This window comes from Lithobates pipiens, unplaced genomic scaffold (genome assembly GCF_037356315.1).
Source record: "Lithobates pipiens isolate NorthernLeopardFrog02 unplaced genomic scaffold, aLitPip1_a1.2 Scaffold_23, whole genome shotgun sequence".
Taxonomy (NCBI): Eukaryota; Metazoa; Chordata; class Amphibia; order Anura; family Ranidae; genus Lithobates; species Lithobates pipiens.
The window spans coordinates 23,571,973-23,803,457 of NW_027507785.1; the positions used below are offsets into that span (position 1 = coordinate 23,571,973).

General features: G+C 44.8%; 2 protein-coding genes across 2 annotated transcripts; both read left to right on the forward strand.

Annotated features, from left to right (window-relative positions):
• Nucleotides 1-507: 507 nt before the first annotated feature.
• Nucleotides 508-67,493, forward strand: LOC143927335 (short transient receptor potential channel 2-like). The gene is made up of 10 exons (XM_077451341.1): nucleotides 508-581; nucleotides 22,425-22,489; nucleotides 23,967-24,102; nucleotides 24,538-24,693; nucleotides 40,295-40,458; nucleotides 40,672-40,742; nucleotides 44,156-44,370; nucleotides 45,172-45,268; nucleotides 48,575-48,678; nucleotides 67,000-67,493. Exons 2-10 carry the CDS (start codon nucleotides 22,442-22,444, stop codon nucleotides 67,212-67,214), a joined length of 1,206 nt encoding a protein of 401 aa, XP_077307467.1. The 5' UTR covers nucleotides 508-581; nucleotides 22,425-22,441; the 3' UTR covers nucleotides 67,215-67,493.
• Nucleotides 67,494-97,681: 30,188 nt separating this feature from the next.
• Nucleotides 97,682-223,466, forward strand: LOC143927334 (short transient receptor potential channel 2-like). Its single transcript, XM_077451339.1, has 13 exons — nucleotides 97,682-97,856; nucleotides 116,887-117,579; nucleotides 130,528-130,731; nucleotides 135,095-135,259; nucleotides 142,930-143,104; nucleotides 155,093-155,293; nucleotides 172,297-172,459; nucleotides 198,728-198,820; nucleotides 206,778-206,970; nucleotides 216,186-216,313; nucleotides 217,446-217,515; nucleotides 217,647-217,776; nucleotides 221,586-223,466. The coding sequence occupies exons 1-13, from the start codon at nucleotides 97,842-97,844 to the stop codon at nucleotides 221,939-221,941; spliced, it is 2,586 nt and encodes an 861-aa protein (XP_077307465.1). The 5' UTR covers nucleotides 97,682-97,841; the 3' UTR covers nucleotides 221,942-223,466.
• Nucleotides 223,467-231,485: the final 8,019 nt, after the last annotated feature.

Genomic DNA, 231,485 nt, shown 5'->3' on the forward strand with positions numbered 1-231,485 from the left:
GGTGGGGGAGGGGTGACCATCTGTCATTGCAGTGACTCTCCCCTCCTCCGGTGGCGGTATCTCTCGCTATGATCAGGCCTCCTCCCGGTCCCCCCGCTCTCTCACCTCCTCAGCCGCCTCCCCGGGTCCCCCGACTTCCACCTCCAGCACAGCGGCGGCCATCTTGCGCCACGACAGCGAGTTCCGGGAGAATTCGGCCAATGACACGGCGGCCAAAGCCTCCCGAGGCCCTCCAATCAAAGAGCAGTACGGTGACCAACTGACCCGCACACGTAACCCGGAAGTGTTACTATGGATTTGTGGCGGCCATGTTGGTTGCTGTCTCCGGTAGAATGTTTCCCATACTCGGTCCCCACACCCTCATATCGCTCTCCGTCACTCCTAGGACCGTTCAAGTCTTTATAACACAGAGACAGCACAGAACGGCTCTCAATGCCCAGCCGGTTTTGTAAAACCGGGACTAAAGTTATGGTCTATGAGAATATGGCTGCCATCATGTCCATGGAATCTAGCGTCCAGTAGAGGAAAATGATGTGTGGTGACGTTAGGGGGCGGGACTGGGAGGAGCGCGGGAAGTTCAGGTATGGATTGTGCGGTGTAGAGGGGTCACTGTGTGTGATCTATGGGGGGGACACAGGAAGGTTTACCACTCAGGGTATTCTGCCGCCCCAAGGAGGAGTGGACATAAATAGATAAACCATTCCTCAGACCCCCGTCTCCCCCTATACTAGACTGATCCCCCCGGGTCCCCATATACTCGACCACCCCCCCATGTCCCCCTATACTAGACTGATCCATCCCCCCGGGTCCCCATATACTGGACTGACCCCCCCCAAGTCCCCGTATACTAGACTGACTGATCCCCCCCACCCCCCGGGTCCCCATATACTGGACCGACCCCCCCCCAGGTCCCCATATACTAGACTGATCCCCCCACCCCTCCGGGTCCCCATATACTGGACCGACCCCCCCCCCAGGTCCCTGTATACTAGACTGATCCCCCCCACCCCTCCGGGTCCCCATATACTGGACCACCCCCTCAGGTCCCCCTATACTAGACTGATACCACCCCCCCAGGCCCCCCTATACTAGACTGATCCCCCCCACCCCTCCGGGTCCCCATATACTGGACCACCCCCCATGTCCCCCTATACTAGACTGATACCCCCCCCGGGTCCCCATATACTGGACCACCCCCCATTTCCCCCTATACTAGACTGATCCCCCACACCCCTGGGTCCCCATATACTGGACCGACCCCCCCCCCCCAGGTCCCCCTATACTAGACTGATCCCCCCGGGTCCCCATATACTGGACCGACCCCCCCCCCCCCAAGTCCCTGTATACTAGACTGACTGATCCCCCCACCCCCCCCGGGTCCCCATATACTAGACCCCCCCCAGGTCCCCATATACTAGACTGATCCCCCCACCCCTCCAGGTCCCCATATACTGGACCGACCCCCCCCCCAAGTCCCCGTATACTAGACTGATCCACCCCCCGGGTCCCCATATATCGGACTGACCCCCCCAGGTCCCCGTATACTAGACTGATTCCCCCCCACCCCCGGGTCCCCACATACTGGACCGACCCCCCCCAGGTCCCCGCATACTAGACTGAACCCCCCCCACCCCCCGGGTACCCATATACTGGACCGACCCCCCCAGGTCCCCATATACTAGACTGATCCCCCCAGGTCCCCATATACTGGACCGACCCCCCCCCCCAGATCCCAGTATACTAAACTGACCCCCCCCCCCCCCGGGTCCCCATATACTGGACTGACCCCCCCAGATCCCCGTATACTAGACTGATCCCCACCCCCCCCAGGTCCCCGTATACTAGACTGATTCCCCCCCACCCCCCGGGTCCCCATATACTGGACCGATCCCCCCAGGTCCCCGTATACTAGACTGATCCCCCCACCCCTCAGGTCCCCATATACTGGACCGACCCCCCCAGGTCCGCGTATACTAGACTGATTCCCCCCCGGGTCCCTATATACTGGACCAACCCCCCCAGGTCCCCGTATACTAGACTGATCACCCCCCCGGGTCCCCATATACTGGACTGACCCCCCCAGGTCCCCGTATACTAGACTGATCCCCCCCCCACCCCCCGGGTCCCCATATCCTGGACCGACCCCCCCAGGTCCCCGTATACTAGACTGATCCACCCCCCGGGTCCCCATATAATGGACCGACCCCCCCCCGGGTCCCCATATACTGGACCGACCCCCCCAGGTCCCCATATACTGGACCGACCCCCCCCCCAGGTCCCCATATACTGGACCGACCCCCCCCCAGGTCCCCGTATACTAGACTGATTCCCCCCGGATCCCCGTATACCGGACAGTGTCCCCGTATACTAGACTGACCCCCTCGAGTCCCCGTATACTAGACTGACCCCCCCCCAGGTCCCTGTATACTAGACTGATCGCCCGAGTCTCCATATACTGGACCAACCCCCCCCCCAGGTCTCCGTATACTAGACTGATCCACCCCCCCGGGTCCCCATATACTGGACCGACCCCCCCCCCAGGTCCCCGTATACTAGACTGATTCCCCCCACCCCCTGGATACCCATATACTGGACCCCCTCCCCCCGGGTCCCCATATACCGGACAGTGTCCCCGTATACTAGACTGACCCCCCCAGGTCCCCGTATACTAGACTGATACCCCCGAGTCCCATATACTGGACCCCCCCCCCGGTCCCCATATACTGGACCTCCCCGGGTCCCCATATACCGGACCCCCCCCGGGTCCCCATATACCGGACAGTGTCCCCGTATACTAGACTGACCCCCCCCCCGAGTCCCCGTATACTGGACTGACCCCCCCGGATCTCCGTATACCAGACAGTGTCCCCGTATACTAGACTGACCCCCTTGAGTCCCCGTATACTGGACCGACACCCCCCCCCGGGTCCCTGTATACTAGACTGATTCCCCCCCACCAAGTCCCTGTATACCAGATTGATGTCCCCCCGTATATCAGACAATCCCCCCCCGGTCCCCTTATACTGGACTGATACCCCCCGTGGCCCTGTACACTGGAATGATCCAACTTATTCCCATACGCTGGGACCCCTCATGGCCCTGTACTCTAGACTGAGCCTCCGTGACCCTATATACTAAAATGATAACCAATGGAATCTGGATGCCCCATCTGCTCCTACTGCCCACCTCCAGTGACTTGGATCACTTCCAGCAGTTGGGTGTATGCGTATGGGAGGCATTTCCTCAGTGGCCCTAGGTTCTGGTGTATAAGGCAGCCCAGATCTTGCAGAGGTTTGATTGAATGCTGGACCTTCAGATACTAGCACAGGAACCAACTTCTCATTTGATTTGTCTATCGGTGAGGGCCAGGTTCTGGTGGACAATGTAGCTCCAAGTTCAGTTTATTGCCATACCTTCAGAAATCAGTGCTGGAACCGACTCATTTGGAATATCTAGGTCTCGTCCGAGAGTTTTTCTTCATACTCTCCATTCCCAGACTTCTTCTTCCGTTCAGAAGTCTGGGGTGTATGGTAGCCTCCTTTAAAGCAACCCCATTTGCCCCCCAGTTTCACTCCAGATCCCTACAATGCAACACTCTGCGTGGTTGGATGGGTCAGTCCAGTCTTTGGACAGAATGATTTGTCAGGTACTGAGGACCAGGCTGTTTGGAGTAATTAAAGTCTAGTCCCAGTCTCATATTCTTTAACCATAAGATTTTACCTCCTTCATGATCGGGGCCTTTTTTGCTACTCAGCACTGCATTACTTTACTGGCAATTGCGTGGTCATGCAACAAATGCGACCTTTATATCATTTTATTCCCAGAAATAAAGCTTTCTTGTGGTGGTATTTGATCAGCACTGTTTTTTTATTTTATTATATTATATTGCATTATATTATATAACAAAAATGGCCATACATTTTGGGAAAAAAAAAACAATATTGCTTACCTTCTGCTGTAAAACATATCCAATATCTTTTATTCTTTTATTTTTTTCAATCACATGTCTTCATAAATTTAGGCCAATATGTAATCTGCTACATGTTTTTAGTAAAAAACAAAAATCCCAACAAGCATATATTAATTGGTTTGTGCGGAAACGATACATATATACTAGAAACGGCACTGACCGGAGATCTATAGTGTGACTGCAATAGTGCGGTGGACAACCTAGCACTAACTGCCACTGACATCTCCAGTGACACTAATACAGTGATCAGTGGTAATAATATACACTGACGCTGTACTGATGAGACAGGTTGGGAAGGGGTTAACATTTAGGGGTGATCAAAGGGTTAACTGTGTGCCTAACAAGTATAAGTATGTGGTGCTTTTACTAAGGGATGTGCCAGATTTTAGTTCTTGCTTTGCAGGAAACAAAATGCGGCACATCGCCGCTGTCAGTAGAGCTCTGTGTTGTTTCACCTGTCACTCGCGCTGGCGATCAGTCGCTCCCGGACATAAATCATTGGCCCGGGAACCAGTGAACCCCATGTGCTGGCACGGCACATGCATACGCCCCCTACCTGGAAATGCAGAATCACGTATACAGTATATATACAGGCTTCTGCAAAGCTGGCCTGCACTGTAGCAGTAAAACTACAGTGCGTGGTCGGCAAGTGGTTAATCCTGAGTTACCTAACACACGGGGGGCGTGGCTTGCCTTGAAGAGAGATGGTCGCTTAAACTACTAGCTCCGTCGGATTGTGGCCTTAGCTTAGCTCTAAAGGAGAATTCGCATAACATTCAGCGGTATGGAGCATGCGGACTGCCTCCCGCAACTCTTCAACATCCAGATCGAGATCCCCAAGGCATAACAGAGGACAGAACAACTACAATATACCAGAGTTATTCCGGTCACACAGATCCAATATGGCGACGTCTGCCTCAGCCTCCCCATAAGCGCGGGACGAGATAGTACTGGCACCCTCTGCCCCGCAACTCACTGAAACAATGGTAAGCACGAGAATTCCTCTACAACTGACTTTACAAGACCTCCATGCAGTGGCTACAGATATTAAGGACACCTTTACAGCTGCCATCACGGACCTCAGGCAAGAACTACAGGCAATGGCGGGCAGAGTTCTAGATGTGGAGAAAAAAGCAGCCCAGCAACTATCGGCAATAAAGAAGATCACCACATCAGTGGGAACACATACATTACAATTGAGGGACATACGGAGACAAGTTGAAGACCTTGATAATCGTGGATGGAGACACAATTTATGGGTGAGAGGATTGTCTGAAAGTGTGGATAACACACAGTTACAATCTACAGTGTCTGCCTTATTTAATCAGCTTTTGGAAAAAGAACACTACGGAGTCCATTGAGATGGAACATATACATAGAGCACTTAGCCCTTGTACACACGGTCGGACATTCTGACAACCAAATCCGTTGGATTTTGTCCGAAACTGTTGCATACACAGGTTCGGACAAAGTTGTTGGAAAATCCGATTGTACATAACGTGATGACGTTATTTCGTTACGACGGGATTACGTTCAGGCTAGTAGCCAATAGCTTTGGTCTAGGAATTTGATCTGAGCATGCGTGGCACTTTGTCCGTCGGAGTAGGCTACACATGATCAGAGTATGTCCGATCGGAGCATTTTGTCGGAAAATTTTATGGACAAGTTGGAAAACTTGGTCCATCGGATACTCTGACGGAAACAGTCCGATGGAGACCACACACAGTCGGATTATCCGACAAAACGGTCCAATAGGACACATTCCGTCGGAATCTCCGACCGTGTGTACAAGGGCTTAGACCCCACGGAAGAGAATCAGATCCCCCCAGGGATGTTATCTGCTCTATTAATGACTACAAACTAAAGGAGGAAATTTTAAAACAGGCAAGAGCCAGACATCTCCCTGACTATGAGGGAAACAGGATTTCCCAAGGCGTCTTTCAGGACAGCACCTGAGAGATAGCGACTCCACCCTCCTCGTTAGGAAACACCTTCTTCCTCCAGACTTTAAAGGGAGGCGCCTCCCTACCACACATCAGTTTTTGTGTTTCCTCCGGCCCGGAGGGAACACCTTTTGGGAGGGAGTCTGTTTCTCTTAGGTGTTCCTGAGGGACTAGGCTTCTTTCCCTCTTTTTCCTCCTTTAGAGACCCTCTGTCCTCCCGACCTACCCACGCCTTGTCAGCGGTAGCAAGCGGGCTCCTCTTCCCCTCTTGTGCTCGGAGAGAGCCGAAGATTCGGTGGCCCGCACGTTCGTAGGCGCGGCGGCGCGCGTGTGCCGCCGCCATATTTTTTTTCGGCGGTCGCGCCGGAAGTGACAGAGCGGGTCATCGGGTCAGCTGAAACGTCGTTTCCGGCGTGGACGCAGGGGGGAGGAGGGAGGACAGGTGCTGGTGCCTATTTCCGCTTCCGGTCCGGTGCAGCTGCACGGCGTGACTCCGGAGGCGGCGTTTAGCCACAAGTGGATCTCTGCACAGCTGTTATGGAAGATTCAGCGTCTGCAGCGGTGGGGACAGGCACCAGAAAAGCCCAGGTAAGAGGCAGCAGTTAAAGTCTGCCTTTCTTTTTTTTCCTGGCGTTTGGTCTCGCTCTCTCTCTCCCTTTTTCCCCCCTGGTGGCAAGGGGCCTGTCTGGGCACTAGAAGCTGACTGGTTTCTTCTCAGTGCACCTGTGTGGTGATCCCTATCAAAGCTGAGACTGGGTCTCACTAAGGGTTCCCTGGTTTTTTTCCCTCTTTTGTCTTTTTCTTCATAGGCTAAGAGCTCTGACCCAAAGAAAAGGTGTCCTTCTTGCAGGGCCAAGCTGGGAGAAAATTGGAAGAAAACCTTATGCAGTCCCTGCATTACTTCTTTAGTTAAGGAGGAATCTGCCTCTGTATGTGAGGATCTGGTGGCCTCTGTAAAGAAGGAGCTGTACGCCACGATCCAGAATTTTCGTGACTCACTAGCAAATCCGGCTGCTAGTCAGCCTTCCACTTCAGAGTCTTCCCAGGGATCTCTCTCAATCCCGGTGTTAGAATCTCTGCCTGAAGACCCTTCAGATAGGGAAAAGCAGTCCACTACTCTTTCCGTTAAAGATTCGGAAGAGGAGTTGGAGGATTCTGAGGTAGCCCCCTCTAAATTCAAACTGTCCCTTGAAGAGGTCGATGGGCTCCTTAAAGCCATTCATGCTACGCTTGGTTTAAGTGAGGAGAAAAAGGAATTATCACTCCATGACCGCATGTATGCTGGGTTGGATGAGCCTAGGGGCCGAACATTCCCAGTTCATCCGGTCATCTCTGAGACCATTAGGAAAGAATGGCAGGATCCAGAGAAAAAGCCTCTTTTCTCAAAAGGCGTTTTCCTTTCGAGGAGGACCCTGCAGCAGTATGGAACAAGGTGCCCAGACTGGATGCCGCCTTTTCCCAGGTTTCAAGGTCCACAGATCTGTCCTTTGAGGACAGGGGAGATTCGGTTTTTAGGGTTTCTGATAAATTCGACGGAGCAAAAAATCTTCCTTCTTTTAGACAAAAAGGACAGGATTTCCGGTGCAGTGTCTTTATTACAGACCAGCCAAAATCTGACAGTAAGACAGGTTATGTCAGCTTTGGGGGTTTCTGACTTCAGCAATGCCAGCAGTCCAGTGGGCAAGAATGCATTTCAGGTGTCTGCGGGCTTTCCTTCTAAGATCTTGGGATCACACAGTGGCATCCCTAGAGGCAGAGGTGAGAGTGTCAACCCAGGTAAAAAGGTCCCTATGGTGGTGGAAAAGACAGGATGTCTTATCGGAAGGGTTAGTCTGGGCTTTTTCCAGTCGGAAAAAGACTAACAACCGATGCCAGTTCCTGGGGGTGGGGAGCCCATCTAGGAACACGGTTCACTCAGGGGTCCTGGGCCAAAGAGGAGACAATAAGGTCCTCAAACTGGAGGGAGCTCAAGGCGATTGCCTTAGCTCTGGAGTTGTTTGTTCAGGAGCTTCAGTCCCATCACGTCCAGGTCCTAACAGACAATGCCACGGCAGTGGCTTATTTAAACAGACAGGGGGGTACAAGAAGCAGGTCGCTTCAGGTACTGGCCATGGAGATTCTTCGGTGGGCGGAAAAACATTTGTTATCCCTAGCAGTCCACCTAAAAGGGGATCTAAACAGGGTAGCGGACTTCCTAAGCAGAAACGCTATTCGGGAAGCAGAATGGTCTCTAAACCCGGAGGTATTCACAATGATTGCCGGAAAATGGGGTTTACCAGAAGTAGACCTGTTCACCTCAAGGGTGAACGCCCAGGTCCCCCAGTTCTTTTCCCTGGACAGTCGCGATGGCTCGCTGGGCACAGATGCGCTAGCTTATCCATGGGAATTTCGTCTTTGCTATGCTTTCCCCCCATTTCAGTTAATCCCGTTAATTTTAAGAAAAATTCAGAGGGAGAAGGTACCAGTTATTCTAATCACGCCCTTTTGGCCAAAAAGGGCTTGGTTTTCGACGGTTCTAGGCCTGGCAATCAAGCCTTGTTGGCGTCTGCCCCTCAGACACGATCTGTTGTTGCAGGGCCCAGTGAACCATCCAGGAGTGGCCAGCCTGGCTCTCACGGCCTGGTTTCTGAAAGGCAGCTCCTTAGGAGCAAGGGGTTTTCCAACCGTTTGATCTCGACCCTTTTAGCAAGTAGGAAAAGGGTTACGAGGGCCATTTATTCTAAGGTCTGGAAGCGTTATAAAACTTGGTGTTTTGTCAGCCGCCCAGGTGCCAGGGAGCCTTGTCTCCATCTTGGAGTTTTTACAAGATGGTGCAGACGAGGGACTGGCAGTTAGTACCCTGAAGGTGCAGGTAGCAGCCCTGACAGTGTTCTTAGAAAAATCTGTGGCCTCAGATCCGCTGGTGATCAGGTTCTTTAGAGCTCTTAAAAGATCTAGGCCAGCTCCTGTTAAGGTTTTTCCTAGATGGGATTTGTCGGTAGTCCTACAGTCTCTAACAAAAGGGCCTTTTGAGCCTCTTGTGGAGGCTTCCCTTAGGTTTCTCACATTAAAAACCGTGTTTCTGATTGCCATTGTCTCTGCACGCAGGATCAGTGAGCTAAATGCTCTGTAAATTAAAGAACCATATCTTTCCATTTTTTCTGATAGAGTTATTCTTAGAACAGATGCAAAATTCTTACCGAAGGTAGCTTCAGTTCAGAACCGTATACAGGACATAGTACTGCCAACGTTTTGTGTTAACCCCAAAGGAAATAAGGAGACTTCTTTCCATACTTTGGACGTCAGAAGGACTCTGCTGAGTTATTTAGAAAGGACGGAGTCCTTCAGGCGTTCAGATTCACTGTTTGTACTCTTCTCAGGAAGAAAAAAGGGTTTTCAGGCTTCTAAAGTTACTTTAGCTAGATGGCTGAAATTAGCTATCTCGGAGGCATATTCCCAGGCAGGGTTATCTCCTCCAGCAGGAATTTGTGCACACTCAACCAGAGCTCTGGCGTCTACGTGGGCAGAGAGAGCTGGTGCCACCCCTGAGCAGATCTGCAGGGCGGCGACGTGGTCGAGTTTTCACACATTTGTGAAACATTATAGACTGGATCTCACTTCTGCCAGCGATCAGGCGTTTGGCAGAAAGGTCCTGCAAGCTGTTGTCCCGCCCTAAGGGGTAAGTCTCTGTTATCCTCTCAGGTGCTGTCCTGAAAGACGCCTTGGGAAAGACCAAGTTAGACTTACCGGTAACTTGTTTTCCAGAAGTCTTTCAGGACAGCAAGCATCCCGCCCTATGGTATTATATTATGCTACGCTGTGACTAACGTATGTGTTTATGTGTTCCAGCCGGGGCCGGAGGTTCTCTTCTACAACTGATGTGTGGTAGGGAGGCGCCTCCCTTTAAAGTCTGGAGGAAGAAGGTGTTTCCTAACGAGGAGGGTGGAGTCGCTATCTCTCAGGTGCTGTCCTGAAAGACTTCTGGAAAACAAGTTACCGGTAAGTCTAACTTGGTCTTTCTATCTATCAGGATCTCTCTGCAATAACTCTAATGCCGCGTACACACGACCTGACTTTTTGACAGCAAAGGTGCGATGGCACGAGTCCGTTGGACAATTCGATCTTGTGTGGGCTCTATCGGACCTTTGCTTGCCAAAAATCTGGCGGACTTTAGAAATAGAACATGTTTTACATTTTTCCTCTGGAACTCTGCCGGACCGAGAAATCCGCTCGTGTGTATGCTAGTCCGATGGACAAAAACCGACGCTAGGGCAGCTATTGGCTACTGGCTATGAACTTCCTTATTCTAGTCCGGTCGTACGTCATCACGTTCGAATCCGTCGGACTTTGGTGTGATTGTGTGTGGCTAAGTCCGTTCATTCGTAAAGTCCGTCGGAACTCCGCCGAAAGACCGTCGGACCTAGTCCCTCAAAGTCGGGTCGTGTGTACGCGGCATTAGACACAGGAAGGATCTGCGCCCACTATTGGAGGTACGGCAAGCGAGGGGCTTACCTTACTGCTGGAAATTTCCTTTCGCCCTGTCAGCTACCAATCACAGGCGTATGGCGATACTTAGAACCCCCGGAAGAACTGGAATCCTTCTGTCAGTCCATCGACATTCCTTATACTGCTGTGCCGAATTGGTACGCTGAATTTAACATTTCGGGCTCACCTGCTAAGTTGCACTATGATGATTTGATGGAGACACAGATGTCTCACTTCAGAAGACGCTGATCTCCCTCAGCTTCACGATTTTGACCTAACGCGGCACCTCACTCACAGCCTTACAACCCCACAGCTGCTCCTTTGCCAAGGAGAGACCGCAGAGACCGTTAGAGGAGCATGTATCCTCTGCTGAGAAGACAAGTCAGCTACGTTTATACTGATTATTAGGATGTTTTTACAATTCTTTCTTTCCCAATACTCCTTTACTTGACACAGAGGGCATTACCTTGGCGAAGGTAAGACAAGAAAGCGCTTTTATCGATCATAGACAATGTGACCTCTATTCTTAAAACCAAACTGTCATATTCATATAGACGGAAAAAGCTGATCCATTCATATTCTACATGCTCGGAACTGTCAATCTTTGCATAAGGAACCCAAAACAATTTGGAGACTTCACTGGATTATATAATCTATGTACACTGCAGGATCGCTATCAGTAATGTGTTAACACACCTTCAAATTTATAACCACCGCCTTAGAACACCTTTCCTACCTGATTTTTATCAATCCCACCTCCCTATATAGTTTGTTATCCTGACTTCCATATTGAGGTAATACAGCTCATACCCATACATCTCCCGATAAGATCTAGATGTACAAAATGTTGATCCTGACGAATGAGCTTAACATAGAGCAGTGATCTAAGTATTGGCTATTACTGGTTCATTTTGCCAATGATAGATAAGAAGTTTGTGTAAAGTATTATTTTCATGGTTACAGAAGTGTAGTACGCATTCTATTCATGCAGTCAGATGATAGCGAGTAATGCACGTAATTTTACTGTGAGTTCACAGAACTGACTTAGAGACTCATTGTTTAATGTATGCAGATAGGAGCCAAGCTCAGAAGAAAAGGACAGGAAGGAAAAAAAAGCGAAAAAGAAATTCCCAGGGCTCTGATGGGATCTCTAAATGGCACATACTAAATGTCTACACGGCAGAAACAGTAACCCTAGTTTATTGTCTTCACTGTATCTGATTCCAATAGATGCCCCGACAGCAGGGTTACAAACATCATTTTTGAGATATGCTGTAGTCAGGGAAATGTTTGGCATGAGCACAAGCTCTAGCTTACTGCTCTTTTACTGCTGGCACACACCACCTTACTCACACATAGTAGTTTTCATATATGTTTTAGTTATCTTGAAAGTTACTACTAATCGGTTCACAGCTGACTTGCCTTATTGGATAGAAATAACTTATATCTATTCTTTTAGTTTGTTCATGGAATTTGTCTTAACTGTGTTCAGTTAATAATTTAAGTTCAATTTAGGGTGAACGGACATACAAGCATGACTATCGAGGCATAGACACAGAGTACTCCCACATCATCCTTGGCAGACGCTCTTGATTTCTCACAAAGTCCTTTAATTATAGACCGTAGGTCAACATCTTTCTTCCCTCATAGAAAGTAGACCCCTTGTCTCCGACTCATTTTTTCTTCTCCCTACATCCAATTTCTCATTAACGCTTTTAGGCCCACAGTCTGACAAGGTCTATGAGAACACCTCACAAACCACCTCTTTTTGATCAAACCACCTCCTGCAAAGTGGTTACACACATAACTTTAACTCCAATTACCTTTGACCATTACCAAACCACTGATCCCTTCCGGCTTAAAATCCTTCCTACTTGGATAGGTGAGCAGGATCTCATCTATCTGCAGATCCCCCAAACCAATCTGAAACTACTCCGTACAATTGCTTACGCTGATACGGTCCCCACCTGAGTCCTCCCAATAGAGTTTTAAAGACCAGATTCTTTTAGGACAAATTAATGCTTCAACACACTCCTGAGTACATGTCATTTTACAATCTCTTATCAGCTTACATTTACTTACTGTAACGACCGGTTGAACCTTGTGCTCAAACTTACAATGGCCTCCAAGCCCCCAGCACCTAACACAACGCAACTCAAACTTATCTCCCTCAATGTTAAAGGTTTAAATATACCCGAAAAAAGATCACAATTACAGGAAACTCACTTTCGTACAGATTCTACCCCGAAACTACATAACCTGAATTACCCCACAGCCTATCACGCAACGCATGCTGACTCTAAAACAAAAGGAGTCTCCATATTGTTAGCGAAACATAACCCCATACAAGTCACCAACACACTGATCAACGACCGGGGCAGATTCTTTTCCTTGAAAGGTATTTGCAAAGGCAGGAAAATGACGCTAGCAAATGTTTACGCTCCAAATAGTGGCCAAGTTTCCTTCTTCTGAGAGACCATAAAATGACTAACTGATTTCCAAGAAGGCACCTTGATTTTGGGGGGTGACTTTAATCTCCCCCTAAACCCCCTGTTAGATACATCCAATGGCAAGTCATTCTTGCCGTACTCAGCCCTAAATGCACTTAAACATGAACTTCAATCACTATTGCTTTCACGACTCGTGACGCACATTAAACCCTGACTGTAAGGATTACACTTTTTTCTCCAGCCCACGCGATAAATATTCCAGAATTGACTACATCTTTGTGACCCAATCTGACCTTCCCTTTCTCCAAAAAGCATCCATCGACCCCATGTATCTATCTAATCATCATCCAATCTCAATAAGTATGGCATTTCCTGAACACCAACCACACTCTCGATCATGGAAGTTAGACCCCTCCTTACTCACAGACACACAAATTGCAGCAGAAGTAGAAACAGGCATAAAACAATATTTCACAGACAATAAGCCTACCGAGACCTCACATCCAATCAACTGGGAAGCACATAAATGTTTTATAAAGGGGTGTACTCATTGCTGCGGCGGCTAAAAGATGCAAAATAAAACTGAAACAGCCCAGGGCCTGACGGTCTCACAGTAGGATACTACAAATCATTTGCACTCATTCTAACTCCCATCTTCACATCAACATTTGACACATACGCCACACCGACCACTCAACCTCTAGATGTATTAATGGCGCACATAACGGTTATTCCCAAATCCGGAAAAGATTCATTATTAGTAACCAATTATAGGCCCATTTCATTATTAAATGTTGACCTTAAGTGGTACTCAAAAATATTAGCTAATAGACTCCTTCCCTTACTCCCCGACCTAATTCACTTAGATCAGGTGCGATTTATCCCAGGTAGAGAGGCGCGGGATAACACCCTCAAAGCAATAAACATCCATCACTGGCTCACAACCTCACAAAAACGTGGATTCTTCTTATCATTAGATGCGGAGAAGGCATTTGATAGAGTGGCCTGGGACTATCTGTTGGCAACCCTTCGGTCCATTGGTCTTCCCGATCGTATGCTTAACTATATCCTTACGCTCTACTCTGTCCCCACTGCAAGAGTAAGGGTTAACGGCCACTTATCAAATGCCTTCCCCATCAAAAATGGCACCCGTCAAGGCTGTCCCTTATCCCCTCTGATCTTCATTCTAACATTGGAACCCCTGTTGCGAAGCATTAGAGAAAACCCAGACATACAAGGAATTGAAATAAATGATCGCACTTACAAAACGGTCACGTTCGCTGATGATATACTCATATTTCTTTCAGAACCACTGATAACCCTACCAAACCTGTTTAAAACTCTTGACCACTTTAAAACTTTGTGAAATCTTCAAATAAACTTTGCAAAGTAAACCGCCTTAAACATCACTATACCCGAAGAACAATATTCACAATGTCAACACAATTTCCAGTTTTAAATGGAATAATCGCTCTCTCACATACTTAGGAGTTAAATTAACCAAGTCATTATCAGCTCTATACTCGGCAAATTACCAGCCAATACTACAAACTATAACTAATGACTTAAAAAAATGATTGGTTGGACTTTTTTCTTGGTTTGGAAGAATGGCCATAATTAAAATGAACATCCTACTGAGGTTATTATACCTATTTCAAACAGTCCCAATCAAATTGCCACCAACTTTCTTTACAGCTTATCGTACACTTTGTACAAAATGTATTTGGGGTACAATACAACCCAGAATAAACTACATAAGACTCACCTCTCCCAAACTAAGGGGGGACTAGGTTTACCAGACATTAAAAAATACCAGATAGATAGTCACCTGACTAGAATTATCGACTGGAATGTACATTCTTCCACCAAGGATTGGGTCCAACTTGAACACTCCTTTGCTTCGATCCCTCTGGCTCAAATTCCATGGGTACCTACTAACCATATCTCAACAGCATATTATTCCCATGCCTGGATCCTCCCTACATTAGACACATATAGAGGTCGACCGATATATTGGCCGGCCGATATATCGGCCGATATTTGCCGTTTTTTAAATAATCGGCATTGGCCGATTGTGCTGATAAAAAGCCGATTTAGAACTACAGCGGGACTTTGAAATGACTTCTGTAATAGAAGTCAGTGTAAGTTGCCATAGAAACGTCTTCCTCCTCTCTGGGCAGGCTGCCAAGAAAAGAACAGAAAGATACAATGTTTACACTTGAATGAATGAAGTCATCTCAGTGTGTAGAAGTTCTCAGTTTAACCATTTAAAGACTAAATCTTTTCTGACACTTGTTGCTTACAAGTAAAAATCCTGTATTTTCTGCCAGAAAATCACTTAGACCCCCCCAAAAATTATATATATATATATTTTTTTAGCAGAGATCCTAGGGAATAAAATAGCGGTTGTTGCAATATTTTATGTCACACGGCATTTGCACAGAGGTCTTTCAAATGCATTTTTTTGGGAAAAAAATACACTATTTAAAAAATAAAAATAAAATAAAAACAGTAAAGTTAGCCCATTTTTTTTTTTTTTCGTCCAAAAGTTTTGACTACCTGTTTTTACTTAATATATAGTTTTTTTTTTTTTTTTTAATCTAAATCATACATACAAGTAAACTGATTGGAGGTTTGTTTTGTTTAATAAATGTTTAAATGTAAGAAATTTTCTGTATCACTTATGAAGGCTGCTTTCACACTGGAGCGGGCAGGCGTTGATGGTAAAACGCAAGTTTTAGCGGCTCTTTACCATAATTTTAGCAGTGCTATTTGGCTGCTAGTGGGGCACATATAACCCAGCTAGCGGCCAAGGAAGAGGTTAAATGCGCCCATGAAGCACTGCTGCCAAATCGCATTGCATGCGTTTCGGCAGTGGTGCCCATTCATATCAATGGGCAGGAGTGGTGGAGGAGCGGTATACACCACTCCAAACGTGCTGCTTGCAGGACTTTTTTTTTAAGATCCTGCCAGAGCATCGCCTCAGTGTGAAAGCACTCTGTCTTTCACACAGACTGCAGGGGAGCCATTTTGCAAGCACTTTACAGGCGCTATTTTTAGCCCAAAAGCGCCTGAAAAACGCCCCAGTGGGAAAGGTGTGTTAGATCAAGGGGGATTAAAAAAAAATAATAATAATAAAAAAGGAAATAAAATAAAATCGGTCTAACATATCGGCCCAAAAAAAAAATCTGCATCATATATCGGCTATCGGCCGCCATGATTTCTAAATATCGGCATCGGCCAGAGAAAAACCCATATTGGTCGACCTCTAGACACATACAAACATGCCTGTAATAAATACAAAATGTCTTTGATTAATGGCCCTATGACTCTGCTCCGACTAAACCCAACATTTCCACCAGGAATGAGCGCATCTTTTCTAAAAGACACATGGCCACACACAAATGTTCAAGCCTTGCACTTCTTCAAGGCTTGCAAACAACTCACGTTTTCTGAAATCACAGCCATGCTTCAACCAAAAGTGCCCCCTCGCTGGACACACATACAAATTAAACATTTCCTAGATATTGAAGCCAAACTCTCGGAATGGTCATGCCCTCTTACCCCATTTGAAGACTTGTGTTGTAAAACAGAATCTCAAAGACCCCTTATAGCCTTCACCTATATGTTATTGTTTCCATCGCAATCTTCCCAAGATATTTGGAGTAATGTTCAATGGAGCAAAGATCTTTCTATAAACATCTCGGACAAAGAATGGGAAACCATATACACGATTGCCCACAAGGGCTCAGTACCGTATTTTCCGGCGTATAAGACGACTTTTTAACCCATTAAAATCTTCTCAAAAGTCGGGGGTCGTCTTATACGCCGGGGGTCATCTTATAGGAAACTTCTGCGATCGCCGTGGAGGGAGCTCCAAAATACCGCAGCCGCCGTGACATCCGCCCTGTATGCAAGCTACAAGTTGCAGGCGTCTGGGATGCCGAAAAAAAAAAAGACATACAGCGGCAAAACACGCCTCTTTCACCCGTCTGGCCCGCCCTACTATCCTATTACCATACCTCTTCTCTGACGAGCTTTCGCTCCTGAGGACTGGAGCGAAGAGGAGCAGGCGCGCATGTGCTAGTTCTGAGAGGCAGATGTACGGTAATAGGATACAAGGGCGGGCCAGACAAGTGAAAGGGGCGTGTTTTGCATTAGTCTTGGAGACAGGGAGGGCTGGGCAGGCAGGGAGAGCTTACCGGACTATGATTTGTTTAAAGCAACCAGCAAATCGCTGGTAAGGTGGCTGTTATACCACATACAGTACCAGTAAAATATCTACCGGTATACCAGTACAGCAGTATCTACAGTACAGTACCAGAGGGGTAGTCTTATACGGAGAGTATATCCCAAACACTACATTTTAACTGGAAATGTTGGGGGTCGTCTTATACGCCGGCAAATACGGTAAATATATACGCACAAGAAAATGCATTCAAAAATATCTCAAGGTGGTACAACACACCACTCAAACTACACCGAATTTACCCATCTATCTCCCAACAATGCTGGAGGTGTGGATCTGAACCCAGAAACCTATTGCACATATGGTGGTCGTGCGTCAAAATCCAACCATTCTGGACAAAGTACACAGACCAATACAAAAAATCACAACATACAAACTGGAATATTCCCCAGCACAATTTTTGTTACATCACTCAGCATGTCCCATACGCACATACTTACGATCAATAACCATGCATATGATCACAGCGACGAACATGTGCATTCCACATAATTGGCATTCTCCGCTCCCACCAACTGTTAAGGATTGGTTCAGCCGCATCCAAAAAACAGAGGAAATGGAAGAATAAATCCATCAACCAAAAGATACACATTTCAAATTTACGCAGATATGGTCATGCTGGTTAAACTTCACCACAACCCCAGAATATCACAATTTATGTTAGGAAGCTTTAATAGCACTCCGGTATCTTTAACCCACCAGGGCATAAGCCCAAATAACCTACTCTTCGACTGGATCTTTAGTACGACCTTACAAGGTACTTACCTATTTTTCCGGACCTTTCCCCCGATTATATCACTTCACTCTTTCTATTACTAATTATAGAATGATAAAAAATTTATTTTCTATTGTGTAAAAGTTATACTCTTGAAAATGCTAGGACGGCTGCGTCCGCAATAGTTCTGTTTATTACTATGAATGTTTGCAATGTCAATAATCTGAATGTTCTGTTAATATTACAGCCTACTCACACTACATAAAATAACAAGGTTTGCTTCAACTATAGGGACATAGACCTTGGGCTCTTGCCTAGTCACAGTCAGATCCCTTTCGGGGTGACCGGGTACTGAATAAACTATCATATATCTCACTAGCACACAAAATAATAAATGCACACTCCATAGCTCTCCTGTATGGAGACACATTACAAACTCCATATCTAAACCCGACACAACATCTTCGCTTGAACATATTAGGACATTCAAACGGATTTCAACACCAAATCTTAGGTATACCTTTCACAACTAATATGCAAGTTTTTGTAGACCTATGCATTTACAATGGCGAATACTTTCTGTATTTTATGCAATTACATGTTTCGACTAATGTCCATTTGATTGGTTCCAACGCATAAGGTTATTGTAAACATGTTTAATACCAATAAAAACTTCTTTAAAAAAAAAAAAAAAAAGTTCCAGACACAGTCCAAGTCAGTTTTGTCTTCAAACTCTCCCCTTCCAGACTCCTATTCTTCATTCCTTGAGTTTCCTTGGAATTCTAATCATTGGTCGGTTCCTACTATCCTACAGTGCCTCCAGCAATCTGATCATAAGCCTGCTTCCAGTGATTGAGTTTGAGAGTACCCGAGGCCTTGCTTCTGTGGGTACGGGTTCTGTTGGACAATGTAACCCGGACCATGCAGAGGTCTGGCTGGATCCTAAACCTTACAAAATTATCACTGGAACCAATAGTTTGGAGTATCTGGGTCTAGTCCTAGAGTTTTTATTCAGCAAGTCTTTGGAGCAGGTTCTGGAGGACAATGTAGACCTGACCGTCTAGACCTTTGCAAGAGGTTCAGCTGGACCTTAAAACCTCAGTGTTTAATTCTTCAAACTCTACACTCCCAGACTCATATTTATGTAGTTCAGTTAACCAATTCATAGCTTGCAATATCGGAGACTAGTCCTAGATACAGCGTAAGCTAGAGTTTTCCTTCCCCAGGTAAAACATCAAGCTCTCCCCTCCCAGACTTGTATTCTACAGCCTAGAAGTTTCCCAACTCTTTGGTTCTGGTAGTATGGGTCTGGTAGTATCCTTCAAGGTAGTTCCATATGCCCAGTTTCACTACAGACTCCTACAACACTACTCATTGTTGTGGGACAGGTCAGTCCAGTATATGGACTGAGCAATTTGTCTGGAACTGAGGACCAGGTTGTCTCTTGCTTGGTGGGTCAAGAACTTCCTCACTTTCTCATTTTTGGAACGCCATAATGGATGCTATGTTGTTGGTACTGGAAAAGAATTTGGGCACCCTGTCGGTGCAAGGTGACTTGGACATTGGAGAAATCTTGTTTTTCCAGTCAACATTCATATTTTCGTGCAACTCTGTATCTCCCAGCTGGAAAGTTATCCGATAAAGATTAATTTGGATGGCACTGGCAAGAGAGAGAGCGAGCATATCCTCACCACAGGCTTTCTCAACTGGACTCTGGGGATTGGTCCTTACTAGGGGTGCAACGGATCAAAAAAGTCACGGATCGGATCGTTCCTCGGATCAGAGTCACAGATCGGACCATTTTTCGGATCAGTAAATAATAATTGCATTTGCAAAAACCTGTGAAAATTCCACCACCATATAGTCCCCACTGTAATATCCACATCATCTCCCCCACTGTAATGGACATTTCCCCCACTGTAATATTGGCTGAGTATGGCTGGGTATCGCCGAGTATGGCAGGGTATGTCTGGGTATTGCAGAGTTTTGGCAGGGTATGGAGGGATGGATGTGACTGCAATTGTCACAGAGCAGAGCTGTGGGCACTACAGATCCAGCCCACAGCGCTGCTGCCATCCAATCTCTCCCTTCCACTGTACAGATCTGTACACAGAGGGGAGAGAGGAACCGGCATCATGACATGATGCCGGTTTGTTTACAAGTGATCGCTCCATCATTTGACGGAGCAATCACATTGTAAACTGCTGCTGGGTGTACCAAGGTTGCCGCCGTTCCGGAGCTAGGCCGAAGCCGCGGCCTTTCCTAAGGCCGAGGCAGCGGAGCGCTCCACAGATCGCGAGGGAGTGCAGATCCGAACAGGGTAACCCGTTTGGATCACAGATCGGTGACGATCCGTTGCACCCCTAGTCCTTACAACCTGAGGTGTTTCAGAACCTGTCACAGATGGCAAGTGGTGGATGTGGGCCGAAAAACAAAACAAAACCAGAGAAAATTGCCATCTCAACTTACCAACCAGTCTGCTTACCAACCAAATGATTCTGTCCAACCGTATGCGTTAAAAACGTATTTTTTTTTTTCTTTTTTTTTTTTTTTTTTTTTTAGCACACATTTTCAAATGCATGTGTAAGCTGCAAGGCCTCTTCACTACACCCTCTATCACTTGCAGTCCTAACCTTCTAAATTTATGGGGGTCTCCACAATGGAAGCACATGCATTCTAATAGATAAGGGGCAGGTGGGCCTGGGGGTAGCCCAGTCCTTAAAGGCACATTGGACACCCAGCACAATGACAGCAAAGGTGCCCAGTGTGTCTCCTGGTCAAATTTCAACCAGTAGCAAAGCTGGCCCCTGCCCTCAGCCCCCCCACCTATAACTGGTCTTCACAGCAAGGAGCAAATGGAAGGGAAAACGCATGAAAGACAAAACCAGAGAAAATTCCCAGCTCAACTCACCAACCAAATAAGTGTGGCACTCCTGGCCTGCAGATTTAACAGCTTACTAAATAGAGGACTTCTGTACCTAGAGACGGACCTAACGGAAGCAAATGATCCTCTGGTTCTACTATAGCAGCCTTTCTCAACCTTTTCAACACGGAGGAACCCTTTAGAGAAAAAAAAAAAACTTTCTGGTCTCGGGGAACACCTGCTTAAAATGACAATATCTACAACTCATGATACATTAGTGTGGTGGGTAGTGGGAATAATGCTTGTTACATTTGTGGTAGTTTTAAAGTTAGTTAGTTAAAGTTAAGATCCCCTTAAAGTTAGCTAAAAAGATCAATGGTGTCAGTGGGAACTTATCTGAACGGAAGAAACTGCTCATTGCTCAAGGAACCCCTAGCAACCTCCTGGAGGAACCCTGGCTGAGAAACCCTTCTCTAAAGAATCAGTACACCTTGATTTAAAGCGGGGTTCCACCCTAAAGTGGAACTTCCGCTCATCGGAACCCTCCCCCCCCCCTCCAGTGTGACAATTGGCACCTTTCAGGGAGGAGGGGGGTGCAGATACCTGTCAAAGACAGGTATTTACACCCACTTCCGGGCATAGACTCTCACGGGAGTCTATGCCTCTTCCTGTCCCTGCGCACTGTCTGCTGGGACACACACAGGTCCCAGAGACAGCGCGGACAATTCCTATTGCGCTGCGCGACTCGCGCATGCGCAGTAGGGAACCGAGAAGTGAAGACGCAATGCTTCACTTCCTGATTCCCTCACCTAGAATGGTGGAGGCAGCAGCCGAGAGCCGAGCGATCGATTGGCCTAGGCTGCCGTCATCGCTGGAACCCGGGACAGGTGAGTGTCTATTTATTAAAAGTCAGCAGCTGCAGTATTTGTAGCTGCTGGCTTTTAATATTTTTTTTTCACAGTGAAATCCCTCTTTAAGCCTTTAATCCCTTGAAACCTCTTTGTTGTCTGCTTGACAGGATCAAGATGAAGGGCCTTCTGGCCATCTTCATGGCTCCAGATTATCCCAACAGGATATAATATACCTACTGTGTATGATTCCTTGCATAGTCTGGATAGGCTTTGCCAGATTGTCAGGATCTTTTGTCTCAAGGGCTGATTTACCATATTGCTGCACGGTCGCTGGTTTTAACAGAATGACTGTTGAAGTCCAGGCCGTGAGAGACAATGGTATCTCTAAATCAATGATTCCTATGATGCTAGGATAGATACTTCCTCCAAAGGGAAAAATAAATAAAAAATTGTAAAAATGTTGTATGGGTACAATGTTGCATCACCGCGCAATTATTCAAAATGTGCCAGCTCTGAAAGCTGAAATTTGGCCTGGGCAGGAAGGAGGTGAAAGTGTCCGGTATTAAAGTAGTTAAAAGAAAAAAAAACTGTCTCCTAACTTTTTTAGCTGGCTCCTATATTCAAAGCAAATGTGTCAAGCCCTGCTCTAGGCCAAACCGGGATAACCCAGCATGCCTCAGTTTTGTAGTAGAGCAGTACCAGGATCATTATCACAGAGGGTTGGCACCTGTGTCCCTCATTTGGCTCTAAGAAAATATTTTTTACGTAGTACAGATATCTTTGAAAAGGAAAAAACTGCCAAAAGGTATTTTATGTGTTTTTTGCCTGCAACTTATTACATTGGCGTCAGGGTCTTTAAAGTTGTGAGGGTGACTATATCTGCAGGTACAGTCTAAAACTCAAATCTTTTGGATTACAGACTCTTCACTCCAGAACATGATGGCCCCAATCAGAATCCAGCATGTTGTGTCCTTCAGCTCCCAGGTAATCACTCCATATCTTCCATACAAAATGCGCCTATGAGGCAATGGTGCAGTAGAAAGAATAGTCCCATATATTTTAAACCAGGGGTAGGCAACCTCAGTATTCTAGCTATAGTAAAACTACAAATCCCATCATGCCTCTGGGAGTTTTGCCTTTGCCTGTCAGGATCTTGCAATGCCTCCTGGGATTTGTAGTTTAAACAGCTGGAGTGCTGAGGTTGCTGATCTCTTTTATCTCCCAGGCTTAGGATGACAGAATTGTGCCTGTTCCCACTTATAGCCACCGAGTGTCTTTCTACCAATTAAATGTGTCTGCTTCTCTAGAGGAATTGATGGTCAGAGACTGCAGACACACTACAGGAGATGGTTAGAAGCTGTTGGCATACTACAGGAGATGGTCAGGGACTGTTGGCATACTACAGGAGATACGAGACTGCAGACACACTACAGGAGATGGTCAAGGACTGTTGGCATACTACAGGAGATAAGAGGCTGCAGGCATACTACAGGAGATGGTCAGAGACTGCAGGCATACTACAGGAGATGGTCAGAGACATCAGGCATACTACAGGAGATGATCAGAGACTGTTGACACACTACAGGAGATGGTCAGAGACTGCAGGGATAACACAGGAGATGGTCAGAGACTGCATACACACTACAAGAGGTTATCAGGGACTTTTGACATACTACAGGTGATGGCCAGAGACTGCAGACACACTACAGGAGGTGGTCAGGGACTATTGGCATACTACTGGAGATGGTCAGAGACTGTTGGCATACTACAGTAGATGGTCAGAGACTGTTGGCATACTACTGGAGATGGTCAGAGACTGTTGGCATACTACTGGAGATGGTCAGAGACTGTTGGCATACTCCTGGAGATGGTCAGAGACTGTTGGCATACTACAGGAAATGGTCAGAGACTGTTGGCATACTACTGGAGATGGTCAGAGACTGTTGGCATGCTAATGGAGATGATCGGAGACTGCAGGCATACTACTGGAGATGGTCAGAGACTGTTAGCATACTACAGGAAATTGGCAGAGATAGTATGGTAGATGATCAGAGACTACAGACCTACTACAAGTTTTGATTGTAGACTGGAGAAGAAAGTAGAAGGCAGAGGACATATGACTACTAGGGATCCTGCAATTACAAATTATTATTCCCACTCTGACCACAGGGCCACACAGCAAATACCAAGAGACTGCATGTTTGGCCCATTGGGCCTTAAACCTCTAATCCCCCAACCCAATTTCACTCATGTTAAGACTTTGTAGTGTACGCTGTTTTATACTGTAGTAGTCTTTGGCCTTAAAATTCCCCAATGTATACCTGTTGTTCAAGATACTTGTTAATGCTTCTTACTTTTCAATAAAATTAAATTCTCTGAAAAAAAAAAACAACTCTAATCCCCCCTAATAACATGTTGTCTGTTCTTTCTGATGTCTGGCATTTCGTTGTCTCCATTTCAGGATCCCAGACACCCTGTGGACAATCTTCTGAGTAACAATATCCAGCCGTGGCTGAACTGCCCTCGGGACCGCAGCCGCCAACTGAAGGTTGAGCTGCAGTTAGAGCGAGCCAGTCATATTGCCTATATTGATGTGGGTAAGTCACTCCATAGCAGATCATTTCTCATTTGTTTGTGGGGTGTGCAAGGCAACCACGTTTAAAATGTATTCCTGCCGAAAGGGGATATTTTGGTGTTTGGTAGATGTTGGAAAGTTAAAAGCCCTGACAGTCCACCATCCTTGCATTGCACATCTGCTGTGCCCATTATGTGGGGTCCCACCATCCCTGCACTCAATTTCTGATTCTGTACACTTGCTGTGCCTACTCTGAGGGACTTCCACCATCCCCGCCTGGGTCTGCACAACTGTTGTAGCCATTATGGGGGGCTCCCACCATCCCTGGGCTGAGTTCCCTGAGCTTATTTATCTTGTATTACGGAGAATAGTATGTTCTTCTATTCAGCATGTTCATACATGACAGTGTGTCCTCTATATGTTTCATAGCTCTGTGTATTCCACGTTTCTGTTGCAGGAAACAGCGGATCAGCCTTCTTGCAGATTGATGTTGGCCGCTCCAGTGGGCCTGTAGGTAAACCTTTTGTCCCTCTGCTACCTACAACCACCCTAATGTCCCCAGCAGACTCTAAACTGGAGAAGAACGCCAGAGGGGTCCGGATGTTTAAAGAAGGTAAAATGGAGCCACAAGAAATATCAATCTGACTCTGTTCATCCCTTACGGGAAAGATCCATTGGTGGTTGAGTCCCACTTTAGCAATGGGTTTCCATTGCCATTGTGTAATGGTTAAACACCTGACCATCACATCTACTATATGGCCCCCTCCTTGGTTTAGGAGTGTCCAGTGAAAGGTACTGTTGATGCCACACCATACAAAAACATTGTATACAATTGTGCTCTTTGTGGTAAGTTTGGTGAAGACCATTTTTTGTTCCAGCATGTCTATCCCTGTGTACAAAGCCAGCTCCATAAACACATCCAAACAGACATACAAGATAATGGCACTGCAACCCAATCATGCAATTCTGGCCACCAAGAGCTCTCTGTTTCCACTCACTGTGCCTGACTTGCGGTCTCCACCCCACAACGCAAGAGTACTTCCATGCAGATAATGGGGTGAGGATGAACAAAAGTTATCTTTATTTCATCCAAGGAGTACACATGTTCCAAACAGAGCCAACACTAATGTGTTTCAGCCTATCAAGGCCTTACCCATAGGCTACTTTTACACTGAGGCGCTTTACAGGCGCCTGTAAAGTGCCTCTCCTGTGTCTCCAGTGTAAAAGCCCAAGGAGCAGTAAGCTTGCAGGATGGTCAAAAAAGTCCTGCAAGCTGCATCTTTGCAGCGCTATAGGAGCTGTGTATTCACCGCCCCTAAAGTGCCCCCTCCCATTGAAAACAATGGGGCTGTGCCTCAAACCGCTGCAGCGCTTTGCCGGCGGTTTTAACCCTTTTTCTGTCGCTAGCGGGGATTAAAACAGCCCCGCTAGTGGCCGAATAGCGCTGGTACCTCCAACGCCCCCACACAGCTCCAGTCTGAAAGTAGCCTTAGTTAGTCTGACATAACCAATTAGACAGATATATAACAAGCCAAGCCCACCCCTGCCGCTGAGGTCACAATCATTTAACCATCAAGGTAAAAAGGCAAGTTATCATTTAATGCATCTAGATGGCGCAACATGCCCCTTTTCCATTCAGCTCACGTTACAACATCATGCTTTTTAAGTGATCTTTTGATATGGAGGACAACCTTTTACAACCTACTATGCAATGTGCCATGTTGTTCATAAATTTTATATATATATATATATATATATATATATATATATAAACACATATGGTTTGCAACATGTTACTGATATGCTTACATTCCTATGCATGTATCTTTGTCATGGTACTCAATGCTCAAAATAGTAAATATATGTTTTTAACATTGACTAATGTGATTAGCCATGTCACATATACTTCACTCAAAGTCCCAACCCTCTTTTTTAAGTATAGCTTTGGCATGAAGGGGAGTAATCAGTACCTGACCTCACAAATTCCCACAGACTCACCCTGAAATCTTATGGAAACTCTACCCAGAAGAGTGAAGGCTGTTATAGACACAATGGGATGGCCAACAAGCTTGTGCAGGTGTGATAGTGGCTACCTGTCCAACCTTTGCACGGGGCACCTCATCCCTCTTCTATCCTTGGAGGAGCCTACACTACCAGCGTCTTCATGCCTTGAGATCCTCTGGGTGTCGCACACTCTGCCAGAGAGTAGGACAGCCATAGCAGTCTTTGGCGCACTGTTTGCTGTACTGAGGTATCTTACACTAGGGCTCTCATTTCAGCTCTCTTGTGGTTTCCTGGACCTGGAGCCAGGTGGTGTCACATTTAGGTGAGTGTGGGACCTGAAGGTGGGCATTGCTGCATTGCAGTTCCAGACACTGGAATGTAAAAATGAGGGGGGTGGGTCTTCACTGGTGCTTCCAGTTCTGACCAACAGTGGCAGTGTTCATCCCAACAGGTACTTGCATTTGAGATGCACTTAAAGAGGAGCTGCACCTTTAAAAAAAAATATTAAAAGTCTGCAGCTACAAATACTGCAGCTGCTGACTTTTAATAAATGGACACTTACTTGTCCCAGGGTCCAGCGATGTCGGCAGCAGAGTGATTGCTCGTCTCTCGGCTGCCCCCGCTGCCATCCTCTGTCAGGGAATCGGGAAGTGAAGCATTGCGGCTTCACTGCCCGGTTCCCTACTGCGCATGCGCGAGTCGCGCTGCGCGTCTCCACTGGTCCCCACTGTGTCCTGGGAACTGTGTGTTTCCCAGAACACAACGGGGGGCGGGGCATCTGCGGCTAGCTTGTCCCGGAAGTGGGTGCAGATACCTGGATTATACAGGTATCTGCACCCCCCTGAAAGGTGCCAATTGTGGCACTGGAGGGGGGAGGGTTCCAATGAGCGGACCTTCCACTTTAGGGTGGAGGTCCGCTTTAACTTTTAAAGTCTGAACTCCCATCTGGCTTACTTGTTCTAGGTCAGTCACCGGGTAGGGAAACAGAGATAAGTATGCAAGCTCTGGAGAATGCACCTATGCTAAAGTCTAAGTATGATTTTTCTTAGTTACATTTGCCTAGTTTACACATATATAGGTAAGTCTGCATGTCTCATACCAGATCGATCCTGCAGATCACTGTAGTAGTTGCCGCTACTACAGTGATAGCCGCAGTGTCCTGGAGCCAGTGCACAGTAACTACAGAGGGTTGCTAATTCATTATTTTTTTTTTTTTTAAAAGGCAAAGTGCTCTCTGTTTGGATGAGATGGAGATTGTGACACTGTCGCCCTGTTTTTCTACTTCGTCCAATCAGAAATTGCCTTGCTTTATCAGTTTGCAATCCTTTCCTTGCACGGTTCCCTTTTATTTATTTCCATCTAATGGGTGCAAACAGTGCACATAATAAGAAACTACAAATCCCACCACTCTTTTCAGCTGCCTTCTCTGCTGAGCCTATTACATCCTACTCTATGCTCTTGTTCAGCGTGTATTTCTGTAGTCTATATTAGAAGTGTACTGAAAAAAGGTGACTTTGTTCATACTTACAGTGGGCCCATAGAGAGCGATTGTAGCCACCCTAAGGAAGGAAGTGCAAGCTGTGTAGAATCAAACTGGATGGAGCACAGAAATTTGACAGTTATCTTTCTCAAGTCATCTTGAGAGATGACTGGTCCCACCTGACAGGAAACACAATCAACAAAGAGGTTAAAACCTCGCCCCTCCCTGTGCTCCTCAGTTCTTGATTGTGTTTCCCCACAGAGGTACAGGGGGTGGCGTGGCCTTGGGCGCTTCATTTAGGGGGGTGTCACTGCGCCAGTATGTGTCACTCACTGCTGCTCCTCCTAATTTCAATGCCTGTGTCCCCAGGGCTCCAGCCGCCATGTTAAGTCTGGTTTTATGTTGTATGTATGTCTATTGTTTAGTGTCGGTTTTTATAGGGAATAACGTAGTAGGAACAACATTAGTGCGGTACTTATGAAGTGTATAGGTAGAGCAGACTAAGAGCACTTTTAATAAGTCATAGAGCAGAGATAATTTTTTATGTATACATTTTATTAACTAAATAAACTTTTTTGGATATACTTAATCTCCAAATCTTTTATTTGTCCAATAACACTAAAGTAGCCATCTTTACCACCTTGGGCTACCCCTTCTCTTAGGAGTATACTAAGTGTCTGGTGCCCTGTTATTGGGCATATGGGGGTCATGTGTGATGTAGGGCTGGCCTGTCCGTGATCGCTCCTGAAGTCCCACCTCCGCACATGACCCCTGGCCCACCCTATCACAGTGCACTGTGCCGGACACTGGAGAGAAGCAAAACAAGTGTAGTGCTGGTATCCTTGTCTACTAATGTGTATTAGCCGTGTGGGTCAATGGGAGAACAAGCCGGAGAGACTCTCCAGGAAGAATTCTCCCTGAAGAACGCACCTCTTACTCCTGCCTGGATGGAGAGAGCCCAACTCCTGAGATGGAAGTCAGCTTTCTCTACAAGTGAGTTTGATGTGGGGCTGGTGAAGAGTGCGACCTACCGAATTTGACTGGAAAAAGACAAGCCCTTTCGGGAGAGGGTCAGACGAATCCCACTAGGGGATCTTGAAGACTTGAGGGACCAGCTGTGTGAACTCAAAAGGATGGGTATTATTAGAGAGTCCTGGACTCCTTACGCCTATCCAATAGTGGTGGTAAGGAAGAATGGGTCCCTACGGCTGTGCATTGATTATAGGACCCTGAACCGGAGGACCATTCCTGACCAGTACACCACACCTCGGATAGAGGGTGCCTTGCAGAGCCTGTCTGGAGCGAAATAGTTCAGTGTGTTGGACCTAAAAAGCGGGTACTATCAGATTCCCATGTATCCTGAAGATAGGGGGAAAAAAACGCTTTTATCACTCCTGTGGGTTTCTTTGAGTTCAATCGGATGCTGCAAGGTCTGTCTGTAGCCCCAGCAACCTTCCAGAGATTGATGGAGAAGACAGTGGGCGACATGAACCTGATTGAAGTGCTGGTATGCCTGGATAATATCATAGTGTTTGGAAGAACGTTAGAAGAGCACGAAGAATGCCTGAAGAAAGTCCTGAAGAGGCTTCATGATGAAGGCCTGAAGCTCTCCATGGAAAAATGCCAATTCTACCAACCCTCACTGAACTAACTAGGACACATTGTGTCTGAAGAGGGAGTAGCAACAGATCCTGAGAAATTGGAAGATGTCACTTCTTGGCCCAGGCCTACAAATGTGACCGAAATCAGATCATTCCTAGGTTTCTGCTCTTACTACAGGAGGTTCATGGAAGGGTTTGCCAAAATAGCTCATCCACTCACTGAGCTTCTGAAGAACCAGGAAGAAGCTGGCGCTGACTCAGATCAGTCTGGGAAGCCAAAGGAAGGGCTCAGGAAGAAGAAAGAGTCCATCCAGGACCAGTGGACTCCACAATGTGAGGAAGCCTTCAGACAATTGAAGTGGAGCCTTACCACTGCTCCGGTTCTGGCCTATGCAGACCCGGCTAAGCCTTACGAGCTACCTGTGGACACCAGCCGAGACAGGCTAGGGGGAGTGCTCTATCAGGAATATGATGGACGTCTGCGGCCCATTGCCTATGTGAGCAGAAGTCTTTGTCCTGCTGAAAGAAACTATCATACTCACAAGCTTGAATTTCTGGCTCTGAAGTGGGCAGTGGTAGACAAGTTGAAGGATTATCTTTACGGGGCACAGTTCGTAGTTAAGACGGATAACAACCCCCTCACATATTTGCTCACCACCGCAAAGCTGGACGCCACTGGCCACAGGTGGTTGGCTGCACTCTCTGTTTACCTTCAGCCTGAAGTACAGACCAGGGGTTGGTAACCAAGATGCGGACGCCTTGTCAAGAAGGCTCCATGACTCCCAAAGCCCCTCAGAAGACTGGACTCAAGTTACCCCTGAAGGAGTAAGAGCCCTCTGTGAAGGGACAGGCCAGTAAGGAAGAGGTGGGGCCCGAGCTGAAGAAGTGTGAGTATCTTCAGTGGGGGGGCCCAGGTGTTTTTGTAACGTCTCCCAGATTATGCAAGAGGGTCTTCCCAAGCTATCTAAAAAGAACCTCAGGAAAGACCAGGAGGAAGACTCACTCTGTGGGCTGGTACTGAAGACGTGGAGAACAAACAGCATGATCTGCTGCAGAAGAGCCCCCGGAAAGACGCCCATCTACTACTGAAAGAGGGGGATCGATAGCAGTTACAAGTGGTGGTCTACCCAAGGGGCCCCTCTGAAGATCCCGAAGAGAAGTGGCAACTGCTCCTGCTGGAAAAACACAGAGAGAGGGTGCTGATTGCTCTGCATGACCACCATGGTCATTTGGGAGCTGAGAGGACTCTTCAACTCATAAGGGACAGGTTCTACTGGCCTCACATGAGGACCAACGTGGAGAGCTATTGTCATTCCTGCCTCAGGTGCATACAATGTTAGACTTTGCCCCAGAGGGCTGCCCCAATGGGCCACTTAGAGATCCAAGGGCCAGTGGATCTGGTCTGCATAGACTTTCTATGTTTGGAACCCGATGTGAGTGGGCAAGGGGACATCTTAGTAGCTACAGATCACTTTACCCGCTATGCCCAGGCGTTCCCTACTAGAGAACAGCAAGCAACCACAGTAGCAAAGACTCTGGTGGAAAAGTTCTTCGTCCATTATGGTCTACCTCGACAGATACATTCGGACCAAGGAAGAGACTTTGAGAGCACACTGATAAAGACTGTTGGATCTACTAGGCATACAGAAGTCCAGGACTACTCCCTACCACCCACAAGGGGACCCTCAACCGGAAAGGTTCCACAGAACCCTCCTGAACATGTTGGGGACTTTGACTGCAGAGCAGAAGCAGAGCAGAAGCCCCATTGGAGTATACACATCACTGCATTGGTTCATGCCTACAACAGTACCAAGAGTGACGCCACTGGATATTCACCTTGTAGGCTAATGTTCGGGCGTGAAGCCAGGTTACCAGTAGACCTAGCCTTTGGGACCTCCCTGGACCACACATCAGAGACCTCTCATCGAGGGTATGTGGAAAGACTGCGGAGGAACTTAAAGATAACTTATGAGCAGGCTCAAGCTACCTCAAACACCAGAGAGAATAGGAATAAGAGGAACTTTGATATAAAAGTAAGAGATCTCCAACCAGGTGACCGTGTCCTACTAAGGAATCTGGGCCTCCCAGGCAAACATAAGTTGGCTGATCGCTAGAGACCGCAGCCATGTATTGTGGGCAGGAAGCTCCCAGGACTCTCAGTGTACGAAATCAAGCCAGAAGGAAACATTGGGCCAGTGAAAACCTGGCATCAAAATCATCTCTTACCCCTCACAAAAGCAGTCAGGGTAAATCCAGAAGAGGATCTCCCCCCCCACGTCCATTGCTGTGTGCAGACCAGCAACTAAGTCTCAGCCTTCCCCCTCTGCAGATGAGGATGAGGAAATGGAGATGAGTTGGCTGTGGCTACCTGAGACATCAGAGACTGAAGTTGATGTTTCCCCAAAGACAGGAGAAGATAATAATGGGACTTTTAGGGCAGAGGCCCCAGAATTTGTGCCAATGACACAACAAGCGGAAGACCAAAATACTCCCCATTACCAGCATCTAAAATGAGGATACTTGTTCAAGAATGGTGGATACACCAAAAAGGCAAAGACATTCTCCCACCAAAGAGACTGATTTATGATACATTGAATGAATGCTCTGAAGCAACTCAACATGCCAGCAAAAGAAACTCTGAAATGTCTGTTCCCTCTACTTCTGATTCAGTGAGGGACCCCAACTCACCCCTTGACACATCTGAACCAGGCACTATAGTGTCAGCTGTGAGTGCACAGGACAGCTCCCCATCACAGGTGAACTGGTGGGAAGCTCCTCTGTCTGTATTGTGTAACCATATAGAGACAAGAATACAGGATAGAGTCAAGATTTTGAACATCTTTGGGGACCAAAAAGACAAAGTAGGGGGAGTGTGTAGCGCTGGTATCCTTGTCTACTAATGTGTATTAGCATTTATAATGGAAGTCTATGGATGTTTCTATGGTTTAGTGTTTGGTGCCATCTAGCGGCCAAACACTGATAGTGGACTTTAAATGATTTTTGCTTTATCAAAGCATTGAACTTGGTACAGAAAGTGACTGTTATTTACACTGGAGAGTTGACCTTTTTACCCAGGAATGCTGGGTGACCTACCCACGGACACCCTTCTTTTCACTGCATGCACGGTAAGACATAAAAGGACCTGAGCAGCCATCTTAGGTCTCTTGGGGGAATGCATGGCCTGCCAGTGAGGACTGGTCATGAGGCCTCCCGGAGGAAGCGGCCTATTGACCTTTCAGAGCACAACTCTGCTCGATTGTTTGAGTGACCTGAAGTGCCAGAGACACAGTGATCAGATTGGGAATATCCAGAGACACTCGTTTGAGCATCGGAAGACCAGGTCCACCTATCGGAACGGAACGGAGTGACGGAGCCAGCTAACATAGAAGTAAGCTGCAAACACCGAACCACAGTTACCATACCGAGCTTCCGATCCAGTTGGTGAGCGGGTTGCGGCCCATAGTTTATTAACTTTTGCATTTAGTCAGACTTATATACAGGCCTCGCTGGTATCCATAGTCCCACTGAGGAGGAGTATAGCAACTGACACTAGGCAGGCATAAGGCCTACTGACTATCGCATCTCAAGTATTGTATTATAATTACGGAAGCAACACTAGGATCATCCTTAACTCAACTTGAATTACTTTAACCCTTGGATTACAAATTATAAGGAATTATCATTGCTAGCGAAGACAAGAAGACTAAGGACTGAGTACTTTAATTGAGATCTCACGCATAGCTATAAAAGTAGGGGGCGCTCCTATATATATATATATATATATATATATATATATATATATATATAAATTATGATATTGTTTATAATTGTTTTAGCAAAATTCATTGTCCTGTCATTCTATGTTGGAATGACAGTACAATTGCTGTAATCACCTGTTTACCAATATATACAGTAAAATATACTTTGGTTAAGTACCCCGTTGTGTGGAGTATTGTTTTCTCCCAGCAGGTGGAGCCAGTGGATCCTGAGAGGACAATACAAGTATATTGTGTTATATTGTACTGTATTGTATTGCACCACAGCTGTGTCAAGGGGACTGAGCCAAGTAGTGGGGTTTATTAGCAGAGTGCAGGCCCAAATCAAACCAGCAGCTCCTTCGGGGGTCAGTGCTACACAAGTGTATCCACAAGCTAGCGGGTAAAGAAACCTCTCAGGTTATGAAAGACTTTCTTTCCGCTCAGTCAGAGATGCTGACAACCATTAGGCCCCTTTCACACGTGCGGACAGTATGTCCGTATTTCATCCATCCATTTTTGGATGAAATACGGACATACATGCATCCCTATGGGATAGCGGGTGTCAGCGGATGAACATCATCCGTCTCCGCTATGGTCCGACTGCAGACGAAGTAAAATCCTATTTTTCTATCAGTCTGCAGAGCGGATCAGATGAACATGGACAGGCGGTCCGTGTTCATCCGATCCCCCATAGAGGAGAGCGGAGATCTGACAGAGCACACTGTGCAGGGACCACCCTTTCATCCGCCGACTCAGTGGGGATAAACGGAGCGACCCCCCCCCCCCCCTGAGCAAGCGGATGTTCAAGGGCGGATCATCACTGATCCGTCCTTTGTGAAAGGGGCCTTAAAGCTTTCCAAGCAAACCTGAAGGCTATGGACCCTGAACGCCACACTAGCAGAGATGGTCTTCCTCCCAGGAGGACTCCTCATCTAACAGAGCAGAGGGTAGCAGACATAGGCATCCAGAACCCCTGAGACCTCTTCCCTCTGAGGAGGAGGAGGCTGAATCCCTGATCAGAGTGTTTTTGTTGAGGGCATTGTGGACAGTCAGGAGGAGGACCGCAGACCAGGCAGACATATCTTTGCCGCCAATGATATGGAGGGCCTTCTTAGGGCAGTGTGTACGTCAGAAGAGATTCAGGAACCCACAGCATAAGTGTCCGCACAATATAGGATGTAGAAAGGCTTGGTTAAGCCCCCATCCAAAGTCCTCCCGATCCACCAGGCCCTTAAGGATATCATTCTGAGGGAGTGGAAGGTGCCTGAAAGAAAACATTTGGAGTTTAAAGCGTGGAAACGTTGGTGCCCCTTTAAGGAGGAAGGGAGATTATTTAAAACACCTAGATTAGATGCTTCCCTGGCTCAGGTGTCCAAGCAATCCGACCTCTCATTCGAGTATGTGGGCAACATCAGGGACCAGATGAATCGACGAGCCAAGACCCTCTTGAGCAGGGCCTGGGAAGCCAATGCAGCGGCTATGAGTCCTGCCTTGGCTTCGGCTTGTGTGGCGAGGAATGCAGACATGTGGGTCACCAAACTAATAGATCATGTGTCTCAAATCTCTAAGTCCAAACAAGTCTTGGACTCTTTAGAGGTAATTGGTAGGGCAGTAGCCTACCTGGCAGATTCAGCAGTCGAGACAGTGCGTACAACCGCTAAAACTGGTGCCCTTTTGGATTCTGCAAGGAGAGCCTTGTGGGTCAGGACCTGGGATGGGGACAACACTTCTAAAAAATCGGCTGTGTGGTCTTCCATTTGAGGGTTCCCTGCTATTTGGCACTGGGTTGGATCAGGCCTTATCTAGGTCTACAGAGAAAGGCAAGAAATTTCCCATAAAACCTAAGGACAGGGCATTTATTTTTTTGAGGCCCCCAGGCTAAAAAAACAGTTTAGAGATAAGAAGGAAGGTTCCGTTACCAGGCATTAAGGGGTCGGCAAAGGCAAGCAGAAGGGAGGTCTTCTCTTCCCCAGCCAGAAGTCTGCCGATAAGGATACCAAGTCACGTAAGGGTAGGGGGAAGACTTTCCCACTTTCTCTCTCAGTGGGAAAGGATTACTCAGTCTCCACATCTTTCAGATGGTAAGAGAGGGCTACAGATTGGAGTTTCTCTCCTTACCTCCCCCAAGTTTACTTTTAACCCACTTACCCAGGGACCCTCAAAAAACAGTGGGTCTCTTACACAGTGGCAGACAGCTGGCAGAACAGGGGGCCATAGTGCCAGTCCCAGCGGAACAGTGCAGGCAGTGATTTTATGCCCCCATCTTTGTAGTCCCAAAGCCCTTGGGAAAGTACTGCCTCATAATACATGTAAGGTTAAACAGGTTCCTGTGGTACAAAAGGTTCCGCATGGAAAGCATCTATACTCTCAGAAAGCACCCTCTGAAGGATGTGTTTATGGTAACGATAGACTTGAAGGATGCTTATTAGTGGGAATGCTTCAGCAGCCCCATTATTGCTATTTGTTTTTTATTTATTAATCATCTTTTTACTCCGTACGTTTTCTGGCTCTGCCTAACTTCTGCATACTTTCAGCTATTAAAGCCATTCAGCTTTTAAAATGTTCAGCTGATGATGGGACTTCTTCAACTATTTCTCTACTATTTATACTTTTTAAAATATTAAGCTTTTTAACCCCTTCCCGCCGAGCATACGCAGATCGGCTTCCGGGAGGTATACCGGGATGATGCCCGCACCTGCAGGCATCATCCCGGTGCCGTTTTGTTCAGCGGGCGATTGGCTTTCCAGCCATAACAACCGATGCGGCTAAAAGCCGCTCGGCTGTTATGCCGGAGGAGCGGGAGGGGACGTCCCCCCCTCCCGCCGCCTCTCGCCGCTGTTACCGGTGCTCCCGCTCGATCGGGAGCACCGATCAGTGGTCCGACGCCTCCGGCTGCTGCGGAGGAACTGGAACGAAGCCGTAATCGGCTTCGTTCCAGTCTCCTCATCGTAAACACGGAAGCGACATCATGACGTCACTTCCCGTTTACTCGGCTGCCAATGGCGCCGGATTTTAAAAAATATCCGGTATTCAGAATCGCCGTTTTCGGCGATCTGAATACATTGAAGTGTAAAGGAGGGGTGGGGGGTCTTTTAGACCCCCGATCCCTCCATAAAGAGTACCTGTCACCACCTATTACTGTCACAAGGGATGTTTACATTCCTTGTGACAGCAATAAAAGTGATCACATTTTTTTTTTTTTTTTAAACAATTTAGTCGTTTTAAAATAAATAAAATAAATAAAAAAATAAAAAAAAAAATTTCAAAGCGCCCGCCGTCCCCGCGAGCTCGCGAAGCAAAGAAAACGCATACGGAAGTCGCGCCCGCGTATGTAAACGGTGTTCAAATCGCACATGTGAGGTATCGCCGCGATTGTCAGAGCGAGAGCAATAATTCTAGCAGTAGACCTCCTCTGTAACGCTAACCTGGTAACCGTAAAAATTTTTTAAAGCGTCGCCTATTGAGATTTTTAGGTACCGTACTTTGTCGTCAATCTACAAGTGCGCGCAATTATAAAGTGTGACATGTTTGGTATCTATTTACTCGGCGTAACATTATCTTTCACATTACGCAAAAAAATTGGGCTAATTTTACTGTTTTGTTTTTTTTTTATTCATGAAAGTGTCCCTTTTCCCAAAAAGTTGCGTTTAAAACACCACTGCGCAAATACCGTGTGACATAAAATATTGCAACAATCGCCGTTTTATTCTCTAGAGCCTCTGCTAAAAAAAAAAAATATAATGTTTGGGGGTTCCAAGTAATTTTCTAGCAAAAAATATGGATTTTAACTTGTAAACACCAAATTCCAAAAATAGGCTTAGTCATGAAAGGGTTAACACTTTTTTTTAACATTGAAGTCAATGAGAGCATGCTTAAAATCCGTAAAATCTTCTTCAGTTGCCAAAAGTTTCAGCTCCTTCATACTTTCACTTACAGACGCCAAACAAACTTTAAAATGTTCACAAAATATTCAGCTATCTGGCTATATCTTTTCCGTTTGATATCTTTTAAAGTTGTTATGAAAAAGCTGTTTAAGTTTAGTGATCATTTCAGAAAATGTCATTAAATTTAGGGCATCCAGGCTTTTGTTGTCTGTTTTGTATCCATGGTTACCAAAGCTTCTTATACACATTGATGGGTGGTGGGGGAGAGCACAGACGCACCATGTGCTGATTTATAATAGAGGAAAATGATGGGCAGTTTTGATGGGGGCAATATGATGGGACAGTTTTGATTCTATTCGGCATTCCCACGCATTTTCTCCAGCAAATGCATTTTCTAGTCTTTTTATTATTATCCCTTATGTTTTTTGGCTCTGCGTAACTTCTGCATACTTTCAGCTATTAAAGCCATTCAACATTTAAAATGTTCAGCTCTTTCAGCTGATGATGGGACTTGTTCAACTTTTTTTCTACTATTTATACTTTTTAAAATATTAAGCTTTTTAACACTTTTTTTTAACATTGAAGTCAATGAGAGCATGCTTAAAACCTTTAAAATCTTCTTCAGCTACCAAAAGTTTCAGCTCCTTCATACTTTCACCTACAGATGCCAAATAAACTTTAAAATGTTGACAAAATATTTGGCTATCTGACTATAGCTTTTCAGTTTGATATCTTTTACAGTTTTTGTGAAAAATCTGTTTAAGTTTAGTGACCTTTTCAGAAAATGTCATTAATTTAAGGCATCCAGGCTTTTGTTGTCTGTTTTGTTTCCATGGTTACCACAGCTTCTTATACACAGTGATGGGCAGTGGGGGGAGGTGGCTGGAGCATCTCAGATTACAGAGCTTGGGGGAGAGCACAGACACACCATGTACTGATTTATAATAGAGGAATACGATGGGGCAGTTTTAATGGAGCAATTCTGATGGGACAGTTTTGATGGTGAGATGGGGGCAGTTTTAATGGGGGCTGTTTTGATGGGGCAATATTATGGGGCAGTTTTGATGAGGGCAATATGATGATGCAGTTTTGATGGGACAGTTTTGATGGGGGCATTTTTGATAGTGGCAATATGATGGGGCCGTTTTGATGGGGGCAATATAATGGGGCAGTTTTGATGATGGCAATATGATGGGGTGATTTTGGTGCTATTCAGCATTCCCACGCATTTTCTCCAGGAAATGCATTTTCTAGTCTTCACATTCCTATTTTTACAGAGCACCAGGCCTTTTTAAGGTTTGTGATCCCCTCGGAAGCAGGGAGTGCAGCACTGACCGTTTGCTGCCCTACCCTTTGGACTGGCAGACAGTTGGAGAGTGTTTACAAAGATCCTAGCAGAGGTGGTTGCATTCCTTCATCTCCACAACATACTGGTCTACGATTAGAGTGAAGATTTCCTTCTCTCTGAGCTGGCCAAGGTAGTGAGTTCCTTGGCATACCCGGGGTGGATTTTCAGCCAGGAAAAATCCTCGCTGGTTCCTGCCCAGACCAAGATCTATCTAAAACTCCTGGTGTACTTAACAGCAAAGAAGCTTGTTTTGCCCCAGGAGAAGGTAGGGGGCCTCATTGCTGCAGTAGCATCCCTTCTAAGTTTAAAAGAGGTCTCTTACAGAAAGCTCATGACAGTTCTCAGACTGATGATGTCCTGTATCCCCGTGGCCCCATGGGCTCAGCTCCATTCCAGGATGCTCCAGCAATTCCTCCTATCCTCCTGGGACGGGAAAAGAGGAATGCTGGACAACAGTTCAGAAAGGGAAAGAGGTCTCTGCAGTGGTGGCTAAATCCTCAGAGGAGGGCCACCTTTGGGCCCAGCTCCAACCCCTCAGGGTAACAACAGATGCAAGCGTTTGGGGTTGGGGGGCCCACTTAGAGCAACTTCGAGCTCAGAGCGCTGGAACCAGAGCCAGAAGAGCACTTCCTCCAACTTTTGGGATCTCTTGGCGGTCAGAGAGGCCTTAAAGGCCTTTGAGAAGAGAATCAAGGGCAGGGAAGTCCAGATCCTTTCCAACAACGCAATTGCAGTGGCCTTCCTGAATCGTCAGGGAGGTACCAGATCTCACGCTCTTCTGACCCTGGTTCTGGAACTCCTGGAGTGGGCAGAGCAGAGAATCCCTCTCAGCAGTGCACTTAAAGGGGGCATACAATGTCAAAGCAGGCTACCTCAGTCGGCAACCGATTCACCAGGGGGAGTGGAAATTGAACCCTGAAGTATTCTACCTCGTCAGCCGACACTACGGCAACCCAGCGAATGATCTTTGAGGAAACAGAAGAGTGAAGAGATTCTTCTCACTCTCGAAAGAGAGGAGTTCAGAGGTGGTAGACGCACTAGCCCAAGTCTGGGACTTCCACTTGGGATATGCCTTTCCCCCCTTAGTTATGTTCCTGAGGATACTGCAGAAGCTGAGTCTCTCAGAGGGCAGACTGATTTTGATCGTCCTTGGTGCCCCAAGAGGACCTGGTTCCTTTCCCTGGAAAATTGGTCCGTAGCTCCCCCTCCGCGCCTTCTGGAGCAGCGGGACCTTTTCCTTTAGGGCCCAGTCTGCCACCCAGATCCTGGGTTCTTCAGGCTGACAGCTTGGCTCTTGAAAGGGAGAGCCTGCGAAAAAGGGGGTGTTCTGAGGGAGTAATTGACACCCTTCTTTTGAGCAGGGGGCCAGTTACCTGGCGTAATTTATGCCAAAGTCTGGGGAGTCTTCTTGCGCTGGTGCCAGGTTAAGGGGACTTCCCAACAACAAATTGGCAACATCCATATATTTATTGTCTTCCATAGAAAGTGCCCTGAGTCCACTGGGTGCTGGCCCTCTTTCAGGCCTAATTACACCCAGCCTCACTCAACCTGAAAGTCAGCGCACAGGCAGTCATGGCTTCACCCCCTGCTGTCCTCTGGACTAGGGAAGGTATGGTCATCAGCTGGTCTGCCAGTGCCAATGGCTTACATACATCACTATTGTGCTTTCTAATACACCCACAGAACACCCATAAGTACAAGATAGGGTGGTGACAATTGAAGGTCTCTTTTAAAGCCCATCTCCAGGCTATTATTTTATCTGTAAACCTTCACTGGGTCGGGGGATGCAGCCCTTTGATGGAAGCCACGCCCCTAAGAGGATGGACGCTAAGCAAAAAAAACCATGGTGGGGTCACAATTCTTATTGTGGGCTGTACGCCGTGAGCGGTGAAAGTGGCCAATCAGAGTCTCCACTGCAAAGCCGGTATGACAATTGGGAGACAGGGACAGCTTGTTGGTACCCCACATCAGGAAGTACCTGAACAAGGATCTTCATGGCAGGATCATCAGGGATTACTTTCATTAAATTTGCAGGTTTAAAAACATTGAAAACTTTGAATTGGCATTAACAAATTTAAAGCCTCTATGAGATTTTAGTGATTGGGTTTACATTTACTGCAACGATCTTCTCGTTTGTAGGTGACTTCTTGGAAGAGACTGCTGGTGAGAAATGGGATCGACTACGAATCACCTGCAGTCAGCCCTTCAACAAGCAGGCACAGTTCGGCCTGTCTTTTATACGCCTTCGATCTGCACTGGAAGAAGAGGATCGGAACTGCGCTCTGGAAACCAATACTCATCAGGTATTATTCATCTTGTAGCCTGGCTGTGGGGAGGATTGATGGGACAAAGAGCAAGACCACCTGCTATACTCTATAGCTCTGACATATTCCACAGTGCTGTACAGAAACCACTAAGCCAGTCACATCAGTCTCTGTACCAGAGGAGCTTACACTCTAATGCCGTTCTCCCCCACATATGGTTACACAGTGTTATAATCCTGGTTTCTTTTTCAGGAATATAAGTCATCTCTCCTCTCCAGCATGCTTCCAGGAAAACCTCAGAAAGAAGAGGATAGCAACAAGCGGTAGGTTGTAATAGGCTACTAGATTATTTTTTATTAATTTCTGTTCCATTTTCTGTAAAATTCACAGTTACAATTTGGAAAATAATTATTTGATCTCCTGCAGATTTTGTAAGTTTGCCCACTTACAAAGAAATTAAGGGTCTATCATTTTTTTTATCATACAGGCATACCCCACTTTTAAGTACACAATGGGGTTTATTTACTAAAGCTGGAAAGTGCAAAATCAGGCTCACTTCTGCATAGAAACCAATGAGTTTCCAGGTTTTATTACCAAAGCTTAATTGAACAAGCTGGGGTTAGAAGCTCATTGGTTTTTATGCAGAAGTGAGCCTGATTTTGCACTTTCCAGCTTTAGTAAATAAATCCCATTGTGTACTTGAGTGGGGTATACCTGTAAGTGTTTTTTAACCACTTCAGTCCCGGAAGGATTTTCCTCCTTCCTGACCAAGCTTTTTTAGCAATTCGCACTCTCGCTTTAACTGACAGTTTCACGGTCATGCGACTCTGTACCCAAACAAAATTGATGCCCCCCCAAGTAGAGCATTGTTATGGTGGTATTTGATCAGCTCTGCATTTTTTATATTTTGTGCTATAAACAATTCTTCTACATTCTGTATTCTTCTACATATTTTTGGTTTAAAAAAAACAAAAAACACAATAAGCGTATATTGATTGGTTTGCACTAAAGTTATAGCGTCTACAAAATAGGGGATAGATTTACACCATTTTTATTATCATTTTATTTATTTTTTTTACTACTACTAATGGCGGCGATCTGCAATTTTTTGCGGGACTGCCACATTGCAGCGGACAGATCGGACACTGTTGACAATTTTTTGGGACCATTGACGATCAGAGCTAAAAATAGCCACTGATTGACTGTGTAAATGTCACTGTCAGGGAAGGGGTTAACACTAGGGGATGATCAAGGGGAAAGTGTTTATTGTGTCCTAGGGAGGTGTTTCTAACTGTGGGGGGAGGGGACTGACAGGAAAGAGAGATCTCTGTTCCTGATTACTTGGAACAGCAGATCTCTCTCTACTTCCCTGACAGAACGGGGATCTCTCTGTTTACATTTAGATTGACAGATCCCTGTCTCTGTGATGAGCCATATCGGTGTTATAAATTAAGTTGCAGTCCGGTGAGTAAAATAAGTATTTGATCCCCAAGCAAAACATGACTTAGTACATGGTGGAGAAACCCTTGTTGGCAAGCACAGAGGTAAGACGTTTCTTGTAGTTGGTGACCAGGTTTGCACACATCTCAGGAGGGATTTTGGTCCACTCTTCTTTATAGATCTCTAAATCATTAAGGTTTCTAGGATTCGCTTGGCAACTCAACATTTTAGTTTCCTCCATAAATTTTCTATAGAATTAAGGTCTAGAGACCAGGGCTTCTTCTTGAGCCACTCCTTTGTTACCTTGGCAGTATGTTTTAGGTCATTGTCATGCTGGAAGACTCATCCACAACTCATCTTCATTGTTCTGGCTTAGGGAAGAAGGTTTTCATCTACGATTTTACAATACATGGCCCCATCCATTGGCCCCTCAATGCAGCAAAGTTGGATATATACTGTATATCCCATAGTTTGTAGACTCTATAACTTTCCTATGGACTAAATAATAAACACTGCTTTTGGTTATTTTCACCAAAGAAATGTAGCAAAATATATTTTGGCCTAAATTCACAAAGAAAGATTATTTATTTGCAAAATTTTGTAACAGAAATGAAGAAAAGTGCTTTTTTAAAAAAAAAAAATTTTCAGTCTTTTTTCATTTGTTTTGCAAAAGATTAAAAAAAAAAAAAACACTGATGATTAAAGCGGGGTTCCACCAATAATTTTTTTTTTTTAAATCAGCAGCTACAAATATTGCAGCTGCTGACTTTTAAAATATGGACACTTACCTGTCCAGGGCACCCGCAATGTCCTCACCCGAAGCCAATATGTCCCTGGGCTCTTGGGTGGAGGCGCCGCCATCTTTGGTAAGGGAATCAAGTCACGCTGCGCATCCTTACTAGTTGGTCCCTGCTGCCTTCTGGGACATGTGTGTCTCCCAGAAGACAGCGGTGGGGACGGAGGAGGAGCCGGACATGGCCTAGATCACCACGGAGCCTTCAGTGATCTATGCCCGGAAGCGGGAGCAAATACCTGGATTATACAGGTATCTGCTCCCTCCCCCCTGAAAGGTGCCAAATGTGACACTGGAGGGGGGGAGGAATCTGATCAGCGGAAGTTACATTTTTTTGGGTGGAACTCTGCTTTAAATTACTTTCAATGGAAAACTTTATTTGTGTGAAAAATTTTTTTATAAAAACTTCATATGGGTACAGTGTTTCATGACCGTGTAATTATCATTCAAAGTGTGACAGCTCTGAAAGCTGAAAATTGGCCTGGGCAGGAAAGGGGGTGACAGTGCCCGGTCTTGAAGAAGTTAAAGCGGGAGTCCGCCAGTTTTTTTTTTTTTTTTAAAGCCAGCAGCTACAAATACTGCAGCTGCTGACTTTTAAAATAATGACACTTACCCGCCCAGCGCGCCCGCGATGTCGGCACCCGAAGCCGATCTCTCGATCGTCTCTCTGGTGCTGCCGCCGCCATCTTGGGTATTGGAAATCAGGAAGTGGAGCCTTTCGGCTTCATTTTCCGGTTCCCTACTGCGCATGCGCGAGTCGCGCTGCACAATAAGGATGGTCCCCGCTGTCTCTGGGATCCGTGTGTTTCCCAGCAGGCAGCGGGGGACCTTCGGAAATGGGCGTACCTTCTGCAGAATCTACGGCGAAAGTGGGTGCAGATACCTGTACTGTACAGGTACCTGTACCCCCCTCCCCCCTGAAAGGTGGCAATTGTGGCGCCGGAGGGGGGGAGGGTTCCAATGAGTGGAAGGTCCACTTTAAGGTGGACCCCCGCTTTAAGCATGTGTGCAAAAACGGCTCTGGCAGCGTTGAGGTCGGACTGACTGGAACATGGAAAGGATTGGCGACCATCTGACTATTGCCCCTGTGGTCACATGATCTGATACCGGTCCTGCCATCCTTTAGCCTGGACTGAGACTGTTTGACCTTTGTGCTGCTTTTGCACTGTAAATGCACTATCAGCACATAAACATCAGGCGCTCAGCAATAAGTATTTGTGGTGTGTGAGCCTTAAAGCCCACCCATTTGCCACCACACATGTTGGGTGGTCATAAAGTGGGTAAAGTACTTTTTCAGAGTGTGTTGTCGTTTATCTAAAATGTTGAAGCAGTCAATGAGTTGTAGCCATTGCATATACAAATAATGCTTAGCAGAGGTCCTGCACGGTTAGATTCATCTTCCAGTGATGTCATCAGTTCCTAGACTTCTGATAGGATGGGATCTTATGTTTACACCTCTGAAGGGGTTTGTCTGAATTTAACCATTTTCCCCTCTGTCTGTAGGGATCCTACAGAGGAAAGGATAAAGGAGAGGCTGCAGCAAGTCATGTCCCCACCTTCTCCCCGCACCCCATGCCTTAGCCGCACAGTCCGCATGGTGCTATCTGCAACTCAGTCACATAAACGCAACCATCCCGTCACATCGCCATCGAGCCCTCCCACCCCCCTACAGCCTGGAGAGGGCGACAGCCAGCATGGAGAGAGCCCGGTGTCCTCTGGTGAGTGTGGAAGTCCCGGCCAGTCTGCTCATGTGGTTTAATTTACAGGAGGGGTCCCCTGCTGGCTTTTTTATATTTCAGGGCGGTTGCATGAGTAACATCCGTGTGTTGTTGTTTCTGGCTCAGTTCCCACTCACTATGGAGTATTTACACCTTCCTCTGTATGTGCTCCATGGTGTAAAAACAATCAACAGGTATGCATAGCGGATAACTCAAACACAGGGATGGTGGGAACCTTTGATAAAGAGCACAGGAGGGGGTACAGACCCAGGAACTCAGCACAGGGATGGTGGGAACCCCAGGTGTACAGACCCAGGAACTGGGCACAGGGATGGTGGGGACCCCTCATAATGGGCACAGCGGGTGTACAGACCGAGGAACTCAGCACAGGGATGGTGGGGACCCCTCATAATTGGCACTGCAGGTGTACAGACCCGGGAACTCAGCACAGGGATGGTGGGGACCACTTTTTAATGAGCACAACAAGTATGCAGAGTGCATAACTCAAACACAGAGATGGTGGAAACCCCTAATAGTAGGCACATAGCGGGTGCATAGAGCCAGGAACACAGCTCATGATGTGGGAGCCTTATAATGGGCAGAGAAGCTGTTAAGACCCAGTAAATCAGAGCGGGGATGGTGGGAAACCCTTATATTAATAATAGCAGGTGTGCTGGGCTGGGATATCAGCGAAGGGATGGTGGGAATCCATCATAATGACCATTAATAGCATTCAGTGAAATATCATGTTTTGTGTGTACTAACCATTTAAATACCCCCATCTTCTATGTGTGCTTGCAGGTTCTTGTCCTGAGACGTCTGTGACACCCAACAAACTAAAGTATTGTGGAAATTCACCCAACAGAGGCAGGCAGAGAACAGTACGGACTCACGGGAGGTAATGCACTACTGTTTGTCAGGGCCTGGGAGAGCATTGTGGCTACTGGATTGGAGTTGTGCAATTCCAGTGCCTGCCCGCGGGTGTTTCCTGGCAGAGTTTTGCCACCTGATGCTGTCTATGGGTAGACTAAGTACCCATTCCTTGCTGCAGGCTGCATTGCTTGGTTCCTGTATTTATAGTGTATCTGTTTTGGCTCAGCTCCTGTATACTACATGCTGTTATGCATTCCTGCCAGACCCTGTTCTGCTGGATCTTCCTGATTACCTGTTCCTCCTGTCCTGCTGGTTCTAAATAGTAAGAAGTTAGTTTCACTTATGGCATGTGTGTCTTTACCAGGATGCTTGTAGGTGTATATATGCTTAATGTTACGTGTGTCCTTGGCTTTGCAATTATTTTGCTTAAAGCGGTTGTATAGTCATTTTAGTAAGTTTAACCTACAGGTAAGCCTATAATGAGGCTTACCTGTAGGTAAAAAAAATATCTCCTAAACCTGTACGGTTTAGGAGATATTCCCCTCGCAGTGTGCCGCTGACAGCAGTGGCGCATGCGCACAGGGGATTCTCGGCTGAAAGTCGGGCAGACGCAGGACCCTGCCGATATCAAGGCTCCGGCCACTCACAGCGCCGGAGCCGCGATACCTGGAAGACATGCCGAGGGAACATGTCAGCTCCCTCAGCTTGGATCGGGCCAGATGTCGGGGCCTCGTTCTCAGGCAAGTATTTCATAATGAGCTAGTATGCAGTGCATACTAGCTCATTATGCCTTTTCCTTTGCAGGTCAAAAAAAAAACTTCAGCAGGTTTACTCCCGCTTTAAAGCCCAACTCTGTACTAGTTACAACCTCAGACCCTCACACACTCATCATTTATGTAGCTATCACATATACCGTAGTGCTGTATAAAGAACACTGAGCCAGTCACATCAGTCTCTGTACCAGAGGAGCTTACACTCTAATATCCCCCCACAGTCACACTCTATTATTATTATTATTATTATTATTCATTTTATATATCTCTCACATATACCACGGTGTTGTACAGAGAACACTAAGCCAGTCACATCAATCTCTGTACCAGAGGAGCTTACACTCTAATGTCCCCCCCGCAGTCACACATTATTATTATACATTTATATAGCTCTGAGTCTTTGACATATACCACAGTGCTGTACAGGGAGCACTGGGCCAGTCGCATCAGTCTCTTCACCAGAAGTCACATCAGTCCGTGCACCAGCAGAGCTTACACTCTAATGTCCCCCACAGTCACACATTATTATTATTATACATTTATATAGCTCTCACATATGCCATAGCGCTGTACAGAGAACACTGAGCAAGTCACATCAGTCTCTGTACCAGACAAGCTTACACTCTAATGCCCCCCACTCGCAGTACTTCCCCTGCTTGTTCTGCACTTGATATTAAAACCACCCTCCGCATCCCCTTGCACGATAAGTGCAGGGTGCCATGGTAACACCCTTTTAGACAGAGGGTGCATGACTCACTTCACTTCACTTTTTTTTTTTTGATGAGCGCCAGGAAGCTTTTGCCATAATGTGCTAGTATGCACCACATAATACCACACTGCGGTTGATTTACTAAAGGCAATTATCCTGTGCACTGCAAGTGCAGTTGCTCTATAGCTGGGGGGAAGCTCTGCTCCATCTTCCAAACATGCAAGCAAATTTTTTTTTTCCTTTGCATATGACTGGGTATTCTTTGCAAACTAAAACTTTACCCCATTTACTAAGCTCTGGAGCAAGTGCACTTGCAGTGCACGGTACATTTGTCTTTAGTAAATCAACCCTATTATGACAAAATTAAGCCTTCCGAAGCTGAGCTGTCACTGCTCCTGGATGACACCTTGTGTTGGAGAAGATGTACTGCGGGGGACAGTGATGCAGAGGAGATAAGTATTTAGCCCCAAGCACTAACCAGAGCGTGTGCAACTTTCCAAATGCCTTCTGCCTGCCAGTGCTCATCATGGTCGCCGTCAGCAGCCTGGTACATTATTGTAGGACTAAAAGGTACTACCTGGAGAGGAGCTTGACATATCTTGGCATAGCATGATGGTGAGTAACACTAGTATGTCAGGGCTTAACAAATCTTTTTCATGCATAGGTGGCCCAACGCCTGCATTTACGTTTGTACGTGCGTTTATGTGCATGTCTCCCCTGTGCTACACTGCATTACATTCTTTCCTGGGGGAAACTGTCAACAGAGATCAGGAAGTGACATTGTACACATTGCTTCTGGGTCAGGAACAAGATGGGGAGGAGAGCAGATGTGTGGTCATTCTCCTCTCTCCCCTCTACCCTGCGGCGCCCGCATTACTGGTCCCGGCCCCCGCAGATGAGGGGGCACTTTACGCATCACAGCAGGAGGCATGTGGACCATCCCCAGTAGGCAGTAGGACACAGGCCTGACGGAGAAAGGCAGCATCACAGTCTGTCCGTCACCTGGCCACTATATGCACGTGATGGGCAGTGACTCACTAGGGAAGGACAGTGCAGGAAGGTGGGGGTGATGGGAGATCAAGTGGCCTGGGCATTCTCATGCTACCCCAGGCTGGGTGGCAGCACAGGGAGAAACAGAAGAGAATGCAAAACTGAAGACAAAACTTTCTCTCTCTTTGTGGAGGAGGGTAAAAGGAACGGAAACCATTACAGCCAGCTGCCCCACACTCCCCGTCCACTCACTGGTGGTAAGAAATGGGCGCCGGATCAAGCCTGCAACGCCTTCAATGGCAACCCGGCTGCCAAACTGGGAAGGAGATGTCGGAGGTGTGAGGGTAGGCAAGGGAAGCCCTCTGTGCCATCAGTAGCAGCCCTGCCCCCACCAGAGGAGGGTGCTGGTTCCCCGATAAAGGTAAGCCTTAAAAGGGCAATGCCAACAGTCAAGATAGCGAGCGATGTGTACCACTCCAGCAGGCCACAAAGCCGTGGCCTCAATCACTGGCCAGCCTGACCTCTTAGACCATGCTCCCACCGGGGTGGGGGAGGGTGGCCACATGGGGAGACCAAATCCAGAGGCAAGACCCCTTCTGCAGTGTAGCGCAGGTGCCAGGGCGCTTTTTGTAGTTGCCACGGTGACCTGACGCCTGGAGTTTGTCAAGCCCTGCAGTATGTATGTTTCACAGTCTGAACCTGTTACATCTTATGTTTGAGGAGGTTGTTAAAAAAATAAATAAATACAAATCAGGCCCAGGTGTCATGTGGTCTATGTAAGCCACTGCTTGAGCCTCGTGTTAGTGGCTGAACAGTCATATCCTCTTTTTGATGTTTAATGTGTTTGTGTCATTGGCAGAGGGAGGAGACAATCTGGTAATCCACAGAGAAAAGAACGTGACAGTCAGTATCCAACACAGCTCCCTCCCGGGACTGACACAAGCTGTTGTCCTATCTGTGCAGGTGAGAACATGATTGTACTGTATATGGGCAAACGTCTGTCTGACTGTTGCAGTCACAATTTTATTTCAGATTTTGCTCCATGTCAGCCCTGATTGGGATTGCTTCCACCCATGATTTATAATAAACTCCAGCTAAAGTGGTTCTAAAGCCTAAGCATTTTTACCTTAATGCATTCCTTGCATTAAAGTGTCACTAAACCAACAACAGTAAAATCAGTCTATATGCAGTAAAGCATGCTTGCTTTACTCACTGTGGAACCTAAGGGGTTAATCCTCTGCCTTGTAAAAAGGCTGTTTGATCCTGTCTTCTCTGATCCTCCCCTTCCACTGTCCCAAATCCATCTCCCAATAAAACAGCCTTGGGGGCATGCTCCGTTTGGTGTGTATTGCTAGAGAGTTTGTTTTTTGTTTTTTTCTTGGGAGGGTGCATATGATCAACACAGGGCCAATCAGCAATGCCCAGACAGAGGAGCAGGGATCCTGCAGCTTCATAGGACAATCAGAGGAGAATGAAAACTCCTCCTACAAGCTTTAATCAGACACTGATAGAAGTCACAAGACTTATATACTGTTGATGGGAAAATGTATTCAGCCGTTTATATTTACTAAAATAATTGCGTTTTCATGTTCTGTGGGAGACCATATATAGTGATTGCAGGTTTTGGGTTTAGTAATTATTTAAAGGGTTACTAAACATTTGTTTTTTTTGTTTTGTTTTTTTAAGTTGGTTTTACAGAGTGGCCCTGATCCTCCCCTTCTGGGGTCCCTCAGCGGTGCTGGTGACTCCTCCTCTTCTCGAGTGCCTCATTGGAGAGCCGCTCTCCCTCGGGTCACTCGTGCGGGCGTGCTCCCAAGTTCTGCTGCTGCGTCTATTGACACAGACAGCAGGACTCGGCCTCGCCCCCAGCGCCTGCGTCATTGGATTTGATTGACAGCAGCAGGAGCCAATGGCTGCGCTGCTATCAATTATCCAATCAGGACACGAGACACCAGAGGGAGCTGGTGTGCTCTTCCCCATCTCGGGAATTACAGGGCTTGGGGGCTGCTGCATGACAGGAGGTTTTTCACCTTAATGTATAGAATGCATTAAGGTGAAAAACCTTGAGGGTCTACAACCCCTTTAAGGTCAAAAATGTTTAGGCATCAATATCTTTCATTTAATTCAGCACCATGCCTATCTGCAGCTCTTCTCTTCCCTCACTTCCCGGTCTCACTGGCTTTGCCATCGAGAGCCATTAGCTCCCTGCTGTTTCCAATCAAAGCCAGCAGACAAGGTAGCGCGGGGGGGGGGGGGGGGGGGGGGTTTCCCGCTCTCTGTGTCAATAGATGCAGAGAGCGAGGCTCACTGCACGAGTGTCCCCATAGAAAGGGGATTTCAATCGGGGTACAGAAGCGCTGGCAGAGGCCCTGAGAAGAGGAGGTTCAGGTAAGTATAAATTTCTTTCATATTTAAAAAAAAATAAAAAAAAAAATAAGCTTTACAACCACTTTAAAGGGACAGAAATGACTCTGCCCTGGTCAGCTCGTTGCATCATTGCTGGTCTTACCTACCTTTGCTCTGTAGATATTAGCCTAGCCCATACCAGTGTACTTACTGAACTTTTTCAAAGCTGAACTTTGGGATAAGGAAATATTGCCTGAATACAAGAGTCTTGTGTATTTTCACTTGAATCTTATTCCCTGTACACACAAGCGAATTTTCCATCAGAAAAAACTTGGATGGTTTTTCTGACGGAATTCCTCTCAAGCTTGGCTTGCATACACACGGTCACACAAAAGTTTGCTGAACTTTTGACCGTCAAGAACGCTGTGACGTACCACACTATGACAAGCCGATAAAATTAAGTTCATTGCTTCCGAGCATGCGTCAAATTGTTTCCGGGCATGGGTAGAAATTTTGCACATCGGAATTTGTACAGACAATCGAAATTTCCAATTGGAAATTTTTCCGACCGAAAAATTGAGAACCTGCTCTCAATCTTTTGCTGGTGGGAATTCGGCCAGCAAAAGTCCGATGGAGTATACACACGGTCGTATTTTCTGACCAAAATCTCTCATTGGTCATTTGCTGCCCGAATTTCCGATCGTGTGTACGGGGCATAAGTGTGCTTTGTGGATTTCCTCCACATCTAGTGTGAAAGGCCAGTCACTGCTGCTGTAGAGCGACTGAACTTGTTGTTTGCCATCTTTGTGCTTCCTTCTGTACCCACTGCAGGCAGCCTGTAGTGGGTGGAGCCTGCTGGGCCCCTCCCACAACTCCTTTCTCTTCACAGGCTATGCACAACACAGTGATGATGTCACTGCTTCACTGCTGCTTTTACAAGGTCATGTCTGCACACAGACTGGGCAGTCCTGCTGATATGGGGTGACCTCTGCCTATATTTCCCTCACAGTTCTGAGGATGTTCCCCATTGTCATGTTGTCATTGTCGGAGTCTTCCTTAGCTCCATCAGGTGAGGCTAAATCCTCCCTCATGTCCACAGGGACTTCTGTGTCAGGACCTCTTAGCTGTTTTTAATCAGTTACCTGGGGCACTTTGCCTGCAAAGGCTCTAAGAGCACTCCTGGCACCATCCCATGCAGAGTCTATCCTTAACCCCCTTGAGCTCCTAAGTTAAATCAGGTCTGATAGGTGTGTGTCCGGCTGGCGACGGAGATGGCCGCTTGAATAGGAGCTCCTGATACCTCACAGATACAGCGGCTCACAGCGACGGCTGACAGAGGAAATAATCAGCTTGCACACACTGCCCAGCACGGCGGAACACTAGAGACAACATGTCTAAGCGGAGGAAGACTAATGAACACCCGCAGCAGCTCACGGACTTTTACTCAGCGGCCCCTCTGCAAGGTAGGCAAAATGGCGCCGGCGCGAGCTCCGGAGGTACGGCCCGTTCACAGTCAATGTACGTGACCGAAGGTTGACAAAGCACAGCACGGTCGGACGAAGACGGGGATTACTCCCACCTTCTACCCTCACCACACGCAGTCCAGCCAAATCCAGAGTGCGCAGGGATGACGGGGACACCTCTCCCAGGCTGCCCAGCAGGCTGCAACACTAGCTTCTACACAGGGAACCCTGATAGAGGCATTCCCAGCCACAGAGCAACCACTATCAGAGAGCACAATGAAAAACATGCTCCTGTTGCTTAGGAGAACTCTCCAGAGTGACTTTACTGACATGCTGGGCCCTTTGAGCGATGTAGTGCAGACACACACAGGGCAAATTCAGCATCTGGAAACTAAAATGGCGGAGCTCTACACAGCACATAATGATCTCGTGGACACCTATGCAGACCAGGAATCAGAACTTCAACGCCTCCAAAACAAAATAGCGGACCTGGAAGACAGCTCCAGAAGAAATAATATTAAATTCAGAGGCATTCCTGAAACTTTACCCCCAATCGAGCTCACTAGCTTTGTGCAACGTCTTATGAAAGCTGTGATCCCTACCCTGTGTGACATTGAGCTTTGTGTCGATAGAGCACACCGTATACCCAAATTTCTGCCTGATACTGCACCCAGGGATACCCTAGCCCGTACCCATTACTATCATGTAAAGGAGCGGGTCATGATAGCGGCCAAGCAGAGCCCAGCAGTACCGAAGGAATTCCTTGGAATTTCCCTCTACACAGATATATCCCAACAGACTGCACTGAATAGAAAGAGAAACTTCTCACGCTTACTAAAATTCTGTGAAACAACATCATGTATCGCTGGGAGTTCCCTACTAAATTGCTGGTTACCTGGAACGGCAAACTACACCCAATCTACAGTGTGGAGAAAGGTCTCCAGCTCTTCCAACAGTGGCAACTCTCCCACCTGACTCGCAGAACCCGGCCCAATCGTCACCTGACCACCTACAAGCGGACTGGACCTAAAGAGCTGTGGCGCAACCATTGAGAAAATTCTACCTCTCGCCATCACCACTTTACCTGACGTGAGGTCAGGAGCTAACCCGTCTACTTGGCCCTACACTCTTTAATAATACAGGGCGACCACTGTTGATCTCCAGCACAACCCGACAGCAGCCTCGGCTGCCTATTTTGCCTGCACTAGCAGGAATTTCTTACTTATGTTACTCACCTTCCTCTTCCATCTTTCCCTTCTACTGACTCTCCCCTCTCCCCTAGTCACCACTCTGGACACTACAGACCCAGATGAAGGGCTCTATGCATGGCTACAACTGACCATACTATTGCACCGATTTACCAGGCGCTTATTCAGTCTAATGGAAAGAATAGACCTGTCCAGATCAGGCTCCTACTACATGGATACTTCATTGCTGACTCTACATTATACCAGGTATGCAGTCCACTTCTACTTCCCGCATGTTCTAAAGATCCATGGCGGCTCCCACACTGAGAACCGATACCAACCATACCCTTGAAAATGTTATCTCTTAACTCGAAGGGGCTAAACAGCCCATTCAAGCGCTCAGCTCTGTTGAAAGAAGCTCATTCCCTCAAAGCGGACATCATCTTTGCTCAAGAAACACATTTCGCCATTGATAAATGTCCCAAGTTGAACTTTCAAAACTTTCCCCATGTGTATTTGGCCAATGGCCCTAAAAAGACCTGTGGAGTCCTCATAGCCATCAGAGACTCTGTTGCCTTTCGCCACATTCGTACGATAGCAGACCCACAGGGGCGTTTCCTCATCCTTATCTGTGAGATAAATCAAACAATCTTCACGTTTGTTAACCTCTATGCCCCGAACGTAAAAAACAATGGAAATTCCTCGATCCACTACTTACCCAAGTCCTGGAAGAAAAGCAAGGCACAGTACTTATTGGCGGAGACTTTAACGCTATTCTCAATCCGGACACGGACTCCTCTACCCGCACGAGAAGAACTGAAAGTACCATAGCTCCACTCCTTAACAAACATGAACTATTCGACATATGGAGATGCTTAAATGGCTCGGAGAAGGACTTTACTTACCTATCGGCAGCCCATGCCTCTTATTCACATATAGATTTTTTTTTAACAGATAAACTATCCTTACAAAATGTAATCCGTGCTGACATTGGTACAATCTCTTGGTCAGACCACGCCCCAATCACTATAGAATTCGATGATACCACCCCCCCCCCCCCCCCCCTTTGGAGTTTGAATACCTCTCTCTTAGAAAACAAGAGAATGTACCAATCTATAGTACAGGAACATCATGCTTTCTTCCAATGCAATGACACACCTGATATTAGTAAGTATACTTTGTGGAATGCATACAAGGTTTATATGAGAGGAGTATTCATTAAACTTGCTTCTTATGTTAAGAAACAGAGGATGAGGCAGATCACTGACTTGCTCCTATCTATTTCCATTAAAGAAAATAATAACAAAGCTAATCCCTCCCAGAGTTTGACGGAGATTATTCTCCAAGAGAGGCAAAAATTAAGAACCCTATTAATGTACAAATTTGAAAACCACTTAAAATACCTCAAGGCTAATTACTATGGCCTACATAACAAACCAAGGGCTTGGCTAGCTAGGAGAGTCAAAAAACTACAAATTAAACGTAAAGTAGCCACACTCAATCACCCTACAACCCATAAGACCCTATTCAATCCAAAGGACATTGCTAATGCCTTTGCTGACTATTACCAATCACTGTATGGCCTTTGTACTGACCAGAGCACCCCCCCCCCAACCTACCCCGAAGCTTATCGCTGATTTCCTAAAAACAGTGAAACTTCCAAATTTAAATGAAGACCAAATACACTCTATCTCCCAACCGATCACAACCCAGGAGATATGCACTGTTATTAAAACACTCCCAAACCATAAGTCTCCTGGAGATGACGGGTTCTCAAATGAGCATTATAAATATCTTGCCAAGGAAACCGCCCCGCACCTACAATCAGTTTTCAACCTTGCCTCCTCCTCTAGATTCTTTCCACCTGAAGTTCTATGTGCTGTGATAATAACCATACCTAAATAGAACAAAGACCCCACTAGCCCAACTAACTATAGGCCAATTTCACTTCTTAACACGTTATGTTAATATATATATGCCAAATTGTTAGCGATTAGACTACATAAAATCCTCCCCCTCCTAATCCACCCTGACCAGGTGGGCTTTGTTCCAAATCGTCAAGCCCCTGATGGAACTAGACGCCTCATCAACCTACTTGCTCAGACGGGATCCTCTTGAGCGCCTTCTCTGCTCCTCTCTTTGGATGCGGAGAAGGCGTTTGATAGGGTCCACTGAGATACTTTAAGGCCGTCTTAGCCCTTGTACACGCGGTCGGACATTCCGACGGAAAATGTCCGATCGGACCGTGTTATCAGATAATCCGACCGTGTGTGGGCTTCATCTGACTTTTTCCGTCAGAATGTCCGACCAACAAAGTTTGAGAGCTGGATATAAAAATTTTCCGACACAATGATCCGATCGGACTTTGTTCGATCGTTTGTAGAGAATTCCGATCAGACAAAGTGCCACGCATGCTCAGATAAAATTCCTAGACCAAAGCTATTGGCTACTAGCCTGAACATAGTCCCATTGTAACTAAATAACGTCATCATGTTCCGAACAATCAGATCTTCCGACAACTGTGTCCGACCGTGTGTATGCAACACCAGTTTCGGACAAAATTTTGTTGTCGGAATGTCCGACCGTGTGTACAAGGGCTTAAACAAATTTAGTATCAATGGCTGGATGCAGACTGCTATTCTTTCCCTTTACTCCAGTCCCTCTGCCACTGTTCTCACGTCAGGTATCACTTCCAAGTGTATTAAAATCTCCAATGGCACCAGGCAGGGATGCCCCCTGTCGCCACTAATTCTTACCCTCCTAAAGGAACCGCTTGCGGAAAAAATTAGAACACATCCCAGCATCACTGGCACCTCTCTGGGGGGTTCTGAACACAAGATCAGTCTCTTTGTGGATGATGTCATGCTTATCTTATCGAATCCCACGGAGTCATTACAAGCAACACGACAAGTCTTAGATGAGTTTAGCACGGTGTCCTATTACAAACTAAATGCCTCCAAATCCTAGGTATCAATATTTCTACCCCTTTGCAGAAGTCGTTAGCTGAAGACTTTCCCTTTCACTGGCCCCCACACTCCTTGACATACCTTGGTATCCAACTGACACCACATATCTCCCAGCTTTACAGAATTATAAGACCTTCTTAGAGTCCTTACCCCAACAGTTGGCCCAATTAAAACAACACGAACTCTCAACTGCAGGAAGAATAGCGGCGTTTAAAATGTTACTTCTCCCTAAACTCTTGTATTTATTTCGTACTTTGCCTATCCCCGTGCCCCGCACCTTTATTAAATCCACACAAAAACTTCTCATCCACTATGTATGGAATCACAAACCCCCGAGATACTCATTCCACATCATGCGGAGACACAGGGTAAAGGGAGGGATGGGTGTTCCCAATATCATGGCATACTACCAAGCCTGTGTGGTGGATCAACTTAAGTATTGGTGGTCACCCCCTAAACATAAAATATGGGTGACTATTGAATCTGCCTTGGCCCTTCACAGTGAGCTTAGAACAGCCCTACTTGCTTTCAAACTTGGAGCCCCTCCACCTAAATTATTGTTCCCCACAGTACAGGCCTCTATCCAGATGTGGATGGAACTCCCCCTCGTATCTACCAATAAAAATGAACTCTGCAAAATCCATATCCCAACTTCAGTATTGCACTTTTTTATACCGGATATCGTCCTGCACTCATGGACATCTAGAGGAATAAAGCATCTAAAAGACCTATACCAAGGTAAAACCTTGTACACCTTTGAGGATCTCGCCTCGCAATATAATCTCCCTTTCTCGGCACACTATACATATTTCCAAATCACGGTACAAAAGGTAAACCGCGCTACTCAAACAACAAAAGAAAGCAACCTATAAGCAGCAACCCTAATCGTAATACTCCGATATCAAACTAAATAGGTGAACAAAATGAGCTGCGCTAAAAACAATGAAACTAGAAAATAATCAAACACCAAAAAACCTAATCAACCTATACCAATAGACGTAAAAACAATATTAAATTGACAGAAAAATGTGATTAGTGAATAGTATACATGAATACTAACGTATCGTCATAAAGTGAATAAAGTGTATACTAGACCTAAAATGACATTGATGTGAATATTACAAAGAAAACCCCCACAATAATTAATGTAGATTGACACAAAAAAAGGGTTATAATGTGTGCTAGATTTAAACGAATAGTATTAACTAAAATAATATTCAAAAAACCATAAAAAGTTCATATGTGATGAAAAAAATATATTTATATATAGTCCCAAGATTAATATTGGTTCTTCAAACTTGACATAAAGGTGCAAAAATATCCACAAATGCGTGTATATAAAAACAAAAAAAATTTTTCAAAACAATCCTCCACCAGTGAGAAGAGGGGCCGCTTACCAGAGCTTTAGATCCCAGTGTTAGTGAGATCAGTAAGGCAACAGCACAGAGGTTTCTGGGTGAACCGTCACAGGCATCCCACCATCTCCATCTCCAATATGAAGCCTCCAATCGAGAAACGAAGGTGTCGTAGATTGCTGACACCACGCTGTCTCTATCTCCAATACGAAGCCTCCAGTCCGGGAACGAAGGTATCGTGGATCATATAAAAAATCGAAGACACTCGCATAGCGTAAAACCACTTGGTTTAATAAAGTAAAGTTTAAAAGATTTACACTCACATGCGTAAAGAAAAAACGATCATATAAAAACGAGCCGGCCGGACTCGTGTGCCGCCCGCACTTCCTGGTTGGGCGTAGAACGCGGAGACGTCAGAACGCCTATCTCCCTACGCGCGTTTCGTCACGAACGGACGTGTTCACGGGATGCGGGACGGCGTTCTGACGCACCGCCTATATACAAATTCTTAAACGGACAGCCTCGGTCTGAGCTCCATGCTGTCCTCTCAATCCACCATGTTGGGTGAGGGAAAGAGGACTGGAATGCCCATATTAACCCCCAGTCCACCATTTTACATAAGAAAAAAAAGGGGTAAAGATTTTTGCCCTACCATTACGCAGAGGCAAACCCATAATAATAACCCTCCCGATTCTTTTAGGAACCATAAATTAAAAATACAAAATTGTTATAGAAGTACATAAAAAGAAATTAAAAAATTTCTTTCAAATATCAATTGAAAAATATATTTATCAAAAGGTATCCAATAAAATAATAAAACAATATTAAACACAAACAAAACAATCCAAACGGATAAACAAGACAGCTTCTGTAGTAAAGATATATACTGTCTCGTATGTCCAGATACTAATACGTTCTTAATTGAAAGAATTATATACCAGTGGAAATTGGAAACTTTTTATAGTAGTAAAACCACTGATATGGCGTGTCAAAAAATGATAAGGGCAAAAAAACCTCATTGGGGACTCATGGAACTCACACCAAGTTTACAGTTGAAAAAGCAGCAACTACCACAGGAAGCTTAAGCTATGTAAATTATTCCAACCAATCATATACTATTCAAGAATTGTCAATAAACGCATTTACGTCTACTTCAATATTAAGACCATGAGGAACATAACTTTTTAATCTGTGTATCCACATCATTTCAAGCTTGGAAATGCTTCTTACCAAATGGGTTCCCCTCCAATGGGGGTTGAACTTGTCAATTCCCATAAATATTGTGTTGGTAGGGTCTCTATTATGTGCCAGCAGGTAGTGTTTGGAGACCGAATGCTGGGTATATCCTCTACGAATATTCCCAATATGCTCATTCAAACGTACATGTAAAGCACGTTTGGTCCGCCCTACATACTGGAGGCCACAAGGGCACTCCAGCATGTAGACCACTGCCTCTGAACAGCAGGTAATAAAGGGTTCTATGGTATAAGACCTAGATGTGACCGTAGATCTAAAGGTAGTACTTCTCCTAGACCGACAGCCATTTAAGCTACATACCGTGCACTTCCTGCATTGATAGTACCCAGTAAGGTTCGAGAAAAAATGCGGACGATTCGTGGGTGGGTCCAAAACATTAGGGGCCACCCTATCCCTCAGAGAAGTTACGCCTCTATAAACTACTTGGGGTCTGTCAGGCAAAATGGTTCCCAATACCGAGTCGTTCCTAAGTACATGCCAATGTTTTTTAAGTATATGTTTGATCCTAGTGTGTTGGCAGGAATAATTGGTGATGAAGGGGTAACGAAAATTGTTTTGACGGTCTCCTTCTCGTTCCTTTAGTAAATCGGATCTTTCTACTTGACTAATCTCATCTATCAGACGTGTCAAGGGTTCAGGTGGATAACCTTTATCAATGAACCTCTGAGTGAGAACGCGGGCCTGTTGTATAAAAACATCCTGTTCTGTACAGTTACGTCTCAATCTTAAGAGCTGACTTCTAGGTACTGATTTGAGCCAAGATGGATGATGGCAACTAGTAGTAGGTATAAAGGAGTTCCTATCGGTGGTTTTAAAGAAAGTTGATGTAATAAAACGTTCTCCTTTAATAGTGATAGTAAGGTCTAAAAAATTTATTTTAGTAAGACTGGCTTCATAAGTGAGGTGTATACCCCTGGTGTTGGCGTTAAGCTCACTCATAAACAAGGAGAGATCCGATTCACTCCCATCCCATAGGAGGAGGATGTCGTCTATGTACCTGGCCCAAAAGGTCAGCTGTGGCCTGACACGGGCATAGACGACATCCTCCTCCCATTTCCCCATAAACAAATTCGCCAAACTAGGGGCATATTTGGCCCCCATTGCGACCCCTTTAATCTGGCGAAAAAAATCCCCTCCAAACCAAAAAAAGTTATGCGTAGCCGCATAGTCTAAAAGTTTCATAATAAAGATTATTTGTTCTGAGGGGAGGTCAGAAAACCTTTCTAGGGAATCTTAATAAGGATGACTATATAGGCGAGATGAATCGGATTTTGGGAGATAGGGCTACTTACATCTCCCTACCCTCTAATCCAAATGTACAATATAAAAGAACTTTGGAGTCCCTTGTTGCCGAGGGATTCGATCAGGGAATCTTAAATAAGAAAGAAAAGGCCTTTCTTGTCCCAAAAACTCCTAGAATCCCTGTAATCTACTACCTACCTAAGGTCCATAAGAGTCTAACCTGCCCCCCGGGACGACCCATTATTAGTGGGATCGATTCCATCACTTCCCGGGTGGGCAGGTATATAGATTTCTTTTTACAACCTCTAGTGCGTCGAATGCCATCATTTATTAAAGACACTAGGCATATAATTAACCTTCTCGAGGGATACCATCCTAAACCAGGGACTCTGCTGGTGACTGCAGATGTTGCGTCACTTTATACAAGCATACCCCAAAATATGGGCCTAGAGGCCGTTTCAGATTCCCTAGAAAGGTTTTCTGACCTCCCCTCAGAACAAATAATCTTTATTATGAAACTTTTAGACTATGCGGCTACGCATAACTTTTTTTGGTTTGGAGGGGATTTTTTTCGCCAGATTAAAGGGGTCGCAATGGGGGCCAAATATGCCCCTAGTTTGGCGAATTTGTTTATGGGGAAATGGGAGGAGGATGTCGTCTATGCCCGTGTCAGGCCACAGCTGACCTTTTGGGCCAGGTACATAGACGACATCCTCCTCCTATGGGATGGGAGTGAATCGGATCTCTCCTTGTTTATGAGTGAGCTTAACGCCAACACCAGGGGTATACACCTCACTTATGAAGCCAGTCTTACTAAAATAAATTTTTTAGACCTTACTATCACTATTAAAGGAGAACGTTTTATTACATCAACTTTCTTTAAAACCACCGATAGGAACTCCTTTATACCTACTACTAGTTGCCATCATCCATCTTGGCTCAAATCAGTACCTAGAAGTCAGCTCTTAAGATTGAGACGTAACTGTACAGAACAGGATGTTTTTATACAACAGGCCCGCGTTCTCACTCAGAGGTTCATTGATAAAGGTTATCCACCTGAACCCTTGACACGTCTGATAGATGAGATTAGTCAAGTAGAAAGATCCGATTTACTAAAGGAACGAGAAGGAGACCGTCAAAACAATTTTCGTTACCCCTTCATCACCAATTATTCCTGCCAACACACTAGGATCAAACATATACTTAAAAAACATTGGCATGTACTTAGGAACGACTCGGTATTGGGAACCATTTTGCCTGACAGACCCCAAGTAGTTTATAGAGGCGTAACTTCTCTGAGGGATAGGGTGGCCCCTAATGTTTTGGACCCACCCACGAATCGTCCGCATTTTTTCTCGAACCTTACTGGGTACTATCAATGCAGGAAGTGCACGGTATGTAGCTTAAATGGCTGTCGGTCTAGGAGAAGTACTACCTTTAGATCTACGGTCACATCTAGGTCTTATACCATAGAACCCTTTATTACCTGCTGTTCAGAGGCAGTGGTCTACATGCTGGAGTGCCCTTGTGGCCTCCAGTATGTAGGGCGGACCAAACGTGCTTTACATGTACGTTTGAATGAGCATATTGGGAATATTCGTAGAGGATATACCCAGCATTCGGTCTCCAAACACTACCTGCTGGCACATAATAGAGACCCTACCAACACAATATTTATGGGAATTGACAAGTTCAACCCCCATTGGAGGGGAACCCATTTGGTAAGAAGCATTTCCAAGCTTGAAATGATGTGGATACACAGATTAAAAAGTTATGTTCCTCATGGTCTTAATATTGAAGTAGACGTAAATGCGTTTATTGACAATTCTTGAATAGTATATGATTGGTTGGAATAATTTACATAGCTTAAGCTTCCTGTGGTAGTTGCTGCTTTTTCAACTGTAAACTTGGTGTGAGTTCCATGAGTCCCCAATGAGGTTTTTTTGCCCTTATCATTTTTTGACACGCCATATCAGTGGTTTTACTACTATAAAAAGTTTCCAATTTCCACTGGTATATAATTCTTTCAATTAAGAACGTATTAGTATCTGGACATACGAGACAGTATATATCTTTACTACAGAAGCTGTCTTGTTTATCCGTTTGGATTGTTTTGTTTGTGTTTAATATTGTTTTATTATTTTATTGGATACCTTTTGATAAATATATTTTTCAATTGATATTTGAAAGAAATTTTTTAATTTCTTTTTATGTACTTCTATAACAATTTTGTATTTTTAATTTATGGTTCCTAAAAGAATCGGGAGGGTTATTATTATGGGTTTGCCTCTGCGTAATGGTAGGGCAAAAATCTTTACCCCTTTTTTTTCTTATGTAAAATGGTGGACTGGGGGTTAATATGGGCATTCCAGTCCTCTTTCCCTCACCCAACATGGTGGATTGAGAGGACAGCATGGAGCTCAGACCGAGGCTGTCCGTTTAAGAATTTGTATATAGGCGGTGCGTCAGAACGCCGTCCCGCATCCCGTGAACACGTCCGTTCGTGACGAAACGCGCGTAGGGAGATAGGCGTTCTGACGTCTCCGCGTTCTACGCCCAACCAGGAAGTGCGGGCGGCACACGAGTCCGGCCGGCTCGTTTTTATATGATCGTTTTTTCTTTACGCATGTGAGTGTAAATCTTTTAAACTTTACTTTATTAAACCAAGTGGTTTTACGCTATGCGAGTGTCTTCGATTTTTTATATGATCCACGATACCTTCGTTCCCGGACTGGAGGCTTCGTATTGGAGATAGAGACAGCGTGGTGTCAGCAATCTACGACACCTTCGTTTCTCGATTGGAGGCTTCATATTGGAGATGGAGATGGTGGGATGCCTGTGACGGTTCACCCAGAAACCTCTGTGCTGTTGCCTTACTGATCTCACTAACACTGGGATCTAAAGCTCTGGTAAGCGGCCCCTCTTCTCACTGGTGGAGGATTGTTTTGAAAAAATTTTTTTGTTTTTATATACACGCATTTGTGGATATTTTTGCACCTTTATGTCAAGTTTGAAGAACCAATATTAATCTTGGGACTATATATAAATATATTTTTTTCATCACATATGAACTTTTTATGGTTTTTTGAATATTATTTTAGTTAATACTATTCGTTTAAATCTAGCACACATTATAACCCTTTTTTTGTGTCAATCTACATTAATTATTGTGGGGGTTTTCTTTGTAATATTCACATCAATGTCATTTTAGGTCTAGTATACACTTTATTCACTTTATGACGATACGTTAGTATTCATGTATACTATTCACTAATCACATATTTCCAAATCAGAACCTTCCTACATAGACATCCACTACCTTTGCACCTGGACATACCTGCATCAATGCTGGTGTTTTTTCAGGACCCAAAACCGCCACTGAAAGGGATCTCTTTGTTTTATAAGATGTTCAATAACTGTGCCAGCCTTTCGAAACCTACCACCATCACCAAATGGGAGAGAATATTGGGCAATGCCTTCACGGAAGCTTCTTGGGGAAAAAACCTTTGCCATTACATATGCTTCCACTAAATGTGCCAACCATTGGGAATTGTACCAGAAAGTAGTACACGCATGGTACCTTACACCGTTTAAACTCTCCCGATTTTACTAATTATACCGTTACATGACCATATCCACTGTCACTACCGAATAAATCCAAATAGTGGCAGTGGGCCCCTCTGAAAGAAATAAGTCCTTATGTCACTCCTCAGAGTCTACAAGGCCGAAGCCGTAGCTAACATATAGTCAGAAAAAAAGAAAGAAAGACTTTTCCCCTGCTGTTGTGTCCCGCTTTTAACTCGCGTACCAACACCAGGAATAAAGAAAAGTAGCTACCTTAGGTTTCGGTGGACACATAGGACATATGATTATTATCAAAAATATTTTTATTTCTTTCTATACATAAAATAATAAACCTTAATTGAATTGCATCAATCGATCCTAGATGTTTACACAACATTAACCAAAGATGACCCAAAGATCATCCTTATCTGCACAGTTCATACACCCTGACTTTTGACAAACAAAACCAGACATACTCATATATGCAACAATAAAAGAGATAGAGGCGCCTCCTATGGCCATACATGTGGCGATATACCGAGTATGATCAAATTGTACCAATATTACCCTTCTATTAGGAAGCATGAGATAAAAATCTCTCAGAAATCTGCACATGTAGGGTCATCAAAGTAGCAGTAATTGGAAATGGGGATAATTATGACCAGACAACGGTCCTAATCTCTCATTACTACCTCCATTAAACCTACATAGCAATTCTCTTTAGTTGAAATAGGAATATCACAGGCTCCTGATTATAAAAGTCTCATGAAGATCTCTCAGTTAGTTCAGTCAATTATTATAATTCTGAGTCTCCTTCTACTTAATCACCTACTATCCACACAAACGTCTGTTTGTGTGGATAGTAGGCTCCCTTCTGGGCATGAATCAAAGTATAAGCAGTTTGGATCAGAAATATGGAATATCGGAATGAGTGAGCATCTGAACGGACACCTGTTTGAAAGGCAGCTGGCGCAGCTGATTGCAAAAGACCCTGGAGTGGATTCAGTATAACAGAGGTGGTGAGACTTAGATGTTATAAAACAAGTGGTGAAAGATCCTATACACACTTATTGGATTTTTGATCGACTAAAATAGTCTGTGGAGAAAGATTGCATCCAAGTATTCAGCTTGTCTGATGAACGAACGGCCGCCTGAGAATCTCATATATATATTGAGACAGCAAATCTGAGTGAAATCCCCAGGGTATGGTAAGCCAGTGTGTCTGAGAATCATTCATTTTTGGTGCAAGGCATCTTTTATGGAACCGCTGAATATATGGAACTTTCAAACAGTCACAGTATCATAGGAAAGTCTGACATGTGTGACAAATAGTGCACTTTAAATACGACTGAGTTTGAATATAATCAATTCACTGCCACTGATTGTTACATTTTCAGTATTGACTGTCATTTATGCCGCTGCTTGCAAAGGACTGAAAGTGAAGGTGAAGGCTTCACATAATTAAATGTCGGGTTCAGGTTTGCTACACTCTGCTACAAGTGATTAGGTAGAAGGAGACTCAGAATTATAATAATTGACTGAACTAACTGAGAGATCTTCATGAGACTTTTATAATCACGAGCCTGAGATATTCCTATTTCAACTAAAGAGAATTGCTATGTAGGTTTAATGGAGGTAGTAATGAGAGATTAGGACCGTTGTCTGGTCATAATTATCCCCATTTCCAATTACTGCTACTTTGATGACCCTACATGTGCAGATTTCCGAGAGATTTTTATCTCATGCTTCCTAATAGAAGGGTAATATTGGTACAATTTGATCATACTCGGTATATCGCCACATGTATGGCCATAGGAGGCACCTCTATCTGTTTTATTGTTGCATATATGAGTATGTCTGGTTTTGTTTGTCGAAAGTCAGGGTGTATGAACTGTGCAGATAAGGATGATCTTTGGGTCATCTTTGGTTAATGTTGTGTAAACATCTAGGATCGATTGATGCAATTCAATTAAGGTTTATTATTTTATGTATAGAAATAAATAAAAATATTTTTGATATTAATCATATGTCCTATTTGTCCACCGAAACCTAAGGTAGCTACTTTTCTTTATTCCTGGTGTTGGTACGCGAGTTAAAAGCGGGGCACAACAGCAGGAGAAAGGTCTTTTTTTCTTTCTTTTTTTCTCCCGATTTTACCCCTCACACTCTGCCCTCTGCTGGACGAACTGCGGTGAGTCTGGTACACTATACCATATTTTGCGGGCTTGTGTATCATTACGGTCCTTTTGGAACAACATTTTTTCCATATTGTCTGACATTGGGGGCCCACCCATAGCTCCAACACCTGAATTAGCAATATTGCATTTGACCGTTCAAGACCTGCCACCTGCTCTTATGGCTATAGCGACGCAGTTGCTCCTGGCTGCGAAAATCACAATAACGAGATTGTGGAATACTGCCAACCCACCCTCCCCATTAGATGTCATCCACACATTAAATCACCACTGTGAAATGAAAAAATTACTAGCAAACACCACCCTTGCAGGAGCATCCTTTAGACGTAAATGGAGTCTCTGGTTATCCAACTCTAATTGTTCGGTCCAACTATAACTGAGTTCTAGATCCAGAAGTATTACATCCTGAACCTGGAGTGACACTAAGAATATAACCAACAAGGGTGACTGTCCCCTTCTCCCCTCCCCTTTCCTCTCCTTTTCTTCCTTTCCCCTCCCTGTTCTTTATTCAAACTTCTGTATCTGTATTGCACCAGTTATAGCTAGGGGAAGTCATGGTTCCTGAACATGCACTATATCTGTATTTGCCTTTTTGAGATCTAACGTTGGCACTGTTTGTTATGTGCAAAGCAACTATAGTGACTTGTACCCGTAGCACCTACTTCGTTTGTTGTTGTACCATTACTTTCCTCAGATACAATAAAAACTATTGAAATAAATTAAATCAGGTCTGTGGCTCTGTTTCTATCTCTGATTCAGATTTTTTTTAGAAATGGCTCTTGGTTCATTGAAGTCAAAACCCTTCTGAAGGGCTTAACACTTGAAAGATTGACCAGATAGGATTTTGCAGGAGGAGAAGCTTCCCCTGTCACAGAAGTGCAAAGTGGCAATGAATGGATGCAGGGTGGGTACACCCATTCTATGGCATGTATAAACCACTGGGGAGGGGGGCATAGTTTTGGATCCTTGCCTTGGGAGCTGGACGACCCTGTCCCTGTACTGCTCACAGGTGCCATCAGTGGTAGTTAGTGTGTGAGGTTTCTCCGCTTAAATCCTTGCTGAAAACATCTACACCCTGTGGATCATTGAACCCTTCCTTAGCTGTCAGGACATTTCTCCTTTCCTCCCTTTCAGGAGTTTGTAAGGTGTTGAGGGAATGCCCTTCTAACCCTGTCTCCCTTTTTTTCTCATTGTGTCTAAGACCTCTTTAGTCTCCCCCTCTATTCTTGAGGGTCTGGACTTGGGGGCGAGCCTTCAGTCCCCGGCTTCCCTTCTCAGTCCAGTGCCTGAGGACCTCTTTGGGCAGAAGGACACTCGGATCATTCTGCCCATCACCTGCCTATCCAGCCTGTCTCTGACTTGCGTTCCTGGAGGAAGTTTCATCACACAGGCTGTGCTCACAGTTCTCCAGGACTAAGCAAGCCTTGCATGTTGTTACATGAGCGTGCTCAATCTGCTGCAGCCAGAGGAAGTGATGGAGATGGCATCAGACCAGCAATAAGTCTGCAGAAGGTATGTATAGTAGGTTAAAAACAAAATACCAAGAAGACGTTGGGTAGGGGAGGGTCTGTTTGGAACATGGCTGAATTTACATATCTAATCGTCTTGTGCAACCCAGATGGCACCTCATATAGCTAAAGCTTCCTTTTTATCACATTGCCTTCATCCTGGACTGTTATATAAGCATGTCTTCTTCTTTTCCTTTCCAGGGTACTTTCCTGCTGATGTCCTTCCTGTTCACGCCTCTAGCTGCGGGGAAGTGTATCAGCCTCCCAATATTGTCATATCATCTTCAGACGACGATTCCTGGGATGGCTTCCAGGTCATTCGAGATGTTCCAGAGTCCTGGGTCACATGCCCGCTGTGTGCATCCCGGTTCCAGAGCAGTGAGATAGAACGACACGCCAGCAGGTGTGGAGAGTGAATCTTCATAATGAACAGTGGAGTCCTCCTGTCGTCAAACCTCTTATAGCTCCACGTTGGCCGCTGAAATGCTATGTCATGGGTCTGGCATGTCATACACCGCCAACTGGGGGCACTGCATGGATTCTTGGAAATATATTTGAGCTCTTTGTCAAAATCTAAAGTGGACCTATCACCCACCTGCTCACACTGCAACCAGGAAAGTTTTTAATTTAAGGTTTAATACAATAGTTTTCTATAAGATAAATGTATAGACTATATAATAAATCTCTACACCCACTGACTGCTCTCACTGTGTAAATTAATATCCCACATGTACATTTGCTTCTTTGTCAGGCCTGTTTCACACAGGCTTCAGCTTGTATAACAGCAGTGTGAACAGAAAGCTTTGACAAATCATTTGCAGAGCTTTCAGCAAGCCTTGTTGAAGCTTTTAAAGTACCATTCAACTCCATATGATACCTGTTGAACCACAGACCCTAGTGAGAGTCCTGATTGCCACTTTTAAACAAGCTTATAGCAGGCTTCCAAGAAGTGCTGAAGCCTGCCAGCAGCTTCCTCAAAGTGGCAATCCGCTTTCTCATTAGTATTTGTGTTCAATATTTACCAACTGGAGCTGAATTGTAGTTTAAAAGCTTCAACAAATCCTGCTGAAAGCTCTGCAAATGCTTTGTCAAAGCTTACTGTGTGTTAGCTGTAGGTAGCCTCAGCTACATACAGTATATAGGGCTGTGTTCCAGCAGTGAGATGGAGCAGCGCTCAGCCTGTCTCTAATTCTCTGAGTGGGATGGGAAGTTCTCATTACCGGAACACAGAGCTGTATAATGTATGTTGCTCAGGCTACCTACAGGTAATGGTGTGCCCAGCAAGCGCACCTGTTAGTGCTGTAAATAGGTATTTTGGGCCAGCTTGGCCCAAATCAACTATTTAAAGGATGAATAAATGTGGAGTTAGGCTTTAAAATAGAAGTAAACCTGAAAAAATAATAATTAGAAAACAATGACAGGTTGTCGGCATTAACCTGTTCCTGCCCGGCCTATAGTAGAATAACGGCTGGGTGGGCCTTTTGTCCCTCCGGATGTACATCATATGACGTTCTCCCCTTGTTGGCACACGGCGCGGCGATCAGTGGTGAGATGTGTTCCTCAGACACAGGGCATCACCAATCAGGGTAAAGAGCTGATGACGTAGGCTCTTTCCCATGTGATCAACTGTGTCCAATCACAATTTCATTTGGGTACAGTGATGCATGACCGCTCAATTGCCATTCAAAGGGTGACAGCGCTGAAAACTGGCCTGGACAGGAAGGGGGCAACAGTGCCCAGTAGGCAAGTGGTTAAGAGGGGATTTCCCTCATTATTTTGAAAAATTATTTTGCCTATAGATACACAGCAAAGGAAATCTTTTATAGGAGTAATAAGTGGCTTGCCATTGCCTCTGCCTGCAAATGCTATATTCCTGGCTCCCATTCTGATGCTTTGACTGCAAGACTTTCTGAGTCTCTATAATGGAAAAAGTTTGATTGGTATTAGTGACTTAAATTGTTCTCTCATACACAAGCATTCAAAAACAGGTTATACTAACCACCTGCAGAAGGTTGGGACACTGGCAAACAAAAATAAATCTTAAGCCAACCCATGTAGAACCCCAACTCTACGCAGCATGCTAGTGTCCTTGGAGATTGACACCTTTTGTTAGGGATTCTTTTCCACTGTGACTCCTCACTGACACCTCTGCCTGAGCTGGTCTCTCCATAGCAGTTATCCAGATCAGCATTACCTCAGCCTAGCTTTGAAGGCCATACCTGGATTCCACTGGGCTAGCCTGGAAAGTGATTTTGGCACTGGCCTCTGCATTGTGGCACTTTCCAGAACAGAATGTACTGTGTTAGCTGCAGAGAGCTGTGGGACAACCTCTGGTGTGACCTTGTCTCTGGAGATTCACTTTGTGAATAAGGACGGTCTGGCTGAAGCCATGAAACGTACCATGCAATGCTGGGCGCCTTTTCAAAATTTCCACTACTGGAAGTTTTATCATGGAAATGGTTAAGGCTGAGGGACCAAACTGACATCATTCACTTGGTGGAGTTACCCATGCACAGGCTCCACACTCTCTTTCCTGCCATTTAGCCGGGAAGAAGCACTATCACCGACTGCTCCTGAAGCACCATGTGGATCTCCACCCTCCATTTCTTCTGCCTGCCTATAACAACCCGGTGCCCTCTGGCTGCAAAAACCATTATGAGCACCAGCTGCTTGGGTTTCTGAGTACCTGAGGCCTTGCCTCACATTGGGCCTAGTTGTATCCTGCTACACAGAAGCAACTCACTGAGACACAGAGAAGACAGTCCAAAGTTCCATGATCTCAGCCCATACTCTGATAGTGGTTCTAGGGTAATTTACTTGGTAACACTAGAAAGGACCCAACACCCACCTGTAATCTGTCTACAGGCACTTCTATGTTCAGTCAAGATTTCTTAGCTGTTTGTGCTCAGTTACTGGGGCACACTACATGCAGGTGATCCAAGCGTGTACTGGCGCCATCGCCTGCAGAGTCTGTCTCTGACCCTCCTGAGCTCTTAAATCTAACTGGGCCTGTGGCTTCTGTTGCTATGCCTGAATCAGATTCATAATCCCAAGACTTGACCCCTGAACAGATTATTTTTGAAGCACCACAGTCTTCTAGCATTGACCAGCGTTTACCACAGGTCAGCTATCCCCTCCGGAAAGTTTTCAGCATAAAGGTGCACCCTCATTTCTACAAGTGAGGGGTTTGTATAGCGGGCCAGGTTATTGAGCAGTTTGCCTCCCTGGCAATTTGTGAGCGAAGTTGCCCTTTTTTAGCCCACAAGCTAACTCCTTCTGTCTGGCACCTCATTGCCCCTCGCTATCCTTTCTCATGTTACTGGACCAATCAGTGCAACTGACCAGGTTTTCCTGGGTTCCACATGCTTTTGGATCCCTTGTTCCTGTCCAAGGGGTGATTCAGGTTCTGGAGTTACATTATATTGCCAAAAGTATTGGGACGCCTGTCTTTAAATGCACATGAACTTTAATGGCATCCCTGTCTTAGTCCGTAGGGATCAGAGTTGGCCCACCCTTTGCAACTATTAGTTTCAACTCTTCTGGGAAGGCTGTCCACAAGGTTTAGGAGTGTGTCTATGGGAATGTTTGACTATTCTTCCAGAAGCGCATTTGTGAGGTCAGGCACTGATGTTGGACGAGAAGTCCTGGCTCGCAGTTTCTGCTCTAATTCATCCTCAAGGTGTTCTATTGGGTCGAGGTCAGAACTATGTCCAAGCCAGTCAAGTTCCTCCACCCCAAACTCGCTCATCCATGTCGTTATGGACCTGGCTTAGTGCACTGGGGGGCAGTGATGTTGGAACAGGAAGGGGCCATCACCAAAAACTGTTCCCACAAAGTTGGGAAAAATTGTCCAAAATGTCTTGGAATGCTGACACCTTAATGGTTCCCTTAACTAGAACTAAGGGAATAAGCCCAACCCCTGAAAAATAACCCCCCACCATAATCCCCCCTCCACCAAATGATCTGGGCCAGTGCACAAAGCAAGGCACATAAAGACATGGATGAGCCTTCCCAGAAGAATTGAAGCTTGTATAGCTGCAAAGGGTGGGCCAACTCAATATTGAACCCTACGGACTAAGACTGGAATGCCATTAAAGTTCATGAGCGTGTAAAGACAAGTGTCCCAATACTTTTGGCAATATAGTGTATCTGAGTTGTCTCTCTCCTTTTCAGAAGAATCCTATATTCTTGGGCACTGTTGAATCCCTTGTGGTACCTACTGCCCCTCAGCACCCTTCCCCTCTAGAGGGATTCTTTGACCTGAAAGACAGCCTGGGACCAGGTTGTTCCCTACTCTGACAAGGACCTGGCCCCTTTGTGTCTTTCAAAGGGAAACCTGCTACTTCTTGGAGCATGCGTCATGTGGCTACCCTAGTGTCCTTTTCTGGCATCCCCATTGTGGGACACTCAGGCAAACCCCCCAGAGAGGGTCCATGAACTTTGCACACAAAACTCTTATAAAGGGCCTAACGCCTACAGGTTTCAATCAGATAGCATCTCTGGGATCCCTTGTTCCTGTCCAAGCGGTGACTCAAATTCTGGCATTCTGTCTCCTGCAGGTTGTCTCTCCTGCCTTTCAGAAGAATCCTATATCCTTGGGGTCTGTTGAATCATTCATATAATCTCTTACCTCTCAGCATCTCTTCCCTCTAGGGTAGCTCTCTGACTTGAAAGATAGGCTGGGACCAGTTTCTATTGTTCTCTACCCTGACAAGGGCTTTGCCTCTCTTTGTTTTTTGGAGGCATCTGCTACTTTTTGGAGGGAGTGTGATGTAGCTACCCTAGTCTCCATTTCTGGCATCTCCTTTGTGGGACACTCAGACGCACCCCCATGGAGAGGGTCCTTGAGGTTTGCATTCGGAACCCTTCTAAAGGGTCTAAGCCCTTGTACACACAGTCGGAGATTCCGACGGAATGTGTCCTATCGGACCGTTTTGTCGGATTTTCCGACTGTGTGTGGTCTATATCGGACTGTTTCCGTCGGAGTATCCGACGGACCAAGTTTTCCAACTTGTTAGTAAAATTTTCCGTCAAAATGCTCCGATCGGACATACTCCGATCATGTGTAGAGAATTCCGATCGGACAAAGTGCCACGCATGCTCAGATCAAATTCCTACACCAAAGCTATTGGCTACTAGCATGAATGTAGTCCCGTCGTAATGAAATAATGTCATCACGTCAGATTTTCCGACAACTTTGTCTGACCGCGTGTATGCAATAGTTTCGGACAAAATCCGTCGGACAAAATCGGACGGACAATATCCGACGGATTTGGTTGTCGGAATCTCCGACCGTATGTACAAGGGCTTAGATGGGTGAGGCCAAATACAGGAAAATCTTGGAAGAAAACATTTTAGAGTCTGCAAAAGATTTGAGACTGGGGCAGAGGTTCACCTTCCAGCAGGACAACAACCCTAAGCATACAGCCAGAGCTACAATGGAATGGTTTAGATCAAAGCATATTCATGTGTTAGAATGGCCCAGTCAAAGTCCAGACCAAAATCCAATTGAGAATCTGTAGCAAGACATGAAAATTTCTGTTCACAGACACTCCCCTTCCAATCTGACAGAGCTTGAGCTATTTTCCAAAGAAGATGGGCAAAAATGTCACTCTCTAGATGTGCAAAGCTGGTAGAGACATCCCCAAAAAGACTTGCAGCTGTAATTGCAGCGAAAGGTGATTCTACAAAGTATTCACTCAGGGGGGTGATTACAAATGCACGCCACACTTGGTTGTAACACTTGTTCTTCTGGGGCTCCTTTTCACAATTCTGGGGTTGCAGAATACTCTTCATTCAGCAAGAGGAATATAAACTTCCAGAAGAGGTAGTGTATTCGGTCAACAGTAAATGACTTCAAACATATTATCTATACTCAGACAAAAAACTTAATGAAAAAAAAGGGCAGACTCAATGGACTACTCTCTTTTTCTGACGTCCCTTTTTTAATGTTTCTATCCCTGTCTACCCTTTCGGGGTAGCTTTTGTGCACATTACCTATGTTTCTTAGGCTTATTTCATGGCTGTTACCCCCTTCGGTTCTCTACCAGTCTTTTTAGGGGGGTCATTATTGGGATCTTTATGGACTATTAGACTCATGAATATCTCTGCAAGATATGGCCAGGCAGCCTCATTCTTCTTCCTTTCCCTGGATCCTAAAGGTTGTGAATGTAAGGTTTGGGCCTACATACAGTGGTGTGAAAAAGTGTTTGCCCCCTTCCTCATTTCCTGTTTCTTTGCATGTTTGTCACACTTAAGTGTTTCGGAACATCAAACCAATTTAAACAATAGTCAAGGACAACACAAGTAAACACAAAATGCAATTTGTAAATGAAGGTGTTTATTATTAAAGGTGAAAAAAAATCCAAACCATCATGGCCCTGTGTGAAAAAGTGATTGCCCCCTAAACCTAATAACTGGTTGGGCCACCCTTAGCAGCAACAACTGCAACCAAGCGTTTGCGATAACGTGCAATGAGGCTTTTACAGCGTCCTGGAGGAATTTTGGCCCACTCATGTTTGCAGAATTGTCCTAATTCAGTTACATTTAAGGTCCTACCACAACATCTCAATAGGATTCAGGTCAGGACTTTGGCTAGGCCACTCCAAAGTCTTCATTTTGTTTTTCTTCAGCCATTCGGTGGTGGACTTGCTGGTGTGTTTAGGATCATTGTCCTGCTGCAGAACCCAAGTTCGTTTCAGCTTGAGTACACGAACAGATGGTCGGACATTCTCCTTCAGGATCTCTTGGTAGACAGCAGAATTCATAGTTCCTTTTATCACGGCAAGTCTTCCAGGTCCTGAAGCAGCAAAACAGCCCCAGACCATCACACTACCACCACCATATTTTACTGTTGGTATAATGTTCACACCACTGTATGTCAGTCTGACTGCCCCGGCAAGATGTCTAGTGACTTATTTGTTTTCAGGGACCATAACAAACACGACTAATATCCGCTATATACTAGCTCCTCCAAGAGAATCTGCCGCTTTCCTTGGAACCCCACTCATACATGAGTAAATGGTTGCATCTTACAAAACAACAAATCCCCCCCCCCCCCCCATGGGCTAAAATATGAACCTCAACTTCCAAAATATCCTGATGTGTGGTGCAAAGAGAGACAGCATTCAAAGTGTTATTTTTGGTATAGGACTCCTGAGGTTTTACACCACTATGATCCTTCCCTCTCTCCTCTTTGTTGGAGATGTGGTAAACTTAGAGGGTACTCATCGTATTTTTTTGCAATATGAACTGATTGCTCCTTTCTGGTCCATGGTCGTGTCCTTGCTTCAACGGATTTTAGACTCCCCCCATCCCACTGGATCCGGTACTCCTCCTTCTGGGCCTCCCATTCCCTGGATTGGGAAAAGTTTCAAAAAAATTGGCCACCTTTGTCCTGCTAGCAGCAAAAAAGAGCTATTCCTGCATTTTGGTTATCCACCTCTCCTCCAACTCAGGCCCAGCTTATACAAGCTATTATTGATATCGGCAGAATGGAGCATATGACAGCCATGGTAGAGGATGCTGTGGATAGATTAATAGATAGATCAATACTCGTCCTTTTAATGATGAACATAGTCTCTCACTGTATGGTAGCCTTTTCTGTTTGATAATCAACCTAAACTGATTATTATTTGTTTATTATATTATTTTCCATTATTTTCACTTTTATGACGCTTAACACCACAGTTTTATATTTTTTTCAAATGCTTATTTCTGACTAATTGATACTTCAAAATATGGTTTGATATGCATTCTTCTGAATCTTTTTCAATAAAAATACAAAAAAAAAAAAAAGATGTCTAGTGACAAAACGCATAGGGAGGGTACTACAGGTGTTATCACGCTGTTTTAGACTGGTTGGTGCTCGCTGCAAGGTGTCTTGCCAGAGCTGACCCGGCTAATATATATATACAGGTCCTTCTCAAAAAATTAGCATATTGTGATAAAGTTCATTATTTTCTGTAATGTACTGATAAACATTAGACTTTCATATATTTTAGATTCATTACACACAACTGAAGTAGTTCAAGCCTTTTCTTGTTTTAATATTGATGATTTTGGCATACAGCTCCTGAAAACCCCAAAATCCTATCTCAAAAAATTAGCATATTTCATCCGACCAATAAAAGAAAAGTGTTTTTAATACAAAAAAAGTCAACCTTCAAATAATTATGTTCAGTTATGCACTCAATACTTGGTCGGGAATCCTTTTGCAGAAATGACTGCTTCAATGCAGCGTGGCATGGAGGCAACCAGCCTGTGGCACTGCTGAGGTGTTATGGAGGCCCAGGATGCTTCGATAGCGGCCTTAAGCTCATCCAGAGTGTTGGGTCTTGCGTCTCTCAACTTTCTCTTCCCAATATCCCACAGATTCTCTATGGGGTTCAGGTCAGGAGAGTTGGCAGGCCAATTGAGCACAGTAATACCATGGTCAGTAAACCATTTACCAGTGCTTTTGGCACTGTGAGCAGGTGCCAGGTCGTGCTGAAAAATGAAATCTTCATCTCCATAAAGCTTTTCAGCAGATGGAAGCATGAAGTGCTCCAAAATCTCCTGATAGCTAGCTGCATTGACCCTGCCCTTGATAAAACACAGAGGACCAACACCAGCAGCTGACATGGCACCCCAGACCATCACTGACTGTGGGTACTTGACACTGGACCTCAGGCATTTTGGCATTTCCCTCTCCCCAGTCTTCCTCCAGACTCTGGCACCTTGATTTCCAAATGACATGCAAAATTTGCTTTCATCCGAAAAAAGTACTTTGGACCACTGAGCAACAGTCCAGTGCTGCTTCTCTGTAGCCCAGGTCAGGCGCTTCTGCCGCTGTTTCTGGTTCAAAAGTGGCTTGACCTGGGGAATGCGGCACCTGTAGCCCATTTCCTGCACACGCCTGTTCACGGTGGCTCTGGATGTTTCTACTCCAGACTCAGTCCACTGCTTCCGCAGGTCCTCCAAGGTCTGGAATCGGTCCTTCTCCACAATCTTCTTCAGGGTCCGGTCACCTCTTCTCGTTGTGCAGCGTTTTCTGCCACACTTTTTCCTTCCCACAGACTTCCCACTGAGGTGCCTTGATACAGCACTCTGGGAACAGCCTATTCGTTCAGAAATTTCTTTCTGTGTCTTACCCTCTTGCTTGAGGGTGTCAATGATGGCCTTCTGGACAGCAGTCAGGTCGGCAGTCTTACCCATGATTGCGGTTTTGAGTAATGAACCAGGCTGGGAGTTTTTAAAAGCCTCAGGAATCTTTTGCAGGTGTTTAGAGTTAATTAGTTGATTCAGATGATTAGGTTAATAGCTTGTTTAGAGAACCTTTTCATGATATGCTAATTTTTTGAGATAGGAATTTGGGGTTTTCATGAGCTGTATGCCAAAATCATCAATATTAAAACAAGAAAAGGCTTGAACTACTTCAGTTGTGTGTAATGAATCTAAAATATATGAAAGTCTAATGTTTATCAGTACATTACAGAAAATAATGAACTTTATCACAATATGCTAATTTTTTGAGAAGGACCTGTATATGCCTCTTCTGTGTGTCAGTTGTGACATTTGCAGTTGAGTGCAATTTATATATTTTTAAATACAGTAGAGATTTAAAAAAAAAGATTTTATGCTATGTGAAGTTTCTTCTCTCTCTTATATCGTTACGATCGGGTCCGCTGAGAGATCGTCTATTGGGTAACATCAGAGGATCACACCGCAAAGATCACTGTAGAGGATTTCTTCCATAACATGGAAGATGCTTTGAGCTAGTTTATAATCTGACCACCAATATGAGTCGGTGGGTTAATTTAGGGCAATAATGGTGGTGGATCATATATGGATGCATAGAGAAAATGTTACAAAGAAAATTTGAAGAGACTTTTATGTTATAGATTTTTAGTTTTCTCTTTTTTGGACTATACTAAGGATCACAAATATTGATTATCATTTTTGTGGGACTTTATGGATATTATATGGTTTTATACTGGTATGTGTTTTTTTTTTTTAAATGTGGACCTATAGATGTTGTTTTTGCACTAGAGCACTTTAGAATTTGTTGGTTCCTATGATAGGATCTGCACACACTTTTTTGATATATTGTACGTTTTGTATATATATTCTTTTTTACACCAGCACATTGACACAATCCCATATATCCACTGTTGTACATCACGGGACACAGAGCCATAGTAGTTACTATGTGGTTTATAGGCCACCTTCAGGTGCTGGACACTGGCACACCCTAAGACAAGAAGTCCGCTCCCTATATAACTCCTCCCACTACTGGGAGTACCTCAGTTTTTTTGCCAATGTCTGAGGTGTTGGTCAGAAGTGAAGATGTGGTTTGCAGGGGTCCAATGAGGCAATCCTTGCTGGGGCTAGCTATGCAGCCGGATCCTTTCAAATGGTCTTTAAGGCCGAATTGAATGGTACCCGGGCCTTGTGTCCAAAGAAACAAGGTTTTGCCTGTAACGCTTCTGTTTTTAGAGAGCTGGACCCCGGGATCCAGTACTCTTGGTATTAAGGCCATAAGGTTATACTGGCTGGGCGTTATTACAGGTCCAGGATTGTGGATTCCTCGAAGGTCCCCTGTTTCTGAAGGTTTGTTAATGGAACAGATTGGGTCTGTTGGTTTTTACCACAGAAAACCCTGCGGCGGGAAAGGTAAGTGGAGTTTTCTAAGACATTTTTGAATTTTCTTATGAAATGTCTCCTTTAATTAGTAAATGTTGTCATGCCTAAGTGTCACCACTGGGGCCTGTGTATAGCACAAACCTCATGCTTCCTCAAGAGATCACTCTGTGTTCCGGAGCAGCAGGCTTCTTTTTCTCCAGCTAGCAGGCAGACCTTCAGTGAGTCTGGGGTGGGGGGGTTCCTCTTCACCAGACACCCCTGCCTGGGCTGTACTCTCCCCCTCTTCACGAGGTGAGCATTAGCAGAGAGCAAAAAAAAAATGATCAGAACGCTGCCCCTACTCGGTGGAGGCTTCCATTTCCCTGCCTCGCCATTTCTCCCTCACAGAGCAATGCTGTGGGATCAGAGGCTTGCGCGGGAAAACACTTTTTAAAAAGAAAAAGGGGAGGGAGGGGGCAGGGCTTAGCGCGACATTTGCGTTTTCCAACGTTCAGTGTGGGAATGTGCTTTTTAAAAGCTCAATTTTTGCTGCTGTAAGCTGGCAGAGGGACACAAGAGCAAAGACGGGCATGAAAGAGGTTTGGTGATAGGCATTTTCCTGTTGACACATTTACTTTTGCATCAGGCTGAGCATTAATAGCAGCAGCAGGGCTGGACTATTGCTTAAGCAGTGGATGTGTTGCTTCTGGTAGTACCTCTGCTTTGCGCATTGGGCTATGGTCGGAAGGGGGGATAAAAACACCTAAAAAGAGGGCTATAGAAAGACACAAAAAAAGCCTAGAACCATCTCAAATAAGATGGCATCCTCCCCTGACAATGAAATGGCTGGTCAGAATGAGCCATCGGGGCCATTGGGTGTTGCAGCTGCTCTTAACACTGCGGCCCCTGTATATATTACTCAAGAGGTTTTTTTTAAACCATTTTAGGCTTGGAACAAAAGATCTTGGGGTTAATCGCATCCCAGAGTGGGACTAAGCGCGACAGGTCCCCTTCCATTACCAGGGCCCTCAAACTGAGGAAAAGAGGGCGAGAGATGACAAATTTCTCTCAGGGGACCAGGAAGAAGCTGGTGACTCCTCTTCCGAAGAGTCTAATGCAGAAGAATCAGATTCAAAATCTTAAAGATTACTGGTACAATCTCTCCCTAAATTGGTCCGCTCCCCATTTTTGCTGCCAGTAGCGGAATCAGCCGATGAGCCCACTTCTTGTTTGGGTTCGCTAAAGCCTCCCCAAGCTATTCATGCTTTTCCTATCCATTCATTGCTAAAAAAAAAATGTATGTATTATGAGTGAGAGCACCCAGATAAACAGTTTTTTCCTCCAAACACTTTTTTCAACACTTTATCCCATGGATGGGGAGTTTAATAAGAAATGTGGGATTCAGCAATTGACACTGCTATATCCTCTGTGAATAAAAACTTGACTTGTGAGGGGGGTGTGGTTTGCCTAGAGAGAAGATGGCTGCCTAATTTCTCAGCTCCGTCAGACCTCTGCCTTTCATCAGCTACCAAAGGGGACTGATACTGCATTTCAGCTCGTAAATATGGGGACTTCATTCCCCGGAACATCAGGATCCAGATCGAGATCCCCAAGAGAACCCAACGGACGTGGTACCCGCAGTATTCTGGACCCACAGACTAAATATGGTGGAAAACACCTCGAACACCACATCGAAAAGGCCCTGACTGGATTACCTTGTCTCCTGCGCTTCCCCCTCTCGCTCTTTCCACTATGGCAACCAGCTCACTATGGCAACCAAGCCTTAATGATCTATGCACAGTGGTGGCAGACATTAAGGATACTTTATTTGCAGCCACCACTGACCTCCGACATGAGATCCAAGCTATAGCGGGCAGAGTGCATGAGGTGGAGAAGACGGCGCAGCACCAACAGACAGTACTCCGGAAAGTGGGTCACACAGTGAACACTCATACCTCCCAGCTCCGCGATCTTCAAAGACATGTGGAAGACCTTGACAATCGTGGAAGAAGACATAACCTGAGGGTCAGAGGTCTTCCTGAGATGGTAGATAACGACCAAATACTCCCCACAGTGACGGCCATTTTTAACCAACTCCTTGAAAAGCCCTGTCAGACACCAATAGAGATGGAGAGCATCCACAGAGCTCTCAGACCACGAAGCAGGGAAGCGGACCCTGCGAGAGACAGTCTGCTGCCTCTCTGACTACAAATTAAAGGAGAAAATTCTCCGGAAGGCACGACACAAACGGGAACTAAAATATGACGGTCACACCATTCAAATTTACCAGGATTTATCGGCGATCACCCTCAAAAACCGAAAAGACCTGCGCCCACTGCTTGATGTCCTCAAGAGCAAGGGAATCCCGTATCGCTGGAAATTCCCCTTTGGGCTCTCGGCAACACAGCATTACCGCACTACTCTCTTAAGAGTCCCAGAAGATTTGAACAGCTTCTGCCACACACTCGACATTCCTTCTATCGATCTACCAAATTGGTATGCAGACTTCACCTTGAGTAGATCGCCTTCACGGATGGACAGGGAGGAATCGATGGATGCCCAAACTACAGTGTTTCGGAGACGCCGCTCTCCTTCAACTGCAAGGGGAAACCCAGCGCTGATGCCCCACTTTCAAACCTGCAGCCCAACGATGGCCTCTCTGCCTCGGAGAGCATGTCGAGACCGCTAAGCTGCTATTCGGCTATACCTGTTACAGAACCAGTTAAGTTCAATGTTATTCTAAACATTATGTTCAATATATGGCTCTTCCTTCCCATTCTCTACACTGGCCACTCTCGATTTTTTTAACATGACAGGACTTCTTATGCTGGATTCGCCCTCTTATCTAACATGCCATTTTACAACAATAACAATGGCTTATACTATTACGATATATCGCCAGCATCCTACTCCCCAATGGATCCTTCCTAGATTCCTGGTATTCTGTTGCCACCCGTAAACTTAATACTAAGCGATATTGGGACTCTTGCAGATAATCCAATGATTATAGCTCTGAGCCATTCTCTACCACTTTTCTCAGTATTCATAACAAAATCAATTGGGTTTCTCGTATTAAGACACTGAATAGCAATGTGCCCTGAACGATACCAATGATTCCCGCTTATTAAGACGAGAAACCGACTACCTGAGTGAACTTCAGACTCATGCGGTAATCTCCCTCCTGATGACACCTGCATGAGACCAAAGTATATGGACACACGAACATTGTACACTAAGCCCGATTTGGGCAAGACTCTTTCCTAAGTTTTACAAGGTCTTGCTGCCTTTAGTCATGTTGCAGGTACCTTGTGTCTATACATGTTGGTAACCGTCATTGAGTGCGGGGGGAGTGGGGCTGGGGAGCAGATGTGTCGCTTGACATACACGATATGACCCATTACTATATTCCTCGCCTACTTATTTCCACTACTTAGTCGGAATTTGCCGTTCCATAGACCCCAAAAAGCTTTATTCCCTGAGGAAGGAGACATGAGAGCTGAAGGAGGCGAGCGGAGGAGGAGATGGGAGGGAAAGGAGGGCAGGAGGAGAAACAAGTTGCATAAGGTGACTATAAACAGTTTTCTGTACGGGTAGCGAACGTATGAATACATGTATTACTATGCTTACTTAATAATTTATAGACGTGTTTATGAGTTAAGTTTATACTGCACGGGTCGGGCCTTAAGAGAAGGGTTACAATAGCAGATGGACCGGGGGTGATGGGGGGAAGAGAAAGGGGAGGGGATGGGAGGGGTAAAAGAGGGGGAAGAGGAAGGGGAGGGAATGGGAGGGGTAAAAGAGGGGGAAATTGATGTGTAAGGAAGAAAACGAGAAGAAGATAAAGATGAGTTGGGGGGGGGGGGGGGGTTGAGGAGGGAGAAGGAAGACTGAGAGGGAAAGGAAAGGAGGAAAAGTGTGGAAAGAGAAGGGAAAAGATGGCCAAAGAGAGGTAGAGAATATTACATTGAAACAACCGGTTCTTACACAATCTAATGATCTTGCACCCGCCTTTCAGTCCCCATACGCAAGGTCAGGTCATAATAGCCTCCCCATAATTTACATTAGGCGAGTATACCCGAACACATGCACTTCCAGACACGATTATTTCAAATTCCTAAGACTCCCCACCAGCTTACTCTTTTACTAGCATCTGGCTCTTGGTTTGACGGCACAAACATGATACCACCTTTTATTCTAATAACCACCTCCCACACAGTGGTACACCTTGATTATATTTCTCTCTACAAAACCGAACCATCTCGATACCACTGATATCCCCTGACTTTTTTTATTCCCCCACAGGTCAGGCGAGCAGGCCCTCAACTACGTTCGGACTTGCTATCGCCCCAAACCCCTCAGTACTTCCCTCATACTACTACCCCCACAAAACTTTCCTACCTCTGATCAGTGCGCTGAACGCACATCCCATACCTTAACCTACCTGCTCGGTCCATTGGGGTACAGGTTTTCTCTCAGCATACCTGCCACAGCTCTCGCAGCCCTACACGCTTCACGATCTCCTAGACCGTTTTACTTACAGTGAGGATGGCTACTTCATCCCTGAACAGCGTCCTACTTCGGATCAAACTTATCTCGCTAAACATGAAGGGGCTCAACATGCCTGAAAGGCAGTCTCAAGTACTCCTATCTATGCAAAGAAATAAAGCGGACGTAGTGTTTCTACAAGAAACGCATTTTCGGAAGGATGCTACCCCGAAACTGCATAATCACTATTTCACTTCAGTACATCATTCCGCAAACACAATATCTAAGTCTAAGGGAGTTTCCATCCTTATAGCTAAACATTGCCCGCTCCAACTTCTTGACACGATAACTGATGACGAAGGTAGATTTCTCTTTGTCAAGGGGACTTACATGGGCAGAAAAATCACACTGGCAAATATATACGCCCCAAACTCGCGGCACGTAACCTTCTTTTGGGACATCGTTAAAGCATTAATAACTTTCACAGAAGGCACATTGATTCTGGGGGGAGACTTCAACGTACCCCTGAACCCGAACCCGATCCTTGACACGTCCAATGGCAAATTCTCCCTCCCCTTTGCTACACTCCGATACATCAAGACACACCTTCATACTCTCCTTCTCCACGACAAGTGGCGCACTCTTCACCCTAACGACAAAGACTTCACTTTTTTTTTCTTTTTTGCCACATCAGCGTACTCGTTCAAGAGACATAATTCACCTTATATCTTCCTGTGTCTCTTCTCAATTCCACATCATCGTGGCCTTTGTCATTCTCTTGTTACACTTTTTATTCCCAAAGGGAGGGGTATATATATATATATATATATATATATATATATATATATATATATATATATATATATATATATATTTTTTTTTTCCCCTTCTCCTTTTCCAGCATAGACAACTTCACATTATATAAACCTTTGACCCCCACCAACTCACCCCACCCCTAATCCTCCCTATTTACCTACCCCTACCTCCGAGCGGCATTGCTTTTTTGTCTTCCTTGGGTTGTTTTTACTCCGCATAACCTTCCCCTAGGGCCTCAAAACTTCAGCGTAACTCCAAGTTTTTTTAAATTCCCTCCAACTCTTCCATTTTTCCCCCATCCCCTCATTGCTTTCCTCAAGGTCAAACCTCAAGCGTTCCATGTTATATGTTTCCCCTACCGCGTCCACCCATTCCCAAACTGAAGGACAATCTGCTGCTCTCCATTTTTTTGGGGATGATTCTTTTTGCCGCATTCAATAGTTGTGGTACTAATGAATGTTTATATTGTTCAATCCCTCCTTTCACTCCATGCAGCAAGATAACCCATGGATCGTTTGCTATCTCTTTTTTGGTAATTTTTTTTATATATTGTATAATCTTAACCCAGTAATTCTTAATAACGGGGCAATCCCACCACAGATGACCCATTGTTCCTATCTTTCCACATCCTCTCCAGCACTCTTCGGAACTGCCAGATTGATACTTACTGATTTTGTCAGGAGTGGCATACCACCTGGTTAAACATTTATAATTCATCTCAGCTGTTCAACTATCAACAGCCGAGCTATGGGTTAGTGTCAAAACTTTTCCTATAGTGCTCCTATCAATTTATGTGCCTAATTCCCTCTCCCATTTTTTAATGTATGGTGGGATCTCCAGTCCATCCATCTTAAGCAATAAATTATAGACTTTTGATATCATGTTTTTAGTGTTTTCCGTTGTACAAAGCCTTTCCAACGATGTCAGATCGTCGCCAGCTCTAATAGGCTGGGGTAAAAAAAATGTATAAAATGACTCAACTGTAGGTACCACCAATCATTAATTTCCATGAAGTCCCTATTATTCTTTATTTCCTGTAGTGTCAAAATTTCCCCCCCTTATACCCATCTTTTAATTGAACCCTTTCTCCCTTTATCCAACCCCCTCCTATTGATTTTTTCCCGGGTGGAAAATAATTATTTTCATTCAGCGATATCAGTGGTGAGTTATATTTCCCATTTAATCTTTTATATATTTTATCCCAAATATTTGATGTATTACGTGTCAAAACATGAGTTTTGTCGTCTAGTGCTCTAAAATTTGGGGGATTCCATATTATACTATTCAACCTTACCTTACTTAGTGAATTTTCTGTATTAACCCACCTCTTTTTGTTTCTTTTCTTAACCCATTCGGGAATTCTTGAGAGTACTACTGCATTATATTTTTTAATATCTGGGATTGCTAAGCCTCCGTGTCCTTTGTCCTGTTAGTATTGAGAATGAAACTCTAGGTTTTCTATTTTTCCAAACAAAATTCATCACCGACTTCAATTTTCTAAAATATAGTTGAGGGAGTGGTAATGACAGCATTTGAAACTTATATGTTATCTTGGGGAGGATAGTCATTTTTAACGTGTTTACACGTCCTATCCACGAGAGTGGCCTATTCATTAACTCTTTGCTTACTTTTTTAATTTCATCTAATAAGGGTATATAGTTTATTTTATAAATCTTCTTCATAGAATTTGCTAATTTAACCCCTAAATATTTTAATTCTTTCCTCCAAGGGAGCTTAAATTCCCGTTGTAACCTCATGGCATCATTTTTGTTCAAGTTTATATTTAAAATCTCTGACTTTGTCAGATTTATTTTAAAATTCAAAATTTCCCCGTATTTTTTCAAGGTCTCTAATAACTTTGACATTGAATTCCATGGGTTCCTAATATAAAAAAGGACGTCATCCACAAGTGCTGCAAGTTTATGTTCTGTCCCCTATCTTTATTCCACCAATTTCGGGGTCTTTTCGAATTGTGGCAAGTAATGGTTCTAATGTTAAAACAAAAAGGATAGGGGAGAGGGGGCACCCCTGTCTCATCCCATTTTTCATCTCAAAGGGTGTAGAAACTGCTCCATTTATTTTAACAGATGCTGTCAGCTGATAGTACAATGTTTTAACATGCTGGACCATTCTCGAGCCAAATCCCATAGCTTCTAATGTTTGGAACATGAATCCCCAGTCTACCCTGACAAACGCTTTTTCTACGCCTGTCAACAGGAATAGACCTGGGGATCCACTCTCTTATATCTCTTGGAGGATTAACAATGTCCTCACCCCGTCGTCTCGTCCTTCCCTTCCTGTTACAAATCCAACCTGGTCCGGATGAACCAGCGTGTTCAAAAAACCTCTTAATCTTTCTGCTAATACTTTAGCATACAATTTTGCATCTACGTTTAGCAGGGATATTGGCCTATAGCTTGAGCACAACGTCCTGTCCTTTCCTTCCTTTGGAATGACTGTAATCGTTGCGGCCAACACTCCCTGCTCATTTCATAGTCTTTTCCTAATCCGTTCATGTAACAGCATAGCCTAGGAATTAAGATCTCTTTGGACTTTTTATAATATAATGTAGTGAACCCATCCGGGCCCTGGCTTTTGCCCAGGTGGGAGTCCCCCAACACTCCATTTAGTTCCTCCTCTGTGATAGGGTTATCCAATATCTGATACCTTTCTTTAGATTCTATTAAAGGTTTTTTTTGTTTCTTGTTCCAGGAGCTCTTTAAGTTCGTCCCTTTTTAAAACTAATTTTAGATAAACCTCTCTATTCTGGCCCAGATAAATTTTATGTTCTTGCTCTGCTTGTTTTCTCTTTTTCACTCCCATGGCTATAAATACCCCCCTAATATAGGCTTTATGAGCTTCCCATAAAGTCGCTCCTGAGATCTCGTCTGTGTTATTAATTGAAAAATATTGTTCCAGTTCTTCTCTCACTCTTTCAATATCTGCCTCCTCTCGGAGTAAATCTTAATTTAGATGCCAGTTGCCAAAATGACTTTGGAAACCGAGGACCACTATTTTCATTCTCACTGGTGTATGGTCTGATAACGTAGTTGTCTCTATCTTAGTTTCAGTAATATTTCCCAACATATTATGATCAACGAGTATATAATCAATTCTTGAGTAGGTCTCGTGTACGGGGGAGTAAAACGCGTAGTCTTGTATTATGGGATCCTGGATCCTCCAAGCATCAACTAGTTGACATGAGTGCATTTTTTTTTCTGATAATTTTTAGCTGGCCGTTATTTGTCCCGCGCACACTAGACAAACTATCTACCCTTGGATCCAAACATAAATTCAGGTCCCCCATTAGAATAACATGTCCTCTCTTGAAATCCATTAATTTTTCCAAAATTCTCCTAAAATATTTTATCAGATTTTTGTTAGGTGTGTATATATTTGCGAGAGTACATTCAATTCCACTCAGACTCCCTCTGAGGAAAAGGAATCTACCCTCCGGGTCAGTCTTTCTTTCCTCTAACTTGAACTGTATTCTTCTTGCAAAGGCTATTGCTACCCCCCTTGCTCTTTTTGTTATTGTGTCCCCATAATACCATGTGGGATGGCTATTCGAATATAATTTCACATTGGAGGTGTATGAGAGGTGTGTCTCCTGTAGGTAAACTACATCTGCCTCGTACCTTTTGAATTCCTTTAAGATCTTATGTTTCTTACTCGGAGTATTAAGGCCTCTAACATTATAAGTCATAAAATGTATATCTGTCATCTCTATTTACGTTACACTTTTGAGAACCTAGTCTAAAGTCCAGCCCCAATTGCTCTCCTTTCACCTATGCCACCAGAGGTATCAATTATCCCCTCCCACTTATCCCCCCCTCTCCCCCATTTCCCCCCCGTCCTTCTCTCCCCTTCAGCTCCCATTGGGCCTCTGAGTTGTCGGTGGTCCCGGATACCGTGGCCATCTCCAGCTCTCTTAGTCTTGAGGTGGGCCCCAGGAAGCGCATTGCCCCCTCCCCTTCGCCCAAATGTAGGGCGAAGGTGACTCAAGGGGAACGCCAACGCCTTCAGCTTGACACCCCACCCGCAGCAGCCTACCACGCTCTTATATTTTTATTCTGCTCTGGCTAACTTCCACCGTATGTTGACCCAGTTCACTTCTATTTAGACCTCTCCTTCTCCATCTGCCCACCCTGGTAATTCGGGTACCCACATGTCCAATTTGTTACAAAATTCCTCTGGAAACCTTAACCTTGCTGATATCCCCTCCTTGAAGCCAATCCAACAGGCTGGAAACCCCCACTTATATTTTATACTTTGTGCTTGCATCTGTGACAGCAGAGGTTTCAATAACCGTCTTCTTACTAAAGTTTCAGGAACTAGGTCAGCAAAGACCTGTACTTCTAGGCCTTGATTATATAAGGGGGAGTTTCCTCTCAGGTTAGCCCAAATTTTGGCCTTGTCCGCATAAAAACGGAATCAAACTATAATATCCCTAGGTCTGATGGTTTCAATATTGGTCTGTTTCCCAACCCGGTGTACCCTCTTGATCTTTGGGAAATCACTCGCCTCTCTGTCCAAACGGAGGCTATAGAGGGATTTTATGATTTCTTTCAGGTCTTCTCTCTTCTCCGGTATCGAGCGTATTCTCAAGTTTTGCCTCCTATTACGGTTTCCCTGATCTTCTAATCTGTAGAGAATATTTCTCTGTTTTTGTTGTACTGTTTTAAATTGCTGCTTTAAAGCGTCCTGATTGTATTTTTCCATTCTCTCCTCCACCACCTCTACTCTTGCAAGCAGGTGACCCAGATCCGCTCTCAAGAGATTCATCTCAGCTCTAATCACCTTCTCTAATTTTGAGAACATCTCCAGGATTTCTCCTTTAGACGGGATTGAGCCACTTGCCCTAGCTTCCTCTACTCTACTCGATTCCAGCTCGCTCTCTGTTGTAAAGTCCTCTCTTGACTGATCCGTGGTTTCCCCTGTTTTTTTATCAAACCCCTTCTTCTTATCGGTCAGGGAACTCACAGTGTGAATGTCCGTCCCCGTGTAGCAGCAGTTTATTTTCGTTCCAAGGGCCATGCGTAGTGTCCCCGTTAGAGGCGAACGAGTTCTGGAACGAACGGATGCACGCACGCACGCTCACGCCAATACGAACCCGTGGACGCACTCGCGCAAACCGAACGCATGTGTTTACTCACGCATGCACGACCACGTCCACCAATCCTGGCACATCTCACCATATATAAACAGGATCCTGACCTGATACCAGTGCTGGATCGTCTTCAGCTTGTCCCTGAGATACCTGATCGTTGTTTGTACCTGTGACCTTGTTCCCGATTACCCGGCTTGCTGGACAATTCTTTTGGATCATCCCTGCTTACTACTTCCTGGATTATTACTGACCTCGGCTTGGACTTCCTACTTCGGCTTGCTTCCTGATTTTGTACTTCACTGCCAGCACGTTACCAGACCCCTGCTCGTCCTTGACTACATATCTGCCTTCTGTTCCTGTACCTTGTTGCCAGACAGTTGCCAACCTTACTTGTTCCTGATGTGCAGTGTTTTCCTCATACCTACTTGGCTTCCGCTGAGTATCTCCGGTGACCAATCTACACCTCTTCCTCCGTGAGGATCCAGTGTCTTCAAGCCTTCATCTTCAAATCCGCAGGCACCTGCACCCCTTCGCTGCTTCAACACTCCCTGTCCCCACTTTCAGGGGTGTTGAGACCGGAACCGTGCAAGAGGCCACCCCCAGCAGTCTGACTCCGCTGTAAGGTACGTGACATTATCCGTTCTAGTCTGGGTTTGTTTCCCTGGGCCCGAAGTCTGAGGACTTCCTCCCTGGCTCATGTACTGCTTGATGGTACTTGCTGGGACTTTCAGGGGGTTTTAGGTGAACCTCCCTTCGTACCTTTACTCCCTGTTTTGCTCATGTTGCTTTTCTGTCCCTTTCTTACACACTTCCCCAGTTTTGCTAAGTTTTTTTAATGAAATTCACTCCCCAGGCATCTCCCAGGCACCTTTGATCGTCTTATTCCTCTTATGCCCGGCCCTTACACTCCTCCTACCGTTTACTCATTCCATTCAGGGTATCCAGAAACTCTGGAGCTTGGGGGGGACTAACTCGGATTTACCAACAAATCTTCCTCAGTTCTATCTTCACCCCCCGCTGTCCCTGGGTGTTACCTGGGTAAGAAGGTGGGGGGCGGCTAAAATGCCTGGGGCTTTCGTCTGCGTTAAGGTGAATATTTTTATTTATTACTATGCGTTTTCATGGGCACTTACCTAACAGGCGGCAGGTAAGTTTCTATGTTCTAAAGCCTTGCAGACATTCATATAGAACTATTCGGGAAAGGTTTTAGTTTTTTTTGTTTTGTTTTTTATAAGTTCAGCAATAACATCAAGCAGGCAGCAGGTAAGTTTCTATGTTCAACTTCTAAACATTCGTATAGAACTATTTAGGCAAGATTTTTTTTTTGGTGTTAAATCAAAATGACAGTCATTAAATCAGAGCAACAATCTTTCCCATCACAATGTTGTTACCTTCTCCTTCCAATGTACAACTTGTCCAAGCGTTTTTTGTTTTTTTTATAGTACTCGCGGCACTCCAGTCACTCCAGGGACATACTACAGCCCCTTTTCCTCGTTTACCCAGGTGGGCAGTAAGTCAGCTGTCTGCCTTAGCACACTCACAGCTCACTCGCAGCGTGTGTGTGGGGCGGTTGGGGGGGCGCCGAGATCTCACTCCTCGCATCCGATCACCCACTCTCCGCTCTTTTCATCTCTCCTTTCCTCCAGGTGTTTCACCTTCAGTCCCACAGGAGAGCGATGGTGCTTCGGGAGTTTATTTACTGCTACTACAATCACGCAAGACCTGCAGAAATGGTCGGTGGGACTTTTTTCATGGTTTGGCAGAGCTGCCATCATCAAGATGAACATCCTACCACGGATATTGTACATATTGCAGACTGTCCCCATTAAATTGCCAAACGCTTTCTTTTCAACCTACCGCAAAGCCTCTCTTTCTGGCTTTGGATCATCTCTTGTCTCAAAAGATGATATCGGTGGTCCCCATGAAAGAGCGAGGGTTAGGGTTTTATTCAAACCTTTTCACGGTACCAAAACCAAACGGGGATGTCAGACCCATTTTAGTTCTCAAAGATCTAAACCGTTTTTTGAATATCCTCTTTTTGCATGTAGTCAATCCAATCAGTGGTCTCCATTCTACAAGGTGAAGAGTTAGAGTCAATCGACATCAAGGATGCTTACCTCCATATTTTTCCCACTCACCAGAAATATCTACGCTTCAAGATAGAAAATCTTCATTTTCAGTGTGTAGCTCTGCCTTTCGGTCTAGCTACTGCACCTCGAGTGTTTAGAAAAGTCTTGGCTCCCACTTTAGCCAGATTAAGGGCTCAGGGTATAACGATTCTAGCTTACTTAGATGATCTACTCTTGATAGATCAGTCGGTAGCCCACTTAAAAAAGAGTTTGGTCACCACGGTCAGCTACCTGGAATACCTAGGTTGGATGCTCAACCTAGATAAATCTTCCTTAAAACCATCAAAGAGATGGAAGTTCTTGGGTCTGATCATAGATACAGCTCAGAAGAGGGTGTTTTTTCCCCAGGCAAAGATCAGATCCATAAGGGAACTGATTCAGGTGGTCAAAGCAAAGAAGAATCCTTCTATTGAGATTGTTGGGAAAGATGGTTGCTTCATTTAAGGCCATTTCTTATGCTCAGTTTCATTCAAGACTGCTGCAAAACAGTATCCTATCAACTTGGAACAAGAAAGTCCAAGCTCTAGACTTCCCAATGTGTTTATCCCCAAAGGTGTGTCAAAGCCTCAGTTGGTGGTTGATAACCAAGAATCTCCAAAAAGGAAAATCCTTTCTACCAGTTACCTGGAAAGTGGTACCAACAGATGCCAGCCTTCTGGGCTGGGGAGCAGTCCTAGAAGAAGCGTCTGTCCAAGGAAGATGGTCCAAATCAGAAATGACCTTGTCTATTAGGGATGAGCCGAACACCCCCCGGTTCGGTTCGCACCAGAACTTTCGAACGGACCCCAATTTCGAACGAACTTTAGAACCCCATTGAAGTCTATGGGACTCGAACGTTCGAAATTAAAAGTGCTAATTTTAACGGCTAATATGCAAGATACTGTCCTAAAAAGGGTTTGGGGACCTGGCTCCTGCCCCAGGGGACATGGGTCAATGCCTAAAATGTTTTTAAAAATAGTCGTTTTGGCGGGAGCACTGATTTTAATGACGATTAAAGTGAAAAAAAAGTGAAATATTCCTTTAAATATGGTGCCTGGGGGGTGTCTGTAGTATGCCTGTGAAGTGCCACGTGTTTCCCGTGTTTAGAACAGTCCCTGCACAAAATGACATTAAACGGAAATAACACCATTTAAAACTGCTTGCGGTTTTAATGTTATATCTGGTTCCTGCAATATGGTTGAAAATCATTGAGAAAAATGGCATGAGTAGCCCTCCCTGCCCATTACCAGCCTATTTGGGTCTTGTACGCATATTAAGGGGAACCCTGTACCCATATTAAAAAAAGGAAATGCGTGTGGCCCCCAGGCCCTATATACTCAGAACAGCAGTATACAGGCGGTGCAAACAAGACAGGGACTGTGTAGGTTTGTTGTGTTAAGTTGAATCTGTTTGTAATTTTCAACTGGTACATTTTTAAAGTGTAGCTCCAGTCAAAAAAACGATTTTTAAGCTTTTTGGAAAACATAGGGAAGGGTTATCACCCCTGTATAATTTATTTTGTCGTCCATCTTTTTTCATCTCACTTGCTGTTGTCTCCTTTCGTTTGCAAGTAGGAGATGTTTGTAAATTGGATGTTTGAAAGTAGGGGCCTGCCCTATATGCTCTGCAGAAATGGTGGAACAAGGTGTTGGTTTTGCCACAACATTGTAAGCCCTCAAAGTGACTCTTGGTGGGCGCTGGAGCGCCCTGCTGTGAACGATTATATCAAGAATTGTAATTACATGCCATTGTTGAACAGTGGTAGAAAAATTGACCTTTGGTGGTTGTGGTGCTGGTGCCACAACACTATAAGTCCTCACCGTTACTCTGGGTGGACACAGGAAGGGGCCTTCCTGTGAAATATTATATCAAGAATTGTAATTACATGTCCCTGTTAAACAGGGGCAGAAAAATTGGGCCTTAGGCACTGGTGCTGGTGCCACCACACTGCAACCTCTGCCATATACTCTAGTTTTATTGCCGGAATTAGCCCTGCTGCAAAGCATTGCATCAAAAATTGTAAAGTAACGTCCCTGTCCATGCCTGCTGGACCATGAGTCAGCGGTAATATGCACCGCTGACCGCCCTGTCCAGCGAGGCAAGGACATTGCCTTCCACATGCCGGTAGAGAGCCGGAATCGCCTTCCGTGAGAAAAGTGGCGTTTGGGGACCTGTCACTGAGGAACCGCACATTGTACAAACTCACGGAAGGGGGCCGAGTCTAACAACTGAAAAGGCAGCAGTTGAAGTGCTAGCAATTTAGCCAAGCTAGCATTCAACCGCTGGGCATGTGGATGGCTGGGAGTGAACTTCTTTCGCCGGTCCAGCAGCTGGGGCAGGGACATTTTCCTGCTATAATCGGACGTGGGTGTACCGCTAGCAGAGTTCCCGGAAGCACTTGGCTGTGACACACCTAATTCTACACCTTCATTCCTCTCGGAGCAGGTTTCAGAGAGGACTGAAGGTCTAGTGGGGTTGGAGATGCCAGCTGATGAGGAGCAAGGAGAGGTCCGCTTTGTTCTTTGGTGTGGGTCTTTGAGGTACGCTTGCCAACGAGCTGCATGGTAGGTCAACATATGTCTGGTCAAGCATGTGGTGCCCAAGCGGCTGATGTTTTGGCCACGCGAGATACGCTTGAGACATATGTTGCAAATAGCAGCGGTGCGATCTGATGCACTCGTCTCAAAAAAGGCCCACACCAAAGAACTTTTAGAATAACGCGCAGAGGCAGCGCCCTGCACAGGCGGAGCTCTGCGGTGTGATTCAGTCGGTGTGCTGCCCCTAAGCTGGCCCCCGGAGGGCATCCTGCCTCATTGGACATGTGCCTCCTCCTCTCTCCTTCCAGGCACCCACGTGGAGTCAGTGCCCTCATCATCCCCTCCCTCTTCATCGCTGTAGCAAACCTGGCAGTATGCTGCAGCTTGTGGAACATGACTGCCAGATTGCTGTCCTTCTTGAGCATCCCCTCTCTCTGCACTCACGCTACTGCCTTCCTCTAGCTGAGTGTCATCATCAGAGCCCACAAAACACTGGGCATCCTCCTGGAGCATGTACCCAACACTGTGCTCAAAGAGTTCAGGAGACTCCTCAGGAGGACATGGTGGGTCTAGGGAAGGAGTCACTGATGATGACATTGAGACGAGGGAAGACGATGCGTTGGCAGCTGCTTTGCTACTACCCTGAGACTGGGTGAGAGAGGATGAGGAGGATGAAGAGGGCTTGGTCATCCACTCTACCAAGTCGTTGGCATGTTGCGGCTCAACATGTCCAGCTGCCGAAAAGAAGGACAAGCGTGTCCCATGGCCACGTGCTGATGACAATGCACCGCGTCCACGACCAGCACTGTTGTCTCTAGACACAGAGCCTGCTTGCCCTCTTTTATCGGCTCGCGCCTGTCTGCCTCTCCTTGCTGGCCTTCCAGACATGGTAATGGCCTGAAGGGAGTTGGGTAAAAAAGCAGTTGGGTAGTGTATATTGTGCTAGAGGCACACAACACCCACTAACTCCTGCAGATGCCTTTATTATAGAACACCAGAGATAAAGGGGTATATACAGATGTATACTGTGCTGTGCTGGAGGCACACACAACTTCCAATAACTCCTGCAGATAGCAAGTGGGCTCAAATAGAGAACAGCTATGTAGGTGGATATAGCGGTATGTACTGGGTACAGAGCACGCAGACAGCACGCACTATCTCCTAACACTACTGACTGCAAGCTCTATTATAAAAGATAGATCACTAGCTATATAGGTGAGGTAAATATAGCGGTGTATACTGCGGTCAGGGCACGCAGACAACAACCACTACACAACAGCAAGATCGAAAATCGGCCGAAAACGATCGGTGTGTACTGTGTTGAAGGTACACAGAACACCCACTGCTTCAGACGCCAACACACTACACAAGGCCGCCGCGCTGGCGGCCTTATATAGTGTGGGGCGTGCACTACACAGCCTGAGCTATGATTGGCCACAGGCATCCTGCCTGTGGCCAATCATGGCTCTCCTCGCTGCTGGCGCTGCGATTGGCCAAGCATGCAGGGTCACAGTGCATGCTTGGCCAATCATAAGCCAGCAATGCACTGCGCCATTGCAGTGCATTGTGGGCCGTGAGCGCCACACGAATTTGGCGCAAACGGACCAAAATGTTCGGACTTCGCCAAACGGACGAACAGCCGATGTTCGAGTCGAACGTATGTTCGACTCGAACACGAAGCTCATCCCTATTGTCCATCAATACTCTAGAGATTTGGGCAGCTCACCTGGCCCTGAAGGCCTGGATGCTCAGATTACAGAAATGTCCTGTCCGCATCCAATCCAACAATGCCACAGCAGTGGCCTATATCAATCACCAAGGGGGCATGAGAAGTTGTGCATCCCAGAGAGAAGTGAATCATATCCTAACTTGGGCAGAAAACAACATACCTTGCCTATCGGCAGTCTTCATTCCAGTAATAGAGAATTGGCAGGTGAACTACTTGAGTCGCCAGCAGTTGTTCCCGGGAGAATGGTCTGTTCACCCCGACATCTTTCTATCAATATGTAAAAGATGGGGAATTCCGGACGTGGATCTGTTTGCGTCCAGGTTCAACAAAAAGATCAACAACTCTGTGTCAAGGACAAAGGATCAGCTGGCATGCAGAACAGATGCTTTGGTTTTCCCGTGGGATCAGTTTTCACCGATTTATGCATCCCCCTCCTGTTCTGTTGCTTCCGCGACTTCTTCGCAGGATCAAGCAGGAAGGGAAGGCGGTGATTCTTGTGGCCCTGGCATGGTATGCAGAGATCGTAAAGATGGCGGTGGGGGACCCATGGACCCTACCACCACAAGGTCCGGTATTCCATCCTACCTTACAAACGCTAAATGTAATGGTTTGGCTATTGATACCCACATTCTGAAGGAGCGTGTCAGGTTCTGTAGTTTCTATTTTGCTTAATGCTAGGAAGCCAGCCTCCAGAGTCATATATTATAGAATCTGGAAGGCATATGTCTCCTGGCGTGAATCCAGGAGTTGGCACCCCAGGAAATATGTCTTAGGTAGGATCCTTGAATTTCTACAGATGGGATTAGAAATGAAGCTGGCCTTGAGTACTATCAATGGCCAGGTGACAGCCTTATCAGTATTTTTTCAACGACCACTTGCTCCGCACTCTCTGGTTCGTAGCTTTATTAAGAGGGTAACGCGGATTAATCCTCCGGTCACCCCTGAACCCTTGGTCTTTTGAGCCAATACGATATATTCCCTTGGTTCTTTTGACAAGGAAATTCGTTTTATCTGGTTGCCATATCTTCTGCAAGAAGGGTATCAGAGTCGACTGCTCTTTCTTGTAAAGAGCCATATTTGATTATTCACAAGGATAAGGTTGTATTACGTCCTCATCCTAATTTCCTACCGAAGGTAGTGTCAGGTTTTCATTTAAACTAGGGTATTGTTCTGCCTTCATTTTTTCCAGAACCTCGTTCTGTGGAAGAAAGGTCACTACATTCTCTAGATGTGGTGAGAGCAGTCAAGGTCTACAGATTTGTAAAACAGATGGGTTTTTTTTGTGTTGTCAGAAGGTCCTAAGATAGGCCAGGCAGCATCAAAATCTACTATTTCTAAATGGATTTGTCAAGTGATTGTTCAAGCCAATGGTTTAAAGAGGAAATTTCCACCTTTTCATCTTAAAGTGCACTCCACCAGGGCTGTTAGTACTTCCTGGGCAGTGCATCACCAAGCCTCCATGGCTCAAATCTGCAAGGCTGCAACTTGGTCTTCAGTCCATACTTTTACCAGATTCTATCAAGTATATGTAAAAGGTCACGAGGATATCGCCTTTGGGCGCAGTGTACTGCAGGCAGCAGTATAAGTCCTCTAGTCTCTTGGTGCCCTATTTTTGTTGTGTCTCCCTCCCTTCAGTTGGCATTGCTATGGGACATCCCACATAGTAACTACTATGGCTCAGTGTCCTGTGATGTACATCAGGGGACACAGAGGTCCCTCCCTTCTTTGTTGTACACATGTATTGCTTTGCTAAAAAAAACTGAGGTATTCCCAGTAGTGGGAGGGGTTATATAGGGAATGTACTTCTTGTCTTAGGGCCTGCCAGTGTCCATCAGCTGAAGATGGCCTATAACCCGCATAGTAACTACTATGGCTCTGTGTCCCATGATGTACTTCAAAGAAAATGATTTTACAGGTAAGCTGTTTTAAAAATCCTATTATTTGTACTGAAACACTAAGCATTTAGAGTTGCAACATAGGAATCACACATGCACACAGAATTATTGCAACGGTTACCCTTTATTCAATTCGTGTAGAGTGGATGCCCGCTAACAGGCGCGGCCATGATGGATCTGAAATGACAGGTGCTCTTTAAATGTAGGGACTCATTCTTGCTGGTAATTAAAATCTTTAATATTTGCAAACAAAATGAAGGTTTCCTATTTATAATAATAAGCTGTCAGTTTAGTAAAACAGCGATATCAGAATCAATTCCATCATACAGTTTTTAATGTACCGTATTTGCCGGTGTATAAGGCGACCCGGCATATAAGACGACCCCCTAATCTTACAGGACAAAAATGCTTTTAAATCTGTACTTACCGTATAAGACGACCCGGCTTTCAAGGCTTCCGAGGCTTCATATTTCTTCCTTCTTCCTGCATTTGCTGGAGCCAATCACGGCGAGCGATGTATTCTATTAATGAATACAAAGCCTGCTTGGATTGGCAGAGGCTGTAACATCATCAGCCCGCGCCGCTCTGACTCTCCAAGCCAATCAGAGCAGGCTACAGAGTAGCCTGCTCGGATTGGCAGAGGTCGTTACTCCAATCCAAGCAGGCTTTGTATTCATTTGAATACATTGCTCACCAGGATTGGCTCAGCGGTATATACTGTATGTAGCCGAAGCTACATACAGTATTACCGAACACCCAGCCGGCATCCGAGGAGCTGACCCGGCGTATAAGACGACCCCTGCTTTTTGGCCAATTTTTTTACGTGTAAAAGGTCGTCTTATACGCCGGAAAATACGGTACATAGATTTGCCAAACAATAGGATAAAGGAATATTCCTCAACTTTGTTTTATCTCATGGTAACTGTGACATTATGTGAATGCATCAATGCAGTGCATGTTATCTCAGCTTGTGGAGCTTGGATTCATTGAATGAGTTTACCAAAAATTTAAATATTGCAGAATATACAGCCTCATGCTACATAACTAAGCTCCATTTCATGTTGAATAAACTAAATTATTAATGTATTGAAAACTGTTTTTAGATAGATTTTACTCCAAAAGCATATGATTAAAATGAATGTAATAATAATCTAAAAAAAATTGATTTTCAATAAAAAAAATTTTTTTTTATGTTTTTGTAAAAATCATAGAGTTTTGGTGGGGGGGCATTAGAGTGTAAGCTCCTCTGGTACAGAGAATGATGTCACTGGCTCAGTGTTCTCTGTACAGCCTTGTGGTATATATCAGAGCTATATAAATAAATAACAATAATAGTGTGTGAAGATATTCACCCTTCCTGCTTCTCCATATGTACAGAAATACCCAGAGAGGAAAACGCACAGCATTACCCTTTCACCGTTCGCCTGCTGTTCCAGCCTTCAGTATATACTATTCACTCTTTTCTCTCCTCCGGCAGCCAAGAGGTTAACGACAAAGTGAAAAAAACACCAACGAGAGACAAACACATTTAATTATCGTGCCAGTGCTGTCCCGAGGGGCCACCGATTAGAAGAGAAACTCAGTATCTTTCCATAATGACCAACACTCTCCCTTGAGAACTCACACTGGAAATAGAGTGCAGGTGAGAGACTGTCAGACAACTGCAGAGGGTGAGACTGAGAGGATCGCTGGAGGACAAGACACCTACATGGACTGAGGAAGAGGAGCGCCACGCCACGCCACAGCCACGGGAATCGAGACATGCAGCACTTAACAGTAAGCATCCAACCATCTCCTCTCCACTTACAATAGATGCATTGACTGAAAGGAGCTTCCAGTATTCCTGCGTACCATGTATTCCCCCAATAACTATGTATAAGGAGTATGTCAGAGCTATATCAATGTATAATAACAATAATGTGTGTGATTGGTGGGGGGGGGGCATTAATGTCTAAGCTCCTCTGGTTCAGAGACTGATGTGACTGGCTCAGTGCTCTCTGTACAGCACCCCCATATATGTCAGAGCTATATAAATGTATAATAATAATAGTGTGTGAATGTGGGGGGACATCAGAGTGTAAGCTTCTTTGGTGAAGAGATGTGATGTACCTGGCTTGATTTTCTTTGTACAGCACTGCGGTATATGTCAGCCCTCGTACAAACGGTTGGACATTCCGACAACCAAATCCATCGGATTTTGTCCATCGGATTTTGCCCGAAACTGTTGCATACACACGGTCGGACAAAGTTGTCGGAAAATCCGATCTTTCGGAACGTGATGATGTAATTTTGTTACGACGGGACTACGTTCAGGCTAGTAGCCAATAGCTTTGATGTAGGAATTTGATCTGAGCATGCGTGGCACTTTGTCCAATCGGAATTCTCTACACATGATCGGAGTATGTCCGATCGGAGCATTTTGTCTGAAAATTTTACCAACAAGTTGGAAAACTTGGTCCGTCGGATACTCCGACGAAAACAGTCCGATGGAGACCACACACAGTCGGAATATCTGACAAAACGGTCCGATCGGACACATTCCGTCGGAATCTCCAACCGTGTGTACAAGGGCTCAGAGCTATGTAAATGAAATGTATAATAGTGTGTGTGTGATTGGGGGGGGGGGGGGGGGTATTGGAGTGTAAGCTTCCCTGGTGCAGAGACTGATGAGACTGGCTCAGGGATCTCTGTACAGCACTGCGGTATATGTCAGACCTGTATGTATGTACTGTATAATAATAGTGTGTGACTGAACAACACTGAATAGCTAGATCAGCACTGGACAGCTACTTTCACCTATTCACGTCAAGGTTTAGGTAGACATAAACTCAAAATAAATGACATTTGCAAGGTTTTTTTTTTTTTTTTTTTTTTTTTTTCTTAATAAAGTCCTTGTTTTCCTCCATTTTCATCATTTATTTCAACTCAGTGCTGCTGATCTCCTGCAGTATATTTGCAGTCGCTTCCTGTTTCCATGTATTCCAGTGATGGCTGCCTTTCATTTCTCAGGGTGGGGTTCCTGATGGTGAAAACGGTGGGCTATGCCTGCATAATGTGTGCTGAAACTGCCACTCTTTAGGCCAGGTTCACACCTATGCGAATTGGATGTGGGTGAGCAGGAGAATAGAATGCGCATAGCAGGAGAATGTGACCAGCACCCTATGGAGCCGGTTCACATATCTCCGTTGCCGCTGCGGAGCGTACTGCACAGAAATGCTGTGCGTCTTTGGCTTCGTTTCAGGGCTGAATTCAGGCATAGATTCGGCCCTGATTCATCACTGAAGTGGGAAACAGGGATGCACAGCGCTCCTGTGCGGTCCGCAACTGGTTCCAATGTGAACCGAGACTGAGTCTCCATTTGAAGCCCATGTGACTGGATAACAATGCAGAAGCACAATCGGGACACAGCAAGAGAGCATTGTCACCCTACAATGGGAAATGTCTGAACGAGGACTTTCCTGGCAGGATCACCAAGGGTTATTTTAATGCAAGCTGCAGTTGGAAATCAGTGTCACTTGTAATTATCACTCAGTATTAAATGCATATCCTTCTTTCTTTGTTTTTTATTTTATTTTTATTTTTTTAATGACCTGTGTTAATGAACATGCCATATTGGGGGATAATTACAAGTGCTTTGTGTAACCAAAATTTAGCCAAAAAAACCTTTACAACCACTTTAAGAATAAGCACAGGCAACACATTATAAGTTACCAGAGATATTAATTCTGGTTATTTTGGAACACATCAGCTTGATCAAGGGCCATATTCTCAAATACTTTGCCTTTAAACATGGAGAATCTCTCTCTACACTTTACAAGACATTTCAAGGAGACATCGAGCAGCAATATTTTCCAATAACATCTTCCTACAAAGTAATTCTAGCAAGCTAATGGGTTATTATACAAAGAACCTAACATTAGCATATAAGCACCAAATATTGTCATTTAATGGTCAGTAAAACTTAATTATTTTTCTTTATCAGATCATTCACATGAATAATCACCGCTAGAGATAATGGATGTGGGAGTTCTATCCCCATTAGTGTTGCATAGTTTAGTCACGCTCAGTGTTAGTGTATCAACCTCTCTATAGACGTGTCACCGTATCACTGCTCACGCCTGAGCTGCCTTCCAGGTGCTGCTCGATCTCTGGGGGCTGTGAGTGCACTCATGCATCTTCCTGCCTAATGTGACAACTTTTCATAATTTAATGCAGTCCGGACATTGATTTCCCAGATTGAACTACAAAACACCTGATCCCTACATAATGGAGATTAGAAAAGAGAAGGTATTCCGTAGTCCTGTCCTGGGGTGACAGCGCCGCTCCTCCAAAGATACAGTGCAGTGAGTGAGCATTGTCACTCTAGGAAAGGAAATTAGTTACTGGCAGGATCAATGGCTAAAAGAGGCCTAGGAAAAGAAAACTAATGCAGCCACCTCATTTAACCATTTCAATACCGGGCCTATTCTGGCACTCCTCTCCTACACGTAAAAATCATAATTTGTTTGCTAGAAAATTACTCAGAACCCCCAAACATTATATATATATATATATATATATTTTTAGCAGACATAATTAGACAGGGAATAAAATGGCAGTCATTGCAACTTTTTATCTTGCACAGTATTTGCGCAACAATTTTTCAAACACATTTGTTTTTGGAAAAAAAACATTTAATGATTTAAAAAAAATAACAAAACAGTAAAGTTAGCCCAATTTCTTTTGTATAATGTGAAAGATGATGTTACGCTGAGTAAATAGATACTTTCCTGAAAGGCTCCATGGCAGCATACGTGTGGGTAGCCCCGCCTCCACGATTACCCAATAGGACCCAACTCCCATAAATCTTTGCTCCTGGCCACTATCAGTGTTCCTTTTTTGTCCTCCCCAGTAGGACCAGATGGTTTCTTTCCTGGAAATAAAACTTCACGACGATCGATTGGCTGATTGACTGAGAAATTTTCCTCCGATAGGCCCTGACTGTTAAGCAGGGTATGGAGAGTATTTGCAGAGTAGCGCTGAAGAAAGGATTTCCTACCTGAGTGCGCACGGTCTGTGTCCCGTTGTTATGGGTGACCATTATCTGCTGGAGGTATGGCGTGTGTGTTCCAGTCCGTTCGGCCAGGTGATCGTTGGTGGAGTGGTGAGCCTTTTATCTATCCATGGCAGCATTGTATTTGTGTGTATTTCTTTTGTTTGTCTTGCGGTCTCCTCCATGCCGTTTGCGTTCGCTTCCGCGTTCCAGCAAACCTCTCTCCTACTTCCGGGTTATGCAGGCGTTCTGCGCATGTGCGAACCCGGTATGAGACCGAGGCTTGGTTCCCGCGCATGCGCGCGAGCGCCTCGCGTCTGACGTCGGCGATGACGTCACGGGCGCCAAATTTAAAAGGCTTTGGAAGCTGTCAGAACCCTGGGAATGTTTGCAGTGGTCGCAGCGACTTCCCGGGGCTGTCAGCGCGGCGGTTTAAGGTAAGAGCGTGTCCCTTAGGCTGGGGAAATGCTTTTAAAAAAAAAAAAAAAAAAAAAAAAAAAAAAAAAAAAATGTGTGTTTTATTTTTCTCTTTGTTTACAGTGTTTCTTAAACTGTGGGTTTATTGTGAATATGGACGCCTTACTGCCTCCTAGTGGCCAGCCCGCTCATGTTAGGTAGGTCTTTAGTATTTATGCTTTTTATATATTGGAGAGAGTGTTTGGCATAGGTAGGATTGACTGTATATCCTTTTCTCTCTCTGTCTGTTTTACCCTTACAGCCCTTCTGGGTCTGATCCACAACCTAACACTTCTAGACGCAGTGGATCATCAAGATCACACCGCCATAAATCCTCCTCAAGATCTAGCCAGCATAGGTCAAGATCTGAACAGCATAATAAGAATTATTCTCACCCCCCTGCTGCTCACTCCAGCAAGCGTACGGAAAAATCATGCTGGGGGTGCAGGATGCCTGTTCCTTCGGACGTATCCTTATGCGATCATTGCTTCTCCAAAGCTGCAGATGAAAGGGATGATGCAGACCAGCGTTTGGAGTCAATAGTAAGACGGGTTGTGAAGGAGTCTCTGCAGGAGAGGGACGCTCTACAGCTGTGTGAATCCCCGTCAGAATTATTGGCTCCTCCACCTGGAGAGAACCCATTGCAGGAGACATGGGAATCCTCTCAGCCAAGCCGCCTATCTGCTCCCATCTCAGATAGTGAATCTGACTGTGAGGATCCTGGTTTAGGTTTTGACTATGGACTGGTGCCTTCATTGGTCAAAGCAGTGAGAGAGGCTCTGAAGTGGGAAGACCCTGTTACTTCCCCACCAAAGCAGAGAAAGTTCTTTAAACAGCTCAATAAGGAGCGACAATTTTTTCCCTTCCTTTCAGAGTTGGGTGACATTATTACCGAGGAATGGAGCAAGGTGGATAAAAAGGGTTCCATGCAGTCAAAAATCCTGAAATTATATCCCTTTAAAGAAGAGGATGTGAAGCACCTGGAGTCAGCACCACTGGTGGATGCAGCGCTCATGCGTTTGGTGAGATATGTAACCCTACCCTTAGAGGATACGGTATCCTTTAAAGATCCTTTGGAAAGGCGGATCGATTCAGACCTTAAGAGGATATATCTGACTTCTGGAATGGCTTGCAAACCAGTGCTTGCAATGGCAGCGGTATCCAAGGCCATAGAATCCTGGGCTGATTCTGTAGAGGAATTCCTGAGGGGTATTTCTATTGAATCAGCAAAAGACTCCCCTATTCAAGAAATCAGGATGGCGTCTGCCTTTTTGGGGGAGGCATCTATTGATGTTATCCGCCTGATATCTCGGGATATGTTAGCAGCAGTCTCAGCTCGCCGTGCGTTATGGCTCCGTCCATGGCTGGCGGATCCAGCATCCAAACAGGCCTGGTGCCGTATTCCCTTTGAGGGGTCATCTTTGTTTGGTAACAAGCTGGATACTGCCATATCCCGGGCTACAGGTGGGAAATCTGGGTTTCTTCCCCAGGACAGACGTCTTCAAAATCAAAGGCGTCCATTTCCTAGAAGACAAGGCCCTGATCGTGCCAGGGAGGCGCGGAGCTATAGACCTGGTCGAGAATTCTCAAGGTCATGGAGATCCAGGCAATCTTCTTTCAAAAATACCTCAAAAGGGGGTTCGTCCGGCAAGCAGGATTCCGCGAAATCCTTTTGAAATTGGGCCCGCTCAAACTTGTCAGGTGGGGGCTCGTCTTCTCCACTTCAGGCATGTTTGGGCGGCCTCAATTCGGGATTTTTGGACTGTAAAAACAATTTCCTCAGGTCACAAGTGGGGTTTTATCAGCACCCCAAAGCTAAGATTTATTCCCACAAATCTTCCAGAATCAAAAGAGAAGAAACAAGTCCTATTGACCTACGTGAACTCTTTACTGGATCAAGGCGCAGCCGTTCCCGTTCCAGAAGAAGAACGTGGAGAGGGCATGTATTCCCCTTTGTTTCTGGTTCAAAAGAAAAATGGCACATGGAGGCCGGTAATAGATTTGACCCATCTCAATTCCTTCATTCGCAAAGAGAAGTTCAAGATGGAATCTCTGCTTACCATCCAGCAGTCCGTGTATCTGGGGGACTGGATGATATCAGTCGATTTGAAGGACGCTTACTTCCATGTTCCCGTGGCAAAGGAGTTTCAACAATACCTCCGCTTTGCAGTAGGCATTCAACATCTTCAATTTACATGTCTTCCCTTTGGGTTAACAACGTCCCCACGGGTCTTCTCCAAAGTTCTTTTGGCAGTTGTGGCCTTTCTCAGAGTCAAAGGTGTTCGTCTCCATCACTATCTCGACGACCTTCTTCTGCTATCCCAGAACAAAGATCAGCTCTTGGAGCACAAAGACCTAGTCATCTCCACTCTACAGGAGTTCGGGTGGCTTCTGAACTTAGAAAAGAGTCACCTAGATCCAACTCAGTCTCTTGTTTTCCTAGGGGCGCAGTTCAACACAGCAGAAGGTACTATCGCCCTTCCAGAAGAGAAGGTTGGAGTCATACGAGACAGGATTCATGCAGCCCTTGCAGCATCCCATCTCTCGGCTCTCCAATGTCTGAGGGTGATTGGCACAATGTCAGCCACCATTCCCATGGTAAAGTGGGCCCAGTGGCACACTCGTCCCTTTCAGAAGGGGTTTCTACAACAGTGGGACTTATCCAGCCAGACACAGCGCATATTCCTCACTCCAGCCATGAGGACGTCTCTTCTTTGGTGGCTACAGGGGAAGAACCTGCGCAACCACCATTCAATCATTCCCATCTCATGGGTCACGGTAACTTCAGATGCCAGCAACCGAGGATGGGGCGCTCACTGCCTTTCGGAGGTCGCTCAGGGCAGGTGGACGTTTCCATCACAGAGAGTCGTCTCCAATGTTCTGGAGCTAAGAGCGGCCTTCCAGGCGCTTCGGTCATTCCATCATCTGACAGCGAATGCCTCGGTCATGCTAAGGTTGGACAACACAACCGCGGTGGCTTACGTAAAGAAGCAAGGGGGAACTCGCAGCTGGTCCCTGTTACAGGAGACGGAGCCAATAATGAATTGGGCTCAGAAGAATTTGTCCAACCTTTCTGCAGTCTACATCCCAGGGGTGCAGAATGTTCAGGCGGACTTCCTATCGCGTGTCGAGTTGGACAACAACGAGTGGTCTCTACACCGGGAAGTATTCGATTGGCTCCTGACCTTAGGATTGTCCCTGGAAGTCGACTTGTTCGCTTCCCCGTGCAATCGGAAGCTTCCGAAATATTACTCAAGGTTCAGGGATCCCCAGGCATATGGGATAGATGCCCTCACAGAACATTGGAAGTTTCAGACAGCTTACGCCTTCCCTCCAGTTCCGGTGATCCTGCAATTCCTTCGGAGACTCAGGTCAGAGAAGGCGGAGATTCTCGCAGTAATTCCTTTCTGGCCCAACAGACCTTGGTTCCCTCTACTGCTGCTCCTCAGTTATCAAGAGCCAGTTCCCCTGCCTCTCAGGTCGGATTTGCTATCTCAAGGCACAAGGTTACATCCATGCCCATCATGTCTGAACCTCAAGGTATGGTTTTTGAGAGGGAAAGGCTAGAAGCTCTTGGTTGTCCGGAAGAGGTCATCCCAACCCTTCTCAATTCCAGACGCGGGAGTACTAATAGGGTATATGAGCGTATATGGTCCAAGTTTTCGGCCCATATGTCCTCCAGAGAAAATTCTTGCAGTTCTCCAACAATACAAGACATACTAAGCTTTCTTCAAACAGGCCTTGATTTACCTCTAGCTATCAGTTCATTGAGAGTCCAAGTATCGGCTATTTCAGCCTTTACGGGTATTTCCTGGGCAAACCATGCACTGGTACAACAATTCTTCAAGGGAGCTACTAGGCTCAGACCCCAAAGAAAACCAAGGTTTCCTAAATGGGACCTCCCTTTAGTGCTGGATTTTCTCTCAAACCTTGGAAAGGATTCTACGGAGCCTCTGTCCATAAGGGATCTCACTCTCAAGACCATCTTCTTGGTAGCTATAACCTCAGCCAAGAGAGTTTCTGAGATTAGGAATCTAGGTTCGGAAGAACCCTTTCTGACTTTCTTTCCAGATAGGGCAGTATTGATTCCCATGTTGGGATCGCATCCCAAAGTAACCTCGGTCTTCCATGAGAATCAGGAAATTGTGCTTCCCACTTTCAAAAACTCAGAGAGTCAGGATGTTCATCCTCTGGACGTAGGACACGCGCTGAAACAATATTTGGAAGTCACAGCTCCCTTTAGACAAACGAAATTTCTTTTTGTTCTCCCTCATGGCAAGAATAAAGGATTGCAAGCTTCGGCTAGATCTATCTCTACCTGGATCATTCAGATCATTCAGAGGGCGTACAGAGCAAAGGGCTTGGCTCCTCCTGAGGCATTAACAGCTCATTCAACACGGAGTATTTCAACATCGTGGGCAGCTTCTCGCCATGTGGCGCCTGAAGTTATTTGCAGAGCGGCCTCTTGGTCTTCTATTAATACCTTTGTTTCTCATTACTGTGTAGAGCCAGCGGCTCTGTCTTCTGTTAATTTTGGTTTGCAAGTTTTGTCGGTTGACAATGCTAAATAAACTTTTGTTCTTTGCTCGACATTTTGCCCACCCGGGTGTGTTTGGCGAGTTATTTCCCACACGTATGCTGCCATGGAGCCTTTCAGGAAAACGGAAAATTTATATCAAATACTTACCGTAATTTTCCTTTCCTGATAGGCTCCATGGCAGCAGGAGTTCCCTCCCAAATGTCTGGAGTCGGCTAGTTACGGAACACTGATAGTGGCCAGGAGCAAAGATTTATGGGAGTTGGGTCCTATTGGGTAATCGTGGAGGCGGGGCTACCCACACGTATGCTGCCATGGAGCCTATCAGGAAAGGAAAATTACGGTAAGTATTTGATATAAATTTTCCGTTTTACATGTCGCGCTTTAAAATTGCGCACACTCATGGAATGACGCCAAACTTCAGTACTTAAAAATCTCCATAGGCGGCGCTTTAATTTTTTTTACAGGTTACATGTTGAGAGTTACAGAGGGGATCTAGAGCTAGAATTGTTGCTTGCGCTCTAACGCACGTGGCGATACCTCACATGTGTAGTTTGAATTGCGTTTACATATGTGGGCGGGACTAATGTGTGTGTTCGCTTCTGAGCGCGATCTACTGGGGACAGTGGCGTTTTAAAACACAAATTTTTTATTTTATTTATTTTACTTTTTTTTTTGTTTTTTTACAACTTTTTTTTTTGATCACTTTTATTCCTATTACAAGGAATGTAAACATCCCTTGTAATAGGAATCATTCATGATTTATGAATCATTCTTTATGGAGAGATGTGGGGTCAATAAGACCCCCACACCTCTCCTCCAGGCTGGTAAAGCATGAGATCGTGAAAAAAATTTCACCTGTCATGCTGACAGCCGCGATGGCGGCTTTGTTTACTTCCGGGAATCCGGGCGTGATGTCATAACGTCGCGACCGGGCCTCCAACGGTCATAGAGATGACTGGTGACCATCTGGTCACCGGAAATCTCTATCGTCATCATCCGGCGCCGGACGATTCTTTCTCCGGGTCCCCCATGGCACGGGAGAGCCCGGAGAAGCACCGGATGGCGGCAGGAGGGGGGATGTCCCCTCCCGTCGCCTGTAAGAACGATAAAGCGGCGGAACTGCTGCTATGATCGTTCTTTTGGTGCACAGAATCGCCGGCTGAAAACAAGGATATCTGAATGATGCCTGTGGCTGCTGGCATCATACAGATATTCCCATTGAAATTCCAGGTCATCATATGACAGCCTTGGGCGGGAAGTAGTTAAGGACTGGTAAGCTGCAATATATTTCTTTTTTTTATTTTATTTTTTATGTAGCGCTGTTTTTTGGCATTTAATCTTCCTGGAACTGAAATTTGGTTTTGGGTTTAATTACTCAAAATGTTGGCCTCAGTACCAGTCTGGCTGGATTGCACTGTGTTCTGCTTGACCATAGGTGGCGCTGTCATCCCTGGCAGGTGCTAGAACGCAGTCCAGTTGGGTGCATTAAGTGTCAGTTCTCTCTCTGAACCAGCCCAGTGCGAGTGTCACTCTTGCTGTGCATTCTGGGAGGGGGTACTTAAGGTGCTGATGTCACGTACTTCGGGGTTCCGGTCCAGAAGTGCTTTCTGACTGTTTGGTCCTGGTCCTCCTGACCAGCCCCCTGGGCTCTCATGGCCTGGGGTGGGGATCCACCCGACTCAAAGTCTCGGGGCTGGTTGGCCTGAGGCAAAGTAACTGAAAGAAGGATTCAAAGGTGGTCCGGTGCCATCTCGGTTTGTGGAGAGGCCCAGCAACTGTGAAAGTATCCAGGGGAGGACTCTTCGGGAGAAGGCCACGCACAGGTTGGCTTCTCAGCAGGAGCCTGGAGGCTAAGTTGAAAGACCCCAAGTGAATCTGGTCTTGTATGGTATCGCCGGACCGCTTGCAAGATACCGGTACCGTACAAGGATTCTCTGAGTTGTCTACATCTTTCAGTTTTATTCAAGTGTTCTACAACAAGTCTGTGGCAGAGACTTTGATTTAAACACCCTGTTGGCTGCTAGGCCTGGTGAGAGAAGGACTATCCAATAAGGGTGAGGATCCAGCTGTGAATGGCTGTTCTCTGGATTTCCTAATGTGAGAGACTCCTTTGTCCGTTTGATTTAGTTCAAGAGTATCTGGAATTTCCTACCTAAACACTCTAACCCTACTAGGAGAGACTGTGTTTGTTTATTCTTTTTGCAAATAAAAATCCCTTAAGCGGATCTGACGTCAGTCTCTGCAGTTCTTGGGCCATCTACCTCAGGAAACCTTTAGACATACAGGAGGCCAAGAAGGTAACAGTAAGCCCAATTAAATCAACCGCTCCTTCGGGAGTCAGTGCTACATTTAAAGAGGAGCTGCACAAAAAAAAAAAAATATTAAAAGCCAGCAGCTACTAATATTGCAGCTGCTGACTTTTAATAATATCACACTTACCTGTCCCAGGTTCCAGCGATGTCGGCGGCAGATGACGAGCGATCGCTCGTCTCGCTGCAGCCACCGCCGCCATCCTCTGTCAGGGAATCGGGAAGTGAAGCAAGAGGGCTTCACTGCCCGGTTCCCTACTGCGCATGCGCGAGTCGCGCTGCGCTGGTTCCCCGCTGTGTCTCTGGGAACTGTGTGTTTCCCAGAACACAACGGGGGGCGGAGCCATGCGGCGGTGGGCGGAGCCATGCGGCGGTCTGGCCGGAAGTGGGTGCAGTTACCTGGATTATCCAGGTAACTGCACCCCCCTCCCCCCCGAAAGGTGCCGATTGTGGCACCGGAGGGGGGGAGGGATAATACTAGCGGAACTTCCCCTTTAGGGTGAAGAACCGCTTTAAGATACACTTTAAGGTGAACTTGTACATACATTTAAAAATCCCAGCTTAGAGTAGACTCTACAAGATGCCTTTGTTTCCCTGTATTTGGAATGATATCCTACTTTGTGTGCCCCTCTGAATGAGTTTCACTACAGGGCTAAAGCTGGCCATACATAGCCAGCAGGCTGAAGAAAAACTAACAGATTCCTCCATCCACAAGCAAGTTGAATGGAGGAATCCCTAGGCCATTGTATTCTGAAAGTGTCAGTTCCTCATCCAAAGCAAAAAAAAAAATGTATGTATATGTATATGTATATGTATATGTATATGTATATATATATATATATATATATATATATATATATATATATATATGATAATATACACACCCTGAAGAGTAAAACTACATAATTTTATTAGCTATATATAGCAAGTTACAAAATAGTGATCTAAAATCCCCTAATCCCTTACAAAATAAAACAAGCGAAGTTGCAAAGATAATAAATGACTTCCACTAGTTTTATATCCTCCCCCAAAAAACATTTAAAGAGGAAGTAAACCCTGATGGGTTTACTTCCTCTTTCATTCCCTGCAAAGGCAAAGCATAATGGACTACTATGCATCGCATAGTAGTCCATTATGTGTCACTTACCTGACACAGGAGCCAGCGATGTCACCGCTGTCCCCTGTAGTCCGCCGCATCCATCTTCTCGGTGGGGTCTCGCAGCTCCGCCGCTGTCATTCGGCGAAGCCGCGATGACGTCACTCCCGCGCATGCGCATGGGAGCCGACACACGTGGCATCTCCATCGTTGAAGATGCCGCGCTCAGTGCGCCTGCGCGCCACTGTCTACGCCACATGCGCCGTAGACAGCGGTGCCTGTCTTCGGGCAAATATCTCCTAAACCGTATAGGTTTAGGAGATATTTCTTGGACCTACAGGTAAGCCTAGATTAAGGCATCAAAGTGTGTTGTAAGGGTTTACAACACACTTTAAACCAGACTATCCATATAAGGCCCCTTTCACATGGACGATCTGTTGAGGTCCGCCTGTCAGTTTTAGAGAGGTCTATGGAGCGTCGGATGTCAGCGGTGACATGTCCGCTGACATCCGACCCGCTCCGATCTGAAAAAGTGTGACGGAGGAAAAAGCTATTTTTCCATCTGTCATTGGATCGGGTGACGACGGACACTGCGGTCCGTCGTCACCCGATCTCCCATAGGGGAGAGCGGCGCTGTGACAGGTCCGTCCCCTGCGCAGTGTGCAGAGATGGACCTGTCATCTTCCTGTTAAGCAGAGATCGCTCCGGCGATCCCCGCTGAGCAAGTGGATATCCACGGGGCGGATCAGCACTGATCCGCCCCGTGTGAAAGGACCCTAATCCATCCTATCCACAATGGAGATGGAGATATGCATTCAGTGAATTCCTCCCTCGCTTTGATAAAGAGCACTCCCCAAAGCACCTGTTGTTAACCCCAGCTACCTAAAGCAAGGACTGAATTGTGAATTTTCCTGTAAAGAGCAATACTGTTATACAGAGTTATTTACACTGCTCAATACGGAATGATACAATTAAAGCCATCTAAAACCAAGATAAATAACCAGAATGTCAGAGGTCAGTCACAAAGTATCAAAAGAACCGTCATAAAAAAAGTGTGTTGTAAACATTCAGTACATTTCTTATGAAAAGAGGGAGATACCTCTAAATATATATATATATATATATATATATATATATATATATATATATATATATATATATATATATATATATATATATAATTTTATTTATTTTTTTTGCTTTGGATGTACTACTGTTATTGCCCATGATAATTAATTGGTGAGTGCTACACATTAAATGAGGTGGGATTCCTATATATTCAAATTTTTTTCTCTATAAGACCCATTTCACACTGGGGCGTTTTTTCAGGCACTTTAGCGTTAAAAAAAGCGCTTGAAAGAAGCCTCATCTGCAATCCCAATGTGAAAGCCCAAGTGCTTTAAGAGCCCTTTCACAATGTCAGCACACGAAAAAAACGCTCATAAAGCTCCACTTAAACTAGCAGCGCTTTACCAGCGTTTTTTTAAAGCGCTATTGGGGCGCTTTTAACCCATGCTAGTGGCCAAATAAAGGGTTAAAAGCACCCACAAAGTGCTGCTGCCAAAAGGGCTTTTCAGGCGTTTTGCAGGCGCTTCCCATTGATTTCAATGGGAAAGGGCGCTTTAGGAGCGTTGTATTCACCGCTCCAAAAGCGCTGCAAAGAAGCTGCTTGCAGGACTTTTTTTGACGCCCTGCCAGCGCAGCGCCTCAGTGTGAAAGCACTCGGGCTTTCACATTGGGATTGCAGTTGTGGCTTCTTTCAGGCGCTTTTTTTTAAAGCTAAAGGGCCTGAAAAACGCCCCAGTGTGAAGGGGATCTCAGTGTGAAAGCAATGGGGCTTTTACATTGGGATTGCAGTTGCGGCTTCTTTCAAGCGCTTTACAGGCGCTTTTTTTAATGCTAAAACACCTGAAAAACGCCCCAGTGTGAAAGGGGCGTAAGTGTCAGTTCCTACCAGACTGGTCAAAGTTCAGTCTATGGCCAGCTTTAGTTCTGCCATTCCACTGTCCAATCAGAGTGCCCTTACTGGCCAGAGGACTCCTCTTATTTGACAGCAGGATAACAGTTGGCGTAATGTAATGAAATTCTGAAAAAAAAAAAACATACATGGGGGTAAGTGTCAGAGCTTTATAACACAGCAATTTGTTTAATATTTGATGAGGTCATCCATGTCTGCTGGGGAAGTGGAGTAGCTGGAAAACCACAAGCACTATATAAATGTTTGTTCTTTTAATGGACATCCTCTGTAAGTGCTAGAGAGACATGAAATTTGATTATTTAACACATTAACATATGTAAGTGCCATATCCATTGTAAAAATGGATATGGAAGTGAACCTATCCAGGAAACTGGCCTTCACGCACCTTAAAACTGAATTCCGGGATAAACAAATATTGTACAAAGAGGCATGTGTATTCTCACTTAAAATCTTGGTATCTTCTTGTATTTCTTTAAGATCTCTGATAATTTTTTCTTGAAGCCAGACACACATGTTGCAATCTGATTTTAATTTTCTCTATGCAATTGTAACACTGTCTCCTGAAGGAGCGGCTGATTTAATTGGGCTTACCGTTACCTTCTTCACCCCGTGCGCGTCTAGGGGTTTCCCAAGGCAGATGGCCCAAGAACTGCAGGGACTGACGCCAGATCCACTTAACCACTTGCTTACTGGGCACTTAAACCCCCCTCAGTCCCAGACCAATTTTCAGCATTCAGCGCTGATGCACTTTGAATGACAATTGCGTGGGCATACAACACTGTACCCAAATGAAATTTTTATCTTTTTTTTTCCCACAAATAGAGCTTTCTTTTGGTGGTATTTAGTTACAGCTCTGAGTTTTATTTTTTGCTAAACAAACAAAAAAAGATGCATTGGTGGACACTGATAGGCTGCACTGGTGGGCACTGATAGGCATAGTTAAGGCGGCACTAATAGGCACAGATAAGGCGGCACCGATGGGCACAGATAAAGCGGCAAAGATGGGCACAGATGGTTGGCACGGATGGGTGGCACGGATGGGTGGCACGGATGGGCACTGATAGGTACCACTGATAGATGGGACTGATGGGCACTGATAGGTGGCACTGATAGGTGGCTCTGATAGGTGGCACTGCTGGGCACTGGTAGATGACACTGATGGGCACGGATAAGTGGCATTGGGGTGCAGCACCTTCGAGGCAGATTGTGGGCACTGCTGGGTGGCACTGCTGGGTGGCACTGCTGGGTGGCACTGTGGGCACTGCTGGGGGGCACTTACTTTTTAAACATTTGGCACTGCAGGGGGCAGGTGGGCACTGGCAGGGGGTAGGTGGGCACTAGCAGGGCTGGCCGTGATCGGGACTGATGTCCCGATCACAGCCGCCGGTGATCGGCTTTTTTTTTTCTCCTCGCGCTATCAGCGCGAGGAGGAATAATAGCCGATTACCGTCTCCGTTATATCACATGATCAGCTGTCATTGGCTGACAGCTGATCACATGATAAGGAGTCGGGATCGACCCCTTGCACGGATCGGTGATCAGGCGAGTCTCATGGAGCAGGCCGCTCGTGCACAGGACGACATCAATAGACGTAGTCCCGGCAAAGGAGATCCGCGCTGTAGCCGTCATTTGGCTATAGCACGGATCTCAAGTGGTTAAAGGGATTTTTATTTGCAAAAAGTAGTTAATGAACACAGTCTCTCAACATAGGGTTAGAGGGTTTAGGTAGGAAAGTCCAGGTACTCTTAGTGCTAATTCAAATAGGAAAAGTCTCTCACCAGTAGGAAATCCAGAGAATAGCCATTCACAGCTGGATTCTCACCCTTATCGGATAGTCCTTCTCTCACCAGGCCTAGCAGCCAACAGCATGCTTCAATCAGATACAGTCTCTGCCACAGACTTGCTATAGAACACTTGAGTAAAACTGAAAGTTTGTAGAACACTTGGAGAACCCTCGTATGGTACCAGTATCTTGCAGCCAGTTTGGCGATACCACACGAGATCAGATTCACTTGGGGTCTTTCAACTTGTCCAGGCTCTTATTGAGAAGCCAACCTTTGCATGGCCTTCTCCCGAAGAGTCCTCCCCTGGTTACCTTCACAGTTGCTGGGCCTCTCCACAAACCGAGATGGCACCGGACCACCTTTGAATCCTTCTTTCAGTTTCTTTGCCTTGGGCTAGCCAGCTCCGAGACCTGTAGCTAGGTAGATCCGCACCCCAGGCCATGAGAGTCCTGGGGGCTGGTCAGGAGGACCAGGACCATCAGCCAGAAAGCACTTCTGGACCGGAACCCCGAAAAAACATGCCGTCATCACCTTAAGTACCCTCTCCCAGATTGCACAGCAAGAGTGACACTGCCACTGGGCTGGTTCCTGAGAGAGAGTAAACCCTTAATACACCCAACTAGACTGCGTTCTTGACCCTGCCAGGGACGATAGCACCACCCATGGTCAGGCAGAACACCATGCAGTCCAGCCAGACTGGAACTGAGGTCAAAATTTTGAATAATTAAATCCAAAACCAAACTACGGTTCCAGGAAAAGTTAAATGACAAAACACATAGCGCGTGCTCTTCAGGAGCCGGCGCTACACAATCTTCTTTAGCGTTACCTAAACAACAGATTCCACTTGTTTTTGGTTAGGTAATAGGAAAAGCAAATGGGGTAAGTGGCGCTACATTAAGTAGTCCCTGACCAATAATGCACCCTCTCACACTACAGTACTCAAGTGATCAAATATTAATAAATCATGTATACTGACATATATTAAATATGATGAAGTGCATATATTAAAAAAAAAAATTGCTACCACACATCAATGATAACAATATATATGTGGTTAATACTAAATATCCCAAAAAATATCAATAATTACTCCTATATGTGAAAAAGTGAATACCATAAAAAATTCCAGTCCATCAAGCGATGATAAGTGCACCAGCCAAAAATGTAATAAATAAGTGTAAAGATATAATGAAAGTTGCAAAAAAATATATATAAAAAGTCCAAGAACAAACAATATTGGTGTTATATAATTAGTGAAGCTCCAAAATGACCAAGTGCTCAACAAAACAAGTGACTCTTGTGCTCAGTAGATCAGGTGACTCTTGTGCTCCATCTCAAGGGTCCCCACTCACCAGCTCCCCCTACCCCTGTAGGGGTGATAGGCATATATGGATGACCATGGGAGATCTTTCCTGGTGGCTTCTTCAGCGATTCGCCGATAGGCCCTCTGACTGGCTCCTCCAACCACTCCAGCAGAACAGGATATCCACACCGATCTCCTACTTAGCACTTCCTAAGTCACAGTATCCAAAAAAATTGTTCAAAGGCTTCCCAAGGCTATATCCATGTTACCCCCATGTTAGTCTCTCTCTCCTGCTCCTGTATGTTCTCCTCAGCTTCCAGGTTTTTGAGCGTGCTCCCTGCAGCAATGTCACAGCTTCAAAGGAACTACAATTCTCTTGACGCTTAGCGTCATCACGCATGTGCAGTGCCGCTTTTTCACTGTGTGACGACGAGCCTGAGCCACACTTCCACTTCAGCAAAAAAAGGGGTCATTCAGATTACAATAGCAAGGCACGGGAGGTGGAGCTACAGTGTCTTGGACACGCCTGCGGCTCCCCTGCCTCCTGTGCCTGTGAACGCACACAGCGTCTCCCTGCAGGGATATAGTCCCAAAGGAGGGGGCGAGCATGCTGACTAACCCGCAGCCAGAACGGCTCGGATGATGGGGGCAAGCTTCTAGAGGAGGAACAGAAAGGTTAAAATCCACACACAGAAAAAAAGCATTTAAAAAGCAAAACAAAGGAAAAGGTAAATGAACCCAACAGTACACTACCTTAAAGGAACATAATAGAAAATACAAAAACGAACATTTAGTATCACTTTAAAGTGGTTGTAAACCCTTACAAACCACTTTGACCTACAGGTAAGCCTAGATTAAGGCTTACCTGTAGGTCCAAGAAATATCTCCTAAACCTATACGGTTTAGGAGATATTTACAAAAAGACAGCCACCGCTGTCTATGGCGCATGTGCCGTAGACAGCGGCGCGCAGGCGCACTGGGCAGGCCACAGATCGCGGCGATATGCCGCGAGTGTCGGCTCCCGTGCGCATGCATGGGAGTGACGTCATCGCTGCTCCGGCGAATCACAGCGCCGGAGCAGGGAGACCCGGAAGTCACTCTGGGATCAATGGCAGCGGCAGACATGAGGAGGACTGCTTCGGGGGATTCGTTCTCAGTTAAGTTATTCATAATGAGCTAGTATGCTATGCATACAGAAAGGTTTCTTCACAGTAAGAGCTGTGAAAATGTGGAAAAGACTCCCTCAAGGGCTGGCTAGCTCAGTAGCTTTCTTTAACCACTTCAGCCCTGGAGGAATTCACCCCCTTCCTGACCACGCCATTTTTTGCAATACGCCACTGTGTCTCTTTAACTGACAATTGTGCAGTTGTGCGACACTGTACCCAAAGAAAATGTATGTCCCCCCCCCCACAAATAGAGCTTTCTTTTGGTGGTATTTGATCACCTCTGAGTTTTTTATTTTTTACGCTATAAACAAAAGAAGAGCGACAATTTTGAAAAAAACACAATAGCTTTTACTTTTTGCTATAACAAAATATCCCAATTTTAAAAAAAAATATGTCCTCAGTTTAGGCCGATATGTATTCTTCTACATATTTTTGGTAAGAAATAAAATAAGCGTATATTGATTGGTTTGCACAAAAGTTATAGCATCTACAAAATAGGTGATCGATTTATGGCATTTTTATTATTATTATTATTTTTTTTTTTTACTAGTAATGGCAGCAATATGCAATTTTTAGTGGTACTGCGATATTGCGGCGGACAAATCAGACACTTTTGACACATTTTTGGCATCATTGACATTTATACAGCTATAAAAATGCACTGATTACTGTATAAATGTCACTGGCAGGGAAGGGGTTAACACTAGAGGGGCGGTCAAGGGGTTAACTGTGTTCCCTAGGTGTTTTTTGACTGTGGGGGGATGGGAATGACTAGGGGAAGAGGACTGATTGGTGTTCATACTTAGCATGAACACATGATCTGTCTGCTCTCCCCTGACAGAAGCCAGATTTGTGTGTTTACACACACAGATCCCGCGGTTCTCGCTCTGTTACAAGCAATCACGGGTGCCCAGCGGTCATCGCATTGGCTCTAGGGAGCAAATTGGATCATGCTTTCCTGGGTTTTTTCCCCTTCCTCTGGATCAACTGTGGGTATGGGATTGTATGTATTTTTTTTCCTTGGTTGATCTAGATGGACTAGTGTCTTTTACCTGACTAACTATGTAGGGCATATGGCCAACCTCAACATATTGTCTGTCTATGACTGGTCATTAACACATTCTGTACCCTTATTTCCCCAGCCCGCCAACTGGAGGGAGATTGTCAACAAGAAGCTCAAGTTTCCAGTGTCCCTCATCAATGCCATTCATGATGGTAACCTCATCCAAGTCCAGCAGCTCTTACAGGTTAGTGATGGGATCCTGCGGCAACTGGACGACAGTGAGGACCGGTCATGGCGGGAAGCTCTCAATCTTGCCATCCGGACGGGGAATGAGGAGATCATGAAGACCCTGCTGCACTGTGTAAAGTTTGACTTCAGACAGATCCATGAAGCCCTGCTGGTGGCCGTTGACACCAACCAACCACACGTGGTTAAAATGCTGCTGGACCGCCTGGACCAGGAAAAAGGGATCAAAATGGACATAAAGTCATTCTCCCTGGCTTTCTTTGACAACTCTATTGACAACTCCCGCTTTGCTCCTGGGGTGACCCCGCTAACCCTGGCCTGTGAGAAGGACCTCTATGAGATTGTGGAAATGTTGATGAAGAAAGGCCATATTATCACAACTCCACACAAGATCTCTTGTGCGTGCATGGAGTGCGGTAATGGACGAAAGTATGACTTGCTGAAATTTTCGCTGTCTCGCATCAACACATACAAAGGATTAGCCAGCAGGGCCTATCTGTCCATTGCCAGTGAAGATTCCATGTTGAGGGCCTTCAAGCTGAGCCGGGAGCTCAAGCGCCTTTCCAGGAAAGAACCGGAATTTAAGGTCTGATTCAGTAATACTGTTTTATGTGTGGGTCTGCTAAGAATGCCAATGTAGGGGATAGCTGTATGGATATGCAGTGGCACTTGCAAGCAATATCCGCCATGTTCAAGTCAGTATTCTAGGGTTGTTATTGCTCACCTAGGCTAACTGTATTTTTCTGTCCACCCCTCTCACATGTATATCATTGCTTGAGTTTTGGCAATGAGGAGTTTTAAATGTTGCAAATAGCATTGTAATGTATCGGGGGGGGGGGGGGGTCAACTTCCCCATACTTTATGAACATGCTGACAAATGCAAGCACTCTAATCTCCGATGAGATATAGTCACATACTCAGCACAACAAAGCTGAGAATGCAGAGTACAAGAAAGCCACACTACAATGATATCATTTCCATTTATAAAACTTTATTGACACAGATACTGTATGGCACCAGTCGCCACCAAGCAACCAGCCCTGCTGACGTTTTTCATTCTCCTGGTGAGACGTGTCATAGAGGGGCAGGAGGGTAAATGTGTCCAAGGTTAATGAACAAAACTGACGTCATTGGAGTTATTATTGTGTATAGAATTTGTACAAAGCATGAATGACCTCCTATAGCCAACACCCTACTGTCTCCCGCTGAGGGGAACAGTGGATATTGGAGTGGTGGGACTTTTTGGAATGTTGAGCATGCAATAAATTTGGTCACCCTTCCCCAACACACACTTTTCATTTGACACTCTTTAAACCCCCAATAGTCAGCTCTGCTCTACAGATGTTTTAGCTTTATTGACCAGGTACTCCAGCAATTAAAGGTTTGAAAAGAAAGGTTTCTCCTGCCCCTCTTAATGTCAGCCTGCTACAGGTCAACTCAACCGCCTAGGACGCCTAACTAGCCCACTTCAGTTTTACTGCTACAGGGCGGCACCTGTGCGCCAGATCATGTATACATATGTGAACTGACACTTCCAGGTAGGGGGCAAGTGCGCATGCCGCCAGCGGTTCACTTCTGCTATAATTACACTTAACGGAAGCCGATAGGTGGATATATGGTTACTCGATGTCCTCCGCCACCTGCCTATTGTAAGGCAGATGTAAAACCAGGCAGATCTCCTCTCTGACAGTAAGGCAGGCATGGAATTTGTGTCCCTGCAAAGCAGGGAATAAATTCCATCTCTCCCCTAGTTAAAGCACCTCACACAGTATACATAAACACTGGTTAGGCACATGGTTAACCCTTTGATTGCCCCTAATGTTAAACCCTTCCAGCCAGTATCATTAGGACAGTGTATATTTTTTTTTTAGCAATGATCAGTGTATTAGTGTCACTGGTCCCCAAAAAGTGTCAGTTAGTGTCAGAATGTCTGCTGCAATATTGAGTCATTGATCGCCACTATTACTAGTAAAAATAAAAATAAAAGACAAATTTAACCACTTCAATACAGGGCACTTAAACACCTTCCTGCCCAGACCAATTTTGAGCTTTCAGCGCTGTCGCACTTTGTATGACAATTGCGCGGTCATGCTACACTGTACCCAAATGAAATTTTTATAATTTTTTTCCCACAAATAGAGCTTTCTTCTGGTGGTATTTGATCAACTCTACGGTTTTTATTTTTTGCGCTACAAATAAAAAAATACCGAAAATTTTGAAAAAAATAATGTTTTTTTTGTTTCAGTTTCAAAACTTTGTAAATAAGTACGTTTTCTCCTTCACTGATGGGGCTACACTGATGGGCACTGATAAGGCGGCACTGATGGGCACCAATGTGGCACCAATGTAGTGGCACTGATGAGGTGGCATTGATGGACACTGATATGTGGCACTGATGGGCGACACGGATGGGCGACAGGGATGGGCGACACGGGCGGACACTGATAGGTGGCACAAATTGGCACTGATAGCTGGCACGGATTGGCATGGATGGGCGGCACAGATGGGCGGCACAGATGGGCATGGATAGGCGGCACAGATGGGCATGGATAGGCGGCACAGATGGGCACGGGTGGGCACTGATAGGCGGCACAGGTGGGCACTGATAGGTGGCACAGGTGGGCACTCATAGGCGGCATTGGTGTTATACTATAGTAATGGATGTCAATCAGTGCCAAACAATAATGCATGCCAATCAGTGATGCCCATTGTGGGCACTGATTGGCATCCATTATGGGCACTGATTGGCATCCATTGTGCTGACTGGCATCCCTGGTGGTCTAGGGAGGATTACCTTTTCCCTGGTGGTCTGGTGTCGTCCCTGGTGGTCCAGTGTGGGCATCCTCGGGGGGGGGGGGGGCTGTGCTGATAATCGATCAGCACAGACCCACCCTGTCAGAGGAGCAGCCGATCTGCTCTCCTCTACTCGCGTCTGACAGACGCGAGTGAGGGAAAGCCGATCACCGGCTCTTCCCATTTACACTGTGATCAGCCGTGATTGGACACGGCTGATCACGTGGTAAAGAGTCTCCGTCGGAGTTTTGTTTTGTTTTTTTCAAAATTGTCAGTATTTTTTTGTTAATAGCGCAAAAAAATAAAAATGTAGAGGTGATCAAATACCACCAGAAGAAGAAAGCTCTATGTGTTGGAAAAAATAACTTTTATTTTATTTGGGTACATTGTCGCATGACCGTGCAACTGTCAGTTAAAGTAACACAGTGCCGTATTGCAAAAAAAATGGCCTGGTCATGAAGGGCAAGTTGTTAAACTCCTCACCTAGGATTCATTCTTCTCCTGCCCTCCTAATACCCAAATGGAAGAGTGCTGCTACCCCCTCTCAGATTCAACCTCTCCTGGGTAGATGGTCTTCTTTGTTGGTAGTAAATGAATTAGAAGGTGCATGGGCCTTGTTATTGCCTGGCATAAAGTGCTGCCTTTTTATATAATGTTCTGCTCTTCTAGGTTTCCCATGTTATTTTCTTATATCCCTTAGTAAGCTGATGTAAAGAGGGCAAGGAAACTGGAAAATTGTCTTTGGATATTTACCGTAATTTTCTGTTGTGAGAGCAAGCTATGGGATTGTTGGAAGAGGGTCAAAACACAGATATATACACAGTATCTCACAAAAGTTAGTACACCCCTAACATTTTTGTAAGTATTTTATTATATCTTTTCATGTGACAACACTGAATAAATTACACTTTGCTACAATGTAAAGTAGTGAGTGTACAGCTTGTATAACAGTGTAAATTTGCTGTCCCCTCAAAATAACTCCACACACAACCATTAATGTCTAAACCTTTGGCAACAAAAGTGAGTACACCCCTAAGTGAAAATGTCCAGATTGGGCCCAATTAACCATTTTCCCTCCCTGTGACGCGTTAGTGTTACAAGGTCCCAGATGTGAATGGGGAGCAGGTGTGTTAAATTTGGTGTTATCGCTCTCACTCCCTCATACTGGTCACTGGAAGTTCAACATGGCACCTCATGGCAAAGAACTCTCTGAGGATCTGAAAAAAAATAAATAATTGGTACTATACATAAAGATGAAGAAGATTGCCTATTGTCAAGCATGGTGGTGGGAGTGTCATGGTCTGGGGCTGCATGAGTGCTGCCGCCACTGGGGAGCTACAGTTCATTGAAGGAACCATGAATGCCAACATGTTCTGTCACATACAGCAGAGCATGATCCCCTCCCTTCAGAGACTGGGCCTCCGGGCAGTATTCCAACATGATAATGACCCCAAAAACACCTCCAAGGCGACCACTGCCTTTCTAAAGAAGCTGAGGGTAAAGGTGATGGACTGGCCAAGCATGTCTCCAGACCTAAACCCTATTGAGCATCTGTGGGGCATCCTCAAACGGAAGGTGGAGGAGCGCAAGGTCTCCAACATCCACCAGCTCTGTGATGTCATCATGGAGGAGGGGAAGAGGATTCCAGTGGCGACCTGTGAAGCTCTGGTGAACTCCATGCCCAAGAGGGTTAAGGCAGTGCTGGAAAATAATGGTGGCCACATAAAATATTGAATCTTTGGGCCCAATTTGGACATTTACACTTAGGGGTGTACTTTTGTTGCCAGTGGTTTAGACAATAATGTAGACAATCAAAGAAAGCAGCTGAACGGCCGCTCTCTCAATACACACCTTTTATTTATGGCAAAACAGTGTTAAAAAATCCAAAACTGGCACATCATGGTTGAAGTTGGTACAGGGCTAACGTGTTTCACATCATATTAGATGCTTAATCATAGCTAGTAACCATAATCAGACTAGAAATATATATATATAGTGAGATAAAACCAATTGAGGAAACAAACACTGCCCAAAACTCCTCCCATATCTAATCAGGCTAAAATGGAAACCTAGTATGCAGAGAAATGGACAGCACATAAAAACAGAGAAAACCAGAGTATCAAACTCTGAAAATATGACATAATAATGATAATAAATTTGTTTAATCAGGCCAATAGAACTGATCAACTGTACTAGCGTGCTATCCCTTAGCAGATGACATTGCTGTAAAATGTTCTAGTATAGACTCAATGTACAACATATACAATATTCAACATAAAAACATAACAAAGCACTGGACAATGCATTTAAATGTATCTGCAAAGCTGAGTGCAATCAAACATGCCACAGAGAGTGACGGAGAGAGGCGATCATTACAGATAACCCTAAGGCCGCGTACACACGCGCGGATTGTTCGCCCAACTTTGTCCGTCCAACAGTTTCGGCAAACAGTCCGCTCAAACTTAGCATGGACGGACATGGCCACACACGACGGACGAACAGTTTGCTGAAACCGTGCGCGATGACGTGAACGGCACGTACGACGGGACGAAAAATACGACGTCCTATACACTGCATTATAGCTTTCGGCGTGAAAATCCTTTCTGAGCATGCGCGCAACTTTGTTTGACGAACAAGCCTACACACGAGCGGGCTGTTCGCTGAAACAAGGTTTCAGCGGACAGTTTTTCGGAAATTCCGAAAAACCTTGTCCGTCCAACTGTCCGCTGAAACTGTCCGCTGAAAGCCCACACACGAGCGGACTGTCCGCCCAAACACTGTTCAGCGGACAAAGTTGGGCGAACAGTCCGCCCGTGTGTACGCGGCCTAAGGCTCCATGCACACTGGAGCTCATAAACTGCAGTTTATTGGCATTTGGGCGTTTCTTTTAAAAGCCCATAGACTCCACTCTATGTTAGCCTATGTGTCCATGCACACATGGACTTTTTTTTAGCATTAATGAGCAGTGGAGTTTATAGGCTTTTTTCTGAACGCCAGAAATTCGCGTTCAAAGTGCCGTTTTTCACCGCCCAAAAACGTCAAACGCTTATAAACGCTCATAAACACGCATTAATTAGCGTTCGGCATTCTATTTTTTCAATGCACTGTGGGAGTTTGGAATGCACTGTGGGATTTTTGGAGTGTCCTCTGTGTATTTTTATTGAAAACGCCCATAAACGCTAACGCTAATAAATGCTCATAAACGCTAGTACAAAACGCTGTTAAAAGCACATTTTTCAACCAGCGTTTTCTGCCAGCAATCTGGTGTCCAGAAAAAGCTTTTTTGAGCTTTAGTGTGTATGGAGCCTAAGTTCATTATTATATTTTACATGTTTATGAAAGTTCACGTAATGATCATTAATATATCAGACACATTTGTGTCAAACATATTTCATTAACAATTAAATAGAATGATATGTAATATCACAAAAACATGTGATCGTTCTCCCGTCTGGTATGTCTGTGGTAAAGAGAAAGACCCCATAATAAAGAAACATTTACAAAAGAAAAGAATGCTAACAAACAAAAGACAAAAGGGTGAGAAGTAAATACAGTCAATGTCACGTGACTAGGCCAAAAGGCATACAGGCGCTGCTTGAAAGCCATGCAGACACACATGTCAATTTATATACAGCATAACACAAAATACACATAGATATCCCACCGCAAACCCACACATATGACATGCATGGACAACAGCAATATAGAAAAACACAGCTGTCCATGCATGTCAACGCGATATATATCACATGAAAAAGATATGAGAATCTTAACAGATATTCAAGCCATGTTTGAGACTATACAGTTACACGTGTTAATGTATATGCGATATACACAAGATATACATAGATATCCTGCACTAAATAATATTCACATATGATGCACATGAGTAACAGCGGTATGGAAAAACACAGCCACCCATGTGTGTCAATGCAGTATTGCAGCACATGAAATATAAAAATTTAAATCTGAATAGGGCATTAATATCAATCCAATCCACTTCAATTAAACTATTCATAAGAAATGTCCCAATCAAAATGTAAGCCAGCTGGTTTTCTTGTGTGTGTGTGTAAAAGTAAATATCCTGTAAACTTCCTTTCTACACAAAATGCCAAAGTTATCACCACCTCTGATGAGCGTACTTATTTTGTCCATGCCCTGAATGACAAGGCTGGATGTGTTCTTATTAGACCCCTTTCACACTGCCAGCATTTTTCAGGCGCGACAGCGCTAAAAATAGCGCCTGTATAGCGCCTGAAAAAAGCTGCTCCATGCACTCCAGTGTGAAAGTCCGGAGACTTTTACACTGGAGCGGTGCGCTGGCAGGGTGTCACAAAAAGTCCTGCCAGCAGCTTCTTTGGAGCAGTGAACACACCACTCCTCCACCGCTGCTCCCCATTGAAATCAATGGGGCAGCACTGCGATACCGGCAACGTTTTGCGGGCAGATTTAACCCCTTTTCATGGGGGTTTTTTAACCCCCCCCCCCCCGCTGGCGGCCGAATAGCGCCGCTAAAACGACGGTAAAGTGATGCTAAAAATAGCGCCACTTTACTGCCGAAGCCCCCCGCTGCTCGGTGTGAAAGGGCTCTTATGATGTTGGACCCAATGTCTGGCTACGTTGGTAGAATGGTCTTTTTCTAGGGTCCTGTTGATAATGGAGCTGGGATAGCCTCTTTCTTTCAATCTGGAGGTCGTAAGAATGGCCTCCCTTTTAAAATCTAATTCTTTACTACATAAATGTTTTAGTCTACAAAACTGCCCAACTGGTATGCTCATAATAGTATGACCCGGGTGATTAGAGTCACCTCTTAGCCCTTGTACACGCGGTCAGAGATTCCGACAACCAAATCCGTCGGAGTAATTTTGACGGATTAATTCCGGAAGAGGTCCGGAAGTGATGTTGCATACACACGGTTGGACTAAGTTGTCAGAAAATCCGATTGTACATAACGTGATGACGTTATTTCGTTATGACGGGACTACGTTCAGGCTAGTAGCCAATAGCTTTGGTCTAGGAATTTGATCTGAGCATGCGTGGCACTTTGTCCGTCGGAGTAGGCTACACATGATCGAAGTATGTCCGATAGGAGCATTTTGTCTGAAAATTTTACCGGCAAGTTGGAAAACTTGGTCCGTCGGATATTCCGACGGAAACAGTCCGATGGTGACCACACACAGTCGGAATATACGACAAAACGGTCCGATAGGAAACATTCCGTCGGAATCTCCGACCGTGTGTACAAGGGCTAAGGAGAGTGTTCCTTGCACAGGGCTTCCTATATAGACTGGACGATATTCGATCTCCATCGGCCGTAAGCAGAACATCCAATAATTCAATCGATGAGGAATCACTGTGGCCCATAAACCAGAGATTAATCTGGTTGTCATTCATGAAGTCCAGCCATGTCTCCAAAGTAAAATGTTCCCCAGAGGCAATAAACAACAGGTCGTCTATATAGCGACAGTATAGCACAGTGTCTGCTCGGCAGGGACTGTCGGCACCCAAAAATGCGGGACCTTTCCCACCATCCCATGTATAAATTGGCAAAGGATGGTGAGAACTTAGCTCCCATAGAAGCTCTGCACATCTGGAAATATAAGTCCCTGTCGAACATCAAAAAAAAAATTGTTAAAAGGAACTCTAAACTCGTAAGAATGAATTCCCGGAGGACAAGAGAGAATTGGCCCAACCTCTTGAGAAAAAAGGAAGCTGCTTGTAAAGCTAGAGCATGTGGAATGGAGGAGTAGAGACTGGATACGTCACAAGTAATCCATCTATAGTCCTCCTTCCACACAAAATCCTTTAGCTGGGATAAAAGGTGAGTGGTGTCTTTGAGAAAGCCCGGTAGCTCAACAACTAAAGGCTGTAGCTGCTGGTCTACCCAATGGCTTAAGTGTTCATTTTGGGACCCTATCTCAGCTACAATGGGTCTGCCTGTAAAAGGACTTAACCCTTTATGTACCTTGGGTAGGTGATGAAATACAGGCATAACTGGGAAATCTGGAGTGAACATTTCTTTCTCTTTTATAGAAAAAAATACCTGCTGAAACTGCTCTATCCCAAAGATTTGAAAGCTCCTTTTTATAAGGTAATGTAGGGTCAACTTTGAGTCTACAGTATGTATTGGTGTCAGATAGCTGCCTCATTTTTATATGTAGTAGAATCAAGGACCACTACCGAACCTCCCTTATCTGCATTTCTAATGACAATGGTAGTGTCATTATTCAGACTTTTCAATGACTCCCTCTCTTCAGATGTAAGGTTATCAAGTCCTTTATTCGATGTATGAGTATGTGCTAGGTGTGTCAGGCCCCCCTCAACCAATTTCTGGAATAAATCCATATTCTTTCCCCTTGAACCTATAGGATAAAAATCCATTTTTAATTTAAACAATACAGCTAAAGGTTTAGAATGAGGGTCAGTGGGGAGAGGATTAGATTCAAGGGCTAGATCCTCAAGATCATAAAGAGCACATACATCAGAAAAAGATTGAGGAAAGGGAGCTGACTCGCCCAATGTAGTTGATGTTGTTCTAGTGGTGCGATCTGTTGTGTCATCTGATACTCCACAATCATGCTTCCTCAAAGTCAAAGCTCTTGAAAATTAGTTTACATCCAATATTGGACCAAATAAATCAAAGTGGTTCATAGGGCAGAAGTTCAAACCTCTGGACAAGAGTGTCTCTTCAGACGGGGATAATGATCTTTGGGATATGTTGATAACATTGATAGTTAGTGCTGCGGCCGCTCCCGTAACTGGTAGCGACTTCCATTTGTTTCTCTTATGTTTCCTCCCTCCCCTCCTCATTTTCTGGATTTTTTTTCTTTTTGTTGGTCCTTAGCGTTCCCGAGTTTAAATGCTGGGTATCTTTGTTGCCAGGGGCGTTGGCAAATCTTCTTGTGTCCGGAGAGGAGTCGGAAGCCGTGCCTGCAATGGTGTCATATGCTGCTTCACTCTCCTGATCTCCTTACATGTTCTCTGGTTGAAACTTGGCTGGAAAAAAAAATATTTTTTTCCATGTATACACACTTATTGTTCTCATAATCGATTCGATCTATGATAACTTTTTCTTTCTTAGTGGCTATGACTCCCTTCTCCGATTTGTCCAATCTTTTGCTGAGTTGTCCGTCTAATTAAAAAAAAATGGCATGATCTTTCTGTGCAGATAACTCATTTTGAATGATGGACATTTCACCTTGGATACAATCAAAATCTATCTTCTTTGGTTTAACAATGATTTTCATCAATTGGAATGAATATGCTGACAATGTGTTTGTCCACTCCTTTTTCAACTCTTCATTACATAAGTCAAACATTGGGAATTTTTTTATTTTTTTTATTCTCAGTCCTATTGGGATTTGTTCAGCTGTAAGATACTCGTTCACTATCTCACTATATATATATATATATATATATATATATATATATATATATATATATATTTCTAGTCTGATTATGGTTACTAGCTATGATTAAGCATCTAATGTGATGTGAAACGCGTTAACCTTTTCTTCTGTACCTACTACAACCATGATGTGACAGTTTTGATTTTTTTTTAACACTGTTTTGCCATGAATAAAAGGTGAGTATTCGGAGTGCATCTGTTCAGCTGGTTTCTTTATTTGTCTACACGATTGCAGAGCCTGCACCTGAAGCTGTGAGTGGGGTGGATGTTCATCTGAGACACTAACATGCCTGGAGTGCCATTACTACTTCTTAGCCCTTGTACACACGGTCGGACATTCCGACAACAAAATCCGTCAGATTTTGTCTGATGGATCTTGTCCGAAACTTGTGTTGCATACACACGGTCGGACAAAGTTGACGGTAAATCCGATCGTACCTAACGTGATTACGTTATTTCGTTACGACAGGACTACGTTCAGGCTAGTAGCCAATAGCTTTGGTCTAGGAATTTGATCCGAGCATGCGTGGCACTTTGTCCGATCGGAATTCTCTACACATGATCGGACAAGGTCCAATCGGATCATGTTGTCGGAAGGTTTTATAGCCCAGCCCTAAAACTTTGTCCGTCGGATATTCAGACGGAAACAGTCCGATGGAGCCCACACACAGTCGGATTATCTGACAACACGGTCCGATCGGACATTTTCCGCCAGAGTGTCCGACCGTGTGTACAAGGGCTAAGACATTAATGGCTGTGCGTTGAGTTATTTTGAGGGAACAACAAATTTACACTGTTATACGAGCTGTACACTCACTACTTTACATTGTAGTAAAGTGTAATTTCTTCAGTGTTGTCACATGAAAAGATATAATAAAGTATTTACAAACAATGTGAGCGGTGTACTCACTTTTGTGAGATACTGTAGATCCTATAGCTCAGGATACATTGGCATGAACACTAAGCTGAGATATAAGAATAAATTTAATCAAAAGGAATGTGGCATACCTAAAATATTTAATGCCCAGAACTGCTCTATAAAGCAAATGATTTTCAGTAATAATGAAACAAACCATATAATACACAGCAAATAAATGTAGACAGTAAAAAATGGCAGAGTTCCTTCACATTTCTGGTCCCTGGAAATAAACCACTTTTCATTGTTGGTTAGTGAAGAACCCTCTTAACATCAGTGAGGAGCTTCCTTAGCCCCTGTACACACGGTCAGAGATTTCGACAACCAAATCCGTCGGATTTTGTTCGTCGGATCTTGTCCGAAACTGTTGCATACACACGGTCGGACTAAGTTGTCGAAAAATCCGATCATTCAGAACGTGATGACGTAATTTCGTTACGATGGGACTACGTTCAGGCTAGTAGCCAATAGCTTTGATGTAGGAATTTGATCTGAGCATGCGTGGCACTTGGTCCGATCAAAATTCTCTACACATGATCGGAGTATGTCCGATCGAACCAGTTGGTCGGGAAATATTTCCAACATGTTGGAAAGTTGGGTCCGACGGATATTCCGATGGAATCAGTCCGATGCATACCACACACACAGTCGGATTAGCCGACGACACGGTCCGATAGGACACATTCTGACGGATTCTCCGACCGTGTGTACAAGGGCTTAGATTTGTGGTCCGTGGAGAAGGACCCCCTTATATATTAGGAGAGAAAAGAATCCCTCTTATATTAGTGGTCAGTGGAAAGAATGCTCCCTACATTGGTGGTCAGTGAGCAGAATGTTCCTTACATTGGTGGTCAGTGAGAAGAATGTTCCTTACATTGGTGATCAGTGGGAAGAATGTCCCTTACATTGGTGATCAGTGGGAAGAATGTCCCTTACATTGGTGATCAGTGGGAAGAATGTCCCTTACATTGGTGATCAGTGGGAAGAATGTTCCTTACATTGGTGATCAGTGGGAAGAATGTCCCTTACATTGGTGATCAGTGGGAAGAATGTTCCTTACATTGGTGATCAGTGGGAAGAATGTTCCTTACATTGGGGATCAGTGGGAAGAATGTCCCTTACATTGGTGATCAGTGAGAAGAATGTCCCTTACATTGGTGATCAGTGGGAAGAATGTCCCTTACATTGGTGATCAGTGGGAAGAATGTCCCTTACATTGGTGATCAGTGGGAAGAATGTCCCTTACATTGGTGGTCAGTGGGAAGAATGTTCCTTACATTGGTGATCAGTGAGAAGAATGTTCCTTACATTGGTGATCAGTGGGAAGAATGTTCCTTACATTGGTGATCAGTGGGAAGAATGTTCCTTACATTGGTGATCAGTGGGAAGAATGTCCCTTACATTGGTGATCAGTGGGAAGAATGTTCCTTACATTGGTGATCAGTGGGAAGAATGTTCCTTACATTGGTGATCAGTGGGAAGAATGTCCCTTACATTGGTGATCAGTGGGAAGAATGTCCCTTACATTGGTGATCAGTGGGAAGAATGTTCCTTACATTGGTGATCAGTGAGAAGAATGTTCCTTACATTGGTGATCAGTGGGAAGAATGTTCCTTACATTGGTGATCAGTGGGAAGAATGTTCCTTACATTGGTGATCAGTGGGAAGAATGTTCCTTACATTGGGGATCAGTGGGAAGAATGTTCCTTACATTGGTGATCAGTGGGAAGAATGTTCCTTACATTGGTGATCAGTGGGAAGAATGTCCCTTACATTGGTGATCAGTGGGAAGAATGTTCCTTACATTGGGGATCAGTGGGAAGAATGCTCCTTACATTGGTGATCAGTGGAAAGAATGTCCCTTACATTGGGGATCAGTGGGAAGAATGCTCCTTACATTGGTGATCAGTGGGAAGAATGTCCCTTACATTGGTGATCAGTGGGAAAAATGTTCCTTACATTGGGGATCAGTGGGAAGAATGCTCCTTACATTGGGGATCAGTGGGAAGAATGTTCCTTACATTGGTGATCAGTGGGAAGAATGTTCCTTACATTGGGGATCAGTGGGAAGAATGCTCCTTACATTGGGGATCAGTGGGAAGAATGTTCCTTACATTGGTGATCAGTGGGAAGAATGTTCCTTACATTGGGGATCAGTGGGAAGAATGCTCCTTACATTGGTGATCAGTGGGAAGAATGTTCCTTACATTGGTGGTCAGTGGGAAGAATGCTCCTTACATTGGGGGTCAGTGGGATGAATCCCCCTTACATTGGGGGTCAGTGGGAAGAAGGCACATATCAGGAACATGATATTTTGGGTTGACATATTCTTTAAAAGTCCAAAAGGGAGCAAATAAGAGAAGTTAATTGTTGGCATTTCTGTAATTAAAATGTTTCTAATTCTGTGATTCTTGCAGCCAGAGTACCTGGCCCTGGAGGACCTGAGTCAGGAGTTTGCAGTGGAGCTGTTGGGCATGTGCCGTAACCAGAGTGAAGTAACGGCGGTGCTGAATGACTGCGGTGACGACAGCGACGAGGAAGAGTTGGACATTCAGGCCTTCGAGGAAGGGATCCCCAACCTGTCCAGATTGCGGCTGGCTGTACACCACAAACAGAAGAGGGTAACATCTCCTGTGATTATTTCTGTAGATTTAGATAACTGGCCATTACCAGGAGGCCAGAGCTGCTCATGTGACTACAATCATTTTTAAGGGTGAATCCAGTGATGTATGAATTATAAGAGGAGCCTGATCAGCTGGTTTGGTCCTTGGCTCCATACACGGACACGCTGACATCTTCTGTAATTCAGAGCTCGGTTCCTCTTCACCTCTATTCCCTATATGTGTTCCCGCAACCCAAGAGATGTTCCAACCCACTTTTGTGTGCTGCAGCTCCTCCTGCTACATAATATAAAGAGAATAAAAAACCCAGAAGGAATGGTAGAATCTTATTATGGGCACATCAAATGTGCAGAAAACAAGAAACAGAGATGCAAACACCTAGTGCATTATCTTTAGCACTTTATTAACCACTTGCTTACTGGGCACTTAAACCCCCCTCAGTCCCAGACCAATTTTCAGCTTTCAGCGCTGATGCACTTTGAATGACAATTGCGCGGGCATACAACACTGTACCCAAATGAAATTTTTATCATTTTTTTCCCACAAATAGAGCTTCCTTTTTGTGGTATTTAGTTACAGCTCGGAGTTTTATTTTTTGCTAAACAAACAAAAAAAGATGCAAAAAAAAAAAAAATCATGTTTTAATAGTTTGCTATAAAATTTTGCAAACGGGTCATTTTTCTCCTTCATTGAAGTGCGCTGATTAGGCGGCACTGATAGGCTGCACTGGTGGGCACTGATGGGCTGCATTGGTGGGCACTGATAGGCTGCATTGGTGGGCACTGATAGGCTGCACTGGTGGGCACTAATAGGCACAGATAAGGCGGCACCGATGGGCACAGATAAGGCGGCACTGATGGGCACAGATAAGATGGCACGGATGGATGGCACGGATGGGCACTGATAGGTACCACTGATAGATGGGACTGATGGGCACTGATAGGTGGCACTGATAGGTGGCTCTGATAGGTGGCACTGCTGGGCACTGATGGGCGGCACTGCTGGGCACTGGTAGATGACACTGATGGGCACGGATATGTGGCACTGGGGTGCAGCACCTTTGAGGCAGATTGTGGGCACTGCTGGGTGGCACTGTGGGTGGCACTGCTGGGTGGCACTGTGGGCACTGCTGGGTGGCACTGACGGGGGGCACTTACTTTTAATACATGTGGCACTGCAGGGGGCAGGTGGGCACTGGCAGGGGGCAGGTGGGCACTAGCAGGGCTGGCCGTGATCGGCTTTTTTTTTTCTCCTCGCGCTGACAGCGCGAGGAGGAATAATAGCCGATTACCGGCTCCATTATATCACATGATCAGCTGTCATTGGCTGACAGCTGATCACGTGATAAGGGGTCGGGATCGACCCCTTGCACGGATCGGTGATCAGGCAAGTCTCATGGACTCGCCGATCACAGAGCGCGCCGTGCGCGCCCCTCAGGGGGCGCGCAGGCCGCTCGTACACGGGACGACGTCAATAGACGTAGTCCCGGAAAAGGAGATCCGCGCTGTAGCCGTCATTTGGCTATAGCGCGGATCTCAAGTGGTTAAAGGATGATAGATAGAAAACATAATATACTCACAAGCCAAGTAGACTGATAGAATATCAAAGAGCACAGAATCCTGAGGTCCACTCTCTGAAAATAGAGTGAATAATGATGCCAGCTTACACGTTTCAGTGAACTTACCCCCCCCCCCCCCCCCCTTCTTTAGAGCAATGGCAGACTTCAGAATCCTGTGCTTTTTGATATGCTATCAGTCTACTTGGAAAATCTATAATCTAGATATATAAACTCGCGCTGATGGTATGAAAAAATTGGGTGATAAAAAAAATGAATGAAGCTGTTATACACAAAGTGCTAGACACCTGGACATAGTAGTAAAATATAAATACAGCGGTCACAAACAAAAACCCATAATAAGTGATGACAAAGACATAAAGTCCATATAAAAACTGTGAATGGGCTTCACAAATAAAAAATGCAGGGAATGCTTCACATCTGGTGTGCAGAAGGTGCAGAGAAAATGTTGCAGAAAAATGTTCAGGTGTACCCAGACACCCCCACATGTGTCCCCAATCACCAAATCACAATGACACCCAGCTCTGCAGTCTGGGAGTCAAAATAGGCTTATAGTGATATCCAGAGGATGTTGCAGGATGGCAGGTTCACTGATGAGATGATAAAAGATCCTTTAACGTTAAATACGCCATACAAAAACGGGTACCCAAAAAGGAAGAAAAAAGGGGGGACCAATAGTGAAGTATGTTCAGACTGGAAATGTATTGCACATAAAAGGTTATACATACAAAAGTAAGTTAAAATCAGGCATTGAAATGATCAGAGGATGCAGCAAACACCATTCGTTAGCGTTCCCACGAGATATGAAATGAAGTCTGTCCCAGAAGTGTATCAGTCTACTTGGCTCTATAACACTTTAACCACTTAAGGACCGCCTCACGCCGATGTACGTCGGCAGAATGGCATGGCTGGGCACAAGCACGTACCTGTACGTTGCTTTTTAAGTGCCCAGCCGTGGGTCGGGAGCACGCCGCCGCTGGCGCGCTCCCGACCCGGTCCTGAGCTCCGTGACCGTGGCCGCGGGACCAGCGGACCCAATCGCCACTGGTGTCCCGCGATCGGATCACGGAGCTGAAGAACGAGGAGAGGTCTGTGTAAACAAACCTCTCCCCGTGCTTCCCTGTGTGGCTGTCACCGATTGTCTGTTCCCTTTTATAGGGAAGGACGATCAGTGACATCACATGCCAGGCCACGCCCCCCTACAATAAAAAAAAACACATAACGTCATACATAACACCTACACTGCCCCCTAGTGGTTAACTCCTTCACTGCCAGTGTCATTTACACAGGAATTTACACAGGAGTGCATTTAAATAGCACTGATTGCTGTATAAATGACAATGGTTCCAAAAATGTGTCAAAAATGTCCGATGGGTCTGCCATAATGTCGCAGTCACAATAAAAATTGCTGATCGCCGCCATTACTAGTAAAAAAAAAATATTAATAAAAATGCTATAAAACTATCCCCTATTTTGTAAATGCTATAACTTTTGCGCAAACCAATCAATAATTGCTAATTGCGATTTTTTTTTACAAAAAATATGTAGAAGAATACGTTTCAGCCTAAACTGAGGAAAAAAAAGTTTTTTTATATATTTTTTGAGGGTATTTATTATAGCAAAAAATTGTCGCTCTATTTTTGTTTATAGCGCAAAAAATAAAAACCGCAGAGGTGATCAAATACCACCAAAAGAAAGCTCTATTTGTTGGGAAAAAAGGACGCCAATTTTGTTTGCGAGCCATGTCACACGACCGCGCAATTGTCAGTTAAAGCAACACAGTGCCGAATCGCAAAAAGGGGCTTGGTCCTTTGACTGCAAATTGGTCCGGGGCTTAAGTGGTTAATAAAGTGCTAAAGATAATGCGCTAGACGTTTGCACCCTCTTTGTTTCTTGTTTTGTGCAGTGTTGGATTTCCCCGATCTGAGGAGGGCTGCACCGATTTATCCTTTCTGGTCTGGGTTGCTGAGTGCTCTTGATACTTGTGGTTCCCATGGCAGGTGCCTCCATGATTTGTGAGTACTGAAGTGTCAAGTTTATATATCTTTTTTTTTACATCAAATATACAGACCTGGGAACTCAGCACAGGGATGGTGGGAACCCCTCATAATGGGCACAACAGGTGTACAGGCCCGGGGACTCTGTCCAGGGATGGTGGGAACCCCTCATAATGGGTAAAGCAGGTGAACAGACCTGGGAACTCAGCTCAGGGATGGTGGGGACTCCTCATAATGGGCGCAACAATTGTTCAGACTCCAGAACCCCTCATAATGGACACAGCAGGTGTACCGACCCAGGAACCCAGCACAAGGATGGTGGGAACCCCTCATAATGGGCACAGCAGGTGTACAGACCCAGGAAATCAGCTCAGGGATGGTGTACAAACCTGGAAACTCAGCACAGGGATGGTAGGAGTCCCTCATAAAGGACACAGCAGGTGTACCGACCCAGGAACCCAGCACAGGGATGGTGGGAACCCCTCATAATGGGCACAGCAGGTGTACCGACCCAGAACTTATAGCAGGGATGATGGGGTTTATTAGCACAGCAGATGTGTAGTCATAGAGTGTGTAGGGATCTCACCAATAGAGTTCCCAGCAGATGCCATTTGTAAATAAAACATCACTCATGGGTGGGGGGACTGATAGATAACAACGCACGTTACTGGGGTAAATCAGCTTTGGTTATGCGCAGGCTTTCACAATTTCCAGCATGTTCATTTTTCTCCAGTTTATTCACTGATCTCCACTGTGATTTGTCTAATCCTTTCCTGTCCCCTTCTTCCAGTTTGTGGCACATCCCATCTGTCAGCAGGTCCTGTCCTCCATATGGAGTGGAAAGCTATCCGGGTGGAGGGGAAGTAATATGATTTGGAAGCTCTTCATTGCTTGCACCATCTTCCTTTCCATGCCTGTCCTCTGCCTCATCTACTGGCTGGCTCCCAAATCCAAGGTACGCTTGAGCTGGGGGTGTTCTGTGTATTTTTGATGTACAGAGGTATATGGTGGGGGTCAGAAGTATGGAAATCCAGAAATGGGCGGATTTACTTGTAACAAAGATTTTTCTTGCTTTCAAGATGGTGCAGTAGGTTAGCAAAGACCTTGTGCTGCTTGCAAAAGTTCTTCCATTGTTAGTTGGGCGGTAAAAAGACAAATGTCTATCATGTTCCATCAAAAGACAAAAAAATATTAAACCCCTGAGAAATCCCAGAACACTAAACCCTCCGCTGATCCAGACAAAGGCAAAAAACCCTCATAAAGCATGGTCCAATATACTCCAATAGAGAGAGCATGCCTTCCCCTAAGGCAAGGGTCTCCAAACTACAGTCCGGGGGGCCACATCTGGCACGCTACATGATTTTATCTGGCCCACAGCTATGACCAGTGGCATCCAGAACTGCTCTGTCTCACAGCTCCCCCTAATGATAGTCACTTTGAAAGGCTTGCAATGGTAAAGGGAACTCTAATGGGGACCACAGTGTAATGGGGGACTCTGTTTGGGACCCTGATGTAAGAGGGTACTCTGATAACGACCTGCTGTAAATGAAGGTCTCTGATGGGAACCCTGAGGTAAGGGGGGGGGGGGGGGGGGGCTTTGATGAAGGACATGATGTAAATGGGAGGTCTTCATGTAAGGGGGGGTATGATGGGGACCCTGATGTAAATGGGGGATTCTGATGGGAACCTTGAGGTAAGGGGGGTTAGGCAATTTAAAAGGCCCTCTTGGTTGCAGTGCATACTATTTCAGAGCAAGATCCTCCTTTTGACTGAAAAAAATAATAATAAAAAAACTGACATTCAGTAGGTGACAATTTGGCCTCCTAAACACTTGCAAACTGCCTCTGAAAAAGCCACCATGGATCACTTTTCAGAGTGGCAGTAATGACTGCTGCCTGTGTGAAAGAGGCCTTTGGGACAGATACAATGATACATAATTGCAGAAAAGGTCAGACGGAATCATTCCGTCGGATATGGTGATCGTGTGTGGGATAATCTGATCGTTTTTCTTCAAAAATTCAGATGGACCTAGAAATAGAACATTTTTTAAATCTGTCCGACGGAATCAATTCCTATCGGGAAAACTGTTCGACTGTATGCTGATCCGACGGACCAAACACGACGCAAGGGAAGCTATTGGCTACTGGCTATTGAACTTCCTTTCCTAGTCCCATCGTACGTCATCACGTTCAAAACGAATGGACTTTGGTGTGTGGGCAAGCCCGTTTGGTCGAAAAGTTGTCGGAACTCCGTTGGAAAGACCGTCTGAGTTTATTCTGACTGAAAGTCCGGTCGTATGTACGCGGCATAAGTGTCGACACCAGTGATTTTTATAATAATGCCCTTTGCTTAGCCTTTACCCGGCCCTCGGACACTATTCCCTCACACTTACAAGGCACTATTCCCCCCACTGACACCAATGATGGGGCACTATTCCTCCCACTGATACCAATGATGGGGCACTATTGTTCCCATTGACACCAATGAATGGGGCACTATTCCTCCCACTGATGGGGCATTATTTCTCCCATTGACACCAATAATGGGACACTATTCCTCCCACTGACACCAATGATGGGGCATTATTGCTCCTATTGACACCAATGATGGGGCATTATTGCTCCTATTGACACCAATGATGGGGCACTATTCCTCCCACTGACACCAATAATGGGACACTATCCCTCCCACTGACACGAATGATGGGGCATTATTGCTCCTATTGACACCAATGATGGGGCATTATTGCTCCTATTGACATCAATGATGGGGCACTATTCCTCCCACTGACACCAATGATGGGGCACTATTGCTCCCACTGACACCAATGATGGGGCATTATTTCTCCCATTGACACCAACAATGGGACACTATTCCTCCCACTGATACCAATGAATGAAGCACTATTGTTTCTATTGACACCAATGAATGGGGCACTATTCCTCCCACTGATACCAATGATGGGGCACTGTTGCTCCTACTGACACCAATGATGGGGCACTATTCCTCCCACTGACACCAATGATGGGGCACTATTCCTCCCACTGACACCAATGATGGGACACTATTCCTCCCACTGACACCAATGATGGGGCATTATTGCTCCTATTGACACCAATGATGGGGCATTATTGCTCCTATTGACACCAATGATGGGGCATTATTGCTCCTATTGACACCAATGATGGGGCACTATTCCTCCCACTGATACCAATGATGGGACACTATTCCTCTCACTGACACCAATGATGGGACACTATTCCTCCCACTGACACCAATGATGGAGAACTAATCCTCCTCCTTCCGACTACAGGCACTATGCAATTTATTTAATCTGACTGACCACCAATTTGAGGCCTTGTTTATTCCCACTGAATCCAGGACTTTTTCTACTCCCAATGGCCACAGTCCGGACTCCGGCCCCCATAAGGTCTGAAGGACAGTAAACATGTCATCTGTTTAGAAAGTTTGGAGACCCCTGGCCTACATCATCCCTCCACCACAGAAAATTTGCCCTTTTTTATTTTATTAGTGGGCTTTTGTTGCAGAAGAGATGACATATGTCTCTTCTCCAGTACAAAACTGGCCATGCCAAATCGATTTTGTTCATTTACAAATCAAAGTTTAGAATTCACATTGAAGCCGCATTATCAGAGAGTTGTCAGCAGGTGGCAGCATTTCTCCACACAAGAAAAGAATACTAAAAATAAATACAAAGTATCTATAGCTTGTCTAAAATAAAAAATAAATAAATAAATCTACTATTACATCCAGACTAGGGATGAGCTTCAAGTTCGAGTCAAACTCATGTTCGACTCAAACATTGCCTGTTCGGCGAACAGTGAACAATTTGGGGCGTTCGCGGCAAATTCGAAAAGCCGCGGAACACCCTGTACAAGTCTATGGGAGAAATCTAAAGTGCTAATTTTAAAGGCTAATATGCAAGTTATTGTACTAAAAAGTGTTTGGGGACCTGGGTCCTGCCCCAGGGGACATGTATCAATGCAAAAAAAAGTTTTAAAAACAGAAGTTTTTTTTCAGGAGCAGTGATTTTAATAATGCTTAACATGAAAAAATAAAAGTGTAATATTCCTTTAAATTTCGTACCTGGGGGGTGTCTATAGTATGCCTGTGAAGGGACGCATGTTTCCCCTGCATAGAACTGTCCCTGCACAAAGTGTCTTTTCTGCAGGAAAAAAAGTCATTTAACCAGTTCCCGACCAGCACAATACGATGTACGTCGACAGAATGGCACGGGCAGGCATATTGGCGTACATGTACGTCCAATCTTCAATGCCGCCCTGCCATCGGGAGCGCGCCGCCGGCGGCGCGCTCCCGCGCTGGTCGGGACCCCCGTGAGTCCGGTCGCGGGACCCGTGGACTCGATCGCCGCGGGCATACCCGCGATCGTCTCACGGGACGACTGAATGGAGGAAATGCCGTGTAAACAGTATTTCTCCATTCTGCCTAGCAACTAGTGATGCTGATCTCTGCTCCATGTGATTGGAGCAGAGATCAGTGTTCACTAAATGAAAGCCCAGCCCCCCCACAGTTAGTAACACACCCCTAGGAACACTTAACCCCTACACTGCCACCCACTGGTTAACCCTTTCACTGCCAGTGTCATTTACACAGGAATCACTGCATTTATATAGCAGTTATTATAGTTATTATAGCAGTCCCAAAAATGTGTCAAAAATGTCCAAAGGGTCCCCCACAATGTCGCAGTCACAATAAAAATCGCTGATCGCCGCCATTACTAGTAAAAAAAAAAAATAATAAAAAATTATTAATAAAAATGCTATAAAACTATCCCTATTTTGTAAACGCTATAACTTTTGCGCAAACCAATCAATAATCGCTTATTGCGATTTTTTTTTACCAAAAATATGTAGAAGAATATGTATCGGCCTAAACTGAGGGAAAATTTTTTTTTTATATATATTTTTGGGGGATATTTATTATAACAAAAAGTAAAAAATAATGTGTTTTTTTCAAAATTGTCGCTCTATTTTTGTTTATAGCGCAAAAAATAAAAACCGCAGGGGTGATCAAATGCCACCAAAAGAAAGCTCTATTTGTGGGAAAAAAAGGACGTCAATTTTGTTTGGGAGCCACGTCGCACGACCGCGCAATTGTCAGTTAAAGCGACGCAGTGCCGAATCGCAAAAAGTGGTCTGGTCTTTGACCAGCAAAATGGTCCGGTCTGTAAGTGGTTAAAATCACTCGCGGCTATAATGAATTGTCGGCTCCCCGTAATACAGAGAACATTCATTGAAAGTCATTGATAAAAAATTTTAAAAAAGCGTTGGGTTCCCCCAAATTCAATTACCAGGCCCTTCAGGTCTGGTTTGGATATTAAGGGGAACCCCGTGTCAAAAAAAAAAAATGATGTGGGGTTCCCCCTAAATAGCCATACAACACCCTTCAGGTCTGGTATGAATTTTAAGGGGAACTCCACATCAAATTAAAAAAAATGGCGTGGAGTTCCCCCTAAAAATCCATACCAGACCCTTTATCTGAGCACGCAACCTGGCAGGCCGCAGGAAAAGAGGGGGGGACGAGAGAGCACCCCCCCCCCGAACCGTACCAGGCCACATGCCCTCAACATTGGGAGGATGCTTTGGGGGTCTGTGACCCCTTAAAGCACCATGTCCCCATGTTGATGGGGACAAGGGCCTCATCCCCACAACTCTGGCCGGTGGTTGTGGGGGTCTGCGGGCAGGGGACTTATCAGAATCTGGAAGCCCCTTTAACAAGGGGACCCCCAGATCCCAACGCCCTCTTTGAAATGGTAAGGAGGTACAAGAGTACCCCTACCATTTCACAAAGAAAGTGTAAAAGAATGTTAAAAAAGACAAACACACTTTTGAAAAAGTCCTTTATTAAAAATAAAAAAAATAAAAAAAAAGACTCCAGCGGTGCTATCCAGCGACGTATGATCATCTCTCCGGGGTCCAGCGATGGCTGATCTGATCCAGCGACGGGAATTTTTGATTTTCCAAATTTTCTAATTTACAAACTTTTGAATATTCGAATTTACGAATATTCGGAAAAAATTGTTAAACGGGTTTTCATTCATTTATATTTCCGGATTCACAAATTTGTCAAAATCCGTTGAAAAAACGAATTTGGAACAAAATGAATTGTAAATGTATAACCCAAACGGAGAGCTTTCTTTGACAGCTCAGTCTATGTGCTCTCAGAACATAAGCATCAACCTCCTAGCGTGCATGATGTGTGCTACGCGTGGGAGCTAAGGCCTACCCTTTTACCACAAAACATATGTGTTAGGAGGTCATAATGAGGCTAAACATGTATATAAGGATGTTTATAGATTGCCCCTGGCATCTTTAGGCTGGTGGTCCACTTTAAAGCTGTAATTGTAAATTGTAAACTCGCATTGTAAAGCGCTGCATAAACTGTTATAAATCATTATTATTATTATTAATAATAATAATAATAATACTGACCTGTTACAACTCAGCCAATAGAAACTAAACACATGATGTAATAAATACATGAGCATGTTCAGGGAATGCCAAAGCAATCAGAAGACCCAGAGCTCTGGGAAGCTGAAGTTTTATGTAGATCTAGGGTTGCCACCTTTTCTTCAAGCCAAACCCAAACACTTTAGAGGCGCACAGTATTTTCTTTTTCTTTTTTAAGGGGGAAAGTTCTGGACTCTGTTGTAGAGAGGGACTCTGATGGGATTCTGTTCACCAAAGCCCCCCTATATCAGAGTTACCAGCATCCCCCCTTAAATCAGGGTGCCCAAGGCCCCCCTTACATCAGAGTCTGCAGAGCGCCCCTTACATCTGATTCCCCCTCGCTTTAGTATATTTAGGTAGGAGACAGAAGGGGGGGTCTGCTCACCAAAGCCCCCACTTATATCAGAGTTCCCAGCATTCCCCCTTAAATCAGGGTTCCCAAAGCTCCCTTACATCAGAGTCTGCAGAGCACCCCTTACATCTGAGTCCCCCTTGCCTTAGTATACTCACTCAGGTAGGAGAGAGAAGGCAGGGAAAGGTGAAATTTAAAAGAGAAGTATGGGTTTGGGCTTTTTTGCAGCATCATACTTACCTGATACAAACAAACCCAAGGATAAACCGAGGAAAAAAACAAGCTTTACTTACCACCAGCCCACAGACAACCAATTAACCTGTCTAACAACATGTGTTAAAAAGAGGGGTTTAGTCTGCACACATTTGCAAATGCATGCGTAACCCACAGAGCCCCGCCAAGGCACCCCAATATCTGTGGTACCTAACACTAACTTATGAGTGTCCCCACAGGGGAGGCACATGCATTCTGATGGATAGGTGAGAGCAGGTGGACTGAAGGGGAGCCACCCCTTCTTAAAGGTACAGGAGCACACTGAACACCCAGCACAATGGCAACACAGGTGTCAGTGGGATGCTTGACCAAAAACACAACCTGTGACGCAAAAAGACGCCACCCTCATACTTACCTGGTGGATGCTCTGCACTGAGAACCAAGTGATCAAAAACAGGCCGATCACTCGGTTCTGACAGCTCCCTGAGCAAAGAGCTGCTGACTGTCAGCCACAGCTCTCTACTCTGCCCCCTCCTCGCTCACTGGAGCGTTGGGCTGTGGATGGGGGGTGGAGCGGCCGGTCGCTGAGAGGCTGAGCCTGGTGTCGGTCCAGGGACCTGGCGGATCCAGACTTCATTGTCGCAATGAGACCGACTTCTGTGATGTCAGCAAAGTGCAGACTTCAGCCTGATCTCGGCTAAAAACGGGTCACAGGAGTGCAAAACCAATGCTCTCCTGTGATCCATAGGAGAAGTCCAGCCAAACGAGCTTTGGCTATACTTCTCCTTTAAGTCAAAGACAGTGGATGGTAAGCTCACTCACCCAAGGATGGAGGCTCAGGGCTCCGCCATGTTTCATCCACAATGTACTGTATTTGCTAGCTGCTGGGCTTCAAATTACCCACCCTCAGAGAGACACACCAAGGGGTAGGGGCTGGAAGAGGGGGAGCAGATCGAGCCCTCTCTTCTTTTCTGCCCATGTGGGATGGGGGGACAGAACTGTACTGGCTCTGGGCAGTGTATGAGGGAGTCACAGACACTCGGCTTAGTCAACTGCAGTTAGCCCTCCAGACAGTTGGCAACCCTGGTGGTTGGGGTGAGCCCAGGCACACCTGGCCCGTGCGCATACCTATGCACTTGGCGGTTGTGGTACTCAGTTACTTGAAGCCACAGTCCAATCTGAATAATGTGTCTGTGTTTCAGGCAGTCTGAAACCTGGACACATGATTCAAAACCCGGACTGTCTGGGGGAATCCTGGACAGGTGGGAAACCCTATGCAGATCTCCACTTTTGGTAAAAGTTAAAAAATAAAAAGAAGGAGCCTCTCTGCTGGTCATTGTGGCTGTCCATCATAATAAGGGACCAATAGCAACACTCTGGATATGGGAGGGGGTGGATCCAAGCTTGCCTTGCAGGAAAACCTAGATGTCTGTATATATGAATCTACTGATCACTTGTACAGTGAAGAGAACCTCTGCTTGTTTATTTTCTTATCCGATATGTAACTTGTCATTGGTCTGTTCTCATAGAAAAGGGTCTGTATTAATTGTATGATGTCCATCCATCCAGGTGGGGAAAATCCTGAAAATTCCGGTCATAAAATTCCTCCTGCACTCTGCTTCGTACTTGTGGTTCCTGATTTTCCTCCTGGTGGAGTCCATGATCATGGAGAAGAGGCACGATATATACGAGGGCCGAGCACAGAGCATCTGGCAGAACTCGCTGCACATGATCTGGGTTGCTGGTCAGTTTATAGACTTTAACCACTTCAATACTGGGTATTTTCACCCCCTTCCTGCCCAGGCCAATTTTCAGCTTTCAGTGCTGTCATGCTTTGAATGCTAATTGCACGGTCATGTAACCCTGTACCCAAATGATATTTTGATCATTTTTTTTCCCCACAAATAGAGCTTTCTTTTGGTGGTATTTGATCACATCTGGGGTTTTTATTTATTGCACTACAAAAAAAGAGCGACAATTAAAAAAAAAAAAAAAAATATATATATTTTTGCTTTTTGCTATAATATATATCCCAATTTAATAAAAACAAAAAGACATTGTTTTTTCCTCAGTTTAGGCCGATACGTATTCTTCTACATATTTTTGATTAAAAAAAAAAACGCAATAAGCGTATATTGATTGCTTTGCGCAAACGTTATAGCATCTACAAAATAGGGGACAGATTTATGGCATGTTTATTTAATTTTATTTTTTTTACTAGTAATGGTGGCGATCTGGGATTTTTTTTTCAGGACTGCGACATTGCGGTGGACAGATCAGACAGTTTTGACACTATTTTGGGACCATTTACATTTATACAGCGATCAGTGCTATAAATAGCCACTGATTACTGTATAAATGTCACTAGCAGGAAAGTGGTTAACACTAGGGGGCAATCAAGGGATTAAATGTGTCACCTAGGGAGTGATTCTAACTGTGGGGGGAGGGGACTGACTGAGGGAGGTGACCAATCGGTGTTCCTCCCTACTGGGAACACACAATCGGTCTCCTCTCCCCTGACAGGACGTGGATCTGTGTGTTTACACACACGGATCCACGCCCCTGCTCTGTGACCGGCAATCGTGGGTGCCTGGCGGACATCGTGGCCACCAGGCATGCAAATCGGCTCCTGAGTGACACAGCGCCGGGAAACCGAGGACTTCATATGATGGCCGCCCAGGATAAGAGATACACCTTTGCGGCCGTCATTTGACTACGCGGGATGGGACCAGGTTAAGAATTAATGCTGGCCATACACTATACAAAAAATTGCTCAAACCTATTTTCAAAAAAAAAAAAGAACACTCAGCCGTGAGAGCAAACGATACATGCCATCATGTAATGACCAATAAATCGTTCAATAGACATAAATGAATCAGGTTTTTTTGTATGTTTTTTTTTTCACATATACCTACTGCAAACAGTTTGGACAGGAAACACATTAACCTTTCAATTTACCATTCGTTCGGCAGAAAATTTCTAAACTTGTCCATTTTTTTGTTTTTTTTGGCTCAAAAATGTCTGAACCGATTTGTGCCCATTAACTAGCCAAATAACGAACGAACTGTCCAAATGACTGAATTTTGGCCAATTTTCCGTATAGTGTTTGGCCAGCATTGGTTTAATCTGCTAATGTTTGTCTTCTCTGGTTCCTCTCTCCCCCCTCAGCAACCTTTACATAAAACCTTTCTGTTTTCTTTACACCTTATTTAATACCTAGTGATGTCATGTGTGCTTCTCTATGCAAAGAAGGCAGATCATGGCTGGAGGAAAGGGTTGGCAGGGTGCTATACATAGCTCCCTGAAAACATCACAGCACTCTGCCTCAGTACTCCACTCAAGAACCCTCCTTTCTGATATAAGCAGCGGCAGCCCGTTCATTAAGGGCCCAGGGGCGCGGCCCCTTCTATCAAACCACCCCCCTATATAGCATGCATAACATGAATCTATCCATGGCTGCCACGCTGGGCCCTTTCAGGACACCGGGTGCATGAATTACAGCAGCGGGGGTTAGGCTCTAATAGGCTTCAAAATAGGGTGGGCTCGGAACGCAGAGCATTGCGCTCAGAGCCCACCCAGATGTGTTAGAAAAGCAAATGAATATTCACTGAATCGCCTTTCCGCCAATCAGGAAGCGCGGGTTTGTTACTCGTTTCCTGATTGGTCAGGTGATCCTATTGGATGCCTAGGGGGGGGGGAGGAGACACATGATCCCCGATCCCTGATGCACCTACTGATCCCTGCTGCTGATGGGGGAAGTGGCGGTGGACTGGTGGGGGGGGGGGGGTTACATATACATAGTTACATAGTTAGTAAGGTTGAATAAAGAAACCAGTCCATCCAGTTCTACCTGAGTGCATGTCTACAATTGTCCCTATCTCTGTACATTGTGTCTCATTAAGATGCTCCTCTTATATATTATTTATTTAAGGCACCCATATAGCGTGTCAATTTATGCAGTGCTCCACACACACATCGCACACTCACATCGGTCCCCCTATCCTCCAGTAGCCCACAAGGTCCCTAACTCACATTAATATACTAGGGCCAATTTTGAACAAAAGCCAATTAGCCTACCAGCATGTCTTTGGAGTGTGGAAGGAAGCCGGAGTACCCGGAGGAAACCCACGCAGGCACAGGGAGAACATGCAAACTCCAGGCAGGTAGTGTCATGTTTGAGATTCAAACCAGCAACTCTTTTTACTGCTAGGCAAGAGTGCTAACCACTACACCACTGTGCCACACTGGATATAAGCAGTGGGCGTGCTCTTGGGAGGCATTATGCAAATATAAAAATGCCTTGATGGGTGGGTGTAAGTCTGGAGGAGTGGGCGTTCCTAGGCAGCCTGTAAATTCATGGGTAACACCCACATGTGATGCTGAGCCTCCACGATTGAAGGAATTGAAATCCAGTGAATGAAAGGGGTGAGCCAGGGACAGTCAAATGCTGGACATCCTCCAGCCAGGAAATAAGGCGGGCTCTATCTAACTTGCTGCGGCCTCTAATACACATTGTGAGAAGCTCACAGTGTGTAGTAGAATTGGAGTAAGCCATTTTAGTCCAGGAGAGGAGCCTGTAAGACTGCTAGAGGTTTATATCTTTGTTCCAACCTCAAAATCCAAAATGTTATGGTTTTAAACTTAAAACCCAACTCCATGCTATTATTTTATGGGATATGGTCCCCTGGCTGTTTAAAAAAAAAAAAGTTCAGGCGATATGATGCTAACTTTAAATCCGGAGCTACTGCCCACAGTACCTCTTCTTGGCCACAAGATGTCCTCAGCATCTTGGTTTGAAATACTGAGGACAGTACTGTGAGTGCAAGTTATCATGGGCCAGCCTCTGAGGAGGCATCAACACAATGGCCTTCATTTACAGAGTATTAATGCAGGGAGTGGCATTCTCTGGCGCACCACCGGGAGAAGATTTTAAAAGTACTGGCCTGGAGACTTTAGAAAAAGGTAAGCATTTAACCCCTTCCCACTTGCCCCAGGGTCCCTTTAAATAGTCCTGAATGCCTAGGGGAGGGGAAAGGATTGGCAATCATATGACTGTCACAGTGGTCACATGATCAGAAGTCAGTCCTTTCCTTTTACCAACCTTTAGTCTGGACTGAGAGCTTTGTCATCAGCCACCCAACAATACATGTGCTGCACAATCCTAAAGGAGTTTAAAAAAAATACAGCAAAACATACAGCAGGGAAAACTCAATTTTTGGCAATGTAGCCTGCCGCAATGCATAGTAGTACATTTCCAGTATTAGGTGGTTCTTTGAGTAAGTGGAGGTGCTGTGCTCTCTTAGGAGGTTTGGGCTGCTACCTTACTGGGATGATGTAGCTGTCTCTTCAGTAGAAACAATGCTTGAATGAGAAGGAAAGAGCACCCAGTGTCCAAAATAATGCAAATCTTGATGGACGAATACAAATATTTATTGAAAGTGTGAGAACGTACTGATTGATCCAACACATTTCGGGGAAATTGCCCCCCCCCCCCTTCAGGGCTGCTGGTACGTGTTAATGGAGGTGGATGGACTCCGCTGCTTTTTGCCTCTCATTACGTAAGGCAGTATTTGTCATCACAAAAAATTCTGGTATTGCCGCAGGGTCCATCCACCACCGTTAGCATGTACCATCAGCCCTCAAGTAGGGGGAGGCAATTCCCCAAAATATGTGTGGGAGCATACAGAGCGAACCAATGTGTTTTGGGGGAATTGCCTCCCCCGTTTTCAGGGCTGCCGGTACATGCTAACGGAGGTGGATGGACTCCACGGCAGGACCAGAAATTTTTGTGCAGACAAATACCGACTTGTGCAATGTAGAAGCAAAAAGCCGCTGAGTCCATCCACCTCCGTTAGCACAGACCAGCAGCTCTGAAGAAGGGGAAGCAATTTGCCTGAAACATGTTGGCTCAATCGGTATGCTCCCACACACTTTTTGGGGGAATTGCCTGCCCCTGGAGGTGTATGGGTTCCGTGGCTTTTTGCCTCTGCATCACAAAAAGTTCTGGTACTGCCGCGGAGTCCATCCTTCTCTGTTAGAGGGTACCAGCAGCCCTGAAGAAGGTAAGGCAATTGCCCAGAAATGTGTTGGAATGTACAGATCGAGTCAATGAGTTTTTGGGGGAATTTGCCTGCCTCTTCTTCAGGGCTGCTGGGATGTGCTAACGGAGGTGGATGGACACCACAACAGGACCAGAATTGTTTGTGATGACAAATGCCGCCTTCTGTAAAAAGCATCCATGTCCATTAGTACATACCAGCAGCCCCGAAGAAGTGGGAAGCAGGTTCCCTGAAATACATTGGCTTGATCTGTACGTTCTCACACTTTCAATGAGTGTTTGTATTCTTCTACCAAGATTTGCATTATTTCGGATACTGGGCGCTCCTTCCTTCTCATTCAAGCATTTGTTTTTTTAATGGCAAAAGCACTAAGGCAGCACAGCTTTAACACACATGCATTGCAGCACTGTACAGTAAGGCACTACGGTGTGCAGGGATGCGCTGTGTTGCCACAAATAGTGCATGTCTGGTCATCTCAGGCCTTTTGCTGTATTGCTAGCCCATTTATTTGAATAGGCTTCTTTTACACCATGTGCATTAAAACATTATAATACACACATGCATTGCTGCAATGTACCAGGATGCCAAGGTCTGAATAGGCTCTCAATGCACCTTTTATTATTGTATACTTATAACTAAAGGCAAAACATTTTTGTTTTGCTAGAGTAAAGAGGGGTTAGATCCCCAGACAGGTTTTTATTGCTGTCTTTGTCCTTGTTGGGGAGGTTCATCCTCTCTGTTTAGAAAGTGAAAGATTTCCAAATATTGGGTTGTCCCCAAAACAGGAATAGAGGGGAAATCTTCCACTGGGCACACTAGTTCTGGTGACAACCAGAGATTCCTTCACTTTGGAGAAGTTTCCTCTAATTTCCCTGATGTGGCTATGGGATAGGAAGTGAAGGGAAATCTCCCCAGTGGGACACAGAAAACAGGGGTTATAACCCCCTCCCTTATTCTATCCAATATGGTTGTTTTCTATTTTAAGGTATACAGTATCTCACAAAAGTGAGTACATCCTCTCACATTTTTGTAAATGATTTCTTCTATCTTTTCAGGTGACAACACTGAAGAAATGACACTTTACTACAATGTAAAGTAGTGAGTGTACAGCTTGTATAACAGTGTAAATTTGCTGTCCCCTCAAAATAACTCAACACACAGCCATTAATGTCTAAACTGTTGTCAACAAAAGTGAGTACACCCTTAAGTGAAAATGCCCAAAGTGTCAATATTTTGTGTGGCCACCATTATTTTCCAGCACTGCCTTAACCCTCTTGGGCATGGAGTTCACCAGAGCTTCACAGGTTGCCACTGGAGTCCTCTTCCACTCCTCCATGATGACATCACAGAGCTGGTGGATGTTAGAGACCTTGTGCTCCTCCACCTTCCATTTGAGGATGCCCCACAGATGCTCAATAGGGTTTAGGTCTGGAGACATGCTTGGCCAGTCCATCACCTTTACCCTCAGCTTCTTTAGCAAGGCAGTGGTCCTCTTGGAGGTCTGTTTGGGGTCGTTATCATGTTGGAATACTGCCCTGTGGCCCAGTCTCCGAAGAAAGGAAGGGGATCATGCTCTCCTTCAGTATGTCACAGTACATGTTGGCATTAATGGTTCCCTCAATGAACTGTAGCTCCCCAGTGCCGGCGGCACTCAAGCAGTGCCAGATCATGACACTCCCACCACCATATAACAAGTACTGATATCACTGGCAAACAATCTAAACAAAAATTGCTAAGAATATTCCCCACCGATCCCAGCGCACACAGAAACAAAAGATGATATAATTTGCAAGCTGCTATCATACAAAAGATAAATCATAAAAATTATATAGTATATAGCCCTCGTGAATCTATTGTCCAATATATACCATATTGACAGCGCTAAAACAACAAAACAATCATTCTTAAGAGGGTAGAAGCCCCATGGTTTACAACAAAAACCACAGTAATGTCCTTAAAAAGTCCCACACATCTGAGGATGGGATTTTAGTTGAAACACCAAAATGATGGAAAACAGAAAGAAAAGTCCATCTCCAAGAAAAGACCACCAGTGCAGAAAGAGCTTGTTAGCCGGTGACACCCCTTATGGTAAAGCACTCACCAGAACCCAATGGGTTAACAGGCACCTCTTTATAAATAGTCTTTCACTGGTATTCCTCTGTACCCAATTCCTGTGTCCTCATAGATTTTTCGGATTTAACACTTCACTCCCAGCAGCAAGTTCACATATAGAAAACAGCAAAAAGAGGTTCCATAGTGCAAACTGCTTTATTCTTTTAAAAAATTTGTGCGCATATACACCATACGTACATAATCAATAAAAATTCATTCACAGAGATGTAACCACTAGAACAACCGGATTTGTCTCACCGCGGCTCCGGGCGTCTTAGATCGAATGCAGGCTCGGCTTCCACGGCGGGTCCCGGGCAATCGTACAAATCGACCGCTCTGTAGTTACGAATAGCTGCTTGGTCACGACCAAGCAGCTATTCGTAACTACAGAGCGGTCGATTTGTACGATTGCCCGGGACCCGCCGTGGAAGCCGAGCCTGCATTCGATCTAAGACGCCCGGAGCCGCGGTGAGACAAATCCGGTTGTTCTAGTGGTTACATCTCTGTGAATGAATTTTTATTGATTATGTACGTATGGTGTATATGCGCACAAATTTTTTAAAAGAATAAAGCAGTTTGCACTATGGAACCTCTTTTTGCTGTTTTCTATATGTGAACTTGCTGCTGGGAGTGAAGTGTTAAATCCGAAAAATCTATGAGGACACAGGAATTGGGTACAGAGGAATACCAGTGAAAGACTATTTATAAAGAGGTGCCTGTTAACCCATTGGGTTCTGGTGAGTGCTTTACCATAAGGGGTGTCACCGGCTAACAAGCTCTTTCTGCACTGGTGGTCTTTTCTTGGAGATGGACTTTTCTTTCTGTTTTCCATCATTTTGGTGTTTCAACTAAAATCCCATCCTCAGATGTGTGGGACTTTTTAAGGACATTACTGTGGTTTTTGTTGTAAACCATGGGGCTTCTACCCTCTTAAGAATGATTGTTTTGTTGTTTTAGCGCTGTCAATATGGTATATATTGGACAATAGATTCACGAGGGCTATATACTATATAATTTTTATGACTCCCACCACCATGCTTGACTGTAGGCAAGACACACTTGTCTTTGTCCTCCTCACCTGGTTGCCACCACACACGCTTGACACCATCTGAACCAAATAAGTTTATCTTAGTCTGGGTGGCGCTGTCACTTTTGGCAGGTATTGAACCACAGTCTAGTTGGGTGCTTTAAGGTTACTCTCTCTCTCTGAACCAGCCCAGTGGGAGTGTCGCTCTTGCTGTGTCTGCTGGGAAAGGGTACTTAAGGTGCAGATATCACGTGTTTCTGGGTTACAGTCCAGAAGTATGTTCTGACTGCATGGTCCTGGTCCTCCTGACCAGCCCCCAGGACTTCCATGGCCTGGGGTGCGGATCCACCCGACTTTACGTCTCGGGGCTGGCAAGCCCGAGGCGAGGAAACTGAAGGAAGGATTCGGAGGTGGTCCGGTGCCATCTCGGTTAGTGGAGAGGCCCAGCAACTGTGAAAGTATCCAGGGGAGGACTCTTCGGGAGAAGGCCACGCAAAGTTTGGCTTCTCAACAAGAGCCTGGACAAGCTGAAGGACCTAAGCGAATCCAATCTCGTGCGGTATCGCCGGACTGGCTGCAAGATACTGGTACCAGACGAGTGTTCTATGAGTTTTCAAGTTTTCCTCACGTGTCTTATAGCAAAGTCGGTGGCAGAGACTTGTTCTTGACTCAAACCCTATTGGCTGCTAGGCCTGGTGAGAGAGGGACTATCCAATTAGGGTGAGGATCCAGTTGTGAATGGTTATTCTCCGGATTTACTGAGGTGAGAGATTTTGTTCCATACTGAGTTTGACAATAAGAGTACCTGGGCTTTTTACCTAAACCCTCTAATCCTATGCTGAAAGACTGTGTTGTTAACTATTTTTTTCAAATAAAAATCCCTTTAAGTGGATCTGACGTCAGTCTCCGCAGTTCTTGGGCCAACTACCTCGGGAAACCCCTAGACGCATATGAGGTGAAGAAGGTAACGGTAAGTCCAGCAAATTCGGCTGCTTCTTCGGGAGTTAGTGCTACAAGAGAAAATGGCTAATTGGGCCCAATTTAGACATTTTCACTTAGGGGTGTACTCACCTCTTATTGCCAGCGGTTTAGACATTAATAGCTGTGTGTGGAGGTATTTTGAGGGGACAGCAAATTTACACTGTTATACAAGCTGTACACTCACTACTTTACATTGTAGCAAAGTGTAATTTCTTCAGTGTTGTCACATGAAAAGATAGAATAAAATATTTACACAAATGTGAGGGGTGTACTCACTTTTGTAAGATACTGTATGTAAAGCCACACATTTGGTTTGGCGTTTTGGATAGAGCTGGGTAGTGTTGCAAGTAACGTGGTTTACGAGAATTTTGCAATATGAGCTATTATTTTTTAAAAATCCTGACTCAGTTTGCGAGCGTTGTCTCGCAAAACAAGCAGGATTCAAGCTTCTGGGGTGGTCAGTACCGCATTTGGCCAAAGGTACGGGGGCGCCTGTGACACTCGGAGCAGCTCCTGAGTGTCTCCGAGCCTCCACGGGTGTTTCTGAGTGTCTCTAGCGCCCCCACCTCTGGCCACATGCAGTACTGCATACAATAGCAGTCACTGTAGAACTAATTATCAGAGTTTCCATTGATTCCTATGGGGAAACTCGCTTATATATACGAATACTTTGGATTACAAGAATTTTTCTGGAACAAATTATGCTCATAATCCAAGGTACCACTGTATTGTGTCTCTTAGACAGAAAGTGAAAGGAAATCTTTCCGATGTGATACAAATGCAAAAAAAAAAAAAAAAGAGAGAGAGAGAGAGACTTAACCACTTCACCCCCTAATGTCCATGCCATTTTTTGCGATACGGCACTACATTATATTTAACTGACAATTACGCGGTCATGCCACACTGTACCCAAATAAAATTGATGTCCTTTTTTCCCACAAATAGAGCTTTCTTTTGGTGGTATTTGATCACCTGCGGATTTTATTTTTTGCGCTATAAACAAAAAAAGCAACAATTGTGCAAAAAAAATAAAAAAAATTATATATATATATTTTTTTTACTTTCTGCTATAAAACACATCCAATACATTTTTTTTTTTTAAAGAATCTAATTTCTTCATCAATTTAGGCCAACATATTCTGCTACATTGAATGAATCTCTTATGTGAACAAAAATATGATCAAACATTCAGGTGAGATTAATAAATAAAATTGTGAAAATTGGATACCAATTGGTGAAAATTGATATTAGAAATTATTGAATTAATAAATATATTAATATATATATTTATATATATATATATATATATATATATATATATATACAAAAATAAAGTGAGCAAAGTCAAGTGTAAAAAAAAAAATCACAAATAAAGTCCAAATAATACATGAAACAAATCGTATAATCTTCCGTCACGAAAAGTGCAGACACCGCAAAGAATACACACTTACCAGATGGCAAGCATCAATAGCTCGCAAATAATACCCAACAGGGTCCCAGTAGTAGATGTCATGTAGCAAGACAGCAGGTCAGGAATACACACCCGATGGTAAGCCAGGGAGACTTTCAATCTTGGAGTAATGGTCACTCAAACATAAAAAACAGAGGGACTTCCCATAGTGTAAACCTGATAGACAGCTTTATTGTATAATAAATGGAAACACTTACAGACATAGAGTAAAAACAGCATGTATGCCGGCTGACAAGTGAGCGCCAGTTCGCTCAAGATCCCAACGTGACTGTGTCAGCACGTCCTAGCCACCAGACATGTGTTTCGTCACACGATGACGTCTTCTGGGGTACATGCCGCAGACTATGTCATCGTGTGACGAAACGCGCATACATGAATTTGCGCAATAGAGCCAGCCTACCGCAAAAAAAAAAACATTCCCCTCTGGGTGATCTATATACATTGCAAGGATTTTAACAAACATTGTTGCAGATAACTCCCTGTGTGTTTGAATGAATGAATGAATGAATGAAATACTTGTATAGCGCACAATGCGAACTGAATCGCCTCTAGGCGCTGTTTGTTTGTGCCCATGTGAAAAGTGTATCTAATGGGAGTGGTTTCATAATTATCAATCAGCTGCTGCACCTGCAGGGCTCTAATGAGGTAGGTGGCAGGGTCTGCATCCCTTTTCGACATGATTTATTGTGAACAGCCAGGTTCTTTGTTGCAACAGAGACATGAATTCTGACATTCAAATTAATGGGCTACAAAATCACCCTTAACAGGAATGTGTGGGGGAATTGCACGGGAAGGCAATACGCGTTCCTGTGCAATCCTGGGGTGAACCGGTCCTAAAGATAAAACCCAACCCTCACCTGAAAGCCAGTTATTCCTATTTTTTATACAGGCTGACCTTGTTACAAATCGTTAATACTGGTGACAGGATCACTTAAAAGAAAGGTGTGGAGAAGGCTGATGGGAGGTTGGGGAGGAGGCAGACAAGCAGGGCTTCCCCTTTTGGATAGGGGGTTTATTTTTAGTATGTAAAGGGAAAAAGCTTTAACAATTTGAAAAAAAAAAATTCAGACCCCAGTAGTTACCCCTTTTTGGAAAGTGGACACTCCAAAGTGATTTCATTTTTAGGCACACTTTTTTGGGGCGATTTCTGCAGTGCCTTTTATAAACGGCACTGCAGAAATAAATATCCACCACTACGCCCTTTATAAATGAACGGCAATAGATAAGTCAAGAAAAAAATGAGATGAAAGGGTTGTAAACCCTTGTTTTGTTTTTTTTTTAATCAACAAACATATCATACTTTCCTCCACTGTGCAGTTCATTTTGCACAGAGTGGCCCCAATCATTGTCTTCTGGGGTCCCCCGTGGCGCCGGTAGCTCCTCCCCCGCATTGAGTGCCCACGTTGGAAAGGGCTCTCCTAAGGTGGACACCCGTGCAGGTGTGCTCCCAAGTCCTGCTTCTGTGTCCATTCACACAGAATGCAGGACTGGCGCCCCCGCGTCAATGGATTTGATTGACAGCAGCGGGAGCCAATGGCTGCGTTGCTATCAATCTATCCAATCAGGACACGAGACACCAGCTAGAGCTGGTGTGTTCGTTTCCTGCCAGAGAAAGATCGGGGTCAAATAAGAAAAACAGGGGCTCTGGGGGGGCTGCAGCGCCACAGAAGGTTTTTCACCTTAATGCATAGAATGCAAAACCATGAGGGTTCACAACCCATTTAAAGATCCATTGTGTTCAAAAATAACAGTCACTTACACATTTCAGCCTATGATGCCGTGGTGCTAGCCGTGGCCAAGGACGCTTAAGCTACAATGTGCAGACGCCTAACCTTTTGAACAACATGAATTTAAATAAAGCGCGAGGAATTGATGTGTGTCGACATTTGCATAGCTTATTGATATTTGACCCCAGGAAGAAGGTTTGACCATGCACCATGGTGGCAGGGTGATATTGGAGGTTGAGTGGTGTACTCCTGCTTTTTATGGGGGGAGCATTGATTGAATGGGGTTACATTGTGCCTGCCAATTCATGTCTATGGGCTGTCTGAGACTTATCATGTCTGTTTCCCCTGTCTGCAGGATTTTTGTGGCATGAATGTAAGGAGGTCTGGATCGAAGGACTGAGAAGTTACTTCCTGGACTGGTGGAACTTCCTGGACATCGTCACCATCAGCATGTATCTGGCCTCGTTCTCCCTGCGGATCCTGGTGGCAGTGAGAGGTTACCTGTCCTGCCGAGATGACCCAGAGTCCGACATGTGCTTCTACTTCACCAAAGCAGGTAGTAGAACTGGCTGGAATAATCAGGCCTGCTGATGTTTTCTTTTAACTGAAAGCAGACACCCGTTCCAAAGAGCCTGTGCAGGTCCACCAAGGGGTATACAGGGAATAACTAAATAACCAAAGATAAAACAGTACAGAAATATTACGAACTCTTTAAGGGGTGTACAGTGCCTTGCAAAAGTATTCAAACCCCCTTGGCTTTTTACCTATTTTGTTACATTACAGCCAATTACATCATTACATTACATTAATTACATTAATTACATTACAGTTCAATGTTTTTTTTTTTGTTTTTTGTTTTTTATCTGAATTATATGTGATGGATCAGAACACAATAGTCTAAGTTGGTGAAGTAAAATTAGAAAAATATATACATAAAGCTATTTTTCAGAAATAAAAATAAATGATAATTGTCATGTGCGTATGTATTCACCCCCTTTGTTATGAAGCCCATAAAAAGCTCTGGTGCAACCAATTACCTTCAGAAGTCACATAATTTGTGAAATGATGTCCCCCTGTGTGGAATATGTGTCACATGATCTGTCATTACATATACACACCTTTTTGAAAGGCCCCAGAGGCTGCGACACCTAAGCAAGAGGCACCACTAACCAAACACTGCCATAAAGACCAAGGAAATCTCCAAACAAGTAAGGGACAATGTTGTTGAGAAGTACAAGTCAGGGTTAGGTTATAAAAAAAATATACAAATCTTTGATGATCCCTAGGAGCACCAACAAATCTATCGTAACCAAATGGCAAAAACATGGCACAACAGCAAACCTGCCAAGAGACGGCCGCGCATCAAACCTCATGGACCAGGCAAGGAGGGCATTCATCAGAGAGGCACCACAGAGACCTAAGGTAACCCTGGAGGAGCTGCAGAGTTCCACAGCAGAGACTGGAGAAGAAGCCATTACTTTCAGTAGAAAAAATGGCGCGTTTTGAGTTGGTGAAAAGGCATGTGGGAGACTCCCAAAATGTATGGAGGAAGGCGCTCTGGTCTTATGAGACTAAAATTGAACTTTCTGGTCATCAAAGAAAAGGCTATGTCTGGTGCAAACCCAACACATCACATCACCCAAAGAACACCCCACAATCAAACATGGTGGTGGCAGCATCATGCTGTGGGGATGTTTTTCAGCAGTCAGGACTGGGAAACTGGTCAGAGTTGAGGGAAAGATGGATGGTGCTAAATACAGGGATATTCTTGAGACAAACCTGTACTACTCTGTGTATGATTTGAGGCTAGGACCAGGCATGTACTGACCATCGGGACTACTGGGAGTTTCCCGGTGGGCTGATGGCTCAGTGGGCCACTCTGATGTAAGGGGGCTGGTGATGGGACACTCTGATGTAAGGGGGCTGCTGATGGGACACTCTGATGTAAGGGAGTGCTGATGGGACACTCAAAATGTAAGTGGGCTGGTCTGGATGAAGTCCAGGGCCAAATTTATGTCCCAGTCTAGCCCTGGCTAGGACAAAGGTTCATCTTCCAGCAGGACAATGACCCCAAACACACTGCTAAAGCACCACTTGAGTGGTTTAAGAGGAAACATGTAAATGTGTTGGAATGGCCTAGTCAAAGCCCAGACCTCAATCCAATAGAAAATCTGTGGTCAGACTTAAAGATTTCTGTTCACAAGCGCAAATCATCCAACTTGAAGGAGCTGGAGCAGTTTTGCAAGATGGAATGGGCAAAAATCCCAGTGGTAAGATGTGGCAAGCTCATAGAGACTTATCCAAAGCGACTTGGAGCTGTGATAGCCACAAAAGGTGGCTCTACAAAATATTGACTTTAGGGGGGTGAAAAGTTATGCACATTGACTTTTTCAGTTATTTTGTCCTATTTGTTGTTTGCTTCACAATAAAAAAAAATGTAAAAAATCTTCAATGTTGTAAATTAAATGATGCAAATTCTCAAACAATCCATGTTAATTCGAGGTTGTGAGGCAAAAAAACATGAAAAATGCCAAAGGGGGGGGAGTGAATATTTTTGCAAGGCACTGTATATAAAAAAAAATTGCAAAGTTGCATGCACATTTGTTTTGTGCAAATGGGGCAAAATCGAACATTCTCAGGCTACATTTTCTGCAGATCAAATATTATCCGTTTATTCACTGACAAAAAAAAAGTGTGAATGGAGAAAATACCACATTATGGCCACTAGAAGGAGCTTATTTATTTACTATTATATTCAGCACCACCTAGTGGCTGCAATGTGGTATTTTCCCCATTCACACTTTTATTTTGTCAGTGACTAAAGAGAATTTAGCCTAAGAACATTCAATTTTGCACCAGTTTGTACAGAGCGAATGTATATGCAGTTTCACTTTTTTTTCTTTTTCATAAATGTACGCCAAATTGTATCTAAACCCAAGAACGATGTGGTGGCTGCATGAGTTTTTTCTTTTTTATGCCTTTTTTTCCCCCTTTGTTTTCACCTGATAAGGCAGCAAATAGCACACTTCTTGCCCTAGGGTGACAATGCTTACTCACTGTACTGTATGGGGGCAGCGGGGTGCTGGGCATTGTTTTTCCTAAAAACATCAGAGCACTAATTACTGCTCTCGAGCCCTCAGCATTGATGCAATCAGTGGGAGGAGTTATGCAAATAACAAAATGCCTTGATGGGTGGGTGTCAGTCTGGAGGATTGTATTTGGATGCATCCTGCCCTAGGTAATGCCCCCACGATTGAGCTTCCACGCTGAGCCTCCATGATTGAGAAAACTAAAATATCCGACTTGCTGTGGCTTCTAATGAATATTGTGAGAAGCTCACAGTGTGCAGATAATTCAGAGTAAGGCCCCTAAAAATAGCGCCTGTGTAGCGCCTGAAAAAACCGGCCCCTTTCACTCCAGTGTGAAAGCCAGAAGGCTTTCACACTGGAGCTTTCACACTGGAGCGGTGCGCTGGCAGGATCGTGAACAAAGTCCTGCTAGCCGCATCTTTGGAGTGGTGAAGGAGCGGTCCTAAACCGCTCCTACCCATTGAAATCAATGAGACAGCACGGCAATACCGCCGGCAAAGCGCCGCTACAGCAGTGCTTTGCGGGCAGTTTTAACCCTTTTTCGGGGATTAAAACCACGCAGCTAAACCAACTAAAACAACTAAAAATAGTGGCACTTTACCACCGACAGCCGCACCACCCCAGTGTGAAAGGGGTCTAAGTCATTTCAGTATAACCGTGCAGGACTGGAAGAAAGGGGTGGAGTTCAGATTCAGAAAGTTTAAAAACTGATGTTTAGTCTCTGTTATTTCTTTAATCACTTGTCGCCCGCTCACAGTAGTTGTACTCCGAGCGGGCGGCAGTTTCAGGCCAGGTGATGTAGTACCTGTATGTCACAGCTTTCTTCCGCATGCGTGTGTTCCCTAGGGTTGCCACATGTCCGGGATTCACCCGGACAGTTCGGGTTTGGAGTTCTCTGTTCGGGTTTCAGACCACCTGCAACCCGGACATATTAGTCATACCAGACTTTGGCTTCCCAGCAGGGTTGCTGGCTGCAGATGTTTAAGCCGAGAGTGTCTGTTACACTCCCTTTCACGCTGCCCAAAGCCAGCACTAACAATTACCCCTCCCCCCACACAGACGGGAGAAGAGAGAGGGCTCGATCTGCTCCTCTTCCTCCCTCCCTTACCCCTCTGTGTCTGCCCACACTCTAATCCCCAGTGCTGTGCCTCAGAAAAGGAAAGCAGGGGCCAGAAATTTGAAGTCCAGCAGCCTCAGCTACATCTGGATGAGAGGTGCTGACTGCCAAGGGGTGAGTGAGCTCACCATCCATCTCTGTCTGTGACTGAAGTCTCCCCCCTTCTCTCTCTTGCCTCTGAGTGAGTACACTAAAGAAAATCAGGGTTCTCAGAGCACCCCTTATATGAGTTCCTCTTTACACCAGAGGTCACAGTGTTCCCCCTTACATCAGACTCCTTTCCGTACATCAGAGTTCTCTAAGTTCAGGGTTCCCAGAGTTCTCCCTTACATCATAGTCTGCAGAGTCCCCCCCCCCCCCCCCCTCCTTACAGTGTAAGGGAACTCCGTGAGTTCAGATGTAAAAGAGGAACTTTATGAACTCTGATGTAAAGGAGGACTCTTGTTATTAATTAAATTTTATTAGAAATGTTATTTCATTGCAAAATATATTTATTATTTCTACTAGAAAAAAACATTGCTGTGTGCCGCTAAAGTGTTCGGGTTTGACTTGAAGAATGGCAATCCTAGCATTTCCCCCCGGACAGACCCCCCGGACAGACCCATGCTGTGATTGGACACAGCACGAGTGGCAGCTGATTTCAGCCAATGATTTTGGCTGAAGTCAGCTGACTGGCTGTGGGCAATCACACACAGTGTTCTGTGCTTACAAAAACACAGAACTCTTTGTACAGGGAACAGTAAGCTGTTTCTTGCAGGGAGAAAAGACAGACAGATAGTTAAATAAAAGCAGCACGCTTTACACATTGTTAGGCACACAGTTAACCCATTGATCGCCCCTAAATGTTAAAGTGATTGTAAAGGTTAGTTAAAAAAAATAATGGGCTTGTGCTCGTCACAGGAACGATTGGGTTCAGGTAAGAAATAAGGGGGGCTCTGGGGGCAGTTGAAGCACAGGAGATTTTCACCTTAATGCACAGAATGTATTATGGTGAAAGACCTTGAGACTTTACAAGTTCTTTAACTCCTTCCCAGCCAGTGTTATTAGTACAGTGATAGTGCATAGTATTATCACTGATCACTGTATTAGGGCTCATTTACATCATAAGTCCATGAAAACTGATGGGAAAACCGAGCAGATTCCACTTGCAGAGACATCAGTTTACATCAGAATTCATGTGTGTTTCAGTTAGTTTTATAGGCATTGCAGATTCCTGCGCAGAACAAAAATCGGCATGTGATACAAGCGTTGTGGTGTGAAAAGGGCACATAGAGAACAATTATATTCTTTGTGCCATTTCAGAAAAACTCACATCTCTACACACTGGTCTGAAAGAGGCCTACATCAGTTTACATCAGTTTTTATGTGCGTTTCAGTGAGTTTTTAAGTACGTTTGACGACCGTTAGTGTCAGATTTCTCGCTACACTATCACAGTCCCACAATAAGTCACTGATCACCTCCATTACTAGTAAAGTGTCACAGCTGTGTGAATTTCAGTTTACAGTGCCTTGAGAAAAGTATTCATACCCCTTGAAACTTTCCACAGTTTGTCATGTTACAACCAAACACGTAAATTTGTCATATTGGATGGAGAGCGTCTGTGAACAGCAATTTTCGAGCCTGGCCACAGACTCTCAATTGGATTTAGGTCTGGACTTTGACTGGGCCATTCTAACACATGAATAAGCTTTGATGTAAACCATTCCATTGCAGCTCTGGCTGTATGTTTAGGGTCGTTGTCCTGCTGGAAGGTGAACCTCCACCCCAGTCGCGTGCACACAACCGTTTTTTCCGTCAGAATAATCTCTGATGGTTTTTCTGATGGAGTTCCGGCGGAGCTCCGCTGAAACCGACTTACGTGCACACGATCACACCAAAGTCTGATTGTTTAGAATGCGGTGACCTACAACATGTAAGACAGGACTAGAAAAAGGAAATTAAATAGCCAGTAGCCAATAGCTGCCCTTGTGTCGTTTTTGGTGCGTCGGAATAGCATACAGACAAGCGGTTTTCCCGCTAGGAATTGATTCCGTCGGGAAGATTTAAACATGTTCTATTTCTAGGTCAGAATTCTCAAATAAAAAGTCAGCTGAAGCCCACACACGATCGGAATATCCAATGAAATGATTCTGTCGGACCTTTTCTGAGGGAAAGTCCGACCGTGTATACACAGCATTACAGATTTTTTTCTAAGATTGCCCTGTATTTGGCTCCATTCATCTTCCCATCAACTCTGACCAGCTTCCCTGTCCCTGCTGAATAAAAGCATCCCCACAACATGATGCTGCCACCACCATGTTTCACGGTGGGGGTGGTGACTTCAGGGTGATGTGCAGTGTTAGTTTTCCACCACACATAGTGTTTTGCTTTTAGGCCAAAAATTTCAGCTTTGGTCTCATCTGACCAGAGCACCTTCTTCCACATGTTTGCTGTGTCCCCCATGTGGCTTCTCGTAAACTGCAAACTGGACTTTTTATGGCTTTCTTTCAACAATGTCTTTCTTCTTGTCACTCTTCCATAAAGGCCAGATTTGTGGAGAGCACGACTAATAGTTGTCCTGTGGACAGATTCTCCCACCTGAGCTGTGGATCTCTGTAGCTCCTCCAGAGTTGCCATGGACCTCTTGGCTGCTTCACTGATGAATGTTCTCCTTGCCCAGCCTGTTAGTTTAGGTGGACGGCCATGTCTTGGTAGGTTTGTAGTTGTGTCATACTCTTCATTTTCAGATGATGGATTGAACAGAGCTCCGCGAGATGTTCAAAGCTTGGGAGATTTTTTTATAACCTAACCCTGCTTTATACTTCTCCACAACTTTATCCCTGACCTATCTGGTGTGTTCCTAATCTGTTTGTTCACTAAGGTTCTCTAGCAAACCTCTGAGGGCTTCACAGAACAGCTGTATTTATACTGAGATTAAATTACACACAGGTGGACTCTATTTACTAATTAGGTGACTTCTGAAGGCAATTGGTTCCACTAGATTTTAGTTAGGGGTATCAGAGTAAAGGGGGCTGAATACAAATGCACGCCACACTTTTTTTTCAGATATTTTTTTTTTTAAATAATTGAAAACCATTTATTATTATTTTTTCTGCTTCACATAGTTTAATAAGATGTTTGGAACTATCTAGTATGGGGATGGGGGGTGGCAGGGCAAGATGTGTTAAGTGGAACAAGTACAATCCTCCCGCCTAATGCGGGCAGCATTACTGATTCTCAGCTGTTAGCGGAGTCAGGCAGGAACAGGCTGAAAGCTTGATGCATCTCTCCTCGTCCACTCTATCCCCCACCATAAGCTATCAACTACCTGGACTCTCGTTAGTGTTGAAATTCTTTGCAATACTAATACAGGTGCCAGCGAGTGGTCAGGCCATATGCCAAATACGTTAGACATTGATAATAGGTTAATGGCTGTAAATGGAACTTATTGTATAGAACTAGTATACAGTTTGGTTATAGTTCAATATGTTAGTTCATAGCTGGTTCTTGACTGCGAATACCATGGCACTCAGCAGCTTATATCCTTGCATTTATAAAAATACACTTGAGCCCGCATGGCAAAATGGGTGAGGCCCGATACTGCAAACAAGCCCAGGTAGCGATTATTTCAAACCTATGGTTATGCAATCACTCCAAAGCACACCAACTTTACCGTACAAATTCTCATACTTTATTGTAGTCGCTCTGAATGGTCTAAGGTTATCAGTGGTGTACCCCAAGATTCAGTGTTGGGACCCTTACTTTTTAATATCTTTATAAATGATATTGGGTCTGGGATCAAAAGTAACATTTCCGTGTTTGCAGATGACACCAAGCTATGCAGTGGAATAACGTCCTTACAGGATGTCTCCAATTTACAAGCCGACCTCAATGCTCTGTCTAATTGGGCGACTATGTGGCAGATGAGGTTTAATGTTGAGAAATGTAAAGTTATGCACTTGGGGGCTAAGAATATGCATGCATCATACATGCTAGGGGGAGTACAACTGGGGGAATACATAGCGGAGAAGGATCTGGGGGTTTTGGTAGATCATAAGCTCAATAATAGCATGCAATGCCAAGCTGTGGTTTCCAAAGCAAGCAAAGTCCTTTCCTGTATTAAGAGAGGTATGTACTACAGAGAGAGAGATATCATTTTGCCCCTGTTCAAATCATTAGTAAGACCTCATCTGGAATATGCCGTTCAGTTTTGGGCACCAGTTCTCAAAAAGGATATCAGGGAACTGGAGAAAGTGCAGAGAAGGGCAACCAAACTGATAAGAGGCATGGAGGAACTCCGCTATGAGGAAAGATTAGAGGAACTGAATTTATTCACTCTTGATAAGAGGAGATTAAGGGGGGATATGATCAACATGTACAAATATATAAGGGGTCCATATGGAGAACTTGGTGTCGAGTTATTCACTTTACAGTCAACAAAGAGGACAAGGGGACACTCTTTACGTCTGGAGGAAAAGAGATTTCATCTCCAAATACGGAAAGGTTTCTTCACAGTAAGAGCTGTGAAAATGTGGAATAGACTCCGTGCAGAGGTGGTTCTGGCAAGCTCAGTGGATTGCTTTAAGAAAGGCCCGGATTATTTCCTAAGTGTACGTAATATAACGGGGTACTAACATTTGTAGGCAAAGTTGATCCGGGGAAAATCCGATTGCCCCTGCTTTAGCAAATTGGATCATGCTCTGCTGGGGTTTTTTGCCTTCCTCTGGATCAACTGTGGGTATAGAATTGGGTATATGGGCTGGTATGTTATTTACTATATATATATATATATATATATATATATATATATATATATATTATTTTATTTTTATTTTTTGTGGTTGAACTGGATGGACTTGTGTCTTTTTTCAACCTGACTAACTATGTAACTAATGTAGATCCCACAAGGCATAGACAGGCTCTTTCCCGCTTCAGTTATGCAGGCTCTCAATCCCAAAAATTCGGATAGACCGGAGGGATGCCGGTATAAGTCACACTTTCACACAGGGATGGAATTACGAAGCAGCTCCCTGATCTGAGTGGGGACCCGTGGTTCTTAAATAGACCACCCTCAAAGTCACATAAGCAACAAACACACTCAAACACAGAGCCCTTTTACATGTAGTGTACATACACAGTTAACTGTGATGATAATCCAGAGGTGCCTTGAAACATTACGAAGGGCTGATACCAACCTATCACATATAACAACAGCAGACGATCCATCAGACTGAATAGATGAGACAAATTTCCTCCAAAAGTCGCAACACATGCTAAACCACACTGCTGTATCCTAGCATTAATGCAGTACCAACCGCATAGGTAACCACTATATAGAGATACCAAAGGACCTAAGGACAGGCCTGACCTTCCTTGGTCAAGATTGTGATGACTTACATAACGCCCTCTAATCTACCATATCCCTCTTCTGGACCTGTGGGTTTGACATTGCATTGCCCCATAGTGATTTCTTTTAATTTCCTCCTCTATACAGACCTTACTTTACCTGTGGTGGCGGGTGGAACTGTATTGTCCACTTGTCTTCTATGCCTCCACGATACCAACCCCCATACAAACCCTTGCCGCAGTGTAGAGTTTCGACTGGCTCCCCTGTGCTCTTAGAGCTGCCAGAAATTACTGACCTGTTCTCGGTAAGAGACATATAGGTGCAAACCTAGTCTCGTCGATTACTAAACCTCACCCAAGTCAAACTCGACTCTCCAAAACTAGGCACTCAAACTATCAATTCACACCGCATAGGCATCTGTGCAGAAACACTGTAGGTACCACCCCAACTAGACATGCAAATATGGCTACGCACTCACCAAAAACACAAGATATGACCATCAAATGCTATTCAATCAATGCACGTGGCCTGAACGTGCCTGAGAAAAGATCTCAACTTTTAGCACTATTACACAAAACCAAAACACACATAGCTTTTGTTCAAGAGACCCATTTTCGATCCAACAACATACCAAAACTAAACAATAATCTATTCCTGAAAGTATACCATGCTACTAATACAGACTCAAAATCAAAAGGCGTTTCGATCCTTATCTCAAAAACTGCCCCATACAAATATTGGAAGTTGACAGTGATAAGGGAGGTACATTTTCATAAAAGGCATACTCCACAATAAGCCTATCACACTCGCAAACCTGTACGCACCCAACAAACATCAGGTAGCTTTTTTCCGCAAAACTTTGCTGCGGCTGACTTCCTTCCAGAGAGGCATACTAATTGTAGGAGGTGACTTTAACGTAGCGCTCTCGCCAACACTAGACACATCCTCCGGAACATCTACCATCTCTTACAGAGCCCTCCGCACAATTAAAACACAGCTAATCAATTTATCCCTTCATGACACATGGCGCACCCTGAACCCCACAGCGAGAGACTACAGTTTTTTTTCGCTTCCTCACACCAAATACTCCAGACTGGACTACTTTTTCATTTCACAAACCGACCTACCTCTCTTGACTAAGACTACCATTAACCCGATGATCATTTCGGACCATAACCCCATCTCCATGACTGACCTTTCCGATGGGTAGGAGACAAACACCCATATGGCGACTAGACAATGCTCTATTAACAGACCCAGTTAACAATGCTCTATTAACGGACAAACTATACAATCTAGACTCCGTAACTATTTCCAAGAGAATGATACCATTGATATAGCCCCAGCCTCCCTATGGGCCGCACACAAATGTGTTATCCAGGGAGAATTCATATCCCTACAGGCAAAAATACGAAAAGCAAAAACGGCACATATGGAATCACTTTATAAACGCATCCACTCTCTGGAAAACATACATAAAACAACATTAGCTCAGGAGGCATTAACAGAACTAACACAAACACGAGAAGAACTACTGGAAGACATAGGGAAAAAACTGAAACAAAAATACACACTAACCAAACAATTGTTTTATGAGCACGGAAACAAATTGGGCAAATTTCTGGCAAAATCCCTACAAAATAAAAAGGCAAACACCACAATACACGCCATAAAAGACCCCACAGGACATACTTTAGCATCCTTGGAAGACATAGCAAAACAATTTGTCACCTTTTTTTAGCAAACTATACAATCTACCAACTCCCTTGACCGATGACAAAGATACAGACGTAGACAGAGTGCATGCTCTACAAACCTTCCAGGCTAAATACTGCCCAACATCTCTATCCCCTGATGAATCTGCAATAAATCACCCAATCACTAAAGAAGAGGTCCTTACATCCCTAAAACAACTGAAATCGGGCAAAAGCCCAGGCCCAGATGGCCTAACCGTTGGCTACAATAGGACATTTTCAGACTCCCTACTTTCGAGACTTCTACCAATGTTTAACACACTCACAGACACGTATCCAGCAGTAAAAGACATCTTATCGGCTCATATAACCTTGATACCAAAACCCAGCAAAGATGTCACCTTAGTCATCAACTACTGGCCTATTTCGCTACTAAATGTAGACATTAATATTTTTGCAAAAACAATGGCAAATCGCATTCTCCCTCTAGTCCCCAAACTGGTCTCGCTAGAGCAAGTAGGCTTTGTTCCCGGCTGTGAGGCAAGGGACAACACCATAAAAGCCATCAATATCCATCATTGACTAACCCGATCCTCAAGACCCAGCTTTTTGCTGTCCCTTGACGCAGAGAAGGCGTTTGACAGAGTGGCCTGGGACTACATGGCAGCTACACTGAAGGCAATGAAATTCCCAGAGCACTTGCTTCAACTCATACTTGCACTCTACTTAGTCCCTTCAGCCAGAGTACGAGTTAACGGCCACCTGTCAGATGCCTTCTCCGTGTCCAACGGCACAAGACAGGGATGTCCCCTTTCGCCCCTTATATTTATCCTCACCATTGAACCCCTTCTTCGAAAGATACAGGACAATCCAGACATAAAAGGGATACAAATCGGCCACAAACATCATAAAATAGCGGCTTACGCAGATGACATACTACTTTTTCTGACAGACCCGTTGATATCCATTCCTAACTTACTTAAAGACCTTACCAATTTTAAATTGCTCACCAATTTACAAATTAACTTTGGCAAATCAAAGGCACTTAACGTTTCGCTCCCTGCACCAATGGTAACTCAATACCAATTAAACTTCCCTTTCGAGTGGGAACTGCGAGCGATAAATTACTTTGGAATTAAAATTCCCACTAACCTCGCAAATTTGCATGCCTATAATTTCCTACCTATCCTCCAATCAATCCGATCAGACCTTCACAGATTGATCTCGGGCCTCTTCTCTTGGTTTGGTAGAACAGCCATCATAAAAATTAACATATTACCCAGAATACTGTACCTTCTCCAAGCCATTCCTATTCACATCCCTAGGGCTTTTCGTAACATGCAAAAACTTATTTAGGAACTTCACCTGGTCCTCCAAATCACCCAGAATTAGCTGGGATAGATTAACGCTTCCCAAATCTAAAGGAGGGATTGGTATCCCCGACATATACAAATACCATCAGGCTTGCCTTTTAACCAGAGTTGTTGATTGGCATGTGCATAAAACCACTAAGGCATGGGTAGAATTGGAAGAATCATTAACAAAAATACCAATAGCCCACTTAGCGGGGGTTTTGCAACAGGCCGCCCCCAAGGAATGTCGCAATCACCCGCTTATACAGCCCACCATAACACAATTCAGAAAGACTTGTGCAAAACACAACATAGCATCCCTCCTCGGACCTCTGACTCCTATCGAGCACAATCCAGACTTTCTGCCGGGCTTGTCCAGCCTGCAACTGAACTCCTCAAGACAACTTCCTATGATCAGAGTAGAGAACCTGGTTTTCTACTCTGCCGGTTTATTAACAACAATACCCTACTAAGCTGTTTTCTGGAACATAAATTGCCCTTCTTCACCTACCTTCAGATCCGACATTTTATAGAAAATCTAAAACTGCAAACCCAGCTAACCAGAGACCACACAATCTTTGAAACTTTATGTTTAGCCACGGAGCCTCAAAGGCACTTGATCTCAACTGCATACTCTCTCCTCTTCTCTTCTTACAGTCCTAAATAAAATGGATTCAGTCAAAAATAGGAAACTGATTTCTCATTAGACTTAGCAGAGGATGAATGGGAACAGATCTTAGATCACATTCACAAAGGATCAATGAATGTTTCAGCTCAAGAGAACGGCTACAAGCTGTACTCCAGATTGTGCAGGACTCCAACCAGGATACACAAATTCGACCACAACAGCTCCCCACTATGCTGGAGATGCAATCAATTCTCAGGTACCCTACTCCACATATGGTGGGAATGCCAGCTTATCCAACCTTACTGGAGGGAAGTACACCGCCTAATTGAGCAAATCACAACATACAACCTGGAATTCACACCAGCACTATTTTTACTCCACTATACGCCTCGGTAACACGTAGGCTATAGAAAATCACTCACACTACACCTGATAAATGCTGCAAAACAATGCATATCAGTCCTGTGGAGAGGGAGTAGCCTCCCTACTATTTCCAGCTGGCTTCAACGTATAAACCTTATTGAGGAGATGGAAGCCATCATCCACCAATCCAAAGACAACCCTAACAAATTCAACAAAACCTGGGCCTGCTGGAGACATTTCAAGAGCACTCCAGAGTATCACATTCTAGCTCAAAGCGGGACCAATAATCCCACAGGATCGACAAATGTCAACCCCTAACACAACACTTACAGGCAAATTCCATACTTCTGTAACAAGATACACAATACCTAGAACTATTCTTCCGAAATAGCATCTGACGGTTAACACACTAGCAGGCTATATGGGCTTAAAAAAAATCCCGATGCTAAACCACACAAAGGGATCTAGCGTAGGCATATGTTCACAATCACGGTTTCACCAGCACAGGTGTGACCCCTCATGCAGGGCAATCTCACTTCTTACAGGCTATAACTACACAGAGTTCCCACTTCTGGACACAGTCTGAACCCTTTAGGGGTGCCCGGAGGATAGGATAACACATAAAGACCCCCACATCCTAAATCCTCAAACTGATTAGGGTAACAAGGACACTTCCCCACTTCATAGGCTAAAATGGGAAAGTCTTGTACCCAAATAGAAAGTGCCCTATGAGTGCCGACACTACACTATGACAATTCCCCCAAAATAACTAAAACAAATGATATGAAAAGAATAACCCTTTCTTTACTTTTTCTTTCAACAGTTTCAATTTTTTTCGATTCAACAGTGCTGTGCACGGAATGTTGAGTTGTATTTCTGATTTTGCACTGATGTACTGAAAATCAATAAAATGTTTGAAACAAAAAAAAATTATGTGCCACTTTGTGTTGGACTATCACATAAAATCCCAATAAAACACATTTACGTTTTTAGTTTTAACCCCTGTACTGTACATATCATAGTTTGTAGACCCTATAACTTTCACACAAACCAATTAATATACACTTGTTGCAATTTTTTTTTTCTTAAATAAAGACATGTAGCAAAATACATTTTGACCAAAATTTAGGAAGAACTTTTTTTTTTATTATTTTTTTTTTTATTGGATGTGAACTATCAGGTTTTTGTTTTTTTTTGTTTTTTTTTATAGCAAAATATAGATAACCCAGTGGTGATCAAATACTAAAAGATCAAAAGAAAGCTCTATTTGTGTGAAAAAAAATGATATGTTATGAAATGTTATTTGTGAGCAGTGTTGCACAATTAGTAGTTAAATTAGCACAGTGCTGAATAGCAAAAAATGTCCTGGTCATGAACGGGATAAAATCTTGTGGTGCTTAAGTGTTTAAAACACACACACATATACAGTATTTGTATCATTTTTACTTATAAATATACATTTAGTACAAGACAAAGGATTCGCAGAGCACTATAGACAAGCTGTCTTTGACTGAAACCTTACACAGAGCTGTACAGAGAACATGCTAAGGAGCAGGGATTAAGGAGCTTTGAAAACATGTCTAAATAAGCCAAAAGAGCATTACCTGGTGACTGAAATTGAAAATGCATAATCGCACTTATCACTTCTTTTGTCTATACACTTAGGGGTGTATGTATAAATGTATAAAAATGTTGCCTTGTTTGTCTATAGAAACGACATTTAATGAACCGAAAGCCTTAATGTCCAGGCCATTTTTTGCAGTACAGCACTGAGTCAATTTAAAGCGGAGGGCCGTTTAAAAAAAAAAAAGTCAGCAGCTGCAAACACTGCAGCTGCTGACTTAATAAGCCCACTTACCTGTCCAGGGCGCCCGCGATGTCGGCCGCCCGAGGCCGACCCGTCCCTCGGCTCTCGGCTCTCGGGTCCCGGCGCTGCCATTTCTTGTAAGGGAAACAGGCAGTGGAGCCTTACGGCTTCACTGCCCGTTTCCTACTGCGCATGCGCGAGTCGCGCAGCGCTTTGTGAATGGGACGCGCTGTGTTCTGGAACACACAGTTCCCAGAACACAGCGCGACCCATTACCCAGAAGACAACGCGACGAGGAGAGAAGACCAGAAGATCTCCGCGGAGGAGGAAGAGGAAGATTAGGATTATGTGCCTAGCAACAGGCATTTCTGGTAAGTAAAAAAAAAAAAATTTTTTTTTTCATTTTTTTTTTTTTTAGATTTTTTTTTGTCATTTTTATTATATTTTTTTTTTCAGGGTGGCCCTCCACTTTAACTGACAATTGCGTGGCCGTGTGATGCTGTACCCAAACAAAATGGACATCCTTTTTTTCCTACAAATAGAGCTTACTTTTGGTGCCATTTGGTCGCCTCTTCAGTTTAAATTTTTTGCAATAAAAACAAAAAAAAGCGACAATTTTGAAAAAAAAACAATATTTTTTAGTTTTTGCTATAATAAATATCCCCAAAAAATGCAAAAAATAAACAAAACGAATTTCTTCCCCAGTTTAGGCCAATATGTATTCTTGGTAAAATAAAATCCCAATAGGCGTATATTGATTGGTTTGTGCAAAAGTTATTGTGTCTACAAAATAGGGGACAGATTCATGGCATTTTTATTATTTATTTTTTTCACTAGTAACCGTGGTGACCAGTGATTTTTAGCGGGACTGCGACATTGCAGCAGACAGATCAGACCCTTTTGACACTTTATTTTGGGACCAGTGACATTTATATAGCGACCAGTGCTATAAAAATATACTGATTACTGTATAAATTACACTGGCAGGAAAGGGGTTAACACCAGGGGCGATCAAGGGGTTAAGTGTTCCCTAAAGAGGTGCTTTCTAACTGTGGGGGGAGGTGACTGACAGGGAGTAGAGAGAGGTCGCTGTTCCTAATCCCTAGGAACAAACAATCTCACTCTACTCCCTCGACAGAACGGAGATCTGTTTGTTTACACTGGCAGATCCATGTTCTGCCTCTCTGTGGAGCGATCGTGGGTGGCCGGTGGACATTGAGTCTGCCGGACGCACTGATTGGCTCCTGCGCTAGCGAATGGGCACGCGCACGCACGTGTCCACATATTGCTGTGTATGCACGCAACATACAATGATGGCGATTCGCACAGGAGAGCCAACCTGCTGCAGTACAACTGCAGCGGCTTGTAGTTAAAGGGGCGTTCTGGCCACTATTTATTTATTTCTTTTAAAAGTCAGCAGCTACAAACACTAGCTGCTGACTTTTAAGAAGGACACTTACCTGTCCAGCGAGCCCGCAATGACAGCTGCCCGAGGCCGATCCATCCATCGGATCGACTGCTGGCGCCTCCATCTTAACAAAGGGAAACAGGCAGTGGAACCTTGCGGCTTCACTGCCCGTTTCCTACCACGCATGCGTGAGTCGTGCGGTGCTTTGTGAATGGCCCCGTTGTTTTCTGGGACACACACGTCCCAGAAGGCAATGGGGCCGCTCACCGAAGAGGAGGAAACGCCGTGGAATAGGAAGAGGCAGGTTAGGAAGACTGCCTAGCAACAGCGGTTTTAGGTAAGTTACATGTATTTTTATATTTTTTCCTTAAAAAAAATTAAGCATTTTAATGCCATTTGTTTTATTTTAGGGTGGCCCTCCACTTTAAGTAATTAAAATACAGCATTATGGCCACTAGATGGGACTGCGGAGCATACTTATTTCCTAGGACAGCTCCATCTAATGCCCATAATGTGATATTTTCCTCACTCACACATTCAATCTGCAGAGAATATAGCCTGAGAACAATTGATTTGTCCCATTTATACATAACTAATTTGCATGCAGTTTTAAAAAAACTGTTTTATTTTAATCAATACACCCCATAGTGTAACGCATAATATATTTTCTTATGTATATTGCTATGAATGGCCACAATCAACCAGGAAGGTTGCTTGGGTGTTTTAAACTACACAAAAAAACCCAGAAAAGTGTCATTTTATTTTCTCCCACAGGTCGCATAGAGTGGAACACGGAGGACCCACAGTTCATAGCCGAGGTTCTGTTTGCTGTCACCAGCATGCTGAGCTTTACACGTTTAGCCTATATCCTTCCTGCACATGAGACCCTCGGGACCCTGCAGATCTCCATTGGCAAAATGATTGATGATATGATAAGGTAAGGAGTGGGGAACCTCTGGGGTGGTGCTTAAATAGACCCTGTCTGATCAAATGATACCTCCAGTTATCTGTAAAAAGTAGTATAATCACCCCTCTGGTCTCCTACCTCCCCTCCATTACCTGCAATAGAAGAGGTATTATGCTCACCACTATGGAGGCCTATATTTCCTACCTTCTCCTCATTCCGGGTAGTAGGAGAGGATTTATACTCCCCTCCCTGGTGTTCCATATCTCCTACCTCCCCTTCATTATCTGTAATAGACAAGGTATTATACTCCTCCGTCTGGTGTCTCCTAACTCCCCTCCATTCTCTGTAATAGAAGAGGTATTTGTGACAAAACACCCCACACTCTGCTTGAGTGCTTTTGTCACATACCGTTTCCTCCCAGTCTGAATATAGATATCAGATATTCCAACCGCTCACAACCACAAACAAGGCAATACTCATTTGGTTGCTGAACATGGACTGTTTATTAGAACAAGAATACAGTCTTATATACAGTTGAACAGGAGGTTCCCCCCTCCTGCTCATATTACTCTAACAATACACCTGTAACCAGAAACATAAATTAACATGAGCTAGTTATCTAATCATTTACCCAGACTTGGTGACTCAGAGATGTCACCTTTCAGGGTAGATTTGCCATCTCCTCACTTACAATACACATAAGTATAAACACATACCCCAATAGTTTGCTAGGAGACAAAGGTGTGTTAATGAGCACAATAAACTATTGGGTGAAAGACCCGGGCTTTCCAGATCTCATTAATCAGCATTCCTTTCACTGACGTCTGTCCACTGAGTCCCAAGCTGGCAGAGACCACCATGGCCTCCTTAATAATGTCCTTTTGCATTACATAACAGAATATCTTCCTTAAATGCTTGTAGCTCCCTCAAATGCCAGGGCCCATAGTTGGTAGGCAAGAGGCTAGCATTCAGTCCCCTCCAAAATACTCTGTCCCGGGTGAGTCTGTCACAGTATTATACTCACCTCTCTGGAGACCCCCGTCTCCTACCTCACCTTCTACACCCTAGGACTACAGCCTCTATGTAGTGAGGTCTCGGACTTCTAAAGGCCTAATGGTGACCTCCAGAATCAGGGAGAGCTGACATACTTCTTGGTAGCGTCGGTTAAAAGGCATGGTGGGTGTATTACAAGCTGAAGTACTGGGCGCCAGACACTTTTTGAATACAAATTGATTTATTGTCTCTTGAACAAGAACTGTGGGAGAGAGGGTTAGGGCAAGGACACCCTTAAGTAGATGCAATGACAATTGGCAGACTCTGAGACTTCTATAGATAGACAGCTATATAGTGGAAGGCCTCCAGCCGGACACCACTTCTGTAATGGTAGGACCGCTGTCTCCTTTGGCAGCAAATTGTGTAACAGTCACTGACGGTATTTGTACTTCACTACTGGTAACACAAATAGTTCTCCTTGCACGCTACAGTCTTTCACTGTAGGTCTTCACTCATTGAGCTTCCAGTCTCTCTCATTAGATTCTCAGACCCAATCACCACTGGGTCCCTTGAGCTCTTCCACTTCCATAACTCAATATCTTCCTCAAGTGTCACCCCTGCTTCCCTTCTGTGTCACTGGCTTGGCACTCACAGATGCTCTTCAAGCATCTCCCCTGCTGACCCACTAGGTCCCTGGCTCGGCACCCACTGATGCTCCACAATCTAGATGGCAACTCACCTCTTCATAGTAGGTTAGTAGATTGGTTTGGCAAGAACGATTCTTCATGAATCCATGAAGATTACTGCTAATGATACCGTTCTCATTACTAAACTGTTGTATATAGTCCCTTATCATCCCGTCTAAGAGTTTGCATACTATTGATGTTAGGCTAACTGGTCTGTAATTCCCAGGGATGTATTTTTGGGCCATTTTTAAATATTGGTGCTACATTTGCTTTTCCCCAATCAGCTGGTACCATTCCAGTCAGTAGACTGTCAGTAAGAATTAGGAACATTGGTCTGGCAATTACTGGACCGAGTTCCCTCAGTACCCTCGGGTGCAAGCCATCTGGTCCCAGTGATTTATTAATGTTAAATTTCCCAAGTCTAATTTTAATTCTGTCCTCTGTTAACCATGGAGGTGCTTCCTGTGATGTGTCATGAGGATAAACACGGCAGATGTGAGAAGCCGCCAACATATATAAGTGTTCCCACACAGAAATAGGTCATGTAAATAAGAAGGTATGTGGCACTAACTAGAACAGAATAAACAAAATAAAAGTAAATTATATATATATATATATATATATATATATATATATATACAACAAACTAACTGTCAGCATCTGCCAGGGATGTGCTGCAACAAGTGTGAGACCGATAAGTGTGAAAAATCTTCAATATAGCATAAGTGCTAGCAATATAAAGTGCAATAAAATTCATAAAGTGCAAATGGATAACACAGATGTGAAAAAAAAAAAACCTCTAATAACGTTCAATTATCTAATAAAGTGCATGTAACATAATAAGGTGCAATGTCCAGAAGGGGCAACCAAACTCCAATGAGAAGGGAGCATATCTCCATATAACAGTTCATACATATAAAAAGTGCATGTGCAATATAATTGATCGGCATCCACTTCATCCAATAGCTATTACCATCTGAAGTGCGCCACTCATTTTCCCAGCCTCTCACCTCAAATGAAGACCCCTACAGGTCAAATCGAGCTTTAATATGAAGTAGAAGCAGGGTGCCCACAATTGATCGACCTCCAGCGATCCCCACAGCAATAGCAGTATTTTTGGAAGATGTCTTCAGGCTTCAGGCTCATCAGATGCGGTGAGGGCATGAAATAAGAGGGATGGCTCCATTGTGCAGTATTTCATAAAAATGTATTAATAAACAAACGTAGTAACTTACATTTAAAATTCCAACAATCCGACTACAATAAGAGTAATTCCGGTCTCGGCCATGGCCGCAAGTGATGACACCTGACTCCTTCCTAATGCGTTGCGTCACTGCACAGGGTGATTTAAATATATCCACACACAAGCTGCAGATGAATTCTATTATATGATTTGCCCGTTTAGCCCTGATGAAGGGAGGCCCTTGAAACTTCCAAAACGTATTGGGAATCTGGAATTACTCCAAAAAAAATAACTTTTTTGCACCTAACATCTGGTTTTGGCTCTTTCACACATCCTCTAGTTTTCCTGAGATAAGAGCCAAGCTTTAGCCTCTAATCTCAGAATAGAGCCAACTAATAGAAGCCTTCTACACCAGATGAGATATCTTATCAGGTTCCTTGACTTAAATATCCAGGCCCGATGACTGGTGATCAGATGACTGGTGGGGTAATAATGAAGAGGAAGCAGAAGGGAGATGCTTGCACTACAGGTTCTCAGATACCGCTTTCTCTCCAGCAAGGAGAACACTGAGCAGAACAGTAGTGGCATCACCAAAACTCACTCCAGATCTGGTGAGAGGGAGTGTCTTAGTGGTCCTGATTTTCTCTGCCCTCAGGATTGCCCCACCAAGGGCATACCTGGAATGGGAAGGATATGGTGCAGAGACTAATATAAAAAAGGGGGTAGTTATGGCGCTCTCCTGTTTTTATATCTACTAGATGTCTACAATAGTCTCGTCTTATAGTTAAATTATCCACTAGTAGCTGACATGTGAGAAAAATGCTAAGAAAAAAATGAAAATAAAAATACAAATAAAAATAAAAATCCTTATGTGCAGTTGTACAACTAACAATATAAACCGTGCTTAAGAATATATAACAAAAATGCTATTTGGATTACATTACTATATACTAATGTGCAATTACAATATGCATCTTATAGAAGTACTTTTGTGCGTTTTTAATGTGCGTTTTTACTAATCACATAATGAGTAAAGTGCTAAGTGCCGAGGGGTGTGACCGGAAGTGCTAGGCGATGGACGCTTTCTGAGGGAGCTCCGAGTAACCCGAGCTCCATCCATCGCCATCCTCCCTTTTCCAGCACCGTCTGGTGACTAAACCTACAGCAATCTAATCCCTGGAGTGCCCTGTAGCGATTGGTGGCATTATTTGGAGCACTTACCCCTCCACTCGGCCGCGGGACAGCCGACACCGGGAGCTCGTGGCGGCCATCTTGCCGCTCCGGAGGCCTGCCGAATTTTCGAGTTTTTAGCTACATCAAGCGGTAGGGGACGACCATCCACCCTCCAACCCTTCTGATCTTCCCTCCCTGAGTGCTCCGGTGGCTCGTTCGGGCCTCGGGGGTGAGCGGGGAGGCCGTGGCTGGGTCCGGCCTAGTGCGGCCTAGTAAAGCCTGTGGATCCCCGGACTTTCCTACGGCGGACGCCCGCGGAAGAGCATCGCTCTCGGACCGCTACCCCACAACCCGCTGCTTTTGACTGCAGGGCCCCCCCCTGGACAGCTTATACCTCCCAATCCCCCCCACACTGCATCTTTCGTTCGGCCTGACCCTGGACTGAGTCTGTGCTGACTGAGGTCAGCCATCTTGCTAAACCCAAAGGCCTAATAGTCCTCTTTCCACACGCTGCTGGTGTGGTGGGGGAGGGGAGTCTCCTGCTTTCTACTAGCTCTGCCCCCAGAGGGCGCATGCACGGCAGCTCCGAAGATGGCCGCATAGACCTGGAGTCCCGTCCCACCCTGGCGGACCAGGACTGATGACGGTGCCCAAAGAACCAACGCTCAATCCACAACTTGTCCGCTGAGTAGTAAATATATCAGGGATCTCCCCAATGTATTCCGGGGCTGTCAGGAGAAACCTCGAGCCGACTTATGAAACGACCCGTTCTTCCAATACAGAGGTGAAATTGGCGACCGGACCTCGCCATTCAGACGCGGCTTACATGACCGAGGCACAGCTGGCGGTTTCTTCCTCATCTGCTCTGCAACGACGGCCAAGCACCGATTGTCCTGAAATGGCTTCGCCAGCCTCCACAGTGTCTCTTCTGGAGCAATCATTCCCAGACATGGATTTCCCACCCTTGGGAGCTAACCTCCCTCAGCCCCAACTTCTAACTCAGCCTGGAGACTTGGGCCTACTGCAGTCGATCAATGTGACTGAACTCTTTGCTAAATTTGCAGAACTCCTGGACAGGGGCCTACAAAACACGGCTACCAAAATCACAAGTGACATCAAAGCAGACCTCCAGAACATCGGATCTCGCATTGAAACTATTGAATCCAACCTGGATGCGACGATTTCCAGAACAAATCAAAACTCTGCTTGCTTACAAGTCTTACAAGAACAACTGGAAATTGCCAACGCCAAAATAGATGACCTTGAAAATAGAAATAGGAGGTGCAACTTTAGGGTCAGGGGACTCCCTGAATCCTACAAGGACATTCCTGCGACAATACAGGCTTTCATTAAAGATCTACTCCCTGACGTCCCACAACACCATCTAGAGCTGGATAGGGCTCACAGGGCCCTCAGGCCCCCCAGGGATGATGGCCTGCCTCGAGATATTGTAGTAAAGCCTCATCACTATACAGTGAAAGAAGCAGTCATGAAGAAATCCAGATCCATGTCTAAAATCGTCTTTCAGGGTCACCAAATACAAGTCTTTGCTGATATATCTCCCTCCACCATTCAAAAGAGACGCACCTTGAAACCGCTACTTCAAATCCTTATGAATAAGGACATCAAATATTGGTGGCTCTTTCCATTTCAATTGAAGATGTTATTCAATGGCAAACCTTACACCTTTAGTTCTCTTCCAGAAGGGGAACAGCTTTTCTTACGACTCGGCCTCATCTCTCACGACCCAATCGCTATGCAACAGGAGCCCTCTCCTCACTCGGCTAAAAGGCAACTTCCCTCCAGTCCATCCAGTCCACTGAACTCGATGTGGAAACCCGCAAGACACAAGAAATCGAAGGACAATGTCCCTCCTTGACTCTCTATGATCTACCTACAGTACAAGTTTTGGGACTTTGGGGGATACTAATCCCCTCTCGGGGACCTTGAGCAGGGACTTTGCCTAGATTATACCTCACCATGTGGGTGGGAACAACACTCAAGGTCTTCATCTGTGTTGGGGGGAACTAGCTAACCCTTTTGTACCAATTTTTATGTTGCCACACTCAAATATTTTACTTCTCCTGATTTGTATTTCTTTATTCTCTCCTGATCCTTGGGGAGACTTAAACGATTTCCAATGTTAGCGTTGGTTCTGGGGCCCTTTTTTGACAGTTATGTATTGTTTAAATGTTTAGTTGGTCCTTCTTGCTAGGGCGGTGCTCATGCACCCCTTCCTGCCTAGTGAACTCGGTATTGACCCTTCACTGGTCAGGATTACTCCCTATCTTCATCCCCTTTGGGATTGAGATTGGGGAGGTGTCTGAATTTTTATTTGCAGGCGGTATTTTTTTTTCCGCCCGCATCGGGGGTCATGTTTGTCCCCCTTCTTACCTTCTCTGCTCCTCTCTATCTCCTTTTCTTGCTCATTCTCTGCTCTTTCTTTTCCCTAGAGGTCATCTGGAGAGGGAAGACACGGATTTCATCCATGCTCGTTGAGTCACTCACCGGTCTGCTTTTATCCTGGTCTGTAAATCTTCTGCGGGTAAGTGCCTTTGTGTATCGGGGTATTCCCACTCCTCTGCTCGATGGCGGTAACTGATCCAGACAAAATTCCCCTTAAGCTTATTACTCATAATGCCCAAGGCCTAAATTCCCTGGCCAAGCGTCGGAAAATGTTTCAACATTTTCACTCCCAAAAAGTTGATGTAGCACTCCTGCAAGAAACCCATTTCCCTAAACGCTTTCATCCTACTTTTATCCATTCCAAATTCTCTAATTTTTCACTGGCCAATGCAGACGATAAAACAAAGGGGGTGGGTATTTTTATTTCTAACAGATGTACGTTCGCTCTCAAGTCAGAACTTAAAGATCCAGAAGGCAGATTTATCCTAGTGATTGGAGAGCTGGATGGTCATCTCTACTCATTCATCTCATACTACGCCCCCAACAGAGGCCAATATGCCTTCTTTAAGAATCTTCTAGACACCGTGACACCTTTATTGGAGGGGACTGTAGTCTTTGGGGGTGACTCGAATACGGCCTTTGATGCGGGCATGGACAAGGCGCGTCCCCCGTGTAAACGCCTTGTTCGACCCACTAAACATAGTCTGCGTATAGCCAAACTAATCTCCCAACATGGGCTGATTGATATCTGGAGGGAAATGAATCCATCCCTGAGGGATTATACCCATTTCTCCAGTCCCCACCAATCTTTCTCGAGAATAGATCACATCTGGGTTACCTCCCATACCATACCCTTAACAAACAGAGCTTTCATTAAAGACGTAGTCTGGTCGGACCACTCTATGGTGGTGATAGTCTTTCGCCGCTCTGGAGTGGCTCGACCCAGTAGGAGATGGCGCCTCAATGAATCTATTTTGAGCGATCCGGGCAGGAAGGCGGAGATTGAAACCAAAATTAAAGCTTATTTTCAAGTCAACGACACCCCGGAGGTTGGACCCTCGTGCCTTTGGGCTGCTCATAAGGCGGTTCTCAGGGGACACCTTATCCAAATTGCTTCTCAAATTAACAAAGCACAAAAATCTGATATTGTCAGATTGGAGCAGGACTTTGCGGCCCTATCTAAAAGGCACAAGGCTCGCCCCTCCGAGGTTCCCATCTCGGACCTGGATGCAGCTCGTACTTCTTTGAACCTAGCACTCACTACTAGAGCTGAGAAATGGATCCGCTGGAATCAATCCCGTTTTTACTGCCAGGGAGATCGGATAGGTACACTTTTAGCTCGTCGACTTTCTCCAAAAATCAAACACACTGCTCTCCCTAAAATCAAAATAAAAGGTGGTACCCTCTCCCAAAATCCGCAACGCATAATGGAACAATTCCATTCTTTCTACCAATCCCTCTATAGTAATAAAGACTGCCCAACGCAAGCGCAGGTTGATAGGTTCCTTGACACGGTACAAAACCCAATTTTGAAATCTTCCCATCGTCAAATCTTAGATGCCCCTATCTCACAGGAGGAAGTCTGTGCTGTGATCAAAAAATTAAAACCCCACTCTGCTCCTGGCCCAGATGGTTTCTCTATACCTTACTACAAAACCTTTTCCTCCACTTTAGCCCCATACCTCGCTCGTTTTTTCAATGAGCTCCGGAGAGGGGGTACCTTAGAAGCTTCTTCTAATATGGCATATGTAACGGTTATTCCTAAACCTGACAAGGACCCTAGTGCTGTCTCCAACTACAGACCAATATCCCTCATCAACAATGATCTAAAGATTCTGACTAAGATCCTTGCAGACCGCCTGGCCTCTTTCATTAGCCTGTATATTCATAAAGACCAGGTAGGCTTTATCCCAGGCCGAGAGGGCTCTGACCAGACGCGCAGAGCCATTGGCCGCGTACACACGCGCGGACTGTTTGCCCAACCTTGTTCGTCAAACAGTTTCGGCAAACAGTCCGCTCAAAATTTGCATGAGCGGACTTGCCCACACACGAGCGGACTGTTTCAACGAACTGTTTGCCAAACAGTCCGCTCAACTTTTGAAATGAACGGACTCGCCCACGTAAGGCGGAGGCAAATCCGCCCATTTCGAGCGCGTGTACAGGTAGGCGGGGCCCGCGAAGGAGACGTCGCGGGCTCCGCCGCCTGGAATGGGCTTAAAGGGGAACCCCAACGCCGAAAAAAATCGGTGTGGGGGTTCCCCCAAAGTCCACACCAGACCCTTGTCCGAGCACGCTACCCGGCCGGCCAGGAAAGGGGGGCGAGCGAGCGCGCCCCCCCTCCTGAGCCGTACCAGGCCGCGTGCCCTCAACATGGGGGGATAAAGTACTGTGAAATAAAGTACAAAAAAAAACACAACACAGGGGAAAAAATATTTTATTGCACAGCTCCGGGGGTCTTCCGTCTTCGGGGGTCTTCTCGCCGGACTCCTCCGCTATGTGTGTGTAGCTCTTTTACTAGCGGAGGAGTCCGGCTTTCTTCCTCCCCGCCGCCGGCCTCTTCTCCCGACTTCGGGGGTCTTGTCCCCCTCTTCGGTTCTTCTGCCGGGCCACCGCGCCTTCTTGTAGCTCTTTTACAGGCGGTGGCCCGGTCTTCTGTCGCCGCTGTCGCTGTCGCCGCCTTCCGTTCTTGTTCTTCTTCTTGTTCTTCTTCTTCTTCTCCAGGCGATGTTGACACGTCGCTCCCTCCGGCCGGAATGCCAGGGACACGCTCCGCTGCCACTTATATAGTGACAATGGGGCGGTGTCACATGGTATATGTCACATGGGTTGGTCACATGGTGACCCCGCCCCCTTACGATGTCATAGTCCCCATGTGACATCAACCCATGTGACCAACCCATGTGACATATACCATGTGACCCCGCCCCATTGTCACTATATAAGTGACCGCACAGCGCGGCTCTGGCATTCCGGCCGGAGGGAGCGACGTGTCAACATCGCCTGGAGAAGAAGAAGAAGAACAAGAAGAAGAACAAGAACGGAAGGCGGCGACAGCGACAGCGGTGACAGAAGACCGGGCCACCGCCTGTAAAAGAGCTACAAGAAGGCGCGGTGGCCCGGCAGAAGAACCGAAGAGGGGGACAAGACCCCCGAAGTCGGGAGAAGAGGCCGGCGGCGGGGAGGAAGAAAGCCGGACTCCTCCGCTAGTAAAAGAGCTACACACACATAGCGGAGGAGTCCGGCGAGAAGACCCCCGAAGACGGAAGACCCCCGGAGCTGTGCAATAAAATATTTTTTCCCCTGTGTTGTGTTTTTTTTTGTACTTTATTTCACAGGTGAATGGGTAGGGGTACATTGTACCCCATACTCATTCACATAGGGTGGGGGGCCGGTATCCGGGGCCCCCTTCTTAAAGGGGGCTCCCGGATTCCGATAAGCCCCCCGCCCGCAGACCCCGACAACCAACGGCCAGGGTTGTCGGGAAGAGGCCCTTGTCCTCATCAACATGGGGACAAGGTGCTTTGGGGTGGGGGGGCCGCGCTGCCCCCCCTTCCCCAAGGCACCCCCCCATGTTGAGGGCACGCGGCCTGGTACGGCTCAGGAGGGGGGGCGCGCTCGCTCGCCCCCCTTTCCTGGCCGGCCGGGTAGCGTGCTCGGACAAGGGTCTGGTGTGGACTTTGGGGGAACCCCCACGCCGATTTTTTTCGGCGTTGGGGTTCCCCTTTAAGCCCATTCCAGGCGGCGGAGCCCGCGACGTCTCCTTCGCGGGCCCCGCCTACCTGTACACGCGCTCGAAATGGGCGGACTTTCCGAGCGGGAACAGTCCGCTCATTTCGAAAGTACAGCGGACAGGCCCACACACGGGCGGACTGTTCGCTCAAACACAGTTTCAGCGGACAGTTTTTCAGAATTTCCGAAAGACTTTGTCCGTCCAACTGTCCGCTGAAACTGTCCGCTGAAAGCCCACACACGAGCGGACTGTCCGCCCAAACACTGTTCAGCGGACAAGGTTGGGCGAACAGTCCGCCCGTGTGTACGCGGCCATTGACCTGATTTCTATCCTAAACTCCAACTGGGACAAAGGAGCTCCCCGACAAGGCTGTTTGCTATCTTTGGACCTACAAAAAGCATTTGATTCTATTAACTGGTCGTTCATCTTCTCCACTTTACAGCGTTGGGGCTTTGGTGAGCACTTTCTCAATGTTCTGAGGGCTCTCTACTCAACCCCTTCAGCCCAGGTCCGTCTGCAGGGATTTTACTCTGAGTCTTTCCCTATCTTACAGGGGACGAGACAAGGCTGCCCTCTATCCCCTCTTATCTTCGCTATAGCGATTGAATCTCTGGCGATTTCTATTAGAAACGACCCCAATATCAAAGGTATTACTTGTGGCTCCCAAACTCACAAATGCGCACTGTTTGCGGATGACATCCTACTTTTTGTATCCTCTCCCCTCACAACGCTCCCTAACTTATGCCGCTTATTAGATGACTTTGGCTTGGTATCTGGCCTCAAGGTTAACTACAGCAAATCTCAAGCACTTAACATTAATCTTGCAGACTCACTCATCTCTAGGCTTCGAGATAGCTTTAAACTCTCATGGACCAACTCATATATTACATATTTGGGAATTAAACTAACACCAAGGATAGACCTCCTCTACCAAGCTAATTACCCGCCGTTGTACAAAACATTAGAGAAAGATCTCCTAAAGTGGTCGGGTCTTCCCATGACTTGGCTGGGAAGGATCAATGCCATCAAAATGACATTACTCCCACGTATCCTTTACTATTTTAGAACCCTTCCGATACCAATAAATAAAAACCACCTTGGGCTCTTCCAAGCCAGAGTCATCAAATTTATTTGGGGGAAAGGTGGACGCAGACTGGCTAAATCGGTCCTATATCGATTAAGAACAGAGGGGGGAATGGGTCTGCCAGACTTGCTTTGGTATTTCCAAGCAGCTCAACTTTCTCAGCTCTCCAGAATCTACTCCCGATGGGAACACCCTGACTGGATACACATTGAGAGATTGGCAGTCCCGCTTCATACCCTCGATTTCCTTCTATGGAACTCCAAAAAATCTAGACCCCCGATTATGTCGCCGACGCTATCCCATTCATTCACTTTGTGGGACTCCCTCAAAGGCAATGCACACCTAATTTCTTCTTTAGAACCCCTGAAGCACTTATTTCACAACCCAGACTTCCACCCGGGCCTAGACATCAAAGCGTTCCAGTGGTGGCTAGACAAAGGGCTATACAGAATAGGTCACTTTCTCAGACCTTTAGGCCCCCTAACGAAGGCCTATTGTGTCAGTAAACTGGACATGCCCAGATCTGAATTCTTCAGATTTACACAGATATCCGCATTTCTTCACAAAAAATATAGATCCTTCACAGACGCTCCACAAATTACCCCTTATGAACAATGGTGTGGGCAGGGCATCGAGCAGAGGGGTGGGATCTCACTGGTTTACAGGGCACTCTCAGGTAAACAGTCTAAAACCTCTTACATGTTGGCCTGGGAAGATGACTTAGCCCAATCTTGGGACCTGGAGACTTGGCAAAGGAATTTTTCCTACTCATACAAGGGTATCATGAATACCGGTCTCATAGAAGCGAGCATTAAAGTACTTACCAGGTGGTACTTAGTACCCACGAAACTTGCTCACATCTTCCCGTCCACATCTCATCTATGTTTCAGGGGCTGTGACCTTAGAGGTGATATGCTTCATGTTTGGTGGTCCTGTCCTAGAGTGCGACATTTCTGGCGTAAAATTTTTTCCTGTATAAGCACTATTGCCTCACAGACTATCGTTCCATCCCCCCTCATTGCACTTCTCAACTTCCCAGTCTCGGGAACGCCCAGGATTACACAACGCCTCATCCACTTTATTTTACTAGGTGCCAAACTCACCCTGGCAAAAGCCTGGAAAACGCCTAATGTTTCACCCAGAGCAGCAAAGAAAAAAATTTCCTGGATCATGAACCAGGAAAAAATGGCCGGTGTAATCCTGGATCGTTCTGAGAAATTCTATCACACTTGGGAACCTTGGGCATCTTTTGTTGGGATCACCCTTCCACATTGAAATAGCTGTACTACTGGCTGTGGCTCACTTCTCCAGATGACCTTCTACACCGCCCTCTACCTCCTTTCATACTCTTCTATGCTACTTGTCCTTCTCCTTTACCCTTCCTCTACCTTTCCTGCTCTTATTTTCTTTGTCTATCCTTTTTTCCTCCTATACTCCCTTTTCCCCTTCCTGTAGGGGATGCTCCCTTTGATTGCAAATATTTGTTGTGATTAGTTAACATTTCAATTATTGGATTTCCTAGTCTATACACTGCAAGGAAATTTTTCTTTTGTTCTACTATGTTCTTTTGCTCTCCCTCCCAGAAATTGAGTATATATCGCGTGTGCCTTATTCAGTTGCATAATTCAAAACTCTCACTTGTACTATTTAGTTTACAGAACCAATGAAGTTTGTTGGCCAGTTCCTTTCGCTGGGGGGTGGGGGGGGGGGCCCTGGGGAGGTGCTCAGTCGCAGTGTGATCCCATTTGGGGCGGCAGGGTGATCTTCCCTGGGCCCGCCTCGGCCTCTGGTGGAGGGTACTATGGAGGGATCTCCGGGTCCCCGTGACTTGAGGTGGGGCCTCGCTGATCCTTTGTTATCGAACATATCTTTGCTAACACGCGCTCTCATTCTCGGGTTGGTCCAGGTTTATTCTCTTATCTCCTATATTGCAACCTTGGTCTGGGGGGGGGATATGTTTTTCTTACTTGTGTTCTCCTTATATGCCTTACCAGTATGATTCATATGTCTTTTAGGGGGCGTCTTGCCCTACTATCACTTATTATTGACATGTTTTGTAATCTGTTATTTTACTTAATAACAATAAAAATCTATTGAAAGTAGAAAAAAAAAAAAAAAAAAAGTGCTAAGTGCCTAAAATAGTGCCACAACTTCTATAGGTGCAATAAAGTGCTACGTGCTAATGTAAATACGCAAGTACAGTGCTTTGTATTCAGTAAATATAAAAGTCGCTACCAGGAAAAAAATTACAAAAAATAAAATAAAAAAAATCGCTATAGGAAAAAATTCCAAAATTGCAGATACAAATTAATACAAGTGTCCAGCAGCAGAAAACTGATATCAGAAAGTCCTATCTGGGAAAAAAAGTGACAATGTGCTTCAGTGCTTGGTGACTTCCTGGATTGCAACCGGTGCGATTCCCATGCATAAAGGCAATACTCCGCACTCACCAGCTCCCCTGCCCCTTGAGGGGTTAATGCGCCTCCACAGTGTAAGCCCCTGTGTCGCTATATGGAGCTGCTTCAATTGCCATCCAGTGATGTCCCTCATTAAAAACAAAATGAAAAAAAGAAGAGGCTGAGGAGGGGAGGAGGCTGAGCATGGAGGAGGAGGGAGCGTGCTAGACGTGCTCCGAGCTCTTGCAGTGACCTGGGCTGGACTTATTGATATCGCTGCTGCTACTGGGGCCATCTCCGTCACTGCCCGTCACTGCCACCGCTGTTAGTGCTACCGATATCCATACCGATACCACTGCCGCTGTTGTAGCATATTGATACTGCTACCACCACTACCGCCGCTGCTGCCGCTATTACCGGTAATATTACCGCTACTGCCGATACGGCGCTACTGCGTCGGCCCCTGTTGGCCCTTGACACTATCGGAGTTGAAGACTTTCGTGATTTCCAGATGCGGTGGCTGAGGGACCCTCTGGAGGTCCTGTGGAGATTCGGCAGGGAGTGCATGGTCTGAGAACGCTGGACGTTTGGCGGGTGGTGAGTGAAGGCTGCCCTGTCTGTCGGGCTTGTAAGCTCTGTCGGTGTGGATGGCCTTGTGGTATTTTTTTTTTTTTTTTTCTCTCTCTTTTTTTTCGGACTTGAGCTATTAAACTGGTGAGACTGGAGTTGCTGTAGTTACTGGAAGTGATCCCTGCTAATGATTTCGATACTCCAAGATAGTACACTGACAGTGTTGCTGGGCTGATAGTGTTATTGGCTATTGATATTGCTCAACTACTGTCATTATTCAGCTGCTGACATTGTCTAATTGCTGACCTGGCTCAACTGCTGAACTGGCTCAACTGCTGACCTGGCTCAACTGCTGACCTGGCTCAACTGCGGATGAGGTTCAATCCACTGATATGGTTCATCTGTTGATATGGCACAAACGCTGACATCACCCAATTGCTGAAATCACCCAATTGCTGAAATCGCTTAATTTGCTGAAATCGCTTAATTGCTGAAATCGCTTAACTGCTGCAATTGCTCAACAGCCGTTTAAATTTCTGAAATTGCTTAATTGCTGAAATCACTCAATTGCTGAAATCACTCAATTGCTGAAATCACTCAATTGCTGAAATCACTTAATTGTTGAAATCATTCAACTCCTGAAATCATTCAATTGTTGAAATCACTCAGTTGCTGAAATCATTCAATTGTTGAAATTGTTCAATTGTTGAAATCGCTTAAACTGCTCAAATCGTTGAAACTGCTGAAATCGTTGAAACTGCTGAAATCGTTGAAACTGCTGAAATCGTTCAACTGCTGAAATCGTTCAACTGCTGAAATCGTTCAACTGCTGAAATCGCTCAACTGCTGAAATCGCTCAACTGCTGAAATAGCATAATTGTTGAAATAGCATAATTGCTGAAATCGCTTAATTGCTGAAACCACATAATTGCTGAAATTGCTCAATTGCTGAAATCACTTGACTGTAGGAATCGCTCAATTGCTGAAACTGGTCGACTGCTAAAATAGCTTAATTGCTGAAATCGCTTAACCGCTGAAATTGTTTAATTGTTGAAATTGCTTAATTGTTAAAAATTGTTTAACTTTTGAAATCGGTGAACTACAGACATTGCTCAAACTACTGAAATTGTTCAATTATAGACATCGTTCAATTAGTGAAATCGCTTAATTGCTGACAGTGCTCAACTGCTGACAGTGTCCAACTGCTGACAGTGTCCAACTGCTGACGGTGTCCAACTGCTGACGGTGTTCAACCGCTGACTGGGTTCAACTGCTGACAGTGTCCAATTGCTGACAGTGTCCAACTGCTGACAGTGTCCAACTGCTGACAGTGCTCAACCACTGAACTTTGTAAACTGATGGTGGTGTTCGACTGCTGACAGTGTTCAACTGCTGACAGCGTTTAACTGCTGACAGTGTTTTATTGCTGTCAGTGCTCAAATACTGACAGTGCACAACTACTAACAGTGTTCAACTGCTGACGGTGTTCAGCTGCTGACGGTGCTTAATTGCTGACAGAGTTCAACCTCTGACGGTGTTCAACTGCTGACGGTGTTCGACTGCTGACAGTGATCAACTGCTGACGGTGTTCGACTGCTGACAGTGATCAACTGCTGAAGGTGCTCAACTGCTGAAGGTGTTCAACTGCTGACAGTGCTCAACTGCTGACAGTGTCCAATTGTGGACAGTGTCCAATTTCTGACAGTGTCCAATTGCTGACGGTGCTCAACTGCTGACGGTGCTCAACTGTTGACGGTGCTCAACTGCTGACGGTGTTCAACTGATTACAGTGCTTAACTGCTGACAGTGTTTAACTGCTGACGTTGCTCAACTGTTGAAATCGTTTAATGGCAGACATCGTTTTACTGTTGATAACACTCAACTGCTGACATTGTTCAAACTGTCGATATAGTTCAACTGCTGTCTATGCTCAATTGCTGATACCGCTAAATTATTGATAGCACTAGTGGCTATTGTTAAATCGTTGATGATGCTAACTTGTTGACGTTGCTAACTGTTGACGCAGTTTAATTAGTGATGCTGCTGAAGTGCTATGGATGAAAAATAATTTATGCTGCTAAATTATCGATATTGTTGATATTGACAGGTGCTGTTATCACTGAAATTTAGATACTACTAATTTTTTGTTGGTGCCAAACTGCTGATATCGCTACAACTGTTGATATTGTTGACATTTCAGATAATAAGAATATCATAGATTTAGCGGGTAATGTCGAAACTATTGATATCCCTGTTTTGACAATAGAAGTGATCAAAGGTTATTAACACTGGGAGGATTACACTGGATAAAACTGGTTGTACTAGAAAGTAGATTGCGTGGATAAGCTATCTTTTAATAGGACTTTAAAGCAGTGACCACTGGGAATGCCCATGGGACGGAGGAAGAGGAGAGGAGAGTATAGTACGGTATGTAAACCGGCGAGTCCGGTGTTGTGCAACAAAGGGACATTAGGTAATACATACTAACGCTCAACAAGGGATAGCAGAGTTTTTTCCGGTAGGCGGTCGGACACGATCACGTACATCGAAGACAACAACAGATAGCAACAGGGGAATGTCAGCTTCTGTTGTTATGCAGGATACACATATACAATCATTACAAGCAGAAAAAACTATATTAACACCAGTAGTATCAATGATAAAACCATCAGTGCCATCTGTAAGGCCGTTGGGCTCTTTAGGCATTGAGGCAGTAAAAGACGCACAGATAGCAAAAATGGATAGTGCAGATGCCATAAAAAACATGTGGGAATCGGCTTTGGAGTTACAAGAACCGATTGAGTTTGTAGAGTTCGTAGTTATAAACGAAGTGTCTAATACATTAGATATAGGCGCACTAGATATGCATATAAATGTGGGAGGACTCGAGGATGGCCCTCAATACTCAACCCCATCTCCCCCGTTGTCAGGGGGATATAATCCAGTGAATATAATGGATAGCGAGAATATAGATGGGAACTCAAAAGTTGACACAACTGGTGAAGAGTTGGGACCAGAAGTGGGGGATGTACGGACTTATTTAAGAGCATTGCCTACTCGCCACGAAATGGAAGCTTTTATTCAGCGTCTAGAACATGGTTTCCACAAGGAGATCCAATCTGTACATAAAGAACTACAGGCAACTGGGAAGAAAATATCAGAAGTCGAACGTTCTGTAGACATATTAAGGGATCGTGTACAATCTCAGGAACAGCGTATAGATGCCCAAGAATCTCATATTCATACATTATTTCAATTATGGGAGGACCAAGACAACCGTAATAGAAGAAATAATATTAGGATTAGGGGACTGCCAGAATCAGTTAGAAATGAAGAGCTTGTTATAACAGTTAACCAAATTTTTACCTCACTGTTGGGGAAACCTGAGGAATCAAATTTGGAACTTGATAGAGTACATCGGACAGTGGGACCACGTAAATTAGATCCAGATAAACCAAGAGACATAATATGTCGAGTACATTTCTATAAGGATAAGGAGGAGATTATGAGAAGGGCATGAGAGAGGGGACGAATTAATGTTAATGGAGCAAATATACAATTGTTACAAGATCTATGTCAATTTACTCTGGAGAAGAGGAAGGCGCTAAGGCCTTTATTAAAAATGCTGCAAGATCGTAACATTGTATATAGGTGGAATTTCCCTTTTCAGCTGCAGATTAAGAAAGATGGCAGGTGGCTAAATTTACGTGATCCCTCTGATATTCCCGCTATACAATCTGCCCTAGGTTTGCACGATCTTCCATTAATAACTTGGCCCAAGACTTATACACAGTTTAGAAGATCGGAACCTCGGGAGGACAATAGAAACAATCAATCAGAAAATCCAAAATTTAATCAGGCAGAGTAAAACAGCTGGCGATTTCAAGAGTAATTGGAGTAGTAGTTATTTAATTTAATAATGAATTAAGAATGACCTTTTCTCGGATTATTATTATTATGTTTGTTTATGGATGCCAATTGTCACTGCATAGAGCCTCCCTAAGTGCTCCTCAACTCTTTCCCCTTATAGGAATCACCGTCCCTCGGGTAGGGTTTGGTGTTTTTTTTGGGATAGATTCCATATTGGGTGGGGGTTTCCCCTTTTTTTTTTTTCTCCCCCTTTTTTTTTTTTTTTCCCTGGGAAATTAGTTAACGTTTCCCTGGGTAACTTGGGGATCGGGGAGAAGGAACTTCTCCAATTTTAGAAAGCACAACTCTGTAATTGTGCCGGGGGTGTGGGTTTTTTTTTTTTTCCTCTCCTGTTTCTTTTTCCCTCTCTCTCCCGTTTTCTTTAGTTCACTTATAAATTGATATGGCAGCGATTTTTTCCTCGCCAGTGTCACTGAAATTATGTACCTACAATATTAAAGGTCTTAATAATAAATTAAAAAGAGGTCAGATTTTATATAGTCTACATAAAGCTAAGGTAGATATTATACTCTTTCAAGAGACCCACTTTCGAAGTGATAATATTCCTGTGTGTTCTCGTAAACACTATTCGCAATGGTTCCATAGTACTATGTCGAGCTCAAAATCAAGAGGGGTTTCTATTGCTTTTCACAAGCGCTTACCAGTTCAGAATTTGGAATATAGAGCCGATTTAAACGGAAGATATCTGTTTCTTAAAATCCGACTGTGGGATAAAATTTTCACAATTGCAAACTTTTATATTCCAAATTATGATCAAACTAAGACAATCGTGAGTTATCTTGGCCTTTTAGCGGATTTTGCAGAAGGTACGGTTATCGTGGGAGGAGATTTTAACCTAGTTTTGGACCCTTCACTAGATACGTCAGCTCAACGATCAAATATTTCATATTCTCATTTGAGGGCACTCAAAAATAAACTTTTTGAACATAGGTTGATGGATCTCTGGCGGACCCTAAACCCTAAAGATCGTAACTATACATACTTTTCTTTAGCACATAAAACATATAGCAGAATAGACTTTTTCTTAACTGGTCCTAAGTTACTGGAATGGAACCCTTCTATAGAAATCGGATCATTCATTTGGTCCGACCATTAACCAGTATTCTTAACAATAGCACCCCCCCAGACTCAGGGTACCAATTGGTCGTGGCGTTTGAATGACACACTTATGCAAGATCAAATCTGTCATAAAGCAATTGCGGAGGCGATTGATAATTTTATCTCCGACCATGAACAGGATGAAACTGCTTTACCCTTGAAATGGGAGGCCTTAAAGGCAGTAATACGAGGGGTGTTTATTCAACATGGTTCTCGTCTTAAAAAAGAAAAATCTAAAATTATCGAAAATACGTTATTAAAACTTCATTCTTTGGAAACTCGACATAAAGCCCACTGTTCTCCAGATATATCAGCCAATATTTTCTCTACAAGGATATCTTTATTACAGTTATTCAAATCATCTCAGAGCTCATATCGACAAAGACGAGCAGTGGGGAGATATAGATTTGAGAATAAGTGTGGGAAAATGTTGGCTGATATGTTACACCCACGTCAATCACAGACTTTTATACCAAGTATAAAAAAATCATCAGGAGAATTGACATCTGATCCACGTGAGCTTCAACAAACTTTTAGGGAATATTTCTCAGCCCTCTATAATTTGACTCCATCATCAGTATTGGAGGATGAGGGAGTTGGAGACAATATTATTGGGGAATATGTAGGGGAAAATGCTATTCCGACAATAGATAGTGTTACTGGGGAATCTTTGGATTCTCCATTTTCGCTTGAAGAACTACTAGAAGTAATTGCCAATACTCCAACAAATAAGAGTCCAGGTCCCGACGGGTTTACATCAAAATTTTATAAGACGTTCAAAGAACATTTAGCCCCCTTTATGCTTCAAGTGTTTAATTCTATCTCTTCTACGAACCAATTTCCATCACAGACTTTGGAATCTCATATCACTTTAATTCCCAAACCTGAAAAGGATTTAACACTTTGCTCTAGTTATCGACCCATATCGTTGATTGGGATAGATTTAAAGATATATGCTAAACTGATTGCACTTCGTCTTCAACCACTTCTTCCAAGCTTAATACATACAGATCAGGTAGGATTCATTCAAAGTAGAGAAGCACGCGACAACACGATTAAAACTTTTTTGTTGATGAATTATGCACAAAGGGCTAAAATTCCAGTATGCCTTCTTTCAGTCGATGCAGAAAAGGCATTTGATCGGGTGGGATGGCCTTTCCTTAAACATTCTTTAAGGCAAATAGGACTGGGGTCAAACATATTCCATAAGATCATGGCACTATATACTAAACCGGTAGCTAGAATAAAAATTAATGGTTCATTGACAACAAGTTTTAATATACAAAATGGTACCCGTCAGGGATGCCCGTTATCCCCTTTACACTATGTTATAGTAATGGAATATTTAGCGACGGCTATTAGACGGAATTCTTCTATTTCTGGTATACAGATAAAACAGAGGGAAATAAAAATGGCTTTGTTTGCTGATGATCTATTACTTTATATCACTAATCCACACATTGCAATTCCCTCTGTGTTATCTGAGTTCCAGCGGTTTGGGAAACTAAGTAATTTTAAAGTAAATGTATCAAAATCAGAAATCCTTAATGTGACGCTCGTACCCGAACAGGTTGCAATGTTGAGAGCTAATTTTAAGTTTAGGATTTGCTCTGCACCTGTAAAATACTTAGGTGTTAAAATCACCCCGGACTCAAATCATTTATACTCAATGAACTATGTTCCTCTTCTGCAACGTACCCTACAAGATCTAAAAAAAAAATATGATGTTAAGCAATACTCATGGTTTGGGAGGATTAATATATTAAAAATGGATATAATACCGCGGTTTTTGTATTTTTTTCAAACTATCCCAATTGGTGTCCCTAGATCATTTTTTTCCACTTTACAATCGGCTTTTACAAAATTTATTTGGGGACATAAAAAACCAAGACTACAAAAGAAATTATTATCATTACCAAAAACGAAAGGAGGTGCAGGAGCACCTAATCTATATTATTATTACGTCTCGGCTGTTTTGACTAGACTGGTGGACTGGTTCTATTGTTCGGAAACCAAACAATGGGTAAAAATAGAGCAAGGGTTGAATCAATTGGACTTAAAGGTGTTGCCATGGTTAGATCTGTCTGGTAGTAATTTAAATCGAGAGTTGTTAGAATCTATGTCTTCTCTCACATCTCATGTATTGAATATATGGGGCAAAACAGCTATAAAATTGGAACTTTCTTCCTATGAAGGACCTATGACACCTTTATTTGGCAACCCTTTATTTCCACCGGCACTAAATAGGACAAGTTTTCTTATATGGAATAGGGAATCCCATTATAGACTGAGTAATATTTTATGCCAGGGGACAATTCCATCTTTACTAAATATATTCCCTACACAGCGCCCATCACTTATGCAAATGTTGGAGTTTTGGCAGTTGCGGTCATTTTGGTGTACAATTCATTCAAGTAAGTCTCTGGGTAGAGATTTAACACAACTTGAAACTATTCTGACACAAGATCAAAAACCAAATCATGTTATATCAGTACTGTATAAGATGTTTATTATTAAAAATCATCCGGAGCCCCCAGAATATATAAATAAATGGGCTAATGAGATCAACGCTCAAATTGAGGTTGGGGAATGGGAGAAGGCATTTAATTTCTCTCACTGTTTATCACCGTCGATCAAAGCACAAGAGACGAATTACAAATTGCTCTCAAGATGGTACTGGAGTCCAGTGACACTCCACTGCATATACCCAGAAAAATCAGATATATGCTGGCGGTGCCATAGAAATAAGGGCACATTGCTCCACATCTGGTGGGAATGCCCCCTAATTTTTAGATTTTGGGAAAAGCTTATGCAATTATACACAATAGTCACTGGGGAGGTAATACCAAATACGCCACAAATCACCCTTCTCTCTATGTTACCAAGAACTTATAAAAATGTTAAAAATAATCTTTTAGGATACTGGTTGACGGCGGCAAGAACTGTGATACCACGGCACTGGCGTTCAACCCAGTCTCCTACGATAAATGAATGGGCTTTAGAAATGGATAATATAGAGAGAATGGAGATACTCTTAGCACAAGAATCAGATACATATGAAAGGTGCCTCCTGGTCTGGACTCCCTGGAGACAACATAGGAAATTGGTAAAAAATTAAGGAACTAGGAGGGAAAAAAGGGGAGGGAGGGATCTGTGGAGGAGAGAGGAGAGAGAAGTGGGGGAGAGGTTAGATGTACATTTTCCCCCTTTCCTCCTCTCTGTTTTTTTTTTTTTTTTTTTTTTTGGGAGGGAGGGAAGAGGAAATAAAATAATAAATGTGATTATTATGTATGTAATATATATGTTCGAAAATTGTTTAATTATGTGTAATGCTTTATAATAATTGAAAATAAAAATAGAATTGGATAAAAACAAAATGATGCAGACATAGTGTGATCCCGTTTAAAACAACATTTTATTAGATGTATAAGAAATTTACTCACAAACCGAAGGGTAAAAACAGAGCTTCAATATATTTCCTGCTCACAGATTTTGAATTCACCGCCGCCGCCGCCGTAATGAGAGAGTGTACACCTTGGGCCACGCCCTACGCGTTTCGTCATTGGACGTCGTCTGGAGCGGCCATCTTGGTGCTCCACTCTCTTAATATAGGGTGTACTTCTTGTACGGCGCATGCGCGAGCGCATGAACGCCATTTTACTTGCTGGCATAGGGTATTGGACACACCTATTAATGATCTGGCATTAACACAGATCCACAGTGTGCTTCGTAAGTGACGAAAAGACCAGAGAGCCAGTGGAGCTTGCGCAATCCACATACTCTGCTGTCATTAAAGAATGTACTCAAATGCAACCAGCATATGTGTCAAATAAGCGGCTTTGCATTTTACGTGTGCGGCAGTGGTGGAAACAACAATACAGTCTAACTGTGCGATAGACAATTGAGAAATATAATTAAAATTAAAATTAAAAGATGTAATGTTTTAAGCATCAGAATTTAACCATTAAAAGCAATTGAAAATTAAAACGTTAAAAGTTGAGATGAAACCCCATTGCTTATAGAGAAAAGACCATCAGTATAGAAATAAAAATGAAAATGAAAATGAAAATAAAAATAATGAAAAATGAGAATAAATGAAAAAAACATGGTGATGGAACCCAGAGTGAAATGCGCTAGGAAATAAGCCCTTATAGGGAAATACATACATACACAAAAATGTTTTTGACTAAGTGAAACTGTCCCCTGCTAAAACCGAGTGATCAATGTAAAATACTGTGCGGGCAGGGATGGTCAAATGTAAGGTGCTGTTTAGCCTGGGATATGTGCAAGGATATATAGAGTATTGTTGAGAGGGCCCTTCTAGAGATTCTTATTGTTATCAGGACCAGTCAGTAACTATCATTATTGTTATACAAATTCCTATACCTCCTTTGGTTTCTAATTGTGCAAGTCAAAGCGTAAAAATTAATGGAAATAGAGGATTTTTACGCTTTGACTTGCACAATTAGAAACCAAAGGAGGTATAGGAATTTGTATAACAATAATGATAGTTACTGACTGGTCCTGATAACAATAAGAATCTCTAGAAGGGCCCTCTCAACAATACTCTATATATCCTTGCACATATCCCAGGCTAAACAGCACCTTACATTTGACCATCCCTGCCCGCACAGTATTTTACATTGATCACTCAGTTTTAGCAGGGGACAGTTTCACTTAGTCCAAAACATTTTTGATTACTCAGTTTTAGCAGGGGACAGTTTCACTTAGTCAAAAACATTTTTGTGTATGTATGTATTTCCCTATAAGGGCTTATTTCCTAGCGCATTTCACTCTGGGTTCCATCACCATGTTTTTTTCATTTATTCTCATTTTTCATTATTTTTATTTTCATTTTCATTTCTATACTGATGGTCTTTTCTCTATAAGCAATGGGGTTTCATCTCAACTTTTAACGTTTTAATTTTCAATTGCTTTTAATGGTTAAATTCTGATGCTTAAAACATTACATCTTTTAATTTTAATTTTAATTATATTTCTCAATTGTCTATCGCACAGTTAGACTGTATTGTTGTTTCCACCACTGCCGCACACGTAAAATGCAAAGCCGCTTATTTGACACATATGCTGGTTGCATTTGAGTACATTCTTTAATGACAGCAGAGTATGTGGATTGCGCAAGCTCCACTGGCTCTCTGGTCTTTTCGTCACTTACGAAGCACACTGTGGATCTGTGTTAATGCCAGATCATTAATAGGTGTGTCCAATACCCTATGCCAGCAAGTAAAATGGCGTTCATGCGCTCGCGCATGCGCCGTACAAGAAGTACACCCTATATTAAGAGAGTGGAGCACCAAGATGGCCGCTCCAGATGACGTCCAATGACGAAACGCGTAGGGCGTGGCCTAAGGTGTACACTCTCTCATTACGGCGGCAGTGGCGGTGAATTCAAAAGCTGTGAGCAGGAAATATATTGAAGCTCTGTTTTTACCCTTCGGTTTGTGAGTAAATTTCTTATACATCTATTAAAATGTTGTTTTAAACGGGATCACACTATGTCTGCATCATTTTGTTTTTAATGAGGGACATCACTGGATGGCAATTGAAGCAGCTCCATATAGCGACACAGGGGCTTACACTGTGGAGGCGCATTAACCCCTCAAGGGGCAGGGGAGCTGGTGAGTGCGGAGTATTGCCTTTATGCATGGGAATCGCACCAGTTGCAATCCAGGAAGTCACCAAGCACTGAAGCACATTGTCACTTTTTTTCCCAGATAGGACTTTCTGATATCATTTTTCTGCTGCTGCACACTTGTATTAATTTGTATCTGCAATTTTGGAATTTTTTCCTATAGTGATTTTTTTTTTATTTTTTGTAATTTTTTTCCTGGTAGCGACTTTTATATTTACTGAATACAAAGCACTGTACTTGCGTATTTACATTAGCACGTAGCACTTTATTGCACCTATAGAAGTTGTGGCACTATTTTGGGCACTTAGCACTTTACTCATTATGTGATTAGTAAAAACGCACATTAAAAACGCACAAAAGTACTTCTATAAGATGCATATTGTAATTGTACATTAGTATATAGTAATGTAATCCAAATAGCATTTTTGTTATATATTCTTAAGCACGGTTTATATTGTTAGTTGTACAACTGCACATAAGGATTTTTATTTTTATTTGTATTTTTATTTTCATTTTTTTCTTAGCATTTTTCTCACATGTCAGCTACTAGTGGATAATTTAACTATAAGACGAGACTATTGTAGACATCTAGTAGATATAAAAACAGGAGAGCGCCATAACTACCCCCTTTTTTATATTTGTCTATGTTTTCAACCTTTGGGTTGGATTTTTAGGTAGTGGCAGCCCCTCATTTCCACGTCAATTGTTATTTGGTTTCAAGGCCTCACATATTGGGCCTAATCACATTTTACGTCCATAGCGCACCTTGACCCCCCCTTTTTCTATGGTGCAGAGACTATTCACAAGTCTGTAAGGTGGAAAGTAGTCAGGTTCAGGCAGAGCTCATGGAGGGCACAAATCCAGTAGCTAGGTCAATCTGAGCTGGCAACAGGCAGGCAAGCAGAAGAGTAGTCAGATCAATTTGGGTCTGCAAGGAACAGGCAACTGGCAGGCTACTGTAAGTGTTATGACTCTTTAGTTCTCAGGTAGCTAATGATAAGACATAGCACTTGCCATTTCAAAGACTGGAGCCTAAATAACCTTTTAGTTAGAGGACATGCCTAGCGCCACTTCAGGAAACTCTGAAATACCTGGGGATAGTGGAGGTCCTAGCAATTTTGGAAGACTCTGTAAGGATCCTGTGAATACTGGATGTCCCAGGAATTCTGGTAACCCGGGAAGACCTAGCAGGGATTCTATGAGTGCTAATTTTCCTATTGTTCAAGATAAGAACTGGGAGGACTAATTAGACTCACTAAGATAATATTCAGAATTTCTGACATGATCAACAAATATTTTTTTAATTTTTAAGTGGAGTAAATTAAAAAAAAGTCCATTGTTACGGGTTAGCATACCCTTTAATCCTTGGGTCTCCCTCTGTTTCTCCCTTCCTTAGGTTCATGTTTATCTTGATGATTATTCTCACTGCCTTCCTGTGTGGCCTCAACAACATCTATGTTAACTACAGCGATTCAGACAAGCTGGGAAAGTACGTATTTCACATTCTACACAAGTAATCCTGTCTCTGGACCAGAAATGGAAGCACTCAGATACCTAAACAGAAAATAAAATGGTTGCAGGTCGTTTTTATTTTGTTTTATTTTTATAAATAATTTGATTGGCATTTTAGAAATGTATTTAAAATCTTTATTTTGCAAACAGATTTAAAGCCCAATAGGAAATTTAGTAAAAAAAAAAAAATCTAACTTTGAGCTAAAAACATTCCAGAACAAAGGAAAGGATCCCCCATGTGGTCAACTTTTAAAGGCACACAATTAAATCAAAGGATTTTTGAATGCTAAATGTCTACTTTTGTTTTAAAAACAGCTGAGTTTGCAAGTTTGTGTTTTTGTCTGTTTTGAAAACTATGCTTTTTTTTTTTTTTGTATTAAAAAAAAAAAAAAAAAAAAAAAAAAAAAATCAAAGGATTTTTTAATAGAATATATTGATAGTTTTCAAAATGTTTATTAGAGAAATATAGAAAAATGTATAAAAAAAAAGAATATGGAATGTTAAAACATGTCTAAAATTTTTACACTGTTATGCACCTAAATATACAATACAGTTTTGGATTTCTCACCATCAAACTAGACCCCCTCCTCCACCATGGGAGGAGTAGCTGATTGGAAGGCAGGAATAGCCTGAGGACACACTGGGGTCAGGCAGAAAAGAGGAGCACTGTTAAAGGTGATTTTATGCCTGCAACAAGCGAACAAAAAGTGGCGTGGAGTCACAGCTCTTAATGCTAGATGTATTTTATTGGATGCTGAGATGAGCAGTCGCATACTCCTTCCATGGTGGAGGAGGGTGTCTAGTTTTACTGCAGACCTCCCCTTTTTGGTGAGATAGTCGAATCACCTACACACATGTTTATGCCGCTAGGGACCCTCGGGTTGAGAATTTGAAAAACTGTACCCTTGTATGTTTTTAAAGACAACCTTTGGAATGTTGCACACACCGTTAAAATATCTAAATAGGGTTTCTTCTTGTTTACACTTCTGAAGAAGGAGGCAACTTTATACTCTGAAACGCGCCGGGTGCGAGAAATCCAAAACTGTATTGTATATTTTGTAACATTGGGGTGTTTAGCTCAATTGGTAGATGCAATTTTTAGTTCACATCAGGCAGGCGTTTATGGTTAAGGGCCTGGTAGCCCACGTTTATTATAAGAAAACAAAATATTAGTCCATCCAGAAATCCCGCGCAGGGGTCCAAGCTTACATTAAATACACAAAAAATCCAAATGAAAATGCTAGCCCACCTGGCTACTCTTCAGCAGTAGTGCTGCTATAGGTACTTGCTCCGTCCACCAAACTGCTTGGACGCACACAGTCTTAGGCTCCTTGGACGCACACAGCTTCAAGCCCTTTAACACACAGCTTTGGACTCCTTGGACGCACATAGCTTCAACCCTTCAACGCACACAGCTTTGGGCTCTTTGGACGCACACAGCTTCAACCCTTCAACGCACACAGCTTTGGGCTCTATGGGCTCTTTGGACATGCACACAGCTTCAAGCTACTCCACTCCACCATCCCTCACACTCTACTCCCAACAGCCCTTCATTATATGGCCTGTCTGCAGCTGGGCACACACCCTGCTCGTTATCACCAAGGCCTGGACACAGGGTTGGAGATCCCCCTTTCCTCCAATTTCACAGGGACAGAGCCTCACTCTGTCACATATCCCTCCCCCTTTGTTTCGATCCGGAGGGAGGAACACCAGCACCCATCATGATGGTTGGGACAACTCTGTGCTGGCTGTCAGCCACGTAGGCCCAACCTTTTTCTGGGTGTGCTTCCAGGAACATTCCCCCCCTTTGTTTTGACCCAGAGGGCGGAACCCCCAAGTTACTTTTGGCACCTCTGTGCCAGATACCATTTACAGAAGTACACTCCTGTCCAACCTCGCTTCTCCTAACGGGGAACTCTACCCAATGCCTCCTTTGGTGTCTCCCTCTAAGCCTTACTGTCACTCTGCTATGAGCTTTGATGCAACCTTCCCAACTTTTCTTCCGAGTGCATTTCCATAAGCACTTCCTCTCCTGAAATCTTAATGGGTTCCCGTTGGTCTTTCTACCAACCCTTCTGCCTCCACGCTTCAGGTTCCCAGGTTTCCCCAAAACTTTCTCAGCAGTACTGTTCTGAGACTGTAGGGGGCCTATTTCTATAGTGTTTAGAACGGAAACCCACCTCTTATTTCTGGTACCTGACTCAGCAGTCACTAATTGATTACCAGGTTTACCTGTACCTTTGGGCACCACATTATGTACCATTAACACATTATTTGGTTCATCATTGACAGACATATTCAAACCAACATTAGACCTCTCAATGTTGCACATGTCACCAATGCCTTTTTTTTCAAAATTTGCTAGGGCAGAGTCTGCAGAGGGCACACATACCAGAGGGCCGCCATCACCCACAGGAACCTCACAGGACGCCACCTCCCCTGGGTTCACCCACTCTGCAGGCAGCTGTCCTACCACTTGACCCGTTCTGATGCCATCTGTATTTTTATCCACCGGAACAGGCAAGCTCTCGTCTGATCCACAATTTTTACCACGCTCCTTGCCCATTCCGCTGTCCCGGGGACCTTATTAGGTTTGTCACCTAAACCAACCACTGGACTGGGGACCCCAGTCTCTTTAACCACCTTTGTTTGAGCCCTGGTCAGGATCTCTGCTGCTTTCAGGTCCACACATGGCCCTTCCACCTCATGTGGTTTTTCTACTGGTGCAGTATACACGCCCTTCACCAACTGACCAGCACCACACTGGACCATAGCAGCAGAAATGCTTCCCATCTGGCTGTTAGGAGGTGTAACCACAGGCAATTTAGGCTTATTTTCAACTTCTCCAACATCTGTCTCAAATATTTCTTCTGGATCTAATCTAGCAGCATACGTAGCGGTAACTTTTAACAAAAGTAGCAAATTTAGGAATAAACCATTCCTGTCCAGTTTTGCTTTGCTCTGTACAGCCTGCCATACAGTGCTCCACCTAGTGGTACTCCACAATACCAGACCATCAGACTGTGGAGGAGACACACTAGTATAGATTGGCTGTACATCCCAAAGTTCAAGCATCTCTTTTAATGCTTCGGTTATAAACCAGGCCCTTGACTCCCGACCTAAGTCCTTCCTGGGGATTTTCATGACACTGGGGATGCAGAGAGACTCACTTGCTGAGACTTGAAAAGTTGCGACGGTTAACGGAACCTTCTCGCAGCTGGAGGTAAACACGGCCTGGTGCTCCACCAGAGTGCTGCCAGGTGCTGGACTCATACCCAACTTCTCAGGCTCAGCATCAGTGAACTGCTCCAGAACATTACCAGTGACGTCACGTTGACACTCCATGCCGACCTCAGTTTTGTGGGTCACGGACAATGTCTCTGCTGTGCCCTTATTTGGTTCATCCTGCTCACCAGGGTTAACCCCTGCAGCAGCCACCGCGCCCTCAGGTACAGGCTGTTCTGCAGCCCCTCCTGCTGGCCCAGCAGAAACCGTGTCCACCTTATTTTTGTGCATAAAAGCCTTATCTATCAGGGAGATAAGATTTTCACCCCAACTATTCCAATCTATTGTATGTGAGCTCCCTTCTGCGGTACTCCTCAGCACCGATCCTTCTGCCCAAGGAGATACATAAGAACAGACTGGCTTAGTTGCAGACTCATAACACCAGTCATTGTAAATGATGTCAGACTGTGGTAGCACAGGTTGCAATACACCATATTCACCACCTTTCTCTGCTTGCATTTCATAAGCCTCACACACTTTTGCATTTTTCACAGGTTGTGTTAATCCACCATTTACCTGCACATTTTTTAGTACTAGCAGCTTGCACTAACACATTACCATTACACAGTACAGTTCCATTCTGTCCCACCAGAGTGACATCGCAGTTGTCCAGGGCAACCTCTGACTCCAACACATGAAGTTCCCTGGCTCATTTTTGATAACCCCAGGTTCTTTCAGAGCAAAAGTTTTCCCAACAGCATTAAACTTTTCATTAACAGTAACACTTATAGCATTTTTCGCATTTGTAGGCTGTCCTAGCCCATGGTCAACTTGAGCCTGATAGTCATTAGACACAACACTTTTAGTCATCAACACAGGTTCTATTTGTATTTTAACCCTTGCATTCCCACTATATAGGGAAAAGTCATTCTCAAGTGCACATTCAGTGGCCCCACTAACTGGGGTCACTCTCACATCATCATGGACAGTCTCGTAACCAGTCCTTTTACACATGAAATCAGCAGTTCCAGCCATCTTTTCATTAAAGACAGTCTTACCCACCGCAGTAGTTGGTGTCACCATCTTCATTTGAGTACGTCGTCTTATGCACCAGTCCTCTGCTGCACTTTTACTGGCCAACTCCTCCTGGTGGCCATGGGATGAAACTACAGCAGGCATCTCCCACCGTTTAGCACCCCCTGCAGGCACAACAGGAAACTTCTTGTTGCTAGGGGTGACTGCAAATTTTCACCGGAATCTGGGCCTACAGACAAAACTTTCTCAGCAACATTATCTCCAGCCGTATTCCACAACCTAGGGCAAGAAAACATGCCATGCCCCAGCTGGCCACATTCCAGGCATGGTACTGGACGATTTTTTTCCAAATCGATTCTCTCCTGGTGATTCCCAGCTGGCCGGAATGCACAGGCCTCTTTGTGGGGACGCTGAACCAAACCTCTACTGCAGCTCCTTTCAGGCATAAATTTCACTCCGGTTGCCATGGGAGACCGCACTCTCCCAGCAGAACTTTGCTGGCTCTCTCCAACATGAAAAATTGGCTCCTCCTTAAGCCGCTTTCCACGATCCTTATTAGACATAGCCCATGGTACAGAGACAGCCCGACTGGCTTCCTCTGCGTTGCTATGGGCAACCACTCTCATCCTCAGCCTTTGATCAGCCTCTCTCCTTGCATATAGCATGGGCTTCTCTCTGCTGGATCCCGTCTCATGCTGTGACACATTCACATCTTTCACAATAGCTGTTGTTTTAACTGCAGCAGCTTTGCCAGGGACAACAACAGCCCTCTTCCAGTTATGGACATCCAGCGGCTTTCCCCTTGCACTGAGGGTTGGCTTCCTTTCCTCTGTAGCTTGGTTCAGTGCTGCTAAATGCCGCTTGCACCAATCCACTGCAGATTCAAATGCTGATGGACTCTCCATAACAGCAGTCACCTGTGCACTCATTGCACCAGTGTTGCTAGGGACAACCCCAGCCCTTTTTCTCCTTGATAAACTCTGATCAGGTATGTATGGGGCTCGTTCGGGCGGTAACAACCCCTCCAAACACAGAGCTCTGTCTCTCATTTCAGCAAACCTGGCCTCTTTTAGGAGCTTTGACTGCCCCATGCTTAGAGACTCCAGAACAACTTTAAACAGTCCAGGAAAATGAAAGTGTCTCTTTTAAAGCAAGTTGCTTTTCTCTTCATGCAAGCTTTCCTCACCTGCACATTGCACACACTGATTGTGCTGTCTCTTGCACACAAACAGTTCATAGCAAGAAAAAAAAAAAAAAAAAAAAAAAAAAAATTTGACTTTTCATTCACAGGTACACCACCTGCAACACGCAATGCCTTTTGCCTGGCTGCACTTCCACACACAGCCAATAGTTCCTGACTTGAACTTACTGTAGGGCAAGGACCCGGATTCCACCGTCTTGTGCCCGCATTCGAACACCACTTGTAACATTGGGGTGTTTAGCCAGGGGCGGACTGACCATTGGGCTACTCGGGCACTGCCCGAGGGCCCCATGTCACTAGGGGGCCCCATCAGGGTTGCCAGCCTCAGTAAAACAAGGGACAGTGTGTAAATCCTGAGATTATAGCTGCCCCACCTCTCCAGTACCTTCTCAGCCAATAGAAACATGTCTATGTGTACTGTGTGTGTGATTGTATACTGTGTGTGTGTTTGTGTATACTATGTGGGCCCCATAATCTCTGATTGCCTGGGAGCCCCATAATCTCCTATTGCCCGGGGGCCCCATGAGTTGTCAGTCCGCCCCTGTGTTTAGCTCAATTGGTAGATGCAATTTTTAGTTCACATCAGGCAGGTGTTTATGGTTAAGGGCCTGGTAGCCCACGTTTATTATAAGAAAACAAAATATTAGTCCATCCAGAAATCCCACGCAGGGGTCCAAGCTTACATGAAATACACAAAAAATCCAAATGAAAATGCTAGCCCACCTGGCTACTCTTCAGCAGTAGTGCTGCTATAGGTACTTGCTCCGTCCACCAAACTGCTTGGACGCACACAGTCTTAGGCTCCTTGGACGCACACAGCTTCAAGCCCTTTAAGGCCGGGTTCACACCGCTGTGATGCGGGAACGCCGCGAATCCGCGGCGTTTTCCCACATCGCATTACTCCCGCCGGCAGTTCACACTGCCCTATGCGGACGGCTGGGAGTGTCAATGATATGTTAATGACACCCCCAGATCCGTCCGCATATCGCAGTGCGATCTGCCGACTCGCACAGGAATCGGATCGCATGGTGTGAACCCCCATGCGATCCGATTCTGTTGCGGACCAAAAAAAGGGTCCCGTGCGAGTTTGCTGCGGGAGCGATGCGAATTCAGCCATACTATCTGTATGGCTGAACTCGCATCGCTACGGAGATCGGATGTGATTTGCGGTGCGAATCACATCCGGATCTCCCCCCGCAGCAGTGTGAACCCAGCCTAACACACAGCTTTGGACTCCTTGGACGCACACAGCTTCAACCCTTCAACGCACACAGCTTTGGGCTCTTTGGACGCACACAGCTTCAACCCTTCAACGCACACAGCTTTGGGCTCTTTGGGCATGCACACAGCTTCAAGCTACTCCACTCCACCATCCCTCACACTCTACTCCCAACAGCCCTTCATTATATGGCCTGTCTGCAGCTGGGCACACACCCTGCTCGTTATCACCAAGGCCTGGACACAGGGTTGGAGATCCCCCTTTCCTCCAATTTCACAGGGACAGAGCCTTGCTCTGTCACAATTTAGGTATATAATGGTGTAAAAGTTTTAGACATGTTTTAACATTCCATGTTCTTTTTTATAAATTTTTTCTATATCTCTCTAATAAACATTTTGAAAACTATCAATATATTCTATTAAAATCCTTTGATTTAATTTTGTGCCTTAAAAGTCCACCACATAGGGGGGTCCTTTCCTTTGTTTTGTAACATTGGATGTGGTACACACCCTTGCACAATAACACTGGCTTAACAATCCTTCTCTAAATACATTCCAGATGCATAAAAACGAAAGGTGTGCAAATTCTTACATTTTTCTTTAGACAGAAGCAACAGCATCAGTAAAAATAAAAATAAAAAGCCTGCACACTGCATGTTCTCTGTGTGGAAACAGTGGCCTCTTTGCAGAGGTCTGACATGCCCTCTAATCAGCAGGGAGTGTGACATTTCCAGATAAGACTGAAGCTAGAGTTCTTATTTAGAAGTTTGTATTTGGCATGGGTTGACTGTCCATTGACTGGCCCCTGTTATGCTGGCCATAGACAGTTTGAATGCTGAACCAGCAGAGTTTCTAACCATGTTGGACGGGCTGAATGTACCAAGCGGATTCTTCGATCAACTTGGTTACAACCAGCCTGCCAGATTTCGGCTAGTATAGCTGCTAATAATAATACAATGGCTTAGCAGGTGGGATTCCCTTGTCAACATTGTCTGTGTTGATGGGGGAGTCAAGCAAATTTCTTTCCTGCAACCAAGAAATTTGCCCCCTGTATGGGCTGCTTTACACAATTTTGTTATTTATTCTGTGTACAGCTGTTTTTGTTTTTTTCATTGAGAAACCCAAAAGGAAACAAAATGCAGAATTTTAAATGTAAAGTCCTTGTAAAAACCACATAAGAATATAGAGAGCCGGTACGTGTCTGTTTGTATTTCTGAGAGCTCTCAGGTCATTCTTTGTCTCTTGGCTATTTCAGCTTAAATGAAACTTTCCAGTTTCTGTTCTGGACGATGTTCCAGATGGTGGAACGGACCACCGTGGACATGAACCACTACTATGTGGCAGAATTTGCTGGTCGAGCACTGTATGGAATCTTTACCATTATCATGGTGATTGTCCTACTCAACATGCTTATTGCCATGATCACCAATTCCTTCCAGAAGATTGAGGTGAGAGTGGTACCCTAGTGTGAGAGATAACTGGGTGATGGGAACTGCTCCAATGACATATTACATGTTACACAATTCAGCAGGTGGTTGGAGCCATTGTATTGGGTATAATTGTTAACTGTCACAAAATTTGATGGACTTACTGTGTCACCAGAGGTGGCAAACTACAAGCAGGCTGGACAGATGCTGATGCAACACAATTAGCAAAAGCAAAGCCCAAAGGCAGGTGATCTGAGCATACAGTAGATTCAAAGTAGAGGGTCAGGACTAGGGATGAGCCGAACACCCCACGGTTCGGTTTGCACCAGAACTTACGAACGGACCGAAAATTTGTGCGAACTTTAGAATGCCATTGAAGTCTATGGGACTCGAACGTTCGAAATAAAAAGTGCTAATTTTAATGGCTATTAAGCAAAATATTGTCCTAAAAAGAGTTTGGGGACCCGGCTCCTGCCCCAGGGGACATGGGTCAATGCCAATTTATTTTTAAAAACTTGAGTTTTAACGGGAATACTGTAGGGTTTGTTGTGTTAAGTAGAATCTGTTTGTAATGTTGAACTGGTATATTTTTAAAGTGTAGCTCCAGTCAAAAAATCTATTTTTAAGCTTTTTGGAAAACATAGGGAAGGGTTATCACCCCTGTATAATTTTTTTGGCCGTCCGTCTTTTTTCATCTCACGTCCTGTTTTCTCCTTCCATTTGCAAGTAGGAGACGTTTGTAAGTTGAATGTTTGAAAGTAGGGTCCTGCCTTATATGCTCTGCAGAAATGGGGGCCAAAGGGTTGCCACAACACTGTTATCCCTCAAAGTGACTCTTGGTGGGCGCTGGAGTGCCCTGCTGTGAACGATTATATAAAGAATTGTAATTACATGGCATTGTTGAACAGTGGTAGAAAAATTGGGCCTTTGGTGGTTGTGGTGGTGGTGCTGGTGCCACAACACTATAAGTCCTCACAGTTACTCTCGGTGGGCGTATGAACGGGCCCTGCTGTGAAATATTATATCAAGAATTGTAATTTCATGCCCCTGTTAAACAGGGGCTGAAAAATTGGGCCTTAGGCACTGCTTGCTGGTGCCACGACACTGCAACCTCACCCAGATACTCTAGTTGGAGTGCAGGAATGAGCTCTGCTGCAAAGCATGGCATCAAAAATTGTAATTACATGCCCCTGTTAAACAGGGGCTGAAAAATTGGGCCTTAGGCACTGGTGCTGGTGCCCCGACACTGCAACCTCTCCCATATACTCTAGTTGGAGTGCAGGAATGAGCCCTGCTGCAAAGCATTGCATCCAAAATTATAATTACATGCCCCTGTTAAACAGGGGCTGAATAATTGGGCTGGTGGCGTCAACCAGAACCAAAAAAGTTCTTCCAAGCTATCAGCAGGATCATTGAGAAGAAAAAAAAAAAAAATTATTCGGTTACATCAGCTTCAGGTGCTTGATAGCTGTGGGTGATCCAAGACTGATTCATCTTGATGAAGGTCAGTCGATCAACCAAGTCGGTGGACAGGCGCACACTGCGATCGGTTACAAAGCCTCCAAGCAGCACTGAAGGTGCGTTGCGAAAGAACGCTGGCTGCAGGACAGGCCAGTAGCTCAATTGCATACTGTGCAAGCTCTGGCCAGTGATCCATCCTCATGACCCAGTAAGCCAGAGGATTTTCGGTGGGAAAGGTGTCCAAGTCTGACCTTGCCCCTAGGTGTTCCTGCACCATGTAAATCAGACACTGGCGATGGTTGCTGGAACCAATCATACCTTGGGGCTGCGGACTAAAAAATTGTCTGAACGCATCGGACAGATGGCCACCGCTCCTTCTGTCACTGACCAAAGCCTCAGCAACATGTTGTCCAGGACCAGGAGTTTGTAACCTCCCAGTCTCGCACAGACCTTTCTGCAAGGCCTCCCGGAGATGTCTCATCCTCTGCTCTTTCTGCGACGGCAAGATAAGGTCCTCAACCTTACTCTTGTACCATGGATCAAGGAGAGTGGCCAGCTAGTAATGGTCCCTCTCCTTGATCCGAAGAATACGAGGATCCTTCCGTGGGCTTTGCAGGATCAGGGAGGCCATGCAGCGTAGGTTAGCTAAGGCATTCGGTCCGGAGTCCTCTGGATCACTAACGACAACATGATCCGCAGCCACCTCCTCCCAGCCACGTACAAGTCCACGGGTTTCTTGGGACTGTAAATCATCCCTAAAAGACTGCTGATGCTGAGTGCCAGGCTCCACTTCCATGCTGATACAAGCCTCCTCCTCCTCTTCCTGTGTGATGGGTGGGACAGCAGGAACACTGTCTGGATAAAGGGGGCCTTGAGAGACAAGGAAGTCCTCCTCTTCCTGCCTCTGTTCTGCATCAAGTGCCCTGTTCCTTATTCCATACAGCGTGTGCTCCAACAGGTGGACAAGAGGTACAGTGTCACAGATGCATGCACTGTCACTGCTCACCATCCTTGTGGCCTCCTCAAATGGTGACAGGACAGTGCATGCATCCCTGATCATGCCCCACTGGCGTGGTGAAAAAAAAACAAGCTCCCCTGACCCTGTCCTGTGCCATAGTCACACAGGTACTCATTGATGGCCCTCTGCTGCGTGTGCAGCCGCTGCAGCATGGCCAACGTTGAGTTCCACCTGGTGGGCATGTCACATATAAGGCGGTTCTTGGGCAGGTTCAACTCCTTTTGGAGCTCAGCCAGCTGAGCACTGGCATTAAATGATTGGCAGAAATGCACACAGACTTTCCTGGCCTGCCTCAGGACATCCTGTAAGCCCGGGTACCTGCCCAAGAACTGTTGCACCACCAGGTTAAGGACGTGAGCCACACAGGGCACATGGGTCAATTGTCCCTGTCGGAGGACGGAGAGGAGGTTGGTGCCATTGTCGCAAACCACCATTCCTGGCTTAAGCTGGCGTGGCTTCAACCACCTCTTGGCCTGCCCCTGCAGAGATGACAAAATATCTGCCCCAGTGTGGCTCCTGTCCCCCAAACAAACAAGCACAAGCACGGCATTGCATCTTTTTGCCTGCGTACTTGCATAACCCCTTAAACGCCTATGGAGCACCACTGGTTCCGAGAACAAAGCACTGGAAGAGGCCATGGAGGAAGAAAAAGAGGAGGGGATTGAGGAGAGAGGTGTGTCACAACCAGTAGTAGCATTTTGGAGGCGTGGTGGCGGAACAACCTCCAACACTACTGCACCTTGTCTTGCATCCTTCCCAGCTGCCAGAAGAGTGACCCAATGGGCCGTGAAGGATAGGTAACGTCCCTGTCCATGCCTGCTGGACCATGAGTCAGCGGTAATATGCACCTTACCGCTGACCGCCCTGTCCAGCGAGGCATGGACATTGCCTTCCACATGCCGGTAGAGAGCCGGAATCGCCTTCCATGAAAAAAAGTGGCGTTTGGTGACCTGCCACTGAGGAACCGCACATTGCACACAAAGGGGCCAAGTCTACCAACTGAAAAGGCAGCAGTTTAAGTGCTAGCAATTTAGCCAAACTAGCATTCAACCTCTGGGCATGTGGATGGCTGAGAGTGAACTTCTTTCGACGGTACAGCAGCTGGGGTAGGGAAATTTGCCTGCTACAATCAGACGTGGGTGTACTGCTAGCAGAGTGCCCGCAAGTACTTGGCTGTGACACACCTAATTCTACACCTACATTCTTCTCAGTGCAGGTTTCAGAGAGGACTAAAGGTCTAGTGGGGTTGGAGATCCCAGCTGATGAGGAGCAAGGAGAGGTCCAATTTGTTCTTTGGTGTGGGTCTTTAAGGTACGCTTGCCAACAAGCTTGCAAATAGCAGCGGTGCGATCTGATGCACTCGTCTCTAAAAAGGCCCACACCAAAGAACTTTTGGAATAACGCGCAGAGGCAGCGCCCTGCACAGGTGGAGCTCTGCGGTGTGATTTAGTCGGTGTTCTGCCCCTAAGCTGGCCCCCGGAGGGCATCCTGCCTCATTGGAGATGTGCTTCCTGCTCCTCCTCCTCTCTCCTATCAGGCACCCACGTGGAGTCAGTGACCTCATCATCCCCTCCCTCTTCATCACTGGAGCAAACCTGGCAGTATGCTGCAGCTGGTGGAACATGACTGCCAGATTGCTGTCTTTCTTGAGCATCCCCTCTCTCTGCACTCACGCTACTGCCTTCCTCTAGCTGGGTATCATCATCAGAGCCTTCAAAATGCTGGGCATCCTCCTGGAGCATGTACCCAGCACTGTGCTCAAACAGTTCGGGGGACTCCTCAGGAGGACATGGTGGGTCTAGGGAAGGAGTGACTGATAACATTGAGACGAGGGAAGAGGACGCGTTGGCAACTGCTTTGCTAGTACCCTGAGCCTGAGTCTTCGGCATGATGCGGCTCAACACGTCCAGCTGCCAAAAATAAGGACAAGTGTGTCCCATGGCCACGTGCTGATGACGATGCACCGCGCCCATGGCCAGCACTGTTGTCTCTAGACACAGAGCCTGCTTTCCCTCTTTTATTGGCTCGTGACTGTCTGCCTCTCCTTGTTGGCCTTCCAGACATAGTAATGGCCTGCAGGGAGATGGGAAAAACAGCAATTGGGTAGTGTATACTGTGCAGGAGGCACACAACACCCAATATAAATGCTGCAGATGCCTGTATTAGAGAACACCAGCAATAAGGGGTATCTTCAGGTGTATACTGTGCTAGAGGCACACAACACCCACTTTAACTCCTGCAGATGCCTGTATTAGAGAACACCAGTAATACAGGGTAGATACAGGTGTATACTGTGCTGGAGGCACACAACACCCACTTTAACTCCTGCAGATGCCTGTATTAGAGAACACCAGCAATAAAGGGTAGATACAGGTTTATACTGTGCTGGAGGCACACAACACCCACTTTAACTCCTGTAGATGCCTGTATTAGAGAACACCAGCAATAAAGGGTAGCTAAAGGTGTATACAGTGCTGGAGGCACACAACACCCACTTTAAATCCTGCAGATGCCTGTATTAGAGAACACCAGCAAAAAAGGGTAGATACAGGTGTATACTGTGCTGGAGATACACAACACCCACTTTAACGCCTGCATTAGAGAACACCAGCAATAAAGGGTAGATACAGGTGTATACTGTGGTGGAGGCACACAACGCCCACTTTAACTCCTGCAGATGCCTGTATTAGAGAACACCAGCAATAAAGGGTAGATACAGGTGTATACAGTGCAGGAGGCACACAACACCCACTTTAACTCCTGCAGATGCCTGTATTAGAGAACACCAGCAATAAAGGGTAGATACAGGTGTATACTGTGCTGGAGGCACACAACACCCACTTTAACTCCTGCAGATGCCTGCATTAGAGAACACCAGCAATAAAGGGTAGATACAGGTGTATACTGTGCTGGAGGCACACAACACCCACTTTAACTCCTGCAGATGCCTGCATTAGAGAACACCAGCAATAAAGGGTAGATACAGGTGTATACTGTGCTGGAGGCACACAACACCCACTTTAACTCCTGCAGATGCCTGCATTAGAGAACACCAGCAATACAGGGTAGATACAGGTGTATACTGTGCTGGAGGCACACAACACCCACTTTAACTCCTGCAGATGCCTGTATTAGAGAACACCAGCAATAAAGGGTAGATACAGGTGTATACTGTGCTGGAGGCACACAACACCCACTTTAACTCCTGCAGATGCCTGAGAAAAGAACACACTGTCCCTGCCTATCCTTCTCTCCCTGCATGCCGGAACACACTACACAAGGCCGCGGCGCTGGCGACCTTATATAGTGTTGGGTGTGTACTAAACCCCGAGCTATAATTGGCCACAGGCATCCTGCCTGTGGCCAATTATGGCTCTCCTCGCTGCCGGCGCTGTGATTGGCCAAGCATGTGGGGTCACAGTGCATGCTTGGCCAATCATGAGCCAGCAATGCACTGCGATGGCGCAGTGCATTGTGGGCCGTGAGTGCCACACGAATTTGGTGCGAACGGCCCATAACGTTCGGTATTTGCCGAACAGGCGAACAGCCGGTGTTCGAGTCAAACATGCGTTCGACTCGAACACCAAGCTCATTAATAGTCAGCACAGAAAACCAATGCAGGCGCACAGGTGGAGGACATGGAGTGGAGACCAGTGGAAGGATTGGCAGAGAAGGGTGGTAGAAACTAAGCAGGGCCCAGGATGGGTACAGAGTGGTGGAGGACACTGTATGGAGACTATTGGAATGCTTGTCAGAGAGGGGTGGAGGACACTGAGTGGAGACCAGTGGAATGATCCTCAGAAAAGGGGGGGGCACTGTGTGGAGACCATTGGAATGATTGTCAGAGATGGGTGGAGGACACTGAGTGGAGTCCAGTGGAATTATTGGTAGAGAGGGGTGGTAGACACTAAGCAGAGGCCGGATGTGGGTACATAGGAGTGGAAGATACAGTAGATTTAAAGCAGAGGGTCAGGACAGAAAACCAATACAGGCGGACAGGTGGAGGGCACTTAGTGGAAACCAGTGGAATGATTGTCAGAGAAGGGTGGGAGACACTGAGTGGAGACCAGTGGAATGATTGGCAGAGGGGGTTGGAGGACATTGAGTGGGTTATAAACTGGATGAGACTGGCAGCAGCATTCATGTTAGACTGAAGAGGGAAATTTCTGCGTAGAGGTGAGCCAAAGAGGAGGAAGTTGCAGTAGTCAAGTTGAGAGATAACAAGGGAGTAAATTAGCATCTGGGTTGTGTTTGTTAAGATGGGGAAGATTTTGGAAATGTTTAGAGGTGAAGGTGGCAAGATTTGGATAGTGGGGCTGAACAATTGTCATTCACTTAGGGTTTACATGTCAGAGGAGAATGGCCAAACTTGTTTGATCCAACCATAAGTCCACAGCTGCTCCAATAATCGTCTTTACAATAGCGTCTGAGAAAGGGTTCAGTGGCTCTGACAGGCTTTTATTGCTTGTCTCCATGTTGAGGAGATTTTCCCCTCATTTCCTGCCCCAGGGACAGTAATCACCAGGACAGGAGATGAGGGGGATATCTCTCAATGGAGACACCTCTACTGCAGCCAACTGAAAAGTGGGGTTTCTCTTTAATTCATGGACATTTCTGCTTACTTCACGATGTGTTTCCAGGAAAGAACTTCAGTAGATATTTATACAAAATAAACCTGTTTTCAAGGCTAAAACTGATTATAAAAATTCTCTTATTCAGTGTATTATATATACAATGGATAATAGTCATGTCGTTGTTTTAGATCTTTATTACCAAAAGTATCATTAAAACACTATGATAGCAGATGTCAATATCCTATTAAAGCCCAAATCCACTCTGCAGAATATACAGTGTAAGCCATAACCATTCCAAATATAGGAAGATGTATCAAGTGGTCTCTCTGGGGAACAATATAGAAATATACATTGCCCAAGACCGTAAAGGCGGTGTTAGTAAAGCCAACCCATTAGTAAAGTAGTAAAGGCAATCCAAATGTGGTACAGGCAACTTATTCAGAGATCAACGAAGAAACCACTGGGCATCAATGGCAGTCCTCCAATATTGAACAATAATTTTAGGTGGCTTACTATGCTTCAAAACAAACATCCCTCATAAAGATCCTGAAGATGATCACAGTAATATCCAGAGATTAATTTATACATATTCCAAATGTAAATTCCAGAAATCATTATCCTTTCATTATCCAAATATCTATGAATAAATTAACCAGTGGAAGGCAGTCCTCCAATGTTTGCACTCTCAAAACAGGTGTCCAGCTTATGCACCTTGAAGAATATAGTAGCAAAATTCAGGATCAATGTTGATCACTATGGATCAGTGTGGGCCTATACAGTGTAGCACTGACCCCCGAAGGAGCTGATAATTTGAGTTGGGCCTGCACTCTTCTGAGAAACCCCCATTCTGCGTAACTCTGTCCCCTTGGCACAGCTGTGGTGCAATAATAATACAGTACAATACAAAGAGTATAAGGTACCTGTATTGATCCCTCAGGATCCTCTGGCTCCACCTGGTGGGGAAAGACAGTAGACCACACACTTGTACTCTTAACCAGAAATACTTTTTACTGAAAGTATAACAAATAAGTGATTACAGGTATTGCACTGTCGTCCCAACGTAGAACGTCAGTACAGCATGAATCAACAGTCAGATACAATAAACAATATGCAAGTACGTTAGTATCTAGACCTGGGAGCTCCCTTTACTTAAAGTCTACGTGAGGCCTCACTTAAAGTATTTCCTCCTTTATCTTCTTTCTTCGCTAGCTTAAATGGTTCCTCAGGTAATTGTAATCCAAAGGGGTAAGTGGAGAAAGTTAACTCAGAATACTCCAGATATAACTCCAAGAACTTGTAATCACACTTAGACGCTAAAGTGAACCGGGCCTCAAGCCTACTAAATGTCAGTTGCTCAGTTTCGCTTCCTTGGAACAACAGGTTCCAGAGAGGCCTGTGAGTAAGTCTGTGTGCAATAGTATTAAATGGTGGGCCGTAACCCGCTCACCAACTGGATCAGAGTTTGGGGTGATGGCTTTGGTCCGATAACTGCAGCTTTCTCCCGTCCAGGCTGGGCCAGATGCTCTGTTGCGCTCCCCTGACTGGATCCGGTCCTCCGCTACTCCGACAAGCATCTCTGAACCTTGTCAATCCGATCACCAGCTCTCAGGCTCCGTCAAGTCACCTCGCAAACTTACCGGTTTGCACTCCGCGGTGACTGTCTGCCAATATGTCCGAGAACCTTCCACACAGTTCCGCACAGGCAGGCAGCGTGGTCCCAAGAGACCAAATATGGCCACTGCAGTCCCCTTTATACCCTACCCAGCATGCACTGCATATCAGAGTGCTCATGGGTAGGTCACACAGACTCCTGGGTAACAAAGGTCAAACCTCTTACCAAAACAAACATCACTTCCTATGAAAGTCTTTTGTGTTTAAAAATCATCATATCTGTGCATTACCAGAATGTGTCAGTAGATGGCTCCAAACACTGAGCCATTGCAATGTCCACAGATCTAACATTGATATAAACATAACTACATTAATACACAATTATGTCCCCGCTACAACAGTATACAATTTCCCAACATGAACATGAGCAGCTAAGACAACCTGGCAGGAGATCCACCCTTCCCCACCCTATCCAAGGAAGAAACACATTCTGTATTAGTGTGTCCATATACTTTATAAACTGGGTCTCGTTTCCTGGCTTTAACTCCTCTCTTTCCGTGATGTCTCTGCAGGATGACGCTGATGTAGAATGGAAATTTGCGCGCTCCAAATTGTACCTGTCCTATTTCAGAGAAGGACTGACTCTTCCCGTTCCATTTAACATCATCCCTACCCCAAAATCTCTCTTCTACATTGTCAGGTACTATCCTCATCTCCAATGTCAGCCTTACTCCCTGACAGCCTGGGCATGGTTTACAGCAGATATGTTGGTGTTTGGTGGATATAGAAGAGTGAAAGCCTCTTCTACCTTTCAGGGATTGGGGGGATCTCTGTGCTGAGTTCCCAAGTCTGCAAACATATTCCACCCAGGAGCAGAGGTGGGAATTATGTCAGGGAGAGTTCACAGTAGGAGATGTCACGGACCCACCAGACTTGACTAAAATAACACTGTGACTAAAATAACACTGTGAGGTCCTTTAATTAGATGTAAAATATGTTTTTTGAGAAATAAGTATTAACCCTTTCCTGCTGGCTGCATGCATACATGTGGCAGCACAGAGGTGGGCCTTAGTTTGTGGTAGAAGGCCAGAAGAATGGTACCGCTCCAGGCTGATTGTTTTCCCAGCCTCTGGAACACTAGGTGAAGGTTGCAGGAAGGAAATTTGTTCCATTCCCCCATCAACACAGACAGTGTTGATGTGGGAATCCCTCCTGCCGTGCCATTGTCTTCTCCCGGGGGGTGCCATTGTCTTCTCCCGGGGGGGAAAGCCCTCCCCACCAGGAAAAGACAGTGATTATTGAAGAGGCTAAACCAGCCGATAGCGATAATCATATGTAAAATCCGGCAGGCTGGTTGTACCCAAGTTGATTGATCAATCAACTAGGTACATTCAGCCTGTCCATACACGGTTAAAATCTCAGCAGGATTCAAACCGAGGAAAGACTTGTGATAATAGGAGTGTGATTGTCTTCTTTTGGACCTTATGCCCTGTTGCTACATATATGTGTATGTCTTTTGTGCTGGGAACATGCTCTCTCACCTCCAGCACTGTGACTGTCACTGACAGCTCCCAGTCACTAATAATTAGGAGCCAGTGGATGGGGAAGCCCACACACCTCCCAGCAATGGACCTCCGGCATTATGATTTCCTTAAGGGGTGGGGTGGCATAATAGGGTTAAGTGTCGTGGAATTTAGAAGCTTATTGGCTCTTACTTCACAGAGATGCTTGGCAACCTTTCCCAAACTTGCTGCCCTTATCTGCTATAATGTACAATTTCACTATGTGCATGGCACAGCTCAAATAACACCAGTATTTCTGCCCAATCACAGGGCAATTTTTCAATTTATGTGCTGCTACAAACCCAAGAAGAAGCAAGACTATCCACCTATCTCTACCATTGTAAGTACCAAAATAATTCTACTATATTCTTCTTTAAAGAAAAAGCCCTGAAACATTTTCTTTGGTTTCCATAATAAAATACGGTACTTAAAGTGAATTCTGATGGTCCTGGACATTGTTTTCCCATTCAGTTCAACAGGGGAGTCAACACTGGAGAGTCTGGGGAGAGCCGCATCTCGTACCGCCTGCAGGTGATCAAAGCTCTGGTTCAGAGATACATTGATACGGCTCGCAGGGAGTTTGAGGAAAGCAGACGAAAAGGTAAAAAGTAAAACTGGATCCTCGCTCCCTTTCCCTAATATTTGTATTTGTCTTTGATGTGTGTGGAGGTACTAGATGATAATTATGTTTAGAGTTATTCCTGAATTTTGGGTGACACTAAATTTGGTCTGAATTTCACACACAGATTCAGAAATCCAAATCCAAATTTCTCTGTTATTCATGGCTATTCTGATTCCCAAAAGTCTTCTTATCTCTCGACGGCCAGTGCCACCAAGTCCCAAATTCTATCTTACTAACCCTGGTATAATTTTTAAAGAAAGTGTCTGATTTTTTGGGCCCCAGTATCTCATTGGGCTACCAGAAGCTTCCCAAGCCATTCTATACAGTGTTTCATCATTTGCCGCTCTGCAATGCACACTTTTATCTAGTCTGGTTCAGATTACTGTTGACTTCACTAGGACTTAAAGAGGAAGTAAACTCTCCCACTCTGATGCTTCTTTTTATTTAGTCCATTATGTTAAGTAATTATCAAACTATAGCCACTGTAATTCAGCCCAAATTGCATATTACTTACTGTTTAAAGAAACTTTGAAAAACATGTTTCCAGGGGTTAGGCAGCACCATCTTAAGTATTGTTTTCTGAGTCCACAGTGGAGTGTATTTCCGCCCTTACATTGAGCACTTCCTGTATTGTTAACCAAACCTCCTTCTCAATCCAATGTTTCTATTGCAACCCTGCTTCCCTGTTCATAGCTGACTTGTTTTATTTCATAGTATTTACTTGTGCTGATTATCTAGTGTTTGCCTGTGTGAATCATATCAGCTTTAGCTGATAAGTCTGCAGTAATGCCGTCCCATGCCCTGCTTTACACTGCATGTGAGGTCACATGTCACATGGTGTGTAGGAGGAAGCTCTGAGTAATTATGAAGTGTTCTGGGATATCAGTGGTGTGCCGTAGGAAGTCCTGATAACAGATAGATAAGCACATAGAGAGTATGCCGTAAATCAGGGGAGATCTGGGCATGCTCAGTAACACCATTCTAAAGAACAAAAAGGATTACAACAATACTAAGTAAGGAGATATCTACAAGCAGTGTTCATTAGGGTTTTTTATGCTGATTTACATGGGACAAAGTTGTGGGGGAGGGTTTACAACCACTTTAAGGTTATTCATTTTGGAGGCTCTGAATTTTTTTTTAAAATCAGGCCAGCCACAACTCATTGAGAGGTTCAGAAGTTCACTCATCTCTACTCATGATGGTGTTCAAGATCTGGGGTTGAAAGCTTCAGTGAGTGGTTTTGTCATATTTTTTTTTTTAATTGGGGATATGGGCAGTGCGGGGCAAGGTCATCCAGTGCCCAGGGCAAAGATTCCAAACTGCACACCCCCTATTCAGGATGTGCAAACTTAGGTGATCCTATGCCCAGCAGTCTCTCGCTTGTCAAAATCACCATGCAGCTCAGTTTGAACACTGGGCACATGCGTGTCGATAGCTCCCTCCTCCACTCCCGTCTCTCTCCTGGATACTTCTCCATTCGGCAGTGTGGGTGTGCTCTCTCTCCCCCTCCTCATTCCTGCTAGTGCAGCTCCTGTGTGTTTGTGAAATCTATCGCCTGCTTGTTAATACAAGAGTGCTGCACTGTCAGGAAGGAGGAGGGGGAGGGAGAACACAGCCCGCACCACGTCCCGGCTCTGCCTCCTCACCTTGCTGATCCCAGAGCTGGGCTTACAGGAGTGGTGATGCTGGTGCCGCTACTCCTGTCAGCCTTATAACAGAAGGAAAGCGCCCTCATCGTTACAGTAAAGCAAAGCCGCCTCTCAAGCCCACCCCTTGTCCTGACCCTGGATACGGGTATGGGTGGGGTTGTACAACAAAGTACAGAAGAATGTGGTGGGTAGGGAGAATCTTTCCAGGGATGTACAACTTGGTGGTTAAGTTCCAGTCATTATTGTGGGCAGGTAAAAATAAAGCCAAAGTGTACATACGGTGGATTAGAGAGTCTTTTCTTCAGAGCTAAAAGACAAAAAGAGGATTTAATTTAGATATGTTTAATTGGCTGAGACAAACTTCAGCAGCATTCTTCCATTTAATATGATATTTTTGAAAAATATTTATTTGTTATTATGTATTTTTTTGTTTTACCCCTATTCTTTTTGCGATTTATCACTACCAATATACCACTAGTTTTGATCACTACTGGTTTTCGGGTTTGTTCCTCCCAGACAGAAGTGCGGCTATCTACTAAAGGAGCTTATTAAAAAAATTAAACCAGTTTGCCAAGAAGATCAGAAAAGATCTGTAAAGGAGTCCTCTGAAAGTACATCTGTATTGCTCACCAGGCAGATCTAGCAGCAATCTTTAAAAATATAAGCTATGCACAATATGGCCAAAAGGTCTGTGAACATCTGACCATCACACCTACTGTATGTACAGTATCTCACAAAAGTGAATACACCCCTCACATTTTTGTAAATATTTTATTATATCTTTTCATGTGACAACACTGAAGAAATGACACTTTGCTACAATGTAAAGTAGTGAGTGTACAGCTTGTATAACAGTGTAAATTTACTGTGCCCTCAAAATACCTCAACACACAGCCATTAACGTCTAAACCGCTGGCAACAAAAGTGAGTACACCCCTAAGTGAAGATGTCCAAATCGGGCCAATGTTCGACCAAAGAAGTTGAGTGCATGCGTTCAGTGTCATATCCAGAGGTTGTCTTTGGGAAATAGACATATGAGTGCTGCCAGCATTGCTGCAGAGGTTGAAGGGGTGGGGGGTCAGCGTGTCAGTGCTCAGACCATACGCCGCATACTGCATCAAATTGGTCTGCATGGCTGTCGTCCCAGAAGGAAGCCTTTTCTAAAGATGATGCACAAGAAAGCCGTAAACAGTTTGCTGAAGACAAGCAGACTAAGGACATGGATTACTGGAACCATGTCCTGTGGTTTCATAAGACCAAAATAAACGTATTTGGTTCAGATGGTATCAAGCGTGTGTGGCGGAAACCAGATGAGGAGTACAAAGACACGTGTGTCTTGTCTACAGTCAAGAATGGTGGTGGGAGTGTCATGATCTGGGGCTGCATGAGTGCTGCTGGCACTGGGGAGCTACAGTTAGCATTTGCATTTTGCAGAGCAGAATAGGGACTGGCCAGGGAGGAATTACTTTGAGGCAATTGGACAGTTTTGTTTATTGCAAAGTTTGCTAGAAAGGTTATATAGCAGTGTGCAGAGGGTTCATCCAGATTTTTTTAGCATTAATATGGATATAGAGCCTCCACTCTACTGGGAAGACTTTCCACAAGATTTTGTAGGTTTCTGTAGGATTGTGTGACCCTTTTTGAGGTCAGGTGTGGATATTGAATGAGAATCGGTCTTCAAATTCATCCCAAAAGTGTTCAGCAGGGTTGAGGTCAAGTAACTTCACAACAAACTGGTCAAACCATGTCCTTATGGAGCTGGTTCTGTACACAGGGACACAGTCATGCAGGACAGAAAAGGGTCTTCACCAAACTGTTACCACAAGATTGGAAGAGCACAATTGTCCAAATGATGACCTTTCTTGTGAACACTTGGAGGGGGTGCATGTTATTTTGAACCATGTAGTATAATTAATTATGACCCAGGTATTTTTTACACAATCCCCACCAAACACAGCTACAACATTTCATCCAGTTGGCACAGCACTGCTCAAGTCTTATGCTGTCATCATGATGGCCCAGGGGTGTACAGTAAATGGATGTGATAACAGTGTTGGTTTACTGCAATGTTATAGGAGCTCCACCTTAGATACCCTACCACGAGAACAGCTCTTTACACTACTACTTTTACCCCTACAGATCTCGGCAACCGGATCACAGAGCTGAACAAGAATGTCATCCGTCTCCAGTCGGAGGTGAAACAATTGCGCCGTTCCCTAACAGACAAGGGAGCAGTGGTTAATAATGGTAAAGAAAGCGAGAACGTGCTGAGCCAGTACATCATGAAAGTGAAAAGCAGCTTCCAGAACTACGACCAGGAGTCTGTGGGTTCTGGAAAGGACTCATCGGAGGTCACAGTGCATCAGCAAAGCTTTAAAAGCATTTTGCCAGAGGACGACTGTCCACCATACCCAGATATGCCGACTACCGATGACCTGGACCAAAGCGAGGAAAAGGGAGGCAATGACAACTCAGAGGTGGGAGAGGACATGTAAACATGAAGAATTGGTCCACCAAAGTGATATTTTAGTCATAAGTAGATTCTGGTGGGCCATTGGCTTTTTATATGCCTTGGCTACTCCAACAATGAGATTTCCCCATTTATATCTCCCAATTCTGTTCTTATCCACTTGGAAGTTTTGGGGTGCCTCCACCCACCTTTATGTTTTCCAGCTCCTCCTGTTACATTCTTCATAATATAAACTACATAAATATCCAGCAGGAATGGTGGGAGCCCATAAGCTCATAATGGGCACAGCAAGGGTGCAGGCACAGGAATTCAGTGCAGATAGAGTCGGAACCCCTCATATTGGGTACAGCAGGTATTCAGGCCCGAGAACTCAGTGCAGAGAAGGTGGGAACCCCTCATAATGGGCACATCAGGTGTACAAGACTGGGAACTCAGCACAGTAATGGTGGGAATGCCTCATAATGGGCACAGCATGTGTACGGACCCAGAAACCCAGTGTAGTTATGGTGGGAACCCCTCATAATGGGCAAAAGTGTAGAGAACTGGGAATTCAGGACAGGTATGCTGGGAAGCCATCTTAATGGGCACAGCAGGTATTGAGATCAAAGTACTCAGTGCAGGTATGGTGGGAACCCCTCATAATGAGAACATATGGTATACAAACCTGGGACTTAGCACAGGGATGGTAGGAAACCCTCATAATGAACACAGCAGGTGTACAGACTCAGAGATTTAGCACAGGGATGGTGAGAACCCCTCATAATGGGCACAGCAGGTATACAGACCCAGGAACCCAGTGTAGGTATGGTGGGAAACCTTGATATTCGGCACAATAGGAGTGCAGACCCAGGAACCCAGTGTAGGTATGGTAGGAATCCCTCATAATGGGCACAAAAAAATTGTGCAGAACTGGGAATTCAGCACAGTAATGGTGGGAACCTATCATAATGGGCACAACAGGTTTTGAGATCCAGGTACTCAGTGCAGGTATAATGGTAAACCCTCATAATGTACAGTAGGTGTACAGACCTGGGGTCTGGGCAGGGATAGTGGGAACCCCACACAATGGACACAGCACATGTGCAAATTGAGAACTAAGGGGAGGGATAATGAAGCCCTTAATAATGAGCAGAGCAGCCATGCAGACCCAGGAACTCCACACAGAGATCTCTCCAACAAAGTCCCAGTGAGATGGAAGAGAGTGACAGGGGGTATGACTCGTCAGCATCCACCATATGCTGAAATATCAAGTTAGGATGTAATGAATCTTTTAATTCTTTATGCAACAAGATGGGGTATTCTACTATAAAAACCCACATGGGAGAGTAGTTTGCTGTTATGTCACATAGCGGTAAATCAATGATAACCAGCATTGGATATGTCATAATGAGTAACTCGCCACTCCTAAAAATGGAGTTTGCTAAAACCGTTGCAATGGGGGATTCATTTTTTTCCCACTTTAAAATATATGTCAAGCCAAAGCTTTTTGTTTTCGATGGAGTGTCAGCTTTTACCGCTGTCTGGGGCTCCAATAAAGAAATTTCACCTGACTTCCTGTCTGTTTTTTTTTTTTTTTTTTTTTTATTTTTTTTTTTTGCATCAGTTTATAGCACGCCATAATCTCTCGTCAACAAATTTGTGGCAAGTTTTACGCCCTTGTGATTTTTGGGTGCCCTTCTTCTTATCGCCACTATTTTGCCTATTGGCAGTGCTGCTTTGACATCACATGCAATCCTTTTTCCTTTTTTTCCTTTTTTTAACATCTTCCTCGATTTTATTTTTATTTATTTTAAAGAAATTCGGAAAAGTAGGAATATTACAAAAATATGCTTCCTATTCCATAAACTTATATTTTCCCGTCCCCTCCCCCTCAGATCTCCCTCCCCAACCCCCCCCTCTCTCTCTCCGTCTCTCTCTCCCGCCCTCCCCCTCCCCCCCCCCCGGGACCACTCATTCTGGGACATTCCCTTGTTTCTTATACTCCAACCATTTTCCCCATTTGCTATGATAAATTTCCACTTGCTCTCCTCTTTTAAATATTGATTCCTCCATTGATCTTAACCACTCTACTTTAGCTAACCATTCCCTCATGGATGGGGGTTCAACAGAGCCCCATCTCTTTGGGATCAGGCTTTTTGCAGCAATCAATAAGTGAGGTACCAATGAATTTTTATATTCTCCTATTGTTTTATCAGTGTCATGGAATAGACATGTCCAAGGATCCTTCTTTACCTGTTCCCCTGTTATCTGGAAGATGTTTCCTATTATTTTCTCCCAATAAAGGCCAATCCTACCACACTCCCACCAGATATGTGCAAAGGTTCCCACCTTATCACAACCCCTCCAGCAGAGTGCTGATATGTCCGGCCTTCTCTTATGCGCTCTTTGTGGGACAATATACCATCTTGCCATTCATTTAAATGACATTTCCGCTGACATATTGTCCTTAGATATTGTACCTGCTATTCTTAAAATCTTCTTTCTACGTTCCTTATCTCCCAGAGTACCCAACTCTTCAACAGACTTCCTGTCTGTTGAACCCATTTTCAGTAGGACAGAAAGTGAAGATTTTTTTTTTATTATTATTTTTTTTTTTTACAGGGACACAGCAAAAAAATAAAACATCTGGCATATTTAGATAAAATATCTAAATATAAATGTATAAAACGTTTACCCAGTGAAAGTGCTTGTACATTCAGTGGGGCAAAAAAAAAAAACAGAAAACTTATTAGCCAATTCGCTATGCTGGTCAAATGTTTTTTTTTTTATAGATTTCAAATGGAAAATACAGCATATGTACACTACACTAGGAAATTCCTGATACTTAGCACCATCTAGTAGCCAAAATGCAGTATATGGTTTTAAATCAATTAAAAAATTTGTCCAGGAAAGGAAATAGCCTAATATTATTCATGGTTCTTTTTTGGCCCCATTCACACAGAATGAATGTGTATGAACTTTTACTGCGAAATGCTGAGCCCTTTTTTTTTTTTTTATTAAACCTGATAGAGTGAATCTACCCAGAAAGCAATACAAACCTGACTGAGGTTCCAATTTTTCCTCACACTATCAAAAGCTAAGGGAAAAAAAAAAAGTTTGTCTAGAGATACAATTTTAAGTATTTCCAAAGGAATCGTCCAACCTGGGTTTTCCTTCTAAAACAGTTGGTAGCTTGAAACAGGCTGGTCTCCGGTTTACTGTTATCAAAAGTTAAAATTCATAAATGAAATAAGAAAAGCCGCTCCAGCTGAGTAAGTCTCTGGTTAATCCCCACACATACTAGTCAGGTGCTAGCACAGCTCGCATGCTATGTAACATAAGGAAATTATTCCGGACGGCTGCACTTCCAAAAATCATTTTATTGAAGCTTCATATGACAAGTGGTTGACAGATGGAGCAGGGGACAAAGAGGTAGATGTGTTCCGCGCGAATGTTAGTGATTAGTCATTACCTAACTAAGCGCTAACATTTGCGCAAAACGCGTGTACCTCTTTGTCCCCTGCTCAGTCTGTCAACTACTTGTCATATAAAGCCTCAATAAATGGATTTTTGGCAGTGCAGCCGCCTGGAATCATTTCCTTATGCTACACTTCAAATCCATATAGATTCCAATTTGCAGCTTATCCCTTTCATGACTGTTGATGCCCAGGCCTTATTTAGCAGCATTGGTGTGCTTCTGTCAGCTTGGCAATAACCTGAAATAATAAAAAAATTAAAAAAAATCTGCTAATTGCCAACCTAAATTAAATAACCTTTACATTCTTTCTCCACCTCTAGACCACCGTTTGAAAATGGTTGGGAGAGGGACATCTATTTTTGCTGTGCTGTTTATAAACACTTCAGAAATCACCTTTGGGCAGTCAGTATGTCCATTATTGATGGTATGGTGATGGCTTGGTCCACAGACACAGTGTACAGAGCCCAGCAGCTCTGGCCCATGTGATCACTGTCTTGACCAATCACACCAATGCAGGTGGCAAAAACAAGGCCCGCTGGCTGAAACTGGCCTACCACGCAGCGGCTGCCACTTCCTGTTCTCACCATCTACTTTCTGCTGTCAGAGTAGGTCTTCTTGGCAATAGGAGTAAACATTTCATACTCTCTCCTCCTCAGTCTCCCTAGCGGTGTTGGCTCTGTGTGTAGCTGAGTGCATGTGCAGTCGGTCCAGCATATCCTGTCAGTAGAGGAGGTACCCGACAGCTCAGGCGGCTGTATGTTCTTTTAATCGACATCCAGTGACTGCATCCAGAGGGTGGGCTTTTGAGGACTAGTAGCCATGATAAGTGCCATCTTACATCAGATGGGACAGAATACAGATGCAAGGTTTTCTCTGGGGGGCAGAAATCAGAAGGGTGGAAATGAGATGTTGCACATAGCAACGTGGGTCCATGTCATCAATGCTTAAATGTACATGTGGCCACCTCCAGGATTTTATGTTCTGTAATACACTGACCCTGTTGTGGGTAGTCAGAGATATATAAACTCACAATTCAAGACTAACGATTTCCATTGGCATTGTGTCTCGAACACTTGTGGTTAGTTATAGATACTGTATAATTTCTGTTGTTCCTTGTCATTGGATTTAATGCCATGTATTCCCTGGACTATTCATGGTCAGGATTGTGTTGTACGCAGAATATAAAGACTTGCTGGATTTTTACGTATCTTCTGCTTATTAGGTTGTAGAATCTGGATATACTTTCTCAGTTTGGGTCTGATGGAAATATTGTTTAACTACCCAAAGATGTATTTTCTGCAAATATTTTAATAAAAAAAAAGACTTGAAGAACAAACTGATGATGGTTAATTATGAATACAGTGAGAGCTGTATAGCGCTTGTGATTTATCCAAGCACCACATCCCAATCACACACCACATAAAAAGAAGTATGTGTAACTTCTTAAGCCCCATACACACTATCAGATTTTCTGCTGAGTTTTTCCTTCAGAATTACCAAAACCATGTAATATGAGATCAAACATTAGGAGTTTCAATTTGTATGCAATCAGGCAGGCCCTTCTACTACATGGTTTTGGTAAATCTGATGACAAAAATCAGCAGACAATCTGATAGTGTGTATGGGGCTTTAGGCTGCACTCATACCTGAGTGTATCCGATTTACTGGTGTTCTTATTTGAGAGTTTTTGAGCATTTTTAAAAGTGTATTACAAGTGTTTTACAGCTTCAGGCGTTTTTATTTAGCCAATAGAAAGCACTAGGGGGAGAAGGAGAGAAAATTAGGAGTGGAGAGCTGCGGTTTGAGCAGAAAATGTGCAACAAAATGCTTGTAAAACGCTCAAATCAGGTGTTTCTATTGAACTCTATGGGACCAAAAAAATGCTTATTATCTGCCAAAAAGAAGCTTGTGAACTTTTTTTGAGCGACAGACTGCTCAGATGTGAACAGGGGCGATTGAAATAAATGGAATTGGGTTTGTTGAGCATTTTAGAGTTACAAGCTTAAGGCAGAAAATCACTCAGGTGTAAACAGGGCATTAATGACAGAGGTAAAGGCAAACATTAATGTCTGAAGCCAGTTCTGCAACTTTTGCATGTGTAAGCAGAACTGTATATATCTTTGCAGCTACACTATATTGCCGAAAGTATTGTGACACCTGCCTTTACACACGCATGAATTTTAAATGCATCCAAGTCTTAGTCCCTGGGGTTCAATATTGAGTTGGCCCACCCGTTGCAGCTATAAAAGCTTCAACTCTTCTGGGAAGGCCGTCCACAAGGTTTAGGAGTGTGTCTATGGGAATGTTTGACCATTCTTCTACAACAGGGATATGCAATTAACAGACCTCCAGCTGTTGCAGAACTACAAGTCCCATGATGCATAGCAAGACTCTGACAGCCACAAGCATGACACCCAGAGGCAGAGGCATGATGAGACTTGTAGTTTTGCAACAGCTGGAGGTCCGCTAATTGTATATACCTGTTCTACAAGAACATTTGTGAGGTCAGGCACGCTCACAGTCTCCACTCTAATTCCAAAGGTGTTCTATGGGGTTGAGGTCAGGACTTTGTGCAGGGCAGTCAAGTTCCTCCACCCCAAACTCGCTCATCCATGTCTTTATGGTCCTTGCAGGTCATGTTCTTCTATCCCATGTTAGAAATCAGATGCCACTCTTCTGAAAGCTCTCAGAGCTCACTCTTCCTTCCCCCATCCTGGCAGCTATTTTTTTCCTCCAAGTAGGTCAGCACCAGACACATCTACAGCTCACCATGCCAACGGGGTAAACCGGGACAGTTTCAAGGAGTGGGCATAAAGGCACATTCTATTATGCTCTTTAAGGAAGACGCCCCACTTCCTATGAAACTGCCACCAATATTGAAGTGTGTATTATAAAATAAATGTATATATTATCTTTTTTTGTATTCTTTACAAATCTGATTGCTTCTTTGCACATCCTCACTGAAATCTGAGCCACAGGGGCAGACTGACAACTCATGGGGCCCCCGGGCAATGGGAGATTATGGGGCCCCCAGGCAATCAGAGATTAAGGGGCCACACAGTATACACACACTATATATATATATATATACACACACACACACACACACACACACACACACACACACTATACACAGACATTTTTCTATTGGCTGAGAAGGTACTGGAGAGGTGGGGCAGCTATAATCTCAGGATTTTTAGACCAAAAGGATGTTGGTAAGGGACTTTTCAAAGACAGATGTAAAAAAAAAAAACAAAGATTTTTACATATGGTCCCTGGTTTTACTGAGGCTGGCAACCCTGATGGGGGCCCCCTAGTGGCCCGGGGCCCTCGGGCAGTGCCCGAGTGGCTAAATGGTCAGTCCGCCCCTGCTGAGCCAGCATCCTAAATATAAACATCATAGGTGGGTTATTTTGCATTTTATTTTTTTGTGTCACCCTACCAATGACATCAGCCCTGGATCTAGCACAAAGGCTGTTATTGCGTACATGCTGCCATGGCTTTAGCAACATGAGCGACCTAAAACCCACATTGCAAGTAACAAATATACGTCATCTCTGGAAAAGAGGACGGAATCTCCCTGAAAGGCAGTGGTGATGTCGCCTTCCCAGGGGGCGGCTGTGAGGCCAGGTCTACGTCACCATAGCTTTAAAAAAAAAAAAAAAAAAAAAAAAAAAAGAAGAAACATAACATTAAAGTGGAACTGAAGTTAAAAAAAAAAAAAAATCATTGAAAGCAGGCAGTCTATTGTAGAAGGGGAACACTATGTCTTTTCTGCAAAAAACCTTCCTTGGCATTAGACGTATGCTTGGTTGCAAAATGGTGGGCTTGAACGCTCACGCGCTTTACTGTACAATTGATGTTTCTGTACTGAGAGCGTGCTCACTATAAGCAAAGCAGCTCTCGGTCCCCACTGCCGGTTGGTAGCCCATGGGACAGCTCCCAATCATGTGACAGCCAATCACAATGGTCACATGATCAACAAGCCCTCCCAGCCCCTAGGCATTCAGAACCTTTAAAAAGGGACATCAGAGTGAGCGGGAAGGGGTTAAAATATACACTGAGCTGCACACAATCAGCATAATGCCTGTGTGCCAGGATGAATGAACTGCTTTGCGTATACACAGGCGTAAGGTCATTCCATTCCCACCAATCAAGACGGCCAAAGATCAGACACCCTAAAGAAGCCAAGGAAGATGCTGGCATTGGTGAGGGGCCCTTATACACATAATACTGTTGGAGGAGAGGAGAGTATTGGGGACTGCAGTTTTGCTTTAAAAAGTTAATTTCCTTTTAAATCTTTTTATTTGGATATCAACTGAATGTGGATGTGCATGACAAGATGCATTCACCTACGCTTTTTAATGTTGGGGGCTCTACTTAAGGTTTGTTTACCTTAATGCATTCTCTGTATCAAGGTACAAAACCTTCAATGCTAGCTCCCCCACAGTCCCCTTAAATTCTTACCTGAGCCCAATCTCGATCCAGTGCTGTGCCTAAGAGCAGAGGCTGCCTCCTATCTCTCCGCTCAGGACATGGAGGTAAAAGCCACTGGCAATCACAGACTGTGAGGAGAAAGAGTGTGGGGGCAGGGCAGAGCTGTGCAGTGTGTCTATGGACGCAAGCAGCGTGGCTCAAGATCGAGCCCACATCAGTGTTCTTATAGTAAGCGGCTTGCTATGTGGCCACTTGTCGAAGAGGAAAAGTCTGGAGCACCGGCAGGAGACCCCAGAAGGGAAGTTCAGGGCTGCTCTGTGCAAAACCATTACACAGAACAGGCAAGTACGGTAGAACACATTTATCATTTTAAAAACCATTCAACAGATGACATTTCCCCCACGGTTATGTGGGGCGCGCACAAATGTGCGCTACGGGGAGAAATACTCTCCCTTGCAGCTCAACGTACTTAACTCCGGAAAGCATGCATCACCGAATTGACAGCACATATCCGGAAGCTCGAACACACACATAAAGCTTCCCTTGCCACTTCTCACCTAGCTGACCTAACTCAAGCTAGAGAAGACCTTCTGGAAGCGCTAAACAGCACGCTTAAACGCAAGTTCCCATTAACACACAGGCTCTACTACAAATTCAGCAACAAAGCAGGCAAGCTTTTGGCCAGGGCACTCCAAACAAAAAAAGCCGCTCACACGATCCACACAATCAGGCGCCCAAACAGTGAAACCGCGGTCTCCAACAAAGACATCGGCGACCAATTTCTCCACTACTTCTCTAAACTCTACAACCTCCCGCCCCCAAGACCGACCGACCGCACCAAAGACCGTAAAACAGCCATAGAAGACTTTCTAGCCTAATACGGACCTACTCCGCTTTCACCAGAAGATTTCCTAACACTTGACCATCCCTTGTCAGTGGAAGAACTTCTCACTGCACTAAAGCAGATGAAAGTTGGCAAGAGCCTGGGCCCAGATGGCTTATCGATAAGCTATTACAAAACATTTCAAAATCTTCTCCTCCTCCCTCCCCCCCCCCCCCCCCCGGCACAGACATTTAAAGGGCTACTATCCGATTCCGTTGCTCATAGGGGCATCCTTGAAGCGCATATAACCCTAATCCCCAAGCAGGGCAAGGACCCCCTTCTGGTATCCAATTACCGCCCAATATCGCTCTTAAATGTTGACCTCAAATTATATGCCAATGCTCTGGCGAACCGCATTCTCCCTCTTCTTCCTAAATTCATCTCTTTGGACCAGGTTGGTTTTGTCCCTGGCAGGGAGGCTAGGGACAACACCAAAGTACTTTTACATCCACCATTGGCTAACAAGAACTGCCACGCAAGGTTTCTTTCTTTCCCTGGAGGTGGAGAAGGTGTTTAACAGGGTAGCCTGGGACTATATGCAAGCCTTAGGACTCCCTTCTCGCTTTCTGCACATGATCTTGGCCTTATACTCCTCCCCTATAGTGAGGATCAGAATAAACAGCTGCCCGTCGGACGCCTTTTCTGTGTCCAATGGAACTCGCCAGGGTTGGCCCCTCTCCCCACTAATTTTTATTCTGACTATGGAACCTATGCTCCGAAAATTAAGGGTCAACCCAAACATCAAAAGGCATCAAAATCAATCATAGGCAGTATAAAATAGCGGGATACACC

What these genes read in the sequence shown, in the direction of transcription:
- LOC143927335 (XM_077451341.1), top strand. Translation starts at nt 22,442, where the DNA reads ATGATGGCCCCAATCAGAATCCAGCATGTTGTGTCCTTCAGCTCCCAG. An exon ending in TTGTGTCCTTCAGCTCCCAG is followed by an intron (nt 22,490 to 23,966) that starts GTAATCACTCCA and finishes TCTCCATTTCAG; the next exon opens with GATCCCAGACACCCTGTGGA. An exon ending in GGTCCGGATGTTTAAAGAAG is followed by an intron (nt 24,694 to 40,294) that starts GTAAAATGGAGC and finishes TCTCGTTTGTAG; the next exon opens with GTGACTTCTTGGAAGAGACT.
- LOC143927334 (XM_077451339.1), top strand. An exon ending in GGCTGGCTCCCAAATCCAAG is followed by an intron (nt 135,260 to 142,929) that starts GTACGCTTGAGC and finishes CCATCCATCCAG; the next exon opens with GTGGGGAAAATCCTGAAAAT. An exon ending in TCTCTCTTCTACATTGTCAG is followed by an intron (nt 216,314 to 217,445) that starts GTACTATCCTCA and finishes GCCCAATCACAG; the next exon opens with GGCAATTTTTCAATTTATGT.